The sequence below is a fragment of the Aulonocara sp. 'chitande type north' Nkhata Bay genome, linkage group LG23 (genome assembly GCF_057382095.1).
Source record: "Aulonocara sp. 'chitande type north' Nkhata Bay isolate Kocher_YH1m ecotype deep benthic linkage group LG23, A_spYH_male_GT1.1, whole genome shotgun sequence".
In the NCBI taxonomy this organism is placed as follows: domain Eukaryota; kingdom Metazoa; phylum Chordata; class Actinopteri; order Cichliformes; family Cichlidae; genus Aulonocara; species Aulonocara sp. 'chitande type north' Nkhata Bay.
This window is the reverse complement of record NC_141365.1, coordinates 15,829,135-16,102,869: the sequence shown is the minus strand read 5'-3', so window position 1 is coordinate 16,102,869 and position 273,735 is coordinate 15,829,135. Positions and strand designations below refer to the sequence as shown.

General features: G+C 39.7%; 4 protein-coding genes across 7 annotated transcripts; 1 reads left to right on the top strand and 3 right to left on the bottom strand.

Moving 5' to 3' along the window:
- Nucleotides 1–33,591: 33,591 nt before the first annotated feature.
- Nucleotides 33,592–163,062, top strand: LOC147301459 (uncharacterized). Of its 4 annotated transcripts, XM_086283427.1 has the most exons (6): nucleotides 33,592–33,759; nucleotides 83,847–83,968; nucleotides 88,599–88,646; nucleotides 153,416–153,621; nucleotides 161,178–161,426; nucleotides 161,766–163,062. In XM_086283427.1, the coding sequence occupies exons 1-5, from the start codon at nucleotides 33,681–33,683 to the stop codon at nucleotides 161,392–161,394; spliced, it is 672 nt and encodes a 223-aa protein (XP_086139553.1). In that variant the 5' UTR covers nucleotides 33,592–33,680; the 3' UTR covers nucleotides 161,395–161,426; nucleotides 161,766–163,062. The 4 variants fall into 4 exon arrangements, with proteins under 4 accessions (XP_086139553.1, XP_086139552.1, XP_086139554.1 ...); XM_086283426.1 differs by having other exon boundaries at nucleotides 33,593–33,759; nucleotides 161,178–163,062; XM_086283428.1 differs by lacking the exon at nucleotides 33,592–33,759 and adding an exon at nucleotides 75,247–75,527 and having other exon boundaries at nucleotides 161,178–163,062.
- A 25,888-nt stretch (nucleotides 163,063–188,950) lies between these two features.
- lmo4b (LIM domain only 4b) lies at nucleotides 188,951–200,428 on the bottom strand. The gene is made up of 5 exons (XM_086282850.1): nucleotides 199,926–200,428; nucleotides 198,350–198,590; nucleotides 193,907–194,003; nucleotides 192,061–192,216; nucleotides 188,951–189,899 (listed from the first exon to the last, which is right to left on the bottom strand). The coding sequence occupies exons 2-5, from the start codon at nucleotides 198,583–198,585 to the stop codon at nucleotides 189,891–189,893; spliced, it is 498 nt and encodes a 165-aa protein (XP_086138976.1). The 5' UTR covers nucleotides 198,586–198,590; nucleotides 199,926–200,428; the 3' UTR covers nucleotides 188,951–189,890.
- Nucleotides 200,429–245,175: 44,747 nt separating this feature from the next.
- Nucleotides 245,176–261,130, bottom strand: hs2st1b (heparan sulfate 2-O-sulfotransferase 1b). The gene is made up of 7 exons (XM_086283077.1): nucleotides 260,556–261,130; nucleotides 256,256–256,497; nucleotides 252,208–252,293; nucleotides 251,687–251,825; nucleotides 251,502–251,599; nucleotides 246,382–246,539; nucleotides 245,176–246,177 (listed from the first exon to the last, which is right to left on the bottom strand). Exons 1-7 carry the CDS (start codon nucleotides 260,677–260,679, stop codon nucleotides 245,951–245,953), a joined length of 1,074 nt encoding a protein of 357 aa, XP_086139203.1. The 5' UTR covers nucleotides 260,680–261,130; the 3' UTR covers nucleotides 245,176–245,950.
- Nucleotides 261,131–266,494: 5,364 nt separating this feature from the next.
- On the bottom strand, nucleotides 266,495–272,071 carry LOC147301456 (claudin-18-like). The gene is made up of 5 exons (XM_086283688.1): nucleotides 271,756–272,071; nucleotides 269,436–269,600; nucleotides 269,223–269,352; nucleotides 269,020–269,130; nucleotides 266,495–268,853 (listed from the first exon to the last, which is right to left on the bottom strand). Exons 1-5 carry the CDS (start codon nucleotides 271,973–271,975, stop codon nucleotides 268,712–268,714), a joined length of 768 nt encoding a protein of 255 aa, XP_086139814.1. The 5' UTR covers nucleotides 271,976–272,071; the 3' UTR covers nucleotides 266,495–268,711.
- Between the last annotated feature and the right edge of the window lie 1,664 nt (nucleotides 272,072–273,735).

Sequence of the window (273,735 nt, the reverse complement as noted above, 5' to 3'; positions counted from 1 at the left end):
GATACAGCAAAAGTAGTTAAAAATGTGAAATATCTAAAGGCTGCTTGCAACATGGAAACTGTTACCAAAAATGCAATTCCTAGATAATGATGTAGTAATTTTGTATTAAAAGTAGTGGATAAATAGTTAAATAGATATCTATAGTAATTAGAGTAGTTAAGAAAATAATCAAGCTCAAATTTTTTTTATATATAATTAATAGTTAAATGACATGAATTTGATCATAGTTTAATCTATATATTTATTTATAACATTACAAGAAAATGAAGCACTGCTGTGAACCACTTGGGGGAGACAAAGTACATCAGACTGAAAGAAAAATCCACTTTTAATGTGATATTTAGTGTTTTGGATTCCCCTGTAACACGAGTGATGCAAGGGAAAAAATGGCTCAGTTAAAGAAATAAACCTGTCTTTGATTTTAAATTGATTGTTTTTAAAAACGACTTCTGCTTTTACAGGATGGAAATAACAGAGAGTTCAAAATGATTCATGATCTTTGAAGAGTGTTGGTATTTTTACTTATGTACTCTGGGATTTCCTGCTATAGTGTGAGGTTTTTGAGTGGGAGATGTTGCGTGTAAGCATGATTGGTCTGCATATAGTCATACTAATGAGTCTTTTTTAAGGGTCTTACTTAACAGAATGTTATAAGACTGGTCATTTATTTAACTAAAAGTATTTTGTATTTGTTGTTGAGTAAATGAAGCCCTACTTCAAAAGTGTTTTTAATCACAGTTCTGGGCTTTTTTCTTTGGTAGAATGTGAGCTGTTCTGTAGCGAACAGGCAAAACCTTGAATGTTATAATGTGAACCATCTTGTAAGAAGTCAAAATGCAAGTAAATTACTGAGTTTACCTAAATTATTGAATCTAACTGTCTAATAATCACACAACAATGAATTTCATCATTGTGGATACTAAACATTTGATGTACTCCAAATATTAGCTGCATAACCAATACACCCGGTGAGGAGGCTGCGGTATCTTTCCTTTAAATATTTGGAGTAGCATGATGGTACCTGGACAAATGATGGCATTCCATGCTTAAAACATGTCTCTGTGTGCTCTGCAAATTGTGCACCATAAATACTGAACTTAAAGCCATTTCCAGCTGTCGTAGCCAACAGGGCTGTGCCTGCATTTAATGTCGTGGAGGAATCATTATCTGATGAAATGCTTTTAATTGTAGCCTCAGAGTTAATAGTTAACGTTCCAAGCTACTTGGCATGAAATTGTGCTGTTGGTAGGGATGAAGGTGCTCTGTTCTGCTAGGCAAACAAGAGGGCTGTGATGAGCCTCCCCCCCTTCGACCTCTAGATTAACATCAACACACCGTGACTGTGTGAACCTTTCAGTGTATGTAGCTGATGATGTTATGGAAACTAGCAGCCAGTTTTTTACATAATCACACACAAAAAAATTACACCTGCCTCTTGAACAAAAGATCCCTTTCCTGTGCTTATACCCTCCTGTCACTGAGGCCTGACTCAGTGTCCACAGCCTCATGGTCATAAAATGTCAGCAGTAATTTGATCCCTGGGTCTGTGCTGCTTTACCCATGAAGAAATCATGAGGTTGTCCCTAATAACCTGCTGTGATTTGACTACAGTGAATAAAAGCTAAAAGGATTTAATGTGTTTGAAACTTGGCAACAGATGGCACATGTTTATCAGTAATATTAATTACTTAGACCACATGACTTTTCAAGTGATTTCGGGACAGTTTTTGCTAAAGTAAAGCAGGCACTACCAGCATGTTGATCATTTACTGTACAATGTGTATGTGTTGATCTATTAAATTCAGTTCTGTGTTTAGTTTGCTATGTAGCTATGTAACAGTATTTTTTGTATGTTTGTGTTACCTAAGACAAACCTAAGGCGATCCTTTGGTTCCTCTGTCACAGAAACTAGTACAAATGTACATTAGCATCGTAACACCAGTGTGTGAGGTGTAGTAAGATCAGTGCAAATAAATTAGATGGGTAACATCAGTATTCACTGCTCCACCAAATTTCTATTCTTGAATGAATTTATTAGTTACATTTTAACCAGGAATATCATCAGGTCTATAATAAAAATAAATATGAAATGGCCTGAAATAACATGAATGCACAGGCTTCTATTAAGTCAGGTAGCACAAACTCATTACCTTAACTGTATGTGCAACACTTAAGTGCATCAATATTCACCAAAGCAGGAGAAACATTGTATTGAAGTTATGTGAACATTGGCACTAATCTCAAAATAAATCTGGTTGTTAAAAATAGTAACCATACAACTCTACCAGATCTCTTATCATGGCAAAGTCTACAGCTTTGTGTAGACCGTCACCCCCTTCGTATACTATGAAGGTACGGAAAGAGGACTGTTAATGTAAATATGTTTTATTTTTTAAAAAGAGAGAGTTGAACGTGTTTTAAAATTCTTTCAAGACTTTACAATTTTAAATAGACAGGAATATCTAATCTTACAAGACACACCTTTTGAACTTTTATGTGATTCCTGTATGATAAGATGCACTTTAATGAATAAATCAAATGATGAGCCTTTTGCACATTTCTTATAAGCTTCTGTAGGATGAAGTCCTTCCAGATCAGTTCAAAAATCAGGTTATTCTTTTGAAAGGACTTTTGATTAGCATTTAAAATAACCATGAAACGTTTATTTTTAAAAAAAAAAAGAAACTAAAGAAAGCCTTTACTCTTTATTTGACACTGGCTACCCTCTCACCAAGAGCTCAATGTCTTTAGATGTGAGCAGTCTTTTGAAACAGAGTATGGTAGGCACAAGTCACATGAGGTCATGTTGATTTTGTTCCATTTACTTCACTTTAAACTTCTGTTGGTTTCATACTGTGTGCCATATCAAGGAGAATTTTCAGTGCATAAGTATATGCAGTTATATCAATGTACTAAGCTTCACAGTGGTAATGCACTGTGAGAACTGGTGCTGGGAACGCAACAACTGCAGTTGAAAAACTGAATAGGATTATAATGCAGCCTGCTGTTGTCAGATATACTTAATGTGCAGTCACTAGATCCCTGTGGATTAGATGTCTGCTGGTATAATAACATCATAATTTATGTTAATTATGATTATTGTGTCAATAATCTAATGTCACAATCCCGTTATGGCGTAGGATTTGGGTTATTGCTGCCCTTAAAATGAGACCAGATGTTTGTGGTTTTCTGTGCTACCCCTAGGTGGCCATGTTGCTCATGTTCTGTAGTTTAAAGTTGCATTGCAATGATGAGGTCTGATTTAGCTGGCGCAGACGACGGTCTTCATGAGATAGGGGCTTGCATTTAAAATGTATGGCAAACACTTCATATGGATCAAATTAAGGGTCAAATTGTAAGTGCAGAGCAGAGATACTCTGGGTTTGAGTCTTTGGTTACAGGCTTTGGGTAAATCTCCAAAAATGCTGGATCCTACATATCCCATAATGCAACTCATAGGCATCTTTTTAGGTCCATTCCTCCCAGCCAGTTCATATCCTCCATCTCTACTTTGTGATACGTAAGGTTTTTTGTTTTTTTTAAGTTATTATAAATGCCTAGCCAAGGTAATCATACTGCCATCAATACGGCATCATGAAGACACACAAAAAAAGGTTCTTTTCACAAGCAGAAATGGGTGAATTTGAGTGAGTGTCCCTTTAATAATTCTTGCTGCAACAGTAGTTTGCCGAGTTCCAGGGAACAAAAGCTTTTATTTAGAGCAGCGTGCAGAAGTAATTTTCTACATAAATCCATCTCGCAGTAGAATTAAGCTTCCGACTGAAAGCAAAAAATGGCCCAAGAGATCACAGATGGATCAAAATAAAGCACCCATCATCCAAACAACAGTCATCAAAACATTTATATTGGACTAATTCTGCAGAATTTTCCCAGCATATGTCATATAGCCATTATGGCCGAGACATAAATATCTGTGAGAATTTAAAGGGTGTACCACTGCACCCTCCAAATGATGTCCGCTCTCACACAGGCCATATGGCAGTGTGTGCCCGGCTCTTAATGCCAGCCCCTGCTCTCTGCACATGGGCTAACAGCTTGGTGGACACATAATTAATTTGCTTAGGCGTCTGCCATTTATTTTCCAACCTAGATTTTGTTAATTGGACAGAGGAGGTTAAAATCAAATGAATGTTTCTGGGTATGTTAAGGCTACTAATTGCATGGAATTTACAAGATAACGCTTGCTTGTGGGAATACCGAGCCAGAGGGTTGAGGGTGGTGGTGGGGTGGCGGTATTGAGGAGGAATGCGGTGGAAACGTCATATGTTTTTACTAATGTGCTGGGCAGGGCTCCGACGGAAGTCCGCAGAGGACAAGAGATCAAAATTTGAATTATAATTTGGAAAACTGATGAAAGAAACTTAAGACAGTCATGGCCTACATGGGTTATATTATTGTAATGTGTATTTTTTTGTTGTTGTCCTGTGTTGTTTAAGCCTAACAGGACCTGACATAGCCTCCTCCCGCCTTTTTGTGTGTTGCGTCATTTTGCCCATGCTGCTTTTTTTAAATTCACTAAGCAATAACTGTCTGTGCAAGCAAAGTTGAATCAGACTTGGAATATGAATTTAATCAAGTTAATTGACTAGTAAATGCAAATGTTATTAGGAGGCGAATGTGCAGCATAAATCTCGGCGACGCCTGTTTTTTGTATTTTGTAAACATCAAAAGATGATGATGAAAGTTGTTATCTAAATGATCAGAGAGATAGAAAATGTGTATAAAGAGAAACTGTTAATTAGAAATCTTGAATATAAAATAGGTCTCTCATTGTGTTATGCTCTCATTCAATACAGTTCCTCCATACTGAATAATTAATACTGGCAGTATACTCGGATAGCAAATAATTAGCTGAGAAAGATTAGAAACATTTAGGAATGTCTCATTAAATGATATCAGGCGCAATGTATCAGCTGCTTTTTCATTTACTGCAACTTTTTAAAGTCAACATATCTTCTGCCTCAAAAGACGGGGTTTTTGAGGGTGGGTGTGGGCGCTGAATTGTGAGTTTTTAAGTGCTGAGGCATGGAGACTGTGCCGTACGGGTTAATGACGATACAAAAGCTTGAATTCATTCAGACTTTGGGGGATGATCCAGTTAGTCAGTGCCTGCAGCAGCTGTGTGGAAGGGGTGTTCGTATGGTGCCCCTGGAGCCGAGCGAAACAGGGCACGTTGTCCACGGTGGCAGTCCCTGCTGTTGTTAATCACCCAGCTACCCCCCCCACCCCGCCTCCTCTGATTCTTTCTCCCTCTCTTTCTCCTGCACTGATTTTCAAGCGCAGATTAATCAGAGCATGGGGGCCTTGATGAAATTTTGCTGTTATTGTTCCCAATTTTAGCAACATCTTTTATTGTCTTCATCATTCATTTACAGAGGAAAGGGGGGGGGGGGGATGCTGTATCAATTATGCAAATGATGTTGCACACTTTTGCAGATTGCTTCATTCGGTTGCCGTTGTTTGTTAGATTTTAATTATTAAATATTATTATGCTCATGTTTCCTTCAATTTTCTGAAGCTTTGTTTCAGTTTGATCCCTCCTCCAGCTGCTCATCCCTCCGCTCTGAGCCAGAATCAAAGGAGCCTGGCACGCCAAAGCCAAACAAACTCTCTTCCATTTAATGATTTTGAAGTTAGTACCTCGCTCTCATCTGTGTGCTCAAAAGTATGATTGGAAAAAGGCAGACCACATCCAGTTTAATGACCAGGAATTGAATTCAAGTTTATTCAGAATTGACATTCAATTATGTAGCACCTAATGATATTTTAATCTCTTTTCTTTAATTCCCAGGAATTGGCTTTTCAAAGGCTTTGTCTGGCAGCAACACAGACGGCCTGAATAAAGAATACAGATTGGTATTAGATCCCAATGATGATAGGGAAATTAAAGCTTTTATAGTTCACACACTCGGAGAAAAGGAAGTGTTCCCTTATTAGACATTTCAACCTGCTTTTCTCGAAGGCATCGCCGCCATCTTTCCTCTGTAGTGATAAGGTGGAAATTTAAATATTGCAATAGATTCAAGAAAGCATTAATCAATTTCTGCTTGGTCTCATTTGAGACTACATGATTATTTTAGATGGTAGATGGGCTGATTGTGATTCAATCAGACTGATTGATCCCTACAAGTTCTATCATTTGTCATATTAAATCATAGCTTAAAATATATTTTGGTATGTTCCAGAGCAGAATTTGGTCAAAAAATAAAAACATATCTTGTAGAAACTGATGGATACAAGACTAAGGGTCTGCATGGATAGTTTGGTCTGACCAACTGACCATGTGACTGAGTGACCAACACCTCTGCCTTCTACAGTGTAAGGAGTTAGATGGTTGATACACAGATATCTGTCTAATACAGCCTGAAAAGTTTCGCCTTAGTTGTTAGCAGACTGTGAGAGAAGTAAGGCACTTGCAGAGTTCTGAGTGGAAATCAATCAGAAAGATCAGTAACTCGAGGTCTGCTCGCAAAAAACAATCAGTAGCTGAACCAGGAAATGGATTGCATTAGTTAATGTTACCAGACCTAGCATTCACAGGTGGAGATACTCATTCTGTTTCCCAAAAGCAAACATGCTTCTCCACATGTTGACCTGTCTTTGGACGAGATGCTGAACCCCAGACAAAGATGCAATCCTGTTTGTTTCCAGATGGATTTTATTAGCAAGTTTGAATTATCCCAAAACACCTCAGGTCAGCTTGTTGTGGTTACTCACAAGGGTGCATTTGTTGTGGTCTTTGAGAGCTAAGGGTAAACCATCTTGCAAAAATAGTCACCTGGCATCTTTCACGCTCAGTTTTAGTTAGTACAAAGTTGTTCTTACATTTCATTCAGTTGCATTAGAAAGGTTTAAAATTTTTAGTCTGCCTTCAGATGGGGCCCTTGCTCTTATTTTGAAACTTCAGTCACTAACTAGGTAGCCTTGGGCAGCACAGCAGTTAGCACTGCTGCCTCACTATAAGAAGTTCTCTTCCCCAAAATTTCTAATTTCATTTTGAATAATTAGAATACATGCATCAGTAAATTAAGTGGGTTTGTACGTTATCCAAGTTGCCAGACAGTCAACATACTAAACAGAATTTCACTGCATTTGTCAGCGCAACCTGGAAACACACAACCGGATTAAAGTCTGTGCAGTTAATCTGTGAGCAGACAGATCAGTTGGATACCAAATAAATGAGCTATTATAGGGATTTACTTGGAAAAACAAAAAGGCACATACTCCCTTATGTAAGCACAACACTCCTCAGCTTATTACATCTTTGTATGACCTTTTTACATAGTATTATAGTGCAAGATGGTGCAAACATGGTTAACCACAACAGTGGGCCACAAAGATACATTTGCTAACTTATGGGTTGTAGTGATTGTAAAAAAAACAAACAAATTGGGTGCACAGGGTGACTGGGTGGGGAGTCAGCCTAGTCCTGGCAGGCTGCTGGAATTATACACTGATGAAAGTGTGGCTTTCCTGGCAGCCCTTGATGCCATTCAGCCGCTTCCCCAGAGAAGATCTTTTTCACAAAAAAACTAAACAAAACTTCTATTCTTCATTCTTCTTTAGTAATGTGAGAACTACACCATCTCATATGAAGAACATTGCATTGGCCGATTTACTAAATGAAGATATTTTAGCTCCGTAACATGTTTCCTGCAGCTGGAATGTACTGCTAAATAACTTGTGTGCATGTTGCAGCTAAGTTAGAGAGTAGCAGTGAAAATTACACTTTTATTCTCCACTAAAACTAAAAAATCATTTCATTTTTAACAAATGTGGACCTACAATTTACTGTTTGGGTTCTGACTCTAGCTGAGAAGTCCTGAAGAATTCTTGCAGTTTGTGTGATCCACATGCCTTTTCTCACCGCAGGTTACTGGTAGAATTATATACCAGCTGCACCTTCGACTGCACCGACTTAAAGGGCAAGGACGGGATTATGAGTGCGCCCCATGAACAGTGTTATGAAGGAGATCGGCTGGTTCGCGGGGGGGTTGGAGGCTGGGTCTGGAAAAACATAAACCAAGGAGCACTTTCTCGCTGATTACTCATTGATGTTTTCCTGCCTTGTGGGATGCTTCTATTTCTGACAGTTGCTCCAGCAGTGGGTGTGTTCAGCAGCATGTCCGGCGCCACTCATCATGTTGGCCGTGGCTGTGGCTGGGAGGAACAGCTGTCTGTGTTAACGAGGCCATAGCCACGCAGACCAGTGAGGCGGTGGTGCTCGAGCACACCAGAGCACCACTTGGGCTTCAGAAGGCCCCGGGATACGTAAACAACGACTTAATGAGAATGCGTGCCATTACTGTAATTAACACAGCTCATGTCAAGCACTGTCAGCTTTCAAGAGTTTCAGGAAGGTCTTGCATTACATTGAAACGGCTGGCATGCAATGACTAGAGGCCCTTACTGCAATGTTCACAACCCATCCTGTACAGGATACAGTGGGGCAAAAAAGTATTTAGTCAGCCACCGATTGTGCAAGTTCCCCCACTTAAAATGATGACAGAGGTCAGTAATTTGCACCAGAGGTACACTTCAACTGTGAGAGACAGAATGTGAAAAAAAAATCCATGAATTCACATGGTAGGATTTGTAAAGAATTTATTCGTAAATCAGGGTGGAAAATAAGTATTTGGTCACCTCAAACAAGGAAAATCTCTGGCTCTCACAGACCTGTAACGTCTTCTGTAAGAAGCTTTTCTGTCCCCCACTCGTTACCTGTATGAATGGCACCTGTTTGAACTCATCATCTGTATAAAAGACACCTGTCCACAGCCTCAAACAGTCAGACTCCAAACTCCGCCATGGCCAAGACCAAAGAGCTTTCGAAGGACACCAGGAAAAGTATTGTAGACCTGCACCAGACTGGGAAGAGTGAATCTACAATAGGCAAGCAGCTTGGTGTGAAAAAATCAACTGTGGGAGCAATCATCAGAAAATGGAAGACATACAAGACCACTGATAATCTCCCTCGATCTGGGGCTCCACGCAAGATCTCATCCCGTGGGGTCAAAATGATCATGAGAACGGTGAGCAAAGATCCCAGAACCACACGGGGGGACCTGGTGAATGACCTGCAGAGAGCTGGGACCAAAGTAACAAAGGTCACCATCAGTAACACACTACAACGGCAGGGAATCAAATCCCGCAGTGCCAGACGTGTTCCGCTGCTGAAGCCAGTGCATGTCCAGGCCCGTCTGAAGTTTGCCAGAGAGCACATGGATGATACAGCAGAGGATTGGGAGAATGTCATGTGGTCAGATGAAACCAAAGTAGAACTTTTTGGTATAAACTCAACTCGTCGTGTTTGGAGGAAGACGAATACTGAGTTGCATCCCAAGAACACCATACCTACTGTGAAGCATGGGGGTGGAAACTTCATGCTATGGGGCTGTTTTTCTGCCAAGGGGACAGGACGACTGATCCGTGTTAAGGACAGAATGAATGGGGCCATGTATCGTGAGATTTTGAGCCAAAACCTCCTTCCATCAGTGAGAACTTTGAAGATGAAACGAGGCTGGGTCTTCCAACATGACAATGATCCAAAACACACCGCCCGGGCAACAAAGGAGTGGCTCCGTAAGAAGCATTTGAAAGTCCTGGAGTGGCCTAGCCAGTCTCCAGACCTCAACCCCATAGAAAATCTGTGGCGGGAGTTGAAAGTCCGTGTTGCTCGGCGACAGCCCCAAAACATCACTGCTCTCGAGAAGATCTGCATGGAGGAATGGGCCAAAATACCAGCTACTGTGTGTGCAAACCTGGTAAAGACCTATAGTAAACGTTTGACCTCTGTTATTGCCAACAAAGGTTATGTTACAAAGTATTGAGTTGTATTTTTGTTATTGACCAAATACTTATTTTCCACCCTGATTTACGAATAAATTCTTTACAAATCCTACCATGTGGATTCATGGATAATTTTTTTTCACATTCTGTCTCTCACAGTTGAAGTGTACCTCTGGTGCAAATTACTGACCTCTGTCATCATTTTAGGTGGGGGAATTTGCACAATTGGTGGCTGACTAAATACTTTTTTGCCCCACTGTATAAACACTCAGTAAAACGGTACATAAAAAGATTATGGTCCACCGTCTGTGATTTTTATGAACTACAATAACTTGTAATTCCATATTTATATTTTGTTTCTCCTTTTGAAAGAAATGCAAGTTTTTTTCATTATTTCAGTACCCCCCCCCCCCCCTTTTTTTTTTTTAAACTCATGACATGACGGAAGATGAATGAATGTTAATATGCTGATCCTTTCATCCACCATAAAGACATATTTCACAGGTTGTAGTTTGCATCTGCTAATTCAGAGAATTTAGAATCAGCAGAACAACACAAAGTGTCAGTGGACCAGTATCACCAGTGACAGCCCTAATTCCACTCTGCTTTTGCTGCACGTCACCTCTGTATTGCTTAGCCTCTTTCTCAGCTTAATAACCTTGTCTTGACTGAGGGCCAGACTTCTTGATATCATCTTGATGTTACCTCAGATACCTGTTGTCTGGGTTTTTTTGGGTGGTGGTTGGTACAGTTTAGTGTTGCTTCTAAGACACATTAGTTAACTTAAAGGTTGTAACTTTAGTCTAAAAAAACAAATAAAGATCCCATTAGGCCTGATTTCCCTCTTTTGGATTAATCGTGACAGGTTTAGTTCAGGTCACATTAATTTCATAATTCATTTCAATAATAATTAATGTTCAAGAAACCCACTGAATTAAAAAGATGAGTGCCATTTTTTCTTTTTTTTTTCAAAGTGTGTGATGAATTGTGATTTCAAATATTAATTAAAATTGCTGTTATTTTGATTTTTGCCATGAGCAGGGCTCAAATACAACTAACTGTATCTAAATGGGTCTACATACTACAGTACCCATAAGCTGGGTGCTGTTGCTATGGAGAAGAAACCAGTTGGAGGCACGAGTTGTAACAGTAGCAATGTCAAAAGGTTTTGTCACTGCAGCTAGCAACACTGTAGCAGCTGAATTTATTCAACCTGATAGGATTTAAAAATTTTGCATACTCAAACTTTTGCATTTGTCATTTTTTAACAAACACTCAGATATTTTAACATCGCTACATAGGTTTCCAAAATGCATAAATACTTCAGATGTTTCTTCACAAACATGTTCATTACGTTTTTGGAGAGTCAGATACAGATGCTGCTGTTGAGCCATCGATTATGATGACCTCTGTCGCACTTATTTATGCAAACCCTCGGTTTATCGGGGATGACAAATATAAAACAATCACAATAATGATGGCGGTTTGATGTGGAAATTAAAAACATACAGTATCTGTTTGTACGGTCTAATCGTCAGCGACTGTCTGTGTGCAGTCATTTGAACTAACTCTGGATGCGGCACAGTTGCTCGAAATGGTTTTTGCAGGGAAGCGGCATTATTAACAGTTAATCACAGAGTGAAGTTGTCAGCGGGGGTGGTTGCAGTTTTCATAATGGCCTAATTTCTAGCAATCGCAGACTAATTATCTGCATTTGCAATTGTTGTGATTTTCCTTTGTGACTATGCGGCAACTTTTAATGTAGATTTTATAGTCCAGGGATGAGTTGTTGGATTACGTCTCAGGAAAGCTCCATAGGGCATAACTGCCCCATAAAGCTGTGACATAATTGCAGGATAATTAAGAAGGTAAATTCTTAATGGGTGCCTGTTTCATAACGTGTTATAATCCGCTTTGTATCATCAGGAATTTTGTAGTAGGATGAATACAACTAAACATATAGTGTTTTTAATAAAAGATCCAGATAAGTTGACTAAAAAACAATAAAAATCCACATTAAAACAGCAACATACAGTAGTTGGTGCATGCTTTCTATATCTGAACAGACTTGCAGGAGCTCATTAGTGTGTTTCTTAATATATTCAACATTATGGGCCCTGTTACCTTGCGAATGCATAATTTAAATGTGGTATTAAGTTATATTGGTCTGACTGTTTTGAATTACTTTCTGGTTTTAATTTCAGTTTTGTTGTGCTCTAATTAATCTGATTAAACTCTGTCAGTGGGTGTATGTTAATAGTTATGTCACAGGCTTGTGTATGCTAATAAGTTTTATGTGTCCACTAGTTTTCCTGAGGTTCACAGTATAATGGTGATCTAATGACAGTTTGTAATACTTTTCTGTGGGTAAACAAATCAACTGTCAGCTCTTTTTAAAGTACACTTCCATGATAAACTGTGCCTGTCTGACGGCGCAAGACAAGGGCAGAGAGGGTAAAGAGAAAGGAGAGGCAGGAGTAAATTATATCATAAATGAAAGGTGAGCAGCAATTACAGTAATTTGAAGTCAAAAGCAGGAAGCTTATTGTATTTAGAGGCAGGGAGGAATCATCTTTATGAATCTCTATAATGGTTTCAGGTTACTGTATAGACAGAAGGTTGTTGGGGTCAACAGTTTTGACGGTGTTCCCCTGAAGGCCCTATTTTCTGTCAGAAAAGCGGATTATGTTGTGGAGGGTTTATACATTAACTGAATGAACTGTGACAGCCAGCAAATGTGTCTAAATCTGTGGTTATTTGTAGAGACTCTGAAGAATCCCTCTCCTTGTTTCACGTGACTTTTTCCATTTAAAGAATCTCAGAAACACTTATCAGACTCAAAACATGTACCTCAGATTAGAAATGCAGCGAATCAGGTGTCATGACTTGTCTTTTATCCTGTCTGCCTCAGCTCACCCCAGCTAGTTGTGGCAGGTGGCTGCCCCTCCATGACACTGGTTCGGCTGGTGGTTTCTTCCTGTGAAAAGGCAGTTTTTCCTTCCCTCTGTCACTAAGTGATTGGACGTCTAAGTGTTGGGGTTTTCTCTGTATTGTAGGGTCTGCGAATGCTGTTGTCATTTGGTGATCTATAAATAAAATTGAATTGAACTATTTTTTACAATAATTTACTGCAGATACTTTCCCTTCTTTGCTGGACTCTCTGAAATTGCCACTGACAAAGCATTTATTTTTCGTCAGTTTGATGAAGGTTATTGCTTGCCGCCTTTGAATTTGCATGATACAGTTGTCACAGACACACTATCCGAGAGACTTTAAAAGAGAGAATCAGAAATAGAAATGTAGTATGTAAAGTGTTTAGCCATCCATTATAACACGATTTAATTACTGAAATGGTTGTGTTTACATATGTGTTCATACTCCTACACATATTTCCAAGGTTGAGAATGAAACTTTCAACTTAATTTAATGAATTTTGAACCTAATTATAAAAAGTCTGTAAAACTGTAAAGAATTTGAAGGTGTGACTAACGGTTAAGACAGTATAATACATTTATTTGAAATTAGTTTTCATCAGTTAGATCTGATTCACAAGAAAAAGGTGCACAAATATCTTAAATGTATTTGTATTAATACTTATTTTATTTATTACATGCTTCATAAAAATGTACAAAACATCCTCATCTTGTGGTTTTGAGTGACTTGAAGATCTTGACTGTATTTATATTACACAATAAATAGGACTAAGGACTTGATGATATTTGCTTTTAAAATAACTTAAGAACATGCGTACCTGTTTCCCTCTATTTCAGTATGGTAGATATAACACTTATTATGACTCTCTATATAGGGTCATCACAAAGTCAATTAAGCTTCAGGGATATCAATCTGTCTAGTTAGGAAGCATTAACCATTGTGAATCTTTTACCTAGTTTGGTACAAATTAAAGTTGGATTGGAGAGGAAACAACCAGACAATCCCCAAAGAGGGTTTAGTAGATGGTGGCACGGACCATCCCTCTCTCTTTATATCTCCTGACTGATTTTCCTATAGTATTTCTGCATGAGATGGTACCTGCTGCCCTTTCAGAGTGCAGAGGTTGTCCAGTTCCTCCAGGATGCTGTTACAAAGTATGCTGTGTCTCTCAGAGTGCAGATAAATAACGCCAGCTGGCTGACTGTTTTGAACCCCCTTAAATCCAGAAGCTCTCTCCATCGTATAAATACTTACCTCAGTCTTGTTTGTCCTCTCTTCTGTCACTCTCCCTCTTCATTTTCCTTGCTTTAACTATTAAAGCAGCTTGTTTTGTTTATAAAGGTTTTCATGGACGCAGCATGCCAGCTAGCTAAAGATACGAGTTGCTAGCGACCTCCAGTTTGCACTGTAGATTTAGGTTTGCGGTCGATTGTAAAGTGGTGGGATTGAGAATTACACCTCCAAGTTTGAGCCTATGGTTGTCAACTGGAGAAGGGTATAGTGGAAACTCAGCCACTTTTAGTATCTTGAAGTCTTGGTCACAAGTGAAGAGAGGGGGCAGCTCGAGATTGACAGGTGGATTGGTACAGTATCCATGTCGATCTGGACGTTGTATCTGTCTGTTGTGGTTAAAAAGGAAGCTGTGATTTACCGGTCAGTCTATGTCCCTCAGCTGTGGCCACAAGCTTTGGGTAGTGACTGAAAGAATTAGGTTGCAGATAAAAATGGTATAAATTAGCTTCCTTTGAGATGGGTGACGAGCTCAGTCATTCAGTAGACTTACTGCTTCTCCACATCAAAAGGAACCAACTAAGGTTGTTCAAGCATTTGACTAGGATGCCTTCAGACACCACCACCTATGTGAGGTGTTTCAGGCATGTCCTACTGCAAGGAGGCCCTGAGGCAGACCCAGGAATCATTTTGGTTGACTTCAGAATCACTCGGTGACCTGCTGAATGAGCTGGAAGAGGTGGCAAGAGTGAGGGATGTCTGGACTTTTCTGCTGTCCCCACGACCTGAATCTGCAGCAGTAGAGGATGGATAGGTGGATGTGTTTAGCAAAAATGCTAAAATCTTAATTCCTCTTTAATGCCCATTAATATATGGTGGGTTTCAGCATGGCTGGCAGGATCGTGTTTTCTGCTGGCTCAACTGAAGATGTGCTCTGTGAACCTGAAATTGTCGAAGCCTATAAAACATCTGGTATTTGAAGGAAGAAGCCTGGAAATGTTTTAGATCGTGTGCCCTATTGAGCAGTTTTCCATCCAATGAGTGAGGCACCACCTTGTAATGTGGTATCATGTTCTCATTATCAGTTCATGGTAGAACCACAGAGCAAACGTACAGACTTGGAAATGTACACATTATGTACCCTTAAAAGGGTCAGCAAAAACCTGTAAAACTCACTGGCACCGTTTGGCAGGGGGAAAAGCAATGAATAGGGCACTGTGTGAGTATCAGTAATCCATGACTCTGCAGCATTCACTATCTTGCTTGTATATCCCAGTGTTGTTTTAATTAGTGTTTAATTATTGAGGCTTTCACAGTCAGTGTTTGCTTTAGGTTCTGAGCTGTGATTGAGCCACAGAGGGAGGCGGCCTCGATTTAGCAAGTTTTGGTCAGTAAGCGTTTGCTTAAATTTGCACTTGTCTTGTTGACTGCACATTTGTTTTAAAAAATGCTACATCAGATATAATCAGCTTTTAGCTCAGGGTTCAGATGCAGAAATGACCAGTGTTTCACTTTTTTTTTTTTTTTTAAGATGTGTTTGTTAACCAAGACTTGACTTGGTGAAAAATGTGTAGCTTCTGCTACAGTAGACTCGCCTATACTTTTTACGGCACCTTTTCCTTCGTGCTCCATCTCTCGTTTGCTTTATCTCTGCCTCTCTCTCCTCTAACCCTAACCCCCCCCATCACATTCTTTCCTTCGGAGAAAAGAAGGCTACGCATTAATGAGTCAATGCAGAGCTGTATTATGTTTAATTAGGTAGTTTATATAATGAGGTGTTCATTTCTAATGGAGGGACATGCTGTGAGCAGCACATCTGCAAGAATAACTCAGGCAATCAGCGGCATGAGGACCCATGGAACTGCAAATGAGACTTACTCAGAAATGAATTATGTCTCAGTGCCTTTCCCAAAGCCCATTAATTAAATCCACTGGCATCAAGGTCTTTTTCTTAATTTCATGTACCATTAGCATAATAAACACAATTTGAGTTAGCACAATGTGATCAGTTTAATGGATGCTATTTATTTTGCTTTATTATTTAAAGCTCTAGTAATGGGGGAAGAAACATAAATATATCTCAATGGCTCCCTCTATTAAAAAAAAAAAAAAGAAAGGAAGGAAAAAACTCCCATCAGGGCCTGGCGTCGACACAGATGCTCGTTTCAGTGGCCCCCATACATTTGGAGAGCTGCTCCTGCCCTTCTGAGTGTGCAGAGTGGAAAGGTGGTGCATGGCTATAATTTTCGAGCAGTAGACTGCGGTTCGGTTTCACATTTATTAAAAATTGGCCTGTGGTCTTGCATGTCACAATCTCCTTCCTCATAGTGTTTAGCGTTCCGAGCTGTTCCAGCATTTCTGGGTATTTTTTCTCTGTTAAGTGAGCGGTGAATTAGAATTTGGAGGCATTTATACACTCGGGACATTTGAGGTGCAAGTGCAATCCGAAGCGGCAGGAATCCGTGCACCTTCATTAAAACAATACAAGGACTTAATGTATGGTAGCGAATTTGTTCTGACCTTAAAGCGAAACCCTAGAGGTGAGATATGATTAGCGTTATTGTTGAGGACAGGTACATCATTATCTCAATGTACCTCGACCATTGCCAAGTTCCACAGCCGTGCTCCATCCTCTGACTCGGGCACTGGCACAAGACATAATCTCTCCTCAGGAGCAGAAATGCACTTAATCATCTACTCAAGTTTCAGGGACTGCCCCCGAGTGCTCCCTGTCTAGTAGAACTACCACGACTGCTCGGCAGAAATCTGCAGCGGTGTTTTTAAGTTCCCAAATTAATTGCCTAATGGATTAGGAGGTATGAAGTGTCCTACTTTACCAAGATGGAGCAATAATTTAAATTGTGCCAGGTAAGGACAAGGAGAACTGTTTTTCCCCCCCTTCTTTTGGATAGAATACATCTTTTATTGCCCCAAATTCTGTGAAGCCTCCTCCCCCACCCTCATTGGCATTCAGGAGTTCATTAGACAGTCTAGTGCCTTGAAAAGAGAATTACAACCAGTAGCTTCTTGTTACTTTTGTTACACACAAAACTACTCAGGCAGTCTGACATTGGCTCGTACACTCTGTACGCTAAAGAATGGTGTCACGCACACACCAGATACAGCGAGGCTGCATGTTACCAAGACAACTTAGCGTGTAAAGATGCAAAGAAAGACTGGTATTTTAAAAGGAAAGGAAAGACTTTAAAATAGACGCTCATTTTGGACAATCAAAGTGACCAAAAGTCAGCCTGTTACTGTGGCATACCTCATCGTAATGGGCATTAAAGTGGAGTGATTGAAGGGGAATGGCTCCATGTGTCAAGTGTTGAGTGAAAAACACATGACACCAAAACCCATTAGTGTCCTCCAGAGAGACAATGCCCAGAACGCTCCCTCCTTCTCCTCTCCTCCTCCTCCTCCTCTCTTCAGACTCAGGGTGCTGTTTCTGACAAAAGACACTCTTTCTGCTGCAGATAAAAGGCCCCACGATTAGCCCAGGGGTTGAACTGTGCTCCATTCCAGTCTCACTTTTTTTCTTTCTTTCTTTCTTTCTTTTTTTAAGTAAAATGAGAACTTGAAATTATGTCAAAGTCTGGTGTAATGAAAGTGAGTGTTTTTCTATAATAGATCTCAGGAAATCATCCAATTATCTTTTTTGCTGAAAGAAATTTTTATTGGAAATGCTGATGCTCGGAGATGGTTATTCTTGATGTTTATTATATGAATTTAGATAGGCACTTCTTTTAACAAAAAGTTCGACTTGGATTATCATACTGCTTATGGTGATCATTTGTCTGTCAGTCTATCAGACTGTATGTGGTTGTGTTAATTTTGTCTGGGGAAACTATGTCAAAAATATTCCTTGCCAGCCTTTTTTCCACAGTGACAACAAGCTATACTGAAACATGATTTGGGGTTTAGATTGTGACAGTTGGAGGAGATGAAAAAAATTATGTGCTTGTAGTTGTTAACTGAGCTTAAATCGTAAACTTTCTTGTTAAATAATGCAAATTAAAAAGCACCCGTGTGAAAATGCATTGGTTTCATGACTCTGTGGTGCTAACACTGTTAGCCTCGCAACAAGAGGAAGGTCCTGAATTAAATCAACCAACTGGCTGAAGCCCTTCAGTGTGGAGTTTGTTTTCCCCAAAGACATTAATGATTCAGGTTTATTACGTTGTTATATATTCTAGATTGGCCGTGGGTGTGAATCAGAGCATGAATGGTTGCCTGCACCTCAGTGTTAGAACTCCGATAGACTGGCAACCTGTCCACGATGTGCTAACAGCTGGGATAGGCTCCAGGAACCCCACGGCGCTGTATTGAATAAGTGAACGAAGATGGATGGGGATGGATTTATTTTTAATTAAATATATTTATTAAATTAGTATATTTACTAAATATACCTCCTCCACAGCTAAGGCCCAGCTAATTGTGAGGAGGTCAGATGGGAACTTTTTCCAAATTTGGTTGGCCAGCTTCAGTTTTTCTGTGAGCTCTTGTGTAACAATAATTATTCCAAATTATTCTGGCAGGAATTGAAATTTGATGAAAAGCGGTAATTAAGTGGTAATTTTAATTCATTACAAATCAGGTTCAAGCCCATTAAAAGAACTTTTGTTTATAGCAGCTGCACCATTTAACAAAAAGTCCAAATTGTGTTGCTACAACACAGGCAGTTGTGGGTAAAGACAAATGTTTGCAGTGCTTGTGGTCAAGTCAAGCCATAGAAACGTACAGATTTCTTTTCTTTTTTTTGTTTACAGTTTTCCTTTAAAAATGACTGATAAGCCTTTGACATGTGCTTAACACATTCGGCATTATTACTGGAAGCAACATGATCAAATTATGTATATAAAATATGTATTTAAGACACTCTGCTGAATATAGTTTAATTAACGCCATTTAAATGTTAGATTAAAACTAGCATTGTGATAGAATCTGTGTTTTCATCTGAAAATGCTCGAAGTTAAAACAGCTCTATTAGCAAATGTAAAGAAATAAACTTGGTGACGAAATCGGTCTCAGTAAAAGCAGATGTCCTGGTTTTGTTGACTCACTCTTCTCGGTTTGGCTGTAGCGCTCTTTGACACCCTTTGTTAAGAGTGTTTGACACAAGGAGGGACGTATTAGGATCAATAGTGGGGTTGTGTGCTTATGTTACCCTGAGAGTCCTGCTGGTCATTGAGTGGCGCCATGAGCTCATAGCTAATGACTGAAGATCGATGGCCAGAAACTTGACTGTGGTTTGTTTCAGTGTTATGTTTACCATACAGTGGCTGATGGCTGCACCACTGACACTCCTCACCCAAGGGAGAAAAAAGCAGGCTCTGGAAATGTATTTGCTAATAATGGTTTAGTTGCTCATTAGATTTTTCTGCCACATGACAAATCCCTGATTGCATCAGCTATACGGAAATCAAAGAAATTGTGCATGGGTCCAAAGAGTCTACTGCTCATCCACCCATTGTTCATTTTTTCGTGATTTAATTCAAATAGATAAACTTCCATATATTCTATATCCTGGGATGTTTAATATTTAAGTTGGTTTTTTTGGGGGGGTGGGATGATTGTGGCTTATAGGTCATACAATTAGAAATCCAGCATGAAATACATGTTCCTTATATGTAATCAGTGCTCTGTTGGTCCTTTATCATGAATTACTGCATAAATGCACCGTCGCATGAAGACTATCAGCTGGTGGCACTGGTTGCTTTGAAGGAGCCTCCAGCTTGTTTGTATTTTTGGGTGTCCCTCAAATTTCCTCCAGCAAAACTGACCTGACCCCCATAGAAGGAGGGAGCTACTTCAACAGTGTCTAACAAAGCATAGTGCTTTGCAAAATATGCAAGAAAACTGCTCCTGCTAAAGGTAAAAGCTTCAAACCACCTTGATTGGTGTGTTTTTGCCTCAACACTTGATCATCCAGGCTTCAAAGAATGACATGCTGACAGCTGGTGATGTGTAACCCAAATGTAATCAAAGGACTCTTGCTATTTGGTCTGAGTGTGAAGCTGCACTCACATCTGTTACTGACTTATGATTGAGAAGGCTTTAGCCATAGTTTTGTCCTTCAGAGGTCAAGACAGAACGATGCTTTTCCACAGATTTCCATAAGACGGGAACTCTTTTTTTTTTTTTAAACCACAGTTATCACCTTCTGGTGGCATTCAGGCACTTCTGTGTTGGCTTCATTTTTCCGACCCAAAAACGACGTCCAATTATGGCTGAATCTCAACAGCGCTCAGCTCCATTAAAGGCCACAGAGCTGTCGCATGTCCTTGTGTGACTTGTTGTACAATCTGTTTACATATCTGGAATATTCCGTATTTTATTTTGGGGGAAAGAGAGTGAGCTTCAGAGAAAACGATCTAAGAAATCTAATCCCAGTAACGTTTGTGCAATTTTTAATGGAGTGAATAAAAAAACTTTTAAAAAAATGATGTGAGTGCAGATTTTAACAAAATGTACTGTAGCTTGTTTTTAATTGCTCTCTTACAGTCAATGATGCCTGTCTCTAAAGAGAGATTGAAAATGACTCTCTGTGCCACCATCAGCCGCTGTGGTTTCAGGCTCAGAGCCCACATTCAGAAACAAGCTCATCTAGTCCATTTTTTCAAATATAGACTTATTATTACCTTCCCACAATAAATTGCTCTAGAGGGCTGGGGAAATGCTGCTCTCCGTTTCTGTAACAGTGGCATCTCAGATATCATTAGGGAAGTACTATGCAAGGGGACAGCAGATCAATGGATTCGGCCACAAGAAGCATTAGTACACTCTGTATATGATCAGTTTACTGAACAACAACACCGCCTGCCTCTGCAGCTCTTACTGGAAACAATTGATGCATTGTTGCAGTGAAATTAATCCCCTGAATTCATAAGCCCAATCAGATATTCAATTGGCACTACCCAAAATAATTGTGTGGATGCCTACAAATGAGAAGCATATTCAGCAGCAAGGCAGAGGCAAGACTCTGGTAAGTGTGCCCATTTAATATCACATGATGATTTTTACACATGTGACTCATATTTGATTTAATCTTACACTTATTTTTGTTTTATTTGTTACAATCGAGAGACACACTGATAATTCCAACACTATAAAATGTTACTTTTAAAAAATTGTTTTGGATGTAAGATCACGACTGTGTCAAATCATGATGTTTTCTTGAACAAATGTTGAATTCTTTACAACCCAAACATGATCAATATGTTGGTCGTCAACCATCTACAACTAAAATTCAGACCTAATATGAGCCAGTAAGTGTATACTCCTTACTTAAATGTCTTTAGAGACAACTTTGATTTAGATGTAGATTACTTTGTCTTGAATTTGAAAGTAATCCCACAGAAATGTGGATGTTTTAGGGTCTGGCACTTGAACTATTGTCCAAAAGTTTGGAACCTCTCTGACTGGATGCTTTATAAACTGGATGTCAGCATTGATAATGTGTTGGTGAATTTAATCATTTATATTCTAAGGTTTATTTTCTTTAGATAACTTCTAACATTTGCATGTAACTAATAGTCGTAATCAGTGTGATGCAATATTTAAAATGAAATGTTAGTCTTTTTATGTGCCATGGCCTTGTTATTATGTAATGAGATAAGATAAGATAAGATAATATAACCTTTATTAGTCCCACACGTGGGAAATTTGTTTTGTCACAGCAGGAAGTGGACAGTGCAAAAGTTATGAAGCAAAAATTAGAATATAATAAGAATAAATACAGTACACAGCTGTACAGAATAGAATAAAATAAAATACTATATACAATAGAATAAAATAGAATAAAATATACAATAGGATAAAAATAGAATACAAATGCTGTATACAACTGAGTAAAAATACAACGATGCCAGAAAAGAGTATTGCACTTAGTGTTATTGCACATGTGTGGATGTGTGTGTTTGATCAGTTATATCAATATTTGATCAATATTCAAAGCCTCAAAAATAGATCAAACTCATGTATATTGAATATTTTATTAATAATTAGCTTTTTTTAAGTAAAAAAACCTTACATTTTAGCACACAAATGAATCTTGACACTACTGACTTCTGATAGTTTTATCTGTGAAAAAACTCTGTTATAAAATGTATGTTTTGTTTTTAAACATTTTTGTCAAATTTTTAATCCTGTCGTCCTAACTTTTAAAAGTTCTGTCACAACTAACCCAGCAAGTTTCTCGACCTGCAGGCCGTTGTCGTTCCGCTGCTCTCCAGCTGGATGTCCTCCAGTAACACCATTGTATTCTGCAGCTGGTAATGCTAGGTCTTGTTCAGATCTGGATATCCGTTTCCAGCTGAAGAGCCACTCGGGTGGAGAACTGGTTCATGTGCCGCTATGCCGAGGCTGCAGAGCAGAACCAGGGCTATTGGAAGCTGATGTTCAAACTGTTGGATTGGAGTCCATCCACAAGATCAGGAATGCATTAGAGAAGCAGCTGATTGTTGAGACATTTATTGTTTTACAGCATATCTTAAACTATTGAATTCATTTAAGAAAGCCTGAGTAAAAAGCATCTTTTTACCCTTGGCCCATGAATGCCACAAATGTGGGTGCACTAGCACAGCTGCTCTTTTTTTTTTATCATAGCACCTGTGCTAAATGCACAGTTGTGAAAAATATAAATTATAAACCCAATGAGCTCACAAGTCCTGTAATGTGGGTCACCCAGGCAATAGTGTTGTTTTGTTTGTTTTTTTCTTCTCGCATGCCCTCAAACTTGGAAGTCACATCTTCTGTTAGGGACAATAAATATTGTAGAGAGGCTGTATCAGTTAAGTGACATGGTCACAATGAGAGAAGCTTGCAGTCTGAATTAAAGATGTACTCTGTACAAATGCTGTGGCTGCATTAGATTAGCCACAACCTGTAATCTGTCACTTAGCTGCAGCATGCCTTGCTGTTTGAACTGATGTAAACTGCTGCTGTCTGGGCACAGAGCTGGGGAGTGTAATGGGGATTCATTGATCCACTGGTCTTTAGCTGATTGAGTTAGATAATTAAAAAGCCTCTTGTATCAGTTCCATTAAGGATTGTTTGTGTTGCTTTTTTCTTTGTGCTCTTGTTCTTGAACAGCAGAACTTCGAGCTCCAGAGAGCTGCTGGAAAACAAACTGTCTTTTCTGGCCCATTATTTGATGTATTATTTAGCCAGTTTGATAATGAGTTGACTGATTTTGGGAGCTAGTTGAAACACAAACCTACTGGCAGTTCTAACCCGGATTACATGGAGATATTTTTATGATTTGATATCTCCATGCACCAAGTGAAAAATGAAAAATTGGCGATACGAATCAGAATAGTAACCAGCCAGTATGATATGCTGGGATCACGCGTATCCCTCCAAATAGGATCTGGAGTGAGTGTGGTGTCCTGAAGCGTGCAGGCTGAGGTCTGCTTTGTACCTCCTCCAACAGGCCAACTGTCCTCTGCTGTCACTGGAAGCCGCGCCAGGCCTCCTCAGCAATGGCTATGATGTCTGCGGCAATGCTGAAAATAGCCATGCTGAGCTCATTAGCAGATTAGGTGTTGCAATGAATCTGTGTGGTTAGAGCTCCACGGCCTGATATTGTTCCTCCAGGACGGCTGTTACAGCTGATTGACGTGTTGGCACATCGGGACAGAGGGGTGGAGCCCATAGATTGTCCCTGTGGAGGATCGCTGAGTGAAGGGCAAAAAAGAAATCTTCATTATATCACATACAGTATGTTAATAAACAGTAATCATGCATGAAAAGGGAATACCTGTAGCTATTATAAAAGCAATTTTACCAATCATCAACAGAAGAACTGACCCTCTCAGAATCCAGCTTCATGTTTGGACAGTAAACTTATATGTAACTTTATAATATATTTACTCAAGGCATGCAACATTTTACCTTCATAATATAAAGGTATTCAGAGCTCCAAGCCCTTGAGGTACACAGGATTTAGTGGAAATGTGACACTTATCCATTATCCCTTAGCTTGCTGTATTTTATTCCAACATTTCCAAATGGCCATCTCAGATTACAGAAGATGGGCACATTCTCAGCGCTGAAAAACATATCAGAGCTCTGTTTTAAAAACTGCAGCCGAATCATTTTTATCCCATTACAAGTCTGTCTTAGTTTGAAGGTAAAATTTTGATTAAATAAACGAAATCAGTCTTCAGGGGTCAGGTGAGAACTTTAGAGCTGTCACACTGAATCTGGACTGTGGATGCCATCAGATTCATGGGATCTGTTGCTTCGCCTTATCTTGGCATTTACCAGTAAGTAGTTTTTTTTGTATATTGTAGCCTACTTACAGTGTAAAACCAGCTTGGCAGATTTACTTAATTACAGTTGTTTCAGCTATTTTCCCCTTTTATATCAAAGATACTGTGAGACATCCCAAGATGGCTGCAAATCAAATAAGCATGCCTCTTTAAAAACAACAACAACAAAGATCTAGTGTGTGCTTCCAAGTGACACTTCACACCACTTTGTTTAAAAGAGAATCACTGTGGGTTGCCAGTCACTGACTGCCCCCTTGTCTTTTGAATTTTACAGCTTGGTCTGTGCTGTGTTGGTTAATCTTCAAATTTCAAAATGAATATTTAACTTGATCTCACTACATCAGCTGGATGTGGCAAGAGAATATTTGATACTTTGCAGAATGCAACAAACTGCCAAGTCTGTGATCATGTTCTGTTTTTAATCAAATTGGCCAAATCAGAAAATTTGAGTGTGTCTTTGCCCCTCTTGACAGATGTGAAGTTTGTATGATATGCATGATTTAAAACTAGGGAATGGGAGAAGGGGGAGGAGGAGAGGGGCGACTGCATGTGTGAGTAGGAGGGTACAAATGTAAAGATATTTAGCAATGAGATTTTAGAATTGTTTCCTTAAAATAATACCAATCTCTTCTCACCTTGCAGTAAGTGACAGGTTATTCTGCTAATGACCTTCACGAAAAGGGCTAAAAAGCCTCTAATACTACAACATTCATCCAGGCCCACCTTTGCTCTACTAACCATAAGTTTCTGCTTTTGAGTCTAGGAGGAGCTTGGCTGTCACTGACTGGTCTCACACGTTCAAATAGTTGAGAAGACAAAAGACTTTTCCAAAAGGTTCAGAGTTTATGTCCAGATATCAGTCCGCAAATAAAAACTATTGCCAAAAATAAATATAAGATCTAAAGAACAAAGGAAGTATCAACAAAGGAAAAAAAACACCAATTCAGGGAACTGAGGATAGAAATGTCACTGATACCCCCAAAAAGAAGTCTTTGCCAAGACATGGGCCAATACCTCTGTCCTCTCCATTTACTGCCTCCTCATCCTCAGCCCCTTAAACAGTATCATCTCAGTAGCAGAGATCAAATGAAATGGGCTTTTAGGAGTCTTGGTTCACAAAAAAGAAAATAGGCCTCATAAGATTCAAACCAGGTCACTAAAGGAGAATGCAGAAGATCCAGCCCATGCCATTGTGTCACACATTTCTTATTAAATGACGGATGACTATGGATCTGAAACAGTTTCATGTTGGCCTTAGTAAATGAGGTCAGTCTAAGACAGTAAAGATACTCTTTAATAAACCCAGCTGAAAGAAAGTAAAATTAAGCCTTCACCAATATGAATCAGGTTAATGATAAATGTAGGAAACCACAAGCTGCTTTCTCTGGTTAAAAAAAAAGTATAACAACTGAAAAACTTAAATAAATTCTGACATTTAAACATCAAATAATCTCGATGAAGAACAGAAGATGATTAGAAACTTTTTGGGTGCTTTTAAGGTGAAGAGGCTAACAGATATCTACAAGCACCAGAATAGGATTTGGTAGAAAGTGCTTGTTTTGAGACACATCTCTTGCATCAGTAAATACCAGAAAAATGCAGAATTTTACATTTTCTGGCCGTCTTCTAACAGTTTGGTTTTAAAACAAAAGACTTTAAAGGACTCTTTTGGCATCTAATATTTGAATCGTTTTGTCCAGGACTTAATGAAAATGCAACCACTGTATTACTACGCCATAGACCTTTTCACACCAACCATTTTGACTTGTAGAAAGAAAAGGTGTAATGAATAACCTTAACAAAGCCTGAGTTCCATTAAGTGTACCATTAGCATACAAAATGAGTATCCTGGAAAGGACTGCAACCATTATTACTGGTATCAATTAGGGATGTCGTCAGTTTGGTGACTTTCAATACCAAAATTCGAAACATGTGACAATATTTGCTTATTTTCAGTCCTGTCCATCTGTAACCAATTACTGTATTTATGCCTAACAAGTGTTGTGTTTCTCTAACATCCCTGATTGAAGCTGAGAAAACTCTATCAGAAACTAGGCAAAAACAGAGGCGGCCTACCTTACCAACACTACCTGATATTAGCAAAGAAAATATCCTGTCAAGTCACCAGAGGTATCAAGTACTCTATCGAGTTTGAAATTCTAATATCATGACATCTCTAGTACCAGTTACACCTGTAGTTTTCCTTCTATTATAGGTCAAAACTCCCACTGTTGAAAAGGTCTGTTGTCACTGGAATATAGAGGGGAACCTATGGTGAAAACATAGATGAGGATTGATGAGGATCAACCGTAAGACATCGGCGAGCAAGCTCAAGTTCTCTGGATTGTATAATTTGATGCCTCTTTTTTGTTTTTCTGTTCTAGCTGTTAGACATTTGGACTTTTCAGAAACCAGGTAGGTTTAATTTAACTCTAAGAACCTCAAAAGGTTTTTTCAAACATGCTCCTCATCAGGTAATGTCTAAAACAGTTCAGAGCTACAGTGAAATCATCTTCAGTTACCAGCAACTTACCATCCACCAGGATTTAGCTACAATTAGCTTTTAGTGATGGTAAAATGTCACAGTACAAGTTGGTGTTATTTTTTCTTCTTCTTCTATTATTTTTTAGGATTTGTATTTTTTTTAATCGGTTAGTAACAACTATGTTACCTTTGCTCACATTTTTTTTAAACTCAGACTAACAATAAAAATCCAAAAACTAAACATGAAAAGATCCACAAAGACAAATTGCACTATTTTATTTGTGCTTTCTAGTTAGTACATAATTAGTCTTTTTTTTTGTCTTATTTGCTAATACAGATAAGAGATGAACATGATATTTGAATGGCCATTAAGCTATGTTAAAAACAAATAATAAATAATCCATTAATCGTTTTTTTGTCTAAAATATACATTTATGTCGTTTTTTTCAGCATCTGATGAAATGTCATTAGCTCATACTGCCAGAAGGTGGCGGTAATGCAGGAACTCAATATGATCAGTTGGTGTTTTAAATGATAAATGAAACGAGGTCCATTGCAAATTGCATTTAACATCAGGTTGGAGCGGGTGGTGATCTCCACAGATTCTTTATAGTTGAAATGATGGTCCCTAATACAGGCATGGTTGCTGTGTATAACTACACTCGAAGTAGGCTACTCTTATACAAAAGCGTTTTTGTGCAATCCTTGATGATTTAAGTGATAAAATGATTTCTTTAACTAAATTGATGGTCGTATTGTTAAAATATATGTGTCGGGTACATAAGTAACCCCCTTAACAGGTTTAGTGTTGGTTGTGTGAGGTGGCCAATGGCATGACCTTAACTCGGTACAAGGTAACATTTAATCACGTAGTGTCGGGAGGTGCTCCAAAAACCAAAAAGCTGCAAACCTTTAAATATTAATGCAAGTGAGCATGCAGGGCAAACATGATTGAGATTAATAGGAAACCAACAACCTGGCTTTACAGTTGGCACAACATAGAAGATATTCCTTGTTTAACCAGTTTATTTAGACCCACAGTCCAGTAGCCACTCTTTCAGCCCCATAGTTTTGAATGGTCTCTTTTTTTTAACCATTTCATGTCTTTTGTTGCTCATCCCTATTTCATTTTGAAATTTAATTAGCTTATCAAAATTCTTTCCTGCTTTGATTAACTTTGCTGACTAGGGTGTCCTTGGTATTTGATTCGCTAAGAGATTTCTATTAGTCTGGATTTGACAGGTGGATTTGATTGTGGATTCAGATTCAGTGTAATGGTGTCAAACTCCCTGCCCTAAAACTAACAGCTTTGCCTCTTTTGTAACCCTCCTCTGACCCATCATAGCAGGGTATCGATGCAGAGTTGCAGATTAAGGCTGACAATGTCACAACACATTTCTCTTTCAAAGGGCATTACTTGACCCCCTGTCGTCAAGGAGTGCAGAGGGGTTCCTCTGTGGCCTTTAGTAAAAAAATAAACATTTCCTCTATCTCTATATATCGCTTCACTTCTAATTTTACCTGCAAATGTAGGCACAAAGTGAAACACTACTGCCTCATAATAGTGTTCATTTCTGCTATATTATTTGTGTATTTCCCTAATGCAATATATGTCATTGTACCAAAGTTTTTGGCTATTGTATGAAGGATTAATGGAATTAATGGAAAGTGTCAAAATTGCTGCATTCATAGTCTTAGATCTAAAAAATGGAAAAGCTAGCTGTATGTGCAGGGTTACAGTTTTTTACTTTATTATATGATTCCAGTGTGTTAAGTCAAGGGTCAAGTCTGAGATGTCGTGTTTGTGTGTGTGTGTTTTAAATCTCTACATGTATGGGGGCCTTGAGGCTCAGGGTTTTGGTGTAAACTGATTTTATTGGGGTTTAGGTAAGGTGTCCTGCCCTGCATTGTCTTCTTTGGTCTTTTGTTCAGCGTCCTGCAGCAGTATGAATTCTTCTGCACCAGAGGGTTGAACATGTCTCTGAAGATATGATTGCTCATTCTTTTTGGTCAGGGTGGGGTTGACACATTCGTCCAGTGTAGCAAATTCTCCACCAGATTTGAGTTATCCTAAAGCATTTTATATTCTTTCTCCCCCTCACATACACCCTGCACTTACTGCCACAAACCATTATTGTGCCCATCATGCTCACAACTCCATACTTTTGTTCTTGGACTTTACTAGAGTAGCTTTACTTGATTCACAGTTGAAAATAATTTTATCTAATGCTGACCTTTGGTGCAGCCCATCAGTTGACGCACCAAAAAGGCTAAAATTACTGGACTCCAATCATCCATTCTTTTTTGTTTAATCAACTATACTTAAATATTTCTGCTTCACTTTTTAAATGGACTTTAAGACTTTTTTTCAGTGTAGTGTATATAAATATTTCGCATGGCTTACTGAATGTTTTCTTAACATGTTCATTACAACTGAAAACCTTTCTCTTTGTTAATTCCTTCGCTTGATTTATGTGCATTTAAACAATACATAATAGATGTTGTAATGGATGCGCAGAGACCGCATGCAAGTCTCACTACATGAAAACTTGACAAAATATTGTCAAATTGGAGTAAAATGGAGTTAAAGTGTTTCATTATGCGCTTGGTACATTATGATAAATATGCTCTCACTCTGCTCTGTTAAAAGCCCGGTCCTGATGTGCAGAATAGCTGTATTCTACTCTGTGCTAAGCTACATTTCTTCATTTGACTTTTATTGATGTAGATTTTGCGTGGCATCTACTCTATAACTACTTAAGTTTGAATGTGCCTCGGCCTCCCTTTTATCATTTGATAAATGTTTTTCCTCTGAGTGCACGTCGTGTCTCCTTACAAGAATTCCACAGCTTTTACCAAAAGCCATCGCACCGGGAAGTAATCTAATAATGAATACAACAACAGTTTACACACTGCCTGCCTTTGTACCCGTAATACAAACAATGGATCTGCGAGCATCCAGACCTCCTCTAATGGAGTACCAGAGCAAACACATTCATTTAATCACAGGCCTTTATTTCAAAGCAAACTGGCCAAGCAGCAGAGGATGAGAGGCTAATGACCCATGAGCAATAAGCAAGTGTTAGACTGAATGTAGTCTTGCTAAAAGAAGAAGAAAAAAAAAGCTTTTACGGAATAGCCTATCAATATTTTAAAGCAAAGCCTCTATGGTATCCCCTCTAACTGGATTAGCAGTGTGATGTGTTCTGACAGTATGTTGTTAGTGATACTCCATTTGCTTTGTCTATCATCTGATTTTCCCTTGGTAATCCACAGAGCACCGTTATATTTCATAATTTGTTTTGCTATCAGGGCTGATTTGTAAATGTGCAAATTCTAATTAGCCATAGCTACTGTTTCTAATTTATTAAATATTAAATGATTCCTGTAGTGGAGTCTTTTCTTCACATCCCCCCAGATGAAAGTTTGCGGTATGCAAATTCAATAGCCTTTTAGATGTCAGCAGTTTTTTTTTTTAAATGTCCCATTTTGCGACTGAAGCCATTTTCCCCTTGTAGTTTGTTTGTCTGTCCACCGCTCCTCTTTAACTTCATATTTATTCATCTCTGATCTCCAGTTCTCGTTGGCTTTTCAATATAAGTTACATACTCTGTCAGACTCCGGCACCACTGCTTTGTTTAACGTCATTCCTCTTAACAGTCTGCTTTGGTCACCTACATAAAAGGGGGCTTTGCATACTCTCTGAAGTTAACTTTGTTCTTTATTATTGCATGGTGTTTTGGAAGTTTGAAACCCTGATTTATTTATTTTTTTTAAATAACAATTGATCCAAAGTTAGACATTTTTAGACACACTTCATGCAGTAGTTGAAATTGTTTGAGAGTGCTCTTAAATTGTATTGAAGATACAGAAATATGGGGCAGGGCAGTGTGATTAAAAGCATCGTGGAAGCTGTAGCACCATGCATTTTGTTTTTGGTCTCATTTAATATGTTCTTTTATGCATAATACCTGGTAGATATAGATTTAAAAGAACATAACTATTGTATTTTATTTCATTTTTGTCATAACAATAAGTTGTAAATTCGGATATACTAGTACATGCCCATGCTATATCGTCACCATCGCAATTTAAAGTTACCGAAAGAAAAATGGGGCAGCATGCTGGCAAGGTGGTTAGCACTGTTGCCTCACAACAAGAAAGTCCCGAGTTCAATTCCACCATCAGGGTCTTTCTGTGTGGAGTTGCATGTTCTCCCCATGTTTTTGTGGGTGCTCCGGTTTCCTCCCACAGTCCAAAGACATGCAGTTAGTGGGTATAGGTTAACTGGAAACACTAAATTGCCCATAGATGTGAGTGTGATTGGTTGTCTATGTGTTAGCCATGCAACAGACTGGCAACCTGTCCAGTGTGTACCCTGTCTCTTGTCCTAAGACAGCTGGGATCGGCTCCAGCACCTCCCGCTACCCTAAAAGGGATAAGCAGAAGCAAATTGTTGGATGGAAAAGAAAAATGATGCTTTTTTTTTCTTTTTTTTAAAAAGGATTTTCAGTTGTGTAGCTAGTCAACATGATAACACCATAAAATCAGACATAGAACATTCGGGGGCCTAAGATCTACCTCTGTGCCACGTTTGTCTACTTAACTCTTGATTGTGTAGAAGGAGCTTTTGGACAGGAAGAGGTTTTGTCTATTACAGTAAGATTCTTTGATCAGTCGATGGTGTTGAGAGTTGTGCACAAACCGTCAAAGAAATTGCAAACTCTTTTTGGGTAAGTGGTTTGGGTCACTGTTATCCTTGCACCCAGACCAGATGGGAGTGATTTCTTTCAGTATAACAACACTCACATACATAGGTCATGAGGGGTATCATATGTCATGGCCTTCCCTATTACATACCTCTGTGAGGTTTTGCTCCACGTTCAGGACTGTGGCGCTCTATGCAACCATCATTAAAACATCAAATGAGTGAATGTGTTTGGGAGGAATGATGTTTGTCCAATTTTTAACAATAGTCTTTGCAAGTGACATTTTATGTGTCACATAAGAGCATTAATAAGTGGGGTGGTTTGTTTGCCCATTAGGAAAAATGTTCTGCAGTTGTGTTTAACATTGTCATGTTGCTGTGTATAGCTAATCTCTGTAAACTATATGTATATGGATATGTAGAATACATTATAGGGACACGATTTCTAATAGGGGAAGCTTTTTTCCAGTGACTACAATACTACAACCCTTCATGTTTCAGCGGGCTTTTGTTGCATGGAGGTAGACAGTGAGTGTGGGGAGCAAAGGAGTAATTGCATTTGCCAAAATGCACTCTTGCAACCATCATGTATTGTCTGATGAGCATTTTATTGGCTTTTAAGAATGGCTTGTGACCACCAGTGGCCAGCCGTTGGCTGTTGGCTAGCCTGGAAGCCCAGTAAAAATTGTTCACTGTCTCCAGATTGAGTTCAGTTCAATTGCATTTATATAGCGCCAATTCACAACACAGTTATCTCAAGGAGCTTGATGTGAGAAGGGAAAGAGCCTACAATATTAGAGGGAGAAAGCAATCCATCAGACGATGACTGTGAGCAGTACTTGGTGGAAGAACAGTCTGGAGGGAAGAGAAGAGAAAAAAGGACGTTATAGAGGCAGGAGGTACAAAACACAAACTGTGGGAGAAAGAAGACAAAGGTTAATGATATGAGGTAGTGACATTTTTAATGAATAGAGGAAAGTGGAGAAGGAATGCATAGTGAATAATGGGAAGTCCCCCAGCTGCCTGAGCCTATGGCAGGGTCACCTGATCTTAAAAATCACATAGCTTTCTATCTCATGAACGCAAACAGGGAGCTGGTTCCACACAAGAGGGACCTGATAGCTCAAGGCTCTGCCTCTCATTCTACTTTTAAAAATTGTAGGAACCACAAGTACGCTTGTGTTCCAAAAGCAAAAGGCTCTATTAGGATAATTGTATACTATCTGGTCTTGTGGTGTTTTAAGTCAACCAAAAGCCAAACTAGAGCCCAGGTCTACTAATGATGGGATGGACTGAGATTACCATGTAGTGCTGGTTAATATAATTACTACTTACTAAAGAAGGAATCAAAAAAATTAGGTTGAAAGTTCACTTTCTTATTTTTATTTATCCATCCATCCATTTTATGCACTATTTTATAATATATCAGTATATAATGACAATGTAGTTGTCTCTCTGTTGTATTCACTCCTCTTGCTTCTCCGAGGCACCTCTCCTGCTGTTCCCTCTCAGTTTTATGTGATTTGAAATGTTTTTGAATGCCACTTGTATTCAACTGCTAGACATTAATTGAACACCCACTTATCCCAAGTGAACTTCACACTAATTAAGTTTTAAGAAACACATCCATCAAGCTATTGAGGCAGTTAATTTACTATTGCGGTGGGAATCTGATGCATATATTTCACATCACTCTGTGTGGAGTTCTTAGGCTGGAATGAAGGTTTCTAAAATATATAGTTACTCACGTGCATGTTGTGGATATAAAAGCGACGTTAAAACATGTCGAAGAGATGAATTTTCAGAGAATTGTTGCCACACAATTTGACGCACTTGGAGTAAAATCTTTATAAGCATTCATTTAAATTTTCTCTTGTGTTGTTGGGTTTTTTTTTCTCAATGTTTTCCCTGCCAGATACCACAGCATGGACTTTAAATATAGACACAGCAGCTAGCAGCCAAGCCAAAATTTTACAAGTCATTACCACATTTTCTACCTTTCCTAACTATAGCCCCCCTTTATTTTAGCTCCTCGCTGTCTCTGTTCTGCCTTCTCCTTTGCATAATAAACCTCCACCCAATTTGTCATGAAATCCCTCATTTGCTGGATACTCAGAAAGGCAGATTATGCTTATTTTTCATTTGGACAGTGGGAGATGGAGCCAGGTGTTTGGCAGCAGCAGAGTGTTCAGGTGTAACTGTGCCGGTGACGGGACATGACGAACAGCCGCAGATGAAGGATGAGGCGTGGAGGATTTTTGGGAAGAGCGGCACCCCACGACCTGCTCCCTCAAGAATACCCCCACCGATGGAGAGGAGGTAAAACTTTCTTTTCAGTCACTTCTTGCTAGAATCAGCTCCTCTTTCTTAATTAGCCAGTTAACGCCATATTGGAAATCCAGCTGTTAATCTGGGAGAACAGAGAGGTGATTCTGCTTTGCTCAACAAGATTAATTTATGCCTCCTCAGATGTCAGTGGTCTGATCCATAACAAGTCCATTAAATCAGTCGCCTCTGGTTATTGTCATATTAAAAGTGACCAGCAGTGGCATTAAAGCTTTTGTATTAGGGCTTTCAGGATTGTCACTTCTATTATTAGCACTGAATCATAGAGCTCGATTACATACAATGCAGCTCTGTAGCCCAGTGAGTCAGTCCATCATAAATCAGAATTGTACATGGGTGGTTTAGTTAAAACTTGCTTTACCTGCAGCACCCCGTAGGAGTGCATTGAGCGAAATGAACACCTGAAATCATATTTGTTCTAGAAATATATATTGTAGATCAGAGTAATATAACAATAACAACAGATGCAGGATTTTTCCTGCATTCAAACAATTTGGCACCCCAAAGACATTTTAGCCTTCCACTGAAAGGAAAATCACCAGGATTGTGTAGAAACTCATGGTGCCCAATATGAGAACGTTGTAGTACGAGCTGGGAGTGTGTACAAAAATGGCTGTAATTCCTGAACAGTTAATGTGATGTTTTTGTTGCACTGTTTGAATTGAAGCAGAAAGTCTGCAATTCAAAGACATCTTGATTGCTTGATTGAAAAATTGTGTACCTGACAGTCTCTTAATAACTCATTCAGGCTAAAAAAAAAAAAGCTAGCTGATGCACTCAAACAGTATGGTCCTGATAGCCTTGCAAAAAAGCCTTGATGAGCATTTTTGCCATTGCAATCTTAGTGAAACCAATCAGACAATGAAACCGCACACTCATTGGCTAACAACTTGCTAGTCACAAGTCTCTAGTCAGTGAACATGCTCTGAGCAGCCCTCCTGTCTGGCTCTTAGAATAACCAAAATCAAAAAATGGGTTTCATGTTTTATTCAGTTTGAGCCAAAATGAATGACCGAGCCCATAAATTCTGAGCCCAGGAAAGTGTTTACATGTCATTTTCCTAAAGACTTCTGTAGCATTGGAAATCTTTCTACAACCACAGTTATTGCCCATTGCTTGCCATAAAAAACTTCGGTGTTCAGTTTCTTTTTCAGACCCAGAAACTACAACCATCTTTTATAATGCCTTGCCAAAAGTCAAAAGGTGCAACTCCGCCTACCAAGATGGATGTAAATCAGCCTCTTGTCAAAGCAGGCAAACAAATTAGCACGTTTAAAGTAATTTAATATGATTAGAGTACCGTTTTTTTATGTCTTGACATTTTGTTTATGCTAGCAAAGCTAGCTGATTGGGTGCATTCCACAAACTAGGGCAGAATAAGTTAATAAAAAATTCCACCACCCTCTTTGTATTGAAGCTTTCAGCTTAAACTGCTTCAGGTACACTCTGCGATCACTCACTTCATTACGTATACCTTGGGGATAGTGTTTTGGACAGCCTTTTGCCTCAGTTCTTCATGACATAGATTCAACTTGTGCTGGAATCAGAAATTTTGGTCCAAAGCGGAGCTTTGCGGCATGGTGAATTATCCTGCATGAAACAGCCATGAGATGATGTGGTCACTGTGGTAATAAAGGGATATAGTCATCAACAATAATAATAACACAGCTGCTGCAGATAAATCAGTGCTGTGAGAGGAAAAGTTCTGTATTGTAGTTTAGTGTTAAAAGTGCTTTATGAATGTGTGATATACTTAAACACTTTAAACAGTAAAACTATAAAAGAGCTTCTATAATAATTAAATGTTGCCTATTTAAAGGTGTTGCCTGCCTCTCACCCTAAGACAGCTGGGATAGGCTCCAGCCCCCCCGAGACCCTGAAAAGAAATAGTGGAAGAGAATGGATGGATGAATAGAGTTAAGCTGCTAAGAATCTATAATTATTACCGATACTCATTTATGAAACAGAAAAAAAAAAGCTAAACAGAACTTTAGACCCTCCTACTATCTGTGCACAGAGGTCTGAGGGATCTTCCAGGAACACTGAAGCTATTTTCCAAAGACTTGATTCGTCAGTAGGCAGTGATTTCATACTTACTGATCTCTAATCTCGAACATAATAGCAGGTTATGACATCACTGGATTTACAGACTGTTCTCTATAAATCCTGGAGACAGTTGTGTGGAAAAATCAGCAGTTTCCAAAATACTCCATGTCACGTTCACGTTCCCCATTCTGATGTCCGGTTTGAACTTTAACTTTGATCATGTGTACATGTCTAACTGCACTGAGTTGCTGATGTGATTGGCTAATATTTGTGTTAGTGTTCATCAGGTATACCTAATAAAGTGGCAGAAATTCATCTCATTGTCCAGTGATATGAATTGTTAAGAGAAGTGCATATTTTATAAAAGCTTATAGCACTTAATTAGGCTTGAACTGTGATAGATTTTGCTGTATACACACTCTTTTAGGATAATGATCCCAAACAGCAGTGGTTACCCCATTACAGACTTCCATCAACACCACCCGTCATGTTCCTAATCAAATGTTTTAAAGTGGATGCTATTTAACACTATTAATCACATAAAAGTGGATACTGTTAATAGTCACCGTGTGCTTGGCACTAATTGCATTCTCAATTGCAACATGTGTTATTAAAATTTTACAACGGCATTATCTCGATGGAGCCGGCTAATTGTTGCTCAGGTTTATGTGTCCTAATCTAATCGAAGAAATAACTATTTTTTTCTATCACTCTGCTAGAAAAGGCAAGAAGTACCCTGTGGCATTTGAGCGCCAAAGCTTACGAATCAGGTTAGGAAGGAGAACATCAATGGCCACTTTTCCTTTAAGTGTCTTTTAGAGCCATGAGCAAAAGCTCCAAGCACTGTGTTAAGCATACTTCATTGTACAGCCTTATTAGTACAGTCAGAAGGCTCATTACCATTTGCAGAACAAAACCAAGATCAAGACGATAATGTTTGCAGTCCACCGGCCTTTTGTTTGTGTACTGATTAGTTTACATATTTTAATTAAGTAGGACATTTAGCAAAGTAAGTAAAGCAGACAATAAAAGCTGTGCTGCAGTGTGTTAATATACCAATTTGTATTTAGCTGGCTAGCCGTCCTCTCTGAGGGGAGCAGCTTTGAGCATGTCTGTATTTCCTGCCATGTTTGACATTAAAATCCATGGGTTTGACTTTTCCTAGTGAGTTAATTTTGTGGCACATCTGTAGCCATGCCTGCAAGCCAGCTCGTCTTAGCACACAGACTCTATCATGTAAGCCCCCGAATTGAAATATCCTCTGCTTGAAATATTGACTTTAATATCTCATTTGAAAAATTCCTGTAACCTTTTGATGTTAAATCCATACTCAATTTTGCAGAATGTTATAGGAATATGCAGAAAGGGATAGGAAGCATTATTGTGTTTTCTCCTGGAGAGAAATTACATTTTATGGCTGTAACACCAACCTCCCCTGTGTTCTTTTTAGTCCGTGAGGGGGGGAAAAAAGACGAGGCCATTAAGGCAAAATGAAAAGAGCTATTGATTGGGCTCTTATGCCTTTTCTATTTGCCTCATTTCCTAAATGCATGATAATAAGGGCTCAGCCACTGAAACTAACAATACTCCTTAATGAATCGAACTCTAAAGAATTAGCCTAAGTTTGCATAATGATTCACAGATGTTTCCATCAATGGATGATATGCTTTTGGTTCGTTGTTTTGTGCATTCATGTTCCATTTACCCAATACATGCTCATCTCCTTATAGCATTATAATGCAATCAAGACATTATTTGATGATTTCTGTTTGGGAAAAATGCATCACTTGTCATCAGAGATGTCTGGGATGACTTTTGTAAAAGCTATCATATTAGAGTAATATTAGTGTTGATGGATTGGAGCTAATAATAGTCAAATAGGGAACATTAAGTTATAACAAGTGCAGAAAACCATGCTTTTAGCTAATGGAGTTGTGCTTTTAATAGAGAGATGGGCATAAAAGCATCACAAAGGGGAAGAGTGAGAAATAAAAAGACACACCATTATTAAATCCATAGTTTGCCAATAGTAATATCCAGTACATACAAATATTGGATTCCCAAACCTTTTTACCCAGCTTCCTGAGGTCCATTAGTAGAGTGAGTAGAGTGACTTTGAGTCAGGACATCAGCCTGCAAAAAGGTAAAGGATATTTAGTCTGTACAATAGTAGATTCAGTTCTGTTTGCACCCCTCAACCTTTTTTAAGAAATATGTTAATTTAAAAAAAAAATAAACTTTTTACAGCTGCACAGAAAAAAACAAATCTGATCTTCTTTGCCAAACTATGCTATTGCAAACTATGTTTTGATGGCGATCGTGGCTCAAGAGTTAGGAGTTCCCCTTGTAATTGGAAGATTGCCGGTTCAAGCCCCGGCTCGGACAGTCCCGGTCGTTGTGTCCTTGGGCAAGACACTTCACCCGTTACCTACTGGTGGCCCGGTGGCGCCAGTGTCCGGCAGCCTCACCTCTGTCAGTGTGCCCCAGGGTGGCTGTGGCTACAATGTAGCTTGGCATCACCAGTGTGTGAATGGGTGGATGACTGGATGTGTAAAGCGCTTTGGGGTCCTTAGGGACTAGTAAAGCGCTATACAAATACAGGCCATTTAAAACATGTCCATATACAGATATGGTACTTTTGCACCGTTTGATCACATTGCATAACAACATTTTTAGGCAGTGCATCAGTGAAGTCTTGATGGAAGCCTGTACTACTTCTTCAGAAATTACTTGTGCTGTGTGTGCATGTTGATTCGCACAGCATGTTTCAATCAGGCTACTTATGTGGCCATAATAAAAAGGAGAAAGGTCATGTTCCTGTATAGAAATATGTTGTGCTTGTCATGAGTCTTTCAGTTTAATACTGTGGATGTTGGGCTTAGTTTGGCTTTGTTTTGTTTTTTCTTATTGCAGTGCATTAACAGTTACACTAACAAAAACCCAGTGAAACTCTGTGGGATATTTCTGTCTCATTCCTTTACTGTGGAATGTCACAAAGATTGCAAACTCAGCTCCTGTGATGCTATAGCAAGTGTAATTTAGCTTGATTCATAATAGTGGAAAGACAACCTTTAGTCAACAAGAGTTAAAGCCAAATCCATGATTTTCTCCAGGTCCATAAGTATTCATGTTAAATAATCTCAATATTTTCCTAATAATTATCAAGATCAAGAAGCCTTACTTTGGACAGATACCTGGAATTTATTTAGTATAAAACTGGCCCAGGTTTTTCCTAGTTTATGATTATTTTTGGCGACAACACAAGCATGCCAAATTGCTATAAGTTTTCCTTATCAGCAACGTTTGCTGCAACTCCGATGCTATGCAAGTTATTTTCCTCTGGGCAAATTACATGTTACGTGTCCAAGCAGCATATCTAAGCATGAAAGCAAAGCGAGGTTATCTCAACCTTCACTCCTTTAATCCAAAATACAGTAACGGGGTTTAGTAGGATGTTGTCGCGTCTCCACAGAATTGTATCGTCTAATTTGCTCTGGCTGTTGGCTTTGCATTACCTCAGGCTACATATTTGCATAATGAGCATTTGGAGTTGGAGTGTTGCATTGTTGAGTGAAGTGCACAGAGGTGAGGCCAACATCGCTTTTGTAAGGCTTTTATTGAGATAGGACAGTGGAGAGAAGGCAATAGCCTGACCGCATATAGGTCACTTCCTCAACCTGATGAACTTTACGGTGCCCTCCTTGGATATCATTTTTAAAAGAGGGGGGCACTCAAAAGAGCACAAATAGGGAACATAATCTCCTGGTTTTGTTTTACAGACTACATTTTTAAGATCTTCTGGCATGACAGAAAACAAAAAAACATTTTTTTATTGAAGTAGTTGCTCATTCTGTTTTTGCTAATTAAATTTCCACTTAATTAGGGAGAACTAAATTAGGTTTGGCCTTTCACTATGATGATTCAATTACTCATTCCTTGCAGGTCAACATAAGTTTTAGGCCACCAAGTAGACTAACAATTTATTTCACTTTAACAATTTTTAAATGCATAAACAAACAAATGAAAAAATAAAAGGAGAAATACATTTTTGTTTGCAGTGTTTTATAGGGTTGCAATGGTACTCCAGTTATTGCTCGGAAGTTAAATGAACTTTAAGGATCTTCAGAAGCCTCGCTTGTTAGCTGCAAACCTTTACTGTTGTGCTGTGTTGATATAATCTAAGAAAGATTGTGGGAGGCAGGCAGAAACAAACAAATGAAGGAAAGAATCAGAGTTGAATCTGGGATGACAGACTGATGTAAGTGGAATGTAAATATAGCACTTGTCCACTCTACTCAAGCACCCAAAGCACTTTATACAACAGCCTTGTTTACCCATTCACACCAGTTCATACACGCGCATTAGACAGCAGCTCGGGGTTCACTATCTTACCCAAGGATGCTTTGCCATGCAGACTGGAGCCTCAGGGATCGAATCGCCAACAGACCCCGACCTTCTTCTTACCTACCTACTGAGCTACAGCCACCCCATGATGTCTGACCACTTTCAGGTGGGAGTCCTTCTCATGAGTGAAAACCATGAATCAGACAGTAGTTTGTGTTTATTAATTAATCCTTGGCCTTTGTATTAAAACTCCATGGCCACAGTGTCATCCCTGGTGAAATACCGGGCAGGAATGCCATTCAGCTCTCAAGGCATTGTCTTTGTGGTTAAGCATGCGTTGCTTCTAAGTGAAATGTATCACTCTAACAGTTTATAAACAGGCTTGAGGAAACTGGTGCCAGCTGTAAGGTTGCTAATAGTGTGCTGATTACAGTGCTTTGCTTGCTACAGCAGCTTCGTATCAGGGCAGTTTACCCTGCAGCTCTCTTTCGCTGTCTCAGCTCAACTCCATCCTCTATCTGGGGACAGTCACCTGCAGAGGGGCAGATGGTCTCATTTCTCCCACTGGGATAGTCTCTCTCACGTGCGGCAGTGTTGGGGTGCTTTCTTTTGCGAAATCTTGCTTAGAACAAATAATTTAACTTACAGTTTTGATGGATTCCCTGGACTGTGTATCACCTGTGAAAATGGACTTGGAAGCAGTTGGTGCAAGGGCTGACCTATTTTGGCAAGCATAAAAAATAGGCTGTTGGTCAAGTCAGCTAATGTTGTAGGTATGTCCCACAAAATACTGCATGCCAGCAACATGACCTGCAAGTATATCCATCTCAGAGAGAGCGTATGTTCCCCAGCAGTAAAGAAGCACTCTGCTGTGATATTGTTTTTCAGCTTCCTGTCTGCACCACGGTATTTGTTTTATTAGGCTGGTATTTGTTGCCTGTGACCTCTTTATGCTTATATTTGATTTAGAATTGCATTGCTTTAATAATTTAACATACAGTGAAGTGCGGAGATTTATTGTTATTTTGTTTTTCACAAACACTAACCGCTGTTACAGTGTTGTGGACTGGCCTGGGACCAGCTCATTTTACTCTGACCGGGTCACTCATGCCCACAACTGTTAATTGTTGTTTGTGTGTTTCCCAGTGTTTAGTGTGTTAATGCAGTATTTCTGTTCAACACATCACTTTCATGTGAAAGTTCATATTAAACTTTTTTGGGATCTAAAAAAACACAAAATCTACATTTCGTCAACGTTTCATTCCCTTAAATTTTTCTAATTTTTAAATAAATAACACATGAAAAGAATATGTTCTTGTAACGTGTATTATTATTTTCACCAGATCTCTACAGTGAATGGAGTTAATGGGAAGATAACAAAGAAGCATGCTTCTGTGCTATCTGCTATCTTCTTTCCTCATGAATGTTTTCACATCTCTTTTGAATTCATCCTTTCAAAGAAAAAAAAAAACACGTTGATATAAATTTATCTTGATTTTTGACCTGAGCAAAATAAAATTTTAACCCTAATAAGTTCATTCACTCATTTTCTTCTGCTTATCCAATCCTGGTTTCATGGTGGGGTTGGAGTCTATCCTAGTTGCTATCCGGTCCTAAATCTGACGTCATTAGCCATTTCCAGGTCCAAACTCCGCTTCAGGTGCCAAAGTCAAACAAACACTGCGGAGTTCAAAACTATTTCAACTAGTAAAAAAATTCCTTCTTGTTGTGCAGTGACAACCCATCAGATGGAATTATTTCCTAAAGTCAGAAATGAAGAAGAAACTGCTGTTTGAGGGCAGCTGGAATTGTTGAACTGAACTTTTAGAATGGGACAGGTGAAAGGAGATGTCTTGGAGAAAAGTGTGCAAAACTGAAGGACTTAATTGCAAGTTTTCAAAATCTGTTTCTGTAACTTGATTTTAGCTATTGGTTGTGCTCCTCCTCGGGCTGATGGCCATCAAGGGCAAATATTTGTGTTTCCGGTGTGACTGAAATTATGTTAGTAACACTAGGTGAAATTTTGCTTCATGTTTGTTGCAAATGCACCTTTACACACCTCATTTCAGAAATGGCTTAAAGCTTAATAGTTTACCTCATCATTCCTAGTTTCTCTAGATCCAGACACAAAAATAATCCCCCCTCTTTTGCAAGCTGGACAAGAACAGGAGACACAAACCCTCACATATTTTTGTGAAATCAAAATTCTTGATTAAAATATGATTTTGGTCTACATGCACTGGCCAATTTGCCTTGCATGGGTCTCAACGCCTCATTAATATTGCATGATCTTGTTAGTGTCTACTTTTCCCCTCTGCACCACCCCCTCCAACCTCATCAGTTGCAGAAACTGGAGGGTACATCTGAAAGTCAGCTTGCATCTCCTGCTTTTACTAGACTTGCCGACACGGGATAGGCTCATATCCATCCAAGGATTATCCTCCACTGTCTTCCTTCCTTCCAAAAAAAAAAAAGAAAATACATATATGGAAGTGTCAAAGAAATGAGATTAGTTCCTGCGTCTTTCCTCTCTGTGGTGGAAAAATACATTTTATGTGTGATTTTCCCCCAAATAAGCCGGGGGTACAGATGAGTAGCTTCTTGACAGCTATGAATGAGGACCTTGCTGCATTAAGGCAATGACAGAAGGAGGAGCAATTGCAGGTTTCAAAGAGCACTGGAATGAGTCTCCGTCATCTGTGTTATGGGCTCAACACCCAGTCACTTGATCACGGGTTACCCTCGTCACTATAGATGGAGGTGTTCGTTTAAAACATTTCCCACTGAGCTGTTGTCGATGTAAAAAGCTTCTCTCCCATTACAGCAGGCAGTGAGGGGAGCAGCATCTAAATGACCGCACGGAGGCCAGGGGATGAGGCTACAGAAGAGCAGGAGGAGAGGAAAAACAGGTGGAGTGCTGGGAGAACAAGGTCAATACTTGAAGTGGAATAATGAAAAGAACTAACATCAGTGTTATTAAATAACATCTGCTGAACAGTTTCAAATACACAGTGACTGCTGGAGCCTTTTAAAGTACCCTGGGCATTACCCTGAACATCAGTATGCATCTGTGTGAGTTATTATCAGTGCCTAGCCAATCATCTGGCTAAGATAACTTGTATTTCTTCAAATAAGATTAAGCTGAAAGCTCCAATCTATAGCTATAAATTGCAGTTGTTAGCATTGGGTGCAGACTTACAACATTTGGCAGGATCCTGTGGTTCATGGGCAATTAATTAGTTTTACACTTCAGCCAGTCTTCCAAAGAAGAGTTCCTGACAAGTGAAACTCCTTTAGGATTGGCTCTTCAGCACCACAGTTACGTACAGTATGCTGATATTAGTTTTGATAAAAGAAGACTCCGATTTTGCATGAAATCAAAAAGTATTGAGACAGAAAATGTTGTGTGTACGGTAGATTCATAATTAAGGGGTAGTTTTGTCAATGATTAATCTTTCAATATTTGTCTTCAAATGTATTGTTTTGTTGGACCAAACTGGGCAAAACCCCCAAATATTCTATTTGCAATCACATAAAACTAAAAAAAATCTTAAACCCTCAGAAATAAGAGGCTGGTATCAAAGAACAAAGGACATAATTTGAAGCTGGGTACTGACGATTGAGCTGCTTCTTACACTGTGGCTACGGAAAATGTGCAGTAAATGCAAATCGTTTGTATGTCAGACACATAGCATTTACTTTTTAGTGGTGTCTTTTACTTTGACAAACAATGTTGTTTCATTTTCCTTCTTTTTTAATGATAGTGACATTTAATGGCATTACATTTCCAAAAACTGTTTCTTAATAACTAATATAGAGAAAAAAATGAATTCATGAGGACACGGAGAGAAAAGATGACCAAAAACACGACTGTATGCTCAACAAAGCTTGACCAAACAAGACACCACCTGTCCAATCAAGCTACGACAGCCGAAGATATTTATATATTAGGTAATGTATATTTTTGGTCAAAACATATTATTTTGGATTATGATTGCATTTTATTCCCACAATATTTCAGCCAGAGTTTCAGACTTGGGAAAATTTCTCCTGCAATATGATCAGAAGTCATAAAAAGTCTTCGAATGGGTGACTTTTTCGTCCTACTTCTAACCCAACAATGCTTACCAGTACTGAATGTGAATTTATTGTTATAGTAATTAATCTGTCCTTGTTCTAATCTGTCAAAATGGTGTTCAACCTTCATGTTCTTCCATCATTGTTCATAAATGTGGCCTGTGTGCATCAGCAGTGATAAGGCAACGCAAGACGGACATGTGCGCTGCTCTAGCACCCTTCATTGATTATAGTGGAACTGTAATTGGGCAGGATACATTAATGTTTAGCGTAGCAACGGTGTTATTTGTGGCAGCTCTAGAATCATATAACAAAGAAAGTTTGCAGCATTTAAACTTTTTATAATCTATTAAAGAGAGAATAAAATAGATTTTTGAAATCACAGTGTTAAGACTCAAGTTCATAATTAGCCCCAACTGTTTAAAGTATACGCAGTCGTTGGGTTGCTTTTTCTTCACCCAGAGGCACATGTGCATTTTTTATTTGATAAATAAGACAGTGTTTTCTTAATGGTTTCTCTTTATTTTTAATCTCTCAGCACTTTGTTTTATGCATATTGTGTTTTTGTGTTATTGCTTTATTATTTACTTTTCCTAAACTTTTTCGTTTTGTTGGTATGTAACTTTTTATTTATTAATAGGTTCAAATTGTTTTAAATTTGTCTCATTAGCTTGTCACTGATGTATAAGGCACGCTGAACTGAAGTAATCTGCATGAAAAGTTTGATTATTAGTCCTAAGAGATCTTTTTGTCAAATATGCATTTGTAATGCAGAACAACAAATTTTAACCCTGTGAATGATTTCTGCTGCGATGATGTCCTGCTGCCTGTTTTAAAATACTTTTGTTTACTCTGATGGTGTCTCCATTCTTGGTTTCTGTAGATATAAAATCCCATAAAGAATGTGATGGACTGGTGACCTATCCAGGGAGCATGCTGCCATGCACTGGCGTGGCAAAGAAAATGGATGGATGAATGGATCATGCCATTAATCTTTAACAAAAACATATGCATATACACTATGTTACAGTCTGCACCTTTAGTATTGAACATAATTTACTGTTTTTGTATAGTGAGTGTTGATTAATGACTGTAGACCATTAGTGTCTCTGGACACATACTGCAAGATGAAGGGGCTTATATGACTGAGATGGAAACTAGCAGAAAAGCTGTTTTCACTGGCACAAGGTGCAAAACGTGAGACTGCTTCATTAACTGTAGGCTCGGTCATTTCTAACTTTGGCTTGTACAAATATCTGCTTTGCTAGAGCAAACAAACTGGGTTCAGGTAATATTTAAAAATGACTCTTAAAGCACAGTAATTCTTTTATAACTATCAAAGCATCAGTGAAATGATAAGCACTGAAGGACAGCACACCAAACAAGGTATTACCTTTTCCATGAGCGCATGTTTAAATGTGGGGGGAGAATTCAGAGAACTCTTTGGAGATTAAATTTTGTTAATTGCCATCATCCATCAAGTATAACATTCATAAATGGAATAGCCATTGGACATTTAAGATAATGCTCAACTATTATGATGGATCACAGTTTCAGTGCTCGTGTTCAATCTGGTTAATGTCTGAGATAATCATTTGGCTTTAATCAGTCTCATTTTGTATATTTGAAATCCCCACCACCTCCTGAGGCACAGTTGTGGTCCACCACTAATAACGCAATGGCTTAAAGCGCACATAATGGACTTCGGTATTTGCTGTAGAAATTTGATCCCCCACAGCCTGATATGATAAATAATAATATATGTTAATACATCTCAAATGACAATGCAGTAGATAATGTTGAACACAGTACACAGGGTCAGTTTGCCTTTATAGTGAGAATATTTACACTTAAATATGTGCAAAGGATCCCCTCCAGACAGGTTTTAATATAATTTGTATTTGAGCTTTTTCCACATTTAATTACAAGCACTACTTGTTCCTCCCTGGAAAAATCTTATAGTCCAATATGCAAAAATTGTTCATTTCAAACATTGGATGCACGTGTTTACCTCACCGATTAATTCTTAGTATATGGGTTCTTTAGTTTTCCACATTATGCTGGTCTAAGTTGCGTATCAGACCATGACTGGCTTCAGACTTATCATGTTTGTGGGCATACATACAGCACAAGTATTAAGTGTTAATTTTGTATTTTGGACAAAAGGTTTATTGGTTTTAAAGCAAGGCAAGTTTATTTATATAGCACAATTCAACAACAAGGTGACTCAAAGTGCTTTACAGAGACATTAAAAAACAAAAACAATAAAAAGCATGATTTAAAATTGATTTAAAAAAACAGTAGATAAAATCAGAACAGTAGATAAAATCAGTAGTTAAAATGTAAGTTTTGAATTTTAAGCTTAAAAGTGTGGATTTGGTGTTTTATTCAAATGCAGCTGAGAATTAAATAAACTGAGTGTTTCAGCTGATCTGAGGCTTTCTGGGAGTTTGTTCCAGATATATGGAGCATAAAAGCTGAATGCAGCTTCTCCGTGTCTGGTTCTGACACTGGGATCTGATAAAAGACCGGATCCAGATGACCTGAGGGATCTGGAAGGTTCATACTGGGTCAGGAGGTCACTGATGTATTTTGGTCCTAAACCATTCAGAGCTTTATAGACCAGCATCAGAACTTTAAAGTCTATCCTCTGACAGACAGGCAGCCAGTGTAAAGACCTCAGAGCTGGACTGATGTGGTCCACTTTTTTGGTCTTAGTGAGGACTCGAGCAGCAGAGTTCTGAATGAGCTGTAGTTGTCTGACTGATTTTTTAGGTAGACCTGTAAAGATGCTGTTACAGTAATAAAGCCTAAAGATGAATGCATGGACTAGTTTTTCCAGGTCCTGTTGAGACATCAGATCTTTTATCCTTGATATATTCTTGAGGTGATAGTAAGCTGATTTTGTTATTGTCTTAATGTGTTTTTCTAAGTTTAGGTCTGCATCCATCACTACACCCAAATTTCTCGCCTGGTTTGTGGTTTTTAGCTGTATAGATTGAAGTTCTCTGGTGACCTGCAATCGTTTTTCTTTGGCACCAAAGACTATTACTTCAGTTTTGTTTTTGTTTAGCTGGAGAAAATTGCGGCACAAACAGTCATTAATTTCCTCAATGCATTTACCAAGAGCCTGTACAGGGCCTCGGTCCCCTGGTGACATTGTGATGTATATTTGTGTGTCATCTGCATAGCTATGATAGTTTATTTTGTTGTTCTTTATAATCTGTGCCAGTGGGAGCATGTAAATATTAAACAGATGGGGTCCCAAGATGGAACCTTGGGGAACTCCACATGTGATACTTGTCTGCTCAGATGTGAAGTTACTTATTGATACAAAGTATTTCCTGTTTTCTAAGTATGTTTTGAACCAGTTTAGTACAGTTCCTGAAAGACCTGCCCAGTTCTCCAGTCGTTTGAGTAATATGTTGTGGTCAACTGAATCAAATGCTGCACTGAGATCCAGTAAAACTAAGACTGACATTGTTCCATTGTCTGTATTCAGACACAGGCAGAGTTGGCTTGCTGAGGCCGGGTTGATTGCCAGCCTACTACTTACAGCAGGCCTGTCCAAAGTCCGGCCCAGGGGCCAATCACAGGTCAGATCTTATATGGCCCCTTTAGTCCTATCTTAAATTTTTTTTTTTTTTTTTTTTTTTTTTTTTTTTTATCCAGTCGTTAAGTCTAATGTCACTAGCCGTGTCTGGGCCTACACTCCGCTGCAGGTCCATATATCAAACGATCACTATGGCATTACTGAGAGTTGACAAACTGTCTAATGTCTTTCATCTTTAATAAAATGATCAGCGTTCTGCTCTACCAGGTGTAACAATTGAGTTTAACATCCAGGCATCCATGAAAACGGAATTTATGACATTTAACGGAGTTAGAAGTTAGCAGGAAGTTAGCTTGCTAGCTTCTATCTAAATACAATATAGCATGTCCTGACTGCGGGGTTTTGGAAACAAATTCAAACGTACAGCTCTGTTATCACTTCCAACATAAATGAAGACAGAAAACTAAACAGCAGCGACGTTGATGTGTTACGTGACCGCTAGCGACACAGCTATGTTAGCATAATATAAACAAGCTAACTTTTTTTGCACTCGATAAAAGTTAACGTGAGTGTTCTCGGTGGTCAGGAACAAATGTAATCGCATGGCAGGATGCTGTAAAAGGACCAAAGGACCAAAAAGGACCAAACTTCTTTTTGAGCTTTTTGAGATTAAATAGAAGAAAATACAAAACATTAAACATGTTAACAACACAAAAGCCATATTAAACGCAGACTACTTTAGGCCCGGAAGTAGGATTTGTCACGTCATCACTTAACGACCGGATTGCCCGCTATCACAAAAACAATTAATAAAGTGTAATTTGTCTTTTCACCTCATGGTGGCAGCACCATGTGGCATAACAAATGAATGTATAAAAGTTCTATACACGCTCACAAGAGTACATCTCGTTTAAAATGAACCTGTGATACTGATATTCAGCAGCTTCACTGAAGTTTCAGGCATTCCGGATAGTTTGATCTTTGTTATTTTTTTCTCCATATGTGAATGAAAAGGAGATTTATTTTATAATGACAACTCTCATGTTACTCAAAATAAAATTTAAAAAAGCATAACATTTATGCTTCAAAAAAAGGCACAAAGAATTGTTGGGCCCTGGGTGATATTAATAAATATGGCACTCTTGAAAATAAGTTTGGACACCCCCCTGACTTACAGGGGCACTGAGTCTTGGAGGACAACTGCTGTTCCCTGTTGAAGTTGTCAACATGCAAAATGTAACTGATTTGTGGCATAGCAGGCCCTGGCCTGTAGTTTTTCTTTTTTTTTCTGCAAGTTGGATATGGATATGGTTATTGTAGCAGATTATTGAATGATTATTTTCCTTTTGATCTGCACAATTTAACTAATAATTTACATTTTAGGATTTTAGCGGTTGTCATCTTTTGCCCACAGCTGAGACTGTTTGTCAAACTTAGTATCTGTTTGTGTTACAACCATGTTTTACATGCCATCCATCCATCCATCCATCCATCATTCCATCCATCGTCATCCAATTCTGGGTCACATTTGGCTGGAGCCTTTCAGAGCTGCCATAGGGCGAGATACAGGGTATATCACCATGCCACTGTGCTGCCCATAGTACACCCCATCAGACTGTAAGCTTACCCCTGCCTGCTGTCGGCTTCGAGGTGACAGGAAGATGGACCTCTGCTGTTAGTGTGGAGCAAGTTTACGCTAAAGCTTGTTGATCAGCTTGTGTGATTATAGGACTCTTATCAGTGTTTTCTTTTAATATAATTACAGTAAAACAAAAAAAATGGTGTTTATTAGCAATGTTTTCCTTCAGTCAGTTTGCTTAACAGGTGAACTCATAACTGCTGTTGGCAGAAAATCCATCACTTACCCCAACATGCCAGAAGGGGCCAATCAACTTGGCCTGCATACTTTTTCACTGGCCGCAGGTTATATCGAACCTTGGAACATGAACAACATTAATGCAGTGACATTTCTTTTGCAAATGTCTTATGGATGGTTTTGATGGTGCACAACAACTAAACCTGGAAGTGAATTATTCCTTTGGTTACAACGTGAAAGCTTTTAAAACAAGTAAATGTAACTTTGCCTGATAATTCAACTTACTCCTGAATAAACTCCTGCCTGCATCACCCCCCGTAAAGTTGATTCTGTTCATCTGGACGTAGCGTTTTCAGTTAGAGAAACGTCTACCTACGTGTTTTGGGGTATTTTGTAGCTGCCTTTTCGTCAATTTATCTAAGTTTAGTTACAAAACCTGAAATGAATGATACAATTCAAGACCCAGTGACATCAGTCAGTTTTATAGAGAGAATACTTCTGAGTGCAGGATGCTTCTGATAAATGGGTAAGCAGAAGAAATTACTTCCACTCATGCTGTAAGTCCCTCTGAATTGCCTTAATGTCAATTCATTCACCTTAAACTTTTGGTTTGTGTTAAAAAAAAATCATTCTCATCACAAAGTATTAATCAACTACTATTTTTGAATAAATAATACAGAGCACACATAGAAACTTTCCACTTTCAGTAGATTATTTCTTAAAAATCACAGTAAAATAAAAACAATAAAACACACATTTGTTTGTTTACTTGCAATGAAGCTGTGTTGTATATGTTAAAGTGTAAGATTTGTATTCATGTGAAGGATCAATGCCTACTTTTAGGGGGAAAAGCACTAGCGACTTACTGATTTAGTGTGTATTTGATGGAGCTCTGAGCGTCTCAGTTCTTCTGTCTGATATATATGTTAAATTTCAAAGCTGAGCAGTGAAACACACTTTCCTTTTAGGCATCAAACCTCATAGTATACATAAATCCATCATTTACCTCTTTGCATTTTCTTCTTTTGCGTCAGTGCTCGTATTTCCCTCTTTGACTTCTTTGTCACAGGAAACATAATGCACTGTGCGTGGTATATATAATAGGGTGTCAAAGGTTACACATACAGACATACACCATTGCAGTTTGACTTTCAAAAGATGTCAGTGTCGATAAATGACAAGCAGGTGGAGCTGTGAGCAAAGTAAAGCTCAGAAAACCTCCGGCAACATTACTTTTAGGTTTTTTTTTCCCTCTTCTGAAGAGGGACGTGTTGGTGCTTTATTCCTGAGAAGGTTCCTCAGAGAGAGATTATTACTGCGCAGCCTTCTTCCACATAGATAAGTCTGTGTAACATCAAGACCTCCACTCTCCACACTTAGCCCATATCTATTATAACTAGAGGCTAATAGTCTCATTCTAATTGATGTTACTTCCACATCTCTGCTTCTTCCTGTGTACTCCGATGCTGCTGCTGCTGCTGCTGGTTGGTAGTGTAAGTGACAGCGTGGAAAGGCACTTCTAATCCGGAGGTGGCAAATAATCAGAATAATTTGGACTCTGTGTGTGTTTGTGTGGGGCGATGGCCTGTATGTACTGCTTGTCATTTTTTCAATTACTCGAGCTGTGGTTAAATGTTCATTTTCAGCAGTCAGCCCGGAGCGAAAAACTACTGAGCCCCATTAGGTTTTACCCACAGCCTCGCACTCATTAGTTTTCTCCGGTCAGACGAGAGTGAGGGAGAAGCTGGGAAGGCCTCTCTAAAGAGGTCAGGGTGGAGTCTTGTGCAGCCACAGTAGAGATTGTTAAGGAGTTTTCAGCCAGTATGCTACAATGGGAAGATTGCTGTGAAGACTCGGGCGACCTTTTTAAGGCCAATCGCACACGCAGCCATATCTCTTTTCTCTTTCTCTCACACATGCAGGAAACTACTGACCTATGAGAAAACTCAATAAACATGACAGCACAAACATGGGTATTATACTTATGTTTAAATCTAGATTCTGGGAAATGTGCACTGTCCTCACTGCTAATAGTTACAAGGCTTTTATCTTCCCTGTTGCATCTCGAATGGCGCTTTCAGACCAGTACAGGCATCATTAACCAGCGTCCTCTGTTTCCATTGACCTGAGGGATCCTGTCTTGATTTTGTGCCGCTACGGCTCTGCCAGCTAAATGGAGGTTGCAGGAAGATGGCATCCATTATTGAGGTATTCAATTCAAATGTCACCCGTTTCCACTTGGCACTGTTTTCTCTTCCCTAATGTTTGCTCGGGGCATGTGGGAGGGAGGAGGGGCACTGGTTTTTCAGTGTTCTCTCAGCACTTGGGAAGGACTTTTCACAGACATTAGCAGGGAAAAGATGCAAGGTGACACTGTTGTAAGTCCCGCCACTTCACCTTGCACTCTGACACCTGGACGGTTTCTCCCTGCATTGTTAGTATCCTCCTGAGCACAGGCCTAAAACAAGGCTGATTGTAACTATTCATCATCCAGCCTCTGCTTAATTGGACCAAAAGTAGATTGCATGTAGGGCGCCATGAGTCTCTCAGGTGGGTGTGGACAGAATACAGTTCAGATAAGAGCTGGAAATACTTCAGGTGCTCACATGGAATAAACCCAGTTTCTCTCTAAGTGCAGGTTACTTATTTGGCCACTACAGACTCGACTTTCATTACCCGGTTACCCTCCTGTCAGTGTAATTCACTCCTATCATCCCTCAACCCAGTTGAAATTAACAGGTAATTTGTAAATGTCACTTTGGGTTAGACACCTCATTTTCTTCCTTTTCCAACAATCCAGCACCCGTGAGCTATTTTTTTCTCGTCTTTTGAATAAGGTTTTCATTCACAAATAGAGTTATGGTCCACTAAATAAATGAGAGTAATTGATGAGGGGGAAAAAACGTGATTTACCGTAACCTATTAGAGTCAATCAGTGACATACCACCCAGGATTCTTTTAGTTACCCTAATGCTGCATGTCAGCTGAAATTCTGAAGAAGTTCATTTTAGGAGTGAAATGAACTGTGATGAGATGGTAAAAAAGCTGTATTATGTATATTGTTTCCACACAACCCCACAAAAACACTCAAAGATTATTTATATAATTTCTTTTTTTTTACCTAAATAGAAAAAATATTGTTGAGCTCTTTTTATACTTACATACAGTCTATATTTGCAAAGTGATCTTTAATTAAAAAACACATTTATTTACATTAGAAGTAGTTCAGAAAAATCACCCTGCCCTCCCAAATGTTACAGTTGTTATCATAAAGTTAAATAAAAAAAAAAAAAATCTAGTTGCTTGCCAGTCATTTAATACACATATATATATTGACTATTGACTGTTTTATTGTATTTTTTTAATCTGTATTGCTCCAAATGTTTTAAAACTCTTGACTGTTTTAGTCTGAGTGTTTGCTAGAAAGCAGTGCTGTTCTGAGTGTGGTTTGGCATAAGCAAGGTTTTCTGGCCATAGGATATGTCCCTCCAAATATGTATCATTTAGCTTTAATGGTGTCTTCACAGACATGCAAGTTTCCATTGCCATGTGTATCACGACTCTGACATACCATCGCACTGGGTGACTTTTGAACAGTCTGAATACAGTCTGTGTGTGAGTGCCCTGAGTGATGGGGGTTACTCAGACCGTGGCTCAGATTGTTGAGGTGGGCAGGGGTAAAGTGTGGGGTGATCGTGTTTGTTAACAGTTTAAATGGCCCAGGGGAGGAAGCTGTTTGTGAGTCTGAAGTTGTGGGACCTGATTTACCAGAGGGCGGCGAGTCAAACAGATGGTGGGCGAGGTGCAAGGGGTCACCTATGGAGGGCCCTGGTTTTCCTGAGGTTCTGTCCTCCAGAACATTCCTGTTCTCAGTAGTGGCACCTCTGTACCAAACACCCAGGCAGTAGGAGAGCACGCTCTCCAACTTCTTCTTTACCAGGGTGTTGGTGTTGTGGGCCCAGGTAAGATCAGCGGCGATGTGGGTGTCCAGGTCTTTGGGGATCCGGTGATGAGTGACAGTGGGGGGAGAGAGGTGGGAGCCAAGTCTGACTGATTGAGGTTGGTTTGTGAGGAAGTCTTTGATCCAGGAACAGGTGACTGGGGGGATCTGAAGGTGGTCCAGTTTGTTGGCCAAGATGTCTGGGATTATGGTATTGAACACTGAGTTGTAGTCCACGAAGAGCATCCTCACGTAGCTCTTCCTGTTCTCCAGATGGCTCAGCACTTTGCTCTATCACAGGTGGGGGTCGAGGGAAGGGGCTAAAGAGTCTGTGATGTGCTGAGACACTATCCACTTGAAACACTTCATGACTACAGATGTGAGGGCTATAGGTCTGTAGTCACTGAGGCTGTATATTCCAGTCTTTTTAGGGATGGGAATGATGATGGTGGCCTTCAGACAGGTGGGAACGGTGGCACGAGTCAGGGAGAAGTGGAACAGCCTGGTGGAACAGCCCTACCAATTCAATTCAATTCAATTTTATTTATATAGCACCAAATCACAACAAAAGTGGCCTCAAGGCGCTTCATAAGCGGAAGTTGGTCCTCAGAGGCTTTAACCACAACCCCAGGGATGCCGACAGGGGTTAACCTCTATCTCCTCCTGACTTTTAATATTGGATTAGTTTTACTATTTTTTTTAAAATTAGTTTTACTATTTTAAAATTAAACCTGTAGTTGTGGATTTTTGTATTTTGGTTACTTGGTAAAACTTTATTTTTGTAATTTACACTTTGCCACCATCATAGCTGGTCTTGCATCTCAAGATACTGTATATAAGAAAACTTGCCTTAATGTGTCAGTGAAGTATTACATCGATATAGTCCCAGCAGGTCCCTGAGGTCATGTAATCAGGGCCTGCTGGCTGTGCATCATACCAGGCTGAAAGGTAAAGGAGACAGAGCTCTTGGAACAGTGCCCCCCTCCCCAGACTGTTGAACCCTTTCCCTCTGAACTCTGGACTGTTACCTCTTACTGGCACATACCCTCTATTGAACGTTACCTCAGCTGTTCATGCAGCATTGAAGAGTTATTCAACTTTTTGTTTTAGACAGCTTGTTTCTGGGGCATTTAGCTGCTGAAAAGCCAGATTCTTCCTCCAGGACTTCTTTGGTTTTAAGGAGGTGGAGACCCAAGGAGAGTTAAGAATGTGAATCCTGTACTTTTTTAGGTGGCCAGGACCACCGACTCCAAAGTCATGTTCCTGCTTTTTGACTGTTAAACAAGGGCATCTGACAAAAATTTCCAGAACCTTTCTTTTTTTCTTTACACAAAATTAAAATTCCTTAGTCTCCCAGCTGAGATTTCCTCTACTGTTTCTCAAACAGGAAGTAACTTTATTACTTCAGTGATGCATTTAAATGTTATGCTTTTACAAAGCCCATCTTCAGAGTGGTATTGCTGAGTTGTACTGTCCCAAATGTAGGACATACCTGATTATAAGGCATTTTGAAAACAGTCACTAAACCACAATATGCAAGGCACTTTGTAAAAGTCTGTAGTTGGTTCTTTACAATAATATTGGTCTTATCAATATTCTTCTGAAGGAACTGGCCACAAGTGGTGCAAATAGGTTTGCTCAAGATTTTTGGACAGTCCTGTATTTAGCATCACTCTTCCTCCCAAAATCTGATGCAGATTCAGTTTAAAACTGTGGCTTTAACAGGCTTATAAAACATGCTGAGATGGTGGCATTGAGTTACACAAAGCTAAGTTGATATAACGCTGGTTTACAATTTTTCAAAAGTCGTCTACTTTGGAAATACAGTGTAGTATTTATCAATCACGCTCAGTCCAAACATACACTGTGACATGGACAAACACTGGTTTCATTTCATTCATTTCACATTATAGCATCTGAATATGTTGGTTTCATCACTTGGCTACATGTCTGCCTCTGGCTGTCACCACTAACATAATATTATTTAATTATTTAACAACGAAGGGCACCAGTTGAAAGAATGCAAGAGCTTTTATAAGTCACAGTGCCAGCATGTTGTGAAAGAAAAATAATATAAAACTTGTTGGATATATTAACACAGTTTTTGAAAACATGTTTGACCTTCTAGAAAGAACAAATCTATGTTGAAATAGAGTCCAAAAGTTCAAGTAGATATAGTATAGGTTTAGAATTTCACACTTGCATTTCTTATTTGGTTTGAATTCCAATTAATACAAGCCCTTTTAAAAAATATATATATAAAAATGAGAGAAATAGTTTTGGAAGAATGACAATCTGAAAATGAGCCCCCACACCTATTTGCCAAATTTCAGGGCTAAAAATATATTTTATTTATTTGGATTTCAGTTATAAAACTTGTGGTTCTAAAACTGACCTATTACGATATCACAGAAACTGAAGCCAACCAATAGTTTTCAACCTTATTCAGTTTCTCAGTTTCAGTGACCCAGAACTGGGATTATGTTAATTTCAGAAGCATTTTGGCTGTAGACCAATATCGACAACATAAAAGCAATATTAACTACAGTGTTAACAACGTTAATTTAAAAAAAGACATATTTCTGCTTTATATAAGAGTATGCACAGACAATGAACATTTGTAGGTATAATGATTTTTTACACAAAGGCCTCAGTGCAGGCATCACTGGTTTCTGGTCAGAAGGATATTCTGTATTTCTGTCTGTATGTTTGTGGCTTTATGCCCAAACAGAGACTTTCTGATCAAGAAAAGCAATTTCGTCCGTATATTGACAAAATACAATATTACCACCTTCGCATAATTAATGCGACTGTGTTTTGAGGACAGATGTTATTGCTTTTGTAAGATATTAAAGGTTTTTGAACTGATCATTAGGAAAATGGAATTGAAATGATGGCCAAGCAGGTGGAGGGATTCGTGTTTCATTTGACTCAGCTAGAGGAGTCTAATAAGGAAAATTGTTCCATTAACTGTAATGCAGCCTTTAGTACCAGGAAAAGGCAACATTTAGGATACATCGCAATATTACAACAGCCAAAATCCCTGATAATATCTACTTTCATTTTAGGCTATTATATTACTAAGTCGCAAGGCTCCAGGTGGCATGAGCACAAAAAAATTATAGCAATAACTCTATTAAGACAAAGCATCACTGGCTTTCATACATAATTTATTAGTTATTGAGGGATCAAAAAATTTGGGAAAATTTCACGTTGAAAAGCATGCAGGTAATGTCTGCCTTTTCAGTGGCCAGGGGTGAAATGTAAATAAACATTACACACTTTAATTTATAAATAGTATACAGTTTTAGTTTTGTTCGTATAGCTGTCTTGGCTGTTGCAGTGCCATCATTCAAAATAGCATTCAAGCTAATTCCTCAATCAGTCAGAGCACCGGCTAAGTGGAATTCAAGACTGATTTCACCATGTGATACCCGTGTGCCTCCAGCCTAAAAGCCTCTGTGTGACTGATAAAAAGGAGAATTGAGGAGACATTTCGACTGGGAAAAGGCCCCTCTCATTAAAAATATGGTGTTCGTAATGAAGAGGAAATAGAATTAGCACTGAAAAGGATGAAGGGGAGCAAATTGATGTAAATATTGTAAAGACTGATTGGCAACCTCCTCTTCCAGCCACAGCAGAAAGTCATTATGTGGGTTTTGGGTATAGGTTCCCCATGACCGCATATTTATTATCTATCTAAATAGAATCACTTACCTCTGATGCTGCCTCTGATAGCCAGTCACCACAAATATCAGTTCCCCTGGTGCCTCTGCCGGCAGTTTTACATAAGGCCAAATGATTATATGTGAAACCAGACAGGATTGCATTTTGTTGTTAACTTGATTCCTGTTTTCCTGTGAGAAATAACCATTTGTGGGGGAGATTTTTTCCCTTTTAAGAGTGTAAATTCAACACTGTTTGACATCCTCCATGGTGGAAAATGAGGTCAGTGGTAGAAAGGCAGGATACTTTGTAAAAGCAGAGGCAGAAAACCGCTGTGGCCAAAATCCCTATCTGTGGTCCGATATCTTTATTCACTGCAGTCTGCTGTAATTTAGCATGGTTGTTTTTCTGCGCCGCCATTGTTCAGGCGTTAAGGCAATAAATATATGTATTACGACCGGGGATGCGGCACAATGCCTATTCATGAAGGCAACATATGCAGTGCTCAAAAGCATGTATGCACATAGGTATTGGCCCATTTGTCAAGCCAGGAGAACTAATTATCTCATACCGTGTGATATTGTTTTCAAGCCATGCATTTCATTTTGCAACATTAAAACACACGTGGTAGAGGCAGCAGAAATGGTTTCCATGAGTATGAATGCATTAGAAAATTTTGGGAGGGGATGTTGTATTAGAACTCCACAGGGATATCAGCATGCTACACCTCTTTCGGTTTGTCATTCATCTTCTTCCGCGAGGGCGGAGAAAGAACTGGTGGGTAGTGACGCCTTCAGCCAACTTGGCAGGTTAATGAAGGTAATTTGATTTCATGCATAATGGCTGCCCGTGCCACATTGGGCTTAATTGCGCGCGGTGTCTGGCCGTCATTTCGTGGTACCAGCCGAGGCCCTGCGTATTTCCTGAAGGTTGTGCAGAGGCAAACAAGTTCCTGATTCATGTGAGATGGAACTGATAGCTCAGTTTCATCTGCTAATAGTTTATCTTATTTCCCAGGCAGCTGTGAGCTCTGCCGTCACAGTGTGATGGCAGCGGCTCGGTTTTAGTGAATCGCGCAAGTTCATTACTACATGGCAAACAAACACCATAGTAGGTCGTACAGTCCCAGGATGACTCTAAAGGAACACGCTGGTGTTAACTCTGTCCTATTTGTTACACCTTGATATGATATTATCCATGTGGAAACTGATTTAGCTCTTTTTAAGAGCTGATAACTTTTGTCAGCTGTATGGTATAGTACTGTAAGGTGAGATTGTCCTGATACCTTTGTGGTTATTAGGAAATATTTATGGGAAGGTCAGTTTTGCTGACAATCAAATCTTATTTACCGTCAAGCAACCAAGTGACTGAGATTGTTTATAAATCCATTATATTTTATCTAGATAAGATATTCCAAAATCATAGTTTCTAAACACTTTTATGCAAATACAAGAATGTAAGCACACATGTACCATGCCATAAAAGTCAGATAATCTCAAACTGGTTTGTTGAACGTGTAAACATTGTACTGAAATAGCTTCCACAGTCACCAGATCTCAATCCAATAGAGCACCTTGATAGACCACTTCATATATATATACAGATATACAACCAACAAATCTGCAGCAACTGTGTGATGATGTCATGTGAACGTGGACAAAAATCCACTGGGACTAGCATTGAATATAGCGTTATAAGATTCGATACGGACAAAAATTCAGTTTAATGTAAATCTGAAGCATTTAACATTTAATTTTTAAGTCTTTGCACATTATCAAATCTGTCTTATTTTTACCGTCAAAGTATGTGGAATAGTTTATGTAGACATATATCTGTTCCACGTATTTTGTTGTCATTATTCATTTTACTTTTCTTTTAGCGGTGTTATAAAATAAGAAACTGTGGAAATAGAACACTTTTAAAAGTTGCTTCTTTGAATAAATAAATACAGGGATGCATAAATGTAACTTTTTCCAACATTTGATGTAAATACTTTTGATGTAAAAAAATTATTTTCTTTTTTTTAAATTAAAAATTCCAAGAATAAATAACATGTTCATATATATGTCTGTGAAGCTTCTCCTTTGCAAGCTCCTTTGACATGTTCATATATATTATATATCATATCTATAATACTTATTATGTTATTGCATTATATTAAGCCTGCATTTTAAAAATAAGCTTGACTATATGGGTTGTGCCCATGAAAAACACTCTCTATTGACTCTGCTATTTCTTTACTTCTTTTGCTGAGTTTCTATAATTCTTTTCATCTGTAGTTCTTCATATTGGTCTCACCATTACTTTTTGTACATCTTAAGTATCCAAGTCTTTCTCAGTTTCTCTCTCTCTCTCTCTTTGGACAGAATTTTCTATCTTCTCAAGTGAATGAGAAAAACGATGCATTTAAGTAATGTGGAAAAAATAAAGTATGCATTTAAAATAGTATTTTCAGCAGTTAGCCCTAATCAGGTTTTTCCGAATAAAATAAAAACAATCTGAGAAAAACCCCTGCCTTTCTCCTCCAAACCAGATCAAATCACAAAACAATGGGAACTACAGGCCATTCTAAAATTAATTAGATTTTGTTTCCCACCCTATAATTGGATCCTAATTAGAATTGGGGTTCAATCTATTTTCCTAAGACCTCTTCACTTGATTATTATCTACAAAGCCGGTGTAGATATTATAGGTCATATTCCTTACTCTGCCATACAATCTAAATGGATCTTGTTTCAAAGCCTCAAGGACAGTCTGAGATGAGCTTGACTAGATTGCACTTTCCCCCTTATCTTCATCTGCACAGATGTCTGTAAACAACATAATGCAGAGATCAAAAAAATGTTGTGTTGCACAAAATGATTCTCAAGAAATTCAAAAATTATTCAAATATATTTCCAAGGAAACATCCACAGTCCATATGAGATTTTGAATCACGTATAACTGTTTCAATTTGTCTGTGGAGTTATTCTGCCTTAGATGTGGCCTCCTCAGTTTGGGCTTATAAAAACTGCTTTCCAGTGGCAAACAGTGAAGCTGCAAAGCGACAAAAACAATTTGGCTCATTCAGCGCACTTTGACGGCAGCTTTATGACAAATATAAAGCTGTATCTTCCTTAATTGCTGTTACCGGTACATCTACCCATTAATGGGCTCGTAGGCTGTAGTTCCTGATATCTTTCTGTGGTCATCTTGCCTACCAAACAGGTCTGTATGTTCTAGTTTGAACGTTTACATTAGATTGGCAAAAAATTGTGTGAAAATGATGTCTTCCATTTTCACACAAAGGCCAAAAAAACATCACACTGAGGTGATAAAATGAGGAGATGGAAAAAGCTCTTCCTACAGGAACGCCTCACTTTAACACACAAAGACGTAGCTCCACACCGTTTTCAAATTACAGGAGGAACACACTGAAAAACAGTAGGCAATTTCGCTTGTAATTATTGCTGGGGAGGGAGTGAAAAATTACCTGCATTCACACCCCATACGGGATTACAATCACTGTCCAGGGCAGGCAATATTAAAATCACCCCATAAAATCTTATCCAAATGGAGCTTTAGAACAGCAGTGACAAGGAGCCTGAATGAATGGCTAAAAAAAGATCCAAAACAACAACAAAAAAAAGACGTGCAGAACTCTTAAAATGTGCAGTCGCTTTATTTAGCAACTTCTGAAAATGGTTGAAGAAAGTTTAAAGTGTTGATGTTTCGTTGTAGTAACAGTTTTGTCTTTGATTATACAGTTTGCTGAACATGCCAGCACGCAGGAGTCTAGAGCTGCTGTATGGCTGCATGTTACCTTTGACCACATCAGTTATGCACAGAAATGCTTCAAAGTGCTGTTTTCATTGGTCAGTCTCACTCTGCTCTGTCTGTAAAACAATTTTCACTCGGTGCCAGAAAGCTGAGTGGAAAAGCGCTCCTACAAATGCTCATAATATGGAGCTAAAAGCCTAGTTCTTCCTCAGCTCACTGCCAGCCTTTACTAGTGGCTGCACAATTAGCAATAATGGTCCCTCACATAAAGTGTGTGCCTGCCAGGATGAACACTGACCACCCACATTTTATAGGTGGGTGTTTAACTGTTATAGACTAAGAGGGGTTCTCAACTACCAACATTATAAGAATGAAGACATGATATGAACCGAGCACCTTCAAGTTTCCCTGTAATTGCAGTAGGGTGACTGTGTAAGAGAAAATACAATAGATGAAGATAAATGGCGTATGCATGTGTACATGTACTTGGTAGTGCTACAGAAGCATGTTGTGGATATTTATTTTAACGTTTTACTCAGTTTGACAAAACAATATGAGTGGTTTACTACTGGACAATCCCCTCCCTCTTATTTTGAAAGCTCAGTTGCTGTTAGCAAGCGAGCTCCTGTCTTTCCTGTCCTGTGTTTCCTTACTAGCACTCTGGTTTGGTCACTGTAGTGGCAGTCCTCAGAGAGGACATTTGGGACTGCAGTGGGCGATACTCCAACCAGAACGTGAAGGAGGTGGAGACCAGAGCTTTACTTCACCAAGGCTGAAGAACAGAAACATTGTTGTCCAACATGTAACATAAAATGAAGTATGATGGAACTTCCTTTCATGCCTTGGACAATATTTAAAGATAGACATGGGTGATGACTCCTACAGCTGCAGAAAGACCTCTGGTTGTGTGGAAGTCTATCCGGTCGTTAAGTCTGACGTCACTCCGCTGCAGGTCCATATATCAAACGATCACTATGGCATTACTGAGAGTTGACAAACTGTCTAATGTCTTTCATCTTTAATAAAATGATCAGCGTTCTGCTCTACCAGGTGTAACAATTGAGTTTAACATCCAGGCATCCATGAAAACGGAATTTATGACATTTAACGGAGTTAGAAGTTAGCAGGAAGTTAGCTCACTAGCTTCTATCTAAATACAATATAGCATGTCCTGACTGCGGGGTTTTTGAAACAAATTAAAACGTACAGCTCTGTTATCACTTCCAACATAAATGAAGACAGAAAACTAAACAGCAGTGACGTTTGTAGGGTTACTGAAGTTTGGCTAGCTGGTATATAATGATGTACTACGTGACCGCTAGCGACACAGCTATGTTAGCATAACATAAACAAGCTAACTTTTTTTGCACTCGATAAAAGTTAACGTGAGTGTTCTCGGTGGTCAGGAACAAATGTAATCACATGGCAGGATGCTGTAAAAGGACCAAACTTCAGCCAGGAGAACAACTGAGATAATCCATCCACAATACGAGGTTAGTCATTCATATACTGCTGCATGGGCTGGGCTGTAGTTACATCCTAAGGTTTTAAAAACTGAGCTTAAATAAATGATTAGTGGTAATAAAAGCCGAGGGAGGTCAACAGTGATCACTGACTGTTTTAGGAGCTTTTTTAGATTAAATAGAAGAAAATACAAAACATTAAACATGTTAACAACACAAAAGCCATATTAAACGCAGACTACTTTAGGCCCGGAAGTAGGATTCGTCACGTTACCACTTAACGACCGGATAGTAAAGCAGTCTTCTGCTCCATCGCTTTGTGACCTTACTAAAAACTTCCCTGATGATTTTATGGGCTTATTCCAAGAGTTGGGAAAATTATCCAGGATATTGTCATTGGCTGGTGACTTGTCAATCATAAGCTGTTAACTAATAAGCATTCATTTTTAGAGTCAGATCCAAACCTTGCTTGTCACTGGTTTCTAAACGCCAAGATGGCAACAATGAAAATGCTTAGCTCAAGGTATTGAAATGGCTCATGCATGTCACCATGACTACAGCCATCTGTTTCACAGGCGCACACACTAGCGTACAAGTGCAGGCTTTGTCCTGGACAGTGTATCTCTTTCTTTCAGTTCTGTGGGAAATATTTATTATTATTAACTATTTTTGTCTTCAAAGTCTAGTTGAGTATGGCACTGTACACGTTGAATGCCTAGTTATGAACTTTCTTTGATTTTAGCTTAGTAAAACAAATCTCGTCCTTGTTTATGCAAAAATCTTTCATGGCTCTCCTTCTCACTTTGAAATGTGTTACCCTCTCAACTCAGACATTATCTCCACCTTGTTTGAAGAGGTTGGGATGATCCAATTGCACTTGGCTTTAACAGATCGAGGCTATCCAGCAAAAGGCTGCTGGGCAGCTGAGATCGCTGTGGGAAATTTAGATGCTCTGTTTAGATAGATATTATACAACATAATATTAGAGAAAAGAACAGGACAAATCAGCACAGATCTGCATCACAATCACAACAAAATACTCCCCTGCTGTGCATTGATGTGTTTGTCTGTGTTTTTTTTAATATACAGGTTGTGGGTTCTATACACAGTTACTATCTTACCAGCGTTCCTTGTGAAGCTTTGCCTTTCTTCTTGGCCCTGTTACTGGGTAGTCATGTCAGGCTGCCTGCTTTTCAAATATAGAAACTTTCCTTTTATAAGGTCAACATTTATGATTGTTTGGCTCCATAATCTACCATAAAGCCAAAGCCAAAGTCCACTTCTGAAAATGGCTCATTAAGATTTTGATCAATCTTGTGCTTTCGGTGAGACAGACTTAGGAAATGCCATCAGAAAATTGCATTTCCCAATGACATTAGGCGCCCAGTTGACCATCCAATTCCATGTGTTTCTATTGAGATGTTAAGATCTGATATCATTTGGGTCAGAAAACCTGCTTTTTTCTCTAAGTGAGGCAATTAAATTTCCTTGATGGTCTCTGAGAGCACTTAGCTTAAGAGAATACACTTCTAAATCAAAAAGCTTTCAATCATCTCAAATCATATTTGGGAGAAATCTGCCCCCGAGTGTAGTGTCACATGCAATGCCATTGAGCATGTGACAGACTTGTGCTGAGATAGGCGATGTTGGGAAAGGTTATTGTGCGTGTCTCTGTGGGCTGTGCATTGGTTGCGACATGTTGTTTGTCGGAGATCCAGTGTAACTTCATATCAAAGACAGGATGGGAGAAGAGAGACTAACCTTAACTGAGAACAGGCCTGCCAAATTGAGACAGAAGATATCAAAGGACATAAATGAGAAGAGAAATACTTACAGCCTGCTGAATTTATTAAATTTTTTTTCCTCACACACCACAAGTAAATTTGGCAGTTGATGTATTAAGAGTAGCATTAAGAATGACTGCAAGTTTTAAACAGTCATCTAATTAACGATTTAGATTGATTTGCCTTTAAAAGCTCACTACAACACCTGCCGTGGATGAAAGCATAGGCCATAAACATTTATGCCTAAAAGAACATTACCTTGCCAAACACATTTATATGCATGTGCTTATGAGTCTTTATCCTTTGCTCATATAAAACTTCCAAATTGAGTACAAACAGTGAACTTCTAACATACAGCCACTGATTCATGTTCAAATTTAAAAAGCAAAAATTCACATCAATTTTAAAAGATAAATAAGGTCAAATTAAGAGACTAAAATGCAATTGAAGAAATAGTTTAGCAGACAGAGCCTAAATAGACTCAATCATCTGTTCAGGCTCCATCATCTATCATAAAGCTCTGCCATGGTAAAAAAAAAAAATGTGGATAAAGACTGGCTAAAGCAACAAGAAATATTTTTTAGAAGTTGAGTCTACTTTGGCACAGCATTGTTCTTTTATTGTAGAAGTAGCAGATTATTATAATTTGTTTTTGTTTTTTTTAATCATTTTTGAGTTTGTTGGCCCTTTTTCATGTGGTTTTTATTGTTTGAAAAGGTTATGTTTAGCTTTTAATAGTGTTACTGTTAGTTTAGTCTTTTTAAATTATCTTACTATAGGAAGTAAAGTTTTCATGAATGCCTTGACATATTTGTAACACTTCCAAAAACAGTCAGAAAACTCTTGAACCTTGTTGCATTTGGACAAGTGAAAAGCACTGCTAAAACTCGAGACATAAAATAAGACAAAAAACTAAATACTAACAAAGTTTGTTGGGTGTAATGATGTACTATGGTCAATATAAATCTTTAGCTTGTGGAAAACAGAGGATGAAGGTTAGGTTATTATCAGTTAAAAACAGTAGCATGACTAATTGGAGACGTTGTACATTTGGAAGATGGTAACTGGCGTCTCTTTTTTATGGCTCTGTCACACTAGAATAGAAACAGGACAAAGCACTCTTTACGATTGTGCAATCGGTTGTTCTCTGGTGATTGCAATGACGTTTTTTGTATTTGGTGACCAATTGCAAGTAGTTACCGTGACCGCTTTTGATTGCAAGACAATTGCACAGGTCTGGTCACGGGAGACAAACAATCTTTAAAGAATCGAGGTCCAACTTGGACTGACTATCACTGCTATCACTCTGACAGATTGGCAGTGGTTTGCAAATAATTTCTGTTTAATTTATAAAAGCCCACAGATTGCCAACACGTTAAAGTCAGTCAAAGGAAATTTTGAATGATTATTATGAGTTAAACTGACTCTGTGTTATTGCTCTTTTATTGATGTTTTGAGACAAAGTTGCTTTAAAGTTGCTTTGAAGACAACAACTAACTGCAGCTGGTCGTAGGCCTGGTTCACATCTTTTAATAAAACCATTTCAAAAGTAAGAAGATCACATTCCACATGGTCAAAGTAATTTCGACGGTGCCACAGTCTCCAGCAACTGTTCCCTAGTATGACCTTAGCATTAGAAAGGGATTTCAAATATACTAGGATCATGTGACCAATAAATTATTGGTAACATGAATAATAATAATTATTATTATTATTCACTAAAAAACCCAAGTAATTCTGGATACTTGATTTAAAAAAAAAAATTCAGTACAATTCATTAGAATTTTTAAAATAATTGGTGACTGAATTTTCTAATTCAAAATAGGGAAAAAAATAAAATCTTTGAATATTATAATATAAAAAATTATTTTTCTTTGCTGCACAGTTGAGCATTAGGTCAAATAAATGTAACACATAAAGATCTTTAGTTAATAAAAGTGAAAAATATGCAAGGAGGCCATCTGGAGAGTGAGAAATAAAATCCTTAATTCTTTGTAACTACCTGCTCGCTGGTTTACCGTTCAGCTCTGTTTTACGACAGCTAATTAGGCTGGTTTTATAACCAGGTTTACTTAACTCTGTCATGCAAGGATAAATTACCATTTTGCACTTCTCACTTAATCATTTTAATTACCACAGGCAATTTATCAGGCTGTCTTCAGGGCATGAATAATTGGAAATATTATTAGATGAGAATATATACTGGATATATCAAAGTAAGCTGCATATGTATGCAGAAGAATATATGGTACACTTTAAGGAGATACAATGTATGTTGCTTTTTATATTTATAGTATAAAATGCATTACAGATGGGCAGGTAATAGGTTATGGCTTCATGCTCTTATATATCTTTTATATAGTCATTCATTGGCTCTGTGTTTGGAAGAGGCTGACCCTTTGCTGACTTTGTCCACGTTCATTCTCACACTATATCAGCAACAAAAGTGGGAGGCAGCAGCCACCCCTTCCACACAGATCAAAGTGGGGTGTGCCGTGCTGCTATGGTGCTTACTTGAGAGACTACCAACATGAAAATACCACATCCCAGTTCTCAGCAGGGGGCTGGTCTGTAATTGTGTCTTGTCAGACCTCCAGAGTCGCTCTCACAGCTTCGTACCTGACATTTTCCTCCAAAGAATTTATTTTTCAATCTCTGGTATTTTTGCAGTTGTGCCACTTGTGACCAAATTTAGCTCCTTTTTTCCCCTCTTCACCATGTGCACTGTGAGCCAGTGATAAAACTATGTGTGAAAATTGCACTTTTTATGAAAAGAGAGCATTACCCTCATCAAGAAAAGGTCACATCGTGTAACTGATGAGCGGCCAAATGCACCAGTGTTTTATGAGATTGTAATTCATCACTTTAGATGTCTGTGTGTGTGTGTGTGTGTGTGTGTGTGTGTGTGTGTGTATTTTATCCAAGATAGAAATGGGCATAAAATTATAAACACTATGGTTTGAAGAAAATCAAATTTCCCACAAAGCCCTTTTAATGTAAACAACCAAAACCACGAAGGACGTGTACGATGTGTTGTCTCTTCAGCTGTCGTTGCATAAAGTGTGCCTTGGTTATAAAAGAAGGCATTGTCCACGACACAGATCCCAACCTCTAACCATCATAACAGACAATTACCTGTCTTTAAAGGCAAACGATAACGGTGATACTAAATACAGATATGCTGTTTTTAGTTTTGTTGAACTCATTCCCTTGGGATCATCCTGAAGAAGGCTGGATCATACACCTGAGTCACTAGCATCCACCTCCACATGCAAAAATCTAGAGCAGCAAAGAACAGCAAACTGGATAGACGAGCTTTGGTTATTTTTGTATCTGTCAGAGTGCTTTTGTGAGGCTGTGCAACTGTGTTATGCTATTGTCTAGTTTAGGTTCCACTTTACCGTATTATTTTGTTTGCTTCTCTTATGCTAATTCATCCTTTGTTTTCATCTTTTCGTGTTAACCTTGCCAGAGAAAGCTTGAAAGGAGCGCTGCCATTTTCCCCTCTTCTCTTTTCTTTGAGTTGCTAGGAGGTTTAGTTGCAGTTTTTCTTTTGTTTAGTTAGTTGACGATGATTTTGTTTTAACTATGGGTCTTATCTGTTGCTTTGGTTTGACCTTTGGCTGCCCTGTCACCAGCTTAGGGATCAACTTGGATTCATTAGAATGAACACTTTCAGTGTTGGAGGAGGTCAGGGTTGGACGCAAATGCTCAGAAAGTAGATACAAAAGCACAGAGACTAAATCAAATCAAATAATTTGCCTGTATGGAGACTAGAATATGTAAATATCTGGATAAAACATAGCAGAAGTGACTTTATTGTAGGTTTTTTAGTCAATCTGAGGCTTTAACAGTAACTTAAGCTGTTACTGTTAAAGCTTAACAGTAACAGTAATCCATACCAATCCATACATTGGTATGGATTAGTGTTGGTCCTGTTGATGACACTGGCGATGTGAATGTGTAATATTTATATGATTTGTCCCACTAATTTTGTGCTGGCTAAATGATTGACAGATGTGTGAAGAAGAACTTCTAGACCAGCCCGTTGTACCACTCTAATGTACCGTTCTCTTGTGGTAAAGATAGGGTTTAGCACTAAAGCAACGAACCACGAGCTGCGGCTCATGACCAAAAGGATAAGACTGAAGATAATGTACAAGCTGCATAGATGAGCTTCATCGAAAGGGTGTCTGGGGTCAGTCTTACAAATCAGATGAGGAGCTTGATGATTCAGAAGAAGCTCAGAGTAGAGCTGATACTCCTCCACATTAGAAGGAGGTGATAGATGTAGATCAGCATTTGGCCAGGATGCTTCCTAGGTGAGGTGTTTTGGACTCGTCTAACTGGAAGGAAACTGTCGAACAGACCCAGGAGATGCTGGAAAGATGATCTCTCTCAGCTGTTTTGGGAATGCCTCCCATATCCCCACCCCCACCCCAAAATTATAGCTGGGGGTGGTGTCTCCAGACAGGGAGGTCTGGGCATCTTTGCCCCGACCCATCCCCCGATCTGGATCTGGACCAGGGGCACAGAATTGTTTTGTTTTTTTGTTTTGTTTTTTACAGTGACAATTTGCTCGTTTCCCGGGGACAAAAAGTTAAATAAATTTAAAAAAAAATCTAAATACTGGGGAAAAAATGGTGTTGGTTATCAGCCAAATTGTTATTTTAAACATCGGCAACGAATTTCACAATCTGTGCATCCCTGCTAATAACGTCTGTCCGACTGGGAAATAAACACGGAACTAATGTACCAATACACTGATGTGAAATACCAACAAAGCATGTGTATAATACACATCATATTATACAGATATGGTTTTCCCTGTGCTGTTTATTATTTCGGTTGCAATTCATTTCATCGGCTTTTTAAAAAAATATATTATTTTGTGTTTTCGTATTATTTTCTTATAGATGTTAAAATGTTGTCATTGTGTTTTTTTTATGATTTCAGTCATGTAATGTTATGACAGCCCAAACTGTAGGCAGTCTGAGTTGTAGGAGAACGCAAACACACGCTGTAGGCCGTCTCATAGCACACCTCTGACTTACTGTAGTGCTCCTTGAAAGCTCCCCGTGCTAACATGCTGCATGTTACCGAGAGGACTGAAGATTAGCATATGACATGACAGATTACATTAAATCATGTCTGCGCCGTACTTTATGACATTAGCCTCTTAGCCCAGGCATACAGATGCATGCAAATGCTCCCTCAAACCCTCTTATTTAAATCTGCTGCATGACATGGCACCTTTGATATGATTATTAGTCATCTAAGCGACTTGACTTCACCCTCATCAGATAGAAGGTGTCAGCAAAGGTGAGAAATGATGGCCACTTTGAACACGAACCTTGATGAGCTGCGGAAAAATGGTGAAAATCAGACGAGCGACTGAAGACGTTATTTAACAAAGGACGGCCATGTGGGCGGAGGGGGGAGGGCCTCCGACCCGTCCGTGCTGACGTTATGAAAAAAAATGTTGTTAAAAAAGTTGAGCAGAAAGTGTCGCCACCTCCTCAAATATCACAAAAGGAGAAAGTTGTTGAAAATGTGGTTGTTCATTTCATGCTGGCCAACTCATTAGCAACAGAAGTCAGTCTGTCTCAGTCGTAACTGCTGCCCAGATGGCTCTCCAATCTGCCCTGTGTAAAGAGCGAATAGTCATAATAATACATAATCTTCTGTTTAACACATGCCTTTTGCTTCATTTTTTTGAACTGAACTAGTACAGTAATACATAAATCAAGCTCTCCCTTTTTTTTAACATCCTGAAGCGACACAGAGATCGTGAGTTATCACGCTTTCTGAAAGACGTCAGCGATTGTGGTATTTCAAGCTCATTCCGATTGTCAGTCACACCCAGTGTTTGCATATAGTGATACCCACATTCGCCTGCTCTTTAGGGAGGTAGGGATTGTAGATACTTCTCTCCAATTATTCCCAGTATCATCAGAGAAGCCCCCAACACCACTCGAGTGTCTTGTCTGTGCTCTGTGGTCTTTAATCTTAATTATAAAGCTATCATTACAGCATGAACCCTGGGCTGCCAACAGTGGAGCCCTGGGCTCATCTGCTCTGAATCAATCAAACTAAGTTCTGCACTGGAGGACTTTTTTCTCTTTTTTTCAATCAGGTCATTTTGATTCTCCCTTATCTCATTTTCATAATTATGCTTGTCCCTTCTCTAATGGAGTGAAAATGCTCTACCTCCTGAAGCTTTACATGGTCAAGTCTGAATATTAAAACCGTGCGGCAACCTTGAACGTCTGACCTTGCTTTAGAACTTTGTGACAATAAAATGCTTTTTTTGTTTTTCAGCGGCAAGCAAAAGCCTCTGTGAGCAATCCGAAAGATTAGAATTTGTTCCCTGCTGCGCTTGTTAATAACGCCTCGTTAATAGAGAAGGATGAGACAAGAACAAAATAACTTCGGCAATTTATTGTTTATGAGAAGGTGTTAGATGTGGAGTTATGTGTCTGCGAAACACCCTCATTCACACTTAAATTGCTGGCGTCTGCTGTAAATCAAGGCAGTGAAATTGGATGACGGAGAGAAGGCTGGCTGCAGCCAATGACAAATTCTCCCTATCTCAAACACAGCTGACATCTTAGAGCTGTGATCAAGTGGAATGATCAAAGGCATTCAGTACTGCATTTAGAGGTACTGCGTGTGTGTGAGCGTGAGAACGGGGTGACAGTGTCAGGAGGTTTATTTAATGTCAGACCGAGACTTTATACTCGTTTCATACAAACTCGTCGTGTTTGCGCACTCGTGGTCAAAACTGTGACTGCCATAAAGAGGAATTCTGAATGTATTTGTCACTTCTGCTTGAATTTACAGTTCATCTGACAATGTTGGTACTGGTAATTGGTAGTTTTATTGATGCAATGTCTGTGTGGGCAAGCACTAAAAATAGTTTGACAGCAATTTCAAGAGCACACAGGCTGTTAATCAGCTTGAGGGGTGATGTTGTTAGCAGCTGCTTAGTCCCATCTGTGATATGAGCACTCTTTGTGTTAGAGTATTGATTTGATTTTTTTTAATGTATGCACCTTTCCTAATTATCGTATATGGAGTGTGTGACAACAATGCAGCAGTATTAGAATTTGTTCAACTTTGAACTTTTGCCAATCACCCGTGACAACAGCCTGAACTGACAGCTAATTAGACTTATTTCGCAGCTCCCAGTCCTTATAGCACTCACTGATGAGCATACTTCTTAATATTAATGAGAGCATGTTGGAAAACACAATTTATATGCTACCATACACTGTATTTCTTTATTTATAGGAAGATATCACCACAGAATAAATAAAATATCACAAAATTTTACAGAAACCAGACCTACAAAAACCAATCGGACTGTGTCATATTCCCAGTAATTATTCTTTTCTAAAATGTAGTTTATTAAATAGTTTCTGACACATAAACTGCAAATAAGAGCTGAGAGCTTCTACACACATACCGTGCGTTTTGGATCACTGTCAGATGCTTTGTCATGTGGCCATTGGAGGAACTGCAGTTTTTACTTTGACGTAGGCGTCATTTTCTAGCTGTTTGATTTTCATAAACCTTCATCAAGATAACATTTTCTTTATTTCACATGTTATTTTATTGTCATGTTGAATGTGGAGTGCCATTTTGTTATGTAAGTTTCTTGTACTACTCCGAAAAAGCAGCAGTCATGCTGTGTACTGTAGGGCTGTAGGCATTTTATTGTGATGTAGAGTATAGCTAGGAGAGTGAAACCAGAGTTTCAGTGCAAACTCCTTTAAAATAGTAACATTAGTAATAATAGTTGTTATACTTTTTTTTTTTATTGTGCTCCAATGTTGGGAAGGCTTGCTAAGGTGGCTGGAGTTGGGGACATTTGCTTCAGAAGTTTATCAGTGCCTTCAGAACTGTCATAAGATAAAGGTGATCATGAAGAACAATTACACATTGATTTGCTGTGAGGCCTCTCTCTCATTGGATCACTGGAATCCAAAAATTCAATGTTTTTCATTTAATTTGTCACCAATTTTGAAATGGTTTTATTTTGCAAACACAGTCATAGTTACTCTATTTATTCAATACTTTTTAGTGTATATTTATTTTTTCATGTATATTTAGTGACCGTTATGTATAGTATATATTTTGTATAGCATGTACAGGTTTTACAAAATGTTGGTCAATGGAAGTTGGAACTTACGCGCATTAGATGAAATACTGTCCTTCATTAAAAAAAAAATAAAAATGTGGAGAATTAAGATTTCAGTTGAGCTGTAGTGTAACATAATAGCATAAATGTGTATCAACTGCACCGATCAGTTTCTTGTCAAAATTCTTGAAAGGTTCAATTTGCAGATCCAGAGCTAAAGTTTAACCGAGAGTGAACTTTTTGTCTCCGGTGGAGAAATTCAAACAAAATCTTACACAAAGACAACCTGTAAGTCACGTTATTCATCATTAAAGACGATAAAACAGATCAAAGAGTAGATGAATCGAGCTTTTCAACTTTTAACAAGCAGAGCAGGTAGGGTATTACTTCCCACTGTCCGTGGCACCCAATCCTAGCACAATGGGGAAACGAGCCTGACAACTGAGCATAAGGCAGAGAAGATTATGTGGAGTTCATAGGTCACAGTTCTTTAATGCGCAAACCCTCCAGAATACCTTTTTATTGCTGTCTGGGAGAAAGCGAAAGCCTCGGTTTAATGCGACAGAACTGAGGTCCTCATCGGTGTTAAAATATGCAAAGCAGTACATGCTAACATTAACCAGTGCCTACATTATTTATCCTCCTGAAAAGTGTTTTATCAGCACTAGGCCTGCTTTACTTCACTTTAAAATATTCAAATTAGAGCAGAACTAAAATATCCACCTTGCAAAAATCAGCGCTTTTTAACTCTGGATTTGAAAATTAAGCTCACAATTCTCATATATTTGGTTAAAATACAGTTTGGTGCATTGCAAATTCTGTAGCACCGCAGTTATTAAAGGAATTGCCGAAGGCTCAGCGCTCCACAATAATCAATAGTTTTCCCTCTGAAATACAGTCAAGTACTGACAACTGTTCATGTTTTTCACAAAGTTAAAGTTTGACTTTAGACTGAAGTGGAGCTGAAACGAAGTCACACAGTAAAAATGTCTCTAATGATCATTTTTGTGAAATATTTGGACGCCAACATTACTTCATGAAACCAAGGCTGCATTTTTAAAATTATGTTCCACTTTGGGCACTTGGGCTTCAAATCCACTTCAAAGTGTATGTTAGGTAAGAGAGCTGCGTGAGAAACATAACAAATGAACATATTAATTTCTCAAAAGTTACTTAGCGTTCATTTCTTAGACTTTGGTGTTTGATTCTTCCCCTGATGTGGTCTTTATTTACATGGCAGGGGGTTTTAGAGGGAGAGGGAAAAGCTTTTACTGTGGTTTACGTTGGCCATGTATCATTGGGCTTACTAAAAACTAAAGAGCTGCTTTGCTTTTTAGCACTCAGTCTCCCCCTCCACGCTCTTTATTCCCTAACACCCATCGCAAATTTGGTCTGGTATGTGACTGCTAATTTATCCTTTCAATGTATGATATCCTGTCATCTCCTCATTTGTCCCTGAGTGTTTCTAATCTGAGATAATCCCAGTCAAATCCTTTGATTGTGTGTTTGGACCAGATCCATCTCTAAAGAAGCAATTTAATGGGCTTCATGGCACTTGGTGTAAAGTCATTTATCTAGTGGATTGGATGTGAATGCTTGTTTTAATAAGTGCTCTTCATGAATAGTAGGAGACGTGCCATTTAATTAGGCAGAGTGTAGACCTAGCTCATCCTCACAACTTCTCCAATGTGTTTTATTTTTTTCCATATATATATTTTTATTACTATTTCTGAAGCTGAGTGCTTCGTTATAACAGGTATGAGACTCTTCAGATTTCTGTATAAAGAAATAAACTGTGTGATCTGGTGTTTTAAAACACGGCTGCACGATTTAAACTATATAAACGCTGGTAAGAAAAATCGTCTTTTTGCCAAACATATTCCAGACATTTAGGAGCCAAGAATGCATTAACGTCATCTGACAACACCCCAGACTACTTGTTTTCTACCAGGTTTAGACTGGGAAAGTAGAAATAAGAAAAGGTGAGCTATAAACGATTTAAGTTTTATTATTTCTTCTTGATTCAAGTTGGGAAGAGTTGGATCGTGTCTGCATCTTGCAGTGAATATTTGGATGTTCTGTATCACGTCGTGCTTTGTCTGGTACTTGTCCTGCTGACCTTTCATTCATACATTATGAAATAAGCAGTTATAAAACCTTTACTAACACACTGACAACTAGCTCATTTTATAATGAGTTTTTGCTTCTCGTTCATTTGATGTGCTTCTTAACTTGAAATGTTATAACCTTGCATTTACTTGCTTCTACCCAGAGACGCTGACAGATAAACTGAAAATCTTTATTCCCTTGTGTCTGTGACAGCTGTAACATTTTGTGTGTGTTTCATGGCCTGGCCTCACTTTCAAAAAGGAAACTGCAGGAGATCTATCAAAATGCAGCAGTAAAGGGACAAGTAAATGTCACAAACTGCTGGTGAGGAACTTTCCATCGATGAATGTGTTCCGACACAATGCAGAAAGACGTGTGGGGAAATTCCAGAACCTGTTAATCATTTCCCAGCAGGGACTGTACACGACGGTTTGTTGCAACTCTGGTGTTTTTTGGAAAAAGTCTCATCCACTTCATGCTCCTCCCTCACCATGAAACAATGCTCACTGTAAATCATTTTACTCTAAACAAGCAAACAGACAAGCACCTTTGTGCTGTGTGAGTCATCACTTTATCGCCAGCAGCATCTGTTTTTTAGACCTTCTTGAAAGCAACACAATGAAATCCAGCCGAGAGCCCCCCTCTCCAGCTCTCTCTCTCTCTTCCGCTTTCTCTCTCCCCTTTTTTTCTTTCATGTGGCTTCCTGTCGTGACGTGCTGCAGCTCACGGCTGTAATTGGCTGCTCACTTTCACAACTTCCGTTCAAACAAAAACACAGCTTATCAGCTGACCGAGTGCAGCAGCAGAAAGTGGAGCTATGCTGTGCTAAATTTCTGTTCTGACATGTCAATTCGTCTCTAAATGTTCATCCGTCTTCAGCGAGGGAAAAAAGAGGAATGCCAACAGGAAGTAGAGCAACTTGCTGGTATCTGAAAACAGTCAGAGGAGAGTGGAAGGAGTTGTTTCTCAACACAGAGTGAGACATGGGCTCCGAGTACCGACCTCTGTCTCCGGCAGAGTCATGTAGAAGCTTGTTTATAGGTATGTGCTTGACGTTTGATGATATGTTACAATTTTCAGTTTATGTGTTCAAACAGAAATGATAGATTGGCTTTTTTTCTTGGAAATGAAATGAAACAGCTGGCTGTCCATTTCTGACAGCCAGATGTTTCAGAACAGAAACCACAGCCTGTGTCATTGGGCTGTTTCTTCCAGGGAGGGAGTCTATGTGCTGTTGTCAAAGCACGCTGGCACAAAGCGCATATTTGAACACATTCATACAAGTTTTTATAACCAAGTTATCAAAGTTACCTTTAAAGATAATACGTTCAGGTTGTTTAAAAAAACAGTTGGTCTCAGTCTGCATCACTGTGTGAGGTAGCACAACGTAAACAGCATCAGCAGACTAAGTATACTTTATTTCTGGCATCTACCACAAAACAATCAACCTGGTACGCAAAAATCCCACTTGCTTTATACAGGACGTTACCCACACCTGAACCTCGTTAGTCTCTACCATTGAAAGAAATAGGTCAGACCAAACAATACAATTCTAAACAAAGAACAGGAATAAGATTATGCATGAAACTGACAAACGCATTTACTCAGCTAAATGGTTTGAAAAGTAAAACACTACATACAATACAACTCAAAAGGCTACTTTAAAGAAAATAAACAATACTAAACAAAATGAAAAACCCTTCATTTGGTTGCACCCAGTGATGCGCGCAGTGACCTCATGACCCTATATAAACAGGAAGTACTGAGGCGGCCCTTCCCATATACTTGCCTTAAATACAGGACCTGAATAAATGGACAAACATGGTAAGTATAACCGAAGAAACATAATTTACCAGACATTTGCCTGTGAACAGAAGAAAATTCAAGTGACCTGATGGTTAGCAGTGTTTGCTTTAAAAAACATGTGCATGGATGTAATGGATGTAACTACTGCTACCACAAACAAACCCGGGATAGTGTGTTAAGCAAAGTTACACCAGCAATATCTAAATTAAAGCATTATGGCTGACTGTAAAATAACAAGGAAATACATTATCAATATGGTCAAGGGACCAGTGGTAAATGAGCATGTAGCATGTAAAGCTTGTTTTCTTGGTTTAAACATTATAAGAAATCTATCATCACTTTGTCCTAAGCTAAACACAAAAATAAAGTGCAGATTCATTTTTTATAGCTAACTAACAGTGACTAACCAATGCAATTCTCTAAGCTTTATATATGTATGATACACACATATATGATGTGCTGTTTGCATATAAGTGTGTGAAACAAATTCAGGATCTGCCTTTGTCTCTGTTCTGCTCTGACATCAGATTCAAATGTTTGAAGCAGCAAGAACATGAATTTCATTCTTCTGTTATCAGACTTTTGGAGATAAGTTTTCTAATTTGCCGGAAAAAGCAAATGAAAAACAAATAAAGAGCTTAAATATCATTGACATTTAATAATAAGCTATTGGCACAGAGGGCTGTAAGTAAACAGTGGGCAGCTTCTTAAGGTCACAGTGAGGAGATTTAAATCAGGTCCTTCACATCGATTTGATTGCTCAAAAGTCTACGTCAGTTAGCATTTATATGGGAGTATAGAGGTGTAGTGGGCAAATTCACTGAAAGGCCGCCTTCTGTATAACTACAGTGGATGTTGTGCTTGATTTCTCTTTTACCAAATTTGGAGGAGTTGCAGTTGAGAAAATGTATTTGAACAACAGCAGAGCCAAAGTTTTATGGCTGTTTTTTAAATTTTACATACCTCGAAGCATCAGTAGTTATTGACTGTTGTGATATTTTTTTTTTAGTTTTCTTTTGAGTTTTAGTTTTGATATTGATTTGGTTTCACTTTTGCTTGTTTCGGTAAGTGTTTACTGTTTGAAAATGGCGAGCTGTCATTGGTTTCACTTTTACTTTTAAAATTCAGAACCCATAATATATTTCAAGCACAGCATTTGACTCAGTCATGTAGACATCCCACCTCACTGAACAAAGCCTCCTTGCACTGGTTGTGTTGAGGAATTTGTCTAAATTTAAAAATGTAAATATAAATGTTAACCAAAATGCTTTTTCCCACCTAATTTTAGTTTTTGGTTTAGTTTAACTTAACTATGGCCACACCCAGTTTGCACCCATTTAGCAGTGTTGGAAACGACACTGCAAAATGAATTTATCATTGAATTTTTATTACCAGAGTCCAACAGCCAGTAATTATTACACTATGTGAGGTGGTGGTCTTCCCATTGCAAAGATTTTGGTTTTACCTGTCTTAGGCCAGTCATAAAACACTACAATGTCAGGTGTTTAAGGACGATACAGTGTTTTTAGGTGTGCATAAATGCACTCTGTGTTTGATGTATAATGGATATTATACTGTATATTGCAATTACCTACAAATAGACCTAAATGCTGAGAAAAGTCATTGAGCTCTTGTCCAGTAGTAGTAATATTTTCTCTCATTTTCAGACTTTGGTCACATTTTCAGTAATTAAAGAGAAAAATGTCGAATTTACACTTGTTTAGTAAAACACCACTAACTTCCATCTAGAGGTGCTCTAGGTCTGCACTTGGAAGTTGCGATGGTCGTGGTGTTAGCTTACAAGTTCCCCAACCCCCATCGCAACCCCCCCTAACCATTGTAGCCAGATGGCTGTCACACAGGCGGTTCCTCGCCCAGACCATGCTGATTTCCCATCATTCTTTTGTTAATGAGGTCGTTAGCAATGCAGTGGACAATTAAATTATCCCAATCTGGCATTTTCCTCATTTGTTTACTTTGTAGTGCACTGTACAGTGTTTCAACCTCGAGTAACACTGCTCAGTTTGCCTCTGTTGACATTATGGTTTCCATCCTTCTGTCGTTTTCTCTCAGGTTTCATGTGTGATGCTGAGCAGCGGTGAATTAAAACATCACTGACATGCCTTGCAACTGAAGCTGGTTTCACAGTCAAGTAGCATAAACAGAGCTTTTGACAGAGTGTTGGTACGTTCTGCTTTGTGATAAGATCATCACCCTGTATGGAAGCGCACAGCTGAGAGCTGCTGCTGCTGTACAGAGCAAGTTTTGTTGGCTGTTAAATCGTGCAGAGAGGAGGACTTCAGCCAGTTAGTGGAGCACCCACCTTCATGTGAAACTCTGCTGAACGCTGACACCACTGACAGTTAATTATGGGAGTCACAGATCACGCAGACGTTCCAGCTCGACTACGATTGACACACTGCATGTTTACATCTCTGTTGTAATGTTGTTTTCTAGTTATTTTCCCAGCAGTAGTGCTGTTATTTAGCTCCAGAAGTGCCCCAGGGCTTGCCATAATGATCGTAAAAGCAGCACAGATTCGGGGGAGTGAAATGTTAAAAAGGACTTGTGCGTATAATTGGTGAACCTGCCATCACAGTAACTTTGGCAATATTTTTGGTCAGGCTGTTGAATCACTCAGACTGCCTGTTAGCTAGATTGTCATTCTCTATAGGTATGTCTGTACATGGCTCCATTATTTTCTGCAAACTCTTCAGCACATACAAACTTATTTTGACAGTGACTGAAAACCAACTAAACTTGCTATACTGTTAGGAAGGCAGACTAAAGGCGAGCAAACAGATGAATGTTGACATACTAGTATGTGGAAAGTGTGTCAGTGCAGCAGTAGGCCAGTTGCTTGCTGTCAATAACAGCGAGTTAAAGCAAGCAGCTAAACACCAGACATTTATCTCGAAGTGCCAGCTTTGGGACTGAATCAAAAATAAAAGTTTAGGGTTTCCTCCTTTACACAGCCTGTCTCAGAGATCTTAATGCAAAGTGAAATATATGCATGGTCAGTAATAAAATCTGCTTACGCAGATCGTGATGGGTTGCATTAAAGACTCTTCCTTTGATTAAAAGATTTTTCATCTGAGGATAGATTTTCACCTGAAGCAATGCAGATCAGCGAGAGGCCCAAAAGAGACAGGAGCTTCTGAGGCAGCAGTTCATCCTCCTATCAGGCGAGAGCACAGATGACAGCTAGCCCTCGCTGCCGTCTCTCAGTGTTTTTCTGGGATGAAACCAGCGGACCTGGCTTCTAGCTACTGTCCAATATTTAGCTTCAAAGCTGCTGCTTGGGAATCATCACTGACGGACGGTCCTGGGGAAGTGTGCTGTTAAATCAGAGGTGCTGGTTGCAGCACAATGGGGCCTAAAGCGCTGGATGGATGTTGTGGCTAACCCCAGCCTAGGGCCAGGACCGCATGTCTGGCAGCTCGCACATGATGTATTCTTCTCTACTTTTATGCCCACCCCTAATTGAACCGGGACGGATCATTTTACTGCGAGACTTTAGGCTTTGCTTCAGCTGTGCGCTCAAAGCAGCTGTTAGGAGTTTTGATGGCAGCAGATGAAGTGTTGTTGTTAACAATTAGCAGCTCCTGACCTTTCTTTACATCCTGTTGCTTAACACAGTCTTGCATGAGGACCGAAGCAATGGAAATTTGGGGTTTTAGAATGTGTGGTACTAACCTCGGCACTACAGGGGGCAAAACACCACCTTAGCTTAGATTAACGTATATTTCCACAACTTTGTTGTATATGTACAATGACAATAAAGGGCTATTCTATTCTATATAAGGGTCGGTTCAGATTTCAGATTGTAAGGACCCGTGGTTGTTGCAAACATATATATATAACATATGAACATAGCAGTTAAGATACATTCACAAATGAAATTATTATTTTTCACCAAGAAGGAATCAAAGTTAGAAGATGAGCCTGCTATCAAAATATAGGGTAAAACGAGTCCTTCCATATCCTGCCTATTGCACATGATGATGCAAACCCTGAAAGTTTACCTAAAATACATTTTTTCAAGTTTTCTCCAGTGAGTTGTGAGATCAAACAATCAGGGTACCAATGCTTGTTTCTGTTCCTCTACGTCATAGAGATTAAACTGGTGCAGTTTTGCTGTTGAAGCTATGAGGTATTCCATGACAGTGATGCTCAGGGTTGGTCAGAAAGAAAAATGCAAGAAACAAAACAAATGTGACGCTTGGTGTAAAATCGATCTGGTTTTAGAAGCCCTGAAAATTTCATGTCATGAGTTATGATGCAGAAAGAAATACAGGAAAATGCTACATTTTGACCCACCTTTACGTACCTTGGGGACATGTAACTTGAAACATATTTGCAGTATGAAAGGAATATTACGCATGGCTTCATTTATTATACTTGAGTTACTACACAAAAACAACATCAGCTGATTCTGATGGGGTCAGGTGGGAGGGATCGGGTTTTCGTGAAATGACCCGTGAATGTTTTACGTGGTATAATCACACTTATAGCTACAGCTGCATCGGGATTTTTATAGTGACAGGAGGTTATGCAAAAGATGCCAGACTCACAGAGTTGTCACCTGACTGCAATTAATGGAGTTTTTAGCATGTGTGAGCTCATTATTTTGGTTTTATGCCTCAGTGCTCTCATGCGCATTGCTGCCAATAGGAAAATAGTGGAAAAAAAACCTCCAGTGTATGCTAACTGCCCAGCCCCAAACTGCAGACAGATTTAGCAGCTAGCTGGTGAATTTTGTGGAACATTTAAAAACTGAAATGTTTCTCCAGATATTTCTTTCAGTAGTTCTTCAAGGTGAGTGTATTCTTTTTTCAACTTCAGCCCGGTTTTCCAGCAGTGCTAATATTGTTAGTTCTGAAAGTGGCCAGTGTTCACCTTCTGTATACTTTTAAGCTAAAATCAGTTTTTTTAAATGAATTTTTTAGGCTAAATGTGGCTTTGATGCAATGTGAAAACTTCCAAACTGACTTTTGAATGAGAATTACTCTTACCTTTTGTTTTTGTTATTTGCACGCACTAGTTGAACTTTGTAAAAGCTGCTCTAACTGAATAAACACTGCAGTGTCATCATGGTAAACCCAGTGAACCCAGTTCATGCTTAAAATCCAGTTTACTGTGTAGAAATACAGGTTTAAATAGATTGTCCCTTTAATGTTCCCTTAATGACTAAATAGAAAACAACATTGTTGTTGTTTTTCATCTCTTTATTGAGTTGGATTTGATGTATTTTCTGTACTTTCTATATTGTCTCTAGCTTATCAAAAATAATCCAAAGTTCAGAGGTAAGCCACCAGGACGTTTGATAAAGGCCTGTCAGTTGACTCTTCTACCACCTAACATGCACACATTGGTATGACAATGTTTTACGTCCTGAGAATTCTCAAAGTTGAAAACGCCCAGACTGCTTTTGACTGCCGACTGTGGGGCAACCAATCTGTAGAATAACTTTGTAAAGCTTTTATTGTTTTAGAAAGAAGCTGCCGTTTTTCTACCAACTAAATATACGTATACTTAAACGCTGATACAGGGAGTGCAGAATTATTAGGCAAGTTGTATTTTTGAGGAATAATTTTATTATTGAACAACAACCATGTTCTCAATGAACCCAAAAAACTCATTAATATCAAAGCTGAATGTTTTTGGAAGTAGTTTTTAGTTTGTTTTTAGTTTTAGCTATTTTAGGGGGATATCTGTGTGTGCAGGTGACTATTACTGTGCATAATTATTAGGCAACTTAACAAAAAACAAATATATACCCATTTCAATTATTTATTTTTACCAGTGAAACCAATATAACATCTCCACATTCACAAATATACATTTCTGACATTCAAAAACAAAACAACAACAAATCAGCGACCAATATAGCCACCTTTCTTTGCAAGGACACTCAAAAGCCTGCCATCCATGGATTCTGTCAGTGTTTTGATCTGTTCACCATCAACATTGCGTGCAGCAATCTGACATTTGATGATGGACCACAGGTTCTCAATGGGGTTCAGATCAGGTGAACAAGGAGGCCATGTCATTAGTTTTTCTTCTTTTATACCCTTTCTTGCCAGCCACGCTGTGGAGTACTTGGACGCGTGTGATGGAGCATTGTCCTGCATGAAAATCATGTTTTTCTTGAAGGATGCAGACTTCTTCCTGTACCACTGCTTGAAGAAGGTGTCTTCCAGGAACTGGCAGTAGGACTGGGAGTTGAGCTTGACTCCATCCTCAACCCGAAAAGGCCCACAAGCTCATCTTTGATGATACCAGCCCAAACCAGTACTCCACCTCCACCTTGCTGGCGTCTGAGTCGGACTGGAGCTCTCTGCCCTTTACCAATCCAGCCACGGGCCCATCCATCTGGCCCATCAAGACTCACTCTCATTTCATCAGTCCATAAAACCTTAGAAAAATCAGTCTTGAGATATTTCTTGGCCCAGTCTTGACGTTTCAGCTTGTGTGTCTTGTTCAGTGGTGGTCGTCTTTCAGCCTTTCTTACCTTGGCCATGTCTCTGAGTATTGCACACCTTGTGCTTTTGGGCACTCCAGTGATGTTGCAGCTCTGAAATATGGCCAAACTGGTGGCAAATGGTATCTTGGCAGCTGCATGCTTGACTTTTCTCAGTTCATGGGCAGTTATTTTGCGCCTTGGTTTTTCCACACGCTTCTTGCGACCCTGCTGACTATTTTGAATGAAACGCTTGATTGTTCGATGATCACGCTTCAGAAGCTTTGCAATTTTGAGACTGCTGCATCCCTCTGCAAGATATCTCACTATTTTTGACTTTTCTGAGCCTGTCAAGTCCTTCTTTTGACCCATTTTGCCAAAGGAAAGGAAGTTGCCTAATAATTATGCACACCTGATATAGGGTGTTGATGTCATTAGACCACACCCCTTCTCATTACAGAGATGCACATCACCTAATATGCTTAATTGGTAGTAGGCTTTCGAGCCTATACAGCTTGGAGTAAGACAACATGCATGAATAGGATGATGTGGACAAAATACTCATTTGCCAAATAATTCTGCACTCCCTGTACAGTTGAAGCTTTTTAAAGTTCACAGTTAACTCTTACTCCTTATTGGCTGCCCCTCGAAAGCAGACAGTTGTGTCTGACCATATTAGGATATCTGCTAACACTGACATCATGCAAAAAACTCTCTGAAACTTCATATTTATAGCAGTCTCAATCCTGAACTTTTAACTAACAGGGATGACTTGTAAATATTCGGACCTCATTATCTGAAACTGTGGCCGTATTTAATGTGAGCATGCACTATTTTAATAGTTTATATGTGGCAGAAAATAATGAAAAAGCATCATAAGCCCACATTCCCTTCTCTGCGTTCCCACTGGGAATAACATGAATGTCTAATGCTCTGTGGAACCGTACTGTGTGTGTTGAACACTGTAATAGGAAATAAGTATCGCTATACATGGATGAATATTTGATATGAATCTTAACGCGAATCAGGGATTAGCCTTTGATCCAATGTGAAACCATTCATAATCTCCATCTTCTGCTCGTCTTCCACAGAGACATCAGAGTGCTTTATATGCAGGGATGGTGAACTTAAAGCCAGTGACCCGCTGAGGAATTTCTGCGACTGCAAGAATTTACTTGCCCATCACGTGTGTCTGTCCACATGGATCCAGAGGGTAAGACAGACTTTCCATGTAGGGAACTGTGATATTTTTGAATTGCCATCAGCTGTTTGTTAAAGTGTAAGCGGTGAAACGTCTGTGCTGGTTTTCCAAAATTGACTAAATGTATTTGCCGTCTCGCCTTATTGAGACAAAACATTGCTTGCCTAATGAGCTACCTTTCAAATAGAAATACCAATTAGTTTTAATGAGGGTTGCTAACAATGGTGACGCGTCATCGTTATACAGTTGAAACACGGAGGCCAAGACAGTGAGAAGTACCTCTTAATGGACTGGCTGAAATCCAGGAAGCTATCAAGTGCCCAGCACAGGTCACCTACCACAGAGGAGCTCATTAACATCTGTAGTCCTTCTTGAACCAGCAGTTGTACTAACACATTGGTCGGGGAGCCGGTGTTTTTGGACTGCACCTCCAAAAAGCTCACTTTACACTCTTCTCAGTTGATAAAATCTAAGGTTCCGTAGGTGGCATACATTTCTCTTTCTGTTCAGTCATGGAGCTTCTTTCTGCTCATGCTAATTACTCTTCCACCATTAATTCCCAACAAACTGCTGCTGCTGTCGCTGCCAGAAATTGGATTGCCAGAATGTATAATTACCGCTGTGTACCAAGTATTTTCCCAGAAATAAAAGATAAAAGCTAAAAAGCGAGTGAAGAGGTGTGTTGATGTGAAAATGTAAATTCAGCAGCGGACTTTAACACCTCAGCTGCAGTCTTTCACAGAAGTAAAAAAACCTTCTCTGTATGCAAATGAGTTTTTATGTCACAGGACATGAAAGTGCACTTTACGAGCTTGTTACTTTGCTTGGACAGATGCACTGATGCGCTGTTCAGTTTTACATAATGTGATCACTGTACAACTGCCTTAAAGGGCGTCATACAGCAGTAATCACAATATGACTCTAAAAGTACTGGTTGTTAGCTCTGAGAATCGTAGCAGACGGCACTGTGAAAGTTAAAGCTCTAATTTAATGTTTGAAGTGAAAAACAGATTGAATGGCTATGTGTTGTGTGTAATGACTCTCTCTTAGGCTAGGAGCTGTGGTTTTATAATGTAGCATTTTTAGCGCTTCCATTTAGCTGTCTTACCAACCTTGTAGCAGCAGGTAGCTCTGATAAACCCCCTGAACGTCACCAACATGCAGACTGACAGTTTTAGGAAAAAGCTGGTAAATATATTTAAGCATTTAGCAGTTAAAGAGCCACATTTTCCTAAACTGTGGGTGGCAACTAGGGGCTGCTTTTGCTAGTCAGCTAATCAGTTAAACAAAGTATTCTTACTTTATTAAGATGGTATGATGCCACGCACCATTAACAGGGTCTGCAGCCCCCACAGACGGCTTTAATGGGAAGTTGTAAATGAGCGCGGTGGAAAGTAAGCAGACAGCTGTGCAAATCGGTGCAGTGCTGCAGTATTTGGATTTCAAAAGTGAACATAACCATTTGACTGAAACATTCCATAAACTACATCCTGCGCAGGCGTGTGGATGCTAGTCTGCAGTAAGACAAGGCAACTAACAGCTAACGTTAGCCACACAAAATAATCTGATGCACACAAATTGATGAGTGATGCATTTCAGGAAAAAGTATATTTTGTGTAGGGACGACATCACCATGGCAACCATGAGCACAATGATGCGGACCGTTTTTTATAACTAAACTTAAGTTAAATATGTAAGTTTAACCTTGTCATGAAGTTCTGTCACCATTAGGGATGCTCCCAAAAACAACAACAACAAAAAAAAGCAGAAGATAATTTCAATAAATTAGAAAGTCAAACGGTGGAAAAAAATCTTCCTAAAATGTTCCACGTTTTCTGCTTTTTCAAATAAAATCTATTCTCAAGTTGAATAAATACACACACGGACAACTATAAAGACTACACAGTTGCATGGTGGGAAATGTAGTAGGCTTCAGTCTGTGTGGCGTTTACGCCTTCTAGAGAGTTAAATGTGAGGATGTGAGGATGTGAGGATGTGTTGGCACAAATTTCAACCATCTGATTTCGGATTTGACTGTAGAGCCAAAGAGCAAATAAACTGAAAAGTAATTTCATCTGTGTCACTAATGCACGTTTGGATAGTGCTTGATTCCATTTGAGGTATAAACAAATTCCAGCTGTATATAAATGCATCAAGATCTAATTCTGCATCATAATGTATGCACTTCACAGCATACTGATGCGTGTAGATTAATCAAAGAAAAATGTGCGTAAGCTTGTTGTGTCGTCCACTCCAGAGAGCTTTGGGTCTCTTTGGATACTCCACAAGTGGTAGACAACATGCTACAGCAGACCTTTCATCTGCACCACCCAGCTGTCAGAGTGAAGAGCCTCTTCCATTAAGTGTGTGTCTTCCCACTATACAATTATATACAGACATACACACAGGCTTATGAAACGGGCATGCTACACGCTCTGGGATGAGTGTGTGTGCCGAGTACTTTTAACGTGAGTGTGTGTGTGTGTGTGAGAGAGAGAGAGAGAGAGAGAAGCAGACACAGAGAGAGGGGGGAACATGCATCCATTTAGAGTGCTCAGGGTTGGGAGCCCCTTTCCCTTTTTACGGAACAGAAATCAGCAATTGACCTGTCACTTTTGCTCTGATAGCCATCTCTGGAAAGCAGGTCATGCACATATGTCTAAAGTGCCTCTTAACCGCATTTTATGAAGCCAGAAAATGTAATCCAATAATGATTTGACTTGAGAGAGACAGAGCTAGCCAGCTGGGAGTGATAGCATGCACAGTTACCACTCCTCTAAAAGCAGCTTGTACGGGAAGGGGGAAAAAAAAAAATCCACGTCCTTATTTAATTTCAGCCACAACAGTATCACACAGATGTTGTCACTAAAGAGTGGGCACGCAGAATTCAAACACGGCGAAACACCACTGGCATTCATTTCAGCTGTTGATACATACTTCAGCATGTTTGCAGCAGAGGACTGTCTGAGTGATTATCGTCTCCACTGAGGCAAAACATACGCTATCTTTTTTTAGGGCTGCCTCATTTGGCTCCCTCCCCCTTCTCCTCCTCCTCCTCTTCACTCAGGTTCCTAAAGACAAATAGCATGGCACAGAACTAATTAGTAACCAGGAACTAGTTAGGAGATGCCCTTTGAAAAACATGTCCTGAGGCAGGATTTAAATATAGGGACAGAGTCAGTGACTGAGTGTGCCTGGGAGATCCCGGCCTCCAGGCACGGCAGCACTTTGACCTCTGACCCTCATTATAGGGAGTGCATTCCTAGAGGGGTGAAACCCCTCAAAGCACGAAGTACAAGGGCATGAGTAGACTGTATAGCACCAGCTGAGTGTGGACTGGTGTGAGCACTGCCTGCCCACTCACTTGAGTACTTGACTAGGATCTCTACAGATAAATTCTTATTTTTTTTATCCATCTGGTTTCATTATATTGAGGTTAATCAGAAAAAAAATGCTCTTTAGAATTTGTAATTCCAACCGTTTGAAAAAACGCAGAGGAAAAAAGAAGTCACGCTGAAGAGTTAAATATAGAACCGATTCAATGGAGAATGTGTGAAGTGATGAAAAACATAATGAGATGTGCAGAAAATGAGTTTAGTTTCTGACGTACGTTAGATATGTTTCTCATTTGTGATAAATTTGTTTGGGTGCATGACTATGTCTCCTTTTAATTGCGAGTTAAGCGTCTAACCCTCTTCTCTCCCTTTCACTCTCATTGGCTGACATCTCTGCAAACAGACCTGGTTTACATTCATCAAACCAACACTTGCCGCAATCAGGCCACAGTGCCAGGGGCAATGGTCCTCTTTATAAAATCACATTGCCTAATAGCAGTGTTCTATAATTATATGCCATTAACATCTATCAAAATGTGCTCCTGCATGCCATGCATGTTAGTGGTTTGTGTACGCACAAATGCTTTTCTTGTTATTAGCGTGTTTAGCGAGCGAGCACCAGCTTAAAGATTGTTAAACATGTTACTGGATGCGTGCTTCTGTCATATGAAGTGATGCATTTAGTCTAAGCGTTAAATACGCGCACGTGTTCATGCTATTTATTGTAGTTAGAGGAGGCCTCGTGTGCAAACCAGCCAAAAAAAAACACAATCAGTAAAACAACAAGAGTGCGGTGTCTGAAATGTTGCTTTCGGTTTGATGTGTTTTTTGAGTTTTGTGAAATATTGATGTTTCATATTTTGTTGTTTTGTCAAAGGTTGTTTTCTGATCCTTTGTGTTTTTAATGCATTTTTTGAATTGTGTTCTCTCCTTTGTCCTTGTGTCTTGTGAAATGCTTTTGTTAGTGTTATTTTTACGATTTGTGGTTTTTTTTAATACAGTGTTGGTTTTCTGTATGATTTTTTTTTTTGGCTAATGCCAAAAAAAAAAAAGAAGTTGTGTTTTTGCTCCTCAAGGCCACCATACTATAAAGGCTTTTAAGCAATTTAATTAAATTAGCATTGTTATGCATAGTGCACCTTTGGGTTTAAAATAGTGCACCATTTCCCCAACAAACTTAATTAGTTTATTGATCAAAACAACAAACAAATGATTCGTTGTTCATGCGTGTCATTCAGGAACTTTGGAGCCGCTGTTTTCACGGCTCATTGTCACTAAATTACTTTTAAATATCCTTTTCCTTACAGGGATGTGGGAGTGAAGACAGAGCGCGATGCATCATCTGCAAGGCCAAGGTAAGTGTATCGACGAGCATGTGTGTTTTGAAAAGGGGGCCGTGATATCAAATTCAGTGAGATATCTGGTTATGTCTCATTCTTTTAATCTTTACTGTGTGGAATGTAGATGGTGCACATTTAAATAAACCCCAGTTAAGCCATTAAACAGTGTCTGCATCTCACAAGCAGATTTAAAGAGAGCAGATCTATAATACTAATGAGCAATCAGGTCTTTGTTTTGCTCTGTGATTTAGCTGATTTGCCAGCAGTTGTGTTGCTTATGAGCTGTAAGCTGTCTTTTATTCCTTATTATTGCAGCCGAACACTCGCTGCGGAAAAGGAGGGCGAAACATTATAATATTTGGCAGAGGATACAAGCCATGTAATGACAAAATCTGTATTCATTTCGTGAGCAGAAATTAATCATGCTTTCCTGTGTTACATTCCTAATGCAAATTTTCTGTCAACACATTGTGTCTCGTGTTTGTGAGTTTATTCGTTTGAAACGGCGGAGCTGATGTGTCATCACAGATGGGCCTGCATGCTGGAGAAGGTGGCCGCATTACTAACCATCTCAGATTAGGAAGTATGCCGTTGATGTGTTGTATGTATTCATGCTTGTGTCGTGGGTCAAAGCATCACAAGCTGGCTCTTGAGTGTTTTATTCATTGTTTGCTCTCCAGTGTCGGATTCGCTGTCTGGTCCTGTGTGTACGTATGGGAAGGATCCACTCTGTGGGAGAAAATGTCACAGTAACTTTGACGACGACCTTTCAGGTGTCGAAGATATTTTAAACATGAAATCGTGCGAGTGCACATCCACAGTCTCACTCTGAGCAAATTAAATGAAACATTTAGCTTGGGGTGGAAGTCTCGAGTGTGTGTTGTTGCCACTGTGGGGCTAAAAAAAACAGTGAGATGTTGTTTTTTGGCAGCGGGGTGATGAGTATGTTTTTAAGGTCTTTTCATGGGTTTCACGTAAAAGAAGATGATAATCTAATAAGGCTGGTTTAAGAATTGTGTTCTTATTTCTTTTGTTTTTCTCCTTAAAAATGAGCATTTCTTGCTTCTGAGCGAGGAATTCTCATTGAAGCATTTTCGAGCTGAGATTGTATACGAAGATGGTCGATGTCGACGGGCTGTCACCCTACTCTGGTAAAGCGATTTCTAACAAACTGCAGTTGTGGTATTGAGGTCCTATTTTTGCTGGAAAGTCCCTTGAATGAAGAACTCTTAGAGTAACTGCTAATGTTTCTGATTTTAGGTGTTGTGCTCCTGACTCACCAGCTAAAGCAAAATTATCTTGTCAGTTCAGCTGGCCTTCAAAAGTCAAACTAACTTTCTAAACAGAAGAAAAAAGAAAAGAAGAAAAAAGCAAAATCCCTCAGAGTCTCAGTTAGTGCAGTTTGCTGCAGAGCAACTTTCTTGGAGGTTGGAGAGAGGTGACAAATCACAAGGTGCCAAAAAAGGAGCCGTCCTTTATGTTCTTATGTCTAATTTCAAAGGTCTGCAGATGCCTCCAGGTGTACTTCATTCAATCAGCAATGTTGCAGTTTTTGGCATCAAATAACTAATCAAACACAAGACTGACTTGAGGAAAATGAACATTAGAACAAACATAAAAGTACTCAGTATCACAGAAACCATATTTGTCCCAATGCCTTTTAGCTTTCAAAGGGTCGAATTCTGCCATTTTTTTTTTTTTTTTACAAAAGGTGTCCTCTGTCATCAGCAGTATTACATGCCGGGAGCAAACTGTACACTTTTTGCAGTGTGTATTTGGAGATTGGCAAGGTGGCAGTGCCATAAATTCTATGACTATTAACCAGGCAATGGCTGTTTAAGTCCCATTTGGGAGCTCTGCGTTTTTCACTCACTGTTTACTCTGACTTTCACTCCCTGGTCAAAGAAACACGGCACTTAAAGACCAAGTGTCCTTATTTTCCGACTTGTCAGTGTTGCTGTGGCACCAACAACAGGGGAACTTCTCCTTTCTGACCTATTTAAACATGCTGATTCATACACTTTCAATTACATTTTCATTTCAGTTTATCCTTTAGCACAAATCCTGCTGCTCTGTTGTCCTACAGATATAATCATGCACCTGACTGTGGGGCTGTGAGTTACCGATTTGCTGTATAAAATGAAGTCGCCATGATATATAAAGAGAAGTTATGGAAGCACTACTGCGAGCTGTCACACTACCCTGCAGACTATCACCTGACTGTAATAATGTAATCCAGTGTTGAGGCCATTTTCATTACTTTCCTTCTTCCCTGACAGTATCTGGCTGCAGGCAAACGCATTTTTTTAGGTGTTACAACCATCCCTCCCCTTCTTTTAGCTACGAGGGGACATTTCTCGCACTTCTGCAGCATCTCCAACTGACTGTTGCATTTGTCCTCGCCTATTGTACCGATGGCATCATTGTCAATTATTAATGCCGAGGAGTAAGTGTCTGAGAGACATCCCACTGAGAGACCAAACAGCCACGAACAGGGGTTAGTGGCAGGGCCAGGGAGTGCTGCGAGTGGCAGCTGCACCATTTAGAGAGTGATTGTTGGGAAGCTCCTACTATATATTGATATGAACTCTGCTACAGTAAGTTAATGCATCAGTATAATAACATTTTAATGTCTGCAGTGGCATGGGCATTTAATATTTGTCCACAGAGAGATGTATATGTAGATCTGCAATGACTCTAATGATGGTGATAATCATTTTGTCCTGCGCAGCTATCGCTCTATAATGCATTACTGCAATCACCCTTGGTTAACATTAAGAGGCTTTAGCCATTACGACTTTGAGCGAGCAGTGCTCATCATAGTCTCCGATTCAATGCGCCAGCCATTTCATTTTGCATCTTTATTTTTATTCTTCAAGCTTCTTTTTCCTGTATGTTGTTTTCCCCTTATTGCAACGGGGTCTCAAATGTGGGCCATTTGTATGAGTTATGCTAATTTGTTGGGGCAATGAATGCATTAATTTCATTAGCACATGGCCTCAAAGCAATAATTACCAGAGTAGGTGTGTCAGAAGCAATCATGTTAAAATTTGCCAGTTAATTATTAAGATTTTGTTCTGAGGGACCTGAATTTGACATGAGTCGCCGAGGGAAAAAAAAAAGAGAGGAGAAAGTTAATGCATTCCAGTGGCCGAGGCTAGCTGCTTGTTGTTGAACACAGTGGGGGTGTCTGCGACATTGTGGGCCTACTGGCACGATTTTTTGCATGTTGACAGCTCACATTCTGGACTAATTACCACAAATAGCAGAGGGTTAGCTGGTGCTTGGTCAATCCAGGAGGGTGTAATTTTAAAGAAAAGGAGGTCCGGTAGTTCCAGGCCGTCTAATGGCCCCTGCTCCGTCAGATTGCAGTCCAGTGTAGATGATATTGGTCATGACTTGTGATGAACAGATTCACAGCTCACTTCGTTGGTCCTAAATTGGATCAGGAATATATATTTGCAGCTTCACTGTGGCAGTAGTGATCTGTTGGGGTGTTACAAGGCTTTGTAACAGTAAAGTATAACAGCTTTATTACAGCATGTGAATAATACAGGGTAACAAAAGCAAATAATATTTCTGTGTATGTGGATGCCTTAAATCAGTAGTATGAAGCTTCTTAATAGCTTTGATTGTGTTGATTATAACAGGAATGATTTTAATTCATTGCATGGATCCAATATAACTGTTTGATATCTTTATTTATATTTTATGTCTATCAATTTTATTTAAATATGATGCATGTGTTTGAAATATCTGTCAAATTATTTGCTGCTTAAACATATGAATACCCCAGAAAACAAGAAATAAAGATACAGAGCATGCTTTGTGAGATGCTATGGCTTTATACTTGGAACAAGAGTTGGGTTTTTCCATGGCAACTAATGCACAGTACATGATGACAAGGATTGGACCATTTAGAAAAGTGGTTTTAAGTCATTCAACAAACACTGGAGTCTCTTGCTGAATGCTCTCTGAGGCCACGATGCCACATAAATGCAGGGTGACTCAGAGGTTTTAAAAATGCACGAGGTATACAGTGCATATTAATCAAATATGTGCACGCTAATAACTTAAGGAATCCTCTTCGAAACTTAAAATGCCACATTTTTTATGTCTAGCAGTTTTTGGACGCTTATCTCAATCTGGGTCACGGAGGCAGCAGTCAAAAGCTAAATTTATGGTCCTGCAAATGCGTCCGTCTGCATACACGTTGCCATTTGGACAGCTCCAGCGCAGTCCTCCAAAATCCGAGCTGCACAGTGCTGGATGTGGATGACCTACGCGTCGGTCAAATGCTTATTGGTTGACAAGTGGTTTGGAATAAGGAAGGGAGCAACAGAGTTCACCAGGAATGGGAGAAATGCAAAACATAATCAAATATTTTTACACCATGAAAATCACAGACAGTGAATGCAGTGAATACTTTTTATTGTTTTAGCACTCAGTGTGACTTCAGCTCTTTGTATGCTATAACTTCACTCTATTCCACGGCGGACTGATGGACCAACAGCACAAACTAGAGTATCATATTTACTGCATATTTTGTCCACTCCATTGACAGCAAACACTCTCTGCAGTTGGACTGCGTCTGCACTAACCCCGCTCAAGCATAAATCAGCAGAAACCCCGCCCACCTCCTCCAGCTCTTCTGGTGGTGTAGATGTTCCCTAGCCACCCAAGAGACATAATTTTTCTATCGTGCCTCCTCCCTGTTCATTCGAAACGCCTCACCTGCCCAGGAGGGAACCTGTTCAGATGCTTGAACCACCTCAACTGCCTCCTTTCGATGTGGAGGAGCAGCTATTTACGCTCCTCTCTAAGGAAGAGCCCAGGCGCCCTTCGGAGGAAGCTTGCTTCCATCGCCTGTCCCAGATTGACTATCATATCCCGCTTTTCACTACAACTCATTAGTAGCATAAGTTTAAATGGACATTAAATTTTTTTGTGGGAAAAAGGTTTTGTTTTCCAAAACAGGGCTAAATCAGCATGAACATTGTGGGACTTAAGAAATGTTGTGAAATTAGATTCTCCAGCAACATTTCTAGTATATAGAGCAATTTTGTCATATACTGAGCTTGTGTCCTTCATAAAATTAGATTTTTCCATTGCTTTAACAGTAATTATCATCAACCAAGGACAGGCCAAACTATAACCTGCTAAGCTCTAAGCTGTAGCAGATTGTAGAGAGCTCCTCCAGCCATACTAAATTTTCTAGTTTGGTTTTTACACCCTGATATAAAAAAGCTGCTCTGCTGTGGTTGTCCTTCATTTATATATGAAATAATGACTTCAGTGTAAATACATTTTTACGTTCCCTCTGTGTATAATGCTGACATTACACATTTCTCTGCTTCTGCTTCTTTGTCATTATCTATGCTTTTCACATGTGCAAAGGTGGGTAATGGTAGCACTCAGTTTGAATCATGTACAGGAGCCTATTGTGTGATTGGTGTTTTGTTTGAAATTAATCCTGATTACGATAAAATGAAATTCCTAATTCAGAAGTGAGCCTAAACAGAGCAGCTCTCTAACCTGAGAGCCTCAAATCTTCCAGCACCACTCTGCACTTTTAGCGAACCTTCCCCGCCTCTTGTCTCTCAAGTGTCTCCTTAAAGGTGCTAGCATTTATGCTCCCACCCTCCCCCTCTGGGGGGGAAAAAAGTTAATCATCACTTGATTTTATATGGAAAGCAGATTATCCTTTGATTTTGATGAATGCAGCAGCTGCCAGACACTTCATTTGACTAAAAGCAGGACATTGTGCCGAGGCCTCTCGTATGTCACTAAGCCTCTGTCAGGACAGCACTGTGACAGGAGATGACACATGAAAGGAATTCCTCCTTGTGGCTCTCCCAGGACAATGGAGTATGGCCTTGAGGTAAAACGCGTGCGCATGTGAACACACACACACACACACACACACACCATGCTTAGCTGCCAAGAATAAGCACACAGCAGCATTTCTTTGTAAATCTCTTCAGACACTTTCTTTTTTCTTTAATTTTGATAATTGCTTTAATAAGTATGGATTGGAATGTAGTTCAGTTCATAAATCTATTTAACCTTCAAGTGACCAATTGGAGTCATTTAAGACCCCACCCTTGTATTCATGCGCACAGTTACGATTTCTTAATCATAAAAATCTTTCCAACCGTGAATTCGCCAATGTATTTTTCCTGCAGCTTTTCATAGCTTTTCACTGGAACTGGCCCTTTGGTGTAGCAATGATAATGGAAAGCTGTGTGGAAATATACTGGGTTTTTAAAAAAACATTATAGGGTTTGATTTCATTGTAATTTTCCACTTGTAGTCAGTACATTGTACTAAACCAAAAGTAGCAAGACTTACTGCCGTTAAGGGTTTCTCCACAAAATATTTAAAGATTACTACAAACCAGATGTCCCACTACGACTTCATTGATCAACATATTAGAGTCTGTAAAACCTGTTCACAGAAACATATCTTACATTATAAATGAAATTGTTTTTCTTCGATTACTTAACCAAATAAATTGGTTTATTAGAAGTAACAGAAAAGGCAGTCAAAATAAGTGTCATTTTTGTGCCTATTAACTGCTTTGTGCATGAAAAAAACCTAATAATGAGATTACTTACTTTTGGAACATGAATCATAGGTAAAAGAGACCAGAACCATCTTTAAAATACTCGCTGCAGGGTTAAATCTGTGTGCTTCTTATTAATGGCAGCAAAAACAGGTCAAAACAAATAATTTTAAAAAGTGTTTTAATCAAAACCATAAACCTTCAGCAGGGTATTCACAAAAACATGTTTAAAGCCTGTCATATAGTAGGTTTTGAGGACTGTGGCTACTTTTCCTATTTATGGTAAATTTGAATAGACAGAATTTTGATGTAAAGTTGCAGATTTAGTTCATATATGAAATTTTTATAATCATTGTGCCAAGTAAATTGCTCCTGATAACATCAATACAGCAGATCAAACAGATATTCAACTAACATGAGATCATGTTTTTAGACATTCCCAGTCCAGTCAGCAGGTTAACAGCTGGTTAACCATGCTGACAGGTGACCTGCTAGTCAGCCTCAGATTGGCCTGCACTGCAGCCTGACATACACATCTCTATAAATGTATAGATGCTTATTGCTGCAATGGAAACTATTATCGGTCCGCTTGGAACCAATATGCTATATACACAAACCATATTGTTCAGCATTTATTAGCTCCATCTCCAGCTGTGTAAAATAAAAGACTTAAAGCGTGACGCAGGCATGTGGAAAAGAGGTGATTATACTGCAGTTCAATGTCAGTGCATTTTACCAATAAAAGCTCAGTGCAGTATCTCAAAAGAAAGTTAAAATAAATAACTGGGCATATTTTATATTGTAATGTGAACAGAAATTTAAAATTACATTTTAAAAAGTTTGATTTTTTTATGTTGTCAATCATATTTGTTAAATGGAAAATCTGAAGCGGTATGTCAGCATTTAAAAATTCTGAATAATCTCTCACACAGAGGCAGCAGTGGGGAATTTTCATTTTTGAGGCTGTAATTACTTTTTCATTTAGTTTTTACTCATTAGCAAATAAAGTGAAGCATTTTGTCACTTCTCGCTCTGAAATGCAACTTGTGTTTCTCATTCTCCCTGGCTGTCAATAACTATTTTCTCCGGATTTGCTCACATGAGGAACAGAGAGGACTTTAAGGTGGACATTTTCAATTTTGTCAATTCATCGCCGAGATCGTTGTTGAGGTTTACGCTTGTATACTAAAGCTACTACAGGTAACAAACTAATAGAGGCTAATACGAGTTTGGAATTTTTTTTGTAGACCCCGTCTGTCGACAGCTACAGCATGTGGTTTGGCAGGATGTAGTTGCAAATGCAATTTAATTCACATCATAGCAGGGTCAGATTCTAACCATTATTCTGAGCAAAGACTGGGACTCTTGGTAATTTTACCCTCCTTATTTAACCTCCGTGCCCTCCTCCTCCTCTCTCCTGCCATCCGTCGCCAAACACAATTCATTTGAGTTCCTGTTCAGGAGGGTGATTCAATTATGTTCTCCTTTAATTGGCTTTCAGGCATCTAAACTGAAACTGATGGGGAATTAATAACAGCTCCACTAGGTCTCCAAACTGTTTGCAACCCTGGAAACATTCTAAGAGCCTGAGTTGGTCCCATTTTCCATGTGTCTGTTTTGGACGTTTGATAATGCAGCTGCAAAAACGTGGTCACAGTTGCTGTGTGGTCCTCGCTCTCGGTATGCACTTTGTCTCTTTGTCAACACCCTAGACGTTTGGTGCAAACTTTGTACCCATAAAAACAAAGCAGATGCCAAAGAAAGCTCAGCGTAAGTATAGTGTATCTTATTTTTCCTCCCCGACCTAAAAGATGCATGTGGTTTGAAAACATTTCCAAATCAGTCGGTTAGCGACGTGAGATGGAAAAAAAAAATCTCTGCATTCCTCTTAAGCCTTCGCTGTACGTTCTCTCCTATTTGTTATTCATTTAAGCACGTGTTGTACACAGCAAACACAAGACGGAAAAGCAGCGATATTTCTGCCTCTCCGTGGGTACGGCTCTCTTTGGAGTCCAAAGAAAGAGAAATCACTCGCAGATGCGTTACTATTTAGGTAGCTAACAAAAGAAGAGTTGTGAAATGGCAGGAAATGATGGCTGCTAAAATGAAGGTTTGAAGTTCACATGTCATTAACGTCCATGAAATCAACTTTTTCCTCTGAATGTACTCTTCCCCCAGAGTCTGCCTTTGTCTTCAAACAGCGCCAAAGCAATCATTATGCTCAGACATAATGCACCATAATGACAGTAATTTCAGTATCAAATTTTCAAATGTTAGGCTTTAATTCATTGTGGTTAAGTAGCTTAGTTGTAATTCACATTTCCTACCCGTCTTAGCAGAGTGCTCAAGGAATGAGACGTCTAAAGCAGGACATGGGAGCACCGCATGAAGGAACATTTTAAAGCCTTCATTCATTTAAATACTGTCTAAAATACATGAGAAAATTCAGTGACATTTGGGAGGCAACAAAAAACATTCTGCAGTCTCTCTGTTTAACTCTGGTATCTAATTTTAACAATTTTAACATAAATCCAGATCTGGAATCATTCCTATCCCGTAATGTCAACATCAGCTTGCAGCTTTCAAATCTTTCATGTAGTTTTCAGTTGGAGCAATTATAGCCTGTGTAAATGTAAAATTAATTGGCGACGCTTTTGATAAAAGATTACACTGAAGTAATTGTCAAAGCAAAAATAGCAAAATATTCAGATTCCTCTGATTCAAATCAACTAGTTTCGTGTTCTCGTTAGATGACTTGAGAAAACAAATTCTTTCATCAGGAATGAAAATCTTTAATTGCAGCACTAATGATTTAGCTCAGGATAAAACTCATTGCTCCCCCTCTGAGGGCTTTCTGACTCTCCTACCTTGTCTGACAGTTCCTGTTGAAGTCTTTAAAAGCACACCGTGTACTTTCATCGTTGATGAAAGGCTGGGAACGTAGGGCTGACTTACATTTTCCTCGCACATGTACAGAAAAACCAGTAACCAATGAGAGGGTGTGTCCAGGTGTGTAGCCAAAATGGCTTGTTAGCACAGAAATTTAATACAGGAATTTCATTTGTCAGATATTAAAATACTTTAAGGCTACATTCACACTGCAGGCGAAAGCGCATCAAATCCAATTTTTTTTGACCCTATGCAACCCATATCCGATCATGTTATGACAGTGTGAACGGCACAAATCCGATATTTTCAAATCCGACCTGGGTCACTTTCGTATGTGGTACTGAATCCGATACATATCCGATGTTTTAGAAAGCGACTGCTGTTTGAACGGTCATGTCGCATTAAATCGGTCTTTTACGTCACTGACACAAGCCAATTATCAGCTCCGGAGAAACGCCTGAGAAGACATTGCGAACGCTTCCTGGCCATCCAGTGTAGATGTTAGTGAAACTACTGGGAAGACAACGTTGGACAACGTTGAACATTTTATTTGTACTGCATAATCTGCAGATTCTGACAGAAATCTGCAGCTATCCTTTGAAGCACCGCTCCTCTCTAAAACAGCAATAAGGATAATTATTAGTAGTATTGTAGTGTGAACAAGCAGACAAAAAAATCGGATTTGATCAAAAAATCAGAATTGAGCATTAAGACCTGCAGTGTGAACGTAGCCTTAGAGACACAAAGAAGGTTCAAGAAGTCCTGTCATTGACTCTGATGAGTGTAGACCTGCAAGGCTGCTGTTGGCCTTTACAAAATCAAAGTTAAAAGCCTTTCAATTAAGTTTTCATATGAAACAAGCTCTAAATATGTTTATTGCTCTGGCCATCGGAGGAACGATGACCAGAGCGATTCACCGCTGCCATGAACACATTAACCAAACTACTAATATGTCCCAAATCCAACTGCCAATTTCTGTTGGGGCACACTTTTCATTGTGCTGTTTTCTCAGTGAAGCTGACCATTAAATTAGCAAATTACAACAAGAAAAAGGATACAAAAAAAAAACAGTCATGGACTCGACAGCTGATGTAATCTTTAGTACTACCAAATCAGGGCACTGTAGTTGTAGCTGCAATTACTCAGCTTGGCTGCGGATAAAGATACCGAGGACTCGGTCAGATTGCTGTGTCCTGGTTATGTGTGTGTGTGTGCGCGCGGGTGTGTTAATCATAAATATAATATAGTAAATATGGCATCAGTTTCCTTTCCTTTGTGTTTTCTTTCAACTTGGAGTCAGACAATATGAGACCATTTGGCGGTGGCCTCATTACTGTGATTTGCTGGCATTAAAAACTCACACATAACACCTCCTTATAACTGAAGCTGACACTTGGGCAGAAGGCCCAAAGCCTATATAAGAGAGAGCAGTTACCTTAGCAACTAAAAGCGATCGAAAGAAAACTGCAGTTAATTGAACTATTTCAGCATTATTTTTGTGCTGCTTTTGACCAGCGCTAACCTTTCACATATGTACTTGTTCATTAACATTTTCCTCACAGCGGACCTTGCTAGTGAGGATCAGTATATTCATTATGAGGGTCCCCACAGCCATTATGCACCGAATCTTTTGGTTCCAAACTGAGCTGTAAATTTTGAGAGAATCTGACACCCCTGCCCGAGGGTTACAGCAGAATGCTAACGAGGCCACGGCGACATTTCCATCACCATACAGTCAGTCGCACCATACATCAGCTCAGCGCCGAACATCTCCCAGAGACGCATGAAGTCAGTGACAATTTCAGACGTAACACTTTATTAGTATCCCTCCCATCTCCGCCGTGTAATGAATGAGGCCATTTAGACAGGATTTACGATATCTTTAAAACTTGATTGCTTAGAATTTGAGAATTATTCATAAGACTAAAGCATCATTTGTCATACAGCGAGTGCTGTTTTGGTGGAAACAAATGGTTTTGTTGTAGTTTTTCAAATGAACTCCTTTTCATGCACTCTTCAAATAAGCCATTTGTATGCATATATGTCCATGTAGAGGCTGTAATTAAAGGGAATGTGGCTCAGGTGACAACTCGCAATCAAGTTTTCTCCGTAATGTGTTGTGCCACTATGGAGCTGAGGTAACGGATACGGATGCAAATGATTAGGAATACACACACGTATTGGATTACACCGCATCTTTTGCTGAAACAAAGAGTTCGCTGTTCACATGCACTCCTATTACTGTACTTTGGAGGTGTCGGGGATGCATAATTCATGTCAGATTTTACTTTGCTTAAAGGTAACCTCTGCTGAACTTCTGATTGAACGATACGCTGAAATAATTAAATTATTCCCCCTTGAGTTTCCTTATTTCCATCACGGTAGGAGTGAGTGAGAGAGAAAGAGAAGTGTCCTCGCCTTGTTACAAAGATTATTGTGTTCACTTCCTGAGGCGGTGTGGCCACGCTTTGTGTGCGATGCCCAGATCATCTCTCAATTACACAAGGATCCCGAGGCAGAGGGTGGGGACCCAAGCGAAGGACCAGTTATGTCCACACACACTCTTGTTCACTCTCTCTCTCTCTCTCAAACACACACGCGCACACACACACACACACACTGCTATTGCTCGGAGGCATGGCTTACTATAGCCACAGCCAAGAATGAGGCCTCTCAGGATAGATTTACACACAAATAAAACCAGTCTTATCTTGGCCCACATGTGAACGAGAACTGATTACACGGTCTACATTTCAATGCTCAGATTAAATAGAGTCAATTTCCTATGGCCTATTTAAACCAAATCCAACCTGCAAACATAATGAAACCAAATCCAATATTACTGAACTAAGACCTCAAATAAGTTCAACTGTCCACTGAGAAACAGTTGAGAAACATTTCTGGCTGACAATGTGCATAGCAAGCATTGGAAGGTAATGTTAGACACATGGAAATGCAAACCAAAGTGAAAATGATTTAGTCAAATAATGCAGTGGAAGTTGAAATTTAATACAACTCAAAAAGACAGCATTTTTCTTACATAACAGCTCCCATTTGTTAACACGGTAATTACCTTTATTCCAGGCACAGCGTGGTATTGTTTTCCTACTTTCCTTTAATCATTTTCACGCTGTTATCTAACGCACACAGGCTTCAGGTTTTAACAAGTTATGAGTTTATGCATTAAAACATGTTCATGTAGTCATCTTTTTCACATTGATGAGATAATCTTAGTTTAGAAATGTAAAATAAATCTTCATTTGAGTCATTTTATTTCACAAATAATAAAAAAACAAGAATCTTGGTACCTGTCCAAAGCATCTGTGTCCACAGCTTCCGATCCGAAGCAGTCAGGAATCCTACAAAAAAGAAAACTCACCTGACTAGATTTAAAATACAAGTACCAGCATTTAATTGTTTATCCAAACAGCTGCATTTTTTAAAGGACGTTTAACTTTAGCTGTCAGGTAATTGCTAAAATGACGTCTAAGTCCTTTATGTCACATGTCTTCATTTCTCTGCATTTTATTTCCTCTCCTCTTGACAGCCCTGATCTAATTACATGTGCGATAGAATGTGTTTTAATTGTTTCCTGGACCAATCAAAGACTGCTTGGTTAAAATTTGAAGTACTCATCCACAGAGTGAGCAAACTACTGATAAGTTATCTACAAGGTAAAATCAGAAAAAGTTCTGAGATGGAACATCTCTGGCAGCGGTAGCTTATGTTTCACAACTCAGCATGATATTGCGCAAGGAACATCAGGAGTTGTGTTACAAGCATTTTTGTGCACATTTACAGCCCAGGGATGATCCAACCTTCATAGCAAAGAGTTTGGAGTCCAAACGGCAAACTTTTTGCCATAGAAGAGCTGGCTGCACCGAAACAGCTGTTGCTGTCCACCACTCGCCTAAATTTGGTTTCCTGTGGCTTTGTGTTCTTCCCCCAAAAGCTCAAGGGCTTCCACGTTGCCACCACGGAGGAAGTCCAGAGCCTTAGATGGCCCTTGATGCTCATACTGAACAGAACTTTCTAACCACAGCAGGAAGGCTGGGAGCTTTGCTACTGCATGGAAGTGGGTGAAGGTGAAATTTAAACTAGGCTAAGACTTTGTCTCTTATTACAACATTTGCACTGTAGCTTTTTCCATGTTTATAATTTTATATTAAACAATTAGCAATTAGTTGACATCTGCCAAACGACTTTAATGAGCTTTATCTTGTTATTTTAATGATATACAAAAAAAGCTCACGTAGAATAAAATACATACTGATAACTTTACTGGAAGAATCCATGTGAAGCAGCTCATTTTTGGAAGGTAATTATTAGACTGTGCTGTTTATTAAAAATAAGGATGTTTAATCGCTTATAGGTTGAACTTTAGAGCTGTTTGAAAATAAAACAAATGACAAGTCTTATAGATTGGCTACTGCATTTTTCTGACGTTAGCTAACTCAAACCACCAGAAGCTGCTGGTCATACCAGACCAAGTAAGGCCGTGGAAGCAAAACGCTGAGAGAAATGAAGCACAGTGGAAGGGAGAATATTATTCCTAATAAAGTAAAGCTTCTCCGTTATACATGGCTCAATTGTGTAAATTCGTGTTACATTTTATAGAACTTCTCACACCAGTTTAATTACAATTAAAGCTTCTGACATATTTTGTAATACGTTTAAATATTAAACATCCTTTTTGGGGGTTTAACAGGCTGCATGCGAGTGGATGTAGACTGTATTTTTCTTTGAGGACATCTCTAAGCACCACTTGGAAAAGGATGATACCATGACAATGTGAAAAAATTAGTTGGGTTTTTTTTACTCAAAAAGCCTGTATAGTGTCCGTATATTACACAGAAGTACTTCTCCAAATTATAAGCATAGGCTACGAATTTCCTGTGGTCTTTGTGTATCTACTCCCCTGATTTTTCAATTATTTTGAAGGCCAAAATCAATGATTCTACTTTCTTTTTTAAAAATCACAGAGCACCAAAGATCATTCTGATGTTCATAGAATTTATAAAAATGAAACTTCTACATTTTTAATCATTAGTTTAATTAATCCTGGACTCACAAAGGTAGGTTTGAGACAGGAAGAGCTCGTAAATGCTATCTACATTGCCACTTGTTTTGCACATATTCAACTCTGTATATTTTATATATTTTATTATTATTATTATTATTATTTTATTTTATTTTTTTACTATTTAATTTGTAAAAATGTGTATACACACACACACACACACACACACACACACGTAGGAAAATATTTAGTATACACATCCAGAAATGCATACACTATTATATATTGTACATATATTTATTAGTTTCAGGTTGGCCATTCTTGTATTTTGCTCGTTTGTGTTGTTGTGTTTGCACATCTCTGTTGCTTGTGGGGCTCGCACACAAGAATTTCACTCGCATGTGCTGTGCCAGTGTGCCTGCACATGTAATGTGACAATAAAAAGTGATTTGATTTGATTTGATTTACAAGTGGTTATGATTGATGCAATCAAACCTGCCAAACACTCGAGAAGTTTGACGGAGGTGGAAGGTTAAGTTAAACTTTTCAAAATTTTCAATCTACAGAGGTTAAGAACACAAGCGGATCACAGCACTCGGGGTCTTTTGAGTATATTACAATTACTCTAAATCACATGAAACTATTCCAAACACGGAGGTGATTTATTACATTAGCGGCGAGTGGTGGAGACCAGCACAAAGGGAGATTGTATGAAGATTACAGTGATGAAATAGTCAAATTTATTATCTTGACAGCTGGATATTCCAATTTCTTTGCCGCTGAGCCATGTAGGTTTTCCAGAGTGCAAACACATTTAAGTACTTCTTCAGAGTCAATTAAATCAGATACTAGTTAAATTACCATTTTTATTAACCTACAGGTTCATATTTTTGTAATTTTAATCACTATTGGAAAGACTATTAGAACGTCTTTCCTATGAAGACAGAACCATGGGTCATTTAGAGAGCAGCTGAATTAATCACACATTGTCACTTCAAATCTACCTTTCAGTTCTCTTCAAAGCTCGCTCTGTGATTTACATGTGCATGGAGAATTATCTGCAGTTAGTTAAAGGAGAGATTAGGAGTGACGTCGGGCTGCACCCACCTCTAGGAAACTTGAGCATCACACCTTCAGCCAAAGTGAGATTATGAAAATGAAGCACGGAGAGTGTTTCAGAAGACTTACAAAGTTCAACTACTGTCAATATCACGCCACAAATCACTTGTACCTGTGGCTTCTCCCGTCCTCCCCCTGCTGTGCGTGGTGGGAGCCAGCCTCAGCAGACAGTGTGGACAGTAAATAATATACCGAGACAACATTAACCTTTAGTTGTGGTGTTAAGATGGAACCTCAATTAACAAGAGTAAATAATCCTTGTGATTACTTTTGGCTGGCCTTTATCTCATACATAACCTAATTAAATGGACCATCCAAACATAAAACCGCAACTAATCAAGGGCTTTGCTGAGGCACTGCACTATGGCTGTGTGGGATTTTAAAAACACACCCACGCATGTGCGACCATCCATGCGTCTCTACACACACACACGCACACACACACACAGTTTGAAAAGACTTAATGACTAATAAAGAGTTTTAGTTTTGGCATAACTTCCCAAATGTGCTTAATTAAATATAGAAGAGTTTCACTTTAAACATACAATAGTTTTTAATTAGTTAAACTGTAATTTAATCTGAATTAACCAGCCTTTACCATTTGGTACGTGGCGCAGCACATTGACAGAAGAGACTGCTACTGCTGCTCCTGTTACTCCGAAATGAATGTTGGATTTATTTTCTATATCGCAAAAATTTGGGTAAAGTTGCAGAATTTTTTAAAGCAGGTGCCACATTATCGTTTCTACATTTTAATTTTGTGCAAGTAAACTTGTAACATGTTCAAATTTCTCTCTTGACTGATAATAAGAAAAAGTGTCTCTTTTTTATTTTATCCTTAAGTTTTGCATCTCATTTCTTCTGATCCGTGCACTGTTTGACTTCCAACTTTTGAGATTTGTATAGTCTGCATAAGGGGACACATTCCAATGGAAAATGAGATTGGGTTGACTTAATGGGAAACAAAAATCTACAAACCTCTATGGTCCGTTAAGCATAAACTTTTGAGGCAGTGTCTGGTGTCATCTTTCTAAGATTTCATACAAATTCTGTTCTCCTTCTTTCCACAGAGCACATTATCTCTTTTATATCTTTCATTTATTTTCATTGGTTTAAATTCAAATGTGGAGCTCTCCAGTTAAAATCTGCAGCTTTACTTTTTTTGTTTCTTTAACAGCAGATATTACATGTCTGTGTATATTTATATTTGGGGAAATGTTTCCACATTCGGGTTTAATTGTTTAAGTTTCCAGCGCTTCACCCTTCTGTTGTTAACTCTCAAGTCTCCCTCCACTGTGAATCGGTTTGACGAAATGTTTGACACAGACAACTACACAAAATATTTTTGTCACAAATTAAAACTATTTTTAAAATTTTAGAAACACAATTAGTGTTCAAGACAAAAGAAAATATGTGGGGTTTTTTGTCTTTGTCAATTTGCAAGTACTAAGCACTGCTATTAAAAAGATGTGTGAGGATTATTATTGAATTACTTAAATTACCGACTTTGCTCTAGTCTCTGTTTCAAGACAATAAATATCTAACTAATCTGTATATAAAGCATTGGCAAGATCTAATATGTTAAAAGAGAAAGCTATACAAAATTTAAAAATACCTCTGATAGTAAATCTTTCTCATAGGATTATTTCATAAACATATATATGTATTGCAGGTTCACACTATAGGTCTTTTTAAGATAACGGATATTATTATAACTAATACAACAACTTCTGGTGCTTTGGGATTAAAAACACTAAAAACACAACTTTTCTGTTTTCAGATGTGTGTTATTATTTATTAATTGCATGTACATTGCTCATAATAAGGAGGCTAAAATAAGTTGTGTCTGTGGTGTGTGATTGTGGATCCCCGCAAGGCTTGATATTCCTTTCAGGAGCACTTTTTTTTTCATTTCTTATTTATATGATGCCAAAAATATGCTCCCAGGACTATCATTTTTCTGTGCCTGTTTGCGAAAGCCGAGAGCTAAGAGGATTTATCTTCTTGACCCATCACACAAAGACAATGAGCTGCAGAATAGTGGTGTCCAACTGGGAGGACTGAGGGTGGGCACACCCAGCCGTCCTCAGGCCTCGTTCTAAAGGCAGAATCATGTTACAGGCGGAGAAACCCATTACTCCTGTCTGTATCAGCTCTCAGTGCCTTTGTAAAAAGCCTGGCGCATGTGAGTTGGTTGCAGGGATTACTGTATGTCAGTAATATTCTGTATCTCTGGCTTGTTTTGACCAGCTTGGACTTCAGGTTCAGGACAGTAAATGGCATTAGATATCTGCAGTGGCAGTAAACACCAGCACAGTTTAGCCTTTGCATTGAGACTAAGTAGGAAAATGGTGTTGCAGAACTCTCTACTTTTTAGGAGTCGTTTACCCCCGGGCTATGGCTAATGGTTTACTCACTCCCCGACATGCCCTCGGGCTCCAGGTAGTCTCACATTGTCAAGCTGCTCTCATTAACTCCTATAACTCCTGGAGAGATAAGCGTCAGACAGTCACACACTGGAGGCCTTACAAGTGGAAGTGCAACGGACTGACAAACACGTTTACAGGCTAAAGGACACGAGCAACTTATAGTTGTGTGTTGGAGGCAACTTTTTACCCATGAAGTGCTGTTCCAACAAGCATTTTGTAATTTATTCCTGACTGCTTTATTATGCAGCATAGCTACTGTTCAGCCAATTAAATATGCCGTAAATCTATCATTATATTTTCCCACAGGCCAAATTGATATTGTCACAGGGCCCAAAATATTCAGTTTACTGTCGAGATACAAAAAACAAAACAAACATGAAACCCTCATGGTGGAGACACTGAAAGCAGCAGGGTTTTGTTAAGAAACAGACTAAAATGAAACTTCTTTTAATTTATCTAATCCTAATTCACTAATTAATTATTTAGTTAATTGTCGAGGTGCTAGAAATACTCTAGTGCAAGCTGAGTTGCTGTGAGTGAAATATGACTAAAAATTTAGGCTGTCATGTGTCTATCGTAATACATCTTGCTTAAATCATATAATATTATATTAAGTAAAATATTTTATACTATAATATTTAGTTGTATTTGAGAAATGTGATATATTAATTAAAGTAGAAGAAATGTGATAATAATAATAACGTTCCTTAGCTTTGGATAAATACACTTTTTCTTTCTTTTCTCTGTAGGAAAAAATGTAACTATGTAAAATGCATCCAGTATAAATTTACTGAATTGGTATTATATTAATGACAAAAAGAACAAAATAAACCAAAAAAAAAAAAAAAAAAATATCTAATTTATTTGCCCTGGTCTCATTTCAGCTTAGTGTGGGAGTCTTTACTATGTGCTACTGTTTTTTGTACTCTGATTAGTTTCTCCTTTCTTCGCTATCGTGACGATATGTCTTCACACATGAAGTAGAGTGGACAAGACACAGAAGAAATGAGAAAGGTTTGTAGTTTAGTCAAAATCTCTAAATATGGCAAGCGGTTTGAATTGCTTTTAAATTGCTGTACTTTTGCTGTTAGCTTCCTCCATGCTATGTTAGCTCTCATGCTAACAGCTGATGTGCTACATTGAGAAAAAACAGAATTCAAATGAGAAATTCCTAATTATTATTGCTGCTACAGCTTCTTTACAGTGTTGGTGTGGGGCGTAGGAGGTGGTTGTATTTTTATTCCTTTTACTAAGGTGCTGTAATAAGGGAGTGGAACTAGCTCTCTGTTCTTACATTTTGTGGTGTTCTTGTAAACTGGAGACCTGAAAATGTGTGGCAGCTTGGTGTGAGGCGCTTAGGTTCAGCAATCCTAGATTCCTTTGAAAACTTTGTACATTAACTCAGACCTCTTTCTCCAAATATTTCATCTTTTTGTTTATTAATTTTGTGTTTCCAGTTACTACAGTATGATAACATCTCTTATATTTATTCTTGCATTTTCATCATTTTATTAGTCATGGCAAAACCCCAATAAAATCTAGTCTGTATTGCTAACAGTCTAACTGAAAGCTCCCTTATTTACGTCTACGTAAGATTCCTAACTTAAAAACAGCAACAGTCTAGACCAGGGGTGTCAAACTCAAATACACAGTGGGCCAAAATTCAAAACTGGAACAAAGTCGCGGGCTAACATTAATATTTATTGAAAAAAAAATCTTCCTCTAGATATAAGAATGAGTCTTTTCTTATGGACTCAAACACGTTTTGCTGAAAAACTGAATATGGAACAAGCAAAGCTTAATACTAAACAATATATACATTAGCTGTATAATACCAGTAGGCCAGCTCTAATAGTAATTTGGTATGGCTTCGCGGGCCAAATATAATTAGGCTGCGGGCCAAATCTGGCCCGCGGGCCAGAGTTTGACACCTATAGTCTAGACTTAAAAATGCAGCAGCTTGCAGATCTTTAGTTTCAACTGTTCGCTATAAGACGGTTATTTTGATGAGGTGTCATGAGGACCAGATCTTGTCCTGGGTACTTTCACTGTCACCTCATACACTCTTTTCTCCTTTAATCTTGATTAAATATCTTTTTTGTTTGACAATGTTTGAGCCGTTGGACCGTCAGGACTGTTGAGTGAATTATATACTGCTAAGCCGCTATCGTGGATGGAAGCAGCCCTTTTTTTCTCCATGTACGTCACTACGAAGATTTATTCAAAGTTTCTTCTATATTAGATATTCATCTGGATGCCAAGTTAAAGTCATGTTTACTATGCAGATAGCTCAGATCTATAGAGTAGACACAGCTGTCAGCATAAGTTTGATCAAGATGCCAGTCAATAAACCAAGATGTATGCAGCATTAAGTTAAAAAGCAACACATTAAAATTAGTTTAATCCAATTTTTAATCCATTCATCCCTCTATTAAGACTTTACATTTTACAATGAGATATATTTAAATTTTTATAACTATACATTAGAAATCGACCAATAGTTTTGGAGTCATAATTGAGACACATCCATTTACATTTCTGGCAGAAATCATAGCATTGCCTTCAGAGGTCCCATTTATGCCACCATCATCTATTAATTAGGATATGGTCATATTTGTCCTCCATTTAGATATCATGAAGTTTAAACGCCGTAACTGCCAATTCAGTTGACATAATACATTAAATGACATTTTAATAAAGATAAAAACGTCACAAGTTTGTTAAAGTTTTGGCTGAGAGGCGTTAAGAATTTGTAGAATTTGACGCGGTAATTTGCGGTGGTGGTGTTATACTGTTTGCATTATACTGCAACTGTAAAGTTGAAAATAACTGTCATTTTTTAAGACTGCAAATTTCCAGTTTTAGAGGTTCTACGTGTTAATTGAGGAGCCCGAGAACCCCTGAGATCTATGTATTTTGCACTGGGTATACCTAATAAATTGTACTGTAGAGGGGGGAACTCAAATGACTGGAGTTAAGTTCCATTTGTGCAATCTGTGTTTTTATTTGCTGAATTGAATTGTTCCTAAAGATGATAATGAGTGCTAACAAGAGTAAAATGCCACAGCTCAGGAAAACATAACAAAACAAAAGGTTATGAACAATTGGTCTTTTAAAGTAAACAGTCCATAATTCTAACATTTATAGCACTCAGTGCTCTCAGTTGGGGAAAAAATGAACAAAACAATGACACTAAAATCAACAATGATTCATCATAAGACTGATATATTCTCAAGATTAAAGCATATAAAATCTACACGTCCATTTAGAATGTTGATAATTGCATTATACGAACCATTACAAGTAGAAATGCGCAGTTCGTCACTTTTTTGTCACCACAGAGGAAGCAGCCGTTTAGCTTGATTAGACACTGTGGGGATTTTCAGTGGAAAAAAGCGAGTATTTAGCACTGTGAGCTCCATATTTTGGATGGTTGATTGAACAACCAGAAATTTCAGGTTTTGATTGAAAGAAAGGATGATTAAAATGTGTAATGGCTTAACATATCATACATCGAGATTTTCTGAAGCATGTTATACTTTTCCGGGATACTTTTCCGCCCTTTTCAAAGCAAATTTTCGGTTCGCCTATAGTTCACGTTTGCTATTTCGACACATAAGATTAAGATTGAAAACTGTAAACATGTTTAAAAACAGCTCAGTTAGTATCCATTATGTTCAGTCACCATCAGCAAAGTAATGCATGTGTTATAAAAGGTGGAGTGTAGAGATTTGAGAGACAAGGACACAAATGGCAGACTAATCCAGCAAAAATGAACTTTAATAGCTGAGTTCAAAATCAAAAACAAGGCAGTAGAAACATAAGAAAACAGGACACAGACACATATATATAGATAGATAGATAGATAGATAGATAGACAAACTGAGGATAGAATAATCAACAAGGAACACTAGAAAGCAGATCACAAGTGAAAAACAATCAGGAAACGATGGGAAAAGGAAGTAAAACTAACACGGACAAGAAAAGAAAAGAAGAACTAGCGGCAAAGAAGAACTGAGGGGAAAAACATGAATGCAGAAAGAGGAGACGGGGATCAGAAACACTGAGGGAACCAAATAAATGAGAAATAACAAACTTAAAATGGGAAGTTTTCAAAATGAACACTGGAACAGTAAAGCCATAAAACAGGAGCCAAACAAAAGCTCAGCATTTACAAGACTGATGAAGACGACAGGACAGAAATCCAAAGCCTAACAAACATGAAAAGCAAACTTTAGATGCAAGAATAACAATATGACCTAAACTTAAATAGATTAATTCAGAATTCAAGACCAAAACCCACAAAAAAACAGTGATATCAACTGTTAGTTTTCTTCCACCCCTGTGCTATACTTCCTATCAGGGTTATTATCCTTTTCTGTTTACTTTCACTTAGTTTCCACAGTAGCTTTGCTTGTTTCAGTTTAGTGTTTATTAGTTTCTGTTACTCTTTTTCTTTTTCTTTTTAGTTAACTAGCATGTTTTCACACTTTGCCTTATTTTTAGGTTTAATTTTAGCTGTTCTCTATAATAGTCTTGCTTCCTGTTAGTGAGGGAGGTGGTTAATAAACCCCCTGCTGTTCCTCTCTCGTGTGTCTCACGGGCAGCAGTTTGCCTGTTCAGAGGAGCCGTACCTATACAGGGGACAGGCTTGGATGACCAGGGGGAAAGTAAAGAGAGAATCAATATTAATTATTATGTATAATTATTAGTTATTTAGTGGAGTTTGCTGTCATTGGGACAATAATCCTTTATTATTTCAGTGAATATAATTTGCTTTCCGTTTTTATTTGCTTCTACCATAAAAATCAGTTTATTTGTGGTGGGGAAATTAACTTTGTAACTTGGACCCTAAACCTAGAAGCCTCTAAAGGCATCTGACTGAAGGGTGCACAGCCCCGCTGCCTCACTGCGCTCGACTAGTCTCCAAGATTTGAATTTTTTCTTCTGGGAAACAAAAATAGGAGCACATTTAAAAAAAAAAAAATCACCTATATTACACATGCTTCTCTCTTCTCTTCTTGCACTTGTGCTTGTTGAGAATGGTTTGAAAAAAGAAAAGATTAGGGGAAAATAGTGCATCATAAACTGGCTGCAGGCCTCAGGGCAACAGTGTCTGCTCTAAAGCTGGATAATCTCATATCAGTGTGGCGTGTTCATTTAGCTTAGAAGATAGGACCGTTTTAGAAGCACCTCCTTAGGTTATTATGAAGCTTTTCATACTCAAGATGATAAACTCATTCTGGCACCTGTGTAATTTACTAATGACACATGATTTTAGCCCTGCGCTGACTGCGAGCCGGGGAGGAATTACAGTGCAGTGCAGAGCCTCTGCAGATATGCCAGCTGCTGACATTGAGGCAGAACCAGGTTGGGCTGTTTTAACTTCTTTAATTAGGTGTGTTTACTCTGTATTTTATTTGCAGAGATCATGGAAGAGCCTGGGGAAAGGTAGATTTAATTAAGGGACACTGATGAAAGCACACAGCTCACACAATCTCCAAAGTGTTTCCTCTGATATTGCTGCAAAATATCCTGATGACAGGTGGTGCTGGGGAGGAGTTGACACGGCTGCGAAATAGAACGATTTGGATTCATTCTCACCATGTGTAGGTGGGAAAGTGTTATAGGTCTTCTGTTATATATCGCTGCATTCAATTTAACTGCCAAATAAAATCCATTTAAATACACAATCTGACTTACGTAGGAGAGTGGGATTTCAGAGGTGGAAACACAACAAAAAAAGATGATGTGATTGCACATAACTGAATTCTGATGGTCGGTGGGAGAGTGGAAATGTACAAGCAGCTTTGCAATTAGCAAGTGCAGGCCTGCCACATTGTCAAATGCCCTCATGCTCCGTCTCTGCGATAATTGTCACAGCCCCGCTCTTTTATTACAATCTGTCATAGAGTCAACCATATTCATTATGAATTCTTATCTGCTGGTGCTTTAACATTTGCCAGATGGCACGTTGGTATCAAAAGCTAATAATGATGTAGTAAGGAAATTAAGACTTTATCAAAAGCTACTTAATGCCGGAAAAAAGGAAAATCAAAATACACTGATGCATCAGTTGATCCTCGATGATCCCATCTGTGAACGTGTAAAAGATGAATCATCCTATCTTATAGCCACAGAATATGCAAATTACTGTCGAGAGCAAAGCTGAAATTAGATTGGGTTTAGCTTAACTAATCTTCTTTGGTCACAATTTAGCTCTAATGTTGAAATAAATCTTATTTTATACACACTGATCTAATCTCACTCTCCAACCTACAGTATAGAATCCACTGGCAGGAAATGGAAAGACCATAAAATAAAATGTGTACAGTAAGATGTTAGCGCATGGGCAGGAGCTCTCAGACATTTTACCCACCTGCCACTTCCAAACAAAGGGATTTACCTTTGCCACCTGCTACAAATGCACCAGCCTAATTAATCATGATCAGAATACTGAAATCTCCCTTTAACAGAGCAACAAAAGAAGACGTGCATATGATCCAACACATAAGATCAAGAGATTTTGGAAAGCAGTACGTAGATAAAAAAAGAAGAAATAAAAGCAGATTTAATTTGATTAACCACTTGTGTCTGAAAATTGCTTATCGGGAGGCCTCATGTACCCCTCGGTGTACTCTGAATTTAAATGGTTTGAGCTCAGCGCTACTTTTGAGTCACTGAGCGAAAGGAATCTGCATCAGGGCTGTCAGATTATAGTGTTTGTTGTCAAGTAGCGTGCTCTTACTTGAAGAAGAGATTCCTAAAGCATGCCTTCGTCAGGCAGCAACCTCCAGGACGGAAATGTTCCAGAAACTCCACTTCCTCTACTGACCACTTGATGCTGAATTCCAAAAGTGAGTCAGTCTTCACAGATTTGGACTATCTGGACTTTTGGAATATTTTAATCAAAATACCTGACTCCCAATATGACTTGATGAGCAATTACCAGACAAGTAGTCAGTGCATCAGTGTCGATGTCTGAAAATTAGAATGTTTTTTGGACGTTATTTAGCATTAATTAAGCAGTTGCACCCATACAGTTTACAAATGAAAGTTCTAACCAAACTAGCTTTAGCTGATAACTTGGTGTCTCACTCTGTCATCCAAATATGGTCACTTCTGGACCAAAAAATACCACAAATGTGTCATCAGTGTGAAATCACTATAGGTATGTGTATTCATGTGGTCTACGGCCTTCATTTTCCCCTTATTTTTTTTATTCCATGACTGCTTCACAGAGGCTAAGGGGGCACAGTGGTGTTGTGATATGTGAAGCAGCTTTTTCCCATTTCCCCTGCCCTCATAACTTCCCATTGTGAGAGTGTGACCGTGCTTTCATACCGGAGTGTTCCACTAATGTTAGGATTCACTAGCTAGCTTAGATCTTTTTACTGTAATTTTAAATGGGATAGAAATTTTTATATGTTGAAAAAGAGGCATAAAACAAAAAGTACTTACAGAAAAAGACTCTTCAGAGTGTCCTTTAGTACACACCTGCATAATTGAAGGCTTGAAGTACTATTTAAAAAGGTGAGTTGTTTAAAAGTCATGCTAGTTCATTCATCCTGAGTGGATGAAAATGGCTGTAGAGATGAATGTTTTTGAAACAGGCTGTAAACATTGTTATTACTCCTGCAAAGTTGGGTGTTTTAACATGGGAGTCTTTGGGGATTGGAGCCTGCTTCAAGTAGCCATTAGATGAACTGTGCTTTCGCCTAGAGGTTACTTTCATACTATCATTAGAATAGAAGTTTTTGAAATCCATGCACTTGATTAATTTCATATATTTTGGTATTGATGATGGCTTGCTATTTAAATTTAAATACAAATGTATTAATATAGTGATTGCTCCATTGGCTTCTGCTGTGGGATAGCTCCTATGGCAGAAATCTGCCCAGGAGCTGGCTGTCTGCAGCCCAGATTTGATGGACCATATTCAGACCACACAAAATATTTGTCAGTCAACACACAATCTGTCAATATCATATTTGCATTAAGATGTTTGCCCTAATATGTATAACAGTCAAATTTCCTAGACCGTACAAGACTGCAAAATGTATATGTACTATTAAAACCTCTTAACTGTATTGTTCACTGGCACTGTGTGCATAAAACAAACATAATTCCAGCTATGAGCATCAAATTCTGGTATTTATTAGGTGCATGATGAATAGTCCAGCTTTGTACATGATGTCTTACGCAGCGTACTTTGCTTTCATACTGTTTCATACTTGGCTTTGATAATGCAATAAAAATGAACTGGAAAGAAGCTGATGATATGAATGTTTTATTGTTCTCTAATTTACTTCAGTCACACAGTAACTTTCAGTAGTGAAAGTCTCATCTTGTTCCTGCTGCCTCCTCCATCCTTTTCCTTTCTTGTTCCAGTCGTTGAATTGAAGAATACTTTAGGAGTTTGCATGCTTTCCCTGTGCTTGCGGGGGTTTGCTCTGGGCCTCCTCCCACAGTCCAAAGACATGATGATTCTAATTTGGCTGTAGGTGTGAATAGTTATGTCTCTCTGTGTTAGCCCTGTGATAGACTGTAGCAACCTGTCCATGGTGTACCCTGCATGTTGCCCAATCCCAGTTGAAATAAGCAAAATATTCAAAAGTAAAATGCTCACGTTTACATTTTTGTTTTGTTGTACAGTTGTAAATGATGACTTTCTTTTTTTTTTTTTGACTACTCAAATGAAATTTTGCATTGTGCCACTAGATAAGCCCTGGAAAAGGTCAACCGTGCAACACTGGAAAATAAGAAAAATATTGAGTTTTCAGTTAGTTCATTTAGGAGCACGATGAAGCACTCACTCCTTTAATATTTATGCGTCTTTGCCACTGTCTTCATCATCACCACTTGCAGAGTAAATCCATTATCTTGGCACAGTTTCTGTTGTCGTTTTTGTATCATAAATTTTCATATTCTATCTATGTTGCAGCAACAAACGCTAAATATGAACAGCCTAAATTCTTCCAGTCATGATTCAGTTCAGTTCAATTCAGGTTTATTTATTTGTTATTTAGCAACAAATCACAGCAACAGTCACCTCAAGGTACTTTATACTATAAGGTGAAGTCCCAACGGTATTTGGGAGAAAAATCCAGCAGTCAGATGATCGTCTATGGGCAAACATTGTGATGGTGGGATGGAAAAACTCCTTTTTAATAGGAAGAAACCTCCAAAAGGGCCAGGCTATGGGAGGGTAGGCCATCTGTTGTGACTGGTTGGGGGAGAGCGGAAAGAGAAGAGAAAAGAAAAAAGCGCATGATGACAACTGCTGGTTTTCCTTTCATCTCACTCTGTTTAATATGAAATCTGGAATTTCCATATATAGCATACACGATGCTGATAACACCTTGTTTCTGTGTAGTACAAGCCAATAAACAAACCTTAATTTATAGTTAAAACTCAATAAATTCTGGACTTCAGACTCCTCCAAACTCTCCATCTCACTCATTTCAGGCAATTGTTTCGACGTCTGCAAGGCTCTGTATAAGAGAATTACTGATTAGTTTGAATTGTCAGTGATGCAAAACAATTATTGTAGAAGAACTCCAGGAGTAAAAATATGGAGGTGGACGATTTGTAGTCTAGTTTAATGAGCCATGACAACATCCTGTGTTTTGACTTCTCCAACTGCACATATTTACTTTGTCCTAAAAAGTGACCCCACCAAGTGCAACTCTCCAATGAAATTAGTTGACTTGGCCACAAAATGTATTCACCATAGTGGTTTGAGTGCCCGTTTCAAATAAAACAATATTTTTAAATCACTAATTGATTACTTCAACTCAACTCGTCAGTGCAGGTGTTTGAAATTAAAAGCCCTTCAAACATAGATTTTTATCCTCAGAGCTGTTTGAATGCTTTTAATGTGAAACATTCTTTGATGGTAACTTAACCTCACTTAAAAAAAGAAAGAAAACCGAAGAGAAGAGAAACAGAGCTGCTGAGGTTTTTAGTATGACATGATTTCGTTTTAATTATGCCTATGGAAGTGTATATTACATTGAATTTATCAAGATAACAGGGAAAGTGTCTAGTTTGCCAACATCAACAGCAAATCAGAATATGACCATATCTTAGAAACATGGGAACTGTCTTACTAATATATGAGATAAAACAGAGGAAATTAGAAATAATGGCCTCTGTTATACCAGATTGTTGCGAGGCTTACGCCTGGGATGCTGTCATTACTTTTATCTAAAATGTAAGTAAAGCCGGTTATTAATGTCTTTAGTCTTGAAAAGTAGGCCCTGAAAAAAGGCAGAATTTGAGCAATGCACAATAAATAGTGGAGGCGATGAGGCTCATGGGAACAACGGCTCCGGCCCTAGATTTCCCTCCCTGGTGACATCTTGAGTAGTTCAGGAGTTATGTGCAAAAGTTGTGGAAGATAATGTCTGGTGACATGGACTTGTTGTCACATTTTTCATCCACTGATATCCAGTCCTATTGCATTCAGATCACACCTCTTCAGGCAGATAACTATTTCCTCAGGATTAATGTCCCAATTTCTGCATCCTCCAGTACATCACAGTTAATGACCTTGATTTAAATCCCAAGAAGGTTTGTTGGAACTCATATTACTTCCAAACAAGAAAATAGATCAGCCTTTAGGTGTTGTTTTAGTGTGGCCCGGTGCTGCAAAAGTTTTGCCCTCCAGCTATTGGCGAAATAGCCGATTGCCTGTACTCTTTGATTGATTCAGTGCTAGTTTAAAAAGCCGAGACTCCTCGCTTACGCACATACTGTTTCCCATTTTTCAGCGTAAAGTAAAATACCCACTGCATTTGCTGTTTGATTGCCGAAGCTTAAACAGTTTGACATGCTGAATAAATCGCCTAGGTTATGTTGCTTTACAAAAGTGAAAGGTGTGATAAGCTCGTAGGATGAATTAGTGCTGCTTTAAAGCTTGCCGCACGGTTTCAAAATTTCCAATAATTCCCGGCATCTAGGCTAAGCTGATGACAACATCACACAAATGACAAAAGTCAAGGCAACCTGCTTACAGGCCTATAAATGATTTTAGGCTCAGAGGGAGAGGGGGAGGCGGTCCTGATACGTGTCAGTCACAGTGCGAATACACATTCCCCTTAAAAAGCTCCAATATGCGAAACATAGTCCCAGATTTTTCTTGGATGACTCTCTGCATCTTATTAAGCATAACTGACACCACAATTTGCTGGAATTCACACAAAGCTAAAGACTTGCTCTAAGATATAGTGTAGGGGCATTACAGTAAGGTTAGAATATACATCACTACACTACATCATGCTAGCCAGAGTTGTTCTTAATTCTAGAAAAAAAGCCCTGCTACACTATGAATTTTCACATTTGAATTCATGCCAACTTGGGTCATTGCAGTCATTCCATATAAAATCAATCAAATCCCACCTGTGCCCTCAGAATCAGCTGATTTCTGTTTTTATAGAATCACTGTAGTATATTTCATGAAGCCAAGGCCATGTTTTACCTTCATGTAATGGTTTTTTTTTCCCTTTTCAGTTGCAAGCTCTTGAAAAACATAGAGCTAGGTAAAATGTGGTGCTTTTAAATTGACTTTTTTTCTGACATTCCTGAGCTCAGTCATTTCTTAGATATTCATCTGAGCTTTTCTGGGCTGGAAAAATATATATTTAAACGGCGCCCAAATCAATTTTACACCCATTCTATGAGGCACTAAACTAACTAAAGTTAAAATATCATTTTTGTTCAGCACAGTTATTAGCTCATTCAGCTGAAAGACCAATGAGTTCATTCCATGGCAAGGTGTCCACCCGTTCATCCACAAATCACAAGAATCACTAGTCCTTGTTAAGTATTCACAGTGACAAGAAACAATGGCAGAAACAAACATTAGTACCTTTAGTGTTTGACTGATTTTGTTATATATCTTAAGAGAAAGATACATTTTGGTTAAACAGGGTCACAATTTATAGAATATAAAGGAGCTTCTTGTTTAACCTGCATTTTGATATATAAATGCACATGAAGTTCTATAATAAAAGTCACAATAACATTTACTAAGGTCACTGTGAACGCTCACATTTTAAAGTCCACAGAGCATATAGTGCTTTTAATAAACCTCCCTCACAGACCTGTAGAAGCAAGTAGCGGGCTTACAATTAGCTGTAGATCCAGTACCTTCTAGGACTGCCAACACAGAGAGTAGTGAACAATGCGCTCGACAAATAAATCAAAGCTTGAAATCTACCACTTTGAAAATTATTCTAAATTATAATCAAGTCATATTCACCCTTCTCTGCCTGGTTTCTTTGTGCAAATCTTTTACTTTACTGACTTTGTCATCTAAATATACACTGTTGACAAAATGACTAAAAGTGTTGGAACACAAAAAAGTCTTAGAAATGGGACGCTTATCACAGTTTTGCTCTGTCACACAGTTAATTAAGGACACTATGCGGTCAGTTTGGTGTGTCAAATTTTGTGGGGAAAACTTTACCGGAAGTGATTTTAGGCCCAACTTAGTAGTATTCAGCTTTTAAAGTTAACCCACATCTTGGTCCAGGAAATTTTGAAATGTACATTTTACATCACCGCTTTGCTAATGAACATCAAACTGCAAGAAGAAAAAATGGGGCATTAAGAATGATGTTCTTGAGGAAATATCTTAAATCTTGTATAGATCACTCAGTAAATGCATGCTATTGGGGAAACTATCAGCCTTGGCGGAGATATGCACCTTCGGATTGCTCTTATTTTATCGTGTAGGAAGTTTGAAAAGTTTTCAAAGATTTAGCAGGCTGAAGTGACGTGTGTGTGACGCAGTTGAGTTCAGTGAAATTCAGTTCCTGCACATAATCAATAGACAGCAGCTTTATTTGGACCACTGAAGACATTTATGTCTGCGAGACGAATGACTAACATTCATGAGTCACATGTGTTGGACACCAGCTTTAGCCTCGAAATGTGATGTTAGTGTGCTACTCTATAAAAACCATGGCTGCTAGGCTGTTAGGCAGCATATTTAGAAATCAATATGAGTAGATAATGTTTTCCCTGTTTTATTTTTTGCAGAGTTCAAGATATAGATGGGTTGTTTAAATTCACATAGCTGCAAACAAACAGACATCTGGACTTAATCTATATAAGGCCCGAGGACTCTGACTAATCACCTGAGTAACCCGAGTAAACTATAGCAGATGTGAGATAATTGCAGATGCAGGCTCTCGAAATAACTGCATTTAGATTTTCATAAGTCATTCTGTCAGCACGAGTGGTGATAGGCAGTTGACCCATCTCGTTCCCCTCCTTCCCCTCAGTGCAACTTGACCTGCCGGGGGTGCAGGGATATGTGCTGTTACAGAGCACAAAGGTATGTTCAAAGTTCTGTGTTGATGTTCTAATTTAATTTAACACACTTTAAAACTGGGTCTTTGTTGTTAGCTGGAGAATGTGTGCTGACACACATGCAGAGGATTTTGAAAGACAAACTTGCTCAGACAACACAAACAATAGAGCCTGGACTTTGAAGTGCAAGCTGCAAGGAATCCTCATTAATTGTGTAAAATGGGTTTCTCTCCAACAAAGTGACAGAAATGGTGTAATGGCAGGCTTCATGGGTAGATATGCTGGCTAATTGGCTCTTTAAAATAAGGTTAAGGCATTTTAAAGGCCTCAAATTGGTCTTTTCTCCTTCAGAACAAGTTTGGAGTGCCAAAAATAATTAGGGTGGTGCTGATTGTTATGGACCCCATATCACACTAAGGCGAAACAGACAGCAGGGAGGATGCCAAGGGAAGCTTTATGAGTCTCATTTGAGGTAAGCTGAACTGACGCTCATTATAAACTGTATGAGTTCTGTGAGCCATACAGATTACATAACTATCTGGAGCTTTTAAAACAACCATTTTCACTTTGTAAGTTGGTATTAGTGGAATTGAATATCTCTAAGGAAACACTTGTGCGCAGTGATGTCTCAAACCGCGAGCAGCCCTGAATGCAGAATCAAAAGACTTTACCAGGAAAAATCAGCATGGTTTGTTTGTTGACCTGGTTAAAGCAGCAGTGCATTTCTTTTTTGGCACAGTGGAACAAGCTGTAAACACAAATGTGAAATAATACCACCTCATGAAGGTACACTTGGCTGTTTACACATCCCGTAGGAACAATCATTTGGGCTGACGTTTCTGCTTGTTGCCAACTAAATAGCAATGGGCACAGCTCCTTGTTCTCTGAATTAAACCCAGAAGCGGAAGGTTAAGAAACCCAGTTGAAAACACTTTGCTCTTCTTTCTTTCCTTGTATTAATTAAACTCCCCCAAACTCATCTGCTCATTACAATTGCACACTACCATTCAGAAGTTGGAAGTCAAGAAAGCATGTTTTATCTAATATATGTAATATATTAGATAATAGATACTGCTTTTAAACAGTAGTGGGTTTAAAAAGTTGTTTCTTTCATAGACATAACACTAACCCACATAGCAAACAGGTGGCTGACTTCTGGCATGGTAACTGGTATGTCATCCAGATATGGGCCAGGCCTGGCATAGATGGCACTGTTTATGTGACGGCATGCCACATCTGCCTCGATTGTGGTTTGGTTTATGTGATCCAGCCTCATAGAAAACAGGTCTGGCCCGGATCTGGCATCAAGCTGGCACTTCTGACTGACTAGTGTTATGGCAGGGTGTATGTCAACCAGATGTGGGCCAGGTCTGGCAATGATGGCACTATTTATGTTCCTATTTTCCTACTTTAGTTAGAAGACCCAAATGCCATGTAGGTTTGACAGGTTTGTGAGTGTACACTTTATGCAAAACCTATTGAGGGTTTACTCATGTTTACCACTGGGTGGCTGTAGTTCAGGAGGTAGAGCAGGTCACCTAGTGATCGGAAGGTTCGTGGTTCGATCCCTGGCTCCTCCAGTCTGCATGTCAAGAGTGTGAATGTATATGAATTTAGTTAGGAAGCACTCGGTTTAGAGAAAGTGTGTGAATGAGTAAATGTTGTACTTTGAGTACTCTGGGAGAGTAGAAAAGCGCTATACAAGAATCAATCCATTCACTGTCTGAACAGAGTTTCCTCAAGTTACTTTTGCACTATTATGTTCCGGCATATGTTGTTATTACATGGATTGATTAAGGTACACAATAGGCTGACATCTGGGGCCAGAGCTGAAACTGTTCTGGGCCGACACAGGACCACCAGTGTGTCTGCTGCTGGCCCATGTGTGGGCCACCTCTGTCTGGGCCACCAAAGGGCCGTCATTCTTTGCGGGATGTGGGCAATGTGTAACGACATTGTGTGGGCCAGATCCGGGCCATACCTATTTTGCTATGTGGGAAACCTTTACATTTTGAGTTTTTGCAATACAACTTAAAAATAATCAAATAAATCTGAGCCGCAATCTTCAGCCATTTCCTGCATTTTCTGTGTATATGAGCCTCAAAAAATCTCTTGCAAAATGCAAAGACATGCAGTGTCGTTCCACACTGCCAAAATGCATTTTCTGTTGAGCAGGAAAGTAAAGGTCTCCTGCCACTGGAACACAGAGAGGTTCCTGTGAGTCAGGAGAGAGTCGTCATATGCAAAGTAATTTAAGCCATGTATGCTAGCAGCGACTTACTACCTACTTAAGATCAGACAGAATGTCCCAAGATTAAAATTCTTTACAGTACTCTGAGTATATAGTTTAAAATGTGGCATAAAACTTGACAATCTTCCCATAAAGATATTTAACAGTATTTACATATGAATAATTGCAGGATAGATCTAAAATGCTCAATGTGACCTGCTCCCCCATCTCTAGCTAACTGCTAAATGCACTATTATTTTCAGCAGACGGTTGGTAACTTTGCCAGCCACACAGAATTTTCCCTCCATGCTGCTTTTGATATGTAAAAAAGGTTGATGAGAATAATAATAGTGCATAAAATCAGTGAAAATTGTAAAAATGGTGGAACTAAAGTAAGGCCCCAGTGACACAGGCCTAGAGACCTGGTGACCTTGGTGAACATCTGGTAAGCACTTGTTGTTCCCCGACTGGTTTGCTGGAGGTTGCTAGGAGCTGCTGTGAAATAGATTGCTAAAGTCCCATTCAATCAGCCCTGGAAAACAGTCAGTAAAAATAAAAACACTGGTCATTTTTACACAAAAGTGTGTATTCCACAAATGGTTGACAGTGCTCTGCTATGTTACCAACTTATTACTAATACTACCTGATTTGTCTTAAATACTTCAGGGAACTAATTCCCCTAGCAGACCTTAAAGCTTTATAAGCTTATTTTCCAGATAATATTGGAACTTGTGGTCATGTAAGCGGAGGTTGTTTTGACTGAATATGTTTCCATGTTATTGTGTAACCATGCAAATTGGTCTCATACAAAGTTAGAGACTGTTTAAAAGAGGGAAAAAAAGTCTTTCATATAACAAGCAGTATTTATTTGTATAGAGCTTTTCACAGGAAGGGGTCACAAAGTGCTTCACAGAAATGATCTAAAGCAATTCAGTGTTTTAATTAAATGTAGAAAACTGCAGAGCAGTAAAAAGAACTCAAAGACAAAATGTAATGTATTGCATAAAAAGCAGAAGTGAAGCAAACATAACTCAACAGAGATGTATTTAGCTGACTTAAGAGTCTATAGAATTGGTACAAAGCTGAGATGAACTGCAAAGTTGGCTTTGGTAATTCAGTTTAATTCAATTCAGGTTTATTTATGTGGCGTCAAATCACAACACAAGTCACCTCAAGCTGCTTCATACTGTAAGGGAGAGACCCTACATTGTTCTAGAAAGAAACCTGACAATCAATCCTTTACAGCAAGCACTTTGTGACAGTGTGAAGGAAAAACTCCCTTTTGACAGGAAGAAATCTTCTTCATAACAAGGTTTAGGGAAGGACAGCCTTCTGCCATGACCAGAGGGGGTTATGGAAAAGAAAGAAAACAGTGCATAGGGAGATAAGACAAAGCAAAGACTATGGTGGAGAAGATACAAATCTGAAATGCTGCAGTGGTGTATAAACACATAGGTAGAAGAAAGAAGGAGGAAAAGTGTTCATTGCAACAGAGGAACATCGGGAGCAGCCTGAGCATATAGCAGCATAAATAAAGGGAGGATTCAGGGTCTCCTGATCCAGCTCAAAGAATGAGCTTTATCAGAAAGGAAAGTTTTGAGTGTAACTTTAAAAGTAGAGACTGTGTCTGTCTCCTGAATCTAGGTGGGAGCTGGTTCCGTGGGAGAGGGGTCTGATAGCTAAAGGGGCTGCCTCCCATTCTACTCTTTAAAACTATAGGAAAGCCTGCAAAGAGAGAAGTGCTCTGTTGGGATAATATTTTATACTATGAGGTATTTAAAATATGATGAAACCTGATTATTCAAGACTGCGTGCATGAGGAGAAAATTTTTAATTGAATCCTGGATTTAACAAGTAGAAGTGAAGAGAAGCCAGAATGGGAGCAAGTATGATCTCTCTTTCTCATCCCTGTTATTAGTCTGGCTGCAGTGATGTGGATTAACTGTGTTTTTTAGGGGACTTTTAGAACAACTTGATAAAAAATAATTGCAATGGTCCGAAACTACAAGTAATAAAAGCAAGAACTAGTCTTTCAGCATCACATTGAGACAGGAGATTTCTAATTTTAGAGATATTGCATGGATAAAAGAAAGCAGTCATTTGTGCACGTTGAAGGATACATCAAAAGTGCATCAAAAATGTGCTGATCAAAAGTGCTGCTGTCGGCCAAGGTAATGCCACACAAAGACACCATGTTTCTGAGATTTTCTCAGATTTTTAGTGCTGTGTATTATCATTTTAGTTTGCTGCAAGAAATAGAAAATTAGAGTTAATACATGTTTTTAAGGCATGTCTGTAGTTGAACTAATTGGTTTGCATCATCTGGCTCCATTATAAATAAAGCAGGATATCCACGGCATATCAGTGAGAATGCATGCAGTTTTTTTTAATACTATTACCTAAGGAAAGCATGTATAATGCAAAAATTATTGATCCTATCACAGAACCTTGTGGAACAGTGAGACTAACTTTTTTTGTGTGAAGAAGACTCCCCATTTGCATGCACAAATTGGAGTTCATCAGATGGATCTGATTAAAACCAGTGTAACTGCAGTGCAAGTCCTTCAATACCACCAGTGCGTTCTAGTGTCTCTATTAAAATGTTATGATCAGTGTTTCAAATGCTGCACTGAAGTCTAACAGGACAAGCACAGAGATGAGACCAGTGTCAGAGGTGAAAAGAAGATCATTAGTAACCTGCACTCGTGATACTTCAGTGCTCTGATGAACGCTATATCCTGACTGAAACTCTTCATATAAACCATTTCTATTCAAATGATCAGTTAGCTGTTTGACAACTATTTTCAAGTGTTTTTAAAATAAGAGGAAGGTTGGAGATTGGTCTATAATTAGCTAAGACAAAGACAGCCACCTCAAAAGCCTGTGGTACATATCCTTTTGGTAGATGTAACTGATCGTATTTGGAATTGTTGTCTTTATTAATGGTGAGAGTTCCTTAAACAGTCTTGCAGCAGTGGGATCTTAAAGACACGCTGATATGTTTATGATGGAAGAGACGAAGGAGAAATTATTGTAGTTTGGAAAGATTGATAGGACAGAAACTGTAAGTAAATATCAGGAGTTATTAGGGTTACTGTACTTAATTATATGTCTGTGATACAACTGTTAATATTTTTTTCTCCAGTTTTATTTGTGAAGAAATCCATGCTCAAGCTCAAGTTAAAGGAATACTCGTAGCACTTTAAAGACAAATAAAAAAAGTGAAATTGGCTCTAAGCAAGACTGATCTACTCTAACTTTTAATCAAAAATACTTTTGTTCTTCAAACAAAACAATTCAGCAATAGTTAAAAATGTAACCAAGACTATTTTTATTGCTTTTTTGTTTTTTGGCAAAGATCAAGCATTAGTCGTCAGCCCCCTACTCTGAATACTCATTCCTGTGTTGCAGTTGTTTGGGGACCTCCACATTGTGAGGGTCGCTTGCACTGACGTGGAAGCATGGTGAGCAGTCGGATGTCCTAGTAGCCTCATTCTCCCTGCTAGCAGAGCATGTCCCAACTGTTGTCAATTTATCAATGTATCGTGCACTAGTGGGCACAGTTTGAGCCACCATTAGGACAGGTGCCTCCATCCATCATGGCCAAGTCACTTATTCCACCTTGTCAGGGGAAACTAAATGGAGCCTTTGAGGAAATGTAAACAACTCTCAGTGGACAATCGGAGGGCCCATCTCAACACTCCCGACCAGAGAGCCGAGGACAGAGAGGGTTCGGTCTCTCGTTACCACCCTAATGTATTCCCATATGTCCTTTAATTGCATGCTGAGACAGGCTGATATGCCACACGTTAAATGCAGCATGTTTTCTTCAAGCTGTAATTATCCTATTGTCATGATTACCCAGAAAATCACTCAGCTCGGTTATACGAGAGCTTTCCATCTCAAAAATGTCACATTTTTAAAAAGCAACCAATCTGAGATGATTTTTAGCGCAAGATTATTTTTTTTTGTGGCGGACCTCCTTTCTGCCAAATACTGTAAATTATGAAAGAAGGAGAGAAAAAAACTGAAAAATGTCTCATTCTCCAAAGACACTTACTGTGGCATTTATGATTTAAAAGCATGGATTAATAATGCAACAATAACAAAAATATTATGCATGTATTCACTGTACAAGGGAACTCACTATCTAATTCATGTTTGAACATTTGTTTTTCTCCAGCTTATTTTGGATAGTTTCATCTTGACAATTATAATCTTATGAGGATTGCTCTTACCCCCCTAGGGATGCACTTCATTCGATTTTGTTATACTGATGCACAGTACACCCAGAGGTGAAGTGAACAAGGATTAATTAAAAGACAAAAAAAGAAACAGAAGCAGGGGGTGCAAAAAGCTGTTAATCAGTCCCCACCAATCAGCCACGATCATGATTGATAACTGTTTTTTCTTTTTACTTGCATGCATTCTGTTATTAAAGCTTTTATTTTCCTAAATTAGGCCTTTTCTCTAAATACACTGCGCTCATTATATTACAGATGTTCCTGTCACAGACATGGCTCTTGTAAAATGTTAAAAGTTGCATCAAGTTGAAGAGAGAGCACCAGTTATAGTCTGTAGTTGTTTTTAGAAGAAATTGTGTGAAGGACTTGAACTACAGTTGAATTGCTTCTAAAAACTAAAGCCTGCTGTATTTGAGATTGTTCCTCTGTGCTGCAGAGCTCTATTGTGGTCCCAAAACTATTACAAACACACCAGTGAACCACACCATTGCACTGAGTGACATGTTTCTTTATTGACATTAATATGGACACTAGGGCTGTCACTTTTCATTTGAAATTCAAACGGCCTTTTAAACATAGGAAACTGTTAAATATTTGATCTACAATCATCTGTTTGAAATTGGATTTGATATTTTAAATCACTAAGCGCAACAAGCTACGTTTCGTACACCAGGGGGTTTGTGTGATCTGCTGGATGGGCGGTTGTTCACTTAGCTAGCTATTTCACCCAGCACCATTTGAGAAAAAAGAGTGTTGGTGGTTGCTGCTGGGCGATTACTCAGAAAAAAAGAAACTCTTTTGCATTCATTTTCCCTAGAAAGCTCTCATTTTTCTTCCAGTGATAGCTTTTCCTTTATATTGAAATGTTTTTATTCCCTTAGAAGCTCAAACTCACTCGAGCCAAGACGAGTAAAAGAGAGCCTTTGGTCAACACGATCGATGTAGAAGTAAAAGGCATAGCTGAAACAATGGAATGGTTTTTCACTGGCCACATCTTCCTTTGGCTCCACATCATCTTATGTTCCTAGATCTCCACTCCTAAATCTGTGTGGTATTTGTTTTTCATTTCACTTTCTTTAATTTAACGTTAAAGAAAATGAACTCTTAAAAGATGCATTCAATAAATGCAGGAATACCATGTTGGTGCTGTAGTTGTTTTTACCATAATCATTTCAGAAGAACGGTATTGTGTCTCCATGGACTCTTATTTTGACTTCTTCAACTCCTCTTTGCAGCTTGAAGCAACATCCCTCAAAAATAGAGTTTGTATATATTTTGTGATGAAGACCAGCATCTGGAAATCACTGGCATCGACTTAATTATGGACAGTGGAGCAGTAATTCCCACTGGGATTCTTGTTTTACCTTAAGCTTGTACTGTGGAATGGATTCTGATTACTGGTTTCATTCAGAATCAGAATCAGAATCAGAAACTTTATTGTCATTGTCATGAGAACAACGAAATTAAGAATGGTCCCCGATCATTGCATCATCCCTAGCAATATCAAAATATAAATAAAACAATAAAATTCAATAAATAAAATAGATAGAATACTTAAAATACTAATAAGATATAACAGTAAAACATTCACATACATTCCCACACACATGCTTCAGACCGTGCATAGATTAACACAAGAGTGGCGTGATGGACATTTTTTTGTAGTATTCAGATGTGTTATTGCAGTTGGATAACAGCTGTGTTTGAGTCTATTAGTCCTTGCTCTGATTGCCCTGTACCGTCTGCCTGAGGGCAACAGTTCGAACAGGGAGTGGCCAGGATGTGAGGTGTCTTTTATGATGTTTTGGGCCTTTTTAAAACAGTGGGCGTTGTGTAGAACTTCCAGTGTGGGGAGAGGGCAGCCAGTGATCTTTTGGGCGGTGTTAATGATCCCTTGGAGTGCTTTCCTCTGAGCCCCTGTGCAGCTAGTGTACCAGATGCATATGCAGTAAGTTAGAACACTCTCAATGGTGGCTCTGTAGAAGGACACCAGCAGTCTCTGTGTGATGTTATTCCTCCTGAGAATTCTCAGGAAGTACAGTCTCTGTTGGGCCTTTTTCAGCAGCTCGGAGGTGTTCACACTCCAGGAAAGGTTCTCCTCTATATTGACTCCCAGGAAGCGGAAGCTTGCCACCCTTTCTACACAGTCCCCATTTATGAATAGTGGTTGGATCTCTGCCTTTTTCCTTCTGAAGTCTATTATGAGTTCTTTGGTTTTTGAAGTGTTGAGGAGGAGGTTATTGGCCTTACACCATGACGTCAGCTGCTCCACCTCGTCTCTGTACGTAGACTCGTCTCCCTTGGAAATGAGCCCCACCACTGTGGTGTCATCTGCAAATTTCACAAAGATGTTGCTGTGGTGGCGAGGAGTGCAGTCGTGTGTGTAGAGAGAGTAGAGCAGTGGACTGAGCACACAGCCCTGGGGTGAGCCAGTGCTGAGACTCAGGGCTGAGGATGTGTGATGGCCAACTCTGACTCTCTGTCTACGGCCCGAGAGGAAGCTATTGATCCACATGCAGGTGCTGTATGGAAGCCCCAGGTCTTGTAGCTTGGCCACCAGTTTGTGTGGAAGGATGGTGTTAAAAGCTGAGCAGTAATCCACGAAGAGCATCCGCACATAGCTACCATGCTCTTCCAGGTGAGTTAATGCAGCATGGATTCAGTTCCAAGTTGGTAAAATTCACAGATTTATTCATTCCTGCATCCCATATAGAATCTTCTTCTTCTTCTTTGCTACTTTGCTCATAGATGGGAGGAGGGATTCCAAACGATTCTGATTCAATAAACAGATTTGAAACTAGATTTAGAGCCAATGAAATGCTGCTGAATTCCATTCTTATGGAAAGAGAGGGCTCTGAATGAATATATTTTAAAGTGTAAAATTTGTTCTTACTTTAAAAAGTGATTTTATCAAATTGTGTGTCAGTCACATAGTGCTTTATGCTTGAGTGAATATTAAGAAATCCAGTCTCGCCCTGCGGGATCTCTACCAGAGGCCTGGGATCTTGAGGGTCCTGCGCAGTGCCTTTGCTGTTCCTAGGACTCCTCTCTTCTCGACAAAGACCTTGAATGTTGTTCCTGGGATCTGCTGGAGCCTCGCGCCCACTGTTATCTTCACCCTCCACATCTTTTCAACTTCCTCTCTGAGCTCTTGGTACTTCTCAAGCTTCTCGTGTTCCTTTTTCCTGATGTTGACCTACATCTATCGTTATGGTCATCTTTTTCTGCGTGTCCACCACTACTATGTCCGGTTGGTTAGCCATCACCACTTTGTCCGTATCTGGAAGTTTCACAGGATCTTAGCTCGATCATTCTCAACCATCCTGGATTGTCTCAGGGGCATGTTTACACAGCCTGCACCTGGGGTCTTGCCTGGTGTGGTAGACCCCCCCGCCTTTATGGATCTTGTGCTCAGAGCTTGTTCCTGTGCAGCCATGATTAGTGCCTCTGTGCTGTCTTTACATGGGATCTGGTCCTTTTGTGTGTATACATGCTTGTGCTTACACTCCCTGCCTTGCTGCAGCCACAAAAAAGTGCTGAAAAGCTGAGCACTACTGTTAAGTAGCTCTGAAGCTTTTGTTAAGTCAGTGAAAGTCTTTACATGCATCACAGATATTGAATCATTTTGCAGAGCCCACATAATGTGTATATATTTATTAATAAACCCGAATTGCCTGAATTGAATGGAATTGAACTGACTCAATTAAAGTGCACAAAATTGTCTTTTCTAATTTCTAATTGTAATGACTATAGCTGTATAAATTAAAAGAATAGACTGCAACATTATCCTCATCCAGACAGAAGGGGAAAAAAACTATCCCTCTTTTAATCCAGACATATTTCACCTCATTCTGATATATTGTTATGAAGTGAATTCAGTTCAACATGAAAGTAATTATATCAGCTATATTCAAACAAAATGTTGTAAACCTTTGGCGACGCTAATCACATCTTCTTTTATTCCAACTGAAGACTCGAGTTGGCTGTTTCTTTCCTTTCATATTTTATATGCTTATTATCTAATTTTCTTTTGAAGGCCTTGATTATTCCCCGTCTGAAAATGAACAATAATTGCTGCCCTACTGCTTACAAAGTCTGCCGAACAGAAGAATAAAAGAGTAGTCTTTTCAATGGTCAATCAGCAAAGAAGTACATTAATCATTATCTTGCATTACAGTTTCTTGTTTTGTGCCTGAAACATGGCTCTGTAAGAATTAAAATGTCTTTTACCCTCTCAATTACACGTGAGATTTGTATGGTCACTCTGAAACGTAATATGAACAACAAGCATAAAATAGAATTTACAAAGAGGAGAGCGCTTTGATCACATACTGTATGCCTTGAGGAGTCTTGCCTGAGAGTCTTTGATGTGAATCAGTGCATGAAAGACAGGTCCAATTGGCCTGGGGTCACCCTCAAATTTGCACTCTTTAATCATGTGTTCTATGTCAGGTGTATGAAAAAAAGAAAAAAAGCCCCTCGTGGTTTATGATTTTTCCTTTTTACCATTATTGCATGAGGCAAATTTCCTGTCAGACGAGTGCGAAAGCATTTGCTGGCCTTAAATATGGTTTTAGCTATTGCACAAAGCTCTGCGTGCTGTGAAAGACATTAAAGAGGACAGAGACAAGATGGGAGGAAAAGCCCAAACAGTTGTTGTGTTAATACCTTCATAAACACTGGGATCGCTGCACCTAATTACCATCAGATGGATGGAACTGAAAGGTCAGTCATAGCCTTTTTTAGCTACACAACCGAGGCAGCTCTAGGGACTTCGATGTTGGTCTGTCCGTCTCTCAGTCCAGTTTTTTAGTCCACATTAAAGTCTCTCAACAATGTGGAAAGATTTCTGTGATATTTGTTTAGGCATTCACAGTCCACAGAGAATAAATTCTAATTTCTTTTCTTCCTGATGTTTCTTCTTAAGCTTCCAGCAGGTTGGAGTGTGCATCATCTCATTTGTATTTTGAGTTTGATAATACTGTTGTTTAGTGATGTGCTGATCATTTTTAATAAAACGCTCAACCTGAAGAAAAACACACATATAGCAGCAAGGTGATATCTTCCAGGCAAAGAAAGGAGGTAAATGCTACACACATTCAAAACTCAGATGTGGCCATTTATGCTCAAAATTAGCAACGGCAGCAACATTGATGCACTTCCAAAGAAAGCACAGCTAAAATAATCAGAGTGCGGCTGAAGCTAAAGTTTGACAAACCTTTTCTGGCCTCAAAAGGGCCATTTTTTTATAGTGTCCTTGAAAATTTAACAGTATATAAATGATCCAGAAGGCAATTTTGCATGGTTGTCCTCTGAGAATCTATATGATTTTAGTTTGCTGTGGGGGCCAGGCTTCCAGTCCTTGGTTTCTCCCGATGCCAGGGGACAGGGGAGGAGATGTGGAAGGCTAAGAAAAAGCCCCAGCTGTGTGACGTTCCCATTCCTGCTCTACAATCATGCTTTGGACTATTATTTTTGCTGTTGCATCCATTGGCTACCTGTCCTTCAGCATCATGGATTGACACTTTTCTTTCAGCTACTCCCTTTAGGGTTCACCATAAGGAATCAAAATCATAACTAGGGATGTTCCTGGCGATTTTTCTTAGCTGACTAACCATGAAAAAAATTAGACTAACTGACTAGTTTAAAACTAAGAAGCATACATGTCCTGCACCACTCTCACGTACTTCTCTACCACTTCTGACTGCTTCGTGCAATACCACAAATCCACTCTAGGCACCTATCACTTATCACATGCTTTCTTTGGATCAACAAAGGCATCGTTCAACTCCTTTTGACCTTCTCTATACATCTCTGTTAACACTCTCAAAGCAATATGGCTTCATGCTTTTTATCAGCATGAAGCCATATTGCTGCTCACTGATTGTCACCTCTTTACCTAACCAAGTTTAACAACTCTCTCCCATATCTTCATGCTATGTCTCTACAGCTTTATCCCACTTACTACATTATAGCTCTGTACCGGTACACATTTTTCTCCATTCTTCAGGCATCCTCTCACTCTCTAAGACTATGTTAAACAGTCCAGGTAAAAAGTTCACTGCCTTTTCAACTGGACATCTCCATAACTCTCCATGTCATCTGGACATACCTGTGTTATCTTCTCCCTTGATGTCCAGCTTCACATACAGCTCACTAAATGTGCATTGGAGCCACTTGTGTTTGGGTCTGGGGTTTCACTGCCATGCAACACATAAATCATTGTCGGTAATATATTGAGTAAAGCGATTGGCCAAAACAAGACCTCAACAACTTTTCCTAGGAAGGCAACCCCAGGCTCCCGCAGGGGTCTTGCTTTTCTGAGATATTTTCAGCTTGTTGTGCACATCCCGAATCAGCAACGCTATTAAGCTACCTAATGAGCTAAGTGCAGAAAGTTTTTCCAGGAAGTCATCCAAACTGTTGGCAACTCAGGCCCACTACTTACACTATTTCCCGACCTCCATAAGAATTGAGTCGCAGGGTAACCAGGGTATAAAATCCAAATCTGCAGCTCACACAAGTAAACAAATCAGCATGCGCTGGTCTGGTTAACCTCCCCAATCAGTCTCCCTAATCAGTTATCAACAACGCTGTACCAAAAATATCTGACACACCAACTCCTTCAACGCAGTAAGAAACAATTCGAAATTCCAAAATAAAATTGCTGCAATTTTAGTTTGTCAAAGAACAATTGGGCTGAACTTAGCTACAGTTGGAATAATGACAGAAACTCTTGCAGTGAAGGCACTCTAGTTCTGTAGCACAACAAACAACAAAGTATTAGCCCTCATTGCTCTCTGTGTTCTTCAGAGCATTTGATCCTGTTTTATCTAACTTTGTGCCACAAGTTTTAAGCAACAGGAAATAAACTCACCCTCAGATTTACCTGCTTTGGTCTATCTACTGTACGTTTCTGCTTCTTTGATTCGGGCTTTGACACGGTGACAGTAGTTTTCTCTGGCTGTTCTTCTGGCATGCAGTATGTTGCAAACAGCCCAAAGAACCAATAAATGTTTCAGAAATACTTTCTTTTCCGCATCACTATTTTGACTGGTTTAGAATGAAAAACCTACATATGGGCCTCTTAGTCTTGACATGGGGATTGCAAATTATCTGTCTAGAAATTTAATTCTGTTGCAGTCGCAGTATAGACATTCCTGTGTGATTTAATAGGGTCTTATTTCTATATGGAGATAGAATTGGAAGACAAATAGGATTTAAGGAAACATATTACCTCTTGTCCCTCTCTGAATACAAAGGGCAGACCTCAGTGCTATCACAAAGAAAACAGCTTAGCAGCAGTGCATTTGTTTTCCCATTCAGCGAGAGAAGCACTTTGTCTTTCCAATCGTTACCTGTCTGTGAATCAGTTGCTCCATTATGGAGGGCCTAAAGAGGGAGGTGCTGTCTAGGGCTAAATTGCAATTAGTCGGCCTGCAAGTGAGGCTGGCACCAGTTAACTTGGGATATTGGAGTGCAGGGGCCTCGTAATCAGGCCTTGGTCATGTAGAACAATGCATAAAATTAAATTGACATTAATGAATAATTGTATAATGAAAATGGACGAGTAGAGTTAATTGCATGTTACAGTGAGTGTAATGCCCAGATAACCTTGTGTCTAATGCTATTCTTAGTCTGACTGCCAAGGCTCTCACCGTGGCTCCTCTCGGCGGGAAGTCATTAAAGCAAGGGAGTAGATAATGCCAGTGAGCCGAAACCCAGAGTAGCTACAATCTCGCAAAGACTTTCTTTCACAGGCTTTTTTTCCTAAGTGGGCTATGCTGCAGTCATTTGTACACAGTCTGAATGAAATTAAAGGTCACCAGTGCTGCGCATCTATGTCTGGATGGGCTTTTAGAGTGGGGCCCACTCACAAAGGGGGCTGTCACATGGTAGAATGAACACCTTGAGATGGCTTGGAGGACGAGGGTATTTGCAACAGATGAGGACTTGAGTGACAGCTGCTGTGCCTAATTCATAAGCGCACCCCATGTTGAACCACACCTTCCATTTAAAAATTATTCCAACCATTAAACACTTTGTTCAGAATTTCAATATGGCTTGAACTTTATTACAATACCTGACTAACATTACCATACTTATTTTAAAATGTCACTGATTTTTCAGCCTCATTAAACATATAAGAGGACATAGTTATTACACTGCGCTGTCCAACATGCAGGTTGGGATCCCTTCCGGGGGTCCAAGATTAATATTTGGGGTCCCAGTATGGTTAATAGGATGGTGAAGTTCAGAGAGATGTTTGTCTCATGAGCGTTTTTGCAACTGGTGAATTATGTTTTTTTCACCCTCACTGGCATCTAAAAAATATTGTAGTTATACATAATTTTACAAACCTTTCAGTTTCATTTACTTGCCTTTAAATTCCTAATTTCAGAGACAAGAAATATATATACGTCATTCAAACAGTTTCCACTGGTCAGTATTTAGTGTAAATGTAAGTGCAGCATAAAGTTTGATGGATCATCTTATTCAGTCACAGGGCGAGACAGTTGATTACAGGAAGTAGGATAGATTTTTTTTCCAGGAAATAATAGTCTAGTTAACAAAAAATGTGTTTTTATTATAACTGGCTATAACTGAGAATCAGTAATTAACACATATTATACAATGTTTATCTTAGAATGTCGTAAACCAGGGGTGTCAAACTCATATTAGTTCATGAGTCACATGTAGGCAATCCATTGTCTTTCACTTATTCAGTTCAGGGTCACAGTGGTTCACGCTCATGTTCACACTTCTGGCCAAGTTGTAGTTAGGTTCACTAATTAAGCTAACATCCTTGTCTTTGGGGTGAGGGAGGAAGCCAGAGTATCTGGAGAGAACCCACACAGGCATGGTGAGAACTTGCAAACTCTTCCCAGAAAGGCCTAAACAGGCTGGTGGATTCAAACCCAGGACCTTTTTGCTGTGAGGCGATCGTGCTAAACAGCACATTCTAAAAATGTTCATATTTAATGAAGCATCCATTTAGAGGCAGATGAACACAGTGAGATGTCTTAAGAACAAGAGAAATTTGAACAGTGTGTTTGAGGTCTGCTACGCACATTCTCGGATTACGAAGAAATGCTACTGGTCCTTATTTTTGTGTGGCATGTGAGGCCATGAGCACCGTCTTTGATAGTAAGAAGCATGTAAGTGTGATGATGAAGCAGATGATTATGAAACAGACAGGTTTTATACTATCATGATGTAATAGCATGTGCTTTGGAAAACAGCCTGATTGGAACCTTTGGCAGGGACATTATGGCCCCCTGGGCATATGTTTGAAACCCCTGTTACGAACTACAAGAACCACTTACATACTTGAAATAATAAGAAAAAATGTCCTAAACACTAATTAAACTGTTAAGTTATTTTTAAGAGCATATAAGTTTCCACAGAAAATAACTGCCTCCATTTGTTTTGTACTGAAGTGACACAAATGCCCACCAGGGCCTAGCAGCAGCTTCCCATAGGGAAATTCACTGAAAACAACAGCAATGTATCAATTTACTAGCTGCTAATTTACCGTTGTCTCAGCTCATTAGGTTGAAATGCATCACTAACATCACATTAACACAGAACCAATGCAATAAATAAAGCTAAGGAGGCAATAGAAGCAATTTACCTGATCATTTCTGGTAATCACAGATTTGTTTGTTGATTGCTTTTTGCTATTGATGAACAGAATGTATGTTATCCAATCATCTGATAAGGGGGCCCAGGAAAGAGTGAAAATGGTAAGCAACAGGGTCACTGTTATTTTTTTCGGCAATGACACTGCAAAAGTGTGTCGCATCAAAATATGATAAGCAGAATTTAAAGGAACAACAATACAAGAGTTCATCCTTAAATCTGATGTCCCTTTCCTGTAGCAAGATGTGATATTTATTTATACTTGATCTCCAAGGAAACCTTTTTCCAGATGTCCAGACCCAAAGTATTAAGATTGTCTCCTAACAGTGGTTCATCTCGAGACCTGGAATATCTACATTATTGGACATTAAATGAACAGTCAGTTCTCTCCATCAGAATATCAGATGTGGGGGGGAAGGGGGGGTTAAACTTGAGCAACTATGGCAATGCCAAAATGTGTATCTCCAGGTTTGGGAATTTGCTAAATATCAAGGCTTGTGGGCTTGATTTTGTGAGCAGCAGTCTGACAAACCATGAACCTGTGGCAGTATGGTTGAACATGTGCTGGAGCAGGTTTGTTCTACAATAGCTTAAACTCAAACTCACAAATTAGAATTTAACAGATGTGCTGTTAATGTTTTGTTGCCAGATACCACAAGGTCAAAGGTCTTGTAGAGCCCATGCCTCAGCTGCTGGCAGCCGTTTTAGCAGAACATAATGGACCAACACCACATCATTCCAAGATGGCATAGTGTTTTGACTCATAAAGTCACATGCATGAAAAGGAAGACTGGCAGTCTTTTGCAGTAATCAGCAGCGATTTTCGACTGTGGTTTTGATCCTCTCTATAGTACATGCAGTTAAAAATGTCTGGTGTTTCTCTGCGTTTAGAAAAATAACCAAACTTCCAGCAATAACTCATTTCCTCCAGATACTCCTGTACTGTATTTCACTGCATTCTTTCTTTGTGGCTAAGTTTTCACAAAGAGAGACTGTATGTATATGTAATTCACATTGATGCAGGGCCAAATACTTTGTAATATTAATAATAATAATAATAATAATACATTTATTTATAAAGCGCTTTCAGACAAAGTGCTGTACAGCTATTTGAAAATAAAGAGATAAATAAATAAAAGTGATGCATAGCAATACAAAAACGATAAAAAGGATTAAAAAAAAAACTAAAAGGCAAAGAATTAAGACATGTACGATAGGGTGAACAAGTGGATGTTCAACTTAGCTTTAAAAACCTCCACAGAGCATGCCTGCCTAATATCTTGAGGGAGGTTGTTCCACAAAAACGGGGCACGAAAAGAAGAAGCACGTTCCCTGATATATTTTTTTTCTGGCTCTAGGAATCTTTAAAAGGCCAGAATCCTGGGATCGGAGAGCACGGGATGGAACATAAGGTTGCAAAAGATCAGAGAGGTGCCAAACTATTTAAAGCCTTGTAGGTGAGCAGCAGGACCTTGTAAGTGTTTGTAGAACCACCACAAAAATAAAAAAGGAGACATTGTAAGCCATGCTAGTTTGTTTGTATCAAAAAGTATCTGTAGTTTTGGGGAATGGGAATTGGCATTGGCATGAACTGTAGTTAGCAATGAACTGAACTTCCCTTTTCCCCCCACTTCTTACGTTTTACATTTGTTGCTCTACTATTTGTGGCACTTGTGTGCTACATTATTATCATCGCCTCAGAAAGCTGCCTGAAATGTGTGGCAGTGTTCATGTACAAGACTCTTAAAGGTAATATATATGCCACAATGTGGAGTTTTAGTTATTTTAGTTAGTTACTTTTTTCTAGTTCTCTATCCTCGTCTTAGTCCCTTCGTTTTTTATTTAGAAATCTCCATTTCTCGTATACTTCAGTTAGCTGAAATTCCATACTTTGTTCTTTTGTGCTGTTTCAGTCATAATCAGCTTTGCTCTCCAAGATCGTCTTTTTCGCATACTTTGGCTTTTCCTTTGTGATATTATTTATCTCTCTGTGTTTGACTTTTCGGACTTCTTGTGGATTTTGCCTTCTGCCTGTACTTTACTGGATTTGTTTGCCCTACTGCCTGATAGCCTTGGCCTATTTTATGATTAAAGATTTGGATTTTGGCCTTTTTTGCTTCTCCCTGCTACCCCTTGAGCATTTTTGCTGTCACCATCATGGTGTTTTGAAACCAGACATGACGTGCAGGGGGGGAACTGATGAGTTTTTAAAAGCATGCCCATTGGCTAATGAGCATAGCCCATAATTGAGACCATAAAGTGATCAGTAAAATGCTTATGGAGGAAGAAACCCTTTGGGCTGTTTTCCCTTAAGTTCTCTCTAAGTCTTTTTGCAACCACAAGAGTCTCCCCCTACTGACCATTAAATAATTTCAAATTTAAGCATTTCTGATTTGGTTTCACTTCAGACCCAGAAGCTATGCCCATCTTTTAAACTATCTATGCCTCGGAATAAACATAGGGATATGGGAATAAGACTGGGAATGGAGACAAGTCAGAACGTGTAGACAGGGAAAAGAAAAACCTTATCCTCTACTTGTGTGGTATACACACTGAACACGTTGGTGAATGAATCAGAATTAGTATGCAAGTGAACTGAAGCAGTGTCCCAGATCGTTCCCATCGATAATGTGCAGCGTTATCCACATTTTGAACACTCTTTGTCATTGCCGGTATATCAACATCTATTGTTGTCATTCAGAATGACTACAAGTCATTATCATTAGTTCTTAGAAGCAATGCATTTTCTGTATTTCATATGAATTCAACAAACAATGCCTTTTTGCTATATACAGTGGTATTCACAGGATAACTTTAGCACTTTATTGTTTCTGCAGTAGATCTAAGAAGCTTTTTAGACACAAGTAGCATCAATAGGCCTGATGTCATTGTATTTAGTTTCATATTTCCATGCTCTATAGGTCTGGATGCTATGGCCTAGATAGGTTTACCTAGTTATGTCAATCTATCCTTTTCTGTAGTTTAGCGTTTCACTGGAATGGCTTTTAGCTCATCCAGGGAGAGATCAAAAACAGCTGTTAGCTTAGAGGCATTAACCTGCATAGTGATAGTGCACAGAGATATACCACGGCATGATGTCATGTTTTCTGTCTTATCATAGGCACTTAGTGTACAGCATGAGGCCCCTTGTGTCCTGTACTGTGTGTGTTTGGCTTCATTACAGATTGTGGTGATGAGGCAGTGTTACCTCCAACAAGCCTTATCATGTACAGTTTTACAGTTTCCTTGTTTCATTGGTGGAAGTATGAGAAGTGGGGTGTCACACTAGAGGAAGTAGGCCAATTAATCTCCAGAACCCACCACCACATTTTTCACTGTTACCCACTAACCAGGAGTTTCTCAAAGTGGAATCCCTGGAGAGTTTGTAGTGGCTGTTTGCTTGGGGGGAGGATCCTGATGCGCTGGTTTGAGGCATGTATGAGTTCTAGTGCTGTCTCCTGTCCAAACCCTCAACCAAACAGTTTCAGGGTTCGAATATATATATATATATATATATATATATATATATATATATATATATATATATATATATTCATGTAACAGATTGGTCTTATTTTACATCATAATAAACATTGTAAGCCCAGCCACAAACAAAAATGCTGCTAATTCGGGATATAATCTCAGTAATTACATTTGCCCAGGGCTGTACATTTGATCTATTTGAAATTATACTCAGCGTAAACATTTGTTTGCTTTCTCACTGGTACTCGAAACCGATATCTGTGCACTGTTTGAAAAATATATGTTTACGTTTATATGATACCAGCCAAATTTAAACACATAAAATAAACATCTAAATATTAGACATCCATCGTGTATGAATTTTAGATGCTTGGACGTGGAACTTGCCATCGGACATCACTTTTTGTCTCACCTGTAATTTACACTGAATACGTCCCATTATGAACACATTATGCTTTAACATCACCTAGGCTGTGCTTTACACATGCAGCAAGCTTTAAATGTATGTGTACTATGTTTTATGAAATGTTGACCTATGTGGATAATTTTTCATGAAGTTTGGCCTTTATTCACCTCAACTTCAGAAAGCAGCTGACCTTTATTTGAACCAGGTTTGTATGAGAGGCAGGCTTTTAAGTCCATTTCATTGATTGGAATAAATGGACATGGTTAAGTAGAAAGCCTCACTCTGATACACCTCCTTTAGCTCTTTTAGATTAGAAATTGAAAAGATGCGTCGGCCTGTGCATGAAACTTTTTTTTTTTTATAAGAGCAACGTATTTCTGTGTATAAATATATGGTCATCATACCAACTACCCAACTCACCCAGGGTGTCACGTCTTTCCTAGTATACTTTTAAGGTTAACATAACATATCATTTCTTTATATGTGAAGAAAATGGGAATGGGAATCCAGGTTAACGGGTTGTAACTTCTCATAACAGTGATAAGATTTATTTCTTCATCATTTTCTAAGGTTTCACTTAGAGTCAAAGCAGAGCTGCCCCTGTACAGCCCTCACTGCCCTGTGGCTCCCATTTGTGCTGTTACAGGACAATAAATCATAATGATTGACAGTTCTTGGTATAGCATTTCTTTGAGAATTAAATATGTTTTCAAACTGAAACTCGCAGTTTTAAAATTGGAATACAGTAAAACAGCACTGTGGTCTCAGATCATCTTCACTCTGTCCACATACCAAGGAGTATCTTGTGGTCAAACTATTTGATGTAATATTTTATACATTTCTGATGCTGTTATCAAGCGGCTAGAGTACATCAAAGGGGGCCACTACTGGTCTTTAGATTGACTGCCTGCTGGTGTCCACATTGTTTTTAATAGGCTCTTCGCAGCGGGCAGCAATACTACAGTTTGTGTTTCTCGGCCCTTCTCCTCGACTCCCTCATATTCTGTGTTCTGTGTCTGTAACTAAAACTGAAAGAATACAGAGGTTTTCCTACTAGAGGGCTGCGTTAGTCCATTTGATCAGGAGTCTTGTTCATGTCTGTTACATCAAAGCAAAACAAACTGTATAGTTAATAGTAAATAGTTATGGGGGTTTTGATAAAGTCCAAAGCAGAAATATACAATAAGGAAGCATTGAAATGGGCAGCATGATGACACGGTGGTTAGCACTGCTGCATCATAGCAAGAAGGTCTTGAGTTCAACGCCACCATTTAGCTGTGGCCTTTCTGTGTGGGGTTTGCGTGCTATCCCCACGCACTTTGACTTTGTCCCACTGTTCAAAGAGATGCAATCAGTGGGGTGGGTTAGTTTTTGATTCTTACCCATAGGTGTGAATGTGTGTGGGAATGGTTACCTCTGTCTCTATGTTAGCACTGGGTCAGATTGGCAACCTGTCCAGGGTGCACCCATATCTGTACCTACCTCTTACCCTTATGTAGCTGGGATTGGCTTCAGCCCACCCGTGACCCTGAATTGGATAAACGGAAGAGAATGGATGGATGAATGGAAACAATGTAACAAAACTATAACACAAGTACCTGTGGTTGGTTTTGAGCCTTGAAGAGACAAAAATAAAAGAGTCTGCAGCATGCGTTGGTATGTGTTTGTATTTCTTGGTAATTTCTGATGATAAACCATTCCACGTTTTCAGCTCTCAGTACATAACAGTGACAGGAAGTGCAAAACAATTTCTGGATGAGATGTTATAGCTGTGGCCAGTCAGAAATGGGCTTTATTTTGAACTTTTTGTAGATTATTTTTTAATTACTTGATCACAACACATACAATACTTGTTTTTGTTAATAATAAAAAGCTTTTTTTATTTGCAGCCAGTATAGATAATTCCCAGTTTACAGTGCAGGTAAATATAGTATATTTATCATTTGCATGCATAGCTGTCCCTTCTTGATATGAAACAAGAGGAAAATCGGTGAAGTGGCCCTTAAAAGCATTTTGTGGGTCAACAGGTAATTGTTAAATTCGAATTGTAATTTAATTGCAATAGAATGAAAACGCATAGTGATTAGTATGAAATCTTAGGGCTAAGAAAATTAAACATAATTCACTCAAACACATTGACTTAGTGCAGTGTAGCACCAAGCTTCACTCTTAAGAGGAGCAATATACTGCTGTGAGTTTTAAGTATGCCCTCTGATCCAGTCAACTGAAAACCTGCCCTGAGTGAATTTTCGGAATTTCTCAATGTATGCCAATATTCATGAACGGGTAAGTCCGAATTGACCAGATGGGAAAGTTGCTAATGTAAACCTTTAATTTTGATGTAAATCAAATTAATTGAAAAAACTCAGGAGAAGCAAAAAAAAAAAGAAGGAAAAAAAAACTTCTGGAGCTCAAGGCTATGCTAGCTTTACCTGTCTAAAAGGGAGCAATGAATAATTTGATCACATTTTTCATCTCGCCCGAGTGCTGAACAAACAGGAATCTGTGATTAACAGTTTTAATTAGGATTCTAACTTGACAAATTCTTACAGCCTCGCAACGTTCCTAAGATGTATAAATCACTGGCCTGGGATCATCAAGCTGCCTCTTAAGTGAATGTGCCTCAAGATTACTTTGTGATTCCACAAACTGTGAGTCAGCCAAGGCTGAGCGTGTGTAACTAATCCTCTTCCCACCACATGTCAGGTGGAGGAAGTTTATGTCCACTCAATGAGCTGACTACCCTGCTCAGGTATTGGACCCTGGTGTTTTTTTCCCCCTCTCTGTTTCTTCTTCGACTCTTGAAAGCTCGATGTCAAAACTGAGAGGAGCCCGTGTTCCTTTGCCTCCAGAGTGTCAGATGTCTACACACCTGGATTATGAGGTCACTGGGGAAAAAAATAGTGGACTGGTAGATGAGGATCATTTACAGATGCCAGTTAGGGTTAGAAAATATGAAATTGTCCTCTTTTTGATGAATTATTTAATCAGAGTTTTTAAAAAAACCTAGTTCTTTTGAAATAAGTACTTTTTAAAGTAGGTTTTGATTTTATAAAATAGAAAGATATCTTTTTCCTGTAAACAATAGCTTTTACCCTAAGGGAATTTAAATTGAAATAAAGCCTAAAGCATTTTGTTTGAGCATAAAATCTATTCTTGTTCAACAAAACAGGATTAACGGTAAAATGCACAAACTTCTCTTATGTGAGGTAGCAAAGACTCATTCCCCTTAACCATATATGAACCAATCTTAATATTCATATGTGCATAGTAACCTATCAAAGGCCCATTTGGAGCCATGAGAAGCTCTGGAGGGTCATAGAAAAAAACGACCCTCCAGTGTTTTCAATGTCCAAACACTTGAAACAAAAAAGTTTACAGAATTAAAACTCAGTAACCTCATTTTGTTTTCATCCTTTTGGTTTTTCAAGGTGATGTCGCATTAAGAGGGATTTCATCCTAAAAGAAAAATGAGAAAAACTGTGGCCCCAGACAACTTCCCTGTGGAACACCATACTGTAGCATACTTCACTCAGAAAAGCAAAAAAATTAAAGGTCGTGTTCCATCATATAATTAGTTTCTCAAGTTCAATAAAGAAAGCGAGGTCTGACCCGTTAACTACTGATTACATTAATTGAAACTCTGCTGGAATATGAATGAATTAAATTAAATTTAAATCTTTGAATTAAATTAAAGATTTGGTGTTCAACTTGTTTATTCCCAATTATGGAGCAGAGCACTTTTTTCCTACTTTTCCCTTTAATCACTGTGCACTAAGTGTAAATTTATAGCTATAAAAAGTGCTGCACTGTAATTTTGCAGCACTTTGGTTAGTAATGGATGAAGACACACACCATCCCTCAGCCCCCATGACCCGCCCTAATGCCAAATTTAAACATCAGTAATGTGCACTGGTGTCTGAAATTCCATTGTGAAATGTTAAATTTAAATCTTGATGATATGCATCGTAACTATTGTAATCAGACACCCCAAGCTTCGCCTCCGTTATTAATTGTCCAAAGCATAATGATTTATTGTAGTCCTGCAGTAGGATTATTAATTTTCTGGTTGATTATACCTGTGGGCGGCAACAACGCTGTTCTGCATATAAGCATCTGCTAAATGAAAAAGTATTCTTCACATGAAAATATGTCCTTGGAGAAACAGCAGCTCATTTTTAGTTTAATCAAACATATGTAAAAGTACTGTTGATTATGGATACAGTGGCATGTATTCAGAGAGGAAATGTATAATGAACATTACTTAATGATTTTTTTTCTTTGTTCAGACTTGTTATTGAAACAGAAACTTCATTGTGTATGCGGTTAACTCCAACTGTTGCTCTTTCCAATCAGTTGCACGCCGTGACTTGGCAAAGCCTTTCGGCCCTGCATCCCAAACTGCACCTGCACCGCAACAAAAACACGCAGCCCCAATATATGGCTCTGCTGTGACACTGGCGGTTTGCATTCCAAAGGAACGGCAGAGAGTGACAGAAGTGTGTGTACAATACAAACCGCTCGCAGCCAGGCAAGTCTGGGTACGCCCGGACTGCAAAATGCAGGCCAAGTTCAAACTTCACTCAAAGAAATCACTGGGATCTCAACACTTAGAGGAATGCACAGGTGCAGACACTCAGCAGCAGACAATCACAGCCAACACTTGATCAGTTTGACACTTTGCAGGGCCAGGGCCAGTGGCAAGTTCCTGTGGGAGTGTGATTGGGGCCCACGTAACAAAGGAAACAAGTCCACTGATGCCCCCCCAACCCTTCCCTGTATTTGTGCAGTAACCTGGCTGGTTGAATCCATCTCCACTCTTCTGCTCATTTACAGCCACACAGCTGATGGTTGTGTAATAACACTTTTACTCTGATAAGCTTGGCATGAGTATCCACTGGCATATTAATCTGTCCATGTCCAATTAATCAATGCTGGATTACATGTTGATGCTCTTAGCTGCAGGCTTCCACTTACATTTACTGATATCAGGATGTTACTTTTAATAGAACAGAGCACATTGCGTTAATTTCTTTGGCACCAAATAGATGTTTTTGCACTTCATTTTGGTTTAACATGATCAGTCAGGAGAGAATGTATGAAGAGCTCTGTTTGCAGCTTCATTGATCACAAGAGATATTACTATCGATCAAATAAATTTTCTCATGACTTTCATTAACCAAATTAAATTAAATATGCAATTAACGAGCCTCCCCGATAAAATTGGGAGGAAGGGGACATGATGCAGTACTTTAATGATACTGATTAGGATTGCTGCTTAACATCGCAGCAGTCTTATGCTAAATCAGGCTTGTTTGCAATACCACATCTGACACATCAGTGCTGAGAAGGGAAGACAGCACAGTGCTCACCCCGTCCTCTCTGGCCACTAAGAAGGAGAGGCAGATTAATTAACAGACCTTTGCAGCCAATGAAGACAGGTGGCAATAATCCTGACAAGCGACAGATCTGAAGCCTCTCATACAAAACCAATTTCAACTGAGCTCCATTTTTCAAAAGCTCATCAGGGTGAAGAACGAGAGAGTTGAACCCGTGTGGCTGCAGAATTTGTTTCTCTCTGATTGCCTTGTCAGGATATCTTATCCGATGGCAGATGACCAAAACCCCACCCTTCATAGACAAACTCTCCCTCTTTCTGTCTCTCTGACACACAATCTGTTCCACACAATGCATCCTCTGTTTTCCCACTCACATGCGGTGCCTTACACTTCCCCACAAGGACGCACATTCAGCCACAATCAACCAGTCTCCAAGTTACTCATCAGTAGTTTGAGACTAGCAAGGGCATTTTGAAATGAATATGAGAAACAGACAGAGGCAGGCAACATCATTTTTTTTTTTGGAGACTTATATGACCAATATCACAGACAGGCTTCATCAACCTGAGCCAATACCATAATTAAGCTAAAGCTCGTTCGATGAGTTGTTTGAAAACAATGTCTCTCTCTACTCATTTTAACACACCAAGTCTGTGAAAGGGTGTTAAATATGCATGATACTGCGCTGCTGAGGTAAAAGAAAGGGAAATACATTAGTGGGTTTGTTGAAAGCTGGGCCTAATTAACCCTGCTATTATAATATGGGAAAGAAATGTCAGATCATTGTAACGTGATGCCGTTTGGCTGATCTGTACAAACCGCATGGTTAGATTTATGCATTGTTGCTCACATTCTCACACAGTACGTGTCGGGTTTACACAATACAAGAGAAAAGGCTTAAAGAACCAGACAGTCGGGTTCGAATCTCAGGTAACAAGTACAGGAGGAGGTAAAAAGACCAGGTTGCATTGCAGTTCTGGCTCTCACACAGTGATCGTACTACAACCCCTGGCAAAAAATTTGGAGGATGTTCATTCAACTTTTTTTGCTTCATAGGAAATGACACAAAGCTATTTGGGACTTCAAACAAATTCAATTATAATATTTCAATTAATGGTATGATTGGTTTTACAGATTAAGTAGAGGAAAAATTATGGAATCATCAAGAAAGACATCACTATCAGCTTTAACACTCTTTGCTTGAGACCAACTTCTATCGCTGGCATAGCAACAGTGTGAGCGAATGATTGCCATCTCTCCTGGTTTTTCACTTGACATCCAACCCATATCATAAACGAGCGGGTAAATGTGCTTGTTTTTTATAGGCATGTCGCTTTAAGTTTGAGTTTTTTGCCACACTTTGTGTTGGATTTCCTTCTTGAAGGAGTTGTGTAACCCTTTCCATTGTTTCAGTCTGGTGCAAAATCATGTTAAGGTCTCTGAGATTATCATCTATACATTCAGGTATTTAGATTAGAAAAACACATTTCAATGTAACGCTGTCATTTTTTTCCTCAACACTGAGTGATTCAGTATTTTTTTCCCTTCATGTGATCTAGAAAAGATTTCTGAATTACAATAATTTAATTTAAATTGATTCAGGAATGTTAGATTAAGCCAGGATGTTCATCAATAAAATAAAAATAGTTTTCTTTGATCTAATTGTTTCCTACAAAATAAAAGAGCCGAGTGAATATCCTACAAGTGTAGTGATTCTATCATTATTGTCAACTGCCGTACTTTTAATTTAACACTGAAGAGGTGGTGACCTCACGCTGAAGGAAAATCACCAGGACTGTGATAATAATTATCTTTAACATTGTAGGGTTTAATTTACTTGGGAATAAAATGCATTTTGTTTATCTAATTACTAGAAAGAAGTATGTCTGCACAGAATCAGTGGCTAAACTATGCGTGCATCAGTCCTGCTTCCGTGCACCTCCTAAAGGCTAATCTTGAGCCAGTTAAAACCCTGTAGCGTAGAAATAAAAAAAACACTTTTTTAGGAAATTTAAGAAAAATCTATCTGCCTGCCTAAGAAGGCTTTGGTGTATATATTTGTTGGTACTGGGATGACTGTGAGTAAACTGTGTTCACAAACTGTTTGTACTGTAGCACCTGGTCTGAACTTGTTTTGCACATGACAAATACACATATTGTTATTAATATAGAACTGAAACTATTGAAAAAAGCAACCAAAAATTAAACTTGATTAAAAATCAGAAAATAAAATGAATAAAGATTAATGAGTAAAATTCATACTTTTTCCTGTTATTTAAAGAATTACACTCCTTTTTAATTCATTACAAGTGCTGCTTTATAAACCTAAAATATCTGCAACATAAAAGTTGAAAAGAGTCAGCTGCAGTTTAAATTGAGGGCTCTGATTCTCACTGTTTATCTTGGTTGTTGTCTTTGATGTAATGAGATTATTTGTCTGGACAGAATGGACCCCAGTTGGTTTACTGCAGTGCAATCACCAGCACATTATAGTAATGTTACTATCCATTGGAAATTAAGTACATAATAATGTGCTGCACTTGCATTAATGTGATTGATCGTGTCTGTTGGGGATATGCATACATAACAGTCTTTGCTTCCCTTTTCGGCTCTTTAGCTAACCCTCCTCAGGAGAACCTCAGTGGTCGATGATAGGATCCACCCTGACTGTCCAAACACTGCTCCCTCTGGGACATTAATTTCCAGCCAGTCCAATGAGTGAGTCAAAAGAGACAGCGCTCACTAAGCATGAAGATTAGGGAGTCGGGATTCAAACTTCTCAATTAAAAAAGTCTCTTTTTTTCCCAGAGAGAAAGTATAATGGCAAATTAATTTCCCAGAGATTAATGTACAAGGTAAATATTTTAGTATAAGTAGTTATCTTCTAAAAAGTCAGAGGATCTACACCCCCTTTGCTCCCATCCCCCTCCCCTGCTCTCCCAGTGTGTGTTGAAAAGGCTCAGATGCATAAGGAGTCTAATGAGAGAAGAGATTCCAAGCAGCCTGATGGCTCTCATCAATCACCTTTCTCCTTTGGATGTGTGATGTCGGCCGGGGGATGGGGCCACGGAGGGGTGGGTGAGTGGGGAGGGAAGGCATCAGGCTTTTAATCTCAATAAGTTAATAGACTTTCGAGTTTGGTCATGCTAAGTAGAACTTCATCCTTGTTGCTTGCAAACAAGCAGCACTTACACGGGAGACGGTCTCAGGAGCTGCTTGGCATTTCCATGTTACAGAGTTAATTTGTGTCACACCTGAAATTAGGAGATCTAACTAGAGTTTGTCGATACACCTATAAAGGCCAGTTAAAGGTTACTAAATACTGACGCAGCTTGGGGAACCCAATCTAGATATCTACTGTGGCAAGAGTAATGGATCTTAATGTTAATTAGACACTGGCCTTTCCAAGCAAAATAACTGTAACATATTACTCCTGACTGTATAATACCATCCCATCTCTCTGTGTAACGTATTTAACAGCCCAGTGTCTGGTAGGTGAAAGCATGTCGTTTGATTTTTGTTGTCTAATGGCTGTCAGCAAACATCTTGTAGTTCTGGCAGTAGTAGCTCGTTGTATCGTTCCAGACACCAGTAAAAAACTAGCTGCATAAGCCTTTTTTATGTGTGTTTGACAGTCAGTTTCCTAATATTAAGATTTTTGCCCAAAAAATCTCTGATTCCTTAGAAACACATTAGAACTTGAAAAAATTTGATTCCTCACAAAAGGTTTCAACAGTATAAAAAAAACAAAACACTTTATAATGTATTTAGCATTTTATGGATACTCATTCCAGTACTTTCAGCATTCAGCTAACCAACACATCATGACATTTTCTGCAGTATTTAACAACTAGAAGTGCACTTTACATTTTTTTAATCTTTATGTGATTTTACTGAAAACATGAAAAATTGCAATATTGCTAGAGCAGCTCTAAGGCTGTAAGTTTGTTTGTTTTTCTACTTGTAAGTGAAATCAAAGACTTCATTTCGCTTCTTGTCCTCTTTCTGAATGTAAACGCTGCGTAAAAACCTCGATGAAACAGAAAAACATACAGACCTGGATCAGATTATCTTCTGCCATATTACATCACCTGTAGCGGTTTGTTCCTCTCCAACACGTTATATTAAAACTTTGATGTTATTATTGGAGTTATGTGATGTAATATCGCCATGACAGTCCTTTAAATGATGGGCCAAACATTCTGACCATGACTTTATGAGGATTCTAACATATTTTTGTATAACACTGACGTGACAGCTGTGGTTCATTAATTATCTCCTTTGCTGGACATTGTGTATGAGTACTTCTGGAGGGAGAGGGGCTAATGTGGAAAATATGTAGAAAATGTATTTGGGTTGACAGTCGGGCTATTAATAATGATTGTGTTTGGATAAATAGTGCCCTACTTTCACAATCTGTAGAATCTAAATATTCCCAATAGGCTTCTTCCCTCCTGTATTGATTGATTAGTATAGTGTTTAAAGGTCATAGTCATAAAACATCAGGAGTAAATAACAGACTGATTTTTTTTTAATGTATTGCTTGTTGGGTTTTTAAATTATTGCTTCTCAGTGTAGTGTTTGGATTACCACGTGTTATTTGAATTTGGGATTGGCTGCAGAGCAAATGTAATTTCTGGCAAGACGGCGTTCCTCTCCATAAAGGGGCAGACCTGGGGGTAGATATCCTTTATGTACTGTGTTTGTAATCAGTTCCCTTCACGAAGACGATGCACCGCTGCGTCTCCTTTCTCTCTCCTCCCCAAAATACTCAAAACCTGCTTTCATTCTATGCAGAGTTACGTGGAGGTGAGACAGATGTGACTGGCTGTCTCCTTATTGTCGCCTTACTCAGCGTCTTCACAGATAATTAATTTGACGGAGAGCTTACAATAAAACACACTAAGACTGGTTTGGCCTTGATGTGACTAAAAGCTGCAGCCCGGTTGATGGATATGACGCTAACAGCTTCATTTCAGTCTGCCTTTTTAGGATTGTGTTCAAATGCTTTCAGTCTCGCAAACATTAAGGACTGACCACCACAACTGGGGTTTTTTTTTTAATAGCTTTCCTTACAAGGTTCCCAAAATAAAAGAAGATAGCCTTGGGAGTACAGTCATGTCTCGGTTTATGCAGACATTTATCTCAATGTCTGGAGTTTCTTTGGCAAGAACGATGGCTCGCAGTATTTTCTTTTTTTATTTGTATTAATAAAAACATTTTCACCAACAGATATTTAAGAAAATTCAATTTCAGAAGAAGTCATTTCTGAATAACTAAATTCACTGACTATATATATATATATATATATATATATATATATATATATATACATATAAACCCCAAAAGGTGATTGGTTTTCATTTGGCTGCGACACTGCTCGACCTTGACAAGGAAAAAAAAACACCACAAAAGAACCACGAGAGAACACGAGTGGAAACCATAACCCAGTAATTTAATCAGATCAACTGAAATCAAAGGAGGCAAAAGTTCAGGATTTGAATGCAATGAAATGTATCAGCTTCTTAGAACCTACTGACATTGCTCACTTGTGGAGGAGCAAGCCTCGACAGAAAGGGCTGAGTAATGAAGATGGATGCATTCTGTTATCAGCCAGCCACTTACTGGGGCCTGATGTAACCTTAAACATTGAGGATAGCTCAGTTGCACAAAGAATCTAATTAATGAATAACAGCCATGAAAGAGGACAAGGCAAGTGTGCATTTGCAGATGAATTCCAGACGCTAATCAAACACTGTTTAAGTGGTTTGGTTTGTCTCCAGAGCGAGGCAATATTTGGACAGGACTTAAGGCACTGTTTGCATGCACACTTAATGACTGCATGCATTTTTTTAGTGCTTATATGTGTCTGTTGTGTGTGTGTGTGTGTGTGTGTGTGTGCTTTATCTTGCTTTCAGGTGTTATGTACAACCATGCCAAGCCTGAAGTAATGAAGCACTGAATGTGTAGAGCAGGTGTGAGGTTAAAGCATTAGTTTGAGTTTCTTCCAATATTAGGAGGTTTTGTTTAATCTCTATTACAGGGTCAAAGTGCAGTTACTGTACTAGGATTTGGATATGAAGAAACTTTGTTCTGCTGCTCAGTGTATGCTGACTGCTTTAAGCTGGGGACACATTTACAAGCTAGAGTGCCTCTAATTTCTACGAGGTGGACAGCTATTAATCTCTATAAACTGAGATCTTTGTATGGATATACCAGATCTGTGGCGATCGGGTCAACATTTTTGTACTTCCATTTGTAGTCCAAGTTGTATTGACCAATCACAGCTGAGTAAGCATTGGCTGCATTTAGGTATTTCCATGTGGGCTGCAGAAGTGGTGCGCAGTGCTATCTTGAGACCGTTCCCTATCGTCTAATGATGATTTATCCTTCATTCTTTCCCTTCGGGATGGTATTGCTCTCTCACTTATTCTCTGTTGTGGTCAAATGACACATAAATCAGTCGCTAGATGTCAACAATGTTATGCGCAGTTTTTCTTAAATCTGTTTTTACACAAGTTACTGCAAACTTTTCACAATACAAGTGTTTTCTCTGAGAGCTTTTGATGTGAATTTGCACAGGAAAGGTTGGGTTGTTTTAATCCATGAAGTTAACAGAATGGGAGGAGATTGAAATGACAAAAATCTGCCAGTGTTTCCATGTTAAACAGAAGAAATAATGAAAGGATATCTATCTTCAGACAATTAAAGGTCCGTCTCTTAGTTTTGTTGGGATTTCACTGTTCCTGTTCGTGTTTTAATATTAATGCGTTAACCACAGCTGGTAGTTTTAACATGAAGTATGTTCTCCAGTGAATCAGTCAGCACACTCCAGGCACTTAAGTTAGGTTTGGACAAGCAGTAACAGGCCATTATTTTAGTCAGCTAGAGAAATTAAAAACAAACTAATCCAAGTCTGTGGAGTGCCTGAACCTGTTTTTTATGCCATTTTTTATGCTAATAATATTCTTTTTAATATCATGTCCTTTCACAGCGCTCCTGCTGTTATAACACCTTATTAAGACATGTTTCAACGTTCGTTTTGCCTTTATTGGCTCTTGAAATTAACCAATAGATGAAATTAGCTTGAATGATGTTTGATGTCTAAAGTATGCTAAATGTGGGTATTTTATTTCCTCTTTTGGAGAATAAAGAAAGTACAGTGTTGTTTAGGTGCTCTCCAGAATTTATGGACTCAAGTCAAACATTTCATGTCAACTCAGAGAAAGTAATTTCCCCACAGGGATCAATAAAGTATACATTATTAAATGACAAAAATTTAAATTACAAACAATAAGATAAGAATGCAGATCATGTTATTGTGTTTCAAAATTGTGAGTCTCTATTTATGTAATCTTGCAAACTTCAGAGAAACAGCTTGAATTTGACTTTGGAGGATTTCACACTGAGCCAGAGCGCTCTGCACTTACCTGTCTGCGCTAACGTGGCGATAGTCATCGGCTCAGCTCACTTAACTCTTCGTGTCATAGATTTGCTGAGCTCATATTCAGGTAAACAAAACAACCTGAGCTACTGACTACAAAATATAATTTACCAAACCACTTAGAAGGACATAACGCATGCATAATATGCACACCCTTCACTTTCCAGGCGGGCAGTCTGGACATTATTAATAAACAGAGTGACGCTGACAGACAGGTTGACGGTTGGTCTTTGCTTTTACTTCATGTTCTCCTGTCTTTCTTGCATAATACTCTCAGCTTGACAGGACTCATTTTAATGCTTTCGTTTTATCCCTCACCAATAGCATGAATATGTTGATGTCACGCACACACAAGCTCACATTCAGTCGAAATGAGCACAGGGTAATTGTACTTTTAAGTGGTGCTTTTCATCCACACTGTAGTTGAAGTTGTTCCGAAATAATCAGGGTGCTAAATTAAAAAATGAAAGTGTCGCAGGAACGTTATTGTAGCATTAAATATGAAGTTTACGCAACTTGAGCTTTTTTTACTGCTTTGAGCATTTAAAGTGGGTTCATCCAAACGTGATCATGGAGGTCAGAATCAAAAACATTTCTGCGTTTCTACATGTAGAATGAACGTTGTCACGAGGCTTCCTCTTTTGTGTCGTCCAGTACCAGCTGCAGAGGAGTTCCCCGTGGCGGTCGGTGAGCTTCCAGTGGCAGACGTGGCTCGTGCTGATCACAGCGACCGTTTTGATGAGTCTGGTGCCCTACGCTGTTTACTGCATGATGACGGCCTTCACCAGCCCTCCTCCTCCCAGCACCTTTAAAGTGGCAGCAATTTTCTTCGGTATACTGACAGAGACCCTGCTCATCAAGTGAGTGTGTTCTGTTTTACTGTGCATTTATTAACTAACTCATATGTGTACTGTTTTTTTCCCACCATGGAGTGCCCTTGGGCTGAACTCAGTCTAACACGGTCAGAATGATTAATGATTAAAATGGTGATAACATTCTTTCCGCACTCTTTCCACATTCTGTTCTGCTAAATGCATAAAACAATATTATCAAGTAACATTTCATTTTTATGTGAGTTTAAAAACAAGAAGCAGCGAGTGCCTGTGTCATCCAAATAATCATCTCTGAAAACATGTTGTTGTCTGACCCACAGCACCCTCCCACCTCTCTTGTTTTCACTTAGTCTCCTTTTCCATCTCTATATTGCTAATTGGAACGATGCCTGCGGTACTGTAAACCATTAGTAAATGAACAGTCTGTTTTTATTAACATCTTACTTGTAAATAATGCATTAGATTTCTGGCATAAACAATAACTACTCTCTGATTAGAAAGCAGCATATGGCAGGTCCTGTAATCAGATTACAGATACAGGTTATGTAACCTGTAATTGCCTAAATTAGTGATAAATATATAATGGGTTACTTCGAATTATGTTTCCTAATAATATTTTTGAAAATCAAGCTATGTTTTTAATGTGGCTTTGCCGACTTTGCTTAATTAAACTGGATGCTGGGATTCAGACAAGCTCCCCTGCTTAATAACATACTTTCTAAAATATGATGGTGGCAGTGGAAGTGACCCTCCAATCACCCTAAACAGCTTTCTGTGCCAGTAGCAAAATTAAAACTTTGTGTTCTACATGTGTCCTTCCTCTAGTATTTGTTTTAACTTGGAGGAAAAAAAAAGGCAGGCTGTTTGTAATTAACTCAACAAGGCTTCTAACGTTTTTTTCCCCTTCCTCTCTCTCCATTAACCGCCCTTGCAAGGAATGTGGCTACTCAACTGGTAATTAATAAATATAGTGGTGGTAATGTGCTTCTGCATCATTATGTTGTTGAAGCCCTTATCCACACTAGTAATGAGCTGTAATTTTATGACAGGAAGTTGGTTTGTTTACAGCATGTTTGGCAGCGTCAGATGGGCTGCGTTCTCAGCAGATCTCAGCTGCAGGTATTTGCTCGATAATTAAGTCAAAAGAGGTTCAAATATGTTTTAGTTCAAATGCTCACACTCTTACAGGAACCATTCATGCTGACATGTGGTTTTCAGTGAGTAGCACATTGGAGCATCTCCTTTGTGCTATTCATGTTCCCATGTGTCTACATAACAAGTTAAACAGATGATCTGTTTAGGTCCATAATGTCCATAAGTATTTGGACAATGATGCATTGTCTTTTTTTGTAATTCTCGCCCCTGTACATAGCTACAGTCAGTGGATGTTAAATTAAAAATCAATCAAAAATAAGACTGAAGTTCAGACTTTCAACTTTAACTCAAGTGGTTTAACAATCATAGTCATTTTTACACACAGCCAAACCACTTTCCAAGGTTTAAAAAAAAAAATTAAACTGTTGATGGACAAGCAGTTTGATATCCAAGTGAGCCTGCTTGCCTTGTATTTTCATGACAAAGTATGCAGATAAACAATCTGTAGTTGATTTCAAGTGTTGAAATTGAGGCCTAAAGAAATATCAGTGCTAGTGAGGAAGGCATTTGAACTATCATAGATTTAGTAAAAACGTCATGAGTGTCCAAATCAACAATCTGGGTCCTTCTTAAAAAGAGGCCTGTGCTGACCGGCTCAGTAACACCAACAGGTGTGAAAAAACTCAGTTCGATTAAAGTTGAACTACTAGTTATATTTTTCTGCTTTGATTGAAAGCCTACAACCAAGAAAGTGCAAACAACTTGTTACACCCAGGAAAAAGAAGGTAAGATTAGACAAACATCTAAAAGTGCCTGCACAGTTCTGTAAAACAGCCTTTGGACAGAAGCCAAGATGAAACTGGCACTGAAAGATGTACCAGAATGATGGGAAGAGAAAAACATGGAGAAGAAAAGGAACAGTTTGGGACCTGAAGCATACTACATCATCTGTAAAACATGATGTAATGTTATGGCATGGGCATGTATGGCTGCTAGTGGAACTGGGTCAGTAATGTTTTTATTGATGATGTCACTGCTGATAAAAGGAGCAGGATGAATTGTGAGGGGTACAGGGCAGCACTCTCTGCTCACGTTCACCCCAGTGCTGGAAAACTGGTGGGACGGCACTCATAGTGCAAATAGATAATAATCCAAAGCAAACCTCAAAAACAACCCAAGAGCTTCTCAAAGCAAAGAATTTAAAAATTCTTCAATGGACAAGTCAGTCATAAGATCTCAACCCAATGGATCAACTTTTCAGTCATCGAGTTTTCAGTTGAGCCTCTGGAAATGGGGCACTGTGTATAAAAAAGAAAGCTAATAAAATACTTTTTAAAAACCCTTTGAATTAATTAAAAGTGAATGTTAAAATCCACGTGGTGGTGTACAGAGGTAAAACTGCAAAAGTTGTTATTGTCTAAATAGTTAATGACCTAACTGTACATTATTACTGGTACAGTAAGAAGGTTAATGGGAGCCCTCATTAGGATTGGTGGTCTACACAGACCTTGTGTCTCATTGTGCTTGTGCTGCCTGGGATGTGCCAGTGTCCTGCTGCCCCTTGTCAGTGTGCATCTCAGTCACACTTCAGCCCCAAGGGTGGGAGCTCTAGTAAGGAACGACCCCAACTCACCCCCACCCACGACTCTGCCCGTTAGTCTGACAGACAGGGATAAGATGAAGATAAACAAGCAAACCGCTCAGAATGACCTTTTATTGTCTGCATCATGTTGGATCCTTGTTGTGAACTCAAATTAAGCAAATGAGTTCACAACAACAAAAAACCAATGGGAGAAAATAAGTGCAGGACACAGGTTCATCTTCTATGGGGTTAAGTGCTAATTAGGGGGTGTATTTGACCATAAAACCTCGTCTTGCAAGAAAATCCACCAGTCAGTCCCTGGTAGATTATGACACCAATGAGAGACTCAAGGGTGAGTGGACTTGCACATCTTGAGGGTCCTACTCAGTAGCTACAGGGTGAACAACAAAAGGCAGAAGCTATTTGTTGCCTGCTACCAAAAGTGACAGACCCCGGACGATCCAGAGACAAAGGCAGCTGCGGACGGACTCGCCAGATGTTGAACGACAAAAAGTTTTACTGCCCATAGAATGAAAAACCCAACAATCATATGACCCCCTATGAGCAAGCACTTTGGCGACAGTGGGAAGGAAAAACTCCCTTTTAACAGGAAGAAACCTCCAGCAGAACCAGGCTCAGGGAGGGGCGGGGCCATCTGCTGCGACCGGTTGGGGTGAGAGAAGGAAAACAGGATAATCACTGGGAAGCAAAATGGAACTGAGATTAAAATCTGATTAATCACCCAGATCTGTGTAGTTGTTGTGTGTCAGCTACAGCATCTTTTGTTATGTAAGATTTATTTAGACGAAACCACGCAGCAGGTCCAGCTCCACATGTTAGCTCAACTTGACAATAATAATTTTATTTCACAGTTGAGTTCAAGAATACATTTTTGTTCATCTCATAAAAACTCGAACAATCCTTCTTTCAGCGATGCTCTGGCCTCCTTCCGGCATTTTGACCCTCCAAAATAATCTTCTTGCCTCCTCCTCGTGCTGCAGGTCTGTTATTGGACACATTCACGAAGTCACATGATATTTGTCAGACTTGAACTGCCTTTCAGAGGGCTGTCACACAGTATGCGCTCTCTCCTTCCTTTACTGTCATGGTGAGAGTTTGCGGCGCTGCGACAGTGCCCTGACCATGCAGCTCTGCGCTGTGAATTTTTATATGCCATTGCCTGGAGGTTAGAAACTCTCATTATGCCGTGTTAGATTTATTAAAATAGATTATGGAAATGTTAATTAAGTCATTAATTACATTATTTAAGCAGCATTGACAGATAAGGGAGTGTGTATGTGTGTGTGTGAGGGGGGGTGTCGAGCTCCCTGGGTGGTTTAAAAGGATGTGATTGGTGACAAGGGACACTGTGGAGATGGCGTCTAACCGCTAGCACTGACATGATACAAAGTGGCCTACACTGCTCTCTCACCTCACGCTACTGTCTACAGCAGTTTGCAGAGCTGCCTGAGGACGAATAGCTCATCGCCCTTTTACAGATTTAGAAGTGCACACAAGGCTACAAATGTGCTGCTTTTAAGTGGCCACTGCACGTAAGTTGAGCAGATTTGGAGACGAGTGCTCTGAGCGTACATTCTGCTTTACATTCTCGTTTTTTGTGAACGTTTGGACGAAGCATTCGCGCTGACATATGAGCAAAAGGCCTCAAACCAAATTTGCAAGCCGTTCCAAAGGAAAACACAACAGCACAATTGTAAGATGAATTACCCACGAGTTGATACCATGGACTCTCTTATCTGTTGACAGTTTAGTTACCACAAAGCACAAGAAATGTGTTTTCCAATTCTCTGAGAATTGAGCTTTTCTTTGTCCCATCAAACCTATATTAAGGGAGGGAAAATTGCTCTGATCACTCTTGATAAGAACAAATGATAGATGTTGTAAACAAGCCGAAGGCTTCAATTCTGATCTGAGGCATTGATTTGCCTCAGCAGCCAATTACTGTGGTGGACCGAGGTTATGCATTCAGTGTACTGGGAAAAGGATTTTTTTTGTTCACCTATTATTATTTTGTAAAATGCTAAATTAAAACAGTTTGTTTTTTTTTAATGGTGAAAAAATCCAGGTGGAAATAAGCAGTCTTCGCTTAGTTTTCGATCAGGTTGAAGGCAGCGCTGAAAGGTGAATGTCTTCATATTAAGTGGCTGCTGATTGTAGGAAATGATACAGTGTGTTGCTGCCTGGCCACGTCAGAGTCAAGCTATCATGATTAGCTTCTACATCAGTCACATGAACCCAATGATCAGTAACTGATTACTGAGATAGTTGGTATGCACTGTGCCTACAAGAACACACTCATGGAAGGTCTCCCAAGACTGAAACATGCTTTTTTTCCAGTGTCACAGTAGAATTTTACATTTTCAGCATTTTTTCTCTTTCTCTCTTTTTATGTATGTTGTATGTATGAATGTATGTATTTGTTGTCCACCACATCCACTCCAAAACAGACATGGGACACTTTGTTTTTCACTTGTCAAACATTCTCTGAGTCGCTGATGCTTAATGTGTAGGTGGGAGGTAAGGTGGAAAGAGCTAGTCTGGCTCCCATCACCAACTCCTCAAAGGTTTACCCATTAACATTTTATATTCAGATTAATTAAAAATTAAAGAAAAGACCACTGATGGCTTCTTTGGCATTGATTCTCTGTTGAGTTTCTGGAATTCAATTCGAGTTATAAATGCCACTCTACCAAAGCATATTTCTTAATTTGGTGTTTTGATGGTGAACACAGTCCAATGCACTGGCCCGTTATCTCTGGGTTGAGAGTTGGTTAATCTAAAAGCTTTATCATTTTTTTTATACTCATCAAGCCACTCGGTGACCCGTTGTGTCCACAGACATTATAGAAGATGAACATAGCCACTGAGATATTAGTGAAGACCTCTTATGAGTCTATTTTTCATTAGTATCTTGGTGGGTTGGATTTAATTGTTGTTCAAAGGAATTCTTCAACAATCTGCAGTGCAGGAGTATTGACTAAAGAGTTGTCATTGAGTTATTACTTAGTTAGCATGCCATAAATAATCCTCCTTTTTAGCTTTAATAATGAGGATAATTTATATTTACTGAAGTCAGAAAACGGGGGCGCCGAGGGCTGAAATCCCAGAGACTTTTATGCAACCGGAAGTCTTTTTTAGTGAAGGACCCCACTGGTCATTAAAAAGAATGAAAGTTTAAGCACTTCCTCACTGGATTCACCTTTAAGACCCGCGAGCTCTGTCCATCTTTTATACCCTAGTTTTGTGCTGTGGGCGGAGGAGATTGTCAACCTGGAAGCGATCTCTCCCTTCAGGAAAGAGTGTAGTATTTATTGTGCTGACCTTTATTTAAACAAAATTCAACTTGTATCTCATTTTGTTCATAAGCGGACTCAAACCATGTAAGCAAAATCCGCCCGCAGGACAACACAGGCACCAGATGCTCGCACAACAATACAACAATGCTCTCGTAACAACTGTTTGTGCATAGCAACTAAAAGGTGAGCGCAGTGGTTGGTGAGATCTTTTCAGATACATTTTGAGCTACTGTGCACAAAGAAGTACATCGTTTGTTTGTTTTTTAAAAAAAACATCCTCACAGTTCAGTTGGTCTCAGTTCAGCAGCAACAGTTTTTTGTAACACAAGGGCAAAAAGGTTTTGGTCATATTAGGTCACATGTGCTGTTTGCATGCAAGAGTCCAACAAACAAAGTGCTTCCAAGTTTTTATCCCTGTTTAATAAAGAGGGTGAATGTTAAGGAGTTAATGGCCCTGATGTACTCTAAAACACACAGACCTGGTTCTGTTAATACTTATTTCCATCTTCATGTGCCTGTTTACAAGAAGTTCACAACAGTAAATATTGAGCAGCATCCGGACACTCCTTGTGGACTTTCACAGAAACGGTATTTAATCATTTACACTCTTGCAGCTTTGTTGACCTCTCTGTGGAGTCCTGTTCTTTGGAATCTTAACTGCCCACACTGACCTCTTTCATACCTTTTCTCTGCAGTGCAGGAGTATTAAACATCCTGGCTTAGACGATCCGAGCAGTTTCTTCCAACATGTTTTTGACCAAGCAAAGACGTCTTGTATAGATGTTTTTGCAGGAGATGGTGCTGGATAGAAAAATGTGTAATTTCACTCCAGTGTAGCAGGTTCTGATTTACACAAATTAGCCAAATGATTGCAAGAACTCGCAGAGGAAGTGAGTAATGATGATTGGCTCATGGCATGTTCAAAGGGTACGTGAACAGTTGGTTTGTGTAATCAGTATGTTGGATTTGGGAGACACGACCAGGTGTTAATCCCTGTAATCCAGACATAACGACTGATGACTAAGATTGATTGTTTCCAAAGTGGGAAAATTTGTGGGTCAACCGCAGGGTGAGGAGGGACAAACAGCCACAAGCTGTTTATATAATATATAATATAATGAAAAAAGTATGACCTGCGGCCCCTCAAGCTCTTAAGGAATCTGTTGCTAACGATGAGTCGTGTAGGGATTGTGCCTCAGCTTGGATTCAGATGCTTAGCGGCAAGCAGAGGACCACAGCATATTTGGGTTAGTGGTCGTAAAAGTTTGGCTTATCGGTGTTTACTGATGCATCAAAAGAATTTTAATGTCAGCATGAGACGGTGAAGCTCGTGAATATTTTAAGACTGGGCTGTATGGGAGGCCCTCTGAATTCAGTTGCAGGCTTCCACGCTCTCTAACGACTAAGTTAATGGGAGGAGAGGGACTTAGTAATGAGATTAGGATTATGTTATTACACTAACAAAGTTATTTGGGATTTGCCAAAGTGCGAATGTAGCTAATTGGACTTTTTCGGCAAAATTATGTGGGATGAAGCAGTCAAACCTTGAGTCTTTTCCTAATCTTTGTGCTTTGGCTGGATTTTCTCAGGTGTCTGTGGAGTTACTTCAGCTCTCGGTACCGGCAGGCGGCGCAGAACTCCCTCGTAGTCCAGCCCAGAGACTCGACAGAAGACAGAAGCAACCCCGGCCTCTGGGATCGGCCTGAGGCCGCCTCGGCAGATCGCGCTTCATCAGCAGCCTCATCCACTCACATGGAGGAGAGGAAAGTGGATGTGTTGAAGAGTGGATGCCTCAGCCTTTTCTGAACCAACAACAGAAGGAGTTTACAGATTACAGGGTGAGAGTAAATCCTTGGGGAATTAGATGTGTCTGAGAGCCATTGAAGCTAACACATCAGTATATCAGTGTGGCATTTATAAGAACTTACACTTTAAAACCTATTTTTGAGGTGTCAAATATTCTTGTTTTCCTTACACTCTCACTCGTTTCAGTGGATATATTCACACATGTTGCAAATTGATAACAAGGAAGGGAATGCACGCAGGCAGCATGAGTGTATTCAGGCTCAGAGAGGGGGAAAAAAGCCTGAAATTACTCCCTTTCCTTAATGATGCCCACACAGAGACAATGGGGCGCCGCTCTGATTAGTGTCACCTGTCCTTGTGCATCTCATCAGCTCCATTATGGCTCCATCTCCCATGCTTCTTCTGCTAATTGAATAGCCTGTGAAGTGGTGACGAGGACGGGGGCGAGAGCAACGTCTGTCCCGCTGCTGCTTCAGAAATGAGACTAAAGCTTCCCAGAGAGACACTAGTTCTTAAAATATAAACCATTATTATACAGACAGAAAACGTGCTAACAAGTCGCTCTCATGTTATATTACCATCACACTGTCTGCACATTATTTTCACCTATAACTGCTTGGAATTAACATTTTGGGCCATTTGCAGCAAAAGAGATGGATGAGAGGAATGATAATCAAACACACATCTGTTTATTAAATATAAAATTATTGCTGGTTAGGTTAGCTTAGCACAAAGTCTGGGAACATAGAGCCTGGCTTTGATGAAATCTGCATACCAGGTGAGCTCTGAAGCTCGCCACCAACCCCCGATATGTTGTGTCTTTGGTCTCTTCCAAAACTGACGTTGTGGGCAGTTGAAAATGGTGTAAGACAGACATTAATCTATCAAGTGCATCTTTTTAGCCTACAGCTCCTGATGACTGTTACCAATCAGCTTTGCAGCTGCTAAATGAATCATGTAAAATATTAAATAGTACCGATTCCCATCTGCCATGGTTGCAGCCAGTGGGTCCTGGTGAATAAACTGCTTTTCTGGAGGAGAGACCTAACATGTTGATTGCACAATTACCTTGCTTGGTGTACGTTTGCATTACTTTCAAATAAAGTTTCCCATAGCAGCTTCCCACAAAACCTTTGAATAGTTCACTTTGAATAGTTTACATCAGAACAACCCACTCAGACATCAGCAGTTGCTCCTTCTTTATTCAAAGCAGCTGTCAGTCACAGCGATCTGTAATGAGGACAAATAATCTTATTATAGCATCAAATAACTTATAATCAGCAAACTGATAACAAAAAATATCAACATCAGTGTTATGGCAAGTTCCTGCAATAGGAAACTATTTGGTTTTGGGGGGAGGGGGTTAATTAAAGGTTATATAAAGGTTATTGCTGGAAGTAAATATACTGCAATTTTGGGAGATTGTCCGGGATTCGTTTACATGTTTTTAACGGGGGGAGAAACTGAAGTTCCCAGGAGGGAATTAGACCTGCACTCAGAAGGACTCTTAACCTCCAAGCTGTCACCCGAGTGATGACACGTTGATGACATCATCCAGGTTTTGAGTGGAGCTCTCCTTCAGTATTCGCTCAAATGTGCTGTAAATTGGTGTTCCTGTATAAATGTGTTTCATAGGAAACTGTCTTGTATATTAAACAGTCAAATAAGTGAGTGTTGTCCTTTGTTAAATCACTGTGTGTGTGTGGGTGGGGGGGGATAAAGTAAATGAGAGTTATTATAAACTGAGGCGGGCCTCTATCTGATGTTTGTATTCAGTTGTTTTCAGGTCAGTCTATATTTAGTCAAAAGCAAAGACATGAGATATTATTCAGATGTGAAGACAAAACCTTGAAGTATAAAAAGCGCTCTTTTATTTTGATTGGATAAACATTGCCAGCTGTGATGCAGGGCTGCAGTGTTGGTGCCTCTCCTGCCAGGCAGGAGCTTTGCTGTTATCTGCATGTGCCCGAGGCTCAGCTAATGTAAAAAGATCCTCCTCGCTCTGCTCTGCTAGCAGTGAGCTCTGCAGGCTTATCCTGCTCAGTCCCTTTCCGTTTCACCTCCCAGTCACAGCCAAGTGACTCTCAGCTGTGCAGCGCCTCAGCTCGGGCCTTCCTACAGACAGAATAGAAGAAGTACAGCAGTATCTCATGCTCTCGAATCTGTTAAATGCCACAACAACAGTGTCCCGACGCCTGTATGGGTTCTGGGACTTAATTTGAGCGCGTGGGACCAGATGGACACCTTCATGAGTGTACAAGTGTGGATTATTCTGTAGGCTACATCTGGGGCTCCACATGGCACAGCAGACTGCAGTAAGAGAGGCAGGTGGGCACATGGGGAGGGCACACCTCCAGTGGGCTCTCTTACATCTATACACACCGACAAGACATCTCCGCAAATGGCAGACTGAAAGGTTACGAGACCATCCTGCAAGACAAATGCCTTTCCGAATCCTGGCCGGTGTCCTCTTCTGTCCTTAACTTCCTGTGTGTCATCAGCATTCTGCTGCTTCCAGGTGACTTCAGGTTGTGTTTTTTTTTTCTTAGTTTGTTTCTGTTTGACGCTTTTGTCCAAAACATATTTCACCACATCCACATAGTGGGAATAATTTGGGTTAAAGTGTCTTGCTCAAGGACACTTTGTCATATGGACAAAAAGAGAGAGGGAATGGACTGCCACTCGTATGATTAATGGCCTGCCTACTCTACCACCTGAGCTACAGCTGCCCATAGTACTGTAGGAGCATACCACCACCATCAGCACATTATCACATTGTTCAGTATTTATCAGTGGTGGAAATAGTAAGATCATGTGATAACAGTAAGGGAGCAATATGCTGTGTAGCATTAGGAAAATCCACTGCTGAAATAACAACTCAGTAATTTGGTAGATTAATAAAAATTTAAATCTAATTAATGATTATTGTGTGATTGAGCTGTTGGTGAGTTCATTTTCTTAATCACCCTGAGAAAAGTAAAAAAAAAAAAAAAAAAGATGAGGTGGTAGACGTCGATCTTTTAAAAATAGGTCATTCTAGCCTGTTGTTAGGTGGTTGCCAGGTATCCTAATTGGCGTTATAATGTATCATGAGTAACTGAAGCTTCGTGGATACAAATTATTACAAGTTATTGTGGTGAAATAAGCATGACACAATGCATAAAGGCTAAAATGGTTGGTAAGTAACTTAATGACGTAATATATTTCGTGTAGAGCGCACACACACACACACACACACACACACACACACACACACACACACACACACACAGCAAGAGATTTTATGGAATATAGTAAATTGCACAATTCCAAATTTTAGTCAACAAATTTAACTATTATTTATTGCATAAATCTGCTGAATTACCATAGTAGCAAAGGGATAATGCAACTTTATAAAGTTGATATTGTAAAGCATGCTAACAGCTAATGTGTCCAATATTCATTTTACACTGAGCTCACTTTTGGTCTCCACCATTGCATGAAAATGTGTCTAGGTCTAGTTTGTGGATGCTCAACTATGTGCACTTGCTATTTTCTTTGTGTCATTTGCTGCTGTGTAATTGGATTTATCTGAGCTTGTAAACCAAATGACACTAAAATGCTCCACAACACCGAGAGGAATAGCAGTGCAGTGTATTTGTGGGTTCATGATTTCTAGGGATGTCTTTCACATTACGCACAGTTGGTGCTGCTGCTTTTCAGTATTGCAAATCAAACGTCTTTAGGGTTTAGACTGACTAATCTGAAGAAGTTGTATTGCAGTATTTTGGAGGGGTTTTTTTACACGATTTTTTACATGTGATACATTTTTTAAAATATATTGTTATAGTTACTCTGTGTGACATATGTTGCATACTCTATATATTGCGTTTGCACTGACTGCAGTAGCGAGGAAAGAAAGTGACTCGATTACCTGCCATTTCATTTCTTGTGACTCCTTTGTGCATAGGTAGGCAATCTAATTACAGCGTGGGAAGGACAGACTCTTCACTCCAATAAATTTGTACTAATATAAGGAGGATTTGCCTTTGATACTGGCATTTGATTTGTTAACAAGTGCATCACCTCTATAATCACCTTATGACACTGATACAATATGTGTTGCAGTTAAAAAGCGCTACCTACAAATGTCTAATTAGACCATAATATATCCAAGATGTGTATATTGTCACGTATCGGGGAACCCGAATCGTTCTGTTTCCTAATAAAAATTTTCCACGGAGCACATTCGCAAAACTCAACCCAAACTTATTAATGCCCCTCACTCATTAGATTGAACTCAAGCCCAGGGCTTTGTGAAATCAGAGCTCATTAGAAGAGTCCACCTCATTATGAGTGGCCAGATCCATCAGGAGAGATAAAGCTCCCGCTCTTCGCTGACTGAGATCCAGTCAAACACACCCGCAGCGCTTCAGACCACATGTGAACAAGATATTTGCTTTGAAGCGCCAACACACGGATTCGAATGAGCGTGTCAGAGCGCCAAATGTCCTAGGTTGCAAGTGACAGGGGATCCGCTTTAGAGCTGGCTACCTGTTGAGGAGGATTAAACAAAATACAGATGGTGTTTACATATTAAGCAAACAAAGGCAGGCTCTGCTCTGATGATGACAGGAGAGTGCTTTCATCATTTTAAAGTAGAACATTTTGATTTGTTGTTGTGACGCACTGCTTCTATACCTTTCCACGAGCCTCCAGAGTTTCACATTTGAGCAAGTGGCTGCAGATAGAAAGTCCTGAATGATGTTTCTGTGGCCCTGAGATCACCTCTGAAGGACGAAGGCTGCTGAGTGTCCGTCCGTGTACTCCAGCCATCAACACAACAGGAGCCCAGCGCGGTCTGATCCACCGCGGGTCGACTTGAATAAATTAAATGAATTACCAGCTGCCTCGTGCAAGTTCGCAGGATGCAGGGTGGCATGAGCACGCCATTACAACAATGATGAGGATATCTGCACGGCCTTGTGTTAAAGGAATTATGCATAGCATCCAGAGCCTCTAAGGGAGTGTGACAGTTTTGCGCACACTGGCAAGTTAGTATGACATGAAAATGTGTGTGGCTGCAGAACAGCACGGCTGCCACGTGGCCTGAGTCAGGGGCACGGAGCGCTCGCTGAGAAGTCAAAAAAAATGGAATCTTATTGTGATGCAAATGGACACCGTATTGTGCTTAAACAATGCATTAATCTGTCCCCTATTTGTGAAGATAACATCAGAAGACGCACAGTAACACAAAATGATATCCTGCGAGGTTATTTAAAGCGATATGACATCACATCCTGACACTGCGAGAAGTGCTTACTGCCCGTCCGGCTGGTTTTGTCTCCAGCTTTGATAAAAACTGATGAAGGATAGAACGCTGCTTTTGAGTCCCGGCCGCTATATTGGAGAGTCGATTTACATAATATTATGTATATTGTATTCCGCTGCGTCCTAATGTTTGAAAGTAAACTGAATTTAAGTGTTCAGCGGCTGGAAGAAGTGTTAAACGCAGGACACGTGGCGAGGTGTCCGATAGCTTTGTCTTCTACCTGTAATCTGATGCCGCGTGGAGAGGAGGGATCGGCCTCACTTCCCCTCAGAGTGATTTATGATTGAGGACATGTTAATAAAAATATCAAAACAATCTGAGCTCTGCTGGGGAAGATACCGGTCTGCTACGTACATCATGCTCGACAGGTCCATGCAGGGAATCGCCTGCTCGGTGATATTATGCTCATATGGATGCCCCGTTGCCCTGCTCTTGAATAGAATATGCAGCTGTTGTTGGGGGTCGGTGGGGGAAGTACTACTCACACAAGGTGACATTTGCATGAATGTATGCTCCTTGAGTGCAACTCTGCTCAATAGGTGAAGCTCCTCTTTAAAATATTATGTCAACACTTGTATGTACCTATCAATCCATCAGGACGAGTTAAAAGTCATTAAATTTTGAGCTGCACGGGTCGCCTGCCCTTTTCAAGAGCACAGTGTGCTGTCATTTGACAGCCGGCGGTACAGGAGTGAAGAACACGCCGCTTTTACTGAGTAAACACCCATTTAAAATCTGCTTTTCCTAAAGGATTCATGTGTGAAATCACTGGAGAGACACGGCCCAAATTGTTCATTAAATGCCCTCAGTGGCTGAATGAAACCATGTAACTGCCACACCACCACCACAATCCCCTTTGATGGATTTATATCGAGTATGGGCGTGGACGCGCTGTAATTTAGTATGTGTTAGGAGCTGCTGCCGAGATGTAGCCGTAACACTCACTCAAATCCACTTCCAATATCCCTGTTCCTGAAATCTCAATGATTTTCTGTCTCTGCCCGAACACAGAATCATCACAAAGCACACCGTCAAACAGAAAATATTCTGAAACATGAAATCTTCTCCACAAACGCATTGGTGTTGTTGTCAGAAAGCACACGGTGCATTGATGCTGCTACGCTGTGAAAAACTTTAGTGAAGGGGGTGAAAGAAAATGCTGTAAAAAGCATCGTGGATGTTGTCAGGTGCTTTAATACAGCAGATTGTTTCTTTCACTAGTCTCGCCGTTTCACTGGCTCCCATACGCGCACTGCTGGGTGTAGCAGCCATTCATAATTGTCTTATGTAGTCCATAATGGTCTATCCAGTGGAAGGTAGTGTTGTTTCGAGTTTTTCTTTCTTATTGGAAGTAATTAAGTGGATATTGTCAGATGTCAGAAGCAGATCGCCAGACAGGAGAGCAGCAAAGGCCGGGCTTCAAGCAGAGGAACTCAACAGACTTTGAGTGGGAGATCAGCCCTTCTTACACTGCTACAGTACAGTACACACGGGTTTGTGAACTTGGATGAGTAGATGGATGGGCAGAAGCGTTAAAGTTATTTTAAACAGAGTTTGTCTGTTAGATGAAAATAGGGACGAGATTACAGTAAAGGATCTGGAATCTGGGGCGTGACTTTGGCTGTTGTTAAATTCACAAAATCAAGTTATAACATATATGAACTTTTATGCAATTCATTAACTCAAGCACAACCCACAAAGCCTAGTTGTAAAAGACACCGTTGAACTTTTACTGGCATTGCAAAATCTGTCAGTTTTAGTTTTACTTTCTTGAAAATCAGCAATGTAAATAGTTTTGAGGTAAAGGTCACGTCAAAGCCAAGCAACAAGAGACACTGCTTGGAATTGCAGAAGTAAGCTTCTCTAAAGCTTAGTTCCTCTAAAGGGGCCCACTGTGCTAGCATGTAATAAACTCTACCCACGGGCTTCTACTCAGAAAGGGTCAAAAATTCTCTCAAATCAGTTTTTTATGCGAAAATTTGAGTGGTCAGTCATTTTGAATTCCTTAGTAAGAAGATATCAGGCTTTAATGATGTGCATATTTACAACATGACTGACTCCACTGACACGCCTCGCCTGGGAGAACAAATAGTTTGGACAGAGTCATTCACAGCTCACAGTTTGTTGTTTGTTATCCTGTTTTAAGAAAGTTCCAGGTCATCATAGTCATGTGTTGTGCTTTTATTAATTGAAGTAACAGACCCTCAGGTGTTTCCACCTGCAGGGCTGGCAGGTTGCTGTTGTTGTCCTCAATATCATTAAGCTGCCTCTCCAGTGAGCCTCTGATTCCACCATCTTGGATTACATGTGGTGATGGTAGTTCTTGTTTTGCCCTCCAGCAGTTTGCGCTGGAGGGACAGCAGGTAGAGAACCGGCTCATGTGAACTGATTCAACCTCCCAGAGGTCGCAGAGAACACATCTGCCCAGGAAGGAATAAGCCCAACGCCGTCGCCGCTCACTGAAGTGGCATTGAGGGCACCTGACCCACCCGACACTGGAGAAAAAATGAGAGAGGTCGTGTCGGGGTTAGCTGATTAGCAGAATTCAAAATAAAACACTTGAGTGTAAAACCTCAGCACGTCTCCTTTTATCTACCAGGAAACCAGGAGTTCAGTTAGGCGCCTTTTACTGATGTCGGAGCCAGTCGTAGTTTTGAATCAGTCTCCAAACAGTGCAGGAAAACATTCCTTCAAGACAAATTTTACCCAGCATGAGCTGTTGCACCCTGACACTGGCAAAGTTGTATAAATGTCAAGAGAGATGTGCCCCCCTTTTGTTCGCCGCAGAATTTGCCAGCAGCTCATTTCCTCCAGGAACGCATTAACAAAGCAGTTAATTCTATCATTAATTAAAAGGAATCACAATTCAGTGAACACTTCAAATTAATCTATTGAGATTTGCTCTCACACAAAGCTCACATTCTATTTTCTTTGTCTCATCAAAGAAACTGCAGCTCGAGAGACATGTTTTTTTTTTTTTCCTTTCACTTGCGTCAGTCTGGTTGTGTGTAGCTCTGTTAGCAAAGCATGTCAGCGACGCTGCCAGGTTTAAGGGTTTGATTCCAAAGGATGCATCCATGCAGTAAATGAACACACTCGTGGCATTAACAAGGCGCTAACACAGGAGCAGTTTGGCTGAAAAAAAAAAAAAATATATATATATATATATATATACACGCACCCCCTCCCACAACCCCCAAGTCATCTCAGAGATGTATTATGATGACGCCTAAACTTGCCAAACAGAGCGGCCTCTGGAGCAGACAGTTCAGGTGAAAGTGATCTGAAAGGCGACGTCTCCTTTGTCTAGAACAATGCAGCTAAATAATTCTTTAACACCCGCAGAATGTTTGATCTGGCCATCGGCCACGCAGAGCTGTTTATCTCCTCAGTCACTGGGTTATAAATACTCGTGTGCTTGGCGTCTCCGCAGTATGGAGCTACTTGGAGGGTGATAAGGTGCTAATTAGCAACTGTTAGCACAAGTAAGAAAAAAAAAAAAAAAAACTACATCCACGGAGCGAAGCACATCTTGCTGTTGCCACTGAATGTTCTGCCGCTGATCCTTTCTCCTCTTTCACCGAGACTTGAGAGATGTCTCTTATTAACACAGCGCCGCACGAGAAACTTGCCTTTTTTTTCCCCTTCCAGGCAAGCCAGGTCTGACAAATTAAGGCTGTGGAGTCATTAGATTAAGATAAGAACTTATCTTTTACTCTGAGACAGACTTTTATCTATTGTATTTTTCTTCCCTCCCATCTCTTTGGCCAGCCCCCCCCCTCAACCGCCTCCCCCACCACCACCTCTTCCTCCATTCACTGTGAGATTGTTAAAGTAATTGGGATGTTATGTGACCAGAAAGGCCAGATAAGTTTTTAACCCTGTCATGGATTAACCTTTCGTGTCTGAGGTAGGTCACGAGAGGTGCAGCCCGAGACATGTTAAGACTCATTTAAAGGATTCTTGATGTATTATTGCGCGGACACGGCTTGTTTTTTCTGCAGGTACATGTGCCAGGAGGTCTCGAGATGACTTCTGTATGCTGTCAGGGGGTTATTAAAGCATAAAGTGTAGTCTTTTGGGGGTCGCTGGGCGAGACTGGTCTTCATCTCAGAGTACATCATTTCCAAACGTTCAACCAGGTTTCATCACGTGCTCCCTGAAAGCTATTTTAAATGACCTTTTAAAGTTAATCACGGTCATGCTCTGTTGAACTAGTTTAAAGAGAATCAGCATCAAAAAAGAGAGGAGAAAGGAGGGGAAAAAAACTCCTTCATAATGTAATCCGCGGCAGGATAATTAGGAAAGTAGCTCTCCGAACATCAAATAAACAATCAGCATCAGATGCTTCATCTTTGTCTAAAAGCTGCGTATGGATTCAGCTGAATCTGATGCTTGTGTATACTTTTCTGCGTTATTAATATCTAAGGGAAGAGTCACAGCCTGGAGCAGCGTGATTAGAGCATCTAGATTTATTATTCTTCAAAGCAGAACACATGAAAACCACCTGAAATAAATGAGTTGGAGCCTTATGGCGGCAGCCAGTGCACTTCTGTGATGCCGGTGTTTAGAATCCTTTGTTTTAAAGGTCATTGCACCACCTCGTTGATATCCAGACATCTCTTTGTAGCGCTAATTGTGTCTACATTCTTGACCACTTTGTCAGACAACTCCGCACTAGAGCTGAGAATTCAGAGGAGTATATGCGGCTTGTTTACTGCGATCAAGATAACAAGGACAAGTCTGTGAAATAACGAAGGCCGGGGTTGATGCAGAAAACACTGTATTTTCCATTTTAATGGTGTTTAAGCGTGGAAGCTGGAGGAGAGAGAGCTTGAAAAATGTAACTAAAGGATCGGATTCAGTGGGATCCAAATGGCAAGGGTAGCTGTTGGGCACGATGACGTTCCTTTGATGTGAGCTATAACTAGCTTTAAGCTCAGCTCGGGCGCATCACGGCTGCATCCTGACTGATGTGGGTATTCCACTTAGATGAGATGGCCACTTTGTCGTGTGCGCCAACTGTACCTTTAATTTCAGATTCTCTAATGTCTCTGATGGGATGACATTAAAGGGTCGGGTCATTAGTTTATTGTAATGTTTGCCCGCAACTGTGTGAGCTGGACTGTCATCTTTTGGAATTTTTGTCACATTCATCAATGTTCTGCATAATGGGATGAGAAACTATTTACATATCGGATCAAAATTGCCAGAGGAGAGCATTAATTATTGAAAAAGTGACAGAATCAAAAGAGCTGCTTCCCCCCACCCCCTCGTAGTTTGTGGCCTGCGCTGACTGAAAGCCACTCTGTGCCCAGTAAACACAATTATCTCAATTTTAAAGACATTTGAGAGAACACGCTCAAGCACAAAGGCCGGAGCATCTTCAGTCGGTGCAGTAGAATGAAGGTTTACCCTTCACGCCGCACTTCCGCCAATAGGCTGTAACAAGCATGTGCGAGAGGGTGCAGCCTCTGGAGAGCCTCCTCGTCTGCTCTCTGCATCTTTGTTTGTGTGTCAGGCTGCTGAACAGAAAGTGCGTCGTATCGATCGGCGTCATTGAGCATCAGGCTTGTACGCACTTAATTATTGAAAATAAAACAAGTGTGCTAACAAGAAGCGCGGCGGATTGGTGTGCATAATCATCCCAGGTAGTCCACTTCCTTCAACCTGCTTCGTTCGCTTCCTCTGGCCTAAACTGTGATTTTACTGCACATTACTGAGATATATTATCAGAAACTGTATCCTGTACCTGCCTTGTTGTCTTGGCACCGCGAGCTGGAACTTTTGGATTTAGCTGTCATTATTTAATTTTTATGCTTGTTCCCTGTGGGGATCATTAAAATTTCATCTTGATCTTATCTTCTGAATCATAATCTTTAAATCTGTTTGAATCGTTGTAACCTGCTTTTCCACTGATGCAGTAAACTGCATCTATTTTTACGCTCTAAAAATGAAAATATATCTTTTTTTTTTAGGTGTCGCACACCCTAGACATCTGTTTCAACAGAGTCATAATGGCACATAATGAAGTTTGTTTTGCAGCACTGCCCTGATACATATACAGTAAATTATATGCATAGGCAACTGGGACAGTAAAGACTTGAAAATGCAGACGGATACATTTTACTGCATTTCCCCCCCCCCCACCCCATCCACAGTGTCATCCCCTTAAGCTGCCAAGAGAGTGTAGGGGGGTGAATTCATGAGGGTCTTCTGTAATAGGCTGGCACACACACAGGCACAGCCTGTGGAACCTTACAGGCTGCTGAAGCTGGTCTTGGCATCGCTTTTGGCAGCTATGTGGTTATGCGCTCTCTCACACTACACATTCTTTCTGGAAAAAAAAAAAGTTTTAACTAGCTGGTCCTACCACTCCTTTATAAATGAGGAAGCCCTTGGCATAAATAGATCTACATGTTCATTTGGTATATTAAGAGAGACACACAGTTAAAGAGTGTTCATTACAATTGTAAATTTCTGCCCTCGGGCCCTTCGCCCGGCGCTAGATTACATGAGGTCTATGCTCACGGACAGCGCCTGGCATCTGATTGAGGGTCCAGTGCAGCTAATTAATTTCATTAGAAAGTGAAGTCATCTTCTAGCAGGAATTAATATTTGGAGCGTCATGTTGCTAATTTATTTCCAGATTTAATTAGCTCAGAGAAGAAATGTTGCTTGGGCAAGAGGACTTTTTAATTATCAGCTTGGATAAATTTGAAAATGTTGATGCCTAAGGGTTGAGTTAATTAAAACCTGCATTATTTTAACTTTAATTAGCTCCCATCTTTGTTTTTCTTCACCATATGGCCATGTCCTGTAGTCAAATTTAGTTAATTAAGCTAATTAAGCTAATCATTTTAATTACTCAAGACAATGTGATTGGATAGAGGATGACTACAAGTTTATAGCCAAGTACTTGTTTTTCATTAAGTTGAAGGGACAGAGTTATTTCTGATTGCAGTTGGCAAGCATAGCAGAGTAGTTTGAGAATGTGACAGCCTCTGAGATATTAAGGCTGAAGTCTAATTGCATTCCTTGATAATAAAAAAAAAGAAATCTTGTCACCAGCACAACTCTTTTTAAAGGAGAAATGGTTTGCTACAACATATTCGAGCTTTCTGCTCGTATGCTGATATCGGCCCCTTGTACTCCATCACATTAAATAATGTCTGCTCTTCCTCACGTTTAAAGAGGCTCGACTCCACAATAGATGCTCCCCACCGGGAGCATGTGGGAGACGAAATAACAGATATCATGATCTGCAGATAGAGTACGTGTTGTTTCTTTTGACCGCAGCAGGCTGGGAAATTGAATTGTAATTGGGTAATAGGGTGTGTGGTTGGTGGTGGGATAGTATGCTGCCCTTCCCATTTGTGACCCTGGAGTGTGGGATGGCCGGGGCGTGGGTCTGTGCGAGCTGCTAGCAGCTGTGCGTCAGTCTGGACACAAGCTGGGCCCATCCAGAAGCCAGGCCTAGCTGACAGATGCAGGGGCTAAACCCAATAATGAAATAATACTGGGAGACATCATGTCCGTGGTTTCCATCATTGTTAAAAGAGTTGTTTTTTTGTTTTTTTTTGTAGTGAGTACCCCCACTTAGGTAATTTGTTTCCATGTATAATCCTATTGCTCACTATTAAATTAAACCAACTGGTCATTTCAGTTTGAGGCTTATAAATAAACTGGTTGCTATGTGCACGGGCAGTATGTGGGACGTCTCATCTGATTAGAGGGGAAGCACTTAATAATTTCAACTGCAAGAGGTGACCTTCAGTGTCAGGTGACCTCAGTGGTCTGCCACACATATGGCCCTGTAATATTACTAATGTCCCTTCCTAATGTATTTTTACAATCCTCATGCTGGACCACTATCCACAAATTGTTTTTTATCCAAATGTTGACGTGCGTGGAGATGGCAGAGGGTGCTGCTGTGAGAGCTGTTTACATGGTTGAGAGCGGTGATGTAGTGGACCACGAACACACCGGTGAAGAGAGACAATAGGCCCCTCTCTGCTTTCATCAGAGCGAGGCTGGTTAGTCAACAGCGTGCGTTCGGGTTCTGGTCAACGCTGGAGGGGCGGAGCCCCTGGCCTTCTCGTAGTCGCACTGTAACTTAGAAAGCAACACGAGAGCTGAATTAGTCACCACGTCCCCAACAGGCATGCACATCCTTCACTAATGGTTTTTGTCACCACCTGCATACTGTAAACGCTCCACCTGATCTGCTTGCACAGTTATGGCTTCCAGATGAAAATAAGTAGACAGGCCCTCAGTTACTCATTCCTTTCATTACTCTTAGAAATTATCTGTTGCTCTTAAACATTTTACAAACTAGAATATTTATTAGTCCGTTTGACATTTATGAATCAGTTCAGGATGGACAAGAGTGGTGCAAAGAAATCTGAAAGAAATTTTAATCACAAGTATCCTCTAAACAGTAAAATACAACTCTTTGCACACTGTCTCACTTTTAAAAACACATCTATCAGTCACGAGAAGTATCTATGTCCCCCTGCGGGGTGCAAGCTTCAAGCTCAGGCCCACCTGAGCAACTCTCCCAGTCGACGGGGTCACTGTCCCGACTGCATCAGTCTGCCCCACCGATAATGAGAGACTTTATCATGCGCTTTTAACTCTCAGATGTCTTAGAGTCTGCTGTTTTTAGAATATACTATGTACTGGTCATATTACATGGACAGCAATTACAAGTTACATCAGCTGAATAATTATGTAGCATAGAGTAGGACATCAAAAACATGGCAAGTCTGAGCAGATTTGAATGAATGTACGATACAACTGCATGATAATGTCAGGAGTATCTCAGGGAAGTGCAGGAGAATCGCAAGACTGTGGTGAGGTGTGCAGTAGGAGTGACAGATGGCTTCAAGGTGGAGGTGGGATTACATCAGGGATCTGAGCCCCTTCTTATTTGCAGTGGTGATGGACAGCTGACATATGAGGTCAGACAGTCTCCGTGGACTACGATGTTTGCAGACGACATTGTGATCTGCAGTAAGAGTTCAGAGGATGTGGAATAGAGCCTAGAGAGGTGGAGGTACGCTCTGGAGAGACGAGGAATTGCAGCAGAAGCAAGACAAGAATGCATGTGTGTGAGTGAGAAGGTGACAGGTGGAAAGGTGGACATGCAAGCAGAGGCAGTGAAGGTGGATGAGTTGGTTTGGTTTGGAAATGATAGGACTGGAAAATAAACAAGAGGCTGACCTGAATATGGCAGAGCTGAAGATGCTAAGAGTGATCAAGATGGACTGTATCAGAGGGAAAGCTCAGAGAGGCAAGGCTGAGGTGTTGTGGATATAATGTGAAGAGCAAAGATGAGGAGAGATGGTCAATAAATTGGAAAAGATGTTAAATATGGAGCTGCCAGGCAGAAGAAAAAGAGGAAAACGACCAAGCGTAAAGGACATGCAGAGGGTCAGTGTGACAGAGGAGAACGTTAGGGACAGGGTAAGAGGAAGGCAAGTGATCCACTGTGGTGACCCTAGCCGAAAGAGATGAATATCATGAATACACATGAATACCGTATAAATTCTCGGGTGCAAAAGCACTACAAAATTGGAGCACTCTCCACTGGTAACATTTGTTTCTTGTACTAGCTGGGATGCTAGCTTGTGGCTAGGATAATTACAGTTTTGTATGGACTGGATTTACTAGATTTCTCATTTACAGGCTAAGAAGGCTGGCCTATTATCAGTGTTAGCATTTGTGGCTAGGATTATAATACATTTTTTAGATGAATAAATACTTGCTAGAAGATATTAACACAGGAATGGGCTGACTGTTGTGTTTTAAGTATTATTTTTCAGGGCACAGCTAACTGGAAAAGTGGCATGTTAGCATGTAGCTAAAGTAATAGAGAATTTGTGATGGTCATTCAAGAAGATACTTACCCATTTCAAGATAGAAACCATCCAAAAATGTGCCTGAAGTAACTAAAAATGGCAAGTATGTTATAAATATGGGCATATGTGTTTGTTTTAGATGGTAATTATTTGTTCATTTAAGAGGTGATCATCGGTAGTTCTGGCCACTATAACCTGGCAAGCTAACCATCCTGCTTGTAGCTAAACATAGTGTCCAGTTTTTATAAATTAAATTACTGATATCAAGAGTCCATTGCTGCTAAAGGGCATAAATTACACATCACCTTGACTACAGTATAGTAAAAAAAAATAAAAATAAAAGGGAGAAAAGTAAAGCTGAGTATAGCCAACTGTGGTTAAATTTAAGCTGGTGTTTAAAGGAAAGAAATACTTTTTAATTGCCTTAGTATACATCATGTGAATACACACAGCTTTACAATAAGAAATAGTAAATTATCTCCCCAAGGTTTTATTACATTTACATGAGCCCCAGAGCCTCAGCTAGATTAACTATTGCAGCCTACATTAGCCAGTTGTTTATTTTTATATTTGCTCACTTTTTCAGTCTTATTCACAACTTAACATTACAACATAACTATCATTTTCGTTGATGGCATTATAGGATTCAATGCTTTTTAACTGTTGTCATTTGCTTGGGGAATTTTTAAGGGCACAATTCAGTTTAATGCTCAATGAAAAAACGTTAATTATTTTTACCTTATAATCTTAATATATCGGGGCGATCGCAGCTCAAAGAGTTGGCAGTTCGTCTTGTAACCGGAAGGTCTCGGTCGTTGTGTCCTTGGACAAGACACTTCACCTACCGCCTACTGGTGATGTCCAGAGGGGCCGATTGCGCGATATGGCAGCCTCGCTTCTGTCAGTCTGCCCCAGGGCAGCTGTGGCTACAACTGTAGCTCGCCTCCAACAGTGTGTGAATGCGAGAGTGAATGAATAGTGGAATTGTACAGTGCTTTGAGGGCCCCGAAAAGCGCTATATAAATGCAATCCATTATTATTAATATATATATATGCATGCATATATATATATATATAGATATATATGTGTGTGTGTGTGTGTGTGTGTGTGTGTGTGTGTGTGTGTGTGTGTGTGTGTGTACACTGGTGTGACCAACTGTCCAGTATAAGCTCCTCCACCAGCCAAGGAGCTCGGTGAGAAGCAGCTTAATAGCTTTAGATGAAAGGAGGGAGTCATGGAAGCTTCAACCAGCAGAGAGCGAGGAGAGCATCTGCTTAAAGGCCACCTCCCCACGCCCAGATCACCATCTCCAGAAGAACTCGGGCATGGAGCCTCCATCTCCACAGCTCCACACTAATTCCAGTGCCCCCACCACACGCAGGCTAATTAAGGCCATGCATTTATTTATGACTGAGCTCATTAAACAGGGAAAAAGATGGTCGCCGCTCTGAAAACACATTAGTCCCCGAGGAAACCGCCTGTGAAGTCGCTCTCCTCAGGCTGTTTCAGGTCACAGATTCTGAATCTTTGTGACATATGAAGAAACAGCGAGCTGTAATGCCTTCAAAAAAAGAATAGGGGGTAAAAAAAAAAACATCAGTTGTGAGGCGATGAAGTGATAGTGCAGGACATTCTTCAGGGTATATTTGAAGCTGCTTGAACTGGTCCTGTAATTACATGTATAGGTCATTGACTGGGGGACGAAAAGAAATTTCACTTGCAGGACTTGTGCTTTGCATTTTTGTCTTCGGGTCTTTGTGAAATCTGTTCCCTTAATGACGCACTTCCTTTAATAGGATATGACAACTGCAGCAAAAAGATGGCGATGCAGTCATTAACAGACATAACTCAGTTTAGCTGCACACAGACTGTCCCCATCCTCAACCACAACTCACTGCTTCCACCCACTTTTTATATTACTATGGTATATAAGTTAATTTAGGACTCAGGCAGAGCTATGAAATCAAAGAGGATATCCTCAGGTGTATTTTCCTCTCCCTGGAGTGCTTGTCTTCTTACTCTCTCGCTCTGTGTGTGTGTGTGTGTGTGTGTGTGTGTGTGTATGTGTGTGTGTGTGTGTAAAGGGCATAGACAGAGAGATCTTAGGCAGATCCAGCTCCCTTCCTTGTAATTGCAAAGATAATGCCAAATCACACAGTTCTTTGCTGAGACAACTGGAAACTTGATTTAGTGCTCTTTAATGGCTCCAACTTTTAAGACACTGAGAAATTCCTTCGCTCTGCTTGTAGGCTACCTTTGAGCTGCTTGTAGAGATGCTTAAAAGACAGCATTGTTATTAGTATAGTTTGAAGTGTAATGCCTCTGCTAGCAGTGGTCACAGTCTGGGTGAATTTTGCAAAGGAAGCAAAGGAACACTGAGGCAACATCAACAGTTAAAAATGGTCCAAATTATTTCGGCTTCATATAATTGAAGTGTGTCACTGTTCTCCCGCATGTTACAACAGTACAAAATAGTGCAAAAATACGCCATCATGTAGAAACCCACTGGTTTGTCGACTACTGTTTTGGCACCTGGGACAGATACCAAATATTAGGTCATAAGATTAGATCATCATTACATCATAAGTTTTTAAAATCTTAAAGACGTGCTAATACCCAGCACATACACTTAATTCAATGTGTAGCCTATTTATCGTAAAAATACTTGTCTGTCTTTATTTTTTGAGCCTTTGTCGTGCTAATATGTGACAGTGGTCATTTTACAACATTAGTGAGAAAGTGGGCTGAGTTATGTGCGACTGTGTCCTTTACAATATTGCTAAAGTTATCATTTCTGGCCACTGCTAGCTAGAAAATTCACAGATTGTGGTTAGAAATAAAGAAGAGGAAAAAGCCGGCATATTGTTCGCGCTCCTGGTTGCGTTTCAGGAAGCTAACACGTTGGCTGGTTTTTAGGATTATAACACTGCTGTGTTTGGTCATTTGAGGAAACCAATATGTTTCCTCAAATGACAAAATGACCAAAAAATTTGAGTTTTATTTTTTTAAACACCTTATCTATAGAACTAGCTGTCAAGACGTCACCCACTGATTTGTCGAGTACTGTTTTTAAGTCTTGAATTTTGTCCATCATCTTCTTGGGGTTTTTTTTGTTTTTTAAACTGAACCATAGCTGGACAAGACAGAAGAGTTCCCAAATTAAGCTCACTACTCCATACCAGGAAGTTCTATCTGGGCGACTAGATTAAAGTCAGAAATCTGAATTGTCTTTATTTGAACCGATATCATCATTTTAATCTTTCTTTAGTATCTTGTCTGCTGGAACCTGAAAAATTTGTGACATAATTTGCTTTAAAACTTTTTTGGCTTATCAGACTTTTTTAAAGTGAATTTTTCTTCTTTTTTGTCATTTTAATTAAATTATATGTCTTTCCTTCTCATATTGTGATTTAAGATAAGATAAGATAAGATAAGATAAGATAGAACTTTATTAATCCCTCGGGTGGGTTCCTCTGGGAAATTCGATTTCCAAAAAAGCACAGCACCGACAGAAGTTACAGAGTTATACACACACACATATATATAAATACAGAGACAATATAAATAAAATATACGAAGGGGATAAATAGAATAAATAGGAATAAAAATAAAAATACAAGTGAAATAAATAGGAATAAAAATAAAAATACAAGTGAACTTGCACATTTCAAGTATTGAGTCTATTGCACCGTTGACTATTTACAAAAGTATTGCACAAAAGGTATTGCACAGTGAGGTGAAGAGGCACTACAGCTTAGTTGTTCCCCCCTCCTTTGTCCTCCTGTTTCCCCTCCCTCTCCCCTCCAGAGAGGAGTTAAACAGTCTGATGGCGTGTGGGACAAAGGAGTTTTTAAGTCTGTTAGTTCTTGTCTTTGGGAGAAGCAACCTGTCACTGAACAGACTCTTCTGGTTGTTAATGGCCGTGTGCAGAGGATGCCTGGCATTGTCCATAATGTCCATTTAGGGGATTTTGTGGCAATTATAGGCCACAGTAATATAGAACAGATGGCGTTAAAGCTGGGGTGCCATAACCTTGCTTTTCTGTGTACCCCTGTGCTCCCCTGTAATAAAGGCATTAATGTCAAAAATAAAAATGTTTATCCACATATTGAATTATTACAGAAATTCACTTTCTTTACATCATATTTACAAAAACAAACAAAAACATATTGGTTGTAAGCTTGCCCAGTCATTAAGCCTACAGCCTTACTACTTTTATATTTTTTGCAGTATTTGCGTGGACATAATGATTATGGTGTGTTTGCGATGCCGCTCACTGTAGAGGGGCTAAAATCAATCCACAGGATACTCGCTCGGTGCTTCATTTCAGGATGGCTGATAAACAACAGCATTTGGTGACCTTTTGCTGTTCTTATGGGGGATTTAACCCCCTGCTCAGAGCTGCACCATGCTGGTGGCTCCAGCAGACAGAAGCACGATGAACGCTAAAACTCAGGTGGGACTCTTTCTGCAGGATGCCTGCACAAAAGCAACGATACCAGACGCAGAAGTCCTCAGATTCACCAGACAGCACGAGAGCCCGACGGTGTTTTTAGTTTCTTCACCTAGACTTGCAGATAGGAGCGTATTCTGCGTCTGTCTGTGAGTGTGTGCGTGTGCGAGGCAGAAAGAGAAGGGTGGGGGTGGGGGTGCCGAGGCAAACTCTCCACTCTCTGTAGGACTGTGTGTAAGATGCTTTCAACAGCAGGCAAACTGGTTCTGCACTTACTGTGAGAGGAAGCTCTGAGTGTTTAGAGTACTCAGCCCACTTAATGCATTATTATTGTTACTACATTCTTGAGGAGAATGGGGGAAAATGGAACAAGGAATGCTTTTCAAGAGTCAAACCAGTAAAAGGGGAGGAGATGGTGTGCGAGTGTGTGTGTGCGTGCGTGCACGAGAAAGTAAACATGACACGACTGTTGACTGTCTCATTCCTTTTGTATTTATCCTCTTTTTTTAATATGAGCCAGATGTCATGTTTGTAATATTCTCCTGTGAAATAAACATTTATGTCAGCAGAGAACGAGTGGCTCCCATTCCATTTGTGTGTTTATTTATTTATTTATTAAAAGAGACGCTGCAGTTTGAAGACAAAGAAATGTAATCCGTTTATAAGCAGCTAATAGTGTAATTTAAGGGAAAGCTTACAAAAAAATCTGAGATCGAGTTTAATAAGTGAAAAAAAGTCACGTTTATTGCTCATAAGAAAAAGCAATATTTATTTTTCATATGGTCTCAAAACACTTTGGTGTCTTCTGCCATGATTTGCCAAGGAGGTCATCTAATCGGTTCAGATTGTCTGTTTGTTTGTTAGCAGGATTACTCAAAAAGTTATGGACAGATTTGCATGAAAATCTTACAGAAGTTGGGACTTGGCCCAGCTTAGAAACAATTAACTTTTGGAATCGATTTGGATCTGGAGCCAGGAATTTTTGGAAGGATTCTTTACCATTGTGAGGTTGATTAAAATTGAGCATTTTGCATCACAGCTACACAAATACATATCAAATAGAAGTGAAGGGAAAAAAACATTAGGAAGCACTGTGTTAGAATATAACAAACTTTTACAAATCCAGATATACAAATCCTTCAGTAACTCAATTCATGCAAAGGTGATATGGAAGAATTTTCAGCCTCGGCATATGTTTAGCGTCTTGGATTGCTTCTTGTTACGGACATCAGTTATGACTCAAATTGAAATGTGTGAAAAATTCACTTTTAAATAAAAAAAAAAACACAAAACAATTTGCTCTTTGATGGAGCTGTAAATTCTTCAAGTATTATTTGTTACTTTTCCAATTTCCACTTTGCCTAAAGGTGGCTTCAGGTCCTGCGTGCATGAGGTGCTTCATTTCTCTCATTGCATTACGAGTGCATTTCCACCGTGAAGGACATCTGAGTGTAAAGTGAACCTCTTCTGGTCAGTTAAAAGCAATGCTTTACCAGTGCACCTCGCACCACACTTCACAGCATGCATAATGGAGAGGATAGAGTTACCTGCTACTTTAGGCCAAACACAACTGCCAATAATCACCCCACTAATATTTGCATGTCCCTCTCTGTGTGTTATTGAACACCCGGCTAAGTAACTGAGCGCTGTGCCCAGGCATTATTTTCAGTTGTTTGCTGATTCCACAGTGGGCTGAAACAAGGCAATTATGAAGCGCATTTCACACCATGATGGTGTTTTTAAGGGGCTTCAGGTTTCACTGAAAGCTGAGATTCTGGTAACCTTTGTATGGATAGTCTATGGATGTCTGATGGTGTTAAAGTTAATGGAAATTAGACTTTCTAAGATACATTTATAGGTGAAGATTTGCCAAGTGCTGGCAGGAAACTGCATACACCTTTGAATCTTCACTGTGACCCGTAATCATTAGAAATCTGAGGGAAAAGATGCTTCACTTTCTCAAGTTTAGTGAAAGCCTGATAAATGGTTTATGAGATACAAGTGAACAAAGGAACAGACAAAACCCCTTGGACCTCATCAGTGTAATTACAGAAATGCTGGAACGTGAAAGTGAGATGCATAATTTTCACAGGTTTTGGCAAAATCTGATCAAGTCTGGCCAAGAAAACAGATGGCTGGATGAACTAATGAAGGAACAAATAAAGAAATGGAAGTTGAACGATGCTATAGAGAACGTTCTGTTTAAGAAGTACAGGGAGTATCGGAGAAAGGAAGGGAAATTATTCACACAAACCTAACAAAAGATAAAATGAAAGAAAACAAACAAATAAGCTTTAGTCTAACACCGATTTAGTTCATCCTTCTGGAAGTGATGTTGATCCGTTTCCTGATGGTTTTATTGATTAGTTTGATAGATGTGAAACTGATCGCTTTAATATAGGTTCATTACACATCAGGCTACAATCAGCAGCTGTTTCCCAAAAATGGGAAAAGCTAGTAAAGCTTGACATAGTTTTTGAAACTTGAGAGCGTATGTAGGTTATAATTAATGAATTACTGTTAATTAATGGATTAATTAGGGTAGCACAATGGTTAGCACTGTTGCCTCACAGCAAGAAGGTCCTGGGTTCAAATCCACCATCTGGCCGAGGCCTTTCTGTGTCTGCGTGGGTTCTCTCTGGGTACTCTCGCTTCCTCAGTTAGAGGGAATAGATTAACTGGTGATTCTAAATTGCCCAGAAGTGTGAATGTGAGTGTCAGTGGTTGTTTGTCTCTCCGTGTTAGCCCTGCAACAAACTGGCGGAGTGTCCAGTCCCTTCTCACCCTATGGCAGCTGCAACATGCTTCAGCTCCCCTACTAGATCGGTGGATGGATAATGGATTAATTAATGAACTTTAAAAATGCCGATGTTGCTTTAAGCTCTTCTGAGGTTAGCCATCTCCTCATGCTTCTAGTGTAAATAACACTAGAAGCATGATTGTACTTTTTCCCCCCTTTCTTCATCCTCTAAGAACGTATCCCTGGCCACATCACATAAGAAGTATCTTTCATATTAATGCCACCTTATATAAATTGCAGCTACATTCACAAACTAGACCTCACAGTGGCTACGTCCATCTTTTACATACAGTCTATGGTTGTCTGACTAAGTGCAGGACTCACTGTATTCAATTTGAGAAAAGTCTGTTCAAATTCATATACTACACAAACAGTATATAACATTTTATTTTGAAAGGTTTCACCGGGACTCCTGTGGAAAACTAAGTGCACCCCATGATTCAGTGTCTTGTAGAACCACCTTTAGCAGCAATAAACTGAAGTAATCAGTTTCTTTATGACTTTATCCGTTTCTGGCTCCCACTTCTTCAAAGTGTTGCTTCAGTATCTTGAGGTTTGCAGTTCTCTTAAGGTCCCAGGTGGTCTAGATTGCGGTTTGTTAAGATGCACCTTTGCAGGCCTGAGCTGTGCTGTCATGTTCTTTTTTAAATATTGAGGTTTTCTTCAGCAAATCTCTCCAAACAAACCGTAGTTATTGAGTCTTTTTAAAACGGTGTCATTTCATTATGATCTTAAACATTTAGCATGCTAACTGAGGCCTGTAGAACCTATGATGCTTCTTTTTTTGCAATTTCATTTACAGACTTGAGTGCTTCAGACAAGCAAGATGCCAAAACCTTTGCATTTTTAGAGGTGTTCACACTTGCTGATGATCAATTAATCAAGTGCACTTGATTAGCAGCACCTGGCTGCTACTTATCCTCTTAATTCCTATGGAAGCAGTGAGGGTGTACTTAATTTTTCATGTAATTGCAAAGAGTCTTGTGAAAATCTACTTTTCCACATGGATGTAGTATACACACTGCACTATATGAACACATCCTGACTAAGTCGCAGTAATTATCTTCATTTTAAAACTGACTATGAACCGGACAACAGTGCGACGTTTAATTTAATCCCCAATGGCACCCAAGAAGACAAAATTGTGCACACATAACACAAAAGCATCATCCACCGAGCCAAACTGCTGGAAGATTTTTCTGTATGCTATTATTTCAGAAAGAGGAAATACTAGAAGGATGGAATAAATAAATAAATGGATTTAATGTGTTGATGTTATTATCTCAAAGCATCTGGAAGGTGTTAAGTATATTGTTTCGGATGCAGTAAACAAAAGGAGATAAAACTAGCTTGGCAGATGTCTTCGGTTTGCACAGGCTGTCATGCAGAACACAACATCCACTCTGTCATAAAAAAAACTCTTCCAATCACATCGAGATAAATGATAATCAAAAACTTGCAGCAGAATGAAGACGTAAACTAATTAGAAATAAATACAAGGTGGCTAATCATAAGTAATCCAGTTGTGGTGCATCAGTAGACTCCCCAGTGAGCCCAGGAAGGAGCTGGAGTTGAAGCAAAGTGATTTCCCTCAGGCTGCCGTGCCATTTAAGTGTGCTTCATTGTTGTGGGTGGGATCCCATAGCCCTCACTCTGGTTTACCACATCAAAGCAAACTCTCACATATGTATTAAGTCCCAAACTGAGCAATTTGACTCAATAAGTTGATTTGAAAAATGACTCATGAAATCTGTTAGTACGCACGTGCACGGCTTATGTATATTCATGTGTGTATGCATGTATTTATCTGTGTGAGAGAGTAAACAGCTTAATGGAACCAAGCGGATTTCATAATGGAAAAGGCCAACGTTAGTGTAGCACGAAATGGTCTTGTTCTGATGTGGATTACTGAGATCACTTTAAACCAAAATCAACTTAAAAGATAATTCTTTTTTTTAAAATCTGATACTCAAAGGCTTCTGCAGCCTGACAGCCATTCATATGCAGGTGAAAGTGGGGATGCATGTTGCAGTTATCACCTCTGAAATAGCAGCAATGGATGGGCATCATGTTTCATAATTCTCCCTTAAATCAAATGCGACAGTTAAGCTAAATGAGGATGATGGTTTTGAAGCATTTTGCAGTCCTCTAAGTATTAAAACTGCCACATTTTAATGATGTTTACATAGCTATCCTCCCCTTTTCCACACAAAAAATTCCTGTTTTAAGAGGTTCATAGAACCTCTAGCCAAAGCCCCATTTGAATCTCATGTAAAAAAAAAAAAAAAGTGGAATTATCCTTTGAGATCGTTTCAATTTTTTGCGAATCTGACTATTGCTAGCCTAGATAGAAATGCATTTAGTCCATAAATGGGTGAAAACCGGTAGTATGAAGCAATATATGATTTACATAGAATATACGAATTGTTATGAGAGATTAATTTAATGCAATGATTGTGAAACTGAATATGAATATAAACTTTCCTGCCTCAGTTCTGGTATGTCCACACGGTGCGTTACACTGGATTCTTTCCATCTCAGTTCATCAAATTTAAAAAAACTACAATTTATAAATATGAGTTATTCAAACCTGAGGAATATCACACTGATATGTTGTGGAAATGTGTGGTTTTTAAAAATATATATATCTTTATTTAATATCTGTGAAAGCATTCAGCTGATTTGGATTGTCATAGAGTTATTATGTATCTTGCATATGAGAAGCTGTAAATCAAAAAGAGTCCCCAACCAGCAACATTGTGATTTCTGCAGGAATCCAAATCTGCTGTCAGAGATCGGGTATCCAAATATTTCCGGGACTTCAAGCGTCCATCACTCTGTTAACTTAAGCTACACAAGGGTCCACATCCATAGAGCCATAGTACCAGATATTCATTGTAAAATACTTGAAGCACCGAGCTCAAGTAGTTTTGTAGGTAATGGAATTAAAAAAAAAAAAGAAAGAAAGAATAGGGCTTGAAAAATGAATAAAACAGACCGACTTTCATCCCTAAAAGTATATTTTTGGGAAAACTAATGAAAGCAGCAACTGGGAATTTTCCATAATTCCTTTTAAGAAGTGAATGTTGTCTCTGGATTCTTTTCAGGGATGGTCGGGTGGGAGGGACGCTTTATATTTTGGAAAATTAGGGGACAATTAACAGTTTTTATATAGCATTCAATAAACCTACCACTACAGCTAAATTGCTTTGAGAGGCGGTTTAAATTTGGGGGATTTTCAGGAAACCTGTGAAGTAAACCTCGGCTTGATTAATTTTGTTTTTGATACTGAGCCGTTCTGTCTGTACGAACTTTTTAGAGTGTTCCACAAAATCCAAACATAAACCTACCTGCTTACTATTGTGTATAAATGAACTTCTGTCCTCAATTTGGTGTTGCATTTTCCTCATTATTAATAATCATTTTCATGTTTTAATATGCCCACTTTTTTCCACTATTAGTAAAGCTCTTTGATCTGCAGCTGTGTATGAAATGTGCAGCATTAATAAGCTGCCTTGCCTTCGTCACACTGGAAGACATTTTGGCTTGTCGTAGTCAGAGAGGCACAGGTGTTACTAATAACATTAACTATGGCTCCGTTCCATTAAAGCCATTTCCCTCCACCTGTATCGATGTGCATCTCCCGTCGATTTGTCCGTGAAAAAAAAAAAAGAAAGAAAGAAAGCTGAGCGGAAGTGCTGGAAATTTAACAAAATGTAAATATTACAAAAAAGGCTGAGGTGGAAAATGTGATGTATGGATAATCAAAGCTAGACATTTGTCAGGTACATGCGAGTACCTGCATGCTCAAACAATGCAAGCAAGCAAGCAAAGAGATACAAATCGAGAATGTTAAAGTGGTGTTCCTGCCAGGAAACGACTTGTTTGTTAAATGGTCTGGTGTGTGGCAGAGCTGCCATGCAAGCTGTTCGCCCGCCATAGCAAGCAGGTTGGCATTCAAGCGTCTTGCCCAAGGATACTTTAGCACGGGATCGAAGCCCATCTATTACCTGAGCCACGGATTTAGTTACATTGTCCTGTTTAGTGTATCTGTTATACGCACCAATCGGCCACAACATTAAAACCAGAGATGAGTGACGTGAGCGTTAATTCAGTGTCCTGCTGGGAAACGTGGGACCTTCCATTTGTGTTATTCTGACTTGTACCACCTCCTGAAACACCACCACAGACCAAGCACTCCTCTCCATTGCGCCCCCATCCCGGAAGCCCCACAGGACCCAAAGGATTTGCTGTTAGTTCCATTAAAGCCTTTTGTTGTGATGTTCAAGGTAACAGGTGTGTATTTGTTGTTTTGTTTTTTTAATATTTCTTTTTGTTCAGGTTTGCGCATCAGAGTCGTATTAGATACTTGGCTAGACTTCGATCAGCATGTTCAGAACCGGGACTCTGAAAGTGACGCATTGCTAACAATCGCTATGTTTAGGTTGTGCTTTAGAAGGTCGAGAACAAATCCACTCGGCGTGATTTTCATGCCATTGAAATTCCAATTTAAAACACAAGGGTCTGTTTACTCTTCAGGTCCATTTCCTTTCCTTTTCGAGATGATTTTTTTTGCATCAAAGCCTCCTTCTGGAGAAGAGCAGCATTGTTTCAGCGGCAGCAGCGAGCTCATGCGAGGCCGCAGACTCCGCAGATAAGCGCATCAGCCATTACCGGGTCCCTCCTTCAGACCTATTAGGTCTTGCAAGGACTTCAAACACCAATTTGTTCTGCAAATAGCCCATTCAATTTGTGCCTGCCAGAAAGAGACACCTCTCTCCCTCTCTGCAGTAATTGAATCTTCAAAGGGACATTTTCCTCCATTTCTGTCAGGTATTAGAGTGATGAATAGCAAACGGTCATCCGAACAGAAAAGAGAGGATACATGTTTATCCATTTTCAGTTAGACGCTCATCATGCGCCTTGATGATTGCGAGGCTGGGAATTGAATGGCAGTGCTGCAGGATGTTCAATAGAGGATTTTCAGCCATGCTGATATCAGGCTTTTGCCCACTTGAATAGACAAAATTAGCCAGGTACTCATTACAACATCTAAAAACCCAAGTTTAGCTAATTAGAGACACTGAAGCTTTACAATGAATTTAAGGAGGCTATTAAATCTTCAATATTTTTATTACTTAAATACACCATACTGGAGCAAATGTCTCGGAAAATATCACAAATAAATTTCTCTTTCATTCAGCATTTAAATGTTGGTGATGATCTCTACATTACTGACTATGAGCAAATTTCTTCAGCTTGCCATGAGTTTCAAAGGGAGGAGCTGAGTGCGGAGGGGTCAGATGTACTGTAGCCACGCCTGGACAACGACATTTACATGCATACTGTACATACATGGTAGTTTTACAAATACACCAAGAGAGTGTTCATGATTTGTTTTCCACAAAATGCCACAGATTTTTTTTAAACCCCATCTTAATATATAGATATATACCACCAAAAAGAAAGAAAGAAAACCAAAAAACACATTCCCCTTTGACAACACTTAAAATATAGAAAGTGGAAACACCATGTTGCTGGGAAATGAGGATAGAAAAGGAGGAGAGGAAAAATGAAAAAGTCCCGGTTTCCCCCCAAAATGTCTTTAAACAAATGTGCAGAGTTGAAAAGCCTGCGCCTTTTAAACCTCATTAGTCTCGTTCCTTCTCTTCAGTCACAACATAGTCTCGTCACGTTGTTTAATTTTCTCCTCCCGTAGAGTCCTCTAGGATTCGGATCGGTCTCCCCCTTTTTTCACTTTTCTTTTTTCCCCCCCTTTAAATCGTCCCAAGGTCACAGAGTCCGCAGTGTCCCGATTCAGGTGTAGTAAGTGCAAGTATCCACCCACAGTTGGGGAAAAGCCAAGGATTGAAGGCTGAGCGCTGGGTATGAGTTGCAGAAATAAAAAGTCAGGTTACTGGTTGAGATGTGAGGAGGATTCCTTTAGGACAAAAGGGCCTGGGGGCACAGCTAAAAAGGCCGGGGTGCTGCTGATCCACACTGTCTCGGGTGTCAATGGGTAAGGGTTAAAATGAAGGCACACATCCTGCTTCCTGCACGGCTCCCGCCTAACACACCTGAAAGGAGAGGGCGATAAAAAATTTAAAAAAAAAAAGGGAAAAGTTTAAATGAGAACAGACATCAAGCCGTCATTAAGAGCATCAGTTCACAAAATGTCATAAATGTTTCACCCCTTGATAAATAAACTTTCCACCAGCTCCAGTGTTTAATTTATTGATCAGCCAGGCTTTGAAAACCATCTGGTGTCCCATTTACTTTGCATTAACTAAAAGTGCATTCATGAAGCGATTCTCTTTGGTATAATTAGAACCACGCTCCGACATAACTGCAGGAGGTGTTCAGTCCTTTGAAACAGAAAAATGCAGGGGAGGAAAGACAATTATCTGTCTGGGTACCAGCAGCATTCAACTTTTTCATCTTTCTTGTTTTTTTCCTCCGCGATTCGAAGGGGCGATTTACTTTTCCCTTCATCCCTCAAATCACTAGGAGGGCTTCAATCTATTAGTAATTGCAAACTCCTACTTGGGGGCTAATTAAAGTGACTGACGCTGGGAGGGTCCCTCTCCCCTGGGTCAAAGCAGCTCTGTATGAGAGCGGTAATTTGTCTGTTCTGAACAAAGAGATTAGGAAGAAGCTGGGAAGAAAGCTTAATAAATGAGCATCACATGTCCTACGCCATGATCGTGAACAACACCAATTATGTCACAGCGAAATCGCACATAATCAAAACAACGGTCAGAAGATAACCCTGTGACTGCTTCATTTTCTCCTCTGCTAAACCAGCTTCTATATTCAGGCCGATACACTGGAGCCGTATTGATTCAGAGGGCTGTTATCCTGCTGTAAGCCTCTGGTGTTTGAGGCTGTCGAAATTCTGTTCGAGCAAAAGAAATACAGTGTGATAAAGTGCTTGAGCGGCAGAATAATTCTCCTTATTTCACTCGCGCAGATAACAAAAGCATCCAGAGACTGTTCCCACTGAGCGATGAGTCTCTGTTTATTTAATAATTCGCTCTCTGCTATAATTAAAGCACCAGGGCCAATATTCAGATTGCATTTTAGCATCAATAATTCAGCAGTTTTCACTACAATTGATGTTAGTGCATAAATAAACAATGAGGCCTCATATTTACTACACCAGCCATGCTGCAAGAGACACTGGGGGTGGGAGCAAGGACTTAAACAGACATTTAAAATTAAGCTAGATAATGCAACGGCTTTCAATTTAAATGTGAGGAGCTCTTAGAGCTCCAAGAGCTGATTTGTAAAAGTGACAAGCCCTTAAAAGGCCTGTGACGTAAGGGGAGGAGGGATGTGGGGGGGCTTAATGGAGTTCTACCTCTCCTCTACTCACAGAACCACTCAAGGTGAAATGCATGCTCCCAACAATATAATTCCTCTTTCAGTCAGACTCTGACACACTCCAAACACCTCCCATATCTCTCAGTGTGCTCTATGTGCAGACAAGGTATCAATAAAGCTGCTTGTTGTGAGGCAATAATGATTAGATCTGCTGCAGGCACAATGAAGCTATCCTGAAGAATGAAGTTATCCTTCGTATATGATTAGGCCTTCTGTTTTGCTTTCACTGGAGGCATCGAGATCAAATCAGGGAAAGCCATGATGACAGCTTTCATGATATACATACTGCTGCAACTTGCTGTCTGTGTTCGCTTCTCGCCCCCACTCGGATGCACATTTTTGGCCTCGGAGTAATAACTTAACCCAGGTGATCCCAGGCGTGTTGATAGAAAAGTCAAATTCGGTTTTAAACACTCCGTATTAATGTTAAAAGTGGACGTCTGGCTCAGAACGGCAAAATAAATTCACAATGAGTCAAATATGTGTCTGCTGGTAACAAAGTGTGAGGGCAGCGGTACACAAAAACATCATTTTCGCATGCTTTGTGCTGACAGTTAATACAGATTTTCTAAGTTCATGTCCTCCAACAAGAATGATGGAAAAATCCATTGGCTGTCTAAAAATAAAATTCATCTCTGCTCTGTAAGATTTAATATCGGCTGCATGCCTTGCAGTGAAGTCGAATCGACGACATCAATATAAACAGAGTGAAAAATGTTGCCGTGAAAATTACAGATGTTTTTCCTTTTCCTGCTAATGACTCCGGCTGACTGATGACTTTTGCTGCTTGTCTTGTACTTTGAAATGAGACCACAAAGAACCGCGGGGCTCCCCCCGCCATCATGGGGGTCTTACCTTCTGGTCGGGCAGCAGCGGGTTCGTCTGCAGTGAACTCAAATGGCCGTTGATGAGCGCTGTGGGTCTGTCGTGTTCGCAGAACAGGCTGCCGTTGATGTAGTGGAACCGGTCCCCGGGGACGAGCCGGTTCCGACAGGTGGAACATGTGAAACACTGTAAACAAAGACAGAACCGATCTTAAAGGTCTTACAGGTCCTTCCCTGTAGTGTGTTTACATTGAACTTGTAAAGGAAGCTGAGGATAAAAATGTTGCTTAAGCAGGTTCCAAGAATCTTATTTGTGACTTGAGCGCCTGTGATCTCTAAATCTCAATTTCAATTAAAGGATCCTGCCTTTAAATTGCTCCTTAAATAAAGCCAGCGCACATTAAGATTTAGTGTTTGTGGAAGACACAACCATCATTTGGTTTCTAAATAGCTTCCCTGTTCTCAGTAATGTTATCAAGTAGCTAAAAAACAGACTTTTTACATTTTAACACACTAGAACACCACATCACATCTGTAAATTCAAAGATCTTGCATCTGGCATTTATTTCCTTACATCTGTCAAGGAGAAATCTTGTCACGTTGTTGATAGATATCATGCAAAATTCAGCCTTGGATACATACATGTGCAAATTGCAGTACTCTTATTTAACCACTAGGGACATCACGTCATGTCAAAGTTTCATAGCCAAGCATTTCTTTGTTTCTGTTGCAGCAACACCTGAGCCTTAATGCTGAAGTGCCAAAAAAGGTCAGATCCTGTAGTGTCCACTTTATTCTGCTCCACAAACAAGTCACCCCCACAGCCTCCCTCCTCCTGCTAACACGTCCAGCTTTACAGCTTTAAAAATGCATGGTACAAAAATCTGTTTTTCTCTTAATGAACAGCTAACCATCATTAACCGATAAATCAGTATGCCCTCATCCCGCCTAAACATGGCAACTTTAAATTTGAAATATAGTTGTTTTTAAGCACAGAGGCTTCAAAACCCAATGACTAACATCAGGGCAGCTACATCAATTTTTCATACGCAATCTATAGTTTTTGTAGAGACTTTGAGGCTTCAACCAAATATCTACACAAAATATTAATGTTTTCTCATAGCTAAGATCAAAACTGATCCTAGGTCTGTTTCATAAGTCTTCAAACACACGCTCACATCATTTTTCATCACAACATTTTAATACAGTGATGCTATAAAATTTCCTTTTTTGTGAAATAATATCAAAATGCTAAATGGATTAACATTACTCAAGAAGCTGAAAATTTTAATTATTTAACATGAGAACAGATGGTGATTAAATGATTAATCCGCTTATTGTTTTAGCACTCCAGCAGTTGGATTTTACACCAATTTGAATTCAAACTAAAGTTTTTGCTTTAATACTTTTTTGGATCTCCTGTTAATCATATCTCATTAGCCCTGCTCCGTACAGACAGTAGTCGCTATTGACCACAACAGAGACATTTTAAGCCAAGCACACAACATAATTAGTGTAAAGTTAATTCAATGTGATGCTGATTTGTGTGTTCTTCAAAGAGATAATTCCGATACTAAGGAAAACACTGTTATACACAAAACTGAAAACTAGGAGTGTGCTGATGTGTCGGTTGAATATCCGTTTGTTCAGCTGATTGATATCGGTATATTGGCAAAATGCTAAAATATGAAGTTACAAATGAAAGAAAATAATGGGATCACCATCAGTTATCTCCAAAAAAAAAAAATGTTATTTGAAACATCGGCCCAGGATTTCATAACCGATGCATCGCTGCTAAAAACAAAACAAAGGCTTTAAACTGTGCAGCACTCCAACTTCATCAAGTTCAAAACTCCAGAGAGGAAACTTGACTTTACCTTGAGATGGTACACATTGCCCTGTGCCCTCATCACCAGTTCACTGGCTGGAATAGACTGACCACAGGCGCTGCAAGCTCCGCTGTTCCCAAATAATCTGAGGGGGGGGAAGAAAGGGACGAAGAAGGAGTGTTACTGTGGAGCTGCTGTATGCATCTGCACAGATTTAGCCTTGTGTAATGGACTGTCCACACTTTTCTCTGCAGAGTGTGTGACTGAATGAAAAGTGTATCCGGCGCTAAGTTTCCCCCCAACTCCATTTCTGCCTCGAAGGGAAAACATACAGCAGAAGAAATAGAAAATCATCACAGTATCAACAGGAAAAATGAATCCAACACGACTCTGCCCTCCACAAGCATCTAGCACTGAAACTGCATATTACTTTGGCTGCACATTTTTTGCAGCCTAATAATAACGTGGAACATAAGCAATAAGGACCTAAGAGGATTTGATTGTACATCCAGGCGGAGATGTAGTGCTTTTGCCATTAGGACTCCTGTGAATGCTCCGTCAGTGCCGTGTTTCCATTAGAAACCCCGTAGCTACTCGGGTTGATATATAATGTGCATGGGTTAACCTTTTCAATCATGGTGTCAACACTTTAGATTTGCTTCTGCTCATCTCTTTCGTCCCTAACCTTCTCTCTCTCTCTCTCTCTCTCTCTCTCTCTCTCTGCCTCTTGATAATGAAATGCTTGCTCCAGCTTCCCTTCTATCTTCCTTCTGAGTCCACAATTTAGATTACTTCATCTCGGTGAGCAGCAAACTGAATGAAATTTCGATTTGAGCAGAAAGTAATTTACTGGGATCTGGACCCATTTGTCATCATATCTCACCGGGTGTTTGCTCTATCACTGCACTTTTCCTAAGCAATCAAATAAGACCACGGCATCTGACATGCTCCGGAGAGAAGGAGAGAGAGGGAGAGAGAGGGATGGAGACAGAAAGGGATAGGGGGGGAGTGGTTAACACTGGCGTGCGTGCATCAGATAAAGTTGTTTGGTTGGGGGGAAAAAAATTAACAAGCGAAAGAAAGAACAACAAGATCAAAGTGTCTTTCTGCGCAGACCTTCTTGAAGACATTTTTTATGAAATGTATTTAACAAAGAGGGAATAAATGCCTCTACCATCCCAACCATAACCCGAGCAGTTGTTAGAAAAACTGACAAACAAACAAGCCAGAGCTCTTTGCAAAGGGACACAGAAATGGCTTTCAATAAGGCAGCTTAGGCTGAAGCAAATTTTGTCTTGGCATCATTTGGAATGGCTCCATCAAAACTCAATTTCAGAAACTAATTAACTGGAGACCGTCGTCACAACACTGCCAATTCTCTGCTCTCGCTGGGACAAACATGACAGTGGAAATGAACATATATGCCTTGCTTTAAGACTCTTGTGCTCTGCTGCAATGTGTGTGTGTGGAGAAGCAAAACTACACTTTCCCCACAAGATGTTTCTGCATATCAAAGCCGGCTCATTCCGAAATTCAAACTTCGCTCAAATTGAAAACATGTTCCTCGTGCTCTTGTTGAATATGTTGCTCGAGGAGTTTCCTCCTGTGCGAAAGCTTTTGAGAGGTGAGGAAACAAAGGACAAAAGGAGTTTTCACCGCAGCCTTTTTACATTTGGGCGCAGTGTGAAACTCGTACCGGGTTAATTATTTTACCAGGGGATAGCTCTTGATAGTATTTGATTTAGGAGCCAAAGCCTTTAGGTGCTCAATTAAGTTGCTGCATCGGTTTAGAGTTGGGCTCTAATGGCCTCTTCTGCCAGTGAACTACAGCGCTGAGGTGAAGCCAACACCCCAGGTCAGTATAATTAAGGCCAAGGGACTCTTAATTGCAATGACACATCTGGTTTCTGCTTTTTGCAACAAAAAAAATCAGTTACTCACTACGTTTCTCGGGGATGGCTTTATCTTGATTTATCTGTCGTCTTCCGCCCTTGTGAATCTGTCTTAGATTAAATTAAATAACAAACAAAAAAACACATTTGGACCTGTCTGTTGCCTATGCAGGCAATGACTATTGGATTTCATTTCAGCGCTGACTGCCGGGTGAAATATAGCATAGCTTGCTGCGAGGCTGTCTGGTAAATGCAGACCTCATTCACCAAGGCCTTTGAGTAGGGTAAAATTACCCCACAACAATGATTTCTGCAACACAGTCCATTAAAAATGCCTCTCTACATCAGCAGCCAAAGCACCTTAAAAGCACTAGGCCATATTGATACTGAAGCGGGGCTTTGCATAATGGCAAGAGCTGCATTAGAGAAAAGGGTGGAGGGGGGGGTAGGACAGGGCGGGGTGGGGAGATTGCGAGGATGAGGGAGGGTTCGCGTGAATCTGTGATGTGCATGTGTTTCAGGAGGAGGGGGTGGGGGTGTGTAGGGCTGGAGTCGGAGTTTGGGTGGTGCTGGCGGTGGGGGATCAGCCAAATTACACTTGGTTAATTCAGAGTAACAGATCTGGCCCCAAGTGAATTGAAGGCCTTGAATTAATTCTGTTATGACAAATCAAGATAAACGTTTCCCCTAAATTGCATGCGATTTAATTAATTTCTGAGATCCCGTTTTTTTTTTTCCTCCCCTGGCCTAATAGTTCACATTCTCTTGTGCTGTCATAGTGCTTGAGTGGGCAGACTTCAAAGTGATATTAAATAACCAACTATTAGATTTACCTCACACGTTCTATTGGAAAAGTGCCATTTAATTACCTAGGCTTATTCAATTAAGGGGACACACATTCTCCCTGAATCCAGCAGCCACAAGTAAATTAATTCTCCCTCTACTAGCAGCCCACAGAAATAATATCACCTCCAGCTTAAAACAACATGATCCCTACAGCAAACACAACTTTGGCTTTAAGTTAAAGCTTTTGGGGACAAGCGCTGCATGAAAAACAGGGGATGGGTTATCATCCCAGGCCAGGCATACGACTCAACTCCCGATCAGTCAGATGAGCATTATTAAATCAGCTGTATGGATATAAAGCTGAAGCTGCAGCTGAGAACGTATGTTGAGCTGTTTAGCACTCTATTACAAATATGAATCTGCCCCTTTAAGATGAAGAGGGGGAAAAAAAACAGCAGCAAATGGCCTTCACAATAATCCCTCTTCTCTCTGTCTTTCTCTCTTGCTCTCTCTCAAAAGCCAATTTGGTTAATTAAATGTTTTGTTTGCAGTGTGGCTCTCATTCATTTCGGACACGTCATTGGGAGCGGATACAAGCCAGGGACCAGATCTCATTAGATAAAACCCATCAGGACTAAAGGAAATGGAGGGGGACTATAATTAAAGCATTTAATTGTGTAGACTCACTGTCAGATGTTTTTTTCCTACCCCGCTCCTGTCTTTATCTCCACAGAGATCTCATGGTTCCATAATGTGCGTTTTAGCTCTTCCACCAAGCATGCTCTCATTACAAGTGGAAAGGTGTATCCACATTTTCCCCCCCTTCCAATTTTAATTACGTTATAGTCCCATTATGAATGAAGTACCCCATTGACTTCCCCATCCTTTTTATGAGGTGGGTGTGAGAGCGCACAGGCGCACTTTAGATTTTGAATTATCCGTGCAGATTTGATAGCAGCGTTGTACGTTAACTGGAGTGCGGTTCCATCCATTAGAATATGAGCATGCATTTCTATTATATAACAATAAAAGCAGACTCTCCGACTGTCTTGCATGAATAGAAACTCAAGTTTAGCAAATGGCTAATTGATTGGCTTAAAAATCCATACCAGTCTAGCACATGAGGCTGAGTCAAGGATGCATGTCAACTTTCAGTAAACTGCACCTTCTCTCGTCACTTAAGACTGCTCAACATGACCAGAATGAGTGTCATCAACAAGCTCTGGTTGGGTGTCTGGCACACCTACTTGAATATTTAAAAAGGCTCTCTTTGCTAATTAAATGATCCTTTTTCCACTGTATTAAAAAAATTTAATAAAACAGCCTTCACTGAACACAGATCCTGTCCGTGTCTCTTGCAGAGCTAACTCAAGTCATTTAGGACCAGTTTTCTGTTCTTTTGTTGATTGTAAAACAGGACAGACCGCATTATGACCTGCACAGACTCTCTCCTTTTGCTTTGTGCTCTGTCAACATGGCGCCACGTTTGGCGTCTTTCAGGGCAGGCCAGAGAGCCTTCAACCAGGATGCCTTAATGAGCGCTGATGACGTTAGTACAATTTGAGACGTGCAGGAATGCACCAAACTTTGCGGACGGTTGCATGACCATGACAGATCTACATCAGCTTAGTCCTGCTTTTAACTTGATTTAATATCACAGCCTAATATAATCCAGAAGAAAAGTTCTACGGGCTATGAGAAGCACAATTTTTCCTTTTAAATTCATGCAAGATGTTTAAACATCAAACTTGCTCAGTAAGGCTGCACAAGCAAAATACAGAAAACTGAACACACAACCTGGTGATTTCCTCACCTGATGTAGTCGTTTCTACAGAGGATCATGCCACTTTTTGTGTAGCACGATGTGCCGATCTCACCCAGCTGGGCCTGGCAGCAGGAGCACTTGAGGCATCGGCTGTGCCAGTAGCTGTCCATGGTGTAAAGGAGGAAACGGTCCGCAATTTTGCCCCCGCAGCCGGCGCACCGCTTCCAGGACAGAGAACCTGTGCCCACCGGTGGTGGCTGGCTGCTGCCTCCGGGATTCACCATCGTACCTGAGAACACACAGAAGAAACCATGACAGGTTGCTGTTCAGACTATTTTTTTTTTTCCTTTTACACTCAAGGACTGCTTTGTACACACAAGGGTCAGGACTTACACAGCTATGAGTTGACACATTTGTCATAACTGATCAGTTATCAGCTGTTTGAACATGTTGTATCTGCAGCTGCGAAGCCCGATCTCTGCTACAAGACAACCACGAGTCACTTAGTGAATTAATCTGCCCTTGATCTCTACGCTGTTGCTTCATCAGACCTCTTGTGATGAATGTCTATTCACTGATAACACTGTGGGGCCAGAGGAACAATTACACAGCATGGGCCTTTGTTGAGCTGTCCTAATGGCGCACAATTCCTCACTCTGCAAAGAGGTGATGTCCACAGCAAAACTCAAGGGAGTGAGTAAAGGGAGGCTGATGTTTGGCACAATAGTTCTGATGCTGCATGAGCCTTTGACCTCAGCCAAGTATATGATCACGCATCTACACCACAGCCCTGATACAGCGATGTGCACACGCTGTAATGATGTTAAATGTTCTAATCTACTGAAATGCAGGCATTTGTTTCACCCACCAAATTAATGTGGGTTCTTTCAAATGTAATCCTCTCCAATTTGGTCAGGCAGCCTCGCCTGGATAAAGCCAAATCTATGTTGAAAGACAGGTAGGCTAATTAGAGTTAGGAAGAGGGAGGGTGGGGGGTGCACAGAGAAAAGCATTCAGTAAGCCCATTAGCGATGGCTCTTAGGGACAAACCACAGCGTACCTTAGTGCTGATTAAATCTAAAAGGAGATGAATCAAAAAAGCCGACCTGAAAGTGACTCCCGGATAAACAAGACGGGGCCATCATCAAGTTTCATTCAGAGGAGTTTCCTTTTTTTCCGCTGAGGGATGGAGGGGACGGGGAGGGGAAGAGGAGGGGGGTGGCTTTTAACTTAAATGGGCTAACTCAAGTAATTACACGGGCAAGCAATTTGGAGACCAAGTCATGGAAATAGAAGAGGGAGCGAGAGAGACGGAGGGGGGGAACATATCAGACAGCCATGTGCTAAAAGCTTCTGTCCGCTGCCTGATTTTGTTTTTGAAATAGAAAATAAAAGAAATGCAGCTTCACATCTCAATTACTACGAGCTGAGTCCTTTAAAAAGACCAGTGTAATGTCCGCTGTCACATCTGAGCGCAGGCATTCCTAAAATAGACACAGGCGGACTCAAAACCGACTGTTTCCACTCTGAAAACTACGGACAATTGCAGGTAGCATATATACATATAAAATATATATATACAGCGCAAACACACAGAACAGCTGTACCAGCGGCAAACACCCACCTCGTTTGTCTCCTTTCAGGGTAATGGCTGTAAAGTTGACGGCTTGAATGGCAGGTAGGCGAACAGGTAGGCTGCAACAACAGTACCCCAAAAAAGTACAGGTAGAAAGCGGACGCGACACCGCGCGCGGTCGTCGGCCTCCAGCTCCGCGCGGCAGCGAAACCCTCGAGCTCGGCTCTTCAGCAAGCAAATGGAGTTATCAGATAGTATTTCCACTGGATGCTTCCCGTTTAACTGCTGCTGCCGCTTTTAGTGCTCTTTTTCTCGCTGGAACAAAAACGAGTCCATCACAAGCCGTAATTACAGGTCTGCGCATGCCGTTGTGTCCACAGAGCTGGAGAAGTGCGTGGAGAAGAGGGAGGGAGGAAAAACAGAAACACGGAGGCAGGCAGAGAAGCTGTAATTGACTGTCCTCTGCTCTGGTCTCTGGGTCCCGTTAGCTGCTTGTTCTACATGTGTCGCTGACAGGAAGAAACCTCCAGTAAAAAAGCCCCTTCAGCCGCGTGACGAAAGGGCCTCGGCAGCCAATCCGCGCGCGGTCCATTTAAGAGGAATAACAATTCTGGCCAATCAGAGGGAGGCGAGACTGACTCGGACACGCAGACAGAGAAGGATGGAAACGGAGGTGAGATGGACCGAAGAGAAGAGACACGCAGCAGTCCAACGTATACAAGCCAAATCAGGGGCAGAGACGAGATTAGAGCGGATTTATACGACAAAGAAAATCCGTAGAATAAGCTCAGTGTCCTGTTTAAGGAGCTTCAATATCACCGTGATAAATATATTATCTCTTCTAAACGTCCATAATACTCGAACATGGAGAGATTGCATATGAAGCATTGTAATAATATACAGATCAAACTGTCTCCATTGTCGGGACTACTGAAAGCTGCATAGCAACATCCTGTAGGCTGCATTCATCTCACGCCCGACTTTAATTAGTTGACATTCAATAACTACTTAGTTTACCGAGGGTGACTCCAACCTCTGGGAAATATCAAGCCCCCCTAATAGCTGCGTAGTGGCGCCATCGTCTGTCACTGGAAAAAATCGCAGCGAGGCCTGCTGTCGTTTACAACCTCATTAAGCCTCGGGTCATTGGTTTCAACACCTATTAAGGCTAATCTGCAAGACCTGATTTGGCTGAGATCCTTTTAATTCCTTCAGTTTGAGTTTTTCCACCATCACGTGACACTTCTGAGATCCCATCAACTGAAGGTGACTGTAACGCTTTTTTTAATAAAAATGAAATGTATATGGTGGCGACACCACGACAGAGAGGCGGGGGGCTGCTCTCCTTGTAAAGAAAAGCTGCAAACAAGTGACGTCTTCAGTTTAACCAAAAACAGTTGCTATTGGAGAAAAGTTTCCCTGTTTGAGATTCAGCAGGCTGAGTGGTTTTACATGACAAAACGGCTCTCTTATAAGATGCCCCTGGCTTCATTAGAAAGACGTCAGATGTATAAAGATGATCTTTTTCTTGACTTTAATTGTTTAATTATTCCTGCAGCTCCGAAGAGATCGCGCTGCATCAAGCTGATTTCCCTTTTGGCAAAGCCGGTGCTACTCCGCCTTGGTTTGAGCCACATTCTCCTGACATTCTCATCAAGCCTCTCACTCAGCAGAACAAAAAAACCCCACGGAAGATTGCAAAGAATGTCTTTTCCACCAAGGAATGATTAATTGATATAAATGATTAAAACAGAGGAAAATTATGAAATGAATTTGAAAAGAGGCCTCACAGGAAAAGCTTTGTTTGTTCCGGGCCTTTTTTAATGAGCTTTTCATAACTGGGCAAGAGAAATTACTCTGCGTGTTCTTTTTCTGGAGCTCTTTTGCAAAATAATTATGGCTAGTTGAAGTGAGGAGGAGGAAGTGGAGGGGTCAGGGAGACGAGGGGGAGAGAAGAGGGTGGGTGGCTGGGTAGGTGGGGGTTCCCTCAGAAATTGATCACCTCCTTTCTCCGCTGAGATCTTTGAGTCCTATGGCAGTTTCCAAGCAGCTGCATTATGACAAAAAAAAAAAAAGAAAAAAGAAAGAAAGAAAGCAGCCAACAACAATATGATTGAATACTATTTCAGTGTTTAAACAGGGACGAGAGAGCGTCAGATGTGGCTCACAGTGTTGATACTCCCCACAGGGGTGATCTCACTGAGATGAAAAGGAGACCACGGTGCTTCATAATGAAGCTGCTTGTCCTGTGGGAAAAAGCAATAGAGCCGCAGTGAGCACGGTGGTTAACTTCAGCCTGGGATTCGCTCTGTGTTCTCGTCTATTGACGTGACACTGAGCCGCAGAGAGGCCGGTTTCAGCCTGAGAGTTTACACAAAACATCCAGGCCACTCCAACATTCTCTCGGGCTCATATTCTGAGATCGCACAGCTACATGTGGCCTCGTCTGCCGTTTGCGATACGACGTTGCTCTCGCTTTACTGCACATGTTGTCTGTAAAAGAGAATGATGTTCAGTTAGCTGAGCCAACTGATCAGGGAAGATTAGAGTTCAGATTATCTGCAGATACAGAGAAGCTGCTCTAGGACTGCACACAGGGTGGCACAAAGATCTCTGAGTGAAATCTGCTAAATGAGTAAAAGGTTACTTACCTAAAGAGCCATTAAAGGAACACTTAAAGTCCACATTCTCCGAAAAACATGTTGATTCAGGATGCTTCTGAAAGTGATAAACTGATTTCCTGAACATCTAAAGTGCTTTTTTCTGGATCAGACACAACACACCAGTACACACAACTTTGTGCATCTGAGAAATTGCAAAGGTTTGCAAAATTTTAAAGTTATTATAATTATATAATCCAGGCCTGTCAAAGTCAGTTCAAATGCTTTAATTGAATCAAAAATGCATGCCCTGCATAGCCTTCTCATGTACAGTTTGATCCACATACTTCACCCAGGCCACAAAAGTGCTCCTTTGCCTTTCCATGATGGGAATCTGCACACCGTACAAAGAAACTCTACTGGATTGAGATCTGGTGACTGTGGAGACCATATGAGTATTATGAGCTCATTGTGATGTTCAAGTAGCCAGTTTGAAACGATCTGAGGTTTGTGACATGTTGCGATCAGAAAATGGGTACACTGTGGTCATAAAGGAATGCACATAGTCAGCAGCAATACTCAGACAAACTATGGTGTTTAAATGATGCTGAGCTCATACTAGTATTCCAAGAAATATTCCCCACACCACTGCCGGCAGCCTGAAATGTTGATACAAGGCAGGATGGATCTGTGCTTCATGCCAAATTCTGACACCACCACTTGAAAGTGGCAACAGAAACTGAGGCTCATCTGACTAGGCATCCTTTTTCCAGTCTTCTAAAATCCAATGTTGAGAATTCCCATGTGAATTGCAGGCTCAATTTCCTGTTCTTAGTTGATAGGAGTTGCACCAGGTGTGGTCTTCTGCTGCTGTAGGCCATCTGCTTCACAGTTCAATCTGTTGTTTGGTGTGTGTGGACTTACTGTTGTTTTCCTGTCAGCTCAAAGAAGTCTGGTAGTTGTCCTCTGACCTCTGGCATCAACACGGCATTTTCACCTCAAGTCACTTAAATCTACATTTTTCCATATTCTCTCAGATTCTGTACTTCAGCAGGTCATCTTGACAATGCCTAAATGCAAATTGTTGCTGTAAGTAAAAGAGTAAAAATCTATTTCCAAGTAAAAGAAATCGATTTTTCATCATGAATTTTTCTTAAAATTTTATTAAGAATCTAAAATAATATATGGATTGGATAACAAGGGACAAATTTGGCTCCATGGCCTTGAGTTTGGCACATGTGGCATAATCAAAGCTAAAGAAGAGTTTGCAGATCATAGCGCAATCATGCATGCTATTCATGTGAATATACTAGAAAATATAGTATTGTTTGTTTCTGATGTTTACTGATTTTTGGTACCAAAATAATTTACAAATGGGTTATTTGTAAGCAAACACCAAAAGTTTTTAATTAAACTTTAACTGAGGATGTCATAGCACATCTGTGCTCACATTTGGCCAAGTAGGCGGTACTCAATAGTAAATAGCCCAAGATTTATATAGCAATTTTGCATTCTTACTGACCACTCAAAGTCAGGCAGTGTTTTCCACTCACTACTGCACAGAATCTGGTCACAGGAGCAGAATGGCAGCATACACTATCATTTCCATAACAGTGTAGCGTCTCTTTTGTAAAGTGAAAGGAAGTGGGGACAATGCATCAGTCATAGGTAGGGGTGGCTGATTTAGAGTTTAGAGTAAGTTCATTTAGAGTAAAAAAGCGCTATATAAGAATGAGTCCATTCATCTTTTTACAGTCTATGGTGGAAGAAATTGGCTAGGCTGTGTCCTAAGCTGTCACCAGTCCTGTACTCATTCCTCTTTCTCATCGTGTGATCAGCCTCATGTGCATACATAGTCATCTCTCCCCAGTTGTGTTTATCAGATCCTCTGTTGAGATTCTAGTGTTTAACCCGTCTTGCTTCCTGGTTTTGGTGCTGCTTAGGATTCCCTTTTAAGTTTGGCTGTGTTTTTGAAAGTATCACCGGCTTGTTAATTGTTAATAAGTTTTGTGTTTTTGACTGAGCTTTTGCTTCTGCATTTGGACATCCTGACTTGTGGCTAATTATAACACCACAGCCGTGCTGACACTCTGATTGTGTGGCCAGCAAGTAACATATTGAAAGACAGATGTAGCAACTGTGACATCACCCATTTGTCTGTGAAACTTAGATTGGTTTTTACTACAGCTGAACAGTGAAGCCTGCCTAGGATTTGCTACAGAGAACCAAACCCTTTCTTTATACCAGGGTGTGAAGCTTTTTCTTTTCTGGAGTCTGTCCCATGGCCATTTGTGGAACTGCAGCTTTGGCACTTCCACACTGGCTTCATTTGTCCAACCCAGGAGGTCTCTGCTCACATTTTATCCCCTTTATTGCTCAAAAGGTGCTAAAAGCTGTCTGTCTCTTCCCCAGCCACTATACTTAACTGCGTTAACAGATTACTGGTTGTACATGGCTGTACCTACACGTAGCACGCAAAATTATGTTAAATACCATCTAAATCTCCTGTGGAATGCAGATAACCACATTTTATTTTCGCATTGTTCGTTGATTCGATTGCTCAAACATTTAATAGCAGTGAAGCCTGGAGGTAAATTAGACACGAAAAGAACAACAAATAAGAATCCAGCCGACCACATTCAGCTCACTACAGAGCAAATCACTCCACTTTATGGTTATGGTAGAATACAGTTGTGCAATATGTAGCAGAAATGGTATGAAAATAAGCACATTCAGAATGACTAAAGTTTCATCAAACCCTTCAATCTGAGGTCACGGCTGCGTTGCTTTGTTTTGTGGTATGCTGCGGTGGTTCCAACTCGACTTGGGTCACGAAACAATGAAACAGCCTGAAGTGTTTAGCTCGATATTCCCACGTTAAAATGTGCCTCACTTCATTTATTTGGGGGTATTGATCGCATTCATTTATCGTTTGTAATTAAACAGAGAACAAGCAAGCTTAGGTAAACAGAAATCAACAGCTCAATAAATGCTTCATCTGTGTCAGAGGGGTTAGTTAAAACCTCTGCTGGAAGTTTCTGATTTTTCCGGAGTAAGAAATTTGAAAAATATGTCAGCAACAATACAGTGGCCTGAAGTTTTAGACATAAAAAGAAAGCAGAGTGATACTAAGTCAGAGTCCATTATCCAAACTTCAATATTAGAGATATTTCTTGGTTTTTTAAAGTGACACTCCACATTTTGGGAAAATGTAATTATTTGTTTTCCATCTCAGGGTGACATTCGAGGTTGATGTGTCAATGCGCATTAAATAAACAGAGCTGAAGTTAGGTTTAGCCTAGCTTAGCATAAAATAAGACATATAAGGAGCTGCCGGCAATACTTGTATTGCCGGCAGCTCCTTATATGTACAATACTAAGTAAAAAAAAAAAACCCACACATTTAAAGCTGTTGTATTTAGAGAGCTGTTTAGTGATAAGGTGTTATTTGGTACTAAAACAGGAAAAGCTCATTTTGATAGCAAAACAAAGACTGTCTAAGGAGTTTGTTCCATTGATACTAGAATGGGACATGAGCTGATAAGGTTTACTAGAATTAGGGTTTGATACCCTTGTATATATGGTTCCAATCAAGCAACAACCCCCAAAGGTAAAAAAGGAAGCTTCTTGAAGCTTTTTTCAATGGCCACTTCAGGCAGCCATCAAAAAAAATGAGTCAGTCCCCACAGACTCTGATTTGCTGTTGCCTTCTAGTTTTACAGTATTTTAAAGGAAGTTTATGTTAAGTTTTGGCTGTTGTTTATTTTTTTAAAGAATCCCTCTGGATACTGGAGGTAAGGGCATGGCCACTTTGATAAACAGGTGTTCAGACACAAGCAACTGGAGCTGATCACAATAATTCAAGTCACTTAACTGAACCTCTGGTCCATCACTGTCTAATGGCCTACACTGGAATGATTTGCTCACAGCTGTACCAAAAAACTGTTTTCTATGTCGGAGGAAAGTTTTACGTTTGTGCAATTTCGAATTATTTCTTTTTATAGAGATCTTTTTAATTAGATCAAGCAATCTTGAAAACACCAGTAATTTATGTCGGCATTCTTTTCATTATGTGGGTAAATGGATATTAAAAAGGCAGTGGGTTCGTCACTAGTGCCTGGAACAGGATTCACTGTGTTAACAAAGAAATTGGAGAAGTTTGTTGCTGAGAGAAGTTGGTGGTGAAAGGGTCTCTTCAAATCTATGCAATAATCTTATAGATCCAGCAAAAAAACCCCCAAATGAATAATTAAATTACATCCACGTGGGATACAAACTTGGGAATCCTGGTTGAAAGCAGCATGTCCGATTTACATCACTGCAAGCTACTAACGTAGATGTAATTAAAGCTCATTGTTTTGGCCCGGAGCTCTATTTCTTTGGTTCAGCCTCAGTTCTCTCATTAGACAACAAAATGCTAAAGTCACCTTGAGCTACCTGCCCTGGACAAAACATGAAAAACTATCTAGTGAACACAGTGGAGCATTTACAACTAAAGATTTCCACCTGCAGTCAGTTTATAAACTGAAGCATGAACTGGAGTTTGAGCTACTGCCCTCAGGTCAGTGTATTAGGACATTTGTTTGGTGGGCCAAAACATGTCTCTCTTATTCTACGGATTATTGATGGCAAATACAACTATGATCTTGGTTTTGACGCTACATTGAATCTTTGGCAGACATGGTGTGAATTTCCATTTCCTGCAGTTGAATTTACTGAGATGGCGTTAACTCTCGCAAGGCTACATTCTCTATGTCTAACTTAACTAACCACCCAAGACCACCTAACAGTACTCTTTTAAAACAAACTGTCCCAGCAATGCTAGTCGCCTGTTTCCAGCATTAAGATCAAAGTTACACCTCTATTTACATCTCTTTACCGTTTGACCTCATCAAATTCTTCATGCTGGATTTTAAAACTCATCGTAAAACACATTTATACTCCTTGGCCTTCGATGTATTTAATCATTTTTGTGTACATCACTTTGTATCTCCTGTGCCTGCTGAAGTTAAGTTAAAGTGCTTTATATATAAAGTTGGTATGTTATGTTGCTTTTTGGGAGAAGCTAAATGGTTTGAATCAGAAAAGTTTTTGCATTTTAAATCTATTTAAAGGGAAAATGGGGAGACTACCGTGTTTGGACAGTACTGGTTACTTCCATGTAGGTCATAAATCATCACAGGACAAGAAGATTTTTGTTATAAGTTGCTCCTACATACTATTTCCTTTTTCTTTTGGTGGCATTATTGGTGGTTTGTCACTTTCATATCCTCACACGATATCTAAATCTATTTTTCTTTCAACAAACATTTTGTCATTTGATGCTTTTCTAAATAAAAGGGGGACTTTTGCTCTCCTAAATTAACCGTGCTAAGTCTGTACAGGTCAGGATTGAGAGACAGACGTCTTTCGTAAAGCTGCGTAATGAAACCATCTAGTCATGACATTTTCCTATAAATGTAATGGATTTTGTACGTTTTTTGATGGATCAGGGTGCACATTTCCAAATGCACCCGAAGCCCTTGACAGTAATGAATGTGCACAACAGAGCCAGAAAACATTTCAGTGACGGGAGAGGAGGGGGGGGGGAAGAGAGGGAGAGAGACGTGAAATGATGGAATTCAGACTAAATGACAGAGAAGCAAAAACAGCCTTTCCTTTAAGTGCTTTAATCGTTGGATAATTGCTTCTACACACTATTTCAGACTCTCTGCATGCGCACACGTACAAACACAAACAGAACACCATGTGCTGCCTCTAACAACGTTGCTTTAATGAAATGTCGCGAATCCTTAATGAGTCTCAATGTCTTGTGATAAATTTCATAATTATTCAACCCCACGCAACTGGAGCGGGAAATTCATCAGTCAAAGCAAATTAGTTGGGATCCATTAGGGTTCAGTGTCTTGTAGGGACATTCACTTTATTAGCTCCTTACACCCATTGCAATAATTGGGAGCATATTTCATTTGGCTCTAACCCCACTTTACTGAATGACTGCTCTTTCCCGTTTTATTTACAGCGATGTGCTGTGTGCTGCATACTGTTCTTCAGTCTCTGTGATACAGTACAGAGCAGCGTGAGTGACAGCGCTGCTTCTTTGTTTCGATCTTGCTGTTTATTTTGGGAGTGGCATTTCTTCTACTTTGCTCGTTTTCCTTTCAGTGAAGCACAAGGCCGAATCTACCTGTGCCGTCTTTACCGATTCATCTAAAACTTCAAATGAAGCAAGTGGAGAGAAGCAGTGATTAAAACAAGTCAATAATGAAAGAGGGTTTTGTCTGTTTGTGAGGAGACCGCAGTCCGATCATGCAGGTCCTTGGTGATCAGTGGGACATGGCAGAGGGGATAATTTCTTTAAGATGACTGACGGTGGTTTCCACTCACAGATGCCTCTCTTGTTTGTCCTGGGGGTGCCTCGGGGTTCGCCTTCCCCTCGCTCCTCTGCCTCTTTTTCTGACAACCTGCAGACATCTCAGACGAGCTGCATTCTTCCCACAGAGACACCAAGTCTCAGACATGAAAGAGTGAGCGGGGAAGTGTCTCTGTTTAGTGTCGAGGCCATGGGAAACTGATGTTGGAGAGAAATGTGCACAAGGGTTCAGGTGTTGGCTGTCTTTGAGTGAAAGACCTTAACATGCGTTACTTTGTATTACTTTGGCTCTACTTTACTGCAAACTCCAAGGACCTTCAGCTGGGTAATGAATGTCTCAAAAGTTTAAAGGTTCAGTCAGTGTTTTTTGAGCTTATTCAATGGAAAAAAAGAATATGGTACTACTGAAATTACTTATTGTCATCAGATTAGACATGCAACCCTCCTCTCTCTGGACAGCTGGCAAACCTGCTAAACAACAACACCAGCTGGTCCTAAACTAACATTGCATCACCTAATGTTAGACTCCAGTGTCCCCCCAAAAAATCACACTTTGCCTCTGATAAACAGTTTGATTATTCTCAAATAGTATGAAAGTTTTGTTTTTAAGTATCCGAATCCAAAATTTCAACTTGGATCCACTTCAAACACAGTTTCGCTAACCCATGCTAACACTGGCAAAAACAGCAGTGCTTAAGGACTGAAAAGTTCAGAATATCCTCAACAACTCAACTCTGTCATCAGAGAGAAATGAGTTTCACTGACTCATATTGACCTCTTTACAGTCCAAATAGTGGATACTTGGTATATTGAAAGCTTAAAGCTGAGGTAAACAGCTGACTGACAGCCAACACTCACTACAGATCAAAAGCCAACAGAGTTGGTTGTCTTACAGTGGCCACCATAGCTAGGATTATGCACTTCAATTTAAAAAAAAAGAGTCAGTTTTTTACATCATTGGTTATTTGTCCAGATGTTTGCTTGTCAGGTGCCTTTTGTAGATTTATTAATGACTACAGTGTGTCTGGAGGTAAAGAAGATCTTATAGCACTGGAAAACCTCACTGGGAGGATGGGTGGGTATCTTCAGTGTGACTTTAACACAAGCATGCTTATAAATTAAAATCTGCAGATGTTCAGTGGATTATGTTGATGAAGCTGTTTCAAAACTCACAGTTTTGTTTTGTTTTTAATTAGCTGACTTGTTGGTATTTACATACCACTAAAGTGCCTCTGTGCACTCATTTCCTGTTTTCATGGCTTCGTACAAAACCTGTATGCACCAGAATGGATGAACAGGAGCAGCAGAGTTTAGGTTTATGATGACCAGAGGCAGAATTTTGTTTTATCCAGATAACTTTTGGATTAATCCTGAGTTTTCAGTATTTCGGGTATCAGGGAATATCACCTTGGTAAATTGTGTTGTGAACCAAGCATGCTCTAGAGAAAGTTGGGTTACAGATTAGAGATCAACAGGTATCACATCACTGCCTTCTGACCAATCAGTTCTCTGGAAAATCATGTCACCATTCCTAGAGTGTGCTGACAATAGAAGGGTCTAAAGTTTTCTAATAGCATCTTATGAATATATAAGTATAGAAATTCATAAGAGGCAATTGTATTATTTTATTCTTTTCCTGTTGGCTACAAATGATTTTACAACAGTTCTATTGTTGCATAAACATTAAGATCCTAAAACAGAGCAGCTATTTGTACTTGCTGACCCGCAGACTCATTTTGAATTCTGTTTTTATATTTATTCTTTACTTATTCTTTATTTTTAAACATGACTGAGGCTGCAGCTGAGAGATAAAAAAAAGAGTGTCTTTTAAAGATGAATTTATTAGATACTCAATTATAATCTAACAGTATCTTCTGTGTCTTAATGACAGAGCTGTGATATTGATAAGTCAACCAACTTTTGTGTTGGTTGACTTTTTTAATAGGCTTCATACGACAACTAGCTTATTTCTCAACAGGTGGTGCTTTTCCAGTCTTATTGACAAAAGTGGACCATCTGTGTTGCTTTCATTCTGTATTATCTTTGTAACCTCTTCATTTGTAAAATTTATAGTTCATTTCTTATTTTCAGCTGCCGGTCCAATAGTCAGCGTGACTGGTCAGATGCTGCCAGCGGCATGCGTGAACATGCTCATAGTCAGAACCCTGGGTTAACACTAGCGCTTTGATAACCAGGTTAATGCAATCACTTATTCTGACTACCGATGTTAGGGCAAGTCAAAGCGGATAACACAACCTTTTGCCCGATGACGTTCCATTTTGGTAACCCTGAGTCAACCTTTTGCCAGCTTTGCATTAAAAAAAATTATGTGTTTAAATTCACCTGAGGGCTGCAATTTTATCTCAACTGTCTTCTTGATATCACAAGTATGTTTAGGTCCACGGTAATCACAGCCTTGATTACAAGCCAGTGATTACCGTGAATGGTGCACATACAACATGCACGCATTCTCAAATCAACCAGGCCAGGATTCTCTTGTCAATGTTACCACGTTAACAGGAAAAAAATCACTTACTTTAAAATGTTTAGTTGAGTTATAAACTCATCAGCCAGTTTATAAGGTACACACGTTCAGCTCCTCATTAATGCAAATATCTAATCGCCAATCACATGACCTGCTGAGGTTTTCAAACTAAGCATAAAAATGGGAAAGGTGATTAAGTGAATTTGAATGAAACTTTGTTGTCGGTGACCAGATGGGCTGGCCTGGTTATTTTCAGAAACTGCTGATCTACTGAGCTTTTCCTATATAACCATCTCTAGATTTTACAGAGAACGCTGTGAGAAAATATCCACCGAGTGTTGGTTCTCTGGGTGAAAATGCATTATTGAAACAATAGGAGAATGGCCAGACTGCTTTGAACTAATAGGAAAACAAAATCTTGTGTCTTGAAGCAAGATGAGCTACAGCAGGAAACAACCATACCGACCTCTGAGGAATGCTTCCAATACCTTGATGAATTTTAGTAACAAAGAATGAAGGCAGTTCTATTCAATTCATTTCAGTTTTCTTTATACAGCGCCAACTCACAGCAACAGTCACCTCAAGGCGTTTTATATTGTAAGGTAGACCCTATAATAATACATACAGAGGAAAAACCCAACAATCATATGACCCCCTATGAGCAAGCACTTTAGCGAAAGTGGGAAGGAAAAATTCCCTTTTAACAGGAAGAAACCTCCAGCAGAACCAGGCTCAGGGAGGAGCGGCCATCTGCCGTGACCAGCTGGGGTGAGGGAATTAAGACAGGATAAAAGACATGCTGTGGAAGAGAGCCAGATATAATAACAAATATGATTCAATGGAGAGATTTCTGAAGGCAAAAAGATGTCCAACCTAGTACTAGTAAGGTATACCTAATGAATTGGCTATGAAGTGTATATAGAGATAAAGCTTTTTGAAGATGTTTGGCCTAAACCTTTTAATAACACTTGATATCTTCCTTTAAATTTACTGTGGTTTGTGCCTAAGACCAAAAACATACAACAAAGACCGATTATAAAAATGTTTAATTGGTGCTAAATAAAATACATCTAAATCATTTTTCTTATTAAATTTAATAAGGAACTTTGGCCAAGTATTTCTTAATGTCTTTATCTCGTGTCTTGTCCATTTATTATGTGAAGCAGTCATGTTTGCAGTCGCAATCTGTGGATATATTTTTCATTTAAGTAAAAGGATTGCGGGATGAGACTCTGCTCAAAGTTGAAGGGCAAACTCACTTTCACACTGAAGCATTTTCTGAGTTATCAGGGGACACTGAACGCTCCACAGCAGCTGAAGGCCCTTCACCGAGGCCTTGTTGTAGCATCTTAATCTCATTCTGCCCACATCATGGCCATGTTTGTCCAAAAAGCCTCTGCTGTGGAGCTGACCTGATTGGAAGGTAATAAAAATCTAAGTCGAACAAAGGAAAAGAAATAAGCTACACTGAAGCACACACGCACACACAGAGAAAATAGCAGCCTTATCATCCCTGTTTCATTTAGAGTTGATTGCTGTCGGATTATAATGCAATCACCACGCTGTGCGAGCCGTAACTATGGGAACTGGTTTTAACTGTTTATCTTGCCAGAGATCTTAATTTAAGTTTGAACACTCTGGATCACTTAGATGTGAGAGACATGGGAAATTGACAAAAAAAAGAGGACAACAAAGGGAAGGGAGGGACTGTTAGCTGTGGACGAAAATGGAGAAACAGACACTTTCTTGTTCTTTCTGTTGTATTTCATATGCAATTTAATTTGTCTTTGAGAGAAAATCAGTTTATGATGACAATCCACGGGGGCAGTAATGAAAGCAGCGGAGTTCCTTTGCCATGGGAAAGTTTCTGCCGGAGAATGCCGCTAATCTTGGCAAAATGAATCATTCACACTTTATTTGGACATCTGTGTTAACCCCCCCTGCTGCCCCTCCCCCTCGCCCAGACTTTCATTCATTTGTGACAGTTTTATTACAAGTCGTGCAGGTGGCTGGAGGCTCAGGAGTCAAAAAAGAATGCCACATGGAGATAGTCCAAAATGTTGAGGAGCTGTTGAGTTTTACAGGGGTGTTTCCTCTGCGCAGAGCAAATAGTCTTACAGGACACTCTCAGCTTACACAGCCTCACTCCATAAAAAGGCACACTGGATCAAAAACAAGCGTCTGCTTTGTTGCGGTTTCTGTTTTTTGAACAAGACCACATTAAATGTTCTGAGGCCCCAACTTTGTTGACCCTACTCTGTCCTAAATACAGGAAATTGCACATGCTGCCGTATCCACAACATGATTTAGCACTCGCAGCCTTTTAGGTATTCCAAGAATTTCTGTAAAGTATCTACAAGCTGCGCTTATTTTGAAACAGCAAGATAAGAACTAGGGCTGGGTATCGTCACTGATTTCTAGAATCGATTCGATTCCGATTCACAAGGTCCCGAATCGATTCGTGAACAGAATCCGTGTACCTGCTCTCATTTACTGTTTTAGCTGTTTGGTGGTTGTTGGAATTTTGTGAGGTTTAACCTGAGATTCTGGCGTTTTGGGCAAAATTAATTCATATTAAAAAATCGATTCAGGATTTTAATGAATCGATATCACGTTATCCAAGCCAGAATCGATTTTAATCGATAAATCGATTATCAAAACCCACCCCTAATAAGAACACAGGTCAGTACCTATAGCCATTGACGGACCACCACACTAGCACGTCCAGTGCCCTGAATATAATACAGGACCTTGGTCTTACTGTTTTTAAAATTTTGGAGTAAAGAAATTATAAAGGTGTTTGTTTGTTTTTAAGTTAGTCATTATGATTCGATTTAATTCACTAAGTGTCAGCTGTCTGGTAGTCAACAAGGAGAAAACGTAGACTATGGGAGAAAGGAACTGTGCTAATGCTACAGGCCTGCCCAGCTGACTGTTTGATGCTTGCTTTATGCAAATGGAGAGGACTGGGGCAGCTGCTAAGTGTTGGTCTGTCTCATACTGCTGTCTGCTTAGTGTGTGTCTGTGTGTGTGTGATCTGTTTCTTTAAGTTGAAGGTTCTCTCTGATGACAGACTTGGGCCAGTTGTATTGAGTTGTACACACAGGTATAATTCCTATTACAGTTTTATCTTAAGGCTGCAGATGTTATTTTATAGCTACCAAGGATCAAATGTTATCTTCAGTGTAATTTGACAGGCTGTTCCCATTCCCGTGGCGTAAAGTGATGTCATTCTTGTCAAAGCTGCTGGCGTGTCTCAGTTACACACAAGGTGTCCTTTGATAGTGGTGTGTGACGTAGTGGGTTATGGCATTAGTGAAATGGGACTGTCACTCCTAACCTCTCATTCATTAACACAAAGGGGGTGTGAGGGGGACTTTTTGTAACGTATTCAACAGCACACATAGACCTTTACATGGACTAAAGAGAGCTGCTGTCTGCCGGTGGCCAGTTTTGCCATAGTTGGTGGATCAGTGTTGTTGTTGGTGGCTAAAGACTCAATATGTGTAATTGTGATGCTCAGGTGGCATTTGAAGATACGGTATGATGTTAGGATTAATGGGTCACCAATACAAGCAAGGATAATGGTTTGTTTCCCCGCTTCAATCCAACAGCCAGCAAAAGCATCTATTACTATAATCTAATCTTTTCATGGTGTTTCCCTGACCTATACAAAGTACTGGTTTATCCTCAGCTTTCATAAAACATGTAAGCTTTATACCAGAAACAACTTTTATGTCTCCTTGAAGAGAAGATTTAATATTTTTGGAAGACTTGGAAGAGGACTGTTTGTTACATCATTCATCACTTTTTTTTTTCTCACTGGAAAAAGATTATTAATGTTTTAGTCCTCGAGTATGAGCTAAAAGGAGCTTCCAATATAGTACTTAGTAGACTTCACCATATTTTTTTTAATTTGGAAGAGCTCTGAAGCAGTGTCCTCATCTAAAGCCTTTGGGTTTGATTTGTAGCCCATATTTGTCTCCAGCATTGGTAACAGTCATGTTCTTATTTTTTTAATTTTAGATTTTACCTCAGAGTTGAGAGGAGTATCCACCACCTATGCCTTTTTGGTGTTTGTTTGCGCTTTATTTCATGATTGCCACATTGCTGCTAGTCTCTCTCTGCATGTACACCCCTTAACAATAGAGTAAAAAAAATTTTTGGTTTTTCTGATAGAAAAAATACTGTTTTACTCATAAATATATATTGATTAGTGTTAAAATACATTTTCCAACAATGTAAAGCATTGTCATAAACTTAAAATTAATCCATTAAAAACACATCAGAGTTGGTGCCGGCTTGTAGAAGCTGCCATCTTTATCCCATTTTGAAAACGGTGGCTAGGATGGGACTCATTATTCTGCCTAACTGCTTTTTATGTATGTGCCTAGAGACAATCCACATACATAGTACGCCTTTTAAATTTTACATCTCTTTTAATTTAAAAATCTCAAATAGCACTTTGAAACTATATACGACCACTTAACATCTGTTTTTCTCCTCCTTCACAACTGCTCTTTCTCCTCCCTTATTTCCATCTCAATCTCTACCTCCTCATCTCCTGAACTAATTTCTGGGCTCTAACACACGAAAACATGTATCAATATACTTTTTTATTCCCAGTATCATTGTAATTACTTATTAGCAGCAGATTAGTTAATTGCGTTCTTATATCGCATGAGCATTGAGTCCAATGTTGTTAGAATTTGTTTCACTAACAAAAGCTAACAACGGCAAAAATTTACAGAAAGAAAAGTTCAAGATCCCAACAACTCACCTCACTATCCCTGTCATGAGGCAGAAGAGTTTCAATTACCAACTCATATCAACAAACTTTTACAGCTTCCTCCAGAGTAAATAGACATAGATGCAGTATATTGACAGCTGAGGTAAACAGCAGACTGACAGCCTACACTCACTACTGATGAATGATGGCCAGAGGTTTTTGTTCTACAGCAATCACCATAGCTAGGATTGTGCATTTCAATTGGGAGATGTAAGAAGTCTGTTTCGTGCAAGGTTGGGCCTTCTGTGGTCCTCACTCACAACCATCTCAAATAACTTTCACAGAGCAGGGTAGTTTCTGGGGGATGAAAATGCATTTTATATGAGGGGTTAAAGAAGAATGGTTGGAGAGCCTGTAGTAAGAACCTGCGATGAGGGGGAAAGGCATTTCAGACTGCACAATATGTTCGGATTTAAGCAGGATGGGCTACAACAGCAGAGGTCCAGGTTGGGTTCCACTCCTGTCAGCCAAGAAGAGAAATCTATAGCTGCAGTGGGCATTGGCTCACCAAAACTAGGCACGTGGTGACTGGGGATTAAGTCTCTCTGCTAAGATTTCTGCTGTATGGCTGCAGATCAGCTAATACACTCAAACTGACATTTTTCGTCAGGTTGCTGTTGGTGTGGTGGGATGGAGAATGTTTTCCTGGCAGCTAAAGTTAAAATCTTTTTACAAGAACCTCCTGCACTCTACACTACTAGAAAATCTACCTATTTTTTTTTTTTTTTTTGCATTTGTAAGCTGTGACATTTCAGTTTGAAAACTGAGCTCGGCTCATGATTCAAATGCAGTGACAGAGTCGGGCCCACAAAGACTCCATCGCGTCCTCCAGCCTCCTAAGCCTGCAGTTGCACGGGTCTTTCAGCTCAAAACTGCACTTTACATTTCTGAAAAATCCATTATGAAAACTTGCATTTTCTTTAAACATACCGACATTAAATTAACTCCCACTTGACCTCACCACTTATTTCTTCTCCTGCGCTGTGTTTTACTGGAACACACATTGGCTGAATTGTAAGCCGATGTGTGAATTGAAAATAAGTTGAAGTGGCAAGGTCAGTGATCAATAGGAAGTTAATTAATGAAGAGTATGCAATGTTGTGGAAGTATAGATTTGTGAATGCCTTTGACTATGTTCCAATCATTGAAATGTCACCAGCACCCATGTTAAAAAAATAAATAAATCAGCCTATCTTTAATTTACCTTGAATCGCAAACCTAATAAAGAAGAAATATTCAGCTTTGCCTATTAACTTATACTGCACTGCAGATTTCTTTCCCCGTAGACTCCAGTGTTGACTTTGAGAAATGAATAAAGCCGTCATAACAAAAATTCATTGCATGACTGAAGACAGATAACCTTAATAATTCTTTTGATCCATTAAATGCTTTTTTTTCAATCTTGAAAGCATTTATGTAAAGATTCCACTTGTGTTTCAGCTGCTGATGCATAAAGATGAATTAAATCTATTTTACTTAGAATGAATTTAAACAGCTTTGATCCAGGTGATAGGAAGACCAAGCAGAGGTTCAGTCCTTTGAAAAAAGAGGCTTTCAAGTGCAAAATGGAGTAAGAAAAGGCGAGAACATGCGCTGTATATATGGTTAAGGCAATATGTGTAAACTGTGGCGAGCAAGCTAATGATTTGATTATATACTGTGTTGAAGACACACGCAGAACATCGAGTCATTTACCCATAAAGGTGGGGATTAGGTCTCGTTGGACAATCCTTTTCGAGCATTATTATTGTATGTAGAACATAGCTGCAGTGTTGTTCAAGCTTGAAAAGTTTGCGTGAGAAAAGTTGTGCTCTGAAAAGAGAACAAGGATGAAAAATTAAGTTCTGATTACAATTATGGGACGTGACACTTAGCTGATTTCAAATCAGCGAGGCCAAATTTCACAAAGCCTGTCAATGGTGGCAGCAAGCTCGCCAGATCCCTCCCCAATCAAAAGTTTGCTCTATATAATTTTACGCAATCAGATTTCTCCACAGTCATCCAGTGCAATCAGGTAATCAGAGGGGAGCATTAACAAGACAAATGGGGTTTAAAAAGTGGGTGCACTCTGTTTGCAGGAACTTCCTATGGAGAAGCCCCCTCCTCTTCTTGATTACTCCTATCACCCTCATACAGCGCAACATCCCCACTAAACAGCTTTCTACTACAGTACAGGCAGTATGTGTAGTAGGAACAAATGTGATTGGCTTTGCACGCAAAATTCGACAGGTAAATTGTTACTCTTAAGGTTATTTATGTCAAGTGACTAACTGCTCCAAGTAACAGTTTCTCTGAATGCCTCATATTGTGTACAGTAATGGCACTGTGGCCTCTTTCATTATAGGAATTCTGTGATCCAGATTGCACAGTGAGGGACCGCTGATGCCCAGAGGTTGGCCCTCCATGTATCTACGTGTTGCATGTAAGTTGCATTTCCGGACTGGAAATGTTACTTCTTTGATCATTAGTAAGGAAGATTGAATGTACCTTTATTAACTATGATGATATTTAGGAAAACAAAATATTGATATCATGTGTGTATTTAACCACATCCTATTATTTGTATGTACTATTGATGGCTGTTAGGCCTTTAGCTTGTTGTTCTTCATTATTCTTCAACTGTAACAATTTTTTTTTTGTAGAATTATGGTTAAAGTCTGTCTCCAGTTCCCCACATTCATTTATTTTATGTAAGTCATTTGCCAAAAGACGCTAGGCAATAAACAAGACCAAATATTATTGTTTTGTCCTAATTTTGTTCTTAATAATCCTGACTTTGAATTGTTTTGTCAACAATAATTTTGTCGTCAAAGATCTGATGTCTTCTGCTCAGCTACAATTTCACTCTGTCAGTGTATTGCAGGCTACTCTAAATCAAGCTAATACACAAATTGTGTTGCACTAGCCATTTCACAATCTTTGAGACTTGTTTATATGTTAAGTCCCCTTTAAAACCAGCCAATGAGACATCCAGTCATTTTTGCCACCCAGTCAGGGTTGTGGGATCAGTAGTCTAAACACAGAAGCTTAGACCTCCTTCACCCTAGTAATCTCCACAATCTTTTTCAGGGGGACACTAAGGCATTTCCAGGCCAGCTGAGAGAAATAATTTCTTTAGTTTGCTCTGGAACTGCTGGGGGTCTCCTCCTGGTAGGACATGCCAATGCCACACCAGTCCTTGGTGCCTAGGAGCCATCCTTTCCAGATGCCTGAACCACCTCAACTGGCTCCTTTTGGTGTGTCCAATAGAAGCTTTTCTCTGAGCCCCTTCTGAATGAGCAACGAAGATCCCAGACATTCATCAGAAGCGAATTTCTGTTCAGTACCCACAGCTCATGGATGATGGTAGGAACGTAGGTCGACTGCTAAATCAACAGCTTTGCTTTCAGGCTCAGCTCTCCCTTTGACAGACTGGTATAGTATCTGCATCACTACAGACACCACAGCAATCTGTCAGTTTCCTGCTCCAGTCTCCCTCACTTGTAAATAACTCCAAGATAATAATAATAAAAAAAAACCCTGTGAGAAAACATCTGTCAAAGGATATTGTCCAGGGACAGGGTTACCTGGGCCCACCCTGGTCCAGGCCTGGAAAAGGGAAACAAGGGGAAGCGTTTCATGGCTGACTTTTACCCCGTGGGCCCAACTGGGCCTACCCTATAACAGGCACATAGGTTGGGGTTGGGTGTTGAATGCATTATGGATTGGGCTGCAGTCAGATCCCCACCTGCCAAGACTGTTGCCCCTTTTAAAATAAGCCAAAAACTGGTTTTAAAACTAGCAAATTTCTTATCATCTCGGACTACTAATGTACAATGTGGAGGATATGTAAAGTAAACAATTGCTTGCAAGTTTAGCTAACGATCCTCTAAATTGAGATGACCAAAGACTATAAACTCAGTAGTTTATAGTGTAACAACTGTAGAAAACAGTCATATTTACACACATGCAGATAAGTTTGTACCTCAGGGTTATTCAGAATTAGCAGTGATCTCACACACAGAAAAGTAATCGTTTATCAGTACTGTGTGCTGACAAACCATAATGATATACAGTAAATCTGAATTTCACTGCAGATCACCTTTACCACATGAATCCGTCGAAATGCTGACCTACAATAAGAACTGAAAATATTCATTATTGTGTTCTTAAAGCAGGAAAAACTGTATCTCATATCAGAAAATGTTATGCAAAACAACATCTGGTACAATGCTGAATTCCAATCTTGGGCTGTTATGCATAATGTTGGTCTTTAACGCTGATATAATTATCGGATTTAGCTATAAGTTGCACTGGTTGAACAGACACATTATATATGAAGAATGTTTATCCTTTGCAGCACCCCAATGCAATTAGTTTTTTCTCTCCCAAACTTTACTTCTTCCTCAGCTCTGCTCGCACAAGTCTGCGTCATCTAAGAGACTGACCTCTTCAGACACTTAAGCAATCCTTTGAGCAGATTTTCCTAGCTCTGAAATAATTAGGGAAAACGATGTGAGGACGACAAAAGACAACAGGAAAATGAAATGGGCCCTCTCTCCGGACCCTTAGGGTCTTTGCAGCAATTCTAATTAAGCCCATCCAGAAACAGAGGAGCTGGATTGAGGCAGTTTCTCATCAGAGTCCCTCCATGAGCCTCTTTTGTCATGAACACACAGCCAATTACAAAGCTCAACAATGGAGTGGGGAAGTCTTATACCCTCCACAAAGACGAGGGACTACAGAGAGTTACAAATATCCATGAGCATGGAGTGACACTCTCACCTTCCTGAGGAGTGAAATCAAATCTGCATTCTTGGTTTGCTTGTGTGCATGTGACCCAGATTGGTAGACGTTCTCTGAAGTGTGCATGCCAGATTCAAAGGAGCCGTGCAGATCCAATAAAAGTGTTTTTGTTTTGTTTTTTCCAAATCTTCTACTAATTAAATTGAAATAAATTTCCACATAAAATAAAACTGGACAGCTCTCACTTCATATCAAGACAAGCCAAAGATAACCTCGCTTGTTTATCATATTTGCATATTAATCTCGGTGAATAATAATATGAGTGGCTGTGTAATCTTCGAGCTTGCCAGACCTTAGATTATGGAGCTGTCTCTCATTTTATTCATTGTGCACAGAGAGTAATTACCCAGAGATAAGTGTTCTTCTATCAGGGTCCAGTCGCTGCGCCCCGAAAGCAATCTCCTCAGACACGGGTCCCGTCCCAGGCTATTTGGGCGTCACAGAGTGGCAAGTGGGTGAGCTTTGTGGTTGCCTGCGCTCGGATGAGGCCTCCTGACAGTCACGGCAAGGTGGGCCAATCTTTCAATCAGACACCCTATTTACCATTGCAAAGCTCTACTGCCCTGCCTCATTTATAGCAGCTAAGGTTGCTTGTGATGAAAGCAGATAAGAGGGTACATTCAGCCTCCCACAGCTTTCCTCAGAGGGGGAGAAAACATCCTCTGCTAGGGAGGGAGGGTTTGGACTATTATTTTTTTTTTGCTGCATCAAGAATGAAAGCCCCATCAGATTTGCTGGGGAAATCAGGTGACGTGTCACAAAGTGCAATTAGTCACTGAAAGAGTGTTCTATTTTCTGTTTGATTTGTGATGAGGATAAGTGAGGCAAGATCAATGCTTCAAGAAAAAAAATCAATGTGTGGAAGAAAAACACACCCTTTGGTGTTGTGCATTTGTAGCCAGGATGTTTGAGGCAGGTGCACGCACAGCAACACGGAAAATCAATGTAAGGCAATGAAACAATAATCCTTCCTCCATATGACTGAGCGGACAGGTCTGCATAGATTTAAAAGACTGAAAGGAAGGTTTGACTTGAACGGGAAAAAAAAAATGAAGGTGAAATGTCAGCGTTTCATCCGTGTCCTAAAAGGTTATGATTAACAATACGAATCTATTCCTCTCCTGTGTTTGCGCATATAACAAACCAATCGATCGATCGATCTGTCATTTTGCTCTGTGGATGGGCAATTTCATTTTTAGTTTGATTTCAGCAAGTATGGAAACAATATACGATGAGATGCAAACTCCGGTTGTCTTTAATTTCCATAACAATTGTGCATTTTCACCTCTTTCTAAAATCGCAGATTCAATCAGGCTCTAGTTCAGCTCAAGGCAAGATTAAAAGAGTTTTTATTCAAGTTTCACATCTTGTACACATAATGGTTCCCTGTGCCGCTAGGCTTCTTGTTGCCACCCTGTCTGCACCCACAGACATCTTGGAGTGGAGGCAGGGGGCTGCCCTGGCAGATCAGGCTTCAGTGTATGAGTCTAAATGCCTACTAGTCATGTTCCCTACCTCTTTAGTGTTTTATTTGTAATAAGAAACACTACTTAATCTAATAACATTCTTAATTAAAAGTGTGTTATCAATAACTTAACTTATTTCCATATTTCCATCAAGTTCACTATATTCCTTTTCTTGCTGGCTTGGGTTTTGACTCTTTGGGTGTTATCACACTGCTGCGCTCTCTTCTTTCCTTCCTGTGGTAAAGATAAGAAAATGGGAAATTGTTTTGCTACATCAGTTATCATCATCATCATCCTTCCTAGCTGCTATTTATGATGAACCAACTATTTGTATACAAGTAGTGTGGTCATATTGATCTTGAATTTCGTCTGATATATTTTCTCACTATTTAAGTAAACTTTGATCTTTGAACATTGATGGAAACATAGAAGCAAAATTTTTATTGTTATACCGGATGGGAAGAAGCTCATTTAAAACCTTCTTGTGGAATCAGAAAAAGGGTTGTGGCACTTCATATCCTTGCACTAAATCTTAAACTACCAAAGCTTAGCATTAAGAATGGAAGTGACTGCTACTGTCTGGGGGAAAAAATGCTGCTAGTACCTAAGCTGAGCTAACCAGCTGCTAGCAGTGGTTTGATAGTTTTCCACAAAAGCATGTGTGTAATATCAATCTTCTCATTCCACTCTTTGTTAGGAGGCTGAATCAATATCTTGGACTCTTTGTTGTGTTCCTCCAGCTGTTCCTGAGCAGGTTTGTTTTCAAGATGCATGCATTATGTTGGGAAACTGCTGCTATGGGGGGGTGTGTTTGGTCTGCAGCAGTGATTAGGTAGGTGGTGTCAAAGTAAAATCTGCTTTCTGTTCTTCTAGGACCCAAAGGTTTCCAAGGAGAGAACACTGCACATTGATATTATTCACTTCTCCTGTCTGTGGTTTTAATGTTGTGGCTGGCTGATGTAGTTCCCGAAAGTGTTGAACTATTCCTTTAAATCTGATTCTTATATTTTGTGGAGTGTTCCTTTTTTTTCTTTTCTTTTTACTATGATTGCCCATGATGCTCTTCTCTCTGGAGCTTCTTTAGTTCATTCATTTCTCTGAGCTTCGTCTATATGTAGTGAACAGACATAAGGAGACCGTATGTGCACCGTGTCAGAATCATAGAAGGAATTCCTTTATGATGCTCTTAATGAATAGCATTGAGGGAAAGCTTTTGATTATAGAAAATAAACATCCTACCTCCACCAACCGAGTGGAGTCACCCCAACATTTGGCTCTTGAATTCCAAACGGCACAAACGGCAAATCTGTTCCGCAGCCTTACCTACTGGTACATGTAAACATTAGTTACGGAGCAACCCATTTTAAATGGCTAATTCAAACTGTTGTCTACATGCAGCTAGTTACAATCTCTCCAAACTACCTGCTGCAGTGCTTCAGTTACATTGACAGATTACCCAGCAGTCAGAAAATTACAAAATTACTTACCAGTTACTTTTGTGGATCCGAAACAAATGGAAAGCTCCAGATGTTAATGTTCATCTAACTAGTTTTTTTTTTTTTTGCTAGTTTCTTAAGAAATTTCTTATCTGAGATTAAGAAGTTATTTTAAAGTGCAAATGCTTTCAAATCATAACGCAGTTTGAGAAAAACTGGCTTACATGAAGGAAATTTTTTGAAATAAGGTCTTTGCATTATAATTATGATTACATTCAGAAGTTTGGACACGCCTCCTTCGAGAGTTTTGTTTATGTTTGCTGGCTGTATAGCCGAGGGCGGGCAGAGGGCCATGCTCACTGAGATCAGTAAGCAAAGAGCCACATATCACACAACTGGATTAAAACATGAAACACAAAGTACTGAATTATGTTAAACTTTATAAAAGTGGTACAGATTGATGGGGTATTCGTCAACACAGAAGACCTGAGTCACTGTTTCGTGAAAGAAGATTTTTTTTAAACTATACTACAACAAACAAAGTGGCATATACAGTGAATACTGGAGTTCGGGATGTGACTTTATTGACTGAGGTGCGCTGATACATGTGGGTGCAGCCACAGACAATTGAAAGACTTCATCTCTGCTAACCAGAAGCACTGAACTGGACATCTTAGCCATGTGTGTTGTTGCTGCCTTCTTGAACAATTTTGTTATTATGTGGCACCTAACATGATGTCATGTGTAACAAACAACAACAACAGGCTTAAAAATTTAATATTAGTAGTAGTAATATTACGTCAATCTAAAGTTTATGGTACAGATTGACTGCAGTTATTCACCTGGAGATTGACTAAGACAGTGCTATCTTTTCTTAATTCCTCAAAGTAGACACTGTTGTTAACAGCTTTTTACAGTATTTTTAATCCCTGAGCAGCTTTGTGAGTTCATGTGGGAGGTTTTTAAGTTGACAGATGAGCCTCATCAAAAATTAATTTACTACTGTATGCTGTCTTGCATACTATGATCTAATTAGTGTTATGTATCATACTACATTTTCCAGTATTTCATAAGTAGTTTTTATGCTATTAAAGTCGGCTATATACACAGACTAAAAGCAAAGTATGATCCCTGCAACACAAAGAGCAAAAATGTAGGGGCTCAGTGTTTTCTGGAGAGAATGTATAATACGTAACTCGAGGCTTCACGTCTCTCCGAGCAGGATCAACACCCAGCTTCTCCCCTTCTTCAAAGTTAAAATCGGTTGTCTCAAAGTCAAAACAAGGACATTTTCTTTTATCAATCATTTCCTGTGTACTGCTGGGCTTCAGCTGATCCCACTGAGAGTCCAGCAGTCCCACTCGGGCATCCAGAGCAAAGACGTCTAGGGCAGCCATCCCTGTGGCTGTGTATATTTTTGCCTATATTTGTCATGGGAAATATTTTGCTAAGCATGCATGTTCTTTTCTTGCTCTCGCGACTGCCGACATCTAGTTTTTGCCCTCTGAGCTGCATTAGCGGAACAAATGGGAGCAAAATGGTTGTTTTTGGAGGCGAAAACATTACTCATTCCTTTTCTGCAGTGAGATTTTCCCAGCTGGCGTGCAGAGTCCAACACACACAAACCTACTTCAGGCTACCGCTGCCTCGTGAAAAGTTCACCCAAAACACGCTTTGTGCGTTTTAGCATTTATTATTGTTCTTATGTGTTCATTTACATTGCATCTTCAGTAAGTCCTGCAAATAGCCAACTGCTTTTCTCCCCTGCTGCTCCCATTCTGTCCAACCGCTTTCTGAACAGCATCATCACTTATTTCTCCTGCCAAGAAAAAGACGCTGCCTCTCTCAGACAAGAGAGTAACAGCACCAAACCATTTCCTGGTGTCAGATGTTTCAGCTCTGTAAAGCTGAAACAATTCTTTCTTTCATTACAATGAAACACGAGATGCCACATAATCTTATAAATATGAGTTGTATTTCTTTTTCTGCACTCCCGCTGCTCGGGAGAAAGAGGCAGACCTTTGTTTGGGGCTTCCTGGCCCACAGGAAGTGATTGCAGTGGGACAGTGAGGGACACTCATCTCTTGGAAAGGGGGAATGCTGGAAGACGTATCCCTTTTTGATCAAGGCTTGCTGACGGATCACCCGGAGAAAGGCAAATGGGATCATACCAGGGCCCGATGACAAGAGGCCAATTTTGATGTCCCTTTTCTCTCATTGCGGTGCTTCTCTTTCAAGCCAAAATCTGCTTGAGCAGCCTGGGAAAATGGTCTTTTACCCACCTTCCCGGTCTCACAGTTGACAGGACAGCTAAGCTTAATGGAATCTAGATGAATGTTGAGGCTGAAGTAAAATGAGTTCTTTAGCTCCGCGCGTTCTTTTGTCTTCACGGTCGCAGGAAAAAGCAGAAAATGCTGTCGTGAAACTGCAGAGAGAGCAAAGAGCGAGGAATAAAAGCCGTCTGCGAGCAAAAACAAGGGCGCTGCTTCGTTTCATCCCAGATTGTTTAATTCAAAAATGTTGACCCATGTGAGAAACATTATATCTGAGCAGCATCGAGCTCCGTATTCAGTGTAACTAGAACCTCAAAGGCCACATGTTCTCTCAGTGTTTATAATGCATTAGTGGAACAAACTCTACACTGTACTCTCTTTACAAATCCCACCTGGCCATGTATTAGTTGCAGATGTGGCTCTCTAATTCATAATGAACTAATAATGGTTTTGTTAGTGCAAGATTGTTTTCCTTTCCTCCCTCGCGCACACATAGATGGAGCTAATCTGTGCTGGAGGTGTGGCAGGGCAGGAGGAGATATTGCTCTCTGCATGAAACACAGACTTTGGAATGTGTTGTTGCAGCTAGCAGGCTCTGAATTGTCTTAATATGACTCACTCATCGTGAATGGATCTGTATCATTAAGTAACCGCCGAGATTATAATGAGTCAGTGTAAGCTCTCCAACATACACAAGAGACACCGCACAAGTTCAGCACCTTGTTTTATTGAAAGTCTTTGACTATATTTGCTGCAAATTTAACTGCATGACACAGAACTGCAAATTAATGACTCCATATTTTGATGGTGCGCTGATAAAAAGGAGAGCTCAAGGACTAGACAAACGAGATAGAAGTACAACAAAAGACGGAGATCTAAAGGCATCAATTAACAGCCTGATCCAGCTTTTATGTCAAAGAGACTGCAATAACAAAAAAAACCCTCACTAACTCACTTGCAGCTGCTGAGATGGATTTATATCGACTATGCTAATGCAAATAAGTCTCACTTTTAAATTATGCTCAATCTGTCTTTTAATATGTTAATGATCTCAATACTACTTAATGAATATTATGAATGCTTCATTTGAATGATAACATATGGGATTCAATTAGAAGGTCCCACGACTGCACCTATAAAAATAAAAAATAAAAAACTTGCCTGTATAAATTTGGCTGTCACCACCTTCACGATTGTCCCCTTGTGCACCTCTGAACCATTTCCAAAGCAGCTGCTACCTTTAAACCCTGGAAGTCGCTTTCTCACCCTTTGCATGTGTGCTCTGGGAATTTTACCACAAATAGAGCAAATTCCAGCTTCTGTGTCAAACCGACCAAAGTTACCTGGGTTTCCACTACAACTCAAATACTGGTCTTCAGTGGAAGAGTTTATGTTGTCATAGCCTGGAGGTTTCATATCAGGTCAGGAACATGAGCAGGATGTTTTGCATTGTGAATTCAACCCCAGGGTCAAGGGGTTTTTTTTGCCACACCAACTCAATCTTTGCCCACTGCATGTCATATTTGCCTGATCTGGCTGACTATGAGTTCATCCTCTTCTCCAGAATTACGAGTGATCATTTTGAGACAGCAGAGTGGACTCGATGGACGTCACAGATGGGCTAATAATCAGAACAGAACTTGTACAGACTAAGCTGAAAAGAGAAGTAGTTTTGGTAGCAGTTGGGAGGTGCAGTGAAACACAACCTTGAAGAATAGATTGGCTAAAAAGGTTTTTTTGTGTTTAAACGCAAAACACACGTTTGCTTAATAAAGGCTAGAATAAAAAACAGTACCCTCCAAAGTCTTCACATGCTGTTCTTACTGTAGCACCAGCCACACTGTGCTTGGCACAGGACGAGATCCAAAGCTCAACAGTCCTGCAATCAATCTCTAAGCTATCTACTGAAGGGTCAGTTTTATGTCACATTCATGTCAGGATAAACTATCAACATGGAAATCCCTCCTATGGTCCATGCTGCCAAATGTAATATCAGTATATTACTCTTTAGAAGAAAAAAATCTGCTTATGATTTTAAAATGCCACAGACGATGATGCATTATGTATTGAGCAGCTTATTTTTGTGATTTATCTGTATGGATTTGGCCAATCGCCCCTGCTCGAATCGAGCTCTGAGGAAAATGGAGGGAAGGTCTGCGCGCTGGGTTGTGTTTTAAATTTATATGTAGTTTGTCTACAGAAAATGACTTCTCGTGTATCCAAACTCAGAAATAAAGCCTGCTATTTGAAATATTGGCGATCGTGTGTACAGTACAGCTAGTGCTACTAGAAGCCAAGAGGTTTCGTATTTTTCAGTGCACACCGAGGTAGCTGTGCAGGCTGTCTACGTGCAAAGAGAGGCCGTATTGTACTGAGGAGCGTGCTATCCTGCTTTCAGTTTATCAAAGGTTTGAAAGCGCATTAATGACGTGCAAAGAACAAAGCCGTAACACGTGTGGCGTGAAGTTATTAAATTAAAACGTCTTCCTGTTACTTCCCTCCAAGTTTTCACCTCACCACTTTGATGTCTGACCTGTGAGGAAGAATGGAATGAAGCCGCAGCTCTGCACTATACAGCGTATGTGTGTGTGCATAGAAGAGTCTCATTAGGGAATTTTACCCCTGTGAAAGATTTCGCAATAAGGTAAACAAGGGTGATAAAGAAAATGAAAGAAATGGAGACAGCAGGAGGAAATCCAGAGGTAAGGAGTACTGGGGATATTGTAATTAGTTGCACCTGTTTCCTTTAACCCAGCTCCAGTTTCCCTCTACAAACGTATGCAGATTACCCATCAAAGCCCCTCTTCACTGCCTCTGCTCAATGGTTCCTTTGTTGCCAGTTGTCAGGGAGGCGGCCCACAAAAGTATGTAACACAAGCAGGCCACATTGCTCTGGAACTTACAGTACATGCAAGCCTCTGTCGGCCACCACAGGAATAAAAAGGGAGCGTTTGTAGACACAGAGTCTGCATCAGTCTGCATGGGAGACGCTGGTGGTGGCACTTTTTTTCAGTGTGACCACAACAGTTGCGTTGTCTGTCAACACTCTTAAACGGGCTTGTGTTTGCTGTGCCACACATGGCTGATGTCAGGAGTGGAAAGACGACTTTTTCTGTCTACATGTTCACAGAGACACATGCGTAGCACTATTACTGTCAGCAGCAGTGAACAATGAGGGACTAGTCCTGTATACTGTAGGGAGTATGCAACTGTTCAATAGCTAAAGCAACTTTTATATTTATATCTATCTATCCATCCATATATGTATATGTATATATATATACATATGTGTGTGTGTGTGTGTGTGTGTGCGCACAAGTTTTGGCTGTTTGGGATCACTTTACTGATAAGATCTAGGTTTAGTTTATTTCAGGTTAATTCCACTTACATCAATTTAATTTTATTTATATATAGACTCCCATGTTAAACTATCCAACATTACGGCTTTAAGAAACACGTGTGTGCTGTTGGTGCCTGCTATTGATTTTTAATGCAGTTATCTGACTAATAATGTGGCTTCTGTGCAGTAAACTGTACTAACAGATTGTCCAAGAAGTGTATGTCTGATTTTTTATTCCTTTATTTGTGTCTGTTACTCATGAGCAGATGTGTATGATACAGTTTATGAACATTTTATTCTTAGCACTTCCATCTTTCTTGTCACAAGTTGTTACCCAGATGATAAACCTGGATAATCCCCCTGTCTGAAACATAGAATTACCAGATTTTACAAAGTGAACTCAATAGTTTATCCAATATTCCCTGAAATGACCAAGTGAAATGGTAAACTCATTGGGAAAGAATTTAAAAAGGCCTAGTCATAAAGCTCTTTTCCCCATAGACTTCTACAGGCCTGGAAATCTTTTTGTAGCGACAGGTATCGCCCCCTGGGGGCCATTAAAAATGATGCAGGTTTAAGGCACTTACTTAGCTCTATTAATCTGTTGTTCCTTCCGTGACAGTAACTCTGAACTCCATTGGGTAACGTTGCGGTCATTATCTCATCTTTTTCTATTATTTGATGTGTTCAGTGGCTTTTTGGTTTGGTTTGTGCACCAAATCTATTTTCATTAAAACACACCCTGTTACAAGTGCACATTATAAGGATTCATTTGCTGTCTTACCCTGGTTTTTACCACTGTTCTACGTGCATTTCACAAAACAGATGCCTGCATGATATTTTGCTCTTTTTGTCATTCATTTTAAAATGGTTCCTAACAGCCTAATCAACCTGCCAGTAGGCAGAGGAGGGCAACACGGAAATTGATAGTAGCCATTCAATGGACTGATAATGTCCAGTTTTGTTGTATTTGCCAAGAAATCTGTGGCACAGCTGTTTATGGACATTTCTTTGACCCCCTTAAAATTGAAAATACATCTCTGTGATCCCGTTTTTAAAAATCTGCATTCTTCTGTAAGAAGTGGTGAGTTTGGGGCTTTAAATTTCACAAAGTATTCAGACAGACTGCATTGTTGATTTCAGCCTTTTCAAGGGATTTGCTGACAATAAAAAGAGTGTAAAATATTGCCAGCCTTAATCCTTAGGCAAATCTGACAACAAAGGGGGGGAAAAAAACTACAATGATAATAAAATGGAAGATTTAACGATTACATTTTTGTCAAAGGACCAGTAATCTGGATTTGTTTATTTCTTTGCTGTTGCTTCTCATTACAAACTCGTGCTGTGCAGCCAAACATTCAATCAATGTGTTAAAAGTTTATTAAAATCCAGAAAAAACGAAGAAGAAGAAATCAGATTAGGTTGAATTTTGAGCATGGGTGCATAAAATAATGCGTCAGTTAAGAAACAAAAACCCACCTCCCCCTGCCTAACAAATCCACCCTGGACTGTGGTTACATCTCTTGCAAAGTTGGGAATTAAATGTTGAATTGCATCATTCAAAGATCTCACCCTTAAAGTCCAGCTTCCTTCCTTCCTGTTTGTTTAAAAAAAACACCTAGAGCCAAAAATATTGATTTTCAAAGATCCCAAACTCTGTTCTGAGTAGTTCTGTGGCATGTTCAACCCATCTGTAGTTTTTGTCACTTTGAAAGTGGAACACAAATTTAAATAGCACTCTGAGTGTGTGGTTAAAAGATCTCAAAAAGCATCATGCCATGACCCATAAAAACAAAGAAACTATCTATCAGCTGTTTCTAAGGCTTTAGGATTTAAGTGAACTAGGGCTGGGCCATATCATACCATTCACGGTAATACCGGTATAATGTTGAGCTAAGAAAATGAAATATCGCGATAGAATATGGGTAAAACGCGCATGCCTTTGTTTTCATACGCACATGGCGGGAAAAAAAGCATGGCGGCGATGGAGAATGAGAAGGGCGAAAGCGGATCGTTGAATGAAACGGATGAACCAGAATTGGTTTGTAAAAATGCTGCAACTTCAGTGGTGTAGAACACAACAAAGCACTATTTTTGGTAGAGCATGCTAGCGGGCCGTCATTATTACCGTGTTGTTTGGAAAATACGGCACACTTAAAATCAATCCTTTGATTTTTCTGAAAATCGACAGTGCCCCTTATAATCCCGTGTGCCTTATGTATGAATTCTGGTTGTGTTTACTGACCTCGAAACGATTTTATGTGTACACGGCGCTCGAAAATCTGTCAAATGTTTCAGTACGACTTTGCTAAGCTACGAACCCGCACCGCTTGATGGATTGTCGGAGCATTACGGCTATCGTAGGCAGGAGCCTCGCGGAGTGATACGTACTGTGCTTCAACATAATATTACCGTATTGTGTGTGTGTATAACCTCTTTTTAAGTTTTGTGGATATTCTACATGGTTATGGTTTTCACTGGAAATGCCTTTTGGTTAAACTGTCAGCAAGGAATTTGCATTTGCACTGTTAAATTTTTATATAACTTTAATGCACATAAAAAACAGCTGCTTGTTTAAGTGAAAATACATTGATGGGGGGTTTTTTTGCACTAATAAAGTTGTGGAGTTGTAAAGTATTTTGTCTAGTGTCAATTTTATCGTCAGAAATATCGTTATCGCAAATTTTCAAATGTATATCGTGATAAATATTTTTGGTCATATCGCCCTGCTCTAAAGTGAACCACAGTGAAAGCCGTTATCCACAAATGGAGAAAACTGTGATGAGCCTTCCAAGGAGAGGCCAGCCCACCAAAATTACTTAAAGTAATGACGGCTCATCCAGGAGGCCACAAAAGAACCCAAAGAATATCTAAACAACTTGCACATGCCTCATTAAAGACTGCATTTGCCAAAAAATATCACGATGGTTCCCAAGACCTTTTGGAAAATAGTCTGTGGCCTGCCCAGACAAAAGCTGAACTTTCTTAAAGGGTTGAGCACCATTAGTATCATGCACTCAGAGATGGTGGTTGCAGTCAGAGATGGGCAGTAATGCGTTACTTGTTACTGCCAAGTAAGTTTTTCAAGTAATGAGTAAGGGATTACTATTGCAAAAAAATGTAATTGGATTACTGTTACTTTCCCGTAAGCACGCTGCGATACTGCATTACTAAAACCGTAATTTTTTTGCGAGAGTATCTCATGACAATGACGTAAGCAAGTGCAACGTTCATGGCAACAGCTGTGTGCAGATCAACAATGGATAATATATCGAGTGCGGGAGAGAGTATGAGCGTGCAGCGTTTAAAGCGTGGAAGTACTGACCTTACTTTGAGTTTGATTCCATAAAAAGTGACAAAAACATTAGCGTCGTTGTGCGTGGGAAGAAAACTTCTCTTTACAGCGAAAAAACCCCTAAACTTCCAAGCAAGCACCGAGTGCGCTACCACGGAATGGGAAGTTTACAGAGAAACTCGCAGATTCTTCCACTGACCGCTGTGGCACACCTGCACCAGGGCAAACCTCCGCCTACCGTAGTAGTAGTATAGTAGTATTTATTTATTGTCATTGTCAAGAACAATGAAATTGCGTTTGGGGCTTCCATACAACCCAAAAAAAGAAGAAAATAATAAATACCCCTTAAAACCCAAGTGTACATATTTAACCCAGTGTGACTCCAATGCAATAAGACAATCCTTAGCAATAATGTTCGTAGAAATTCAGACAAAGACCTGAGAAACATGACAAAATACAACAATGCAACCCATTCAATATTATTGTACTGTGAGATATGATATCAGATATGATAGTTATCTATTTAAGAAAGAGGGGGGGGGCAGGAGGGGGAAAAGAATAAAGATATGATGCACCAATGCAGACCAGTTCATTGCTATTAAGAAGTTGGATATGGTTATTGTCCGTGAGAGGGGGGCAGAGAGTTCAGGAGCCTCACAGCCTGTGGATACAGGCTGTTGGCCAGTCTGGATGTTCTGGCCTGTATAGACCTGTACCTTCTCCCTGAGGGCAGCAGATGGAAAAGGTGGCGCGCAGGGTGATGTTGGTCCCGCAGGATACTGTGCACCCTCCTCAGACAGCGAGTGGGGAAGATATTACTGATCTCTGGCAGACTTGTTCCAATAATTCTGCCAGCTTCTTTCACCACCCGCTGGAGTGCTTGCTGATCGGCCTTGGTGCAGCTGGGGAACCACACTAGAAATCCATACGTCAGAACGCTGCTGATGGCACAGTTGTAGAAGTTCAACATCAGAGATCTGGGAATGTGTGCGCTCCGCAGTCTCCTCAGGTAGTAGAGGCGCTGTTGGGCCTTCCGTGCAACTGAGGTGATATGGTTGCCCCAGGACAGGTCCTCGGTCACAGTTACCCCCAAGAATTTAAAACTGCTCACCCTCTCCACCGCCTCACTGCCAATGAAGAGAGGCAGATGGTTGTTATGACCCCTCTTCCGGAAATCTACAATGATCTCCTTGGTCTTTTTGGTGTTTAAGACCAAGTTATTGTCGTGGCACCATGACTCTAGTTGTTGCACCTCTGTCCTATAGTTTGTCTCATCATTGTTGGATATAAGTCCGAGCACTGTAGTGTCATCTGCAAACTTAACAATGAGATTGGACGCGCAGGAGGAAATACAGTCATGGGTGAAGAGAGTGTATAGCAGAGGGCTCAGAACACACCCCTGAGGGGCACCGGTGTTGACCACAAGGGTAGAAGAGGTGTTCTTACCCACTCTGACACTCTGTCTACGGTTAGTGAGGAAGTCCACAATCCAGTTGCACAGAGAGGAGTTAAGTCCCAGTTGGTGGAGTTTGGGACGGAGTTTGTATGGCCGGATGGTATTAAAAGCAGAGCTGTAGTCTACAAAGAGGAGCCGTGCATAGGTGTTCCTGTGTTCCAAGTGCTTCAGTAATGTGTGCAGCACTGTGGCGATCGCATCCTCGGTTGACCGGTTCTCCCTGTATGCAAACTGGTGCGAGTCCAGGGATGGTGGAAAAGCAGCTCTGATGTGTTTAATGACCAGTCTCTCCAGGCATTTGGCGGGAATGGGGGTGAGTGCCACAGGTCTGAAATCGTTCAGACATGTGACATTTGACTGTTTTGGGATGGGAACGATGGTTGCTGCTTTGAAACAGGATGGTACCAGTGAACAGGACAACGAGGTGTTATATATAGAGGTGAAGACGTCCGCCAGGTCCGCAGCACAGTCTTTTAGCACCCGGCCCAGCACTCCATCTGGCCCGGCCGCCTTCCTGGTGTTAATGCTCCGGAACACACGCCTCAGCTCATGAGTGCTCAGGACTGGAGCAGGATCGGTTGAGGGGAGAGGGGACAGGACAGGGTCGGTGTTCTCCCTATCAAACCGGGCATAAAAGAGATTTAGATCCTCAGCCAGAGTAGAACTGTCGGCTGAGGGTGATGGTGTTCTTCTTTTGTAGTCCGTGATAGCCCTGATGCCCTCCCAGACCTGCCTTGGGTTTGTGTTGTTCTCAAACCTGGCCTCGATACGCCTCCTGTGCTGCTGCTTGGCAGTCTTGATGCCTCTTCTCAGGTTGGCCCTGGCAGCACTGTATGCCTCCTGGTCCCCGGATTTGAAAGCGTTGTTCCTTGTTCGAATAAGTTGTTGAACTCCGTGTGTCATCCAGGGTGGATTATTAGGGAACACACGGAATCGTTTCCAAGTTGTTACATTGTCCACACAGAAACAGATGTAGTCCAAGACAGTGGAGGTGTAACTGTCCAATGCGACACGATTGTCAGTGTCCTGCACCTTGAATACATCCCAGTCTGTGCAGTGGAAACAGTCCTGAAGCATCGGAATAGCATCCTGCGGCCATGTTCTCACGGTTTTGGTTGTAATCCCAGTGCTCTTGATCTTTTGTGTGTATATTGGGTGTAGCAGAAGGGAGAGATGGTCTGACAGACCCAGGTGGGGATAAGCCTGGGCTCTGTACGCATTCGCCATGTTGGTGTTCACCTGGTCCAACGTTCTATCTCCTCTGGTAGCACACTTCACATTACGGTGGAAATTGTGAAGTACAGATTTCAGGTCCGCGTGGTTAAAATCCCCAGCCGCAATAAAGACACTGTCCGGGTGTGCTACCAGGCTGTTATTGATGCTGCTGCTCAATTGTGCTAACGCTAGCTTAGCATTAGCATCTGGTGGAATGTAAACAGCGCAGATGTAAACGGCAGAAAATTCCCGAGGGAGATAGAATGGACGGCACTTTAACACCAACAGTTCTACCTCTGTACTGCACAGTCTTTCCGTTACCGTGACGTTCGTGCACCAAAAGTTGTTAATATAGATGCACAGCCCCCCGCCAGTCTTCTTACCCGAGTCCGCAGACCTGTCGGCTCGATAGGCGGTGCGGCCTGCTAGATCAATAGCCGCATCGGGAATGGCGCTGTCCAGCCAGGTTTCAGTGAAAATCATGCACGAACAGTTATTAAAAGTCCGTCGAGTGGCGATCTGCATACCGTAGTCCTGCTTTACAGGTGAAAATAGAGCAACAGGACCGCTAGTCTTTGATTTTATTTATTTTCTTCTGTGTTTTACTTGCATCTATTTGAAAGACTGAGTGTAAACACAAAAAAATTATTTTATTTTATGTGCTGGAATGTGCAGAAAATAGGTTTAAATGTTAAACAAATTTCTTCCAGTCAGAGAATGTTGCATATAATTAAATCTTTGCTTGATGCATAAAGTTAAAAGATTAAAACTAATAAAACAAGTTTTAAAAAGAGACTTTTCCATTTGATTACATTTTGTATGATGGATTATGCAGAAAAAGTATAATTGGGCTGAAAGATCTATTTCTTTATCACCTATTCAGGTTGTAAATTGTGTTTTCAAAAAGTAACTAAGTAATTAATTACTTTTGAAAATAAGTAATCAGTAAAGTAACGGGATTACTTTTAGGGGGAAGTAATCAGTAATTAGTTACTGATTACTTTTTTCAAGTAACTTAACCAACACTGGTTGTAGTCTGATGGTCTTGGGCTGCTTTAGCTTGCTCTAAATGATGGAACTATGAATTCTGCTCTGTACCAGAAAATCCTGACGTAATATCACTTAATGCTCTCAAGCTTAAGCACACCTGGTCTATGCAACGGATGCATAAATGCAATGGAATGGATGACTGAAGTCAAATCTGGACTTAGATCTTCAAAACTTTCTGATTGAGATGCTTTGGTCCAACTTTAAACAAGCTGTCCATACCCAAACCTCTGCAATGTGGCTGAATTAAAAGATTTCTGCAGTGATGTGACGGAAGCACACACATGCACAAAAAAAGTGAAGCCACCTCTTGTTTTCCTGGTGACTACATTTTAAATGGGTTTTATGCTAGCCAAACGATGGGACTTCATATCACTGTGAATTCTGGTTGTACTTTGCAAAGCCAGTGTTATTGTTGGCTGAAAACGCCCCAGGTCTACACATTCATCCATTATGACTGTGTCTGATTTAAAAGAAACAAAGGTACAAACACCGTGGCGGCAGCTGATATGTTTTGTATGAAAGATTTACTCTATATAAAATTTTTTCTGAAAGGTCTAAACTACAACTCAGTGCGCCAAGAAATATCACAGTTAAATTATCTGACTATGTGAAGTTTTTTTTAAAAAACTTCTTAATCTTTTTTGCTTCATTTTAGCTATTACTTTGAGATTAATGTGAAAATATTTATTTAGTATCAAACAGTATGATTTACTGTAGTTCCTTTTTCTTCTTCTACCCGTCTGATACGATTTTACTGGCTTTTGTTGATTTTAGAACTTCCGTTGATTCATTTAAAAAAGTTTAAAGCTTTCTAAATGGTTCAATCACTCAATTCTGTTCTCTTGTGACTCACTTGATTTTAAAGCATTTATGCAACTTTGATTTTTGTTTAATTTTTTACATGTTTTGGGAGATGTTTGAGATTTTAATTGCACTGTTAAAAATGAGAGCACATTAGAGTTTTCATTGTTAGACTGAAAGCAATGAGTAGCAGGTTACATTGGTTTGAAAACTGTGGATAAAGACAGCTGGTGGCCATTGTTTACATGTTTGTCTATGGTTCAGTGTGAATCCAGGAGCCTCCGTATCATCGCCAGCTAAATGAAAACACTGAGGCATTTTGGTAACAGATCTCAGATCAGCTAGTGCTCAGCTGCTGCAGTCTAATTCACTCATTTAAAGAAACTGTCCTTGATTAGGTTATTATCAAAATCACTTAGCGGTTCAATAAGAGGAGTATGGGGAGGACTGATGGCAATGTGGTGGTACAGTGATATTCTCTGGCATTGAATTGAACGCTGATAGGTTCACATGCTCACCTCATGGAATGCATCTGACAATGAACGGCACAGTGGAAGCAGGAGGTAAAAAGGGGGAGAGACCGTTCTTCATTCAGGCGCTAATTAGAAAAATTAGATCTATGAAAGGCAGGGAGTGATCGAGGCCTTCAACCTACGTCTGTGTACCGCTGTAGCAGCACAAAGAGGAGGCAACAATGAGCACTGAGGAGGAGGAGGAGGGGGGATAAATAATTTAATCCATTATCTACTCTGCAAAGCTCATCAGCACTGCTACACAATGGCCACGATTGAATTGCTGATTGCATTTCTCTCCTACCCTCCAGGAGAAAATGCCCATGCTCCACAATGTTCTCTCAGCCTGCCGGCACAACCAAGAGCAAGAGAAAGACGGAGAGGGAGGGAGGGGGAGAGAGAGATGGAGCAGTGTAGAGTGTCTTCCACCAAGGTCAAACTACAATACAGCAATCTAATTAAGAGTATCAGAGAGTTTCCTGTATGGGGTCAACCTCCCTGTTGTGCTCACTGGCTCATAATGTCCATTAAGAATTAGTTTATGTACTTCAACATGTAAATGACAGAAATGATCCTGATTAAATCTTTTTTACTCTGATCTTTATTACAATACAATTTTAAATGTTACAAGTTTATCTATAAAAAGGCGCATAGCCATTGCCTGTTTAACAAGCGGTATGTTTGCATAGATTACCGTAGAGAGGTGTGTGTGAGAGCTGTACTTTAAACCATGTTAACAGCATGCTATATGAAGAGTCCCCAGAGGAGAATAATCCTTTTTTGTGTCACCATGGGGGACATTTGGGTTTTTAATATTTCAGCAAGTATTAGATGGATTGCAGTTGACTTCAGTAGTACTAGTCCCTCACAGTTTTCACTTTAGTAACACATACACTCACTGGCTATTTCAGTCAGTCCAATGTTCAACTGCTTGTTATTGCAAATATCTCATCTGCCAATTACATGGGCAGCAACTCCACTGTTGTCAGACAGGCTGGTGTGAGTATTTCAGAAACTGCTCATCTGCTCATCCTACACATGCATCCGTAGTGTTTACAAAGAGTAGTCAGAAAAATGACAATGACCTATTGATGCCAGAGCTCAGAGGAGAATGGCCAGACTGCTTCGAGGTGATAGGAATTCAGCAGTAACTCAAATAACCACATGTTAGAACCAAGGTATGCAGGAGAGAGCATCTCTGAACACGCAGTAGGTTGAACCTTGAAGCAGATGTTCTACAGCAGCAGACGACCACACAGACTGCCACTTCTGTCAGCTAAGAATATTAAAATGAGGCTAGGATTCACACAGGTTTGCCAAAACTAGACAATATAAGATTACAAAACCGATCCCTGGTCATTCAGATTGCAGGGTCCGAACTTGGCACGAACAACATTAAAAGCATGGATCCATCCGGCCTTCTGTGCATACTTTTTTGCATACTTTGAGCCCCGTATATCTAACTAAGTGTTGTTTAAGGAAATCAGCCTACCTGAGTAATGCTGCTGACCATGTCCATCCCTTTGTAACCACAGTACACCCATCTTCTACTTACCCAGCAGGATAATACTCGCTGCACAAAGGTCGGATCATCTGAAACTGGTGTCTTGAACATGACAATGAGATCACCGTAGTCAAATGGCCTCTACAGTCACCGGATCTTGGTTAATGGATTTCCATTAGAGGTGAGTGTTTCTGTGCCTGCTGATACTTTAGGGGCCTTTTGGGTCTGCGTGGAGCAAACTGTTATCGAATGTTGATGATTTCCTGAGTTGACAGTCACAGCTCATTAGCCAATTAACCAATATCTCCAAAGCTATTACATATATTGCCATTATGTTTGGTACATTGCCCTTAGAGGCTGAACCCTACTTTGGTGATCCCCCAGACTTTTCCTCCAGGTTATTCCAACTTTGTGCTTTTTATTAAATTTTTGAAAGTTTGATGTCTGCCTCGGAATGAACTCTAACAACCTTAGAGAGCCTCTTGCTAAAGCAAAGGTCAAAGCATCACCACCAGGCAAATGATAGACCTTTTATCTGATTCAATTTAATCCAGCCATTGCTCTATCAATCACTCGATAGAGGATTGGCATTTCTGTCAAATTAGATTAAATGTCCTGAATCATTTCTTTTATTGCATCATCATTTATTGCATCATGTTATCAGCAATAAAACAAAGAAACATAAATTTCAGTGTGGACCAAAGAGGTAGAGCAGCTGAGCTACCACGTCACCCCTAAACAGACCCACAGTGAGATATGATGAGACTTAAATAAAACTAAAAAGAAAAATGGTCAAACCTGAAGCACCAGAGACCGAGACCTCCTGACTTTTAATCCGTACAACGTCTCTCCCTCCAAACTTCTTGGGTCCTATACTCAGTAGCTAAATGTCTTTTATTTTAAGGACAATGGCAGTGACAAGTGATTATTTTCTTCACAGAGCTAAACGTCTATTACTGGTGATATTTAAAAAGTTTGGGGTATTCACCAAGAGTTATTGCTGTTCTGAAAGAATTTCTGAAACCCTCAAAGACTCCTCCAACCATCTGGATGAAAGAACATTTTGTTTGATGCACACAGCATCCATTCTCTACACGCCTTCCCTTCCCTGTCACCTGCTAGAGTAATGACATCAGGCTCGATTGCAACATACTGATGCTAGCATTTAGCTCAAAGCACTGATGGTCCCTAATTGGCAACGCTCTTGTATAAGTAAAACATGAGTAACACAAAACAATGATGTCCTGTTTTGATCAGCACTTACTATATTTTCTCACTGACACCACAGTAGGAGACATTTGCTTGTTCCTGTCATCCTGGGAGCTGTATTGTCTGGAGCAATAGCTCCAGGTAGGATCTCCCATGCCAAATAAGTCCCAGGGTAGGGACCAGACAAAGAGCAATTCAGAAAAGCCCAATGAAACACAGTTCTTAGAGCTAGTTAACCTCACTCGGGAGTGGAAAACTGGAGCCCTCACCAAGAGATGGGTGCCAGGCATAGTTTTGGGGTGTGGAGCAGCCTGGGCATGTCCCTTTGGATGTGTTCTGGGATGGCCAACTAGGAAGAGACCCCGGGGTAGACCCAGAACCTGCTGGAGAGATTATATTTCTCATCTGGCTTGAGAATGCCTCAGGATCCCCCGGGAGGAAATGGAAAGTGTGGCCAGAGTAAAAGGATGTCTTGATTACCATGCTTAGCCTGCTGCCACCATGAGCCGTCTTTGGATGTGGAAGATAATGGGTGGACTTTTTTTTGGAATTCATTTCAAAACGTTTAAAAAGTCTTTCTGTGTGATGAAAAGCACACTTAAATACAATTTACTCCAAAGAAGATATTTAAAAAAACAAAAAACAAATACCCAAATCAAACTGGTTCTTCCAAGTCTAAATAGTGAGGCTAGTCCAAGACTGTGGTAAAGCGACATTCTTTCTACAGCCAGCAGGGGGCGACTCATGGTTGGAAAAAGACGTCCAGGTAAATATAATAGAGAACAACCTTTTTGCTTTTCTGATGACTAAGGTTTAAATTACTGATTCGAGGCCTTATTAAATGCAACATCATGATAATTTTGTAATTTATGATCCTCATTAGAGGCCACCAGCAAGATAAATGGTATTTCTTACTGTGATTGATGTCACAGTAGTTATGTCAATGTTTTGCATCCCTTCATTCATCCATTTTCTTCTGCTTATCCAGTTCAGTGTCACAGAGGCAGCGTACGCCCCGGACACATTGCCAGTCTGTCACAGGGCTAATGCACAGAGTCAGCCAACCGTCTATGATCACATTCATACCTATAGCCAGTTAAGTCTATGATAAACAGTACAGTGTTCACCGTAGTCATGTTCACCATTTCAGTTTGTGTAGCATACTGATATTTTCTCCTTAGACAACACTGTTGCTGACGGGAATACTTTTCATTTTAGCACGTGTTTGGTGATGAACCACAGCACAGAAATTCTGGCCTGAAAATACAGGGGTGAAAGGAAATTTCATGGCATTCAACAGTTTGAGTAAGATCTTTTTTTTTTTTTTTTTTGCGTTGACACAATATATTTAGTGTGATGGTTATTGGTGTATTTTAGGATCACATAAGTGTTTTCAGGCAAGCAGTTTGTGAGTTTCCCCAAACATTACCATGTACTTCTCCTCCATAGAAATGGATGCTTAGCCCCGTGTCTTAAATGTAATGCTGATACTGGAGGGGGTAAACTATCTGTGTAGCCTCAAATAGCTGCTAGTGTGGCTGAAGAGTCTTTGTCTTGTTCAACTATCCTTTTCACATCATGAAATGTCAATGAGTAACAGGCCAGAAGGCAAGAAAGCATTAATGGATGAGTCTGGCGATGCTTTATGATGATGATGGCCTCCATCATTTTCTCTCCCTCCCATCAACTACAATCTATCATCTGCACCAGGCTCCAGTAAAATATCAGGGACACTTGAGGTTTTCTTGGCCCAGAGCCTCTGACATGCTGGCTTAATTTTACCTTCCACTGCAGCGTGGCGCATTTACATAAAACACAGAGAGAAGTAGTACACATAATGGTCCCCTTTGGCCAAGCGCTTTAAGGTCCTGTCCACAGTCCCAGCGAGGGGCAGTCAAGCTGCCTCTGCTCTGCTCTGTTTGTTTTATGGAGCAGTAGTGAAACCACTTTGAGGTCAGCTAGCTGCAAAAACTGTGCTGGGTCTCCTATGGTCTGCTGAAAAAGGCTTCAAAGCCAATCCAGAGGGCCATTTGGAGAGGTCCAGCCAACTTCCATTGACAAAAAGAGGTCATTATTGTGCATACATTAGATCATTTCACTTATATCAAAGCTGCTGATCAGTTCTTCTTGCAAAGGAAGAGACAAACCACTAAAAAAAGCCCAACGTGTTCCTGTTTGCAGGGAACTTCAGTCACACATCCTGAATTAATTTGAGTGCCGTCATTATGCAAGTACGGCACAAATTGTCCAAGACCAAGTGAAACTATTTATAGCTGTCACTAGGCCTGTGAGCCAAGTGTGCCTAATGGTGTAATTTGTATTGTTAATGGTAATGCACTGTTAGTTTGTTCCATTTGGCTTTGCACAGGTGCATTAATGTGGGCCTGTTGAAGCGTTGCAGTCAGTCCAAGAACCCATGCTGCTATGTGCAGGTTTTCAGCAGCACCACGGCTCCCTCTTGTGGATCAGAGTGCTTAGAACACAGGCTGGCTTCAAGGTTAAGGAAGAGCAGGTTATTTTTGCTAAACGAAACAAATGAAGTGGTCTTATTGTGATGGGAAGACCTGCTTTAAACCAGAATGTCAACCACAAACAGCTACAAGAGCAGCATAGACTTTTGAAAAATCGTGTTCCTAATTAACCTTCAAGCTCATCAGGCACAATCAATATAGAGTGTAGCCTTTTTTCCTAATTGAGATGAAGTAATTATCAGACTGTATTCATCTCATTAATGAAACAATGTTCCAATATGCCTGCAGCAAAACTGTTAATTGAGTTCTATTTTCTGAGACAGGCAGCCTCTCCTTGTGTCCATGGCCACAAAGCATCAAATGTGGGTTGGGGCCTTTGTGCTCGTCTCTGTGCAGACACAGGAACAGGCTGTGGACTGGTGGAGCATGGTAGTGCTCTCCCCCCACAGACACTTCCCCTCCCCACTGCCTATTCTCCCATCAGAGAGGAGGCAAGAGTTGGTAATACAGCTGACTTCAGCAGATCATCCCGTCCCAGTGTGTTATTTCACGGTTTCAGTGGTTAAGTGCTCCCTGTTGAGTAAGATATAGCGAGGCAATTATTCTGTAATTATGGAGCCAAAAGACGAGAAATAGAGTCAAGAGTTACTGGGCTCATGTAAATCACTGTAACGGATCTAAAAAGGGTGCAAAAACAGGTTGGATTGTCCACAAGTACAGTCCAGACCATAAGTATGTGGACAATTACATTTTTCCTTCCTCCAAATCAAGTTGGAGTCAGGTGAAATGACAGAGTTCTCTACTAAAAAAATTAGTAGCTAAGGATCCAGTTATTTCTGAACCTCTCTTGTATGGGTTTAACATGTTTAAAGCTCAAACATATTTCTATTCAATATCCATACTATCCCTGATCCAATAGAATGAAGGTACATAAAGCATACAGAGTATTTGAAACTGTATGCTGATGGATTCTGCAAAACATTTGGCTGCGAAACTCTCAAATATCTAATTTAACGCAAATTCCTATTAATGCGACTGTGAATGTCACTACACTCTACTCATCACCCAACCCACCCATGCAGTTGATACCTGCTCCTCCCCGAGCCAGGTTCTCCTGGAGGTTTCTTCCTGCTAAAAATAGGTTTTTTCTTTCCACTGACGCCAAATTTGGCTCGTGGGGTCTCGTCCATTCATTTGTCTATAAAACTACACTGATGCAGAATAGCAGACTGAGGTGACTGTTGTCAGGTCACACTATAAAAATAAAACTGAACTGATTCATTCACCTGGCGAATATCCCCAGATAGTGATCCAGCTGTTAATGCAGTCAAATGGCTGCTCCAAGATGCCAGGTCTAAATATGCAATTAGGGGAAAAAACCATCGGTTCTACGCCAGAAGTGGAGAGTGGAAAGTTAGTATTATCCACTAATCCACAATAACCACATTACCAAAGAATACAATTGAAAAACCATGGAAAAATCCTTTATATACACAAGTATTAAGTGAATTTAGGTGAACCTTGATTTTTTTTTTCCTTCTTTTTCTTGCTTACTGGCTGCAAAGAATTTTAATCTCAACTGTTCCATGCCCCTGAATGCATGATCCTAAAATGAAGCATATCATTTTCTGGACATAAATTTTTAATAGATTTTAATTCTAAAACTATCTTAAACTCATATAAATATCAATTTTAATGAAATAATCAATGTCTCCAGTATTAATACACAGTCAACTTTCACAGTCTGCATTTTTGCAGCTTTCTTTCCTGGCATTTCATTAATACAGCAGCTCCTTTCTCCTTTCTAGCTTTACCATCCAAAGTCCATAAACATTTACACAGAGCTTTTGCTGTTCAAGACACTCATACTGCTGATGTGTCTGCAGCAGCTGTGCCACTTTCAACGTGTGTTATTTGTGTAATTTCTTCATGCTACTGTAATGTTATAGTTTTATCTTCCTTTGTAAAAATCCCTCGCTCTGCTGTCAGTGGACTTGTCTACATCTCAGGCACACAGCCAACACCCCTTTCATATGAACGTGCTCATAGCTTGGATGGAGTTTATCAACACTTTTGTGTTACTGCTTATAGCTCGATTGCCACTGTTACAGTGTGTGAAATATATCCTGGGTATGTCGAAGTCATTTCATACTGTATCATTTGGTGAAAGTTGCATAAAACAAGTAAATCACCTTTTAAAAGCCAACCAAACTTATTCACAAAATTCATCACACAAACTTGCAGTTATTTGTTTATATTCAGAGTGTTACTGTGGAGAGTGGAAAACAACAGTAATCATAGAAGCAATGCGCCAAAATAAAAGGAAAGTGAATGTGGGATCAGAGGAAAAATAATATTAAAGAAATGTTCTATACATTAATATAAAGGCACTATCAGTTTCTTCTTGCTTGCAGTAGTACTGTACTCAAACATTCCAGCTGTTAGTCATTAGTACCTTTCTCCTACTCCAGGTTGTCCTTTCAGACTAAAAAAACCCAAAAGAACAGCAGCTGTCTTTTAAGAAAAAACATGCACATTAATATCTGTGATAAATCACTGAAATAATGTGTGAAACATGTAAAAATTGAGAAGATCTCAGTGGAATAAAAAATTACCAGTCACGCACCAAAGGATGCAATGATCCAATCTGTTTTCTTTTGCTACAATTTGGTCCAAAAACATGTTAACACAGCATGTAGGAATGTAGCCGTGACCATCTGCACTAAACACTGTTTTGAAGCTGCTGAAGTAGTTGAGGTTTCCTGCTTTTATTTTGAAAGTCCACCCAAACATCAAACATGGTAAAAAACTCTTCTTGTCTTAAGGTTTGGGAAATTCTTTCTCACAGTATAGACTGACACCTTCGTTTTCTCAACAGCTGCTCTAGCAATAAAAAAAGTAGAAATTTCACCACAGTGTCTGAAAGGATTTCCCAACTAGACCCCAGTGAAACCAGCACTGCTTAATGTCTCGTACTTTCCCAGTGTACACGACTGCTTTTCTGTTGACACTTTTAGTTCACTTTGGGGTAGATCTTTTCATAGAAGAAGCTCTGTGCAAGGACAAAGAGTTCTCCGTCTTTTTCCCTGACGGCGTGGGCACGCACAAACTGAAACTGTTCAAGTGCAAACTCGTAAAATTCATTTTCGATTTTCCAGATGTTTGACTGCTGCAACTTGGCTATTGTCTCTTTGGTGGGGGGCTTCTTCTCTGTGGTCTTCCTAAGGTGGGATTTCTTTCCTGGAGGAACACAAGAAGGTTTAATGATTCCAGGTAGCATGTTGTTACTGCTCTACTAAAAAAGCATTCAGTCAGTTAAGTGTAAATTGAGACCAGGAAAAGGATTCGTCATATAAAAGTAACTCCAGTACTGACAGGGCTCGTTTTAAGGGCATCACAGCCACAAATAAGAAGTAACAGTATGAAATTGTGTTTTGTTGCTACCTGTTCTGTAGAGATCTGTGGCTCCCTTAAAGAAGCGTGGGAGTGCTGCCTCCAGGATCATGATGAAGTCCTCGAGTTCCTCCGTTACTCCCACTAACAGGTACTCGTTTACCAGGTTGTATTTGGCCTGTTCCAGAGCCCATCTACTGCCCGCGTTCCTGCACAAGAAACGGAGATCACAGTGTGAGTGAGTTTAATTTGGATCGCCTCATCTGAAGGCCAGGCTTTTCTTCTGTTACTTATCTACGTCTTTGACATCACTGCACAATACTCCCTAGCGATAGGTGGGTATTATGCAAAGACTGAGCAGCTTTCTTGAATTCTGCCGTTCTTATTTTCATGCTAGCTCTCTTCCAGCAAACTCTAAATTTTCTCAGTGATGAGCAAAGCCGTTGTTGCATTTAAGGAGCACAATGTCCAGGAATGCTGATCATTAAAAGAAAATGACTACATGAAAGGAAAAATGTCAAACTGCATGCATTAGTAACAAGGTTACTGTGATCACACTCATTTACTGTTTAATTCCTAATAATGAAAATGAATGACTCAGTTTATTTATTATTTATTTGAAAATAATAAAAATAATCTCCAAAGGGAATTCAAAGTCATTTCCAAACTGTACACAAGTTTTTTTCCTTCTTTTTATGACAGATGAGTAATTATGATTTTAGTCACATTTCTAATTTCACTGTACAAAAAGCTAAAAATATACATATTCCTATTGTTGAGGTGAAATTTTAGAATAATGCTGACAAAAAAAAATCTGTCTTTGGCTTTCAAAAGACATTTGAGGGTTATGAGGATGAATGATGAATGTTTTTCTTCTTTTGGAGGATAGGGAGGCTTTAATGAGAAGATCCTAGGTTGGACATATATAAATACTGCTTCTGCCACAGGCTGTTCAGTCACTAATGAGTCTGAGTACACAGATTGTGGACTATATATCTATATATGTGCTGTTTACATCGTCTGTGTAATATGTGATTAGTGAGGAGAAAAAAAACCCAAACAGAACTATACCATATCCTCATCACTGTTTACAAACAACAGATGGAGCCTTTTCTTTCACTCAGCTTGGAGAAAGAATAAATTGTCACACTGCAACTAATTCAAAACAGTCATCTAACATTTTATAACAGACACTGACAGTGAATTACACTTTAGTAGATAGTTAATTACATTACATTCAATTAATCCTTACATTAAGATTCTATTAAGATGTAATGACACTCCTCCATGACTCACTACCTTATTCGTGTTGGAGGGGTTTGTGTGTCCCAGGGGCTATCTCTGGGTGAGGGAGCAGACAAATAGCGATTCAAGAACCCCTATGAGTGAAAGATCTAGGAAACAGCTCACGCTGCCCGGGATAGGGTTACCAGGGACGAGTATTTCAGTACCCCTTCAGCTTGCTGCCACTATGTTGGAGTTTTTCCCAGTGAACAGGAGGGTTTGGTTCCCTGAGCCTGTTTCCCTTTCGTTTGCCCTTATGCCCCGAACGACAGTTTAGAGTACCAGACCTTCTTGGTATCCGTGGGTGGAGTGCTTGAGGGTGTTCCGCCTGGGGGCTCCGTCGTCTCACTTGGAGACTTGAACGCTCATGTCAACAACGACAGTGAGACCTGAAGGGGCGTGAAGGGAGGAACGGCCTCCCAGATCTGAACCCTAGCGTATCCATAAGTGCACGTGGCATCACGACACCCTAGGCCACAGGTTGATCATCAATTTTGTAAATGTATCATCAGATCTGCAGCAGTATGTTCTGGACACTTGGGTGAAGAGAGGTGCTGAACTGTCAACTGATCACCACCTGGTGGTGTGTTGGACCCTGTGGCAGGGGATGATACTGGAGAGACCTGCGGGCCCCTAAAGGTATAGTGAAGGTGCGCTAAGAATGCCTGGTAGAGGCAATGCTGCAAGGCTGTCTTGGTTATCAATGCCTCTACAATGTTGTTGGAGGTTAGAGGCCATACCTCTGGAATGGATCTTTAAGAAGAGGAAACTGGACAGTGTGCTCCAACTATAGAGGGATCACAGTCCTCAGCCTCCCCAGGGAAATCTATGCCAGGGTGCTGGAAAGGAGAGTCTATCCGTTAGCTGAACCTCGGATACAGGAGGAAATATGTGGTTTGCGTCCTTTTCACGGAACACTGGACCAGCTCTTTACCCTCTCGAGATTACTTGAGGGTACACAGGAGTTTGCACAACCAGTCTACATGTGTTTTGTGGACTCTGAAGAAGGCGTTTTACCATGTCCCTCTGAGTCTTCTGTGGAAAGTGCCTCGGAAGTATAGGGCTTCTGGCCCATTGCCACGAGCCATTTGATCCTTGCAAGAGCTTGGTCCGTATAGCCGGCAATAAGTTGGACTCGTTTCCAGGTGGGTGTTGGACTCCGCCTTTGTCACTGATGCTTTTCATAATTTTTAGGGGACAGAATTTCTAGGCGTAGCCAAGTGGTGGAAGGCTTTCACTTGGGCGATCTCAGAATCTCATCTCTGCTTTTCGCAGATGATGTTTCCTGTAAAATAGTCAGATGTCTATTCATATTAATGTACAGAATTCACCTGCTTGCTTCTACTACTGCACATTCACCCAGTGTATATACTATATATATATATATATATATATATATATATATATATATATATATATTAGGGGTGCAACGATATTCGTATCGATATTGAACCGTTCGATACAGTGCTTTCGGTTCGGTACGCATATGTATCGAGCAATACAACATTTGTAATTTATTTTATCAATTTTCCTTCTGGCGATGCTGTCTGTGTTGAGCGCTCAGTGAATCTGCATTCGACTACTCCGCCTAGGCTCGACAGTGCAGCCTAGGCGGAGTAGTCGAATGCAGATTCACTGAGCGCTCAACACAGACAGCATAGTCAGAAGGAAGAGCGCAGGGCAAGCTAGCGAGACAGAAGTTAAGCTCTCCTTGTAACAGGCAAATTGAACCTCATTCAGATCTGGCGTTTGGAATTATTTTGGTTTTCATGTGACGTATGACCCTGAAGGTAAGCGAGTCATGGACTAAAGTAAAACAGTATGTTGGATGTGCCATGCAATGCTCAATTACATTGGTGTGAACTAGTGTGTTAGCGCAGTTAGCTCGTTAAGTGTTGGCCGTCTAGCCCCATGCACGGAGCGATCGGCGGTAGCTCGTTAACGGAGATTTGCCGTGTTGTGGCGTTAAGGTCATTTCAACGAGATTAACCTGAAAGCACTAGTGGGAACACAACGAATATGACTGCACATTTACGCCGACATCATCCTAGTGCAAAAACAAAAACAACAAGCATGCTACTAACTTTAGCCGAGTCATTTAGACAGCTGTTAGCACATGATTCTCCTTATGCTGCTGAGAATATAGCCCAGAAGAAGCGGATAGTATAGCTTTTATTTTGGAAAGAGACATTTCTCTGTAATAAACTCTCTTTTCCAAAGATGAGTGATTCCTCAATCAGATACAGGGCTCGCAATATCGCTAGCCCGACGTCCCGGAGCTAGCGATTTTTTCAGTTGGGCTACCAAAATCTATCTCTTCCCTGCCCGTCGGGCTATTGTAGGAAAAATAAAGGTCAATGCTTTTGCATTCTTTCAGAAATGTAGCTGGGTAATTATGTCATTGGCATCGGTGAGCCACTGTCAATATGTGACATATTGAAATCGCGTTTGAATTTGCGCTTGTTTTTTTGCTTTCACTTTGCAATCCTGCGAACTGTGTATAGAGAGTGACAGCACTGATCTGTGAGTGATGATAATTTGTGCACCAATTCCTCTGACATCGTCTTATTAATCGTTAGCTTACTATGCAAACATGACAAGTGAAATCTCCCGCAGCTGAGCTTATGTGAGTGCATGTGTAAAAGCATTTCAGTTCTGCTGAGCCAAATAAGACAGGTCAGGGTGAAGAAGTGACAGCCAAAGAAAAGCTTACCACAAAACGGAGAAGTTATGACAAATCAGACTATAAGGCAAAAAGAAAGTGCAGCTTTATGGTTTCATGGACAAAAGAATTTCTGTGGCTGCAATATGACGAGCTAAATAACCAGGGCTGCACATAAGTGGTCCGCAGGTGCGCATTCGCTGTCAAAATAAAAAACACGCACAAGGGTTAGGGTTAAATTTAAAAACTGTACTTTTGAGTTAAAATATATATTTATAATTTTAATAAATGACAAATAAAAAATGCATGAACATTTTTTTTGTATCGAAAAAATATCGAACCGTGACACCAAAGTATCGAACCGAACCGAACCGTGAATTTTGTGTATCGTTGCACCCCTAATATATATATATATATATAAAATGTTCTTCCTCTACACCCCCCCCCCAATTTTTGCACATGTCGGGGAGCGTGTCAGGCTACATTTCACTGTGTGTTATACTTGTATAACTATGCATGTGACAAATAAAGAACCTTGAACCTTGAACCTTGGTTCTGATGGCTTCGTCAGGTGGTGGCCTCCAGCTCGCACTGAAGCAGTTCGCAGCTGAGTGTGAAGCAGTGGGAATGAGCAACTCCAAGTCTGAAGCCATGGTCCTCTGAAGCTCACAATTGATGGGAGCGGGCGATCGACAGACGGATTGGGTCCGTCGTGGTGAAGAGAGAGCTGAGTGTAAAGGCAAAGCTCTGTATTTACCGGCCGATCTACATTCCTACCCTCATCTACGGTCACGAGCTTTGGGTAGTGGCTGAAAGAATGAGATCATATATACAAGTGGCAGAAATTTGCTTTCCTCAAAGGGTGGCTGGCGTCTCCCTTAGAGACAGGGTGATGAGTTCAGCCATCTGGTAGGCCCTCAGAGTAGAGCCACTATTCCTCACTTTGAAAGGAGTCATTTGAAGTGGTTTGGGCATCTGACAAGGATGGCTCCTGGCTGACGTGTTCTGGGGATGTCCCATCGGGAGGACGCCCTGTGGCATGACCCGGGACATGCTGGACATGCACCCTCTCTACATTTATTTGTATTTCCCATTTTGTCCCTTCGAAACGACTTCTGCCCTGCGCCACTGCTGCATCCCGTTGATGCTAAGCTAGCAGCCTAAACAGGAGTTGTAGCAGTTCAGAGAAAGAGAATGATCGGGCTGTCAGGTGCAGCCCACTCACCAGCACTCTGAATAGTGACCACAGAAGAAAGGGATCTGCAACCACAGTTTCTCCGGAGCACAGTCAGACCCACCTGATGACACACACTCATCAAAGGTCTGAAACACAATGCGAAACGCTTGTCATTGTATTATCCAGACAAAAAACAGGTCATTCGAAAAGGATGCAAGCTGTAAAAGAAGCACCTTCTTGTCTCCTTGTTTCCTTCGTCGAAGGCCTGGTCTGTAGTCATCTCCAAAACGTAAAAAATAGTAGTACGATACAAGGCGCTCTATGGGATCACGCACCACATTGATGTACAGTGGTTTACCTTTCATGCCATGTCTGAACAAAAAGAAAAGGGAGGGCACATTCTTTAAAATCTTTCGAGACTTAATTTATACTTCACTGCAGCAGCACATGAAGCTGTGCTGCTGAATTTTATTGCATTCAAAAAGCATATTCTCCCTAGTGAAAGCATGGAGCAGCATCAGGGAGTGAGAGTGCAAGTTAACCGAATCTCTCTCACTGAGAAACACTTAGACCATTAGAATAATTACCTGTGATCACAGAGATGATAGTGTCAGGGGAGATAAGGACAACAATGCCATTAATCAACACTAAAGCACATGTTAGCGATCAATACGTGACCTCCCTTTATCTGCTCTGCTGGCTGTTTGTAACTAATCTGGATATTAATGGTATTACAGGAAATGAAGGGCCTTACTTTGAGAAGTCCAGATAAGCTACATGGCCGTGGTAGAAGCCGGGCTTCATCTCTCTCCATGAGGTGACGTTCCTGACAAAGCGCACCTGGAGACAAAGATAATGGAAACTAATTACGGAGCCGCGGGGAAACGGAGCCACAACAGAAATGTTTGTGCTACATGTTGCTACAAACTTTACTCAGTTACAGCGCAGAGTTCAAATACAGCAAAAGTGTCAACCCTTCCCAATGAACAAATGAGCATTTGCATTCATATTTATAACTGGAACACATTTTGATAATGAATAATAAATACTAATAATTTTTGGTCATGTGACAGGGTGGAGCCCTGTAGGTCAAAACGCTGTTATAACATGCAGGTGAATCCCAAAGAAGTACATGCCTGTCACTTCTTCGTCTGTTTTCAAGCACAAGCTCTGAACAAGCTGCAGATTTTGAGCACTTGAATTTCACATACAGCTCCAGTCACTAAAACATCCTTGACAAGAGTCTTTCCTCTTACACTGCGCCACTGAATGGACAGAATATTTATCCATGCATGTTTTTGGTCTGGATGAGTCACAAAAGCTGCCGTTTAAGGAGAAGAAGTTCAAAGTAGAATGTCAAAGTAAAAACAAGCGTTAAGTAGCTAATGTCCATCCATTTTCTAAACCACTTATCCAATTTAGAGGGCTTGAGCCTAACCCAGCTGTCACAGAGGCAGGATACATACCGAACAGGTCGTCTGTCAGTCCACTGAACGGCTAACATAGAGAGTCACAATCGCACTCTGATCTAACATGCGTGTCTTCAGCTTGTGGGAGGAAACTGGAGTACAGAAATTCTTTATCATAAAGATACTACAGAAATGAAACATGAGTATTAATGGTGTACACATTACATGATGATAACGTAATGATCTAAAACTCTGAGATTACTTAAAATGTGTTTATGTAAGCTTGAAAAGAAGTTCTTACTTAAATAAGGCACATAATCTGGTAACATTAAAAAAATTATTTCAATCAAATTCTGGCACCGACGTCTGTATAAAAGGTTCCTTAAGCTGTAACATTGTGTTCAAACAGTGTTCGGATGAAATGAAGATGATTAAATTGTGTGTCTACTAAAAGGTTTCTAAGGAAACTGCACATGGAGCACTAAAACACTGGAAAGTGGATCAGGTGGAACCAAAGCACAAATCACTGAAAATTACTTCATAGATTCATAGAATTTTCTAAATAGAGAACAAAAGCCTCTAAATAGAAAGAATACTGTCAAAGAAAGGCCGTTTACATGCTGAGAGGACGAGCAGCATCTGTGACCAAATGCTGAGGAGAGCAAACAAGGCCAAAAACTTTGAGAGGGTTAAGAAAGACAGATTTAGATGTGAACAAAACTTTATTACAGAAAAGTGAAATGTAAGGACACATACAGAATTATACCACAGCATATCAAGCCCACAGGGAAACAGGGTGATGGGAATATTGAAATCTTCTGGAATAAAACTGGTTCTTGAATGCTGCAGTCAGGAAAACAAAACAGAAGCAAACAAACACTAAGCTAATCTGAAGTTCAGGGACTTTTTGTGCCCAAGGCACAACACAAGACCTCATTTACATTTGCAATCATATCTGCTTGTATGAACAGTATTCAGTATACAACAGCCCACAGTTGGAGTTATAAAACCAAGCATGACAGAAAGACTGCAAACATACTGGCGACGCAGACGGTGACGTGCTGAATCACAATATGTAAACACTCTTAGCATATAATGCATCGCTTATAAATGTATTTCATCACAGACACCAAAACCAGCAGTGTTGATAAATATAAACCAAATCTAACCTAATAAAAACAGTCTAATATGTATTACACCATCTCCCTATCACATCCACCACCTTCAGAGCAGAGAGAAGGCAACTGGACTGCGGGTTGATATCAAGCTGGTGGCAGGGTTCAGGAAAGTCTGGTTTGCCTTATATATGATGCTTATTACCTTGAAAGACAAATTACCGTAATGAATTTCAGAAAATTTGAGAGCACTGAAGAATGTTAGGGTCAGTTGGTTCCATCAGTATTTAACTGTATAAATGACCAGGATGATGTTAAGTTTTCTTTCAGATTCTGCAAACATGGCCTCTCCACGAATACACTGGATGCGCAGTGGCAGCTCTCACCTGCATATCATCACCACCTGCACATATCCACTGCCTGGTAATAGATGTTTTTATTATAATGCACCAACTCAAATAAAATACACTCACCAAATTACGGTGACACACATCACTGCAGTAAGAAGAACCAATGAACACCAACCTAAATATGATCCATAGATATTCATGGGGTGCTTTGACCATTTGTGGAATGAGGGTGGTAAACATAAAGAGGTTTAGATATGAGGCTGGTGTAGATACATTCCCAGATGGACTATTATTATTATTATTATTTACAAAGTGGAATATGTACCTTTTTAAAATCTGCCTTTTATTTGCTCAAACTATTTTTGTTTTTTCTGCTCACGCTTAATATGGAGCCCATCCACTCTTTGATTAATGAGGCCCCTTGGACTTGCTTTAGGGTACACCACCAGTCTAAACCAGCGGACCAGTACCGGGCCGCGAGAGTTGAGGCTCGGGTGTGAAATCTATGGTTTTCAGGGTTTTTATCGTTAACTCTGTTTCCCTGGGTCTTTTCCCGTTGTTGTACTTCTGTCTTATTTTGAAAGAAGTATTTACGTGTTACCATAGCGACCAGAGAGCATTAAGGGGCAGAGAGGAGGATGTTAGTCGCATTTCAGGAGGATGCTGCTAATAAAGTTACACAATTACACTGTGAATTTGCGTTTATTATTATATTTACAAATACCACCGTTTTTGTCTTGGTCGTATCATTTTATTTTGTTGGCGCAAAAAAGATTGGGGACCACTGATCTAAACTATTAAATAACTAAACGCCTTAGACGTTATAAACTTTAGCTTCTAGTGTAAATTATGCCACTGATCAACAGCATAAAAACACAACACATTACACACATGGACAATATTATGGACAATTAATTATGACATTTGAAACATACACAGATTAATATCACCCTACACTATTAATAAATATCGCAAAGTCAAACATACCTTGGCTGGACTGGATGTTTTAACTTGATACAAAAGTGTTCATATGTAAAAATGAATCTTGGCCGTGACGGGACTGCAGACTGTTGTTTACCCTCATACGTGTGTGTGTGTGTGTGTGTGTGTGTGTGTGTGTGTGTGTGTGTGTGTGTGTGTGTGTGTGTGCGTGCGTGCGTGTGTGTGTGAGGTGGGGGTGGTGAGTAGGTGCGAGCCTGTTGTGAGACGGCAGACAGGATATTACTTTGGCAACTACAAATAACACCACTATAGCTTCAGGGCATTTACACTGTGTGAACTGAGCTGCTCTCAGCAGTAAACATTCACTAAGAGTAACAGGATGCGGAGAAAGACACAGACAATTCTCAAACCAAAATATCATCAGGTTTCATTATTTTCAACGTGCAAACAAACACACCGGAGAGAGGGATTCATTAACAGACAACAGCCGCAGATGATTTTCCCTTCCACCACCACAGAGTACCTTTTTCATGAGTGATGTGGATCATCAGAATAGCGTGAAATTGGCAACTCTGTTTATTACAAGTGTTATTAATGAGAATAAGAGATGCAGCAATGTGCCAACACTGGCACAAAAGCAGGAAAGGGGATCGCTTGCAAGTAAACAAGGAAGCAAACAGGATACTAAATGTTAAAACTTTAAAAACACATTTTCTCTGACCTGAAGATTGCACATTCTTAAATATTCTCTCTAGGACTTCAGCATGTAAGAGTTGCAGAAATATGTCAAAAACAAAGTTAGCTCAACCTAGTGAGATGAGGGACAATAATGAATATTTCTAAGATACAGAAGAAACATTAGTGGAAAATACTCCACTGCGATCTGTCTAGGTATAGAAGCATAAACAGAGCCTTTAAAAATGTATTCCTGCGCAAAATATAATAAACGTTACTCTGTCATTTTGGCTGAGTGTGTGAAGTCTTACTTGGTCTTGTAGAGACATGACAGGGTTGTTCTTGGTTGTGTTGATGTGCAGAACGTGGAAGCGATTCTTCCCACACAGGTCGTAGGCGATGTTAGTGAAGGACGTGCTGGCTGTTTTGGGCACTCTGTTGTAGATGATGACCGTGTCGTCGTTTTCTACTATCGGCGAAACTTCCCGCCCACCCCCGTATTCGCTGTGACGCTGCTCTACTTCGGCCACCTCGTGTCTGGCTATGGTGCGTTCTGAACAAGCAAGTAAACACAGTCTGTTGTTAACATTTTAATTAAACAGCGCACAACTGAATAAGCACAATATTATAATATTCGATTTAGCACTAAAAAAGGACAGTCACTCCAGCTTATCACACCACCATGAAATAGTCAGTCAGTAGTTTTAGGGAGCAATTTGCATGCCAGGTAGCTGGATGTTGTTCGAAGAGATTTATTTAACCTTTATGTCTTCCTATTCGTCTTCTTTGTATTTGCTGATTAGCTAAACAGCTGGAATGAGTGAGGAGCAGGAGCAGACTGGCAGCTGCCAGATGAAATAAACCCTGAGATGAGATTCTCCCCTCCCACAGGAACATGGCATAAGGCCAGTGAAGCTTGTTAGTTAGCATGCCTTAATTAAAGAAAACAACAAGTCCTTCAAAGCACAATAACATCAAAACAAGTAATTAGGCGCTTGATGATAACATTGACAGGAGGCATAATTAAAGGTGTTTTCTCCCTCTTCTTTTCTCCACTGCAATGTTAATTAAAGACAATTACGCGAATGGCCTTGTGTCTCTTAGACCGGATGTGTGGCGCTCAGTATGCTGCAACATCCAGCAGTCCAGCAAATCCTTTACTGTCTGACACGATGAAGGCTGATGAAGCTCGGGGGGTGGAGGCTGTTTGAGTTCCTTTTGTCTCCATTTTAAGGCAGATGGATGGTCACTTATATTAAAGATTAAAGAAAATGGGATGTGTGCATATTTTTCTGTTAGGCGTGTGTTCCTGGTAACTTATTTACGGGTTGATTAAATGGAAGAAAAAATAGTCAGACCAGTCTTTAAGCAAGAACGACAGTGAAAGCAGTCCAAATTGAGCACAGTGTAAGTGGTGAGGTTAAACTAATGCATTTGTATTTAATGAGAGCCGCTTGAAAGCATATTTTGTATGACGTAAAAATGTCAAAATGCTGTTGAGATGGCTATGGAGCCGAATCTGGAACAAAATCTTTCTCAAGAAAAAAGATTAAACTAAGTACACTGGCAGGCGTCAGTGCTACTCAGCATCCTAGTAGATACACATATGACTTCTTGTTATCGAATTCAGAAGATTTTCAGGGAACCTTTGATGGCTGAGGAATAAAAATACTGAAACTACAACTTCAACAGTTTATTCAAACTAAAAAAAACATGTACAGTTATTTTTTCTGTGTTAATTTCCTGTAAGCATTAATTACTTTCATCTTTACTTTGATACAGTATAACTTTTGATATTTAAGATCATGATTTTTTCAGTTGGAAATTTTATGTTTGCAGATTTGGGTGTGTTTTTAGCCTTTTAAATCATCTTTGATTGATGAGTTTTGGCTTTGATCTCGCAGGGCGTCAATGTGGCATTAACTGAGAGAAGGGTGGAATCATGAGCGATGACTTCAGATATGTTGTGGAATGCACACAATGTCTGTGTAGGTTCTCAGTCATCCAGGTCATGGAAATTTAAGGCACTTGGAAAGAAAAGCGACTGGACTTCCTCTTTGAAGAGAAAGGAAACCTCAACATTGAAGTTTACCGGAAGCCCACACACCCAGATCAGTACCTATTCTTTGACTCCCACCACCCTCTGGAACACAAACTTGAAGTAATCAGGACCCTGCAACACTGAGCCAAAAACATTCCCTCTAAGCCAGAAGGGAAAGAAAGGGAACACACATAGGTAAAGAAAGCTCTTAAAATATTACACCAACTAAGGAGAAAATGAATGACAAACAGAACAATATTGTTATCTCTTATGTAGCAAGTTTATCAGAGAAACTCGGGAGAATCTTCTCCAACTATGACATCCCAGTATACCTCAAACCCACCAATACACTCAGACAAACACTGGTTCTTCCCAAGGACAAAACTCCTAAACAAAAACTAAACTACGTAATATATGCTGTTTTCTGCATCGAGGAGCGCTCAGACCTCTACAGTGGAGAAAACAAAGAGCCAGTCCATAAACACATGGCACAACACGGAAGAGCCACCTCAACAGGACAAGACTCAGCTGTACATCTGCATCTAAAAGACAAAGAAGACAGATGGACTGAAAGAGCCATCTACAGTGGCTTGCAAAAGTATTCGGCCCCCTTGAACTTTGCAGTTATTTATTTGTAAAAAATGTTTGGAATCATGTATGATTTTCGTTCCACTTCTCACGTGTACACCACTTTGTGTTGGTCTTTCACGTGGAATTCCAATAAAATTGATTCATTTTGCAAGCCACTGTATGTGCACAGAGGGGGTGGCTTCCAACACCAACTGTCTGCCACCCGCAATCCAGTGTTGAGATCCCTTCCGAAGCACCTTAACACCCACTCACGTCACTTGATCTCAATAGGTCACAGGACAGGGTGAGGCAAGGTCTTAAAATGGTTTCACCCAATACCTCTGTTAATAATGACCCACACCCTTTTTCAGACCTTGGCTCATGTGATGAGTCTACGACCCTCTTAAGGGACAACTCCCAATACAGCTTAAATAGCTGGGACCCTCTGCCATTTGGACTTAAAACTGAAGAAGCTTCTCAAATGAGAGGTGAAACATCTTCTATTCTATTGTATTCATTTGTATTATTTTAAACATTAAAATACTTAATTATCACTTCCACAACATCTGCTTGATTAGGCTTATAAAATGCGGATGACCAGGGTTAATTTTCTTGGTTGCCAGGGCGACACATCCCCTCTGAATAAATTTAGTCAAAAAAAATGTGATAATTATTATCCTTGAATATAAACTAATAAGATTTATTATAAGATTTATTATAAGTCACTATTTCACATTTTGCTGTGAGCACATATTCCCGATATACACGTGTACAGCTCGCTTCAATCAAACTTTATTAGTAAGTGATGAAAAACACTGTTTGTGTTTATCTTAGAAGTCCATTGCACAAAACTACTACTAATCTTCTGGTTTCTAAACGGATATAGCCTCCAGTGTCAGCGTTTTTCAGTGTCCCAAATTTCTTCTAAAGTTGGGAAACGAGCTCAAACTTGCAGACACACAGAGCCAAATGAAGATCAGATCCTGCTGTAGATGATTTGGCCTCACAGAGCTCTGATCCAAACAAAATGATTCATTGCAGCATTTCTGTGTTCAACCACGCTTGACGTTTTGTGCTTGTAACCCAACATGGAACTTGTCTGTGTTTCCAGGAATCTTTACTGAATATTAATGTGGAATGTCTGGCAGTCTGCGCAGGTGATGGCTGCACTCTGTTTTCACATTTGAAAGGTACAAGTGAAAGAAGTAATTGTGCAGTAAGGAAACAACATGGCTAGATTACAAAAAATTGTCATCACTTGTGTGTACTTTTCTGCAATAAATGTTTAAAATTACTTTTGAAAAAAATGTCTATATATTATATTCTTTACTGTTGCTCCTTAGGTACTTTCCTTATGTTGATGACCAAAGATTCTTTGGTGGGTGCCAAGTTTTTATTTATTTATTTACATAAACAGGGAAAACCCTGTGCTTGAAGGGATATACTTCTGATGGGTGGAAAAATATGGATTTCCATCAAAATCAAAATTAAAACATACTGGCGTTGTTTTCAGGTTTATCCTTTTCCAATTAGGTCAAATCCGTGTACACAATTAGCCTGGGGAGGCTTTGGTGCATAAGCTTATTGAGACTGGAATATCTATGTATGTGTGTCACATGTCTATGTTGATAAACACTACTCTTCTAAATTATCTTACAGTCTTACAATCTGATGATAATAACAAAGAGTATAATAAACACTGAATTCAATAATAAGCAAAGCCACTATGGAAACTAGCTGAAACCAAACTGAACTGAAAATAAAAATGAAAATAAATTGATCACAATAACGTCGATGTTTGAGGACTTTCAGCATTGTTATGTAAATGATTTTTAAGTTTTAAAAATCTCCTGACTTTTTTCCTATAATGTAATTTTTGGTAAAAACTTGTCCGAATGTTTTCACTTTTTATAAATTACAAATTCTATGTTGCATTGCCGCAGTTTTCAAGCCTCAATAAGCTGGGTTACTAGGTGAACCCACCTTTGCTGTGGTCTTACCTAGTTTGGCTCTGGACTCGTCCAGTTTCTGGATCTGATTCTCGATCAGCAGCATCGCCACTCCGAATGCCAAAACAGCCAAAAGCTGGATCTTTGGCAGCATCATGATCCTTAAAATCCCCATCAAACAACCGAATGAATCATGCCGTGGATGCCGGTAGCTTCAGGTTTCACATCCACTGATAACGTTTAACCCAGCACAAGCGTCTGCTGCTGGAAACTGGACTGACTCGGATGTTTTGATTTATATATTGCAAATCGAAATCCGGACGCCGAGGTTAGTTGCTGAGCATCATTAGTAGATATAGAGCTCAGCAGCCACCCTGCAGGGTTAACTCAGCGTTAGCAAAACAAACTAACAGCAGCTAGCTCCGTGCTAACACTGGCCAACCTCACACTACCGGCATATTTCAAAACCAGCTTCGCTGTTCGTGTTTTATTTTGGACTTAACCTGCTTTGCCAACCGCGAGTTCGTGCTGAGCTCACAGACATGAAGGCAGTGAAACACAGGTGACTGCATGAAAGATAACCGAGTCCAAACTAAGCTTCTAGCAGGAGTGTCGCTTCTTCTTCATCCTGTGTTTTCATTGGACAACCTCAGAAGAACTCTAAAGGCTCATGTCGCCACCTACTGGACGGCAGTGTGTGCAACAATTATTCCCCACAATGCATAGAGAAAGTTCACAAGATGTTAGTGAGACAAGCTGTTTTGTATGATTTGGAAATGGTGGCGCTGACAAAAAGAAAGGAGGCTGAGATGGAGAAGGGTCACTGGGAGTGACCAGAATGGACAGCATTAGAAACATGTCAGAAGGACAGTTCAGGACAGGTGCTTACAGAGTTAGAGAGGCAAGGCTGAGATGGTGTGGACATGTGCACGGAAGAGAGAGCGCATACAGTGAACAAAGGTTGCTGAAATAGAAGCTGCCAGGCAATAGAAAAAGCAGAAGACCATACAGAAACAGGAGGGTGCTTGGGATAGGGTGGGTAAGGTAGATGATCCATTCCTGCCCTAAAGGGACCAATCAAAAGAAGACGAGACGGAAAATAAGTAAAGGTTAGAACCACCATGCTTAGCCCAACAGTCCAATAGATATATAAAACCTTAATTTTGCTGTCTTTAAAGATGGTTCATCATCACTGACTATACAAAAACCATATTTAAATTCTTACACTGCTGTTTCTGTCACAATCTAAGAGGTATAGTTATGCATGTAATTTAATAAATGTAGTATTTGTTTAGTTTTTTAGAAAACAAAGTCAGTAAATAAACTCAATACAATAGTTCAGATATACACGATTCATTAAAACAACCCAACAAACATATATTTGTGGTATGTAAATACACAGAAAGTTTTAAAGATGTGCAGAAACTTTGTTAAAACACATCTAATCTACTACAATCCAAGGGTTGATCATGTGACGCTCACACATTTTAAGTTACTTCTGACTAAAAAAAACACACTGTTGCAGTCTGGCTCTCATGTGAGGACACAGGACAACCCCAAAAATAACAGAAGGTTTGCTTTACATTCCATTATAAGTTCGACTATCAACCATGTGTCTTATTTTTGTATTTTTCTCTATATAAATAAAGACATTTCCTTCATAAATTAATGCAAAAAATGTACCAGAAATTAAGAAAGGTAAGTTTGACAAATTTCCACAAGGAAGTACTTGAATGAAAGGTGCTACTCTGTTTTTAGCAATAACTTTTCATCTGATTTAAAGGTTTTTCTCCACTATGATTATGGTAGCAAGGTAGTAAACGGTTAAAAATATTATTTATTTTATAAAAGGTTACATTAAGCTGGAAACAAACAAGGAAAAAGAAGTTACTTTCCAAATCTGAAGAACTACACCCCTGAACCCTGGATAACTGCAACCTTAGCAAGAAGTGTATTTGCATAATTGCAACAGAGATCCTTCCACTTGAACCTGATCTTGGCAGATTTTGGGAAAAGATGAGAATTTTGGTATTTTATTGTTATTAGGAGGAGTTAAGAATCTATTTTTATGAAATGTCTTTATAAATCAAGAACTGTTTTGGTGGCAGTGATGATTTTAATCATTTGGGAAATCCATGGTTTAAAAGCTTGTAAAATATTTCATGTTATTTATTTAGTATTGTTTGCATGTTATGTTGTTACTGGCTGTGTATTTTGCTGTTTTATTGTAAGCACAAATCTTCTACAGATCTCTTAAACTGTTTGTTCTGTTTTAATCTCTTAACCTCGTCCAATCTATCACCTGCTTTATGAAGATGTTTAACTTATCTCACATCTCCATCTCAAAGAGTTATTAAAATGCTGAACATGCTCTTAGTTCTCCACTACATTGCACAACTGACATAGTGTGGAGGCCTCTTCCCAATTAAACACAGAGGGGAATGAATGTAATTTGGATCTGTGGGTGAGTAAAGATGAAAAACCTTACAGGATTTTTGAATTTCAGGCAAAAGCCAAATATTTAGAAACTTGAGATGATTATAAAGAAACTCAAGTTTTTCACCATTGCAGCTATTCAGAGGTCTGACAACTGATTTCTGTAAGTGAATGCATGTTTTTGGTATTGTACTGATAACGTTGTCAGCAGAAGTTCAGGTTGCTGACGGAACTCGGGCTTAAAAAAAAGCATGCATGAGGTGGTGGTAACAGAGCTGATCCACACCTCAAAGGTCAAACAGAAGTCTCATTGCACGTGTGCTGTTCACAGATAAGTTAACTTCCTTGTCCAATGTGAGTAGGGAAGAGGGGGGAGATACCAAAGTGAGTTATCAGAGCATTGAGATGTATCAGGTAACCTTTAGTTTCCCTCATAAATCTGTGTTGTGAGTTGGATCTTGACGCTTCCTCTCAGTGAACACAGCAAACTCAAATTGTATAAGCGGCCATTGGATGCGAGCTTTGACCCTAGAAGATGTTTGAGAACAACTAAAGTGTAGTAAATGTATTCCAGCCAGTACCCAGGGTTTTAAACGACACCTCACTAGAATGATAAAAACAAAAACCCCTGCCACATGACAACATCTGCTCAGATGTTGATCACAATATTTTTGAGCATCTTAAGGATACAACTGAACCAGCCCGGGTCAGAGAGGTACCACCGCTAAAGCCCACAGATCCAGAGGTCTAACCTCCAACATCCTAATGCAAAGCAACCAGTTTCAGAGATCTGCTGTCCACTCAACGACTGGCTACAGCTGTTTTAGAGTTATGAAGAAGGTTTTAATATTGTGGCTGATCTCTCTTAATTATTTTCTACATTAAATAGTGTTAAAAGTAGTTATTGTTGCTTTTGAATTTTTACTTCTATTTACTTTTTTTCCCACTACAATTCATATTTTTTTCAACTACGGTGGTCATGTAGAGGTTCACATTTCTAGTTTTTAGACTTTCAATTAAGCTTAGTATTTCTGTCAAATAACTAACAGATCTTTGGCTTTGCTGGGACATGTTCTAGAAAAACTGCATCATTGTGCTTTGGTCGCAGCTGGACTTGGATACGCAGTAGAATCATTTACTGATTTCTTCATGGTAGTGCTCACCAAACCCACTGTCGCCTTATAGATGTGGAATGCCCCGTGCCTCATTTTAAGGATAAAGGTCATCACTCATAACAACTTCCTATTGATTTGGAGTAATACACTGGGTACATGGACACATGGATTCAAATTATTTATACTTTTACATTTTTATTTTATGGTCCTGCTATTTTAAAATCAGGAGTGTTTGGATTGCACTGTCATACAGGGATGATTATTAGGCTTCCAACATTGGGAGAAAGAAAAACCGCCCAAATATTTTGTTTTCCTGCATTTTTTTAAGGAAGGTACTGTAGATAAGATCAGATTCTTAGAGTGATCAGGAAATAAGAACAACAAAAGGAAAAAAGATCTTCAATCGTGAATTTACGCTTCATTAAAAAAGCAGTGATGCTGAACTGATCCGCTAGGTGGTGCCAGAGGTCCGGGTATGAGGACATGTTTTCAGTAAAAGAGCCATTTTTCAAAGACCAGTGTGATGGAAACTGGGCCCTGTCCGCTGGACGTTACTGAAGAGCACTATGAAATGTAATGGGTCCATGCTCGGCCTTGTGGCCCCGGCCTTGCAAAGCTTTAGATTACTGGTTTTTGGACCCCCAATGGACTTCAGGCTAGAAATCCTCCAGAAAGGTAATATTTTTCATAGTGAACTTCAAGACTGCAGCCAGTCGTCAGGTGTATTTGTAAAACATCTGAATATTTGAAATCTGTCTGTGCATAAAATGTCAGAAAGAAACGAAAAACAGGGATTATTATTCTTTTAGTGCCAAATGAACCTATTTAGACATCTTTAGTTGTCTGACTAACTTTCAGAAACTTCCAAATGTGGAGTTTATACCACAGAAACATGCAAAATGATCAAATATTCACATTTAAGAAACTAATTTTCTGTCAAATAACTAATCAGCTAATTTATTCAGCTCTAGAGTAATCCCTGGTGCCTAGGTGTCGGTGAAAATATTAAAATTTTCATGCATTGTAAGCAAGGGGCAAGAAAAAAAAAAAGCAATACATTATTGTAATCATATTATTTGTCTAAAGAAACACTGTTCATAAAATCATTGCCCAATTTGTTATTATTCATCAAACAATTGTATCACTTTAGTTCAGGCCTTTTCTGTTGTGAGTGGCTGTGTGCAGACAGGAATAGGACCCAAGGTGCAGACTCCGGAGACAGATGTGAACTCAAAACAACTTTAATGTTAAACTCAAATATAACATAACTGGAAAAATCAAAATAAACTTACACCGGCAGACTGACAGAACACACAGCTAAGTAAACGGTAGATCACAACACAGACACAAAGAAACACAGGGCTTAAATACACAGAGGAGCAATCAGGGAATGGGTAACAGGAGGGAAACACAGCTGGGGCAAATCAGAACTGACGAGACAAGGAAGCGTAAACTGAACACACTGAGATAAGACAGAGACCTTCAAAGTAAAACAGGAAACACATAACACAGACTGAACAAAAGACACAGACTCACATGCAGGCACTACAGTGGGACCAGGACAGACACAGACACTGACTGGACACGGGGATATAGCAACTAAGGATACACAGAGATGCGAACTAGACAAGGGAATACAGCTGACAAGGGAGACAGAGCAACTAGAGAAGACAGAGACATAAACCATAAGACAGAACTCAAAGAAACCAAAGACTAGAAATGATAAATAATATAATAAACTCAAAAACCCTGGGTCAACGACCCAAGCATCCTAACATTTTCGTGTGTGCTTTTGCCATAATTGTGACTTTAGATCAAAGTACTGTGGATTTGCTTTGCAGAAAGGACAAGATTGAGATTGCAAAATTGCAGTGATCAGGTGTAACATATGAACACGCGAGGTTTCATACTGTTAATGTGCCACATTACTTTTCTTAGGGAGTTAATAAGTAATGCATGAGCAATACTTTGCAATCCCAACGCAGTTACATTTACTTAATAACTGGTGAAGCTTTAGGAAAAGAAAATAGAACATGATTCTGCTGTGCCAAAAATTGTTAAGCAGAAAAGAAGCTTAAGAAGGGTTGTCTCATAGTCTCAATAACTTCCTTTAAAATTAAATTAAAACAATTAATGACTCACTTTAAGAGTGATTAAATGTTATTAAATGTAACTACTACTTAATACTTTCATTAATTTCAATTATCAAGAAATGTGATTTCATGCAAATCACTGAAACTCTCTTTGCTGGATTTAAGGGCATAATCCAGCAGAGTAACAGACAGCTGTGCTGTCGTGGTATGAAAGATCAGTCCTGTTACATCTGAACAGTCAGCAAGGATTATACCAAAGACACAGCATCTATCTGAGGAAGGAGCACAGATTTTATTCAATTACACTGAAACAATGTGGAAGTAATTTTATTTATCATTGGGCGCTGCAGGGCAAGAGATAACATGTAACTGATGACCACTTGTTTTGATAACGCTAATAGGATAAACAACACAATAATCAATATGAGTGTTGTTTCAGATGGTTGGAGCATGACTTGTATGAAAGCAGAAATAAACTGTTTTGGCTTTTGATAAATGTAATTTCATTTTTCTCAAGATTTCTTTCAAGTACACATTTTACAAAGTGCAGAAAATTTAATCATGTTAAAACTTTCAAAGTATAAGAGTGTCAAAACTATGGTGCAGTCTTATGAAAAATCAGCTGTCCCTAAATTAATTACTACATTATATGTACATTTCACAAGCCTCTTCACACTCATTTTCCACTGGTTAGTTTCAAACTGTACAAACCTACTAAATGTCGCTGCACCATTAGAACATAACCAATGTCCTAGAAAGTAAACACTTCAGTATATATGGCTCATAGACCGTATGGTGAGGAGGGAGCTCTGGCTAATAAAGTCCTGTCTGGAAAACAGTAGCAGATCTTGGTATTTTATAACACTTGCTGAGTTGTCTATCAGATTCTGACTGAGATTATTTCTTTTTGCAACCAGAAGAGTGGCCCCTTCAAAATACATTTGCATTTGTTTTACTTTTCAGACCCAGAAGCTATATTCATGCTCAAGAGGAGAGTAAACTAGCCTCTGTAAAAACAAAGCCATTGTATTTTTATAGGTTGTAAAATAATCCCTAAAACAGTAGTTTTAGGTGGATAAAAGGCCTTAAGGTTAGTCATGTTAGAGCAGGTATGACTTTGCTGCATGTATGAATGCACATTAAAATAATACATTCATAAAATAAACTTTAATTCCATTTAACCAATAGTACCAACAACAACATTTGGTCAGTTAGGCAAGAATTAGACATGACATTTTCTATTTCTATTTATTTATTATTTGTTTATTTATTAAAGTATCAGGTTAATGTGGCAAACATGTTGTCTTTTCCACTCCAGTTCAAAATGGGGATGCATTAGCAAGCTAATGCTAATTTGCTAATGCTAACGTTGACTAAGCTAGCTGGCAACAGTAGCTGCATTTTGAAAAAAATAGTATGATGTTAAGGAAGGGTCCATAAAGAGACTCTGTAAGACTTTGTAAAGAAAAGAAAGGTTCACTTAAAGAGGCTCTCAGATACAATTTAACCGTGGTTCCACTGAGCTGATGTGTGTCTAAATTCCTCGAAAGGCATACCAAAGGTTTGTCTATTAAGACTTTGACTGGAAAGCCCCAACCTGGAAACAGACCTTCATCCAAGTAAGTAGAAGATACGTTACTGACATAATATCACAAACAAAACTGTTAAAACTTGGGAGCATTTAAAACAAGAGGTGGGTCATGTGAAAAAGAACGTTTTCGCAAGACTCTGTTCCTGTGAAAAACTAAACTCCACCTCATGATTCAGTAACTTGAATGATTTTCTGTATGACTCAGTCTCACGTTGTTGTGGAAGAATTTCACAACAACTCATCAACCTTCACACACCGTGCCGACGGATGTATGAACACCTCTGCTTGGAAGAGCCATACTTGTTCAGTGTTTTTCTAATTTAACTGTCATGAACTTTAACATTTACATAATAACTAAAGACTGTGGATTCTGAGATGTAGCTGCTGGAGTTTTCCAACATCTCTGAGCACTGTACAATCTGACCTTGAGGTGAATTTGCAGGGACATTATGTCAACACACGTCCGACAGCTCGAGACCAGCAAACTGCCAAAACCTCTGCTTTTGTAGAGGCGCTCACACTTGCTGATAATCAGTAAATCAAGTACATTTAATTAGCATATGGATTTCTTAATTTCTGTGGGAGCAGTAGGTAGTAGTAGTTGTTGTATTGCATCTTAGTGCTTCCCTACTGGGTAGATTTCACAAGAACCTGTGCAAATATCCCTTTGTTTTAATTTTTTATTTTTTATCCCTGTCAAACATGACATTTGCACATTCCTCCACTGAGTTTAATATATGCGTTATGTGTTGTGCTACTGAATTTAGTGTCAGAACAGGTAAGAATCACCTTTTATTTAACACAGACACACATACAAAATATACAGCACAGACTTTATAATTGTGATTACATTTGAAAAAGTAACATGAAATTAGGCCTGAAACCGGTCTTCCAAATTAAAGTAGAGAGAAATAAAAAATGAATGCTGAATGTAGAAAAGTTATCACAGAGCGTATTAAAACAGACATGGTTCTACACGTAGTCAAACCTCTGGTTTGTCTGCCTTTCATCCATACTCTGAGCTTTGTAGGAGTCGTTGTAGACGGGCCGGGATCTGGTGTCAGGCCTGTACATCGTGTTCTGGGAGGCAGCTTTGTAGGCCATCCCATCATACCTGAGGGATAGCGTCACATACATCAAACACTGAAAATATAATCTATGTGCGTACTGTATTTTGCCCTATTTTGCAGTTTTCACATCTCTGCTACTTTATTGTTCAGGAACAGAGAGGTTACTGTCCCTACCAATCTTTTTAAAGATCACAAATAGTTATAAATTACCGGTGTTTCTCTGGTGTCATTGCACGGCAGGCCAGGCACATCAAGATGCCACCGATGAACAAGATAGCGCCACCAATCCAACCCACGAAAAGTGCAGGGCCAAAAGTATACCTGAAAGATTATTAAGGTTAAACATTACCAAAATTAATTCAGCAGGTAATATATTACTATATATATATATGCTAATTTCAGTTTATCTTTACCTTGGCGTCAGAGCTCCCGTTAGTCCACCAACATTGCCTGTACTGCTGAATCCACTGGCAAATGTAGTGAACTGAAAACTTTGTACAATCAAATTAGCAAAGGCTGACACCCCAGCAATCCCACAGACACCTGAAAAAAAATCCGAATTAATGCTGGTATTATCGCAAAACCGTTCTTCTTCGATATCACCTGAGCATTGTTAGTGAAGTAACCTGCAAGGAGAAGCATGATCCCAGCCGACAGAGTCATGGTGGCTTTCAAGTTGTCCTCCATGTTCCCCATTTTCAAGCACTTCAGCGAGAATATGGCGATCAGTAAGCCGATAGCGCCAAGGACGATCCCAACAATCATCAAGGCTCGGACGGCTTGGAGCAGAGCTGAAAATCAAAGTTATGACATTTAGCATATGTTTAGGATATATCTGTTTGTGAGATTGGTATTACCTTGTAGATACTTTAAGATTTATCAAAAAGAAAATGAAAAAAGAAAAAGAAAATGCTGCCAATTAACTCAATGAGTTTAAATAAATAAAAGATATACAATATTCAAACAACCCAAACCTAAATATATTTCAAATGAGTAGAAAATTGAAATGTATTATAATACATAAGTTCAAATTTTAGGTTTAAATATTTCTGGAGTGTCGCAAGTTAAGCATGCATGTTAAAATATCTTCTTTTTATGGTTAATGTACTGCGCTGTATGTTTTAGAAGGCAACACTGTGCCTTGTACAGCTTCAGTTATTATGTACTAAAGGTAATATATACAAAAAATGTGATTATGATTTGACTACGCAACATTATATTAAAAGGTTTAAATTAACTTTTACTCAGCATCATTTATATTCATCCAGTCATAATCAGCTCTTTTTAAAAACCACTTGAAGTTTTGACAATACATTTCGCTAATTATATTTTTGTACTTTTACTTCTGAGTACTTCTTTGATCATGGCCACCATAATACAAATCACACACTAGAAACTAATTATAACTGTAAGGTAGCAGCTTCAATAGTTCAATATATTTTGTCACAGGAAAACGGCAGGTTGGCCATCATTAAAAGTTTCCGCTGAAGATAATATCTGGCATGAAAGAGACAAGAGATATCGTCATTAGAAACTGAACTTGCTTTTATTTTCGTAATTAGTTTGAAACCGTGGTTAAAATGAGTAAAATGTAATACAAAAAGAGATCAAGGTGTTTTACAGCATAATACAATCAACTATTATGCAAGGATTTCTACCTTCTTCTACATATATTATGGAAATATATGAATCCATAGACATACAAGAATAACTGGGCTGAATTACAAGTTTAGCAGTAGTTCTAAAAAGTCTCTGAAAGGGGATCAAAATCCCCAGCAATAATAAATATATTAGTTTTACTGATGCACATGTGCATCATGAATAGAGGCAGGAAAAGCCCGACACTCACGGCATTCACTTTCAATTAAAATGTTTTAAAAAGGGAGAAAAAAAAGCACATTACAGTTATTTTCCAGCACTCATAAATCAAAGCAGCGTGTGGTGAAACACACTGAACTAAATGCCATCTTTCAGCGTCCTCAGATATTGTACCTGTATTATTCTAGATTTAATCCCTTAAGACCTTATATACAATATGCTCTACACTACATTCAGCTGTTAAGTACAGAGTGTGGAAATGTACTTTACATTGTGTGACACTCTGCTAAAGCTTGTGCTTGCTCAGCTACGCTTTGGATGTCTCATCAAATTTCTATTTGATTCCGGAGAGACACCATCTTTTCTGCAGTCGACTGCATTTTTATTCCAGGGCTGGTCGGAAAAGTGGCAGGGGGTGGAAATGGGGGGGAAAATCTGCCCTAAAACCTCCCAAATATTCTAAAGTACCTTCCGAGGTCCTTTAGAAAATGTTCTCCTTAATCCGACATGTCGAGAAATATTTGATAAATGTCTTTTTCTCTTGGAGTGTAATTCTCTTACCTGGCAGGCCAAGTATGGTGAAATAAGGCCGACACTGTGTGGTACCGTACGTCGTCCCTACACACGACTTCCATAAACCAGAATAGGTATAAAAATTTGTTATTACTGTAAAAGATCGGTCTTGTAAGCTCCACTCGTCCATTGTTGTTGCAGCCGATATTAAAAACAGGCCCAACGTCGACAACATGAATCCTATTAACTGGGTCATTGTGGCAGCCATTTTAGATGTTCCACTCAAACTGAGTTACCACCAGAGTCAGACAGTCATGAAATGGCAGTGTTTGACTGCTGCCTGCTGTTATGTAGGCTTCGACATGGAACAGACCTTATCTGATGTTTACCCAAGACTTACTTCCAGGTTCCGGGAAACTGCGGGGAGCACATTTTCCCCTCCTTTCGAAACAGGGTGTGAAAACACACGCCAAACATGGTTCTTTGTATTGTTCTTCTTTCTGAATTAATATTTAAACCACCTACATGTATTGCATAACCCCCCCCCCCCCCCAAAAAAAAAAGTCAATTTCATTTTTTTGCCATGTCCGTTGGTATTATTGATTTAAAACATACCTGGCAGGCCGAGGATGGTGAAGTATGGTCGACACTCTGTGAAGCCGGAGCTCTGCCTAACACAGGACCTCCACAGGCCCGAGTACGAGTACACGGCTGTCACAACGTTGTCAAAGAGGTCTTGTGTGGCCCACTGGTCCATCCCCGTCGCGGCGATTATTCCCGCTATTCCTATCAAACTCAGAACGAAGCCTAAACCCTGACACAACGTGGCCGCCATGCTGCCGTCTTCTTTCTGCCGCTGGAAACCGTCAAGTGCTCTCAGCTCAGCCTTTCCTCAGCACTGCAGCTGTGTTTGAATATGATATCGTCCAGTATGAAGTCTAAAAGGACTTTACCAGTAACCCCGCGTGTTTGCACTTATGTACAGATTTGGGTGGAGCGTATCAGTATCAGTGTCGATTAATGTTGGTAAGGAGTGTTCGTCGTGTAGAGGGTTGGAAGTCTGTTTGTGAGTTTGTGTAAATGGTCTTTGAAAATCTAAAATGAGGAAATGATGATGGTCTTTTGGTAAATTTGGAGAAGGAGGTCATTCAGCTTCTATACCAGATTTGTTGGGTAGAAATGGTAAACAGACAGGGCCTTATATAGCGCTTTTCTACTCTTTTGGAACACTCAAAGTGCTTTATACAACAATCATCTGAGTGTTCGTTAATCTAAAAAGAAATAAAGTTAGACCACTTCATTTGATTTTAGATTAACAAACACTCAAGGTCATGTTTTAGTCATGCCATGAAATTGATCCTTTTACACTATTTTCTTCTGCTTTAAACACGTCACCACAATAAATGTGTCACAAGAATGACCTACTTCCTGATTCTGAATGAATCTGAACACATAGTGTGCAGACTGGTTTTTTATAACTAAGTCCAATAGGTTCTTTCTACCTGGACTGTTCAGACTTGGTTTGGTCAGATTTGAGTGACAGTAGCTGGAAAATGAGGATCATACGTTGCTGTTTTATAAAAGTAAAGCCAAAGCCAAACAATCCAGAACAATACAAGACAGTCAGATTGTGGGGACTTGGCTCAAGAGGGGCGTGCTCACATTTGGACCTTGAAACTGCACAGTCAGGCATTACACAGCAGACTCTGATTGCAAATGTCAGCACACGCCTCTTGAACGTTTCAAAAAACAAGCAGTCTTTTAATATTTAATCGTAACGTCATAAGCATTTTCTGCAAAGTTGTTAAGCTAGCCAACATGCTACCATTCAAAACTGACAAGAATCTTTCAGGGACCATTGATCCATCTACTGTTCGCTAAACCCTCAACAGAAATGGTCTCAGTAGAAGGGCGACTGTCACAAAAACAACCTCAAGAATATTTTAAGGAAGAGGAGAGAAAATGCCAAGAGGCCAAATTCCCCAAGAACTAAATTGAAAACCATAGCAACAGGAAGTGATGAGTATATGTGAAACTTTTGGATTGAATCATCACTTACACCCCCCCCCCAAGAATGATGCAGGAAAAGACAAATATTGGAAAAATCCAAATTTACAGTACAAACAATACAAAAGCTGTGTAAACAATTTCATATTGGTGAGATGGGATCCAAAGTATTTAGCTAATGATTACAAAGGTTTCAATGAAGTACGACCCTTTTTTGTTGTAACATAACATCATCTCAGTTTCTGGTCATATTTTTGTCCGAGATATGTTGTTATAGTCACGACATAACAAGAAACAATAACGAGAATGATATCATTAAGACAATCTTGTAAAGATGAGGACAGTTTTTCTGGTTTAATACAAATCAGATTATTTTTATTCTGTTATGTTATAATTGAATAGATCAGTTTTGAAAAAACTGCAATAAGCTGCCATGTACTTGGACTTGTTTTCTTTCTTTTAAATAACTGACAAAATTAGGTTATTTCAGAACAGGGCATGCGGGTTTAGGCCATGTCCTGAAGATGGGAAGCCCGGCGTGTCAGTAGCTGTGAGATGTAAATATGCTTCTCCCACTTACTGCCGATT

Excerpts from the sequence above, each read along its gene's own strand:
- LOC147301459 (XM_086283427.1), top strand. The coding sequence starts at position 33,681 with ATGAGGCGTGGAGGATTTTTGGGAAGAGCGGCACCCCACGACCTGCTC. Across the intron at positions 33,760-83,846 it reads CCCCCACCGATGGAGAGGAG|AGACATCAGAGTGCTTTATA; the intron begins GTAAAACTTTCT and ends CGTCTTCCACAG. Across the intron at positions 83,969-88,598 it reads TGTCCACATGGATCCAGAGG|GGATGTGGGAGTGAAGACAG; the intron begins GTAAGACAGACT and ends TTTTCCTTACAG.
- lmo4b (XM_086282850.1), bottom strand. The coding sequence starts at position 198,585 with ATGGTGAATCCCGGAGGCAGCAGCCAGCCACCACCGGTGGGCACAGGT. Across the intron at positions 194,004-198,349 it reads TGTAGAAACGACTACATCAG|ATTATTTGGGAACAGCGGAG; the intron begins GTGAGGAAATCA and ends CCCCCCCCTCAG. Across the intron at positions 192,217-193,906 it reads GCAATGTGTACCATCTCAAG|TGTTTCACATGTTCCACCTG; the intron begins GTAAAGTCAAGT and ends CTTTGTTTACAG.
- hs2st1b (XM_086283077.1), bottom strand. The coding sequence starts at position 260,679 with ATGGGGATTTTAAGGATCATGATGCTGCCAAAGATCCAGCTTTTGGCT. Across the intron at positions 256,498-260,555 it reads CGAGTCCAGAGCCAAACTAG|AACGCACCATAGCCAGACAC; the intron begins GTAAGACCACAG and ends TTGCTTGTTCAG. Across the intron at positions 246,178-246,381 it reads CACAGATCTCTACAGAACAG|GAAAGAAATCCCACCTTAGG; the intron begins GTAGCAACAAAA and ends GTGTTCCTCCAG.
- LOC147301456 (XM_086283688.1), bottom strand. The coding sequence starts at position 271,975 with ATGGCGGCCACGTTGTGTCAGGGTTTAGGCTTCGTTCTGAGTTTGATA. Across the intron at positions 269,601-271,755 it reads CACCATCCTCGGCCTGCCAG|CTCTGCTCCAAGCCGTCCGA; the intron begins GTATGTTTTAAA and ends TTTGATTTTCAG. Across the intron at positions 269,353-269,435 it reads GATCATGCTTCTCCTTGCAG|GTGTCTGTGGGATTGCTGGG; the intron begins GTTACTTCACTA and ends ATTTTTTTTCAG.